Genomic DNA, 205000 nt, shown 5'->3' on the forward strand with positions numbered 1-205000 from the left:
AGAGGAAGAGGAGGAAACCACCAGCGAATCAGAGGAGGAGAAACGAGCCGCCGAGGCCCGCGTCCAGAAGATCACCAAGCTGCAGGGTGAGGCCGCCGAGGCCAGGTCTCCTGCTCTTTGTCTTGGTCTGCTCGTGTGCGCTTGTGATTGTGTGCACGCGCATACACATACATACACGTGTGTACGTATCTATGAGAGTGTATCGATGTGTCTGTTCACGCTGTGTGTGTGTGTGTGTGTGTGTGTGACATCTCCAGAGAGTCTAGGCAGTCAGGACCAGCAGATCTGCTCCAGCCTGGAGGAGAAGCTCCAGGTCTACGCCCAGCTCTCCGCCCTCAGCGCCAGGGGGGAGGAGCCTCATCCCAAGCCCCGCCTCCTGGTGCAGCCCCACCCAGAGGAGGTGCCCCAGGCCGCAGTGCTGCTGACGGCCGCGCTCCGAGAGAGTGAGACGCGCGCGCGCGCGGGCCCCCCTCAAACACACACACACACACACATGCTCCAACACATGCACACGCACAATCTCACACACCCCCTATCTTATCCACTGTATCCCTCTGTCTTCCCCAGCTGAGCGCCTGCGAGCCACACTGACCTCCAGGACCGGCTCCCCGTCCAGCCCCGTCAGGGACCCAGAGACAGAGCCCCTATCCCTGGGCAGCAGCCCTGCCTCACCCCTGGGGCCCTTCTCGGACCCGGAGCCCTCGCCTGGGGAGCACGAGGTCAGGGAAGGGGGCTGGACAGACTCCGAAGTCCTGGTCCTGCAGTCTCTGAGCCACCTCCAGACACCAGACACCGGTAACATCAACCTCAAGGTATAGGAGGAACTCCATCTGGGATACAGATCGGCACAACCGTCGAACCATTTCTCATCGCGTTTCATTTTTATGTGAATGGTCCTAGCGATTGTTTGGTTACCGCTTTATGACAGCATTGTGAGGTCATCACAGGCCCCTGAAGGAGCAATTACGGTTGTGGAGGCACCTATTTCATCCAACAATTTGTGGTGTTGTGATGACGACGAGTATGGGATGCGTTTGGGAATCTGTATCCGCGGTAGGTCGGCTGGCGACGTCGTGTTCGGTTATTGTTTGCTCCCTCTCAGCAGAACACTTCGCTGTTACGAGCCTTCACTTCCCCAAACCTTGTTTTACGCTAGATGGCCTTGCTGGCACAGTGGCGCCATGGCCACTAGTTGTGTGAATAATTCATTACCGTCTATCAGAATTGCATTTCGGTCTTAATGTGGTGAATTATTTATTACCTCGTAATGAAGTTGGAGGCAATTGAACTCTCAAGGGTGCCGTGTTATTAAAAATGGATACAGAGAGTTATACCCCAATTCCCCCCCCCCCCCCCATGCTACATTTGTGCTATCGTTTGCAGATTTCGGTGCCCCGTGTAAAGTGAAGAAGCATGATACGAAAGAGAGAGAGAGCGAGCGAGGTCGATTCGATTGTCTGCCTGTGCCGCGTGTAGTGACACCATCTGGCCTCTAGGTGGAGCTGTAGTTCCGCGATTGCTTATAGTCACCAGAACGATAGACTGAAGTAGGCGAGAGGGCACTGAACACACCACGTCTCTATCACTGAGACGAGCGAGGCACAGCCTCAAAAAGAAATGAACTGGATGTATTCCGATAGTCAAGTAGATTGAAGAAGGAACCAGAACATCTGGGATATTTTGGGGATGGTGGCTGGGTTATTATATGGAGTTATGTGAAACCAGAAACTGAGCTCTTGATAATCTGACGTTGATGATTCATTCTGTTTACCTTGTGTGTGTGTGTGTGTGTGTGTTTGTGTATGGGTGGTGTGTATGTGTGTGTCGTTCAATAACAGGTTGCTCAAAGTGTTCAAAGCCTGACTCAGTTGCTGTACAGTCTACAGGTGAGAACCGCGGTTGGTGACTCACCACAGATCACCTCAGCCTGATTCAACCTCCATGCACCTATACACACACACACACACACACACACACACGGCGAGCAACAAACAGATGCACGCGCACACATGCATGCACTAACCCTCTCTACATCCTCAGCTCCCATTGTCACCCACCACTCAGGTAGTCATTTAAATTCCAGGCAAACCCCTCTCAGCCCTTGGCAGGCACAAACACTTCCTATTTTAGAGGCGTGCTCAGGTTTCCACAGATGAAGGCTTAGTGTGTGTGTGTGTGTGTGTGCCTGCCTGCCTGCCTGCACCACAGCTTCTGTAAACAGGGTTCCAACAATCAGCGTCATTGTCTGAAGCTGTAGGATGCAAGCTGCTGGAGAGGAACCCAATGATCCTATTCTTAGTGGGAGACCAAGGGCTTGCTTTTATCTCACTGTGCCTAGGATGTTGTTTCATAGAGATTGGGTTGATATCCTGGATGTGTGTGTGTGTGGTTGTGCACATGTGTGTGTGTGTGCGCGTTCACCACATTTTCAGTGACCCATTTTCATAATCCAAAATACCTCCTTCCTCTACCTAGTCACACGTGCAAAGCGTTCTATGATAGACGGCACACAGTGTGTGTGTGTGTGTGTGTGTGTGTAGGTGTAGTTTAGTTTTTCTGCGCACACTTTTCTGAAGTGCCTGTGCAGTAAAACACAATGTTACCCTCACATTTTGTTGTCAAATACTCACATGCCCCTTACTAGACACTGGGGCATGATGGGACCACATGCAACCAGAGACGGTTGAACCACACTTCATTTGCATGGTCTCCGTCCTCTCAGTTTGAATCCTGCCCGGTCCTAACTCCAATTCAATGTAGCAGCTAATATGAAATACATTCGGTGCACTTGATTTCAGTCACACCCACACCGCAAAGCCGGTGGAACACACCTTTTTAAGGGCAAATTCTTGCTAAAACAAGCACCCTCAAACCCCTATCCACCCCCCCCCCCCTCCACAGGCGGCCGTGACCATCCAGGACAGCTGCTACGAGGTCCAGCGGCTCCTCCTCCGCGAGGCCCAGCGCTCGCCCCCCCGGGGGGCCGGCGCGCCGCACCCGCCCTGCCCCCGCGCCGGCGCCCTACAGGAGCAGGAGAAGCAGCGCAACCTGGAGAAGCGGCGCGAGGAGGCGGCGGCGGCCGCGCGCCTCCACGGCCGCCTGCGCCAGGAGCGCCTGCGCTGGGAGCGCGAGTGCCAGGCGCGGCACAGCCGGCACGGCGAGCTGGAGAGCCGGCTGGAGGAGCGCGAGAGCCACTGCCTCCTGGAGGCGGAGAGGCTGCGCCGGGAGAGGGAGGAGCTGCGGGAGCAGCTGGAGGAGTACCAGCAGAGCCTGGAGCGCCTGAGGGAGGGCCAGCGGAGCGTGGAGAGGGAGCGGGAGAGGCTGGAGACCCAGCAGAAGCTGCTGCAGAGCTGGAGGCACAGCCGGCAGAGGAGTCTGCCCGTCATGGTCATCCCCTTGGACGGCCTGCAGGTGCGTGCGCAAGGGGGAGAGAAAAAGGTCGAGGCCGTTTTGCGGTCTGTGGGGAGGTCGGTTGAGAGAGTTTTCGCACCGTGGGTGGAGCGCGCGTTCGTGTGCCTGCGTGCGTGGGATTGTGCGTTGCTGAACTGTCCACGGGGACCCCATAAAGCAGACAATCTGACGGAACACCCTTTGCCGTTGTCGGCGTGTGAGCATGAGCGAAACTGCTGTGTGTGTGTGAATGTGTGGACCAAGGGCACAGTAGACCTGGATGTACTGTACACCCACTAATGAGAAAAAGCCCCCTTGTCTCACACACAGCGCCAGGAGCCTGAGCTACGGTGGCCTTCTCAGTCACACAGAGCCGTGCGGTCCAGTCCTTGATATATGACCCGCGATAATGAGAGCAATTTCAGCGTCATTCGTCTTGGTGCTCGGCGGGCTCCCCCTCGCTAATAAACAACTTAATGATTGATGATAATTAAACTGCAGCGAATAAAAACCTCAGACAAAATAATTAAAACCAGGGGCGCACACGCCGTGGAAAAGCAATCCATCGTCTCCAAAAAGGACTTTAATTATTCAAATCGACACTTTGTTTGAAAAGCGGCACGGTGAAATGTCCCCCGCAGCAGAGAGGGAGGGAGGCAGGGGGCGAGGGGGCGAGGAAGAGAGGAGGATAAAGAGAACAGTGTTCCTCCTGCCCTTTGGCTCTTCATGCAGAAGGAGACGCTAAGGCAGAAACGTCAATAGTGAAATGAATCCAGCTTTTACCTTGCCGTGTACTAGGCAGTGTGGAGGGGGGGGGGGGGGGGGTGTTTGTGAAGAGCAGGAGTGTGTGTGTGTGTTTGTGTGTGTGTTCAGCCCGTGGGTGGGGTTGATGAATACGAGGTCTAGAATTTGACTGTCCCTCCTCTTGCTTCCTGCCCTGCTGTATGTGCGTAGCTTCACAGTGTCGAGGCAGGTATGAACATTTTTCGCTTTTCAGTCGTGACCGGTGTAGACGAGGCAGTGCCGCACCGATGACGGCCTAAGTTTGTGTGTGTGTGTGTGTGTGTGCGTGCTCTTTGTGTTCCCCTGCCATGGTTAAACCAGAGGCGACATTTCAAAGGGTGAGACACGCTTTTTCTCTCCCTCTTGTAAATATCTGTCTCTATCTATCTCCATCTCCTCTGTCTCTCTCTCTAATTACCAGTGTTATCTTTATCGTCTACAATGTGCTCAAGAGGAGTTCATTGTGGCTAATTGGTTGCTCGTCCATCCATCTCGTCCGCGAGTCAGGCCAGAGCAAGCTTGGTCAGAGCGGGCTAGGCTAGGCTAGGCTAGGCTAGGTGAGACCGGACTCGACGACACTAATACTCTTCATTGTGCTCACCTGTTCCACCAACATCCTCCTCGGCTGCTCTGCTCCCCTCCGTCCTTTTTCTTTCCGCACAGACCCGCACTGCGTGTGTCAGCGCTCTTAGGATGTTATGTACGGGTGGGGTGGTCAGGCAGCCTCCGTGACATAGCTCGCAGCCTGGGTGACACAGACCGTTAAAAGATGGCCGGTAGGTTATGATGGTGTTGCGTGGTGATCAAAACGCACCTGAGCTACTTTGAGATTAGGATCTGTGTGTGCTATGCGGATGAGGAGGAAGGTCGAGAGCGACTTCACTTCGCAGCAAAATCGACGCTGACGAAAACGCCACAAGGGCCTCACGACGGATGCGTATGCGGTCCCGTTCCAGCCTTGTTGACGTTGCCTGGCGTCTGTTTCCGCTCCCTCAGGACCGCCCCCCTCCCGGTCAGCCGGGCGGCAATCTCGGCGACGGCTCGGTGTTCGTCAACGAGGCGGCGTTCACCAGCGCCACGCTCAACAACCGCCACCGCCACGTGGCCAGGGGCTACGCCGATGATGCCAGCGCCCACAACAGCCTCAACAGCTTGCTGGCGCGCTCCGGCCAGAGGCAGCCCTCCCTGGCCAAGCCCCTGCAGCCCCGCTCAGACCCCCCAGGGTGGGCGCGGGCCACGGGACACCTCTATAGCCCACTAGCGGGACCAGGGACTGAGGTGACACCCAATGGTAAGAGGACACACACTGTATCTCTACAGTGGAATATCACTATGCTGTACCATATCATTATTTACGTCCTTGTTGGGGTTTATATATTTTCACCAACAGGTGGTGTTATGTGTAATATTGTACCCTACTGTAAATGGTGACACCTAGTCTGCTGTGTGTTGGACATGGAGTTCAAAGGGGGAACCACTCTGAACATAAGGCAGGCAGTAATGTACTGTACACCTTACAGACTGTACACCTTTTGTCAACTTATTTCACAGGCCCTTAGCTCCTTTTCCTGCTCTCTCCCTCTGTCTCTGTCTCTTTCACACACAGCGTGATCTCATATGTTATGCTCTCAGGGAAGGAATGTAAACATGACCTGTGCCCTTTACTACCTCTCTCGCTCCTCTCTCTCTCTCGCTCCATCTCACGCGCTCTCTCGCTGCCCATCTGTCTCAAGGCTGTCCCCATTTCCGATGTGAAACCTTGACTGTCTTTCTTTCCTAGTTAATCAGTGTCTCCTGACAAATACCACCCCCCCCCCCCCACCCCAACCACAACCTCTCCAAGCCAGAAGCCACTGTGGACCCCCACCCCTACCCCCTTCCTAACGCCAAGGCAGAGCAAAATCAATGGGTTCCCTATCTATCGACCGACGGGGCGGACAAGAGCGCGTGAATCACATCTCGCCACCGACGGCTGACTGATTGGAGCATTGATCGGGAAAATCATTACAGAACTCATTACAGCACGACTTGTCATCGCGGGCGGGAGGGAGGGGGGGGGGAGGGAGGGGACGCGGAATGAGAGACATTCATTCAAATATTCCTCTGCGTGCGTCTGCCTGGGTGTCGCTCTGGTCTGGGCATGTCACCTAAAACCCCTCGGATCAACCAGGTCCACTCCGGGACATGCTCTGGAATCCCCTGTGTCCAGCGCGCTGTGGTAACTATGGAAACGGTATGAATGTACAATACATGGACTTTGAAGCTGCACTGTGTACCACATATGGCAGACTGGACGATCGTTCGCCATCGATCAGGATGTTAACCTTTCTGAAGGTATTGACCTGTCCTGAGCCCTGGTGAAACGAAAGACGACACGAGGCTTAACGAGACGAGGCCAGAATCGCCTTCGACCCAACATTTACCCACAACGCACCTCTCTCCGGTCCCTTGAAATCCGTCTCGCAATGCACTGCTCCTAGGGAGCTCGATGCATCTCGTCTATTCGGGTCCAAAGGTCTCTTCGTGGCTTTCATTCCCCCTCCGATTCAGACTCGCACCCTCCTGTACATACCTTCCCAAACTCACAGGACTCCCCTATGCTCCAAGCCGTCCATCCATCTCTCCATCCGTTTGAGACACCTTCCCCATCCAGCGAACGTCTGTACGCCTCCCCTATCCCTCCGTCCGCCTACTCTTGCATCCATCCGTCTCCTGTACGCCTCCCCTTCAATCCATCCATGCATCCGTTGGGTTTTCCCCTCCTGCCGACGTCATGTCGATGTCATCCTAACACGACCCATGTCAGGGAAGACCCCCCTGTCCTCTGGGCATCAGCGCTCTGCTGTACCTTACAGACTTCTGGAAGTTTCCTTCCCGTTTCCCAGTGGAGGGGTAGTCCGTGTTTTTTTACCGTTAGGCTTGACGGCTCGGGTGACTTGAGCGATGCTAACTGTTCATCTAGGAAGCCAATGCGTCACCATGAGAAATGGAGGGAAGGATGAAAGTCTGAATAATCTCTTTCAAATGCTAATCTTCCGACAGTCACAGGTAACAAAGCGCCATTCTGGTTCCCACCTCCACTTGCAGATGTGGGGAGGGCACATGTTTCGCGCACACGCACTCAAACGGGGACATGCACCGTCGCACACACACACACACACTCACACATTCTTCTTTCATTAGATTTCCATAATGTGTTTCCGCACAGTGATAATAAGAAAAAAGTTTGAATAACTTTTCCTGAGACGACTTTTGATCAGATGAAAGCAATCACAATTTCCCCTCTGTAGCAACGGCGGCATTGCGGCTTAAAGAGATCACTACCAAAGAAGACTACCCGGTAGGAAGAAAAATGATGAACGGAGAGATCCTGATCAGTTTAGAAGTTCAGACTGTGAACAGATCAATGGAACGCAGCACAAACACTAAGCCCTTCCGCTGCCATAGTTCTGGGTCCAAATAATAACTCACCTCGTGTTACATTCGCTAAGTATCTGTTTATATTCGCTGAAACAGTTTTCAAGCTTTTTTTTTTTTTTTTTGCAGTTTTATTATTATTATTATTATTATTTTTCCTCAATAGAATGACCTTCAGCGTTAAAGTTTGTGAGCCCCTGATTGGGGGCCAGGGAGTGAGTGAGTCTTTGTCCAGAGGGGATATAGGACACCGCTTACCCCATCTATCACAGCCCCGGTGTGGGGCCTGACTGCAAGCTAATAGGCTAGCGCGGGGCTAACGGGGCCGAGCTAACAAAGCCAGCCTAATGCATCACACACAGACACATTCCTGCTGCCACACAATGGGACGATTTATAAAGGCGGCCATCTATTACCACTGGCCGCGACAGCACACCTGCCCTAATGCTGGACGCCGCCCCCGCCAGGGCTCTCCGCTAACACGCACGCTCGCTAACACGCACGCTCGCTAACACGCAAAGCTCACACATACACACACCTACACACGCATGCTCACACACATACAGAAGCACACACTCACTCACACACACACACGTACACACACTGTTTCCCAGGCCTACTCCTCTTGCGTTTCAAGGCTATGACCATGCACCTGTTCTAAGACCCCCTCCTCTCTTCCCTCCTTCTGTCCTAATGATGACAAAAGTGACATTTTCAAATGGAGCAGAGATGATGGATCTCCAGAAACTGTTCCCCTTTGTGTGTGTGTGTGTGTGTGTGTGTGTGTGTGTGGCCTGCAGCTTAGGTGGTTAATATTACTAGCCCGTTTTGAGGTTAACGGGGAAAGCTGTAAAGATGAGATTACTGCAGTTTGTCTACCTGTGGGCAATCGTAGGTGATATGTCCAATGTTGCTCCCCTGTCGCTAACCTCCTTCCACCTTTTAACAGAGTTGTTGTTACAGTGTTATGTCTCTGTTATTGGTAACCATTACTGCTACTAGTGACTCTCGACTGCTTGGTCTTGAACGGTCCCCAACGCGTGTTTTTTTCCCCCTTTGTGTTTCTCAAACAGACGCAAACACACACAGATGTGTCAGGGAGGCCTGGTCGTCCGCGGCAACAGGAGTGGCCCACTTTCCTGGCCCAGCGACAGACGGCGACCCCCAGCTGGACCTTACCTCTCTAGTCTCCATGGAGACGGAGAGTGGGGAAGAGGAGGGCGCTGAGGAAAACATTGTTTACCTCTGATTGTGTAGGCAGTGACTGGGCGCTTTAACTGAAGACCCCCAAAAACCACGAAGTGAGTCCCGGAGGCTCGGAATCGATTCCATTTCCAGAAACGTTATTTGACGGGAGCCCATGCATCACCCGGACTGATGGAGGACAGTGGCTAGACCCCTGCGGTCATCTGAGCACGTCGTCTGCAGGCGTTCAACAGACTCTCCTCTCCCAGTGTGATACCTCTCGACCAGACAGGCAGTCATTATGTGTGTGGGTTTGAGTGCGGTTGCGTGTGTGTGTGTTTGGGGAGAGCGCGGGAAGGCAGAAGAGAGGTGGAGGGAGAGAGAGATGGAGAGGCTGACCTCAGGGCTGACAGGGTGGCTGGGTGCCTGAGGCCTCTGGTGACAGAATCAGGTTGCTCCATTCTCCCCAGCCTCTTATTGTTTGCCGCTCCTTTCCTCTCTCTCTCTCTCTCTCTCTCTCTCTCTCTCTCTCTCTCTCTCTCTCTCTCTCTCTCTCTCTCTGTCTCTCTCTCTCTCTCTCTCTCTCTCTCTCTCTCTCTCTCTCTCTCTCTCTCTCTCTCTCTCTCTCTCTCTCTCTCTCTCTCTCTCTCTCTCTCTCTCTCTCTCTCTCTCTCTCTCTCTCTCTCTCTCTCTCTCTCTCTCTCTCTCTCTCTCTCTCTCTCTCTCTCTCTCTCTCTCTCTCTCTCTCTCTCTCTCTCTCTCTCTCTCTCTCTCTCTCTCTCTCTCTCTCTCTCTCTCTCTCTCTCTCTCTCTCTCTCTCTCTCTCTCTCTCTCTCTCTCTCTCTCTCTCTCTCTCTCTCTCTCTCTGGTTCTCACTCCTTTCTCCGATATGTCTCTCATTACCCTGTCCTCCCCCTGTCTCCACTCTCTCTCCCTCCCTCTCCCCATCTCCAGTCTCTGTCTCCCTTTCGGCCAATCTCCAGTCTCTCCCTTTGGGCCTCCAGTCTCTCTCCTTGCCGGTCTCTCCAGCTTCTTTCTGGTCACTCTCCCTGTTTGTCTTTTTCCAGACCCCCCCCCCCACTCCGCTTTCTCCCAGGTCTCCCTCCCTGCCTGGCGTGCTCCGATCTCTCCGTGGTCTCTCTCCCTCTCTGGTCTCTCTTCCTGCTCCCCCCCGCCCCTCCCTCCCGTGGCTGATGGTCTGGCGGGAGAATAAAACCTCTGGCCGCCCATTCATCAGACAAGCTCTATTTACAAGGCGAGAGGGACGCGGCAAACACATTAGTGATGAGGGATGAGGTGAGGGGCTCTGGTCAGGAGGGCGCGTTCCCCTCCGCCGCCCCCCCCCACCTCAGCCCAGTTCACACCATCATTTGTTTCCATCTGAAGGACTTTGTTTTGTTGGAGGAAGATAATTATTTTATTTTTTTGGGGGGGGGGGATTCTGAGAGCGCAGAAATCTGTCAGTGTTATCTGTATCGTTAACGCTCCAGATTCACGGCTGTTCCAGAATAAACCACAAAGTGAACCATGGTGAACCAGAGGAGGCTGCAGGACGACCGGACAAACTTCCCTTCGTGACCTGCTGCACAGGTCGTGTACTTTTGGTAGAGTTTAGAATCTATGGCACTGCCCTTTGGCGACGGAAAAGTTTGTAATTGATGAATATTTAACGAGTTTGTTTTAAACGAGCGCACCAAATACGACAAAAGGAGCTCCTTCTGACGCAGACCGTCCGGCGGATGTTCTCATTGACTTTTATTTGGGCACATATATATTTCCTAGCACATACTTTGGCTGCATTTATTATGGGATGTTGATGAGAGCGGATACTGTTGCTAGGTGGCAGGTTGTTAGCGGGAGATGGATAACTGGAACAGTGCTAGCCGTCCCCCAGCACCGCGCCCAATTAAGGTTGCATCTAAAATATTGCACTTAAATATTCATATCGGATCAAATATAACCGTGGGGTTATGTTCCCTTGTGGGCATTGCCTGTAAAGTTAGCTTTGCTTTAGTCAGGTTAAGGTGTAACTAGATAGTTCTACACTGTCACCGACCACCACGGTGGATGACCAATGTCTCAATTGATAGAAGCTGTACACTTGTGTAGGATTGGTTCATTTTCTGTCCTTGGTTAACAAGCTTAGACAGCTGAGTGTGTTTATTTAGATGTGAATGTCAGCTTTGTGGATGTGATAGTCAAGTGAATTCATGCGAATATTTCAGTGCCTTTTGTCATGTCTCTATTTATTGTGAGTGTTTTTTAATGTTATTGTTTCACCGTGTTCTCTTGTTCTGTGTTGTACATGGATCACCTGTATCTTTGCGTAAATGTATCATGCATTAAAACATGATGGTAAACACTAAAATGGTGTCCATCTCATTCCATAAGGTTCTCGCTCCTTAGTTTGAACCTTCTGCTGCATATGTCTACCGGCACCTTCTGTGTGTGTTCTCGGCCCTTTGTCTCCTGCTTCCTCTTTGGGGAGGAAAGGCACAATCTGTTCAACCGTCGGTGAGCAGTGTCAGTGGAGGACGGCTCTTTTTCTTTGTCTCTCTCTCTCCTCCACCCTTTCTCGAGCTTGCTGTGTTTGTTTCCCTCTCTCTCGCTCTCCCTCCCTTTCTCTCCCTCTCTCTTTTAATGGATGGTTTGGGAGACATTCTCTTGAGCGGCGGCGGGGGGGGGGGGGGGGTCATACTCTATGGCAGTGGTCTCGCAGTGCTGGCCTCCTGGAGATCTTCTCTTCTTCTCGCCTCTCTTTCCCTCTCTCCGTCTCTCTTTTCCCGCTCCCTCCCTCGGTTGAATCTCCCGAGAGAGAGGAGGTAGACAGGAGGACATGTCTGGTCTGACCTTGATGAGCTTGTTCAGTCTGTTCTTTGATCTGCCTCTGTTCTCCAGGTAGCCCATTAACGCCTAATTCCCTCCGTTCCCTGAACCGGCATCCGACGTTCACACAGAGATTAGCCTCTGCTTCCTCAGTGTGCGCGCGGGCGCGCGTTCGTGTGTCCGTTCACGTGGGTGCACATGTGTGTGTGTGTCTGTCGTTTTTGTCTAACGTTTTTTGAGGGAACGGTTGCACGAAATGTAAACGTTTTTTATTGCGACTCACAAAGGGACCGGCTTTTGGGCGTTACCAAGGCAACCTGCCGTGGTGCTGTGGTTCTGGCAACGGCAGTGAAAAGGGGAACAGATGTGGGTGTGTGTATGTGTTAATGTCTCACTGTATTAGCATTAGGGTGTTAATACAGATGGGTTTTCCATGAGGCACTGACACACACCACGTCATACAAAGCACAGGAACACTGTGACTTAATTACTGGTGAGACCCAATGTACTGAGCTGTACGGTATACGACATCTGAATCACTGTCTCCATCGACAGATATGACCTCATTGATCGTTATGAAAGGGTCATTGTTTTCCAGGTCCTAGTTGGAGGTACGCTGTACGGTAGGTGTGGATATTGATCGTCTCGGACGATGAGTAAGCTTTCTAGAAATGTCTGTGCTGTTACCCAATGGGAGAAAGAATACTGTAGCTACTGCATGTTTTTGATCTCTCCTCACCCACCCCTGTGCAATGGCTGACAACTTCAACTTCATGGTTGTTGAATCTTATAAAAAGAAAGCACAAGGGCGATGTTCTCCTGGTTAACTTCTCTTTCTCTCTCTCTCTTTTTCTTTCTGTCTGTCTGTCTTTCTGTCTCGTACGACTCTCTTTCTCTTTCAGCTTTAATGACCCCTCGGAAGGTTACAGAGAGACACAGAGGAAAAACCATAAAGAGAAGAAATAATAGTGCTGACTCATCCACCACAGGGGGATGCTCTATCCTCCCTCCCTCCCTCCCTCCCTCCCTCCCTCCCTCCCTCCCTCCCTCCCTCCCTCCCTCCCTCCCTCCCTCCCTCCCTCCCTCCCTCCCTCCCTCCCTCCCTCCCTCCCTCCCTCTCACCCTCCATCCTGCCTCACTCTCCCTACCCTCCTCCCATCTCAACTCTTCCCTCTACTCTCCAGCACCGCCCCTCTCTCCCTCCACCTCTCGTACCTCTCGTCCTCCACCCCTCGTCCTTCTATCCCCAGGAGGAACGGTAATGATTTCTGTGGGGGTGCAAAATAAACCTGTCCGACCCAAATATAAATAACAGCCATTAAAACGCAGTTGTTTTATGAGAAACCCCAACAATATACCGCATATATACAAGTTATTGGATTTCCATCCTGCTGAAATATGATGACAGACTCACCCCAGTATATCTGAAATGTGTATCGCCACAAACACTAGCTCTGTGGAACGGAAAGAGCTACTTTCGGTGTACTGTAACTACTTTTTGCCTCCTCAAGTTTATCTTTCACTTTTATTACTTTCACAAACTATTTTTTTCTTTGGGGATGGGGCTGTTTGGATGAAGAATGTTGAGGCTGCGTTTGGGGGTCAGGGACTCAGAGCTTTAAAGAACCAACAAACTTTACCTCAACTTTCGAATGGAGAAGCTTTCCAAAGGTCTTTGACCCTGTCATGATGAATCCATTGTACTTTAAAATGGCAGCTACTGGGAACACAAGATGTTTCTGTTGTGGAAATTTCCTCTACACAACATGTCTTCTCGGTTGTTGTGTTGAGAGAAACTTCTGGAGATCCTGAAGCCATCATCGAGGCCTCTTCAAGTCCTGGTCCTGGATTAGTAGGGCAGAATGGTAACTGGATGGTCCAACCCCAAATTAGTACATATACTGCAAAATCCATGACATAATATATCTATAACAATTATTAAAAGAGTAGAGTTTTTACTTGTTGCTTCTGACATAAATGAGCTTAGTGGGCAACACCCACCTCTCTGATCCTGACCCTTGACCCTGGCTTGAAAGAGACGCACACACAGGGCTGTGTGAAGGATGCCTGTTTATCCATAAACCGACCCTAATGATACACACATTCGCAAGCTTTGATGTCAGAAAGTACAAACGTCTCCGAGCAAAGGCATGTCATGTCACAGACTTCTGATGTACCGATCAACGTCTCTCGGAGACATCCCGCCCTCTTTCTCTCTCCCTTTCTGAATCTTCCCGCCTCCGCCTCTTTTTTTCCCTCCATCTCTTTCATGTCAGTATCCCCTCTTAGCCCTGCCGCAGGGAAGTCCTGTGTTGTGCGTCAGAGAGGAGTTGACTTGCCTCTCTCTGACTGGATGACAGGTGACATGCCTGACACACAGATTAGGGAAGGAGAGAGAGGCCCGCATCACAGAATCGCGTGAATGGACAGGCTCGCTACGTTGGCTCTACAAACGATTTGAAGTTTGCAAATGTTACGTGCAATCAGTTAATTCACGGTTCGACTGAATTGTTGTTGTACACAGAGAAGAAAGAGAGAGGGAGACATTTGGAGAGAGGGACGAGAGGCGTTTGCGTGCTGAAGCGTCATAGCGTGTTCCCGCGCGTCGTTTTGGGGTACGAGGGATTAACCTTCAAAAACAATGACGTCCTTCTTTTCATCGCCATTTGAAAAGAGGACGTGTGTGAAATGGTTGACGGCATGCGAGTTTGGCTTTCAAGGCCCCAAACAAGCCCCGAGGACAGCTGAGGGCGTTGGTTATACCTGAGGGAGTCGACACACACTTAACACTTACCCGCAATCACCCCGGCGCACATCTCCCTCCCTCTCTCCCACCTCCCCGCCGGCCCTTGGCTTTGCTCTTTCTACTCGGCTTCTCTATCCACCAACAGTGTACTCCCCTGCCCTTCCAGCCCTCTCCTCCAGTCCTTCAAGCCTCAGTGCCTTCCTCATCTCTCCCTCCCCTGCCCCATTCTTCTTAAACCTTCCCTGTCCCTCCCTGTCCCTCTCTCGCCCTCGTCCCTCCCTTCCCTGCCCGTTGTTCCAGCCACCCCTCCCTAGTTCACCCTCCTCCTTCAATCACTCCCTCCGTCACCTCCCTTTCTCCACTGTCAACCCACGCCCTTGCCTCTCCCCCCTTCGCGCCCTCTCTCCACTCCCCGACCCTCCACCCCCTCTCCCTGAGAGATCATCGGGCCCTGAGTGTCTCTGATCCTCCAGAGCCAGTCCCGTCACCTTGTCAATTAGTCTGACAGGCTGTGAAGCCTCAAAGAGGACAGCCTTCCACTCACTTCCCTCCATCTACCTCTCCCTCTGCCCTCTCCCTATCCTGCTTATTCTCCGTCTCCTCCCTTCCCTATCTCCCTCTCCCTTCTTTATTTATCTCCTTCCTCTCTCTCTCTCTCTCTCTACTTCCCCTTGTTCTCCCTCTCAATCCTTTGTTACTGTACTTAAGGAGGTTTTTCTGGTATCAGTACTTTACTTCACTATTTATATTTTGACTTTCACTTTCACTTTTTACTTTCACTCCTTACATTGTTTACACAAATATTTGTAGTTTCTACTTCTTTAATTTTCAAGCCAGACTACTTACTTTGGTTTAGTCTGTATAATCTGTAAAATATATTTTAAAAAAAAGTTAAGATAACTTTGTCATGATTCATAGAAAATGTCAAATAGGCTAGTATGTGTCAAATATGCGATCATGTGCATTTGTGCATGTATATAAATGTGTGTGTGTGTAAAGAATGGACAATTTAGAAAGATAAAGCTAAAAGACCAGCTAGAGAAATAGCTTCGGCCATTTTATATTCTAAATGCATAGAAGGAATTGAAGGGATATTCATTGTGTGTGTGTGTGTGGGTGTGTGAGTGTGTGTGTGAGAGAGAGAAAGAGAGAGATATGAATTAACATGAGACCACCGGCTGCTGCAAGGTCAAGGCACTTTAAATCCGCTCACAACAGCGAAAGAAATGAGATCCGAGCACATGTGTGCGGGTGTGCTTGTGTCAGCACAGAGGGCTGCTCTTTAGATAGATAGCCCTTTTAATTGGTGGATCGGTGGCTGTGAATGGAGATGAGATGGCTCTTTAGCCTGTATGGAGACGGCCTGAAAGGAAACCTGTTAGCACATGTGGGATGTGACATCCATGTGATGGTGTCTGTGGGTCTCAGTTTTGTGTGTGTGTGTGTGTGTGTTTGACTTTGTGATTGTGTGTGTGCGTGCCCTCCTGCCCCGGCCTCATACGTGTTATACAGACTGGAGCTGCTGGACAGAGTCTCTGTTTGATGGGTTTCACACCTCGTTTACGGTTGCATCGCTTGTCGTTTCGATTCAAAACGTTCATTTTGTAAGATGTTTGCCTTGTCATTGATTTAATTAACCAGCAATTCAATATCTATTTCATTTAGCTTTACTTTGACCATTCTTTCTCTGATATAACCCATCGACTCAAATAACTGCAATTCCAGCGTTTTTGGTCAATATTAACTAACTGTTTAGTTTACCTATAAACCTAGGGTAGTTATAGTTTTGGTTGATTGTCCAATATAAAAAAAAAACTTAGACCTGTGTACTCTGTGTGAATGTGTATGCCTTTGTTTTTGTGTGTGTGCAAGTGTGCTTGTGTTTTTGTGTGCGCGTGTGAGTGAATGTGTGTGTTTTTTCTCGTGTAAGTGTGTGTGGTAATGGCTATTTGATACGTTGCTCTATAAGTCCAAAGTATCGTTTTGACGTGTGGAAAATATTGCTCTGATGACAGATGGATGTTGTTACAACTACTTGCAGTTACTTACTACTTTGACACTCTCCTCGCGTGGCTGAGCTTTGTTGACCCCTGTCGTGCAGTCTGACGATAAAAAGCAGACCGCTGTTACGACTGATGTGTTTGTGATAACTTGTGACAAAGAGACTCCAGGACAAAAACAGGAAAAACTTCTGATTGCGTCACCTCCGTGTACTGTATACAAACAAAAGAGTACCTGACCGAATTGAAGTTGCCGTTTGAGCCTTAGCACTTACCTCATGGGTCCATTTATAGAAATGGCGTGATGTGGCTCCATCTCCACAACAGTGTGTGTGTGTAACCGAGAGAGAGATTAGGGTGGATGCTGTTCCTATGATCCTGCAGTGTGACAGCAAGCTAATAGTCTACAGTAAAAACACGTCACCCTGACTCACTCACCAGCCCATCTAATAAGCCCTCGTTTGAACACTTTGTCCTTCCCAATCAGTGTGTGTGTGTGTGTGTGTGTGTGTGTGTGTGTGCGCGCTCTTGTGTGTGTGTGCGTGTCCCCATGTGTTTGGTGAAGTTTGATTAACAGCTGAATAGATATGCGTGCGTGTTTCGTGTGTTCGTGTTGGACGGAGGTAAAGGAGGAATGTGCAGGTGTGATCTTGATTGTGTGTTGGATGAGGTGGGGCTTAGGGACAAACACAGGATGACATGAGTCTTATCCAGGTCATCATCTGATTCTACGAATGTGAGTGTTTTCAAGGGAGTTGACTGGGTGTGCATTGACACGTTCATGTGATGGGATCTGCGTCGCAACCACAAACGTGTGTCGTATGTGGGAGGTGTCCACTGGGGCCGTAGGTGTCCTCAAGGGTGTTCTTTGGGCCCATCACGGGCCCTGCCCTCCCAATCTCCCAGGTGGGTCCAATCGACAGGAACTGTGTATTAACCCTGTGAGCCAAAGCCATTTGGAGTACACACTTCCATCCTCCTGCATACAAAAGAGAAGAGATGATTACAGCTCTCAGCCCTCGTAGTCAATACTCAAACTGCTTTAATGACAGGCGGGTGGTGGACCACTACAAGGAAGTCAGATGACCGCTCCGCCCGGTGCACCGTGTCTGTGTGTGTGTGTCTGAATGACCCTTCCTCGGAAAAGAAAGGCTACTCAAGTTGAATCTCCTCAATCCTAAAGGTCAGCCCTAACGCGTACCCCGTTACTAGGTAAGCTTTCCTCCTCGTATGGAGATAACGTTTCAGCTGCAGCACTGCAGACCTGCTGAACTGTGCACAGTGACTTAAAAGCACCCCCACACACATTGTATTCTCCCTGAGAGAGCCTGAACAATGTTGTTTTGTTTTGCATTTGGAACTTCCAGCCATGCATTTCTCCCATCGCCTTTGTTCGTTCTGCACACTGGCTTTCATGTGCAAGCACTTTTTCAAAAAATCGACAATACTTGGGATGAAAGCAGTCTCTCTCTTTCAAAGTTGCGTATGCCGCTGAAGGATGTGCACGCGCCAGGTCGCCGTGTGGCGTGTGTGAACTTTCCGGAATGTAGAGCTGCAGTGACAAATGCATCTCTGTCAGTTTAGAACCCTGATAAGAACAACTTGTACCAAACGGAAAGATGTGGAGTTAGAAGTAAGAATAATGACATTGAGTCAGACAGTCAGTGTTCCTGGTGTCCTATGAATCCTGACATCTTTCATGAGTGTATATCAGCGTTTATTACAAACAAACATGGACAACCGGGTTCCATTGTGTTCTTGTAAGAACCTGGTTCTTATTTCCACTACTGGAGCTACGAGTGACACCCTGTCTCTTATTCAGAGACTAGCACTGTAATGCAAGGCCTGACAGCTCTGGCTGTTTGTGTGTCTGTATGTCTTGCCTCAAGCCATCATTTGGTACAGGAAATTGTTAGTTTTCACACCAGAATATTCCCTCTCTTTCCATTCTCTCCCCATGTCCTCATTCTCTCACACGCACACACACAAACTCCTTCATTCTGCTCCACCTGCACATAGCAACAGGACAGACCTCCACCTCTGAGTTATTCGAACGTGCAGAAATCATGGCTCATCCGAAGCCGACCCTGCCATCCATCTCCAAATCTTTTATCCCCCGCTCAATACTCTTCATAACTTCTCTTCATTGGCACTTAATCAAACATCAAGCAGTAAATGATCTTCATGCCTCATTTAGCGGGCTCCTCTAATGAGGATTATACTGTAGGCATTGAATTAGCCCAAATGAGCTGTGTTAATGGCTGTTTTCCTATCGTATCTCTTTTTGTATTCCTAACACTTGTCATTTCTAATTTAAACGACTCCTCTCAAGCAGTGCATAGGAGCTTCTTCCGCTGTTGTAGTTTCACAAAGAGGAAACGGCAGTCTTCTGTGGTTCAACTGGTCGCAGTGTTGAGCTCTATGGAGATGAAACTGATTTATACTGTAGTTCTAAATCTTCTATGGTTGTAGACCCACAGCACGGAGCTTAAACAGCATTATGCTGAAATTAAATCTTGTCTGTGGTTGTAGTAGTACGGGGGAGAAACGGCATCACTGTGCTGCAAAGGACAATGAAGTACAAGGGTTGTTCTGGAGTATTGGATATCGGCTCGGTCAGAACAGTCCGATTTTGATCCTGGGATTGGTGAAAGATCCTCGCGAGGTTTGATATCGATGCTGCCGTTTCAAATCTTTGAAGTCTTTGAAGTTGTCTTCTCCTGGGAAGTTCCTACATGCTGCTCCCCCTGCTACCAACCTCAGAAGAATGTGCCCTGCCCTGACACACACACACACCCTCACACACACACCCACAGCAGATGTATTCATAACTCCTGTCAGCCAGCAAGCCAGGGCACAAGTTGAAAGGATTTGCTCTCATTAAAAGATTGAAAGAGGATATACAAAGGAATAGACGTGATATTATTTGATTGCCCGGGAGAAAAAGACAGGAGCACCGCAACCTCAACAAAAAAAAACACCTCACATCATGATGTCACTCTGAGCTACTTTGCTTTGGCTATCTAACAGTAGTATCTAAACTGCCACAGTGTGTTTGCGTGCAGTGGGACGGTGGTGTTTGGATGAATTTGAGTGTGAAGCACTGTGGGCCATCCATCACAGTGGACTCCTGTACAGGCCTCGGGTCATGAATAAGCAACTCACAGAGCTTCATTAGCCATGCGTAGCGATCGATACTGGAGACACACTGGCTTCTGCTCTGGACAGTGTGAGGGGGGGAGAGCGAGACACAGATAAAGAGAGAAAGACAGAGACGCCATCAGACAGAAAGGGAGCGAGAGAAGGAGGGAGACATTATTGATTGGCGTGAAAGCGCCACAGGGATAATACATGGAATGCCGATGTATTTACCCTGACTAGAGAATCATTTACACATAATCCATAATCCCACTTATCCCCATCCACTCCATCTTCTGCTTCACATTCTGCTCCTCTGCTCCTCCTGGGTTTGGAACGAGATTTGATCTTCAGTGTTTCTTTGCTACTGTAGCTTCTATGAATACACAATGGGTCCCATCCTGCTATTTGAATGTTTCTGTAGACTCCCCACAGACGTTGACTGCAGCCTGCATCCTTGAATCAAAACGAAACACGGCTTCTGTTGAGAGATCTGGCGGTACTTAAACAGAGACATGAAGACCGGCAGAGAGAGACAAAGAGACAGAGACAGAGGGAACAAGATTCATGTCTGAATTTATAATGAGCAGCTTTGTGTCCTAACAGGTGGGATGCCAAAATAAACATTGGAAGACAACAAAGGAAGAAAAAAAAAGTGACTCGGCGAATGGAGAAGATGAAAGGCTGTCAGCTTTTACAGTGACAACTCGGTGACTCGGGCATTGGGAGTGGAGGCTGGTCCAGGGTCCTTGGCGCGGGCCATCTGCTGGGGCCTGAGGACATTAGCCAGCGGTGGACCTCTCCGCCTGCACGCGGAAACAAAGAGAGCAATCATCGTCTGCCAACAAGCAGTTTGTTCACGACTTTGAATCAATGTGGAGTCATTGGAGTCAGAACTGCCCCTTTGGCCAGAGAGAAGGTTGAGGCCGGTGTTGTGGGCCTTGCTACTGCGAGGGGAGGTGTGGGGGTGTTGTGTGTGTGTGTGTGTCTAGGGGTGTGTTTGTGTGTGTGTGTGTGTGTGGGGGGGCTAGAAGAGATGAGGGGATGGGCCTCGTGTGTTTCTGTAGGTTCAAGTCGGTTTGTTGTCCCCTGAACTGGCATGCAAGTACTGTACTGAAACTCTGAAATTCTTAACCCTTGTGTTCTCCTCGGGTCATTCTGACCCATCAGTCATTGTGACCCACCTTCGTTTGCAACCACTTTACCGCATACAAAACCAAAGTGAAGCGTTTTCTTTTAACCGTTGGGCTGTCTCAGACCCCCCACATTGCGAAGGTTAAAAGAAAATTATTTTTATTTGCTTTTGTATTGGGTAAAATTGGGTAAACACAACGATGGTTTGTTATGAACCTTTTGGTCATGTGACCCGAAGGCAGCACAAGTGTTAAGAAGGCTTTCAAAGATCATAGCTTGTATGATCTGTGTTAGTAATACTACTTTTGGACACTAGGCAAAATGGGAATCGTTTTTTTTGGGGGGGGGGGGTTGGAATGAAGCGTTCACTAAAGCCGCGTTCCTCGCGTTGTGAAACGCAGCCCATACCTTGCGATTGCACTTCTATTTAAAGTCAGTACGAAAACGGTGTCATCATTGAGGGTGTGTGGACAACAGTTGTGTAGAATCTGAGGTTAGGGCTAACTCAGGGAGCAACATGTTCTCACATTTAGTTGGGGAACAGACCTGGAGGCATGTGCTCCAATCATTATTGTTGAACAGGGTGCGTGAATGTGTGTGCCTGTGTGTGTGTGTGTGTCTGTGTGTGTGCCTGTGTGTGTGTGTGTGTGTGTGTGCCTGTGTGTGTGTGTGCGACAGTGTGTGTGTGGTGGTGGTGTGTCGAAAACAATGAAACAGATGATTAAAGGATATGAACTGTGTCTCAGGCAGCTTGATTCTCACTTCCCTGCCATCTCATTAGAATGGGTCAACAGAGTCATCACACCACCTGTATGTGTGTGTGTTTGTGGCGGGGTGTCCCAGAGTCTCATCGACACACGCACACACACACACATTTTCTTCTGACACACGAGCCACCATTAACCACAGCACCCTGATGAATTTTAATTATAGACTCCAGTAAGGCAGTGAAGTGCAAATTCAGACACGATGTGGCAATTACAGGCCTGCCATGCAGCTCCCTAGTCTGTGCTCGGGTCCTTACTTGGGAAAAGAACAGGAGTCCTCCTAATTGCCTGCTCCGACATTTACATAGGAACTTGCACCGTCGGTGAAGGGGAGGATATTTGAAGTTGCATTCACCGTTGACCTGCACTGTTCTATTCTAATGTTGTGTTCAGTTTGTGGATGTTTGGACTATTGTAAAGGCTACGGAGGGTGATGCAGGGCTGACAGCGAAAGGTTTGTGTGAGCTGTCAGGAGGTACGATAGCGAATGACTCAGAGTACAGTAGCTGTCAGGAGTTTGTGTGGGTGTGCTTGTGTGTGGTGGGCCTACGTGTGCGTGTGTATATCTGCATGTTTGTGTGTGTGTGTGTGTGTGTGTTTCTGCGGTAGAGGTCAACAGTCTACAGGCTGCTTCCCAGTGTAAGCCCACAGCGTGACTCACCCAGCAGTGTTCACTCTGTGATATTTAACAAGGGGGAAAAAACCAACACATTTAACACTCTCTGGAATCCCGCACACAATAACATTTAAACACAAACTTTGATGAGCTGCTCGCAAGCTGCTGAAATCGTTTCATGAGAGGATTAAATGTTCACAGCCCGAGGGCTCCCTGTCAATGGAGGGAGAGCCGAGCGGTTGGTTTTATCGCGTGGCTGTTCGACTGCTCTCGTCAAGTTTCTAAAACGGCAAATATTGACCTGAATACATTTGCATCTGCGAGGATCGGGCGTAATCCTCCAGCGATGGACTCCTGGAGTCCTGTCTCATATCGACGAGCCACGCGTCGACGCGGGCCGTCCTGTTGACAAAGGTGTGCATGGTTTCCCAGACGAACGGCATGTTTCTGGGCGATTGGCATCCAAACGTGAGGGTTTGGAGACCTGTGGCGGGTGTGTGTGTGTGTTCGGGTGGCAAACAAGCTTCTGCGTTCAATAAACTCGGCGACGGCACCCGAGTCTACAAAAAAAGCTTGGCCCGGGGATGGGGGGAGGCTGGCAGACGAGCGGCAGCTGGAGGGAGCACACCCGAGAGGGACTCCTCATCGGGGGAGCTTGAAAGGACGGGGAGGCGCAGCACAGGGGAGACGAGTGAGCAGAGAGAGACGCTCGCTTCTGGCAGCGAGGCGGAGGACTGAACTCCCCTCTGCCAAGGAGAGACCAACGCACCCACCCGATGCTTCCCCCGAAACAGAGAGAACCAGGCCCGGCCTATCGATCGGGCCCCGCCACCGCCAGCAGAAATGGCCCCCAACCAAGAGTTTGTTGTGTTCGGTTCGTGCCGTATAGGTGATCGAATAAACGCCCTCACGGGCCTGCCCTGCCTCCGCTGCCTTGTCACAACAACCAAGCACGTTCTCATGTGCAGAGTGTGTGCGTGTGCGTGTGCGTGTTGACAGGTGCGGGCAGTCGTGAATCACATCTCAATCACGTCCGGGACGGAATGACGGCCTGACGGGGTCCGGGGTCCTCCGTCCTGATTGGCTGCGCTGCGTCCTTGGCCTGTCCACTGTTGAGTAGATCTGTCTGGATGATGGAGTGATGCACTCAGACGCTTGAAGATGGATGGCTGAACGGAGGGATGGATGGAGGGAGGAACAGACGTACAACGGACAAAGAGCCTGGTCGTCAGGCCTTCAGGCGGGTGGAAGTGCGGGCAAATGGAAAGACACACACACACACACACACGCAATCATTATTCTGGAATGGATGACTGACAGCTTCTGTCTCTCTCCTCTTCATTAACGCACAGGCGTATTGTGCTGATGACCTCGGCGATAGTGCCAGGCTGCCAGGCGAATGAAAAGGAAGGAGGGGAGCTTTTTTTTTTTATTACGACTTTAGTCACCTGGTTACTCATGAGTCCATGCTGGGGGGCCAGCATAGAGGGGCAGGGTCATGTGATAATGATGTGGCATCATGGGTAATGAGGGCATGCAGCCAGTGCGGCCAATCATTCTGTAACAGAGAGAGGCGTCTCTCTCTCTCTCTCTCTCTCTCTCTCTCTCTCTCTCTCTCTCTCTCTCTCGCACACTCCCTTCTCTTTCTCTCTTTGTCTCACACAAATAAAAGTCACATTGGAGGAGTGACCTCTGGGTTGCTCCGGTCTGAACAGAGAGACTGTCAGTACCTGAGTCCTTGAAAGGGGAGATGTGCTTCAAGCTGTATGCTCTGCAATCTAGTCTTGACCCCCCCCCCCCCACCCGCCCCCGCCCCTCCCCTCCCACACACAAGCAAACATCCCTCACACCCCTGTTGATAGCATTCCAAATCTCCGCAGTTGTCCGGTTCTCCTCTGTGTGTGGATGTGCGCTGTGCGCGTAGCCGTGTAAATCATAGCAGGGCCTGCCAGAATGACAAGCCAAAGCAATCGATCACCGCTGCGGTGTCATAGCGACGTGGCTAACGAGCAAAGCAGGGCAGACAAGGGGCCGAGACACCCTCCCTGTTATCCCTGCCGCCTGTCAATCAATCGGGCTGCCAGTATCAAACACAAGACACACACTTTGGGATAAGAGGAGGCTGTTATCACCGCGGTCACAGGGGCTGAGGGCGCCTCCATGACGGATCTGTTTTGCCGTGTCAGAGCTGGGTGATTGGCTGATTGGCACGTAAATTACCCGGCGACTGGACTGAGCTGTTTTGTCATTCGACCATCTGACGTGATGATGCCTGCAGAGTGCTGCGGGGAGTGCCGAGTGTTACGGCTGGTGTGAAGCCGGAGGTCACCGGGCAGGGAGAGGACGAGGAGGAGAGCGGCGGAGGAGAAGATGAAGGAGGACGCGGGGAAGGAGCGGAGGAGAAGGCGGAGGAGAAGGCGGAGGAGGAGAAGGACGAGGAAAAAGGGTGGACGAGGACGCGTCGCAGTGCATAGCTGCAATCATGACTGAGCACCGAGGTAAGGGGAAAGAGAGACGTAGAAACAAGAGTGCAACAAGCCCATGGAACCTTGGGCCGCTGTGATTCCCCTCCCCGCGGGTCTTGGACATGGGTGGGGAGAGGGGGGGGGGGGGGGGGTGGGGGGGGGGCGAGCAGGGGGGGTGCGGAGCTCCATTTTATTGCGGCTCAGAGAGCAGCAGGTAATAGCCGATAATATAGAGCGCCTCAGATCATCCACTGTGGCGGCTTGTAATGTGAGACTGCAAGTCTCTTATGGTGGAGCTGGAAAATGAGTTTGAGGTAAGGGGGGGGGGGGGGGACATTATAACAAGAGCTGCTCTGTGTTTTCACTTTCATACATGACAGACGTGACACATGAAAAGGGAGCAGTAATTGCATTTTTTTTTTCTCCCCCTCTCTCCTTCCCCTGGTTCATATTACGGGTGAAATATGATCGGGCCTGTCGCCTGTGTTTTGAGGTGGGGGGAGTGGTAGTGACTGCAGTGACAGCCAATTTAGCCGTGCAGAGACAGACTTGCCCCCCTCCGGCAGTATGAGGTTAGACTGCCAGACTCACATCTTTCTCCCTTTCTGTCTTTATCTTTTTTTTCTCTCTCTCTCCCCCCCATACCTTTCTCAGCTCCAGAGGTTGGACAGACATTGACCTCTCTCTCTCTCTCTCTCTCTCTCTCTCTCTCTCTCTCTCTCTCTCTCTCTCTCTCTCTCTCGCTTTCTTCAGTTCTCTCTCACCCTTTTCCTTCTCTCGTTCCAGAGGTGAAGAGTGTCCGCTAAGTAATCGGAAGCAGAGATCACCCTCCCTCCTCCCCATTCTATCCCTCCTCTCTCCCTTCCCCTCCCTGTCATCTTGTCTTCATTACGGCAAGAAGAACTCACTCGCACTGTTGCTCTCAGACCACGTGCTCTGAAGGAAGAGAACATTTTGGAGGAAAAAAACGCTGTTGCGCTATCGATCGAGTTTACATAAAAAGTGTGGAAACCGGCTTCTGACTGGTGTTTTTTCCTTCTTTTCTCCTTTGAAGACGGTTTTCCCTCTGAAACACGCCAGATGAAGCATCTCCAGGCCTATCACTGCGGACAGAGACAAACAGGTTGATCGTTTCAAATTTATTGTTATCTTTCGGCCTTCTCCTCCATCTTAACGAGGCTGTCGAGGTGGACAGGATAGTCTCGCTGTACTTTACGATGGTGGAACCGGGGGAGGACTGACTGAGAGAGAGAAGGTCTTAAACTCTGTCAATCAGATCCTGATATAGCCCAGGTCAGTAGTTAAGGACTACAAGTTTCCCACCGAGAGATAAGTAAGTGTCCACCCCTTGAAATATTATTATGAAATGTCTCACAGCTCAGCACAACTTTTTATGTTACAGCTCTGCCTTGTTTCAAGAACTCACTCGACCTTCCCTACCAAACAGTCTACAATCTTCGAGGGAAATCAAATTGTCTCCTTATAATTTGGGATTCTCTGATTATTCATGAATAACAACGACTTCAATTTGACATTTGAAAATGAAAATGGTTCTAACGAGATTGAGCGGTGTGTGTGTGTTCACTTGGTTCCCGTGGCGTTCTCCAGAAGTGTGGAGATGGAGATGCCTCAGCCCCAAGTCCAGGTGATGACTCACGTATGATCCATAAGTCACTAATTTATAGATAAATCCATTCCATTTTGCGAGGCTGGCGTTGAGATGAGATATGAGGGTAACTTTATTATCGTGCCTCGTCTCGCAGGGAAGTGCATGCCCATTTCACAAGCTTTAAATCAAGGGAGGGGCTGCAGGAATAGCAGGGCACAATCAGATCGCAGTCAGTCCTTGGCTAACCTTGATTGTCTGTCTGTGTTTGTGTGTGAGTGTGTGTGTCTGTGTGTGTGTGAGAAACAGAGGGATTGTGTGTGTGTGTGCATCTATGCTTTTGTCCATCTTGTCAAAGTCACTATGTCAGTCCAGTAAGCTAGCCTGTATGTGTGTGTGTGTGTGTGTGTGTGCGAGCGCATGCGTGTCTACATCTGTCCGTCCTCGCTTCTAAAGGATTTCAACAAAGTGACTAGTTTGGCTCCACCTACCACCTTTGACAGTGAGGAAGGTCATGTAGTCATGTATTCCCATGCCTGTCATTAGCGTTCCCTCGGCGAATATTTGAGCAGCTCGTTTCGGGGAGGCTCCGCCCCGCCCTGTCATCTAACAGTGGCAGATGAACAACTGCACACTGCAGGGTGCTTCAGGTCAGGGGCCTGGCACACCCTCCTGGGTGCTTCAGAGCTGCTCCCGCTAGGGCTACACACACACACACACACACAGGCTCACAATCAAGCAGGCAGAGATGTGTGATTACATATGTGTGTGTGTGTGTGTCCGTCACAAGCCGTGTGGCGGCTGAAGCTCTGCTCTGTACTGAGCTGTGTGGCTCAGTAGCATTACCCCGGCGGCCCAGTGGAACACGGCAGAGTCTCTCTGATCTCCTCCCCCGATCAGACAGACGCGGGCCTCCAGAGAACTTGTTTGCCGTCAGGGCCCCAGATGAAATAATAAGACAAAACCCTTCTGCTGTTCTTTCAACCCCCTCTTCTTTTCTTCCTCTCCTCATCCAACCTCATCGTTACAATATGCGAGGCGCGGCATAAAAGATCACAAACAGTTCTCCCGCATGACCCAATCGCAGCCAATCAGAGGTGTTTGCCTGTGAGGGTGCTGGCTCCGTTCCAAACCTGGGGGCACTGAAGAAGAGCAACCTGACTGGCTGGCTGGGTTGTACACCTGGGCCGCATTCCATTCCAGAACTCAGGGGGGGACGAGGGCACAGACGAGGTGTCGGTGTTTCTGAATGTAACGCAGCCCCCTTGGATGTGCGCCAGTGAGAAATGCGCAGATATGCGCACTTTGCCCTGATGTAACCCAACAGCAACTCCCAGAATTCTCGTGTGACAAACTGCTGTCTTGAGATGAAGCGGAGGAGCCGTGTCGCGGTGACAGGTCATGGGATCGTGTTGATAAGAGATTCAAAGCTTTGATATTTCTCCTCCTATGCCCCTTCATCCTCTTCACCTCCATCATCCTCATCGCTGCTTCCTCTTCCTCCTCCTCCTCCTTCCCCTCTTCCTGTGTTTGACCCTTTCTCCTTCTCCCTCTCCTCTTCCCGTCTCCTGCTCCTCCTCTCCTTCTCCTCATTCCCCATCGCCCCTCACCGAGGTTTATATCCCGCTCTCTGTACCGTGACTTGATATGCTGTGTACCAACTAGGTGAACCTGAAACCGGCTCATGCTTCCAGCGTTCTTGAATGTTTCAAGGAATGTTCTAGATTTGCCCCGGGACACACGTTTTTGTGAGGGCAACTGACAGACCGCCACTCTCGTTCTCACGATCCCATCGCAAAGTCACCACCGGGTTGAAAGTTTCCCGCAGGCTATCATCATTTATGGCATGAAACTGGTTTTACTGAAAGAAGATAAGACACTTGGCAAGATTTTCTAGGAAAAAATGTTTAAAAAAAATCATCAGCACCTATTCTCAGAAATGGCCTCTCACAAGTTGGGACGTTTCGATTCACATTAACAGCTCATTAACATGACATGAACATTCCTTGAGTAAATTCCTTGTCTGTGCAAACTTTCATGTCGAATAAATCCCTTTCTGATTCTGATTCTTCTGATTTTACTCGTTTACCCAAAGCGAAGTATAAATAGTGCATGTAGAATGTACAGTAGAAGATAAAGGATCAGAAGTTAACAGATAACAGTATTTCGGTGGTCAGAGTCAAGGATCTCTGTATTTACCAGGCATTGAGCGAAGTACCCACAACTCAGCCACATCACAACGACAATCTCAACTACAGTGCAACAATAACACATTTGTTGTTGTCGTCTCTTACAAGATGGTGGTATGACAGGATCTCAAATACAACAAGACAAATTTGCAGGTATTCCTGAAGACAATTGACTGTAAGTGCTTCTTGTAAATGTGTGTGTACAGTTCTTCCGGGGCACATTGTTGTTAAATTCTGCAATTTTCTCCGTCGGAGGGTCTTCTGTGACCATTCCAGATCCTCTTCGTTCAAGGACAACACACAGCTGATCGGAAACAGCACCATGGTAAGAGGAAAGGTCACATGCAAGGGTAATGAGTGAACGTTCATTTGTTTTGTGCACGTTGATTGTTGTTGTCTTCTGTTGGAGGTAAGTATTCTCATTAACTATTAAGCGAGGAGGAGCAGTTTGTTTTCAACATCATCTCCTTCCCAGTCAGGCTAGCTCTATAAAAAAAAAAAGCTGTTATTGTTGTCGATGATGTGAGTAAAAGGCACGTGCCCAAAAGCTCAGCCAGGAGCTCTCTATTGAAATGAGCTACTTCAAACAACAACAACCACCCACACACGTCGGTACAGGGACATAACGCACTCTGGCTGTGTGTGTGTGTGTGTGTGTGCCTGTGTGTGTGTTCTGTTTGGGCATGTGTGTACTAGGGTGTGTGACTGAGAGAGCCCAGATGTGGGAGGAACAAAGCGAAATACTGTGCGTTGGCACATACGAGTTTGCCTTCTTAGAGGAGGAAGGTTTGAGGATTCAGAAGACTCAAACAATAACACACAGACAGTGTCAGCAGACCTATCGCACACTCTGCAATCACAACTTGTGCGTGATGGGATTTTAAACGTTCTCTTATTAAGCATGATATGGAATTTGTTAAGTATTCCTATTTCAGCGAACCATGGCCTCAAAAGAGCGTTAAACAGAAACCTCGCCTTGTTGCGTTTCCTCTATTGACATGACCTGTGGCAGTATGCAGACTCTGTCCATCCTCCAGTTCCATACACACCGCAGGATCTGGGAATCTGCCTCTCATGATGTGTGGGCGGACAGTTCCACAGCAACACTTGCCGACCCACCAGCCAAGTTAAGAGTAGACCCTACCCTCGCTTTACATCCAACCACCCCAGGTTTGGTCCTGTTACACACAGACCACACAGACTTGGAGATGGTGCTTCATATGGGAAAGGTGGTGACTGTCGACTGTAGAGTTCATGGGGAATTGCTTGGAGCCTGTAGATATCGTCATCGGTGTTGTCCGACAGCAGGGCTATCCAATCATGTTCCCAGAGGGCTCGGCACCTGCAGAAATGTGATCCAAGTTATTTGCATCAAATATGCTAGATTAGACTTGGAGTGAGAAAGCCATACAGCATGGAAACTCCCAGGAACATGGTCAAAGAACCCTGCCCCGTGGAATATTGCATGGAATATTGCCTGATGGAGTGGTTTGGGATCACCATGTTAACTCACTGAGCTGAAGCCATTCCAACTGTTAGAGCTGTTCCTAGCACCTATGTTCCACGCACAGTCATCAGAAAGCTATCCTCCCAACCACAGTCTCTCAGTCCTAACCATCTCCTGTGACCTCCATGTCCTTCTGACAGACCTGCATCTCACCCAACTTCAGCCGCTCTACATGCCCAGCCTCCCAGCCTCCCAGCCACCCAGCCACCCAGCCTCCCAGCCTCCCAGCCACCCAGCCACCCAGCCTCCCAGCCACCCAGCCTCCCAGCCACCCAGCCTCCCAGCCACCCAGCCTTCCAGCCTCCCAGCCGCCCAGCCTCCCAGCCTCCCAGCCTCCCAGCCACCCAGCCTCCCAGCCACCCAGCCGCCCAGCCTTCCAGCCTCCCAGCCGCCCAGCCTTCCAGCCTCCCAGCCGCCCAGCCTCCCAGCCTCCCAGCCACCCAGCCGCCCAGCCTCCCAGCCTCCCAGCCTCCCAGCCTCCACTCCCCTGCTCCGTTGCCCCCCCCTCCTGGGTTTCCCTCCAGACTCGTTCCGTCCTCCAGATGCCCGGTGTTCCTGCTGGATACATTTGAGTTTTGGGATCCTGTCCGCCTGCTTTCTCCTGTGTTTGGGCCCTCTTCTGCTCCCCATGAAAAGAAGATTCTCACCCCCAGCCTCGAGACCTAGGAGACGTCAGCCCCCAACTCTCAGCCCACATCATTCCAACCCCCCCCCAACCTCCCAGCCGATAAGATTCGACAGTATCTTCAAGCCTATACGATTCTAACTCCCAGTCTTCCAGCCATTCAAACCTCCCCCACTTCCTCCTGGTCTCCCAACCTATTATCCTCTCTGCTTCGCTTCTCTAATGCGGATGAGAGATTTATCTTTGTAATTCTCCTGCTATATTACTTCTGACACCTTCATTCTGCTTGAGGTTTCGTCCCCACTGACCACAGCTCTAGAACGAGTGTCCATCTTGTTTTTTGTATAACCTGCCCTAATAGGCTGAACTCTGGGTCTCTATATTTATCATGAGTGCCACTGGTGGCAGCTAATAAAACTGGCAGGATATTTCCAACAGGGAATGGGATTTCTAAATGAAGGTTATGAAACGCCTTGAATTTAAGTTTCTACTGTAATAACAATATAAATTCTCTCCCCAGCGCTGTCTTAACAGCTTTGCAAGCTAGTCAGCTCGTAAAAAAAAAATTCCAGTCAGGACGCTTAGAGGCCTTATTAGATATTTTGCTTGCAATTATATTGCAACGTCTGGGCTTTGAAGTGAAGCATAACGTTTGTTGTGTTTGCTTTCTGCCCATGGCCAATCGAAGCAGTTGTTATGAAAAATGTGAATAACCTAAACCACATTTTATGATGTCATGTTGTTTTTACAGTGAGACCTTTTAGAATACATTTCGCCTGTGCGTCCACAATCATTGTTCCAGTAAACATGGGCGTATCAGAAGCAGATGATTCACAGCAGTAAAAGATTTCTCATGAATTAAACATCAAGAACAGAACATCAAGAGGCATTCGCCTGTAAAAAAATATTTTATATACAGTATATCCATGACCCAATATATCTATGACCAATCAGAGGCCAGATGGACACAGAGACTGACTTATGATGTCATCCGTTTGCCTAGCCTCTGATGTCAAACGTGGGGACACGGAGAGTGACATCATTGCATTTCTTCCTTGCAGCAGATGAATCAAGCTCAAAGTCGATGTCATAACTATTCACTTCGCTTCGCAACTTGAAGATGGATCGGAGAGCGTGGAGGCCCTCTCTCTGCCCCCTCAGGGAATGACTGGGCTGGGGAGGCGGCGTGAAAGGCGGGCTTTATTTGGTTTTGATGAGGCTCCACTAAAGATTGTGACAGATTATCAGTCATACTGGGGAGGGCGGTGAGGGCGGGGGGGGGGGGGGGGGGGGGGGGGAGGTGTAAAGTTCGAGAGGGGTCTGTGTGATGCAGACAAAAGGAGAGAGAGGAGGGTGGGCTGGAAAAGTTCAGGCTGAGAGAGAGTAGGATAGTAGAGTGGGATAGACGGATGGATAGTGTTATGCCCCACAAAGATGCTGCCAAGGACATCTCTAAAAGGAAGAGAGGATAAGAGAAGGGGGAGGGGAGGAAGAGTTCTCTCCATCTGAAGGCTGACCTTGGAGACATTGTCCTCTATACAACAACACAGTCCTCCTTAACTATCATGGTCTGTAGTTTAATGCTGCACCCCCCCCCCCCCCCCCCCGCCCCCTCGAGGGCTCGGTTCACCTGGCCAGCCTGCTTCAGTCTGACAGGTAAGGTTGATACAGTAGCTGCGAGGGCATCTCTTTAAGATCCCTTTGGGGTCTCATTAAACTACATTTCCCATCATCTCCATCAGTTGTTATCAGCACCCCACGTGTTGTCTCTCAGCAAATGGCAAACCTTTTTGTCATCATCCCCAATGCTTATTACATACGGAGATGAGACAGAATTCACGAATCAAACGGCGTGATGAATGTTTCGAGCGGGATGAGGCAAAACTTCTGCCTTCTGACTCAGAGGCTCCGGTTGACCCTGTGCGTCATCCCCTCCTCCCCCTTCCCTTCCTCCTCCTCCCGCCTCCTTTTTCAGTCCCAACCCAGAGTAGGAAGCCCACCGCAGCTTAGCATTTCCAGAAGCAGGCAGTGTTAAACAGGGTCTTTGGATCCCTGTGACCTGGGGGGAGCCCTGAGGGGGGGGCAGGGAGGGGGTGGGCACACAACACCCAGTCTCACAGCCATTCATCACTTCCAACCCCACCCACCCCCCCCACACACTCTCGCAAGGGGTCCACTGCCATCCAGCGACCCCTTAATGTGAATGCCTATTTATGGAGAAATTCGACTAATTTCAGTTGTCAGTTGGTGATGGATTCGGAGGAGTAAGGAGGGTAAAGTGGGGTGAGTTGGATGACGGGATTGGGGGGGTTGGGGAGGGTAGCGTGATCCTGTAGAGCATGATGGATTGCGGGGCCAGTGTGCGGGTGATGGGGTAGGCGGGGCTTGGAGACATGGGTTAATGCGGAAATAACAGGCCGCTAGGTTATGGGTTTGTGTCACGAACCAACTCACCCTCTGGTCGGCAATTATCCTGCACTAGGCAGATCAAACGTGGCTCACGGACACACACACACACACACACACACACAGAGCACAGAGAGAAATAAAGAGGACTGGCCTGGAATATCAATTAAGGAAAAACACAGTTCCACTGTTAGACTGAATTGAGCACTTGAGACAAATTAGGCCTGGTGTTATTTTCCCCAGACGGGATGTAGCACAGACTACATCTACAATCCAGTCAGAGGAGAGTAATGTCATGGAGATTGTGGTGAACATGTGGTCTCACTGAAACGCATTTGTCTAATGCGTCCATGACAGGGTTTCATCCCAAACACATCACACTCCCTATCCACAGCTGCTCCCACACCCACAAACACAATTCACAAGAACCTCGCACGTCCGTGTTTGCGAGTCCTCGAGGTGCATCCTACAGTCAAACATGAAAGCGTTTTGGTTGGGAAACGTTGGGATTTTCCATGGTGTCAGGTGTCATGGGGTCTATTCATATCAGCCCGGAATATTCCATGGGAGTGTTTTTGACCCTTGTTCTCTAACCCTTGACACCCAGCCTGTCAACCCTGATGTCTGCAGTATGAGAAGGTCAGCTATGTTGGTTGTTGTGGTGGTTCATAAGTGTCTCACAGCTGGGAAATGTTCTCCTCTCAGTTCAACAGTCCTGAGCTCATTAAATACTGACCTTCACCAATGTCACAGCTGAGAAGGCCCTCTTCTTCTTATATCATTCTCTCTGTGTCTCTCGGTGTCTCTCTTTCTCTCTCTCTCTCTCTCTTTCTGTCTCTCTCTGTGTCTCTGTGTCTCTGTATCTCTCTCTCTCTCTCGGTGTCTCTCTCTCTCTCTCTCTCTCTCTCTCTCTCTCTCTCTCTCTCTCTCTCTCTCTCTCTCTCTCTCTCTCTCTCTCTCTCTCTCTACTGCTTTCTCGGTGCTGAGCTCACGTGTCATCTCACTTGTTTGCCGGTCTTCCTCCTCTCCTCCCTCCACCACTCCAGTGTTTGTCGTCTTCTGGCAGACGGAGCGGTGATGAGCAGCACGGCGCGGCTCCTCCTCTGAGGGCCTCAGCACGTGTGGATCGCTCAAACACGTCTCCACTTTTACTGTCACGGAAGAGGCTCGCTTTCAAAAATGCTGAATAACGACTTGGTAAACCTTAACCTCCGGGTGCTGCTTGGGTTAGATGAGACAGATTGATGAGGCCTTTCAAGTTGATGTAATTACATTTCTGCACAAACAAGCCGTTCTTCCCCTAACCATAAGTGATGGAATCGCTGTTGCATCTGCTGATGGGGTTTGAATCAAATTTAGCTTTCATGTTGCCCTGTGCGTGTGTGTATGTGTGTGTTTGTATGTGTGTGTGTGTATGGTCTGTGTGGGGATGTGTGTGTATGTGAGATCTCTTGTGCCTTATTGACTTAACTGGAGCCAATGTACTGACATATGCAAACACCCCTCACGAATTTGCGCTGAACTCCATTGATCTGTCACTTTGAAGCTGTTCCCTTGCCATCTTCTCATTAAAACGACTTTGTGTTTGCCTGTGTGTATGTGTGTGTGTGTGAGTGTGTGCATATGTGTGCAGTGTATGTGTGTGTTTTGGGGATAACCTCATTAAACCGTGCTTCTGTGTGCGCTCTCGTGGTTAAAAAATCTCTGTGTGAGCCTTCAGTTCAGTAGCCCAACGACTGTGTACCATTAATCTGCTATTTCACACAGGAGAGAACTTAATGGGAACTTGAATTGTGTCCCAGATGTATGTGTGTGACACTGGTAGGTCTACTGGTGTGTGTGTGTGTGTGTGTGTGTATGTGTACTGAAGTGTACAAGCAGTTGTGTGAGTATGTGAACCTGTGTGTGTGTGCGTGTGGTGTATGTGTGTGTGCCCTTGAGCAGGGTTTGCAACATTTTCAACCTAACAGCTTGCAGTAATACAGTGTCCCCCACACTGCACATTGAGTAAGTGCGTCATTATGCAGAACAGCAACAGCAGGTCCCTCCAGTAATATACAGTATGTCCACCAGGGAGGCTAAATCACTCCGCCGCATAGGGAAAGCATTTAAACCGCCTTTAATCATGATTAATATCCCTCCACCACAACACAAAATAGGCCTCTCAACAATGCCATCCATCACAAATATGAAACCGTATACTCAATAACACTTAGATTGCATTCAGTAATGTAGCCCACAGTGCAGAGGCTGCTGGGGTTCAGGGCAGTGGTGATTGTGTATTTGGACAGAATGGAAAACCGTACAGTGTTGAAATGAAGAGACTGAACTTCGATTCCCCAGGTAGCCACTGAAGAAACACACACTCCCACAGACACAGACACACACACCTGACCCTGTGTCCTCACAGAACACAACACCTCTTCTCGTTCCTCTGTGGTGAACATCTCGTGTTGGTCCAACGTCACCTGGAGAAATACCACACCAGGATTCTCCATTCCTGAGCTCCTTCCCAAAGCGAGTGACAGGAGGATGATAATGGCCTTGTACCACTCGTAGACACACACACAACTGCTGTATGTTTACACGCACACACGCACAGACACACACACACACACACACACACACACACACACACACACACACACACACACACACGAGTGTGAAGGGGAACACAAAGCCAACAGGTTTCACAGCGTGTGAAACCAAGAAGGTTCTCGCAAGACCTCCTCTCCTTGGCAGGAGAAGTGGAAGGCTCTGGAAAGCGTTTTACTGGGGGTCTTCTGTGTCCACTTCTCCTCCTCTCGTGGTCGTAAGTCCACGTTCTCATCGTTTCCTTCATGGAGTGTTTGTGTTTGGCCTGCACAGCTGCGTAGTGTCAACGCCCTGGGAGGTTTGACACCTTTCACCCACACACACACACACACACACACACTTCTGGTAAACAAGATAGTTCAAGAGAGGGTCTGAGTCTGTTGCTACAACGAGGGCCGATGCCAGGTGACTGGGCGGGTCAGAGAGGGTTTACGCTGTCATTAGAGGATGAGTGTGACTTGACGGCCCCAATACGTCAACATGGGTGTTTCCCCCTCTGGGGCGATGAGAAGCCTTGGTCGGCTGGACACAACGCGAGCCCCAGGGCCCCTGGTGTTGACTCGGATGCTATGGCAACGCGGTGTTGTTTGGGGCCGGGGTGGAACGGAGTGAGCCGGGGGGGGCTGGCGTTGGAAGGGGGGGGGTGGGTCGTACACGGGGAGTTTAGTTTGGGCTAGTCCATGTTTGCGTGTACAGAGACCGTCCGTGGAGGAAGAGGTTGTGTGAGCACACACGCACACACGCGCCCACACACACACACACGCACACGCACACACAGTGATCATATTTATCATTCTAAGGAGACGTTCGATGTTGGGTTCCATCAGCCTTCTGACCGTGTCAGCAAAAACGATGCTGGAAGAGGAAGCATCATTGTTTATGAATTGCAAACGCCAAGCAACGAAACGCTTTACGACTCAATATGCAACGTAGTGATGAGATCTCAATTCAAACCTATCACCCCCCCCCCCCCCCCCCCCCCGACCCTCCCACTTCCCGCCACTCAGCGGATGATTTAGCTGACTGGCACCGGCAGAAGGTGGAATGTGATTTCTAATGAGACATTGAATTACTGAGTGCCAGCGAGGGAACATAAACTCACTGCATTTAAATGAGGTGATGTTTGGCACTTAGTCAGTTGATAAACCAACAGGAGGCGTGGGGATCACAGCCTAAGCTGTGGCCTGGGACTCGGCCTGTTGTTAGGTTTGGGTCTTTGTTTTGGGTCTTGGCTCTGGTTTGGGTCTGTGTTTGGGGTCTGGTCCACTGTATTGAATTTGTTTCTGTCATTAAACTATAATCTGTTCTAAGCCTGGTGTCTTTGGTCTTGGTCTGGTGTCTGTGGTCTGGTGTCTGGTGTCTGTGGGCTGGGCCTGGTGTCTGTAGGCTGGGCCTGTGTTTCTGTTCTGGGCCTGTGTTTCTGGTCTGGGCCTGTGTTTCTGGTCTGGGCCTGGTGTTTCTGGTCTGGGCCTGTGTTTCTGGTCTGGGCCTGGTGTTTGTGGTCTGGGACTGGTGTCTGTAGGCTGGGCTTGTGTTTATGGGCTGTTGCATAGTAGCTAAATCCTGCTTGTCCATGTTTTGACTTACAGTTAACAGATGACCTGATTTCATTGTTTCATTGTTTCATTGATGTATTTTGGCCCCCAAACCAATGATTTATAGGTGCTCTGCAGCATCAATTCTCTTCACCAGGAGCCACTGTAAGGATTCGAGAATTGATGTTCAACGCTATTATATTTGGGTCTTTGTTAGGACTGTAGGTCACCCCATGATGAAATCCCCAAATAGAATGGACAAGTGTGTGGTGCATTCACGTGCACCACACACTTGCAGTCATTTATATTTCTATTGCAATTATTTACTTAGTAATAAGTAAATAACAAGTCAAAACATCCCCAAACATGCCTACTTCCTGTCCGTTGGCCAATAAGAATCTTTCCAACATAAACAGTGAGGACAGCGTTCACATGTTACTGAGAACGAGGTCCTTTTTAATGGGTGGGAACGCGATGTGGGAAAGACAACAAACTGGACGCTGTGGTCTCTGACCCCCTCCAGTAGAGAGAGGTCATGCTTTACGTAAAGTCATTTATTGATGTGAGATTACACAGACGGGGGGACCTGAGCCTATTCTTCCTGGATGTAATTTAGAAACATCCAGAATATCCCACATGTGTTCTGCTGCTTTTGAAACAAGAGAATCCTTGTCTGTGTTTTCCAGCGTCAACGTTTGCCAACTCCAGATGTATTCCAGCTAATTAAAGACCATATTACTATACATATGTGACATGGATATTAGTACAGGAAAGACTGGAAGAACTCAATTTGATTGGCAGTTTTTCATTAAAATACCATTTGGCAAATCTTCCGTAGCGTATAATGAATGTCATCCGGTGCATATTGAGTTTTGCTGGCGTTCTTGAAGTGTCAACATTGGCAATCTGACTGTCTCACCTTTTTAATCTGAAGATGTCCACCATGGAAATGAGAAAGAGGCCATATCGCTTCCTGTCAAACTACTTCCCCCTTCGTCTCTTTTAACCCGGTGTAAATAAAATAAATACTCCAACTCCCGACTTTTTCTCTTTACCCAACTTCTGTTATCATACTGCTGCTCTATTTCTACCTCCTCTCTGCCTGCATCTCTATTTTCTCTCCCTAAAAATGCATTGGTTCCAGTTTGTTTAACCTCCAATTGAGGTCTCTGATAAGGGTAGACATGGAGAGCCCAGCTCCGGTCAGGTCTGGCATATGAGGTGGGGGAGAAGGAGGAGGAAGAGGAGGAGGTGAAGAAGGTGGAGGAGCAGTAGCAGGAGGAAGAGGTAGAGCCTGGAAATGAAAGTAAATGAGAAATTGAGGAGGAGCTGAACAAACAGTGGCAGGTTGAGAGGGAGGAGGAGGAGGAGGAGAGAGAGAGGAGGGGGAGGAGGAGGAGGAGAGAGAGAGGAGGGGGAGGAGGAGGAGGAGAGAGAGAGAGAGAGAGAGAGAGAGAGAGAGAGAGAGAGATAGAGGAGGGGGAGGAGGAGGAGGAGGCGGGCCACTTACTGCATGGGCTACCGGTATTTCCTGGAGTTCTACCAGTGGATTAGAACGCTTTCAACCAGAGAGAGAGAGAGCAATGCACCAGTCTGTGGTGGGCTTGGGTGGGGGGGGTTGGTGTGGCGGTCTCCCCAACTGCGGTGGGGCTTTTACGGGCTTGGTGGGTAAGCTGGGTCAGGTGGGGTTGACAAGGGCCTGGCAGATTCTGCCACCCACAGTTCCTGCTCCAATTTCAGGCTAATGAAAATGAAATCAGCGAGGTGGAACTGGAACAGCTCCCAATGTCACTGAGAGAGAGAGAGAGACAGAGAGAGAGAGAGAGGGGGGGGGAGAGAGGGAGGTGGAGAGAGAGAGAGGGGGGGGGAGAGGGAGGTGGAGAGAGAGAGAGAGAGGGGGGGGAGAGAGAGAGAGAGGGGGGGTGAAAATAGTTGGAGAGAGTCAGACACTGATAGAGGTGAGAGAGAGTGTTTGAGAGGGGGGGAGATGAGGTGTTGAGATATGCTCAAACTGGGGTTCTTAATCAATCACCTTTGACACAGTTTTTATGTGCAATTTGGTGGGTTTGACATATTAATCTCCAGTTAATCACCGGGTAAGAATATGATGGATTCATCATCGGATTATCAGTAATGGTCACGTTTGCATTGTTTATAGATCCTTCAACCCTAGCGAGACAGAGATAGAGTGAGAGGTAGATCCAGCGGAGAACTCTGAGATCATCTCATCATAGCTTCTGATGAATGCCTTTCTGTGAGCTATCGATCCTAACCACGTCTTAATGGTTGCATAGCCGGATCGATGCAAGATTAAACAATACAGATGAGGCATTGAGATACTTTTGGAAAACTTTCTTGACGTCAAATACAAATCCAACTGAATTTGTCAAAAAGCACCTTTGGTTTATATTGAAGAATTTTTCAACAGTAGAAATAGCCGAGCCTTGCATATAATCGTCAGTATCTTGCCAAGTTCTCCTATTAAAGCTTCCAGTATTATATATCCCAGTATTCTTCCTGTGTCTAAGCTTTTACGAGGGAGAAGATTCACTATTCAGAGGTAATCAAAGTTATATGTCAGTAGCTAACTGTCTAAAACAATCTTTTCCAAGATCTGTTCCACGCGTTCTGTTGTTGTTTTGGACTGCGGGGATTTTCCATTACAGTTGTGCTGCTGCCTGATCTTATAGCATCATGCTAGAAAACACTAGTCTGGGAACCTGAGGAGTCTGTGAGCCCATGGTTTATTTGCGAAGATAGGTCTGGCCACCCTTCCATTCAAACAGACTTCCCTCAGACTAGAATGTGGGCAGGCCAATCACAAATGTTTATCAGATATTGTGCGGGTACAATATTGTAGCGACCCAAGGGGGCGTCGTTTGTTCCATTGACGCTGTTGGCGCAAGGGATTGTGGGTGCTAGATGTTCATGTTTTGTTAATGTTATGTGCATGTTTCAGTTGAGTGTTGTGTTTCCTTTTATGGGGTTAGTTTATTGATAATGTTAGCGACTATGAGTTGTTGTTAACATAACTGGGAACTGTACGTGATTTAATGACTGAGAGTTGGCATTCACATGTGTGCAGCCTTGTGACATTAATAGACGAGCAGCATATGTGACGCAGGTCAAAAAGGGCCTCTTCGCTGGGGCCCTGGCTATTAGTGTAAATGTCTAGTTAATAATCAAGTCAAGGTTTAGTGAGTTGGTTGTATCTATCCAATTCTACCCAATTCTATACAAAGGCAATTCAGTCTCCACCAGCTGACAATGTCCTTTTGATACTGAAAATGAACTGAGAGGTTCCAGACTAAAAGGCTTTTCCATGTTGTAGCTAACACTGCACACGGCTAACAACCACCTCCCTAACCCTAACCCTCTACTATTCAACCTGCTTACAGTTACCCCCTGGCTGTTACGACGCCAATGACCAAGTCACTGGGAAAATGCTGTAAAAAACGACTGTACTGTACCTTACTACACCATGTCGTAAATGGCACTTATGTGTGAAACATCTGGAGGTTCCATAGAAGGACTACATCACGGCTAGCTAGCGGGTTCCGGGGTCAAATCAAAACGTCCCCGACCCATCTCCGTCTAAACCGCAATGCAGTCAACATGAGCCATTTGCATCCATCAGCAGCAGCGATCAAGGGAGCAGAAACAAGAAGCAGCTTTTAAAAAGCTCTCTGCTTGAAGGCTATTCTTTCGGTAAACACAGCAGCTCACAGGGGGTTGGGTGGGGAGGTGTGTGTGGAGGGAGCTGGGGTCACTCCCACCGCACGGGGCACTTGGGCCCTCGATGTTTGCCTTTCCCTGCTCTGGGTTTTGAAGTCGGTAATGTGCTTTTGGTGGAGGCCCAGGATGGTAATTACCTCACTCTCTCTCTCTGACTCTCATAATTCTGTGCCTCCAGGGGGCCATTATAGAAGCCTTGACATCTAATTCGGCAGAATTAAAGAAAGGAAGGGAAAAAAGGATTGAAAAAATCTGCCAACAGCTCAATAGTGAAATATCAAGGGGATTGAAGGAGCGGAATGTTTGCTTTTGATTACACAAGGGGGGTCGGTAATTTGTTTTCAGAAAACTCCGTCTTTGTTGCAACTTAGTTTGGCAAAGTTATCTCTCTTGTTTTGAGAATTGCATATGCAACACTCACTATAAAACGAGCTCATATGGAGAATGGCATTTTCAAGGATTTGTACGTTTTTCATTACGTTTCCAGCAGTTGAGAAAGATCAAAGTGTGCAGATGATCAAGAAAACAAACAAAGCAATGATCTTGACATTTTTGAGCCTCAGAACAATCTGTGTTTGGGCTACGAGAAGGCATTCCAGAGATAAAATAAATACATCAAATGTAAAGTCATCCTCACTAGGTCTGCATCAGATCATAAAGATATGGTCACATGGATGAGAATGGTTTTTGGTGTTTCAACATAGCAAAGAGCGTGTGAGATGTTTGGGCCAGTCCATTTCCTATCTTGGCTCTTGCAGCCGTGTGACATTTGCAGAGCTCCCGCTATCTGAGGGTCTGTCTGCCCACAGCAAAGAGACATACCCTGTTACTATCTCCCTCCTCAAGGGCATGTCCTCATACACACCTGCGCCACAAGGATAGAACCAGAAACATCCAAAACACATGGCAGAGGAGATTAGAAGAGGGGATTTGGTGACGAATGGGGTTGTTCCCAAGACTTGGGGACTGAGCTTTAGCTCAGAGGTTTCATGAAATGTGCTCTCATGTCCATTTTCCTAGTTTGGTGCACTGATCCATTGCCAAGATACGCTTCACAAACCTCTAGTCTTTATTACAACGTCCAGTAGTAACATCAAGGTACAGCAGTAAAGGCAAGATGTGTTCTGTTGTTGTGTTTACTTGAGAACATTGTAACAAGGAGAACAAGTTGTGGAGTTGTGCAATATTGAGACAGTATGGTGTCAGGCTTTCTGCCTGTATTACAGCCTGGAGCAGCTCCCACATGTGTCTTGGCTGGGAGTTAGTTTAGACAAAACAGCACAAGATGGACGAGGAAGTTCTGTCTTGGTGAAAACACCACTGGGAACTGGCAGAAATGTTTGTCTCCATAAACACTGAGTCATTGGAGAGCAGAAGCAGAATAAGGAAGGAAATCCCAAAAGACAGAAGACAAAGACACACAGAGCTGCAAAGGAACCGTCAGATTTTCGATTGTTTTCAAACTTTCTAAACGAATAATTTTACATATGGTGTGGCTCAATAACACACTCTCCAATTGGCCCAGTTATGAAGGTATCCCAGGACAACTCTCACAACTTAGCGCGGGGAGATTCCAGATCGGAAGGACTCGGAATGAGATGACTTGACAAGACATTCTTGTTTTGTGACATCAACATACTGTAAAAGGGCGGAATTTTACAAACGAGGAAATGTTATTTTTCCAGATGGAAAAACACAGAGTACGAAATGACTCAAAATGTAAATATTAGATCATGAGATACGAGTTTCCATTCAACTGTCAGTAGCACAGCCTATTTATTGCACATGCTGTTGATAGCATGTAGTATCTCTCTCTATTTTTGTGGGACACAGTATAATGCTTATTTTAAAACTGGTTCTTAATTATCTTTCATCACTGTCTTCTATCTCGGACCATATTACCTTGAAAGTCAGTTGTGAGTATGTGTATTCTAAGGTGTTCTGTACTACAGTATATGCTAAACCTAATACATATTCATAGGCCCCCTCCACATTAATGGAGTCCAAGGGACTGCTTTGATCCCCAGCTCAAGGTTGTGCCTGAACGCTAATCATTTCACAGATCAATTAGCAGAAAGATGAGTCTGGTCAGTCTAGTGGAGCATAGATTCATTGTGAAGTCCCCGCTTGAATGTTATGAAATGTTAACGGCTTCTACTTTACAATGTGTGTGTAGGTATGCATCCAACTGCCCATCCTTATCAGGCCAATAAGCAATGTTCTTTCTCCAGGTTCTCAAATGAATGTCTGTTAATGCGTTTCTGATTCGAGGCACAATAACCTCGCAGACAGCATTGAGTCTAAATGGTCCATTAGCCCTGGGGGGTGTTAACTCATCAGTTAGCCATGCTAACTCCAAATGCTGCTAACCCATTAGCCTTGCGGTGGTCGCTGGTCAGTTAGCCGCCTTGGTACGCATTAATGAGAGCTAGTCGTCTAGCTTGGTAGTGACCCGTCACCCACCCGCCCACCCCTCACAAACACACACAGACACACACACACAGACACACACACACACACACACAGCTCGCATGGAGTTAATCCTCGTTATCCCAGATAGCCTGACTCACTGAGTCCTGTAAAACCCCAACAGTCTGGAGACGCTGGAGATGCTAACTGAGACTTATCGTTATCTCTCTTCCTCTCCACTGGGCTGCGATAGCATATACCCCATGCTAGTTGGGAGTAATGATGGGAAGGGAGATGAACTGAGAGGGACGAGGGTCTATTTATGACCCTGGATGTACACGGGGAATTACAGTCATGGGGGTCGTTAAAGGTTGAAGTGGCCAATCTAGACTGTATTTCTATGGACCGTATCCAGTCAGCTTTTAATGGCCTCTGGCTTTGGACTGCCCACTAGTGACCCCTCCGGTCGATCAGGGAACAGCAGCTATCTCTGTCAGCTCAGGACCGCAGTCGTTAGGCCGCTGAACTGGGAGGAAATCAAAGGATTAACACAAACCACTCGACAATCTTTGAATGTTCTTAACGTTGACATAAGAAACCCTTACAATGCCTCTAATTAGATGCCATAGAGTCACTGAGACCTGTCAATGCCTCTTCAGAGTGTTTTTACTTGAGTTTGAGTCATCCGCTTCACCCTTGCTGTCAAAATGCACATGCGTTGTATTGTATGGTATCGTTATGCCTTAGCTTCAGCAGGCAGTCTTACAGGAACATCTGGAGTGTATATCAAGCCCCAGTCAAATACACCAGGCATTCTTTCCACACGTTTTCCTTGCTAGCCAAGTCATTGTTGTGTTAACTTCCCCTTATCCCCAACCACAAGGCAGAGAAAGAGCGTTTTAGAATGCACTGAATGATCAGCATTCGAAACAGACCGGAATCATCCTCCACTTTCTGGAGGGGAGGATTGGGAGAGAGGGGAGGAATGGGTAGAGGGAGGGATGGAGCGTTGGGAGACAGAAGGAAGGGGGGGGAGTGGAAACTAGAAAAGAAACGATGTAATCCCTGAAACACGAAAGTGCTCGACATAAACAAACACGCTGGGTGGATTTCAAAGGGCCGTCTGCTCTCCCGGGCTTCTCCCGTGTGCCGATGAGAGATAAGGAACCCTGCGCAACGGAGAGAGAGATGAACGCAGACATCACACACACACACACATTTCCATGCACAATCAGAACAGATTGTTTGTGTTTGTTTACTGGTACCCTCCCTGCCCTGCTGTGCCCATGGCCTCGCCCAGCGAAGAGGGGGAGTTTCCAACATTTCTGCCGATAAGCTTTGTGCATTCTCTCGTCTTGTCTGCGCTTGCACTCCAGAAACATCTGTTGAATTCTTGGGCCATAACGTTAGGGGCTTACACACGTTTCCGTTGAAGCACACACACGCCAACAACAAAAAAACACCCACACCCACGCATAAGCGCGCGCACACACACCTGGTTTATATGCACAGTTTGCCTCCAGCATACTGATAGGCCAGGGAGCCCGCATTCTCTCAGAGAGAAGAATGCATTTTGTCATGGTTTAAGCAAGTATCTTCAGGCTTCAATTGTCACCCAAAAATCACTGCATTTACACACCCGACCGTGTTCCGGAAGGTGTGAGATTGGACGACACTGCGACATCTCTCCGTGGTGATTACCGTGTCATTCATCCAACCGCGTGACACAAAAGTCGTTTCAGGAGGCGAGAACATACGTGTCTTTGGAGAAAACATGCAAATAGTGTTCTCAAGATGCAGGGAGAGTCATGCAGCGGTGCGAGATGAGCTGATGTGGAAGGCTAAGGACGTGGAGTGCATGAAAATGGGTGCTACTGTATTAAGTGGAATACCTCAAAAGTCTGTGTATTTGGAGGAAGGGCTGCATGTAAATGCATGGCGTTGAGGTCGCAGAGACAACATGGCCTGACAGTGGGCTAGATTTTCCCAACTTGACAGTATTGAATGTAGATGGACAGGTTTGTGAGTGTGTGTGCGAGAAAGCAGGTTTGTGCGTGTGTGTGTGTGCGCAGCATAGGCATGTGCGTGGTACACTCACGACTGCGAGTGTGATTGTGTGTGTGTGGGTCTGCTTCCTGTACACCTCAGATAAAGCACATGACAGACTTTCCGTGCAGATATTCTGATGGCTGATTAAATTAATCCCTTTATCTTAAAGCTTTTTTTTTTTTCATTCTTAAATCAGTGGACAGACTTTGTAAAAGAGTCCATGTTCAAATCTTCAAATCTGAGAGGAAAACAGCCCAGCACAATTATACAATGTGGTGTTGGGTGATGACTCTTACGATATAGTTGATGATAAGAAATAGGGGTTTTTTGCATTGGAACTTATCTTGCAAGATGACACCGTAGTGCATACAGAGGCCTTTTGGTAAGAAATAATGTTAGGGCACCTAATGGTTTATTTTTGTTGGTGTGGGTGTGTGTGTGGGTGTGTGTGTACGCGCGCCTGTGAGTGTATGTCCCCTTGCACACATGTGCTGGTGTGTATTTATGTATGAGGGTTTCTATCCCATCAATCTTGCCCCCAGGCCTTGAACACTGGCCCAATGTCCTGTGTGTGAATTGGCCGTTTCTCCAGACCTTGACAGCTGGGAGGAGGGGGTTGGGGGGGGGTCATGGTAGAGGGAGGAGGTTCAAGCTTATCTCACAGGGCCTGGACAGACAGCTGGGCTGTACCCTGGGCCTGCCCCCCAACACTGGAGCCTTGTGTGAAGTCCACCACTACTGAATGTCTCAACCCAGGAACCTGCGCTCTGCGTCAGAGAGCGGCCTCTCGACTCTTTCTTCTGCCCTCCCTCCCTCCAACTCTCTCTCTCTCTCACACACACACACACACACACACTTTGCGATCTGTTTATCCATCACACATTTACACCTCTCGTATGTTTTAGTTTTCCATTTCTCTCTGCTCCTCTCCGCGGGAGCCTTGGCAGGTGATGAACCTCGCTGTAGGTAAAAGCAAGAGAGGCAGAGGGGGAGACAGATGAAGTCAATATCTCATCCACATTGGTGCATTGCCAAACATCACAGGGCACGTTCAATTCAGCCCCTCGCCAATCCTCGTCTCCCATTGCTCAGCGCATCCTCTATCATCACAAGAACCCATGCAGGTTGTGCAAGGCAATGTCTCCTCCAGTACGGATGAAATTGGCTCCCACTGCTAACTGCTATCTGTGTGTGGAACACATTCATCACGTTGCGTGTCACTTGCTCAATTCGACTGGTGTACTGTACAGAGGACTCGAATCACCTTAAGGCCGATATATGCTTCTGCGTTTTTTTCAAAAAACGGACACATGGGAACGCCCTCGTCTCCGTGGAACGCCGTCTACGGGCTCTCCGTCAGCCCTCGGAGAGCCTAGGAGAGCCCCATGGCTGTGATTGGTCAGTATTAAGAACCACTTGCGTCAGGGGCGGGGGCAGGGTTGCCGTGATAGCAGGACAAACAGAATCCTTTGACCGCCATGGCTTGTTAAGTTTTTATAATTCATATTTCAGTTAAACGCTGTCTATCCGTCCGTATCCGTCCGTATCCATGCGTATCCATGCGCCCGCCCATCCGTAAACGGAGACGCAGAAGCATATTTCGGCCTTCAGCTCCGCTCTCTCTCCTCCAGGAGAATCTCCTCAAGGGGAGTCGGCTGTGTTTGAGGCAGCGTTGGTTAGTGCAGGGAGATGGCATCTAAGCGCTTACTGTCAGGAATGCTATCTATGTATGTTTATGTGTGTGTGGTGGGAGGGGGGTGGTTAGGGAGGGTTGTGTACCCAAGGCATGGTTGAACTTGTAGCAGGAAACATTACGACACGGAGAGAGCAGGTGAGGAATTCCAGCTCGTTCGTTATCGTGCTCAGAGCCCAGGAGTTGGAGATGGAGAAGAGCAGGCAGGGGAACACCAGTCAGACATGCCCCGCTAGCTGCTACAAGCTAAATGCTACAAGTGAACTGCTGCAGTCCAACCGCTTGCGCACCAGCAGACTCTAAGAGGTCAAAGGTCAAGTGGTGGTAAAAGTCTGAGCAGAATGAAAATAACAGCCTGTGGCGGTGGCATGTAGATCCCCTTAGCTTCAACATTGAGAGGGGTGGGAAGGTGTGTACAGTACTGAATCATGAAAACATTTGTGTACCGTTTCTAAACAACCGATCTGTCTGCAGCAGAGAAAATCTCTCTCTTCTCACAGACGGTGAGTGTTCTTTGGTCAAAGTAGAATCATGCGTTTGTCAAACACACTCCGGTGATAGGGGTGGAGGAATAAGCGGATAAGAGTCAAGATCTCAAGATCAGGCAAACATTTGCATTTTCCGTGGTCTCTCCTACTATGGGCCACAAAGGACACTGTTTAATATTCATGAGCCTTGACCTTGAATGAACATGTCCTGCTTTCTGCCACTCTCTCTCCCTCTATTTCCCTTTTTCTCGATCTCTCTGACCCACGCTCTTTCTCCATTTTTCTCTTCTTCCGGGCTCCCAGTCTACTCTCTCTCTCTGCCACTCTCTCTCTCTGTCTCTCTCTCTCTCTCTCTCTCTCTCTCTCTCTCTCTCTCTACTCTCCGTCATCACACCTATCTACATACAGCTCTGGAAAAACCTGTTTTCTTTCAGACAAAAAAGGTTAGACACCTTTGAGGGCCACTGCAAATGTTACCCTTCTGTTCCTCACTCAAAACTGTCCTTCGCAACTTTTTTAATAATGAAAGAAAAGCTACAGTGGTCTCTTAATTTTTTTTCCAGAGATGTATTTGTAAATCGAAAGTCTTCTCAGTAGGTCACCCCATTAGTATGCATATGAGTAAATGTGGGATGAAAACATGGAGTAGCCCATGTGGATGTCAGTGAGCTGGATCCAGAGTATGCTTTCATGTTTGCTAAATGCTAATCCCTCCCAGAGGTCCTGCATTTTTCATGCACGTAGGAACATGTTTGTCAATTTTGGTTCCTTTGAGCACAGTGACTGTAATGACGCTTACTGAGTGGGTTATTTGTGTGTGTGTGCGTGTGTGAACTGGGTGGTCCAGCTTGTTCAATTCTCTCAGGCAGGCTCGATTCTCTACACTAGCAGGTCCAGACAGACATCATCCACCTGTGTATCCCCGTCTCTGCTCCACCCTACTCTTGTGTTCTCTCCACGCTAACACACGCGTTAAACACCACAGGACATTACTGAGCATTTGTTAGAGGCTCATCGATTTCAACCTAGCTTGAACTGACAGGAATACACACCAGGATGTGGAGCCCTTCCAGGTCAAGGCTTTCTTGACCCGTGTATCATGTGTGTCCAGCTGCCGATGAGTCATCCAAATGGAAATGATTCGATTTCCAAGGAAATTGCTGTGGGTGTATTTGTTTATTTTGAAAGTTTGGAGGCTTCTAGTCTCTCTGCTCCCCCCTCCACCCCCCTCTATCTCTCTTTTCAATGTATTATTTCCACCAACTCACCTACCAGGATCTCTAAGGTGTAAATTGGGAATGCAAACGATTCACCTCAGGGTTAAAACCAAAGGTTACCCACATATTTTACATCCAGCGCCCAGTATGCAAATTCCCAATCAAATGTCACTATCTATCTGGCTGTCAGGCACTGTTTTACAAGCTTTGCCTTTTTGCACTGACCCAGATTCATGAAGGGACAACAGAGGAGGCCAATAGTTGAATGATGGACGCGAGGTAGATTTGCAATCTGGAAAGCTATGCATGACATAGTGACATTGTTTCTACCAACAGTGGTCGAAATGCACACACATACACAGACATACTCATATTGTACATGTACACTTTGACATTCACACATAGACACGCTGTACACATGCACACACACATAAACACATACTCAAAGTCAGTCCACAATCAAACTTGACACCACTTCAAACATGTGAAATGGTACACCTATCACACAAGTTCCCACACAGCGATGTCGGTTTGGCAGCCAATGAAACGCCATCAGATGATAGGATTACGATGCGTATTTAACGGCATTAAGTGTTTATTTACCTAACCTGGCAACAGATAAAAGGTACCCCAGATTCTTGACAGATCAAATAAGAAATTGCCCCAGTGTTTGATAGTGATTGACACATTTTCTTAATTTCTCTCTCTCTGGCCGTGCGCCAGGGGAGGTCAGACCCGATAGTCTCTCTCTCTCTCTCTCTCTCTCTCTCTCTCTCTCTCTCTCTCTCTCTCTCTCTCTCTCTCTCTCTCTCTCTCTCACACACGTCTTACACAACAACCCGTCTGTATGACCTGTCAGAGGATCTGGTGGAGAGACTCCACATGCATGAATCTCCATCCGGTTGGGAGTCAAACAGCAAAGGGGTTGTTCTTTTCATCCGTTTTGGTGCGTGAGTTTGTTATCCATCCGATAATTGTAGGTTTGCGTCTCTCCACCCACCATTTTTGCTGCTGCTGAATGTGTGTCTGTGAGTATGTGTGGGAGGGGAGGGGGGGGGGGGGCTGGTCACACCCTCTTTCCTGGTCTGCCTGCTGGTTTAAGGGGTCTGTGTCTGTCAGTGACTGGTTCATTACAAAGACTGCAGGTGCGGGGGCATGAAGGGTCTGGTCGGGCTCTGGGTGTTTATGCAGCTTCCTGAAGGGTAGATTGGGGGTAATTACAGGCCTAAAAGCCCCCCTCGTGTTACAACAACCCCGTCATTGTGTGCTTGGCCAGTGGGGGCGGGAGAGGGATGAGGGGTCGGGGAAAGGGGGGGGGGGGACAAGAGGGGGGGGGGGGGCTGCAAATCGTATACACGTTCAAGAGATTGGGATTCAGAAGATTTATATCTGTCACAGCTGAACTGTCAGGGTCACCCACACACACACACACACACACACACATCTCACATTGCAACAAAGCTGTACAGACCTCCCCCACTGTGACTCTTTCTGCCAAAGAGCACACAGGCAATTACACCATTAAAGCCCTGATAATACCCAGGGCTGAGTGTTTCTGTGATGCTTCTGGCGGGACTGTCAGCCCTGCACAATGCGAAGGCACGGAGCATTGTCATAAACAACACAGAGAGGAGAGCGTTTAAGTGTTTGGACAGTAGTGTGTGTCTGTGTGGGTGCTTGTGTGTGTTCGGGTGTGGGGTCGGCACAGTGAAGTGATTGAGTAGTCGAGTGTTTGTGTTTGTGTGTGTGTGTGTGAGACAGAAAGAGCGAGCGTGTTTTGCTCCTTTACTTTGAGAGAGGGAGTGATTATAGTATTAGATGTCTGACTGAGAGCCCAGTTGGAGTGTTTGCGAGTGTTGAATGGGCCCTATTGTGACTCAGGCTCCATGAGGTGTCCTCAGTCTCCAGTAGTGGGTCCCTCTCCAATCCTAGGACAGCCACAATCCACCACAACGACTATAACACAACTGTCCACAAAGTAGCCAGCGCAAACCAACCACAAACGCGACAGTCGTTATCTGTCGTTTAAGGACATAACCAATGCCAGGACAGACGGCTTGGTGTCGACGTGGGTCACGATATTTCAGAGACACCATTAATCCCGCGTCAAGTGAGCAGTAAACCTGTCTGAAGTATGGATCGCACGTAAACAGGGTTCTCTTGACCCTGGTAAGCCCTGGCCGGTGCTCTTCCACACCTCCCGCGATCACGTCCAGACCTTTGATGCCAGCTGAGGGCTCGTCGCGCCCACTTGTGAGTGGGCCGGTGAAAGAGTCCGAGGCATGGCGCTGGACCATGGGTTTAGGATGAACACAGCGGGCATCAACACCCTACACACTCTGGAGGAGGTGTGGACTTTGTGATTTCCAAAGGGGGAAGGGAAGGGGAGAGGAGAGAGGAAGTGAGGGGAGAAGCGAGAGGAAGGTATAGGGGAGGGGAGAAGATAGAGGAAGGCAGGGGAGAAGAGAGGTAAAGGGAGAGGAGAGAGGAAGGTGGGGGGAGAGAGAGAGATCGAGAAAGAGAGAGAGAGAGAGAGAGAGAGAGAGAGAGAGAGAGAGAGACAGTTGAGAGTGTGTTGAGGGTTGGAACGGGTCTTTGTGTTCGTGGCCCTCCTCCTCTGGACAGGTGGCTCTCACAATAAGACCCGCTGAGTGAAGTACTTGTGTGAGATGAATAGTTCTGATAAAACTGTAATGAGAGAAGAACAGAGAGAGATAGAATAAGAGTGGGTGTGTGAGAGGGGGGTGACCCACCTGGCCATCAGCCAATGACTTGTCAGCGCTCTCTAGATGAACGGAGATTACCCTCGCACATTAAAACATTACACACATTGATTGGTGCTGACGGCCGAACCAGTAAAGAGCAAACCACAGCAGGCTGGCTGGCTTACTGGCTGGTTGAATGACTGGATGTATGGAGGCTTGGCTGATTGTTGATTCCTGGTTATTTAGCAGGCTGATTGCTGGCTGTCTGATTGATTGGCTGAAGGGCTGGCTGGCCTGGTGGATGGATGGATGACTGGACAGCTGGTTGGCTGACTGGCTTGTCTCCTGTCTTCCTTGTTGGACTGTGAGGCTCCATGCGCCTGCATTCATTTCGCCCAATGCTATTTTGTCACCAGACCTGTGTAACTGCTGGTTGTGTTCTGCCCAGGAACTCGTGTTTACACCCAGCCAGTCAGACCACAAGTCGTGTTTGACAGCATGGTCTACACAAACAGTTGGTGCAAGAGCTTTCTCAGAGGCTGAGTGTGAATGACGTCATTACACCGTGTACCAGTGTTGGCAGCAGCGATCTGCATACCAGGTGAAACACAGTGGAGCAGTCACTGGATGGAACACCGTCCTGCCAGTGTGCCTGACTCTCACTGGGATGTCGGTGCTATGTCTGCGGAGGACGCCGGAAGGGTACTCGGAGAGGAGGCTGGAAGGACCGACGAAACCCCAGAAGCACCCGGGAGTCCCCTGGGCACAGTCTCCGCGCCCCTGCAAACGTCCTCGCACACTCCGCTTTCCCCTGCGCGTCTTCTCTCCCTTCCCCTCCTACTGTCCTTCCCTCAGTTGCTGCTCGAGCTTCAAAGCAACCCGGCCCACGTTGGTGAGTGATTTCCGGCAGGAAGGCAGGTAGGTAGGTGGTAAGACAGGCTGGCAGACTGGCACGCAGGCTGGCAGGCAGGGAGACGGGCAAGTTGCGAGTTGAGATATGGCGATGGACAGGTTCCATTTCGTTGCATCCACTCTTTTTCCTCAAGGGGCCACTGCTCCTTCAAACAGCAGATAATAGAGAGAGAAAAACACACACACACATGAACACACACACGCAAACCCCCCCCCCCCCTCCCCCCAAATTCAGAATCACACATAGCGTGTGTAGACACCCACACCAACAACCACACACACACACACCCTCACTTGACCTTGTGTATTTCACCTGTATTAGACGTCAGACAGAGAGAAAGAGGGGAAGAAGGAGATGGAGCGGGTAAAAACCTTCCCCTCCATTAAACACACACAGTCCCCGCCCGCTAAACAGGCCCACACTGCATGCTCAGGTATTTCTGGCTGATGAGGTACGCTTGAACCCTCAACCTTGCTATGGTGCACCAATTCTAGCTGAATAACCCTGCACAAGGTCCACTGGTTCAAGGGAAGGACAGGGGTGCATTGATGAGCGAAACCAACATACTCCTGTCACATGTGTTTTGGATGGGCAATTAGTTTACTCCGCCCCAATAAATAATATTCCAGTGTGTAGTCGACCTATGAGGATGGTGTAAAAAATGACTGGCAGCTGATGGACCGATGCTGTCTGGTCTGTATAAAAGGAGCATGTGTCTCTATGGAGTCGAGGGAGATATTGTTCAGTTGTCAAGGACATAATTTACGGATAATTACAAGGTAAGCATGTAAAGGCCCTGAAGTGTCTCTGTGTGTCTGTGTGTGTTTGTTTGTTTGGCTGTTTGTGTCTAGGTTTGTGTGTGTGTGTGTGTATGTCCATGTGTGTGTGTCTGGCACTGTGTGTTCCAGTCTGTGTATCCCATCTCACAGGTCATATGTAACAGTATAAGTTAGATGAGCCTTCCCTTGTGGGAGCCATTAACACAGACAAGGTTAAATCCAGGGACGAACCAATCGGTTCAACCAAACACACCAACACACAGGCTGGGAGATCCCATCTCAGACCGTCTTTTGTTCTCTAAGTTGGTCGGGTTTTCATCTTTCCTCCACCCCTCCACCTCTATAACTCTCTACACCTCCACCCTTCCACCCCTCCACCCCTCCACCCCTCCACCTCTATAACTCTCTACACCTCCACCCTTCCACCCCTCCACCCCTCCATCTCTCCACCCCTCCCCCCCTCCATCTCCTCCATCTCCTCCACCCCTTCACCCCTCCACCCCTCCATCTCTCCGTCCCTTCACCCCTGCATCTCTCCACCCCTCCACCCCTCCACCCCTCCACCTCTCCAACCCTCCACCCCTCCACCTCTCCACCTCTCCACTTCTCTACCTCTCTACCTCTCCGTCCCCTCCACCCCTCCACCTCTCCACCTCTCCACTTCTCTACCTCTCTACCCCTCCACCCCTCCACCCCTCCACCCCTCCACCCCTCCCCACCTCCACACCTCCACCCCTCCTTCCACCTTGACTTTGTATTTGAATTCAACATGGCGTCCCTCCACCAGAGACTTGCCGCTCCTCTCGTGAAGGTGAACAGGACCTGGAACCCAATACTCCGCATGGCTCTCATTCAAAACTCTGTCAGTGAAGTCAATTACAGGCCAAGGCCCAGTATGAGCCAACAGGCACCACAGCAGATGTTGCTGTGTGTCTCTGTGTCCATGTGTGTGCGTTCAGCAGATGCTGTTTCCTCAGACTTTTTATACGTTTCCTGTGGGAGTCCTTCATGTTTATTTGATCTGAAGCAACAGCATGGCAACAGCATGGCAACAGCCAATTCTAAGGACACTCCTGAGACACACACACTTACCTGTGTGTGTGTGTGTGTGTGTGTGTGTGTGTGTGTGCGTGTGGGTGTAATTATTCATGTGTGACAGCAAGATCTGTGTGCACGTTGTCATGTCTGTCTGCCCGTGCGTGTTCTGGAGTGTGTGCGTGTGTGCATGCTGGTGTGTACGTGTGGGTGTCTTTCTGTGGCTCTGTCTCCATGCATCCATGTGTGTATTTGTCTGTGTGTATCTGTGTGTGTGTCTGTGTCTGTGTGTGTACCTGTGTGTGTGTGTATCTGCATCTGTGCGTTTGTCTGTGTACCTGTGTGTGTGTGTGTGTGTGTGTGTGTGTGTGAGAGTATCTTCTTCTGTGTGTACCTGTGTGTGTGTGTGTGTGTCTGTGTGTGAGAGCCCTCATGCGTGTCCTCCTCCACAGGCTCTCCACATAAACCCTCTCCTCATTCAGCAGAGTGTCTTATAAGTGTCCTTGTGCTTATTACTGCTCGTCTGCGAAAGAACCAATGATCCCGCACGCACAGGGAGTCAACCAGGACATTAACAAGGGTCCTCGTAACCCATTATTCTTGGCCAGTGTCGCTGAGAACCGCCTAAGGTGACATTCGGAGAGTAAGACTGCCAGGGGATTTTCTCTCACCATCCACACTGTGCTGCAGGTGCGAAACAGCCTCCCTCCCCAGCATCCCAAACATAACTAGCTGATGAGTCGTTCTGGTATTCATGATGGAATAAAACCAAAGCAATCAAACAGCTGCATGCCATCCTGAGCATCTGTGCTGACGCCAAGGACAATACCAAACCAGGGGACTGATATAGACAGACAAGTCGTGTGGCAACTATTTCCACATAACTTTGACTGTTTCGCAGTTGCGTATCTGGAACAATAGCAGTTATGTGAATGTATTCAGTCTAACTGTGTTTACCTCCATCACTGGAGGCTCCAGTCATACGCAGGTCACTCGACCGTCTGGACAACCCCTCCTCATTCCCTTCTCAATCCCTGCTGACACAACCAGTACTGTGCAAAGCAGAGCATGAGAGAAAGAGAGGGCGAGAGAGAGAATCAGAGAGACAGGCGGACACAGAGAAAGACAGGGCGACAGATACAGGGAGCCAAAGGCAAGGAGAGGCAGAAAGGGACAGGGAAGGGAAGCATTCAAGACAGACAAAAAGAGAGAGACAACGGAGAAGGAGAAAGAGGGGAAGCAGGGGAGAGAGGTGAAGAAAGAAGATTCCACAGGAGGCAACAGAGCGAGAAAGAAAGAACACAAAAGGGTCTAAGAAAGCCCCAGTTAGCAGACAGCCCCGAATGCTTCAAGAGAGACAGGCGGCCCGCAGGTTCACTAGGACGCCGCTCATTATACAAGGTTGGACTAGCTCCATCTCTGACTGGTACAAACGGAGAAAAACTTAAACTGGCAACATGCATATATTTTCCAAGACTTTAAAGACCTTAAAGGTGGAGCTGTCAGGAGAAGGTCAGGCTGTTTGTCCTCGCCTGCGGTGTCGTTCTCACAGACACACACACACACACCTTACGTGTGATTGACGGGAGCAGCTGCAGGTGACTGCTCCACTGGGACTAGTATAGACAGAGTGACAAAAGCCCAACGGGGACTCTATGATTGTGGCGAGTTTCCTATCAATCAATAAATTCTTCTTTGAGTCTCAAATAAAGTTTGAAGATCAAATGAAGTAACCTATGAGTCTCGAGTCAGTTCTCACCTCAAGCTCCAAGGGCCTTCATCAGCCAATATTAGATTCAAATTTGATTAAACTAGCCCTGTTTTGCCACAGCCTTTGAAACAACAGAGCCCCCTTGAAGATTCCAATTGGTACGCGCCTATCTCTCCCGCCATCTTCTAATTCACCAGATAAGCCTTCATATCTCATATCACAGGCTCACATTTTCTCCGTCCAGCACCTCACATCCACAATCTGTAAAGCGTAACATCCCGGAGTAGATCAAAGCCTTAATCCTTTCCACATCCAATCTACCACCGTCGCCACTCTCAGCCCAGCTCATGGTGCGTTTCCATCAATAACAAGCAGTTTTTGTCTGGAGTCCTTCTCTGCTAATGGTCTGGAGAGAGTGAGGGAGGCAGGGAGACCGATGACTGTGTGGATGTGCTGCGCGAAGGGCCTCGACTGTGTGGAGTAAGCGACTACTATTAAATAGTAAGAGGGCCGCCTTCTTACAAGGGGGAGCAGATAAGAGCTTAATGCATTATCCTGCAGAGGAGAAGTCGAGATTGGGTTCATAAATCACTGTGCCTCCCGTGCCGGCAGCCCAGGAAGCAGGCGGCCATCCAGGCAGACAGGAAGCAGTCGGCCATCCAGGCAGCCCAGGAAGCAGTCGGCCATCCAGGCAGACAGGAAGCAGTCGGCCATCCAGGCAGCCCAGGAAGCAGTCGGCCATCCAGGCAGACAGGAAGCAGTCGGCCATCCAGGCAGACAGGAAGCAGTCGGCCATCCAGGCAGACAGGAAGCAGTCGGCCATCCAGGCAGACAGGAAGCAGTTGGCCATCCAGGCAGCCCAGGAAGCAGTCGGCCATCCAGACAGACAGGAAGCAGTTGGCCATCCAGCCAGACAGGAAGCAGTCGGCCATCCAGGCAGCCCAGGAAGCAGTCGGCCATCCAGGCAATCAGGAAGCAGTTGGCCATCCAGACAGACAGGAAGCAGGCGGCCATCCAGGCAGACAGGAAGCAGGCGGCCATCCAGGCAGACAGGAAGCAGTCGGCCATCCAACCAGACAGGAAGCAGTCGGCCATCCAGGCAGACAGGAAGCAGGCGGCCATCCAGGCAGACAGGAAGCAGGCGGCCATCCAGGCAGACAGGAAGCAGGCGGCCATCCAGGCAGACAGGAAGCAGTCGGCCATCCAGGCAGACAGGAAGCAGGCGGCCATCCAGCCAGACAGGAAGCAGTCGGCCATCCAACCAGACAGGAAGCAGTCGGCCATCCAGGCAGACAGGAAGCAGGCGGCCATCCAGGCAGACAGGAAGCAGGCGGCCATCCAGGCAGACAGGAAGCAGGCTTTGCAGGCAGGGAGGGAGGTGCGTACACACACACATACGAGTGCACATGGTCACGTACACATATGCAGACCTTTGGTGCACACACCCACCCACACACACACTTACTGTATGCCTTCACACAGAGATATGCAGGGCACACACAGACACAGACACACAGACACACACACAGACACACACACACACACAGACACACACACAGACACACACACACACACAGACACACACACAGACACACACACAGACACACACACAGACACACACACACACACAGACACACACACACACAGGGCAAAACGCTGTGTGTCCCCCATACCTTTTCCAAACGTCCTTGACGTTAAATGGATTTTTTTTTTTTCTCTTCATTACTGCTGTTCTGTTGCAATGATTTATGTAGCCTTTGCGGCTCCCCAGCCCCTAAGTCTGGGAGTGGCTGAGGAGATAAACCAGGAAGAGGACAATGTCCTTTATTTTCCATCCCACCTCCATCCCCTGACACTAACGACTATGAGGGGACCATACATCGTAGAAGGATTTCTATTGCGAAATCCATTTGTGTGGCCCCTGGGGCCCACATAAGAAGGGACTTCAGTTCCCAGCAGTGGTAGTGGGAAGGGAGGGGGGGTCAACAACAGAGCCAGCCTGTACTCTGTCCTCCATGGGGATTAGCTGACATGGTCTGTGTGTGTGTGTGTCTGTGTGTGTGTGTGTGAGGGGGGGGGGCTGTTTCTAGAAGTCAGCAACATGTTTTGTAGGACCCATATCTTTTGTTTTTATGACATAACGGCTGTTTTAACAGTATTATCCTACAACGTGCTCTTCGGTGTCGTGGTCAAGTCACTCCATTTTGTTAACATGACACTCAACAGACAATAACCCTATTTTAAAGGCCCCCCATATCAGTTTAGCTGTTGGAAATGGTTCTAGTCTAATACTTTGTCTTCGTGTATGATGTTTCTGTGTCCAGCTATAAAGGTCAGAGAGACAGTAGTCATATTCTTAATCCCTAAACTCTAACCCTTACTCTAATGAAAATGTTTTTACATATCATTTTAATAACCTCTCTGATGTACAATTGAGCTTTGTAATGACGAAACAACACACCAACAACTGGTTAGAACACATTATAAAACGAAAACACGGTTACTCTACATCCTGCAGAGACTCCCCTGTCTTTTGTCATTTGCCACTTGTTTGTGGTTTTAACCCCCTCCCTCCCCCCATCCCTTCAAACCCCTTCCCCTATATCACTCTCAACCAGCCACTTGGTTGAGGGTCTACCCAGGGGAGGGGCGGAGCGGGGTGGGGGGGCTCTAACTAAACTGTAAGCCCCCGGTTCTCAACCTTCCACTTCTCCGTGCGCTCATTAGGTTTTCCTCTGGTGAGTTCTGCTCCCCGGGGGCCAGCTAAGTGCCATAAAAACTGTGATAGATTCTGTCATCGCTCGCTCTGTCATTCATTTCACATCTAATCGTCCCGGGGTGAAGTTCTAGTTGACCCACGCAGGGTTGCCGAATTCCACAAAGGGGGACGCCCCTCTGGAAATGTTTTCGCACAAAAAACGGGAAACAAAAGTCCCTCCCTCTTTCCCTTTTTACCACCACCCTTCACCTATCTCTTCATCCCACATCCCAGTCTGTCCCCTCTCCCCCCTTCCACCTCAGCCACTTGGGGGAGGGGTCCCGAAACGCTGTCCTCCCTCCGGTCTCCGTCGCCGTGGCCTGTCTGGGCTGTGACCTCAGCACCAGCTCCGGGGCCGACATCATTGTTTTGGCTCCGTCTCCCCTCTCGTCTCCGCTGGGCCTCCTCAGAGCGACGGGAAGGCCCCCGTGTGACGGGTCGAGGTCACCGCTTCATCAGGCTGGATTAAGTCCAGAGGCTCCACCCTGGCCGTGCGCCAGGGGAGGTCAGACCCGATAGTCTCTCACTCTCTCTCTCTCTCTCTCTCTCTCTCTCTCTCTCTCTCTCTCTCTCTCTCTCTCTCTCTCTCTCTCTCTCTATGTCTCTCTCTCTCTCTATGTCTCTCTCTCTCTCACTCTCCCTCTCACTCTCTCTCTCTCTCCTTGAGAAAACAAACCCCCCGCACACACACACACACACACACACGGAAACTCTAGCAAGAGAAAGCACTAGAGAAGAGAGAGGCGGGTGTGTTTGACTACATGAGGGATGTTTCTAAGGAGCGCACACACTGATAACTATCTTTGAAAGGGCCTCGGTTTCATTCGAGCGGGACAGGCCTAACAAAGAAAGTGTGTGTGTGTGTCTGTGTGTGCGTGTGTGTGTGCAATTCAAGAATGTATGTGCTATTGTCCACAAGTGTGTACATGCTTGTGTGTGTGTATGCATGGATGTGTTTTTGTGCGCAAGAGTGTGTTTGTGTGTGTGTGTGTGAACCAGATGACCGTGAACCATGAGAGCTCTTAGTTTCTCTCTCTAGTGGTGTCACTGCAGGTTAAGCTCATATGCGATCACTATCGTCAGCAACTCTGTTCCACCCTGTCTTGAAGTGGTGATCTCACCTTCCACACATATCAGTGTTCCCAGAAATCCTGTCTCGGCCTTGGCTTCTCCACTCGGCTTTATAAATCCCATGAACCCGCTCAAACCACCAGCTCATACTGCGGCTTTTGCATTCCCGTCCTCCATTTCTTATTTCAGCCCGCAATTTACTGTACGCTCAGCCTTAATCTCGATTGGATCTTAGTTTCAAGCCTTTGCTTCAAGTGTCAGTAACACTTATAAGACCGCAGATTAGCTTTGAACTCGCAGCTTCCCAGCCTTTGCATCAGCCTCCAACTCCAGGCTTCATCAACTTGCTTCAGCCTCAGTCCCTTTCTCAATCCTCAACTCCCAGCCTCGCTTTCCAGCCTCAGCCCTGCCCGGGCCTCTAATTTTGTCTGAACCTTCTGTTCTCTGATTCATCCCACCGCGCTTCTCTAAGATTGTTTCATTGCCACATGTGCTCCTGTCAACATTTGGGGAAAGATAAGATTAGCCAACAGATAAATTAGATAAACAACGCACAGCCACAGGTGAGCTGTACATACTGACGAAACACAACAACAGGAGACAAGTATTTGATTGAGGCATCTGGCCTGATTCTGTTCTGCTTGCTCTCCATGCAGAGAGAGAGAGAGAGAGAGAGAGAGAGAGAGAGGGAGAGAGAGAGAGAGAGAGAGAGAGAGAGAGAGGGAGAGAGAGAGAGAGAGAGAGAGAGAGAGAGAGAGATGGAGAGAGAGAGAGAGAGAGAGGGAGGGAGAGAGAGAGTAGAGGAGAACACAGCTGGAAATATACCTGGTTTACGTCCACACTGCACTCCCCCAGAATCTCACCTCACCTGTGGTGAGACCAGAGTGTTTTCAAGCTACGCTTTGCATGAAGAGAAGGAAGTCAAACTAGCGATGCAGTACAAGGGGAGCACAGCAGAATAAAACATTCTATTCATGTCTGAAAGGAGAAAGCGGGTAATGTGCTGAGAGATTCTCTGAGCATGTCAGATGAAGCAGTGTTTGAACAGCAACTGCCAAGCTTGATGAGGTGTCCACCAAGCATTGGTGTGATAGGTAAACACACAGCTGTGAGCAAGATTTGATAAGGAGTGTGTGTGTGTGTGTGTGTGTGTTTGTATTCTTTTATGTATGTCTGAGACAGCCGTTAGCCGTCCAGGTTCCTTTTTGGACAGGTGTGTGAGTGTGTGTTTGTGTGTGTTTGTGTGTGTTTGTGTGTGTTTGTGTGTATGTGATCTGTTATCAGTCATGGGTTCCGCTCTGGGCAGGTGTGTGTGTGTGTGACTACTTTCAAAGTCTTAAAAAAAACACTCTGGGAGAGAGGGTAAGGCCATTAGTGGTCTGAAACAAGGCGATACAGAGAAACTCACAATCAAACAGCGCGGAATACTTCCCAGAGTAGACACAGCAAACACCTGCCTACGTAGGCACACACACGCACACACTCATTCAAGCACACACACACAAACACGCACGTATCGCCCTTGCGCAACGACAACAACTCCACGCACACACTGTACTCAACCGTGCCTTCCCAACTTAATCCGCCGTGTCCATGAAGTTACTTATTTAACTTGCTGTGCGGTCGATTTCAAATGGTTCTTCCTGTGTGATGAATAGGGCCAATAAGAGGGAGTGTGGGAAAAGAGAATGGACGGCCGCAGTGAGCGTGCTGGCCCTAATCAAAGCAGGGCCATGTATTATGCATGTCCGGCTGGACGGCGGTGAAGCACCCTCCCTGCATCATTTTTATGGCATGATCTTTCTTTCAGAGTGCTACTGGGAGCATGGGGAAGATCCAACCCTCGGAGCGGTTCTGGATTAGAGAGAGAGGCAGCTCTTGGGGGGGCCTGTCTCTCTCTCTCTCTCTCTCTCTCTCTCGTTGTTTTGTCTTTACGGTCAGTGTCTGTGTCTCTTTTTTGTTGTTGCGGAGAGTCTGTCTCTGTGTCTCTCTCTGTATGCCTTTGTCTCTTTCACTCTGTTTCTCTCTTTGCCTCGCTGTCCAGATCTCTCTCTCTCTCTCTTGTTGCTCCTTCGTAATTCTCAGCCTTTTTCATCTCACCTTCCTGCCCTTCCTTTCACATCCCCTTCTCTTTCTCTCCGTCTTCCACTCCCCTCATTGGTGTCCTATTCCCCTCCCTTATCCACTTTCTTCTTTCCCACAAGGTAATAGAGCCTCCACACTGCAATGGGTTCATGCTCCCGCTTGTGTGTCATACGGCTGTCAAATGGGTCCAGCTCGGGGCAGTTGTTTTCGATGCCACCTCAAGTCCCTGTGCTCGGATTCCACAACGTTTGCCGTGGAGCTGGCGTCGCGAGGAATGAGTCGATGGAAGGAAGAGTGGCGCATGAGAACAGTGATTGGCCTACTGCTCGTCCGGAATGACCTCTTTGTCCATTTGATTCCAAACCCACAATTCGGATAAAGACCATCAGTCAAACACATTTGTTTATGGAGCAACATGCCCTCTATGAAAATGGCGAGGGTTTCCTTTGTGTTAAAGGTGCTGTCAAGCAAATTCCATGATTTGCTTGACAGTACATTATATACGTGTGAAATGAGTTCCTGAAAGCATGTGCAAAGCGCGAAAACCTCTCAACTCAAATGTGTGCGACCAAAATTTGTAAGGGTGCGACAAAAAAATGTCCTCGGTCGCATTAGTGCACCTAACGTCCTCGCATCCGTTGCCTCTCCATGTACGAAGCGTTTGTTCTCCTTTGACGGAACTCACACTCATGGTTGGATCATATCGTGGTCTAAACCAATCAGAGACAGAGTTGGGGCGGGTCTTTGCCTCTGATTGGCTGTGGTCCAGATATTCCTGTAGGCCTACACCGCTCCGTGCTGTTACATTACATTACATTTACATTGGTGCATTTAGCAGACACTTTTATCCAAAGAGACTTCCAAGAGAGAGCTTTACAAAAGTGCATAGGTCACTGATCATAACAACGAGATAGCCCCAGACATTGCGGGTAGCCAAAACATGAAGCATACATTGTAAAAATCAAATAAGTCCCAAAGGGAAGAACCATAAGAGCATGCAGTTAAACAAGTTACAACTAAACAACATGAACCTCAAAAGTGCAAGAGTTAGTATCTATCATACAGAGGTAGTACCTATCATACAGAGGTAGTATCTATCATACAGAGGTAGTACCTATCATACAGAGGTAGTATCTATCATACAGAGGTAGTACCTATCATACAGAGGTAGTATCTATCATACAGAGGTAGTACCTATCATACAGAGGTAGTATCTATCATACAGAGGTAGTACCTATCATACAGAGGTAGTATCTATCATACAGAGGTAGTATCTATCATACAGAGGTAGCACCTATCATACAGAGGTAGTATCTATCATACAGAGGTAGTATCTATCATACAGAGGTAGTATCTATCATACAGAGGTAGCACCTATCATACAGAGGTAGTATCTATCATACAGAGGTAGTATCTATCATACAGAGGTAGTATCTATCATACAGAGGTAGCACCTATCATACAGAGGTAGTATCTATCATACAGAGGTAGTATCTATCATACAGAGGTAGTATCTATCATACAGAGGTAGTACCTATCACACAGAGGTAGTACCTATCATACAGAGGTAGTATCTATCGTACAGAGGTAGTACCTATCATACAAAGGTAGTACCTATCATACAGAGGTAGTGTCTATCGTACAGAGGTAGTGTCTATCGTACAGAGGTAGTACCTATCATACAGAGGTAGTATCTATCGTACAGAGGTAGTAACGCAAATCATGAATGAAAAAATAGACACGATCTCTTGACAAACGGTAATTTCATTTTAGAGCACATTGAATATGTGAAAATATTGGAAGTAGAAAACACAGGTGCGAGGCCCCTAGTGGCCGTGTGCGGTCGCACAGTTGGCACTACCCATGCCACGGCTCTGGTTATAGATTATGGGGTTCAGTTAGTTCCAGAAAAGTCGATGCTTTTGTACAAGGGATCTTGGCGATTGCTTTGCGCTCAGTCGTTTACTTTGCAGCCGTTCTTGTGATTTGCAGCGTACCATTTGTGCCCAAAATAAGTCGATGCTTTCGTACAATACGTCTGTGCCTTAGTTAGCTGGTAGCCCCCCCCAGATCCTAAATGCCATGGTTCTAAATGATTGGCCAATGATAGAGAGAGATAAATGGAGAGAGGGAGGTGGGCTGTCATAGGCATTATTTTCTCTCCTAAACAAAAGAAAGAGGAGATTGAAAGTTCCTCTCTTCCATTACAGATATGTTCTCTCTTGCATTGCAAGATACAACAGGGCTCTCTCTCTTTCTTTCTCAATGACAGTGAATCTATTTCTTATCAATGGCTGCACGTTGGGTTCGCAGATTCTTCCCTGGGGGATTGAAGTATCCCATGTTGTCATTCACAAACCCTGAGTTGTCATGACACCCAGCAATATCTCACCTCCAATTGGTTCATGTCACAAGCGGCAAACCGATTGGCTGTGGGCCAGTGTTCCAGGTAGAAAGCTTGCAAGGTGTTGATTAAACTGTCTACTTTATAATTAGACACGTGTAGTATAATTAGATACATGTAGTAAGAAGTGTGCATCATAGGAGTATCTGTGAAGTCATTCATTTTGAACTGAGTTGCTCAATGAGATTCATCTATTGAAATTTCATAGACTGAAAGTTACTCATGCAAAGCTTTCTCACCCAAATGAGGTCATTCACACAAGGTAAATAAGGCTGTTGTGTATACATTAAATCTATGTCTGTAAACCATGAACACTTGACTTAAAAGTAATTGGTTGCAATGTGACGTCACCTCAGTATCCGAGAGGGGTTTCATCATTCAAAATGGATTTCAATGGAACTTATTTTAAAACCCCAAATCACCATTGCATAGAAAATGCATTTAAAACTAGATGGCTTGGATCTGAAATGAAATGGTACCTGCCAGGGACTTGACTTAGTGCTCCAGTGGTGTGTGAGAAAGAGGTGCACGACGTGGCGATGTCTGAGATCTACTGTCGGCGTGTGAGTTACTCTGTATGGCTCATTCACAAACACGGTCTGGCCCTGTGTTGTATAATGTAGCTGTGTGTCTGAGGTAATGAACCCCCCCCCTTCCCCAAAGGAGGGCCTGGTCGTGACGATTCTGATCCAATTATGTCAGCCATGCCTCTGTGGCCCCGCTATTAATGAAACCCCAGAGCCAATCACATTGCAGGTTATTGCGCTGTTGCTAAGGGGCGACTCGTGAGGTTATAACTCAATGTCTCAGCAACGAATAACAGTTGCAATTCTGCGCTGTTGTGTATCTATGGATTAAGTACGTTGCCAGAGGCCCTTGTATAATGGAGCATTTTTGACTGAATCTGTGTGTTCAGGGAGTTCTGCTTCCTGTTTATGTGTGATGGAATTAGGATGTTTAGCCAAGCTTTATTAGAATGTTCTCTATGTGAGGGTCTTAATGAGATCAGACTAAATGCTTGGTGAAACACACGCACACACACGTGCACACACACACGCACACACACACACACGTGCACACACAGATTGGACCGTTTTCATGCTGGCTTCCTTTAAGTTCTGTAACTAGGACCCAATTCCCTCACACTGTCTGATTGTGTTGCAAACCACGGCCTGGCAGTGTGCTCAATTTAATGCGGCACAATGGAATTTGTTTACTAATGAGTCTGATTTTGAATATCAATTTTCTCAATGCCTAAACACACACACACACACAGAGAGACATATACACACACACACCAGTTCAGTAATGAGCACAAGCTGGGACCCAGGCCCTAAAAAAGGTAAACACAGGCACAGATGTTTGAAAGCTGCGTTGATAAAGAACGCTCGAGAACTGCATCGTTATTTTTATTGTCTGCACTCGGTACTGTAAACCCCGGACTGTGTACTTCCAGACACAACATTGTTAAACAGACACAGAGCAGTTAAAGAGGATTGGCCAAGTAGTGTGTCTGCTAGCCACTGTCTGACAAAGACTGAGTTACTGGGCAGTAAAAATTACCTTAAGACCTGGGTTTTTTTTTGTTGCGGGGGGGGGGGGGGGGGGGTCATTGTCAGTTTGAAGGGGAGTCGTGGCTCATTATCTAGTCCTTGTATTTCCTGAGGTGATGATTGTGCAATATTGTTATATATACTGGCTGGCTTAGACCTGTGAAACTTCTGAGTGAATGCTATGCTGTGAGAGACACACACACACACAGAAACTCCCCCCCCCCCCACACACACACACACACCAAGAGGCTGAAGCACAGGGGGCCGCTAAGTTGCGCGAGGGAGTGAAGTTGGGATCATATTTTCCCAATCACGTTTCTGACGGCTCCGATAACGTTTTCAGACAGTCTGATCCCTGGCTGTCAGGTGGGGTGGGGGTTGAGGGCAATGCTGGGGGGGGCTTAGGTCAACTCTCTGAACAACAAACACTGTGGCTAATGCTGCTGGTTTAGACCAGGCGACCAGCCAGATCTGTCTAATACTCACATTAGTATTGCTTCCTGGCTCTGTACCCCCCTTCACATAAATCTGGGACTTTATGTTTAAAGATGTATCTCTCTCTCTCTTTCTCTCTCTCGGTGTCTCTCACTCTTGTCTCCTTGTCGCTTTGCCTCATGGCAGTCCATGCAGTAAGTTCTCTTGTCAGGAGTAGAATATGACCTAATTTTTTCTCATGGTTTGGTTAGTGTTTCAGGGGGAATTTAGCTGGGTGAGTAACTCTAAATACTACCTCAAAATGAACAACATACTTTCTAAAATACCTCTTGATAGTACCAGCCGACTTGAAGTTTATAGTGTAAGATACAAATCTCAGACACACAAATCTAAGACACAAAACTCGAGGCACCATATTCCATGAACTGGGCCTTCCAAATGATATACAAATCTTTTCTGGAGATCTTGGGAGTTTTATCATTGGATAGAGATGTGACAAAGAATAGGTTGCCTTTACAACTCTGTGCTAGACTGTGGTGCCACAATTCAAATATTCATGACTCCCCTGGCAGATTTGTCGAATTTCCTGGGAAAAAATATTTTGTTCTTTTATTACAATAAAAAAGACACTGCATCTATACATCATTCTCATTTCAGAGCTCTGTCTTTTTATATCCTACAAACAGTTGCGCTCCATCAATCAACAGTTGCAGTTTTTCTTTCAGCAGCGGCGACAAAATGTGAATCACATAAAAAACCTGAGAAAATATGTTTGCCCCTGTCATAACAAAAGGCCTTAATTTGAGGAAACCTAAACCCGATTGGGGGATGATAAACTACTGGGGGATGGGGGGGTGTTGAAGGCCAAATGGGGGTGGCTGTGAGTGACCAGGGGTTAAATGAAGGGGTGTGTGTGTGTTGGGGGGCGGAGGGGTTGACATTAAGGCCTGAAAGCCAGGCATTGTTGGGTAAAGCTATCCAATCACAGCATGTTCTGCGGTTTTTGCGGTGATGGAAAGTGCAAGGAAACACCGTCATTTTCCCATGCATTCATCTGCTTCACCTCTGCAGTAACATTGGGATCCATGTCTCACTGGGAACGTTCATAAATAATTAACGTCGCTCAATGACTTTTTTTCACCGAACCATATTTTTCCATAACGTGCCACAAAGCCCGTTGATTGACAGGAGAGGTTTTGGTGTGAATTATTGATGTAGGACGCTGTATTATTCAGAGGAATACAACTGATCACCGTGGGTGACTTTTAAAAGGATGAGTCTGTGATGGTCTCCCTGAATCCCCCCCCCTGACACTCTCTCTCTTCCTTTGTCTCTCTCTCTCTCTCTCTCTCTCTCTCTCTCTCTCTCTCTCTCTCTCTCTCTCTCTCTCTCTCTCTCTCTCTCTCTCTCTCTCTCTCTCTCTCTCTCTCTCTCTCTCTCTCTCTCTCTCTCTCTCTCTGTCTCTCTCTGTCTCTCTCTCTCATCCTCTCCCTCTATTAGACAGATGAATGACGCTGACACCCTCTCCCGTCAGGAGCCATCCATCAGCAGGACTCAGAGACAGAGAAGGGGCCATCCAATATGAGCCCTCGCTCCTCCCTGTCTCCCACGCTTCCTGTGAGCACCAATCACAATAAAGACCCATGCGGCCCCGGGGCACGATTCCAACAACCGTCATGTGACAACACCTCTCCGTGACCCCTGACCCTGGGCACAGCCCACTTGGCCTCAGGAGAGATCTTGGATCACTAGAATGTCAAACAATGTCAAATTTTTCGAACGGTTTTGACTGATATATAACGATGCCGTATCTGCCTTTAATAAAACCTTTTTTTTCCCCTCCATGTGAGTCGAGAAACTCCTCAATGCACATCATTTAGAGGCTTTTGTCAAACCTTCCAATTGTTCACTATGCTCCTATGTTTTGGACACAATGACTCAGCATGTAGCACTGTACCCTGCAGAGCTTTGCTACTTCCAGGTGGCAACCAATCAAATCGGTCGATTCATTGCAGGCGTCAGGCAGAGTATGGAGGGATGGATACTGTGCTATTGAATGGACATCATCTCCAATTGCAGCACACAATCGTTGTCCGCCCATTTGACGCACGGTCCCTGCTATTCCACACACCCAAACACGCGCGCACACACCATCAAATCACATCCACAGTCCATTATCTGGTTCTTTTGAGTCACTAACTATTTGTGTGTGTGCGTGTGTATTGTGAGTAACAATGAAGCCCATAACAGTCATCAGTGTCAAACGCAGACAGCAGGCCTTTAAACCTTGTTCCTATCCTGCTGCTCTCTTCTTCCTGTCCTTTCTTTCCTTTCTCTCAAATTCCCCCCCCCCCCCTGCCCCCCCCCCTGCCCTCCACCAAATCTTAACCAGATGACAGTGCGCCCGGGTGACACGCGGAGCGGACACGCTCCACTGAGGAGAGGGTGGCGGACACGGTGAGGGGGGGTGGGGTGGACAGAGGGAGAGGGTGGTTAGGGATGAGGGACAGGTGGAGAGAGGAGGGGGTGCGAAGACAAGGGGCGGGGGTGGAGAGTGCCGAACCTTTGGCCTCTGCCAATTAGTGGCACAAAGAGAGGAGACGACAGACCTCTTATCCAGACTCCAGTCTCCAGCCTCGCACTGGATGGAGGGATGGAGAGGGGCTGGAGGGGCGGAGAAGCGGGAGGAATGGAGAGGATGGATGAATGGAGTGATGTTGGGGATGGAGAGATGGAGAGGATGAATGGAGGGATGAAGAGGGCACTATGACTACCCTCACCCCTGAAACCCCCTCCCTCCCTCCCTCCCTCCCTCCCTCCCTCCCTCCCTCCCTCCCTCCCTCCCTCCCTCCCTCCCTCCCTCCCTCCCTCCCTCCCTCCCTCCCTCCCTCCCTCCCTCCCTCCCTCCCTCCCTCCCTCCCTCCCTCCCCTCTGTATGCCCCCCTCCCTTTAGAAATCAATAGACAAGATGGATCTCCTGCGGGACACCAAGCTTGACGGTTGCCCTGTGCCCTTTTTCAAGAGCCAGACTTTCTACGAGTTGCTGAGTTTCTCCGTATATAACTGAATTGGAGTTGTCTATTTCCAGCACACACACACACACACACACAAACACACACACATCCATACAGTTTTATGAATGGGAGCGTGGTTAAGAGTGACTAGTAGGGGGTCTGTTTCCTCACACACGGGCTAATCTGTGTGTGTGTGTGTGTGTCTGTGTGTGTGTGTGTGTGTCTGTGTGTGTGTGTGTCGGGCTTCATAGAGCGGGTCTGTTCTACAGGGGATTAATCAGCAGAGCAGGATCTGTTTGGGTGCCTACAGAGCTCCACAGCAGAGCCCCAGGCCTCCTTCTTCAAAACATGTGTGAGTGATTACCTCAGCAGGGGTGGGAGGAGGGGGTGAGAGGGGGCCAAGGGGGCCCGAGGTGCTGGGAGTAGGGGGTTGGAGATAGGCTGTAATCATGGAGGTTAGAGCTTGGCTGGAGGAAGCGTGACTCTTTCTGTGTCACCGCTTCTGAACTGACGAGTCGGTATGACTGAACAACAAGACTTCCTCTTCCGTCTCTGTCTATGTCTGTGTCTGTCTGTCTTTCTGTCTGACTGCCCAACTGTCTGTCTCTCCTGCCTGCCTGCCTGCCTGCCTGCCTGCCTGCCTGCCTGCCTGCCTGCCTGCCTGCCTGCCTGCCTGCCTGCCTGCCTGCCTGCCTGCCTGCCTGCCTGCCTGCCTGCCTGCCTGCCTGCCTGCCTGTCTGTCTGTCTGTCTGTCTGTCTGTCCATCTTTCTGTCTTTGTCTGTGTCTCTGTCTGACTGCCTCCTCCTCTAAAGCTCAGTGCCGGTCAGGGTGTCGTATTTATATGGTTTGTTAGTTGTTTCCTGTAAACAAACATTGGTCATCCTCCAGGGCCAACGCTTCTGTGGAGCTCAGCTGGGGGCAGAATGAATCTCCTCCTGGGAGCTGTGCATTACTGCTGATGGGCAAACAGGTGGTGTCTCTTGCCCCTCTGGTTTTCCTTCTGGTTTTTCTCTCTCTTCATTTTGGCTCCATTCCAAATCTCTGTCTTTTGCGCTTTCTGACATTTCTCTCTCTCTCTCTCTCTCTCTCTCTCTCTCTCTCTCTCTCTCTCTCTCTCTCTCTCTCTCTCTCTCGCTCTCTCTCTCTCTCTCTCTCTCTCTCTCTCTCTCTCTCTCTCTCTCTCTCACTCTCTCTCTCCCCTCTCTTTCCATGAACAGGCCCCGAAGGAAGGAAAGTATGAAGCACAACCAACATAAAAGAGCATATCTTTATTTTTGTTTCTCACTTATTGTTTTCCTGGATTATTACTGCAGCTCCGCTTCAGTTCACGCTGTGAAGAGAACTTTCAAAGCGGCGACAAAACAGTGGAAATCTCATTATGGCCAAATATCCAGGAAAAAAAATGGAATAAAAGTTCCCTTCCACCCGAGGCAAATTAAAAGCACTCTCCTGAGTCTTACTGGAGGGTCGTTAGGGGTTTTAGTGTGTGTGATGGACCATGGGGTAAGAGACAGGCTGGAAACGACATTGCTTTCCATACATGGCTGCTTCAAGCAGAGTTCAAATGTAAACGGTGGGCTCTTGTAAACCTCTTTCTCTTTTTCTCTGTCTCTCTCTTTAGCTTTCTCTCTTTCCATTTCATCTTTTGCTCTCTCTTTTGTCTCGGCGTCTCTCTCTCTCTCCCTTCCAGACCTCTGTCTTTCACTCTCTCTCGCAATCCACAATTTGCATCTAAGCAGTAAGTACCACAGAGGAATTTCCACTTTAGTGAGACGCGATGGCCTGGAGGGCTTTGAAGAGAAGCAGGTGTGTGCGTGTGTCTGTACGAGTGTGTGTGTGTGTGTGTGTGTGTCTTTAGCAGGAGAGAAAAACACACACTTATTTCTGGGTCAATTAACATTCCAGCGTGGTTTCACAGGGCTGTGGGCAGTGGCTGGCGCGACCCAAAGCCTCAAGGCATGCTGGGAGTAGGAGGCCTGGAGACCAGGCAGTCATCCAACCACGCTCCCGACCTCTGACCTGCTCCCATTAGTTAACGGCACTGATGAACATTCAAAACCGAGCAGTCTCAATGCGATATTTATCCTGTTGTCTTGATTTCTCGGGGGGGTTTCCCTTCCAGCCTAGACTGCCGGTGCGCACACAAGCATGCTAACACAGACACATGCATGCGGATACAAACACACGCACACACACACACACAACACATTTCATGAGCGGCAAAGCCAGTGATCTGCCTGAGGCGATGTGAAATAAGAGGGAAAACGCGCTGACCTTTGAGTGACTCGAGAGACAGTGGGCTCGCTGCTTCACGACTGGATCTCTGCCAGGGGAGGGTGGGGGTGGGGTGTGCCCACTGGGCCCCGGGCCAACACAGCCTGGCTCATCCGGACTGGACCTCGTCGGGATGTCACCTGATCTATGAGTCCTGCCTGCGAGGAGGGAAGGAGACACGGGAGGGGGAAGGGGATTTGTGGGAAGAAACGGACCTGTGACGCACTCCACTCTGGAGTTATGATAGAAAGAGACGGGAGGACTGCACAGGGCTCCGTATCGAATGCATGTGGGAATATTGTATCAGTCACAGTGCATAGGAGGACTGTCTTTGTTTATGGCTGCTTAGAGCAGATGTATGAGTCAGCTGAATTGATCCGGAGAGAAAAAGATGGATGGATGGAGAGAGATCAAGTAAGAGGAGGGAGAGAGAGAGAGAGAGAGAGAGAGAGAGAGAGAGAGAGACAGAGACAGAGAGAGAGAGAGAGAGAGAGAGAGAGAGAGAGAGAAAGAGAGAGCAGGCGGGCAGGCGGGTGGCCTGAATCCTCTCCACGTGGGAGGAGCAACCTTTAAAGGATGGGAGAATGTTCCGGAAGATTGCTCAGTTGGGAGGAGCAGGGGTTTCTGTCTTTCCCGGGGATCTGATAGACCGATAGAACGTCTGCCTGCTCCCTCCCGCAGCAGGAGTCAAGCAGAGTTGAAAGTTGAAAAGTGGGTCAGGGTCTCGGAGGGACAGGGACGGCGAGCGGAGAGAAACTGCCGGAGATAATGATGTAGGAGGATGCTGTGAAGCTCCTAAAGTAGTGCGATAACAGTGGTAGGGAGGTGTGTTAGAGAGAGGGAGAGTTACTAAGCGATGAGAAACTGGCTTTGGGGGGGTTTGAAGAAGAAAAAAACACGGCAACGGTTCTTTCTCTTTCGATCTTTATTTCCCTCTCTTTATTTCCCTCTCTCTCTCTCTCTTTCTCTCTCTCTCTCTCTCTCTCTCTCTCTCTCTCTCCTCTCTCTCTCTCTCTCTCTCTCTATCTCTCTCTCTCTCTCTCTCTCTCTCTCTCTTGCTCTCTCTTTCTCTCTCTCTCTCCTTATTACAATTTTCATTTCCAAGACTTTTCTGAAAAGACAGGAAGCGTTACAGGAAGGAGGAGAAAATGGCTGTCTGTTTCCAGTTGCCTGGTTCCAAATAGTCTCTGGCAGGTTCTGAAGTAGCTGAAAATGCCTCCTCTTCACCATTAGGCTTTCGGCGCTGCTGGAAATTGCTCCTGACATTGTACTGTGTAAATGAGAAAAGTCTGCAGGGGGAGTCGGGAGAGAGGTGTAGGAAAGTAATGGCCCAGTAGACTCACCGTGAAACCGGTCTCCCTGAGGTGAGACCGGATAACGACAGAGGGAGATGAGTCCCACTCTGCTCGAATCCAGCTTAAGTTGGCCTTGTTCTCATAGCAACCAGGAACATTTTTCACGGTAACCATAGTTCGATTGTGAAACGAAAACGTTAGTGGAGCCAGGGCGGCGGGGGGGGGGGGGGGGGGGGGTTGGGTGGCGGTGGAAGTATGGGGCAAGCAAGCGGAGGAGGGAGGGAGATTAGGAGCTGGGAAGGAAAGAGAGAGAGAGAGAGAGAGAGAGAGAGAGAGAGAGAGAGAGAGAGAGAGAGAGAGAGAGAGAGAGAGAGGGAAAATGAAGGATGCGGAGAAGCGCAAAGGCAAGCAGATAAAGGAGAGCATTCCTTCGAGCACATCAACCCCATCAAGCAGCAGCACATCACGATAAAGCAGCGCAGGCCCTCCTTCCGTCTCGTTAGCCGTTAGCCATTAGCGCACGAGGCCGTGCTTGTTATCGTCTCCCGGCACACTGACATATAGGGCCATGGACGTTTGCCAAAGCAGGATCCCGCCGCATTTTACGATGGTGCCCTTTCCCGCCATCGAAACATTACAGATTGAAAATGAGTCGTCATGGTCACAGGGGGATGGGGGATGGTGGCGGTGGGCAGAGGCCCGACTCGAAGGTGTTGCGCCCCATAGACAAAGAAGAAATTGGAAAAAAAGAATCTTGTCAATAAACACCCGAGGAGCAGGCTGACGGAAAATGGTGGGTGCTGAGCCTTAGATTTTGTTGCTTGCATTCCTAAGTTTTCCCTTCGCATTTTGTCCGGTGTGTGTTGACATCTGTTGATAGTCATTAGCAGGCATGGTTCATTTTCAGGACACCCTGTCATCTTCAGAGCTACTACACCAAGCCTAAAGCATGTGGCGGAAAACACTCTTTGTCTTTCTTTCTCTCACCCTCTATCTGTTGTTCCCTCCCCCCCCCTCTTCTCTCCTTCCCTTTCTCACTTTCTCTACGTTTCTCTCACCACTTGAAGTTCACAATCCTTTTCTATCTTCTTTCTCCCTCCTTCTTTTGTTCTCTATCTGTCTCTCTCCCCCCTCTATCGCTCATTCTCATTCTCTCTCTCTTCTCTCTCTCTCTCTCTCTCTCTCTCTCTCTCTCTCTCTCTCTCTCTCTCTCTCTCTCTCTCTCCCTCTCAATTTCTATACCTCTCTCTCTCTCTCTGAAATGGAAACAGCTTTACTGGCATGCAACACGTTTGCCAGTTCCCAGTCTCTGTCCTTTTCTCTCTGTCTCCATCCTTCTGCCCCCCCCACTGGCTCCCACCATGTTTCATACAGCTATATTCCTGCCAGTGCTGGGGCAATCTGCAGCAGGAAGGGAAGTGGCCATGACTTTGTGGAAGGGCAAAGTCATTTTCTACCATAATTGGAATACTTTGTCATTTCAGTCTATCATGTCTGAGCTTTGCTGGGAAAAAGATGGGGCCAGTAGGAAGAGAGAAAGGGAGAGAGAGAGACAGAGAGAGAGAGAGAGAGAGAGAGAGAGACACAGACACACAGAGAGAGAGAGAGAGAGAGAGAGAGAGAGAGAGAGACAAAGAGAGAGAGAGAGAGAGAGAGAGAGAGAGAGAGAGAGAGAGAGAGAGAGAGAGAGAGAGAGAGAGAGAGAGAGAGAAGAAGAAGAAGAAGAAGAAAGAGAGACCCTGTGAAAAGCGTACAGTCAGGTTGCTGTTCCATGTCTTTTTTATTGATACACATGTACGGCCAAACAAAGACACACACACCGAGCAAGGGGCTCTCATTAGCCACTGTGCCCTTCCAACGTGCTCTCAGACTACTCTGCCTGACTAATCTCCAATTAAAACAGTGATAACAGTTGTTAGTATAATCTGGTACCCACCCTCCCAAACCATTCCATCCCTTCATGAATCAGAGCTGTCTCACACACACACACATTGAGAGACCCTGACGGACCTTGTGCCGTTCCCCCTGAGGATTGACCTAGATTGAGCCCACTTCACAAACTAATTTCTGCAAACACAAAGGGGGATTAGCGCAGATTAAGATGACAGGGTCTGGAGGGGTAGCGGCCCGGGGCCAATTATAATCACCGCTTTTACTGGCAGGGCACTGCCAGGCTAATCCAAGCACTGATGCTAGCCCTGGAATCCCCCGAAATGTTGCCAACGCTGCTACACTGTGCCTGTTAGGCTGCCTGATGGCTAGCCTGTTAGCAACTCCAGCTCAATTGATCTGATACCCCGCAACAGTGATGTGCCTCTGTCGTGTCTCAAAAACACATTCAACAAGTCGAACGAAGGATCTCTTCTCTTCCCGCAGTTCTGCCCACTTATCGGTTGTGCAAGCAGCTGTTACAGTTATAGTGGCTGAGTTTCATTCTGCTAATCCCGCTTAGTTCTGGTACTGGATTTCTGTTCCCACTGCGCTCAAAGTTAACCGTATGGGGGGATTACATTGAATTGATGCCTCATATGTCATTACTAGACTGTAACAGAAGCGATGGGGGTCATCACAGGTATTTTTGAGGCGCAAAGCGTGTGAAACCCACCATCAAAAAAACATTTGTTCCTCCTGACGTCTTCTTCCCTCTCCCTCTCTCTCTCCTTCTTAGTTTCGCACTGTCTCGCTCTCTCTCTGTTCCCTCTATCTCTATCAATATTTCAATCCCTTCTCAGTTCCTAAACTTGGACGGACTGAGAGTCTTGTGAGGAAAATAGGCCATAAAAAGCCTTTCACGTGGCCTCGAAACCTATCCGTGTGTGTTGAACGACCCAGCCTCCTTATCTTTTCGCCCCTGGCGGAGCAGAACTCAAGCAGTTAGGCTCTGTGAAGGGAGCATACGGAGGGGAGCAACTGCGTACGACTGAATGCGTTTGCGGGGTGTTTCAGGGAGTGTGTTTCAAAGCCTTCGCGTGTGTGTGTGTGTGTGTGTGTATGAGCGTGCATACACGCCTGTGTCTGTGTGTGTGACTCCAGTGTATATATCCATGTGTGTGGTCCATCTGAAGCGCAACAAAAGAAGGACGCTCCTCAGCAGTGTTGGCGTGTGTGCGCCACATTCCAAACTGGGAAGAGGAGAAGTCTTTCACTCACCGACACCCCGGTGGGGGCCACATGCTGGCGCTGAGCGAAGCAACGGCCTTCGGTGGGGTGAATGCACCCAGCAGCCAAACCTTTTTGGGTGGGAAGTGGTCTGTGTGAATCACTGTGTGTGTGTGTGTGTGTGTGTGTGTGTGTCTGTGTGTGTGTGTGTTTGTGTGTGCGCGTGTCTGTGTTTGTGTGTTTGGAGGTTGTGTGTGTGTTTGGAGGTTGTGTGTGTGTTTGGAGGTTGTGTGTGTGTTTGGAGGTTGTGTGTTTGGAGGTTGTGTGTTTGGAGGTTGTGTGTGTGTGTGTGTTTTGAGGCAGGGAGCTGTCAGCAGCTGATGTGTGTGCAGGGGTGTGGGGTCATGGGGCGTTCGAGCCAGAGGAATCTCTCTTAGTTTCAACAAGCTAACAAGCTGGGGGTGTGGGGGGGGGGAGGGGTGGGGATGCACCCTGGGGCAAAGGATACACCCGACCCAGATCCCGGCCAGCTGTTATTCTGCTTAACTCAGCTAATTACTAACTCAGTAGGTTTCCTGCATACGACTCAGTATGTCTCTTCTCCACAACACCCAAGCCTACCCCACCATCCACTACCCACTTACCCAACCCCCCCATCCTAGTCCTCCCCACAATCCAACTCCCCCGCCCCCCTCCCTGCCCGCCCGCTGCCCTCGCTTCCCCCACCTCCGCTCCATCTGCCAGCGAGCAGTTTAATTAGGGTGGTGGGGGCGGGAGGGGGGGGTGGAGGGTCTCTTTTAATTGATGAATTGATGAAAGAGAGCGAAGCGCTGCAAAACTTCAAACCGCCGTCTGACTCGCGGCGGTTATCCAAATTGCCAGTGGAATCTGTTTCTGCTAAGCTAGGCTCGGTTAGCGCGCCATGTGTCGAACCACGTTCGTTAGTAACGCGCCCATGGCGAGTGTGCCTACCGCGGGCCCCCGTCTCCTGTGGCTGTGTTGTTTTGCTTTTTTTTCTATTTTCCTTTGTTGTGTGTTTTGGTTGGGTTTTTTTTTTTTCTTTTCTCGGAGCTGTTGTTTGTGCACACTAGGCTAGACAAGCTAGGGGCAGATCTGACATTTAAGCTGACAGGTCTTCCCTTCTGTCAGCGGTGGGGGGGTGGAAGGGGGGTTGCTGTGGGGGGATGGGGGAGCGGGGCTTGGCATACCTCACAAGAATATCGATCACACTGGTTGCAGCGAGGCACAGCTTGGATCCTCGGCAGCCCACGCTTTAGTAAAAAAAACAAAAAAAGAAGAAGAAGAAAAGTTAACGAAGACACATACGACTAATCAATGTTGTGTGATGTATGAAGATTGTACATTCCCCCGCCCAACCTCCCTGACCTTCCTCGAGAGCATCTGATTGGTCGTTTTGCCCTTTCCTCCTCAGGGTGGCTGAGGGAGAGCGGTCCGGTCAGCCAGGCTCCGGAGCGGCAAGGGTCAATATTGACACGCCCTCCGCAGGTTCCTCAGTGTGATAGCTGACTCTGTCGTTGCATTAGAAAGTACCCAAAGGGGACTGATAACGATACGATCTCCCTTTTCCAAACCACCGCCTCATTGGCACATTCCGATCCATAATCAGGCGGTGCAATTGATTGTTTTTTTTCCGGCTCCCTTGTATTCACCTCGGGGGGGTGGAGTGTGTGCGTGTGTGTGTGTGGGGGGGGGGGGCTCTAGAGGGCAGGCGGAGGGCTGTTTACTCTTTGAACAGACGTCAACACACGTAGGCAGCCAACGACCCACCTAAACCACAGAGTTCCCCTCCACCCCCGCCCCTCCTCCACCCCCCGCCCCCTCTCCTTACCCGACCTCAACCGCACCCCAGCAGAAGAAAATCCATCGAGCAGCAGAAACGGCAGGGTTTTCGGGGGGCGGGGGGGGGGGGGGGGGCCTGAGACCGATTAAAAGCACCCCCCATCCCCAATCCCCACCCCCCACCCCCCCGGCCACCGCTCCGTTTTCAAAGCGAGGGTAAACAATGTTACGAGCACACCGCCTGCAGTGACTCAGTCCAAACTGTTATTATATCCACCTTGTGAAGTCAAGCTGGTTTTCATCTCCCTTCCATCCCTGTCCCAGCGGTGAGATAAGCCCGGGAGCGCTGAGGCAAGCTAAGTGGCACTAAAAGCCACTCTTTAAGCAGTTCATAATTACGTCCTCACGACCCTAAACACTTTTTGTCAACATGAAAGGGCCTGATAGAGAGCCCTATCATATTCCACAGTTCATGTGGCGTTTGGGGTTTGACGAGGTAAAAGGGGGGGTTTGAAATGTGCAGCTGTCGCAGGAATGAGGTTGTGTTGATGCTGTTGTCTAGGCAGCAGTCCACAGGTGTGGAGCACACAGCTATACAGAAACCACGGTTGCTTATCAGTGAGTTTGTTTTCAGACCTTCAAAAGGATTGCAAAACAATTTCTCCGAGTTTCATTTCAAATAGCTGGCAAGGTGTTAACTGGAAAACTGTTTTAGAGAAAGTGTCAATTGTCCGCTTATTACATTTACATGTAGTCATTTAGCAGACGTTCTTATCCAGAGCGACTTATAGTAAGTACAGGGACATTCCCTCGAGGCAAGTAGGGTGAAGTGCCTTGCCCAAGGACACAACGTTGTTTTGCACGGCCGGGAATCGAACCAGTAACCTTCTGATTGATAGCCCGATTCCCTAACCGCTCAGCCTGGAGAACATCCCCCATTGTAAAAGGCTGGGCATGTTTGTGGGATTTCAGACTGATTTATCCTTCTCAACACAACTTTATAAGGAAACAACTGGGATTCTCTTCAACCTGAACATCCTTTCCTTTCCCTGTTTATGCAGGCTTGTGGCCCTCATGCCACAGGTTGTCTGATTGACAGCCAATTAGGGCTTCCGTTGACGCGCGACGTCCCTGAAGCAGTGCCGGTGTCTGGGCCACGGCAGGGCAGGATGAAGGAGCATCCTGGGGCTTAGCCCGTGTCAACCATGACACTGATAAACACTGGAGACACACAGACACGGGCTGTGTTCATCTTTCTTCCTTTTCCCTCCTTATCCACGCGTCCTTCCCATGACACACAGTCCCCACTCCTTGCAACCTTCCCTCCCAACACACACACAAATAATCAATACACACACCCCCCCGACCCCGACCCCCCCCACCCACACCCCTAAGAGAGAACAACAGAGACCGGGAGAGTCTGCTCTGTGCTTTCGTAATGTTTTCAAAGCCCTTTTGAACATCGGACATTTGAACATTCCGAGTGAGGTAGTGAGAGAAGAGTCAGCCAAGGTTAGCTGGCTGTTTGTTGGTTGCTGGAGCTCGATTAATTACCGGTGTCCTGGGCCTGATTGAAAATCACTTCTGAGAATGTTGAGGGGGTAAATCGTTCTCTGATTGGAGGAGGAGCTCAATCAACAGCCTTCACATGAGAGATCTGAGAGTACAAATGACGGCGGGAGAGAAGAAAAATCTGTCAAATCAGAAGTGGAACCAAAGAATTACGTCGTAAAGAACAAGATGAAGTGGAGAGAAAGACAGAGAGAAAGCGAGAGAGAGAGATAGAAAGAGAGAGAGAGAGAGAGAGAGAGAAGCTGCGTACTGCACCAGCTGTCTCTTCCTCTCTCTCCATTGATTCTCACTCCCATTTTCTCTATGTCCCATCTTCATTCCTTCCCTCTCTCTGTCTCTCTCTCTCTCTCTCTCTCTCTCTTTCTCTCTCTCTTCTCTGGATGTTATCTCTCCATCCGTCAGGTGATCCAGATAAGCAACCAGGCTGGGGATTGGGAGCAGAGCACAGCCCAGGCAGCAGCCTTTCATTACAGCTGAGGGGGAGCGCCCCAGACCCGGGGCTCAGGGGCAACACTCCCAGCCAGTGTGGCTGACAGCTCCGCCTCACCTCCCCTCATCAATAATAGAACTGGATGTACTGTACTCCTGTGTCTTCCTCCTCCATCCTGAGAATATCTTCCAAGCCTGCCCGAACCATTTAATATGAACAATGGCTCGTCCTCGATATTGAATTTTTCCGAGGTTTCAGCCGGTGTTCAGTTTCGTGCGCGAGAGCACTGTCTCACTGAACGTGACGTGGCTTCAGATTGGAACTGGAAGCTCCTTGAGGAATTCTGGGAGTGTTTTCCAGTGTGATGGTGTCAGCGGTCCCCTTGCCAGCAGGTAGCAGGGCTGGCTTGGCTCTGTCACTTTGTGGTGATGTAACTGGGGAGTAAGAGTGAGCGCAATTTAAAGGCCAGCTCTCTTGACTCGAATCAGCTTTGACAGGAGTCTGTGTGTGTGTGTGTGTGCGTGCGTGCGTGTGTGTGTGTGTGCCTGTGTGTGAATCAAACCTACTAGACAACCTGGTGACAGCACAAGAGGGGACGTTGTTTTTTTATGGGTTGTGGGAACACAGTGACGGCCGAGGTTATGAGCGTCATTGTGCCTCCAAAGATGATGAACCTTCTTTGTTTATGATCGCTGCGAAGATGAACTGAATGTTAGGAAGAGTCAGTCTTGTGGTGAAGGCAGATTACAACTGGTACGTTAAGAGGAGCAAGACCCATTTCCTGGTAGACTACTCTTCTGAATTTAACGAGAGGATTCGAGACGGACCCAAACCAAACACAGACTTCATCACACTGACAGAAGATCATTTTTAACATTATGGAGTCTCACATTCCCTTTATATGTCACAGGGTGTGACAGCCAGGGCTGAAGCGGCGTCCTGACAAACAACGCTACCGCTCAGAATGACCTACCAACCACTGTGCGTATTTCCAGCAAGTAATGTTCTTGCCCCCTGCAAGGCTAGTATTTGGGTAGCGGTCAGCCGTCCTCGTGGTTTCAGGAGAGGAATATAACATGGAACTGAGCTGGACTCTGCTGAGCAGGAGGCAAGTGGCTGTTTACTCAGTCTCTATCCCACTAATGGGATGTTCAACTTGTTAGTGAATGACCAGAGAATGGTAGACACAGAGCAAAGCAAGTGATGGAGGCTCATTTTCCTGTTGGAAATTGTTAGAGAGAAATAGAGAGAGAGTGAGGGTGAAAGAGAGAGAGAGAGAGAGAGAGAGAGAGAGAGAGAGAGAGAGAGGTGGGAGGAAGAAAGGTTGAGGAGGGAGGAAAGATTTAAAAATGTTCATGTCACCTCCTGCCCCCCACCCCCCATGGCCCCCACAGCTTACAGAAAAGGTCACGGTTGCCAGGGAGACACAAGAGAAATAAAAGAGGAAAGTATCTTGCAGTGTTTTGCCCCCGTTCCGGAACAGGTAGCAGACAGAAGCCAGAGGCGTAGATAAGATGATTTCACTCTTTCTGTCCTCCACCAAACAATGGCTGAGGGGGATAATACTCTGGTATTAACACTGCAGGACAAACCTAAGCCCACATTCCATGTAAAGCTGCCTGACTATTTGAAACATGCAATAAAGAACCAGAACTAGGAGCCGAGTGTGTTTTGGAATGGAGGCGTTGTGCCGTCTTTATTCCTCCTGTTACTCATTTAACTTTATTAAGTCTTCCTTCCAAATTAATTTTAAAAACACTTGGATAGTTTATGATAGAAGTTTGCCCCAGGAATTAAATGTTGGCTGCATATATCATCTTGCAAATAGCTGGAGTTTTTGTGTGGTTAACATATGATTGTTTATTCATCACATTATGTTAGAATGCAAGAGTTAATAAAAGTATAAGTCTGCAGTACAATTGAATTACTTCAAAAAAGACCATTAAGTTTACAGTCAAGAGGAAAAACTCTTTTGTTTATTTGCCATGAATTTCACATTGTGAAAAGAATCACATGTACAAAACAATGCCATCTGAAAAAAATAGAAATCAAATCAAATCTTGACACGACAATAAAGGAACCAAAGCACATTTGACGGTGTTTTTAAATATGCATACTGTCTGAATTTACATTAATATTTTTGCGTATATGGAAAGCCAGTCAGTGAGAAAGACAGGGAGCAGAGAGCTGTCCTGTGTTCAGTGAGTTGAGTCAGTTGGGTGCGAACAGCAAGAGAGGGAGGCCACAAGGAAAACATCACTTAACACTTGCGCGTGAATAGCAGAGGCATTCATTGTAGACCGTCTCTGTAGCTTGAGTTCTAAAAGGAAGGACCCCTCTCCTCTGATTGGTGAGGTTCAGCAGTGTTCTGAGAACAGACGTTCAGGGGCTGACATCAAGGGAGCCAATGAGGTCTCCGAATTCTTGAAATCATTGGTATTTGGGGGGGGGGTTCCAACAATCAGTTTGGAATGTTGAGTTCTATCTTTTTGATTCTGAATTAGGGTGAATGGATTTTAAAGAATAATCCTCAACCCGCATACCTAGTATTAATAAGGTATAACAGACTTACAAATGTTCAGTAGTTAGGGTTGAGATTAGCTAGACAGACGTCACAGGCAACACACCCCAGGAATCCATGACAGGTACCTAGTTTTAGATGCAAGTATTAAAAGACATTCTCATTTTGGGGGGGGGGGGTCTTTTAAAAACCCTATTCGCAATGTTTTTTCTCTTCTTCGTTTTTTGTCGTGCATCAGTGACACAATGGTGAAAAAGCACTGCGGTGTCGGCCCTTTGTGAACACAGCGAGCAGGGTTCAATGACGTCACTATCCTCTTCCTTCTCCTCGCCCTGCCCCTTCCTCCTCCTCGTCTTCTTCCTTCTCAATGTGACTCGGGGGTCTGTCTGGAGTTCAGGGACGTGTGACACAGTGCCAGCTGTTCCAAGGGACAGCTGCCGTCACTCTGCATTCCTGACATACTCGCTGCGGCAGGAGCTGTTGCGTCAGGATCCGAGCCCGGGTCTCGGTAGCTTCTCTGGCATCCTGGCGGCCATCTTGTTTTTAAATGTCGAGTAGCTGTTAGTTCTACCGTATGCAGCCTCTGTAGCATCGAGGAAACCATATGTTGGTGTTGGTTTGCCCCAGCTCAAAGGTAAATACGGTCCTTGGAATGAGCTTCAAGAGAAGACTTGGAGCATGGAGAATGTACGAGGGGGCGGCGATGAGGCTCCGCCCACATCAGGCCATCTACGGCATCCGGCCCGCAACTTCCTGACCCGGCCACTTGCACCCTGGGTAATGTGAGCTATGACCCCCTTCTGCCTACATCTGACCATAGTCTGACCGTGTCACCCACCTCCCCCTCCCACCTCCCCTGACTGAACAGAAGGGAGATCAGCCACGCCCCCTTGGAAAACGAACAGGTTCCACTTGGGAGCAGTTGAACTGTGCAAAAGAAGCAGCTCGAAAAAAGTTTGATAAAACACATACAAAAACTGGGCCATGCATGTAACACCCCAAACAGACATTCACGTTATGTATGAATGCAGGCAGAGATTAAACAATAAATAGGATTAAACATTTGGAACGTAAACAAAATGAATCGTTTCATATAAATTAAGAGGACTCCGTCTGGTTACCGAGGTAACTAGATTCTTATGACCGTGCAGCTAGCTCGGAAGTTCTGAATGGTCGCCTCAGCAACGGGGAACGTCCATCAGTAGTCAACAAGACCATTTCTTTCATTGGAGCTTGAGGTGAACTGTCAGTCCTTACAGCGTCACGTGCGCACTGTCTTGTGCCATGGTGGGTATGGTCCATTCTGCTGTGTACCTGACTTTGTCAGGAGAGTGAATGTTCAGCTGTCTGTACTGGAGGGGAGATCGGGGGGAGGGGGGAGGGGGGGGCAGGTGGGGTGGTGGCGGTGGGGGGCTCACAGCTTCACCTTAACAGGCATGTCAGGGCATGATGAGATGATCCCCACCTGCCCCCTCCCCTCTCCCTTTTTGTACCTTCACCTTTCCACCCCACCACACCTCCTGCGGGGGGTGTGACTGGTGCCGGGCCATCCTGCCAGATGGAGATCTCCTGGAGTCTCTCAGTCAAAGGAAAGAGAGGAGGGCGGGAAGGTAACTTTGTAATTGTGCTGTTAGGGTATCAGCCGTCCGAACCGATCAATGGCAACCACTCCGTTATTCCTCCATCCTTCATCCCTCCGTCCGTCCTTGCGCAGAAGGTATCTTTTTATTTGATTTACTTCGTATATATCGTAGTGAATAGCCATTACCGGGTCGGCAGTCTTTCATGGCAGGACGGAAATAAAAGGGGGCAGGTGTGATATGTGTAGAGCGCTGCTATTAAAGGCTGAAGAGCACAAGCATGATATGTAAATAGTACAACAAGTTTTCTCTTTTTAGAACAAGCAGCAGGTTGTTTGGTGTTTCTGAACATACAGCACATCGAAAGGTTCCCCTCAGAAATGCGTCAGGGTTGGTTTCTTCTAACCCTAGATGACACCGGCAGGAATGGAAGATGACATCCGTCTGGTCACGGGTCTACACAGGGACACGATGGTTCTGTGGTTCCATTGATTCCGAGTGGCCACTGTGCCACCCGCGAGATAAGAGATAGGCGTGTGTGTGTGTGTGTTGGGGGGAAGGTGTGTGTGTGTGTGTGGGGGGGGGATTATCCCATTGTTTCTGTGGGTTTGAGAATAAAGGAGAGAGATCATGTTATTTTGATTGCACAGCAAGTTTAAGAGGGTGCTTCTTCTTCTTCTTCTTTGTCTTCACAGTTTGAATCCAGTGGATGATGCAAAACAGGGAAATCTGAGGAGAAAGAGGAGGAATAGGAGAGAGAGAGAAAAAACAACAACCATTAGACTAACCCAAGGGATTTGTGTGAAGACATGAAAACTTGCTTAAGAGGTCAGGAGAAACCTTCAGTTCTTTACATAACCACCTCACTCAAAATAACTCCAAAACCACGTTGGAAACGGACGGTTTGAACACATTTCTCAACAGTCAAGCAGCGCTAAGACAAACTCCAGACCTCCTTTTCTTTTCCCACCCCTTTCTTTTCTCTATCCCAGAGTCAAACCAAAGAAGATAGCCCATGATAGCACCTGTTCCTCCTAAGCCATGTGCCAGAGACATCACGCATTAGGGACTAATGGCCTTCTCTCCGAACGAGCCTGGAACTTTCTCCATTAACTTTTCCCCCCACTGCCTGTTTGGATGGTCTATCGCTCTCCTTCCACCGCTTACATTCCTCAGATATTAACTGTCTCTTTTCAGTTCATAATGACTTTTTGGCATTAAAAGCTTTTCTGCTTTCTCATCTTCACCCCGTATGGCACAGATGGCAGATGGTTTATGGCCCCAGACCCACCCCTCTGCCCCCGCCTCCCAGACCAATATGTAATGTGAGTCTGATATCCATTTTAGAGACAGATTGTCCACCATCTCTCCTCCTTAACGTGAGGTCCTAGGGGGGCAGTTGATTTTCCACTGACAGTGGTAGCCGAACACACGCATGTGCATGCACACGGACACACACACACACACACGCGCGCTTGCTCCCGCACACACACCCCCAAATGCACAAGCTCACACATTAGAGGACATCTCGTGCCAGCTTGGCCTCCATGGAGATCCATTTTCATGTTGGCTATAGAGGAAGATTCCAGTTTCACCGAGAGAGGAATCGCGACAGGCCGGCCCTTCCATCTCCGACCTCTATATTTTATCAGAAGCATCTGTTAAATGGATGAGGGAGCTATCTACCAGATGAAAACTAGCATCACTCCGTTAGCAGTGTCGGGGGTAAGAAGAGGAGGACTGGAGAGGAGGGAGTCACCGCTCAGAGGAGTTGGGTAAGAGGACAAATTGGAAGACATACAACCAGGAGACGACCGTCTTCTGCTCCTGTCCTCTGTTCTAGTTCTGTAGCCTGTAGCGGACAATACCACTGCTGTTGTAAAGCCTTAAAACATGAATGGCTGGCAAATAACAATGCAATTGACAAGGGGCTTCTCCCTTTACACACAGACAGCCTTTCACAGTCTCGGCGCTGTCAGCCATCATGACTGGCAGACCACCAATTAAGACGTTTAGAATGAAATAAGCTGGCTTAGAGACTGCACTGGCTGCTGTTAGCTTGTAGTGGCTTAGAGATGGTTAAACCCTTCTCTGCAGACAGTCTCTCTCTCTCTCTCTCTCTCTCTCTCTCTCTCTCTCTCTCTCTCTCTCTCTCTCCCTTTCTCTTTCTCTTTCTCTTTCTTCCCTTATCTCAGCCCCCCTTTCCTCTACCTCTCCCCCCCCCCTTCCCCCTTCGTTCTGTGTCTCTCTCGCTCCACAGAAATGAGTCACAGAGGGAAAAGGGTATTACAGAGAGTGTTTCATCTTGGAAGGGCAGAGCCTTAGTATCTAGGCAGTGAAGTGAAGCTAACCCCGAGCTTCCTTCCCTCCCTGGCTGGCTTCATCACATACTGTGGAAGACAGGAACACGCTGGACAGCTGGGCAGTCATGCTTCTCCCTGCTTTCTCTCTCCAGCTCCCTCCCTGCCTTTTTCCATCCATCTTACACTCTCCCTCTCGCTCTCACTAGGTTTTCATGAACTGAGGTCAGGACGACCATTTCAACAGGGTCTGCAAAATGATATGGGCTGCTGTTTGTGTGTGTGTGTCTGCTATGCACATGTGCTGGTAGTAAGTGTGTGTGGGGGATTATGACACCAAAGCCTGCAGTGTACAGACTGAGCAGGCAGGGCCGCCCGTGGCTGTGCTCCACATCCGTCTGGCCTGTTTATCATCAGAGAGAGAGAGAGAGAGAGAGAGAGAGAGAGAGAGAGAGAGAGAGAGAGAGAGATAGAGAGAGAGAGAGAGAGAGAGAGAGATAGGGAGAGAGAAAGAGAAAGAGAGATAGGGAGAGAGAAAGAGAGATAGGGAGATAGTGAGAGAGAGAGGGAGGGAGAGACATAGAGGGAGAGAGAGATAGGGAGAGAGAGAGAGAGAGAGAGAGAGATAGGGAGAGCGTGAGAGAGAGAGAAAGCTACACTTTTGAGGAAAGATGGGTGTGGGGGTGAAAGGGAACATGCTATTACAGGGGCAGCACAAAATCACAGTCAACACTCACTTCCAGCCCAGGCGCTCTTACTGTGCATGTGTGTCTGTGTGTGTAGAATAGTTTATCCTAACCCATCCCAGTCTGGCTCATAAGCACCATAAACCCAGCGGAAGATGATTGATTGTGGGCGAGTCTCCTCAGAATTTTTGTAGCCCGCTAGCATGTAGCATGTCTAATTGGCTTCCCTCCTCTCCACGTGGGGGAAATCTCCCCCACAGGGACAATGAAAGTATCCTATTCTGTTTCAATTACCGCACGTCCAACCCCACAGGCTCATAACTCACTTAACCTTCTCACACACTCGATCCCTATCCCCCCCTCTCCACTAGCTCGCATGTGCCGGATGGCTGAGCAGTTAGGGAGTTGGGCTATTAATCAGAAGGTTGTTGGTTCGATTCCCGGGCCAGGCCAAATGACGTTGCGGGCAATGTCCCTGTACTTACTGTAAGTCGCTCTGGATAAGAGCGTCTGCTAAATGACTACATGTAAATGTGTGCCCTTTCAGTCTGCACTCAGACTGACACACTAACGTGCACATGCACAGTCACACGCAATATGGTACGCACACAAGTATCCTCCGCCATGACAGCAAACAAACCGTTCTGTGTTATAGTGAGTACTTTAGCAACGCAGACAATACAGAAAAGAAACAAAGCGGGCCGAGCGGAGCCGTCTCTATGGCGACATGGTCGGTTTAGAACAACGTGCTCTCCTGCTTCAGCCCTCCTCTGCCGTCCCCCGCGACGCTATCTACACCTCACCGCAATCCCCCACAGGCGACACAAAAACAATCCTGCTGTCCTGGAAATGTGCGAGCCATAGCCGCACGGCCGGGCGCATGTATCGACTGTATCGTGCCACCGACGGGACTGTCGCCGCCGTTCTCCTCGTCGTTGAACCTGAGGCAACTCTCTCATCAGTGGGGCTAGACAGGCCAGTCCTAGTCACTGGTGGTTTGTCTGAGAACCAACAAGACGTCAAGAGGAAGTAAACAAAGGAAGTAGTTGAATACTGGCTGATTGGTTAGCATTCCGGTTCCAAGCTGGCCAAAACCACATCCCTAATTACTATGTCAATACCTAATGTGCCTGATTCAATAGGGATATTTGCCCCTTGTAAGCAGAGTGATGTTTTGACAGGGTTAAAATGTCAGCTGTCCGGCGGCTTGGATGTCATCTCAATTTGACCTGGGAACGAGCTGTACTTTCCCTTCCTTTCCTTCCTTGTGAATCTCTGAACTGAAGCAGCCAATCTATATTCAACCATGTTTACATGGAAATATGACAACAGGATATTGTTTCATGTTTCTCCTCTCCGCAGAGCCAGCCTGAAACCTAACAGTGTTGCTAATACATTATGCATAATCCTCATTCTCTCCTCTGACAGATAACACACAGTACGACAGAAGAGAGGCGGCAGTCGACTGATCTCCATACCTCATGGGATGCAGGCAGGGGGTGTTGGCTTGGGCATTCCCAGCATGCCTCGCTCAGGCAGGCAGGTGTTTCCAGGTGCTGACGAAGGCGGTGGGGATAAGCGAGTAGGGCACTGTGGTGATGCTATTCCAGGCATCCAGCGTCGGGTCGTAACAGTCCAGCGTCTTGCAGCGCTGCGTGCCAAAGTACCCGCCCACAACGTAGAGCTTGTTGCCGGACGCCACCGCCTGGCAGCTCATCCGCTTGGCCGTGACGTCGCCCACCTTAGTCCACTGGTAGCTGTCGCTGCTGAATTTGTAGGCCGAGCACGCCGAGAATTCCGTGTCGCCGCCCATGACGAAGATCTGGTTCCCGAGGACGGCGGCGGCCGTGTAGCGCCAGGGCTGCGGGCAGGAGGCGGGCACCGTCCAACGGTTCTCCTGCGGGTCGTAGCACTGCACCTTGGGTAGTTTGTCGTGGGTGACGCTGGTGCCGCCGAAGGCAAACAGCTTGAGTTTGACGCTGACCACTGCCGCGTTGCTCACGCCTTCTCTCAGCGGGGCCACCATGGTCCACTTGTTGGTCGCCGGGTCGAACTGCTCCACCTGCTTGAGTGACACCGAGGGAGAGGCCGGCAGGCAGCCCGTGGCGGCGGTATGCCCTCCCACTACGTAGAGGCAGTGTTTCAGCTCAGCGGAGCCGTGGCCGAACCGGGCGATGAGCATCGGTGCCGCCTTGGACCACTCCTCCTGCACGGTGTCGTAGACCCACACGTCTTTGGACACGCCGTTCTCCGAGCCCCGCCCCCCTGTGACGTAGACCTTGCAGCCGATGGCACAGGCGCTGAACTCCTTCCTGGGGCTGGGGATGTCCGCCTTGGGGATGATCTCCTTGGCCTTCTGGTCCACCAGGTAGAGCTTGTCGCACATGAAGGTCTGTCCGCCCAACAGGAACAGGGCGTGGCTCGTCTTGCGGGGGCGGGCGCAGGGGCTGTTGACCACGCCGTCGTTCTGGAGGATCTTCAGCTTGCAGCGGATGGCCTCGTCCACCAGCTCCTTGCTCTTCACCTGGGCGTTGATCAGCTCCTCCGTGGAGACGTTCTCCATGAGGAAGATGGCGGGCAGCAGCGCCAGGCGGACCGTGCGCAGCAGCTCCGGCAGGCCGCAGTGGCGCCTCTCCAGGTCGTAGTTCACCCAGTTGAGGGCCGCCTCGTAGACCAGCCTCTCATCCTCCGTCTCCAGCTCCTCGTGGGACAGCAGCTGAACCACCATGTCCTTGGGGAGCTGGAGGAAGTCCTCCGTCTTACAGATGGCCGGGAAGTTGCTCAGGCACATGCCCCAGGACAGCTCCGACAGCTTGGTGCACTGGTGGGCGTCGGACAGCAGCAGCATGCCCAGGCAGTTGGACGGGTGCAGGTTCCTCTCCAGGAACTCGGCGCAGGCGTCCCGGATGTCCTGGAACTCCAGCATGTCGCCGGCCTCCAGCAGCGACTCGGCGTTCTCCTCGTTGATGACGACGCGCGAGGAGTAGGCGTAGTCCAGGAGGAGCTCCAGGACCTCGGGGTGGATGGAGTCCCGGAAGTCCACCTCGTTGGCCTGGCTCTCTCGGAGGCCTCCGCTGAACATGGCCTCGAAGTAGCGGCTGCAGGCGGCGAGCACAGCGCGGTGGCAGGGGAAGGAGCGAGCGCCGGCGTGCAGCAGGACGTCGGTGAAGAGCCGCTGCTGGCGGAGGGCGTTGAGGTGCATGAGGACGCTGTCTGCGTAGGAGGACTTGTGGAACAGGTAGATGTTCATGGAGCCGGTGCTGGCCCGCGACTTGCGGTTCTCATGGACGCAGACGGACATTTTCATTGAATCCTGGAAAGAGAGTGTGAGAGAACAGAGGGATTGTCTTGTGAGTGTGCGCCGTGTGACCGAACGTTCAAGGTGACGTTCCATGGGCATATGGGAAGCGGTCTGTGACATGGCTCGTAAAACACATAAACATTTTGATTTGATTCGACAAGTAATATACAATACTGCTACAAGGGGCCATTTGAAATTGTCTTATACCATAAAAACATAGGGACACAGATTGGAGCAATATGGAAGTAAAGCCAAGCCCTGGTAGACTGTATGACTCATCTCTGTACTAAGTCCAGAGGAGGGAGAGCGAGGCGTCTTTTGCCCTCATCTCATTCTGAATCCACAGGCGCTTGTCTCACACGATCAATATCAGCAGGGTCTCTCTGGACTGAGCAGAGAGCATGAGGCAAACGCCAAAGACGCTCACGTGTCCAACAGAGAGGTGCTGGATGATGTCATACCTCACAAACATACACACATATATACACACACACACATCCTGACTGATGTCTGGCTGGAAGCTGACTAATCATTACCAGGTGTCAACCGAGATGGAGAGAGAGACAGAGAGTAATAGAGAGACAAAAGAGACAAAGAGAGAGAGAGAGAGAGAGAGAGAGAGAGAGAGAGAGAGAGAGAGAGAGAGAGAGAGAGAGAGAGTGAGAGAGAGATGGCGAGATAGGAAGAGAGAAAGAGACTAAAGAGAACTTTCAAAAGTAAACACTGGCAGTTCAGCCATCCAATCAGGAGGAACAGGAGTGAAATGAGCACTATCACCGGGCAGGACTTCAACATGTCTCGCAAAGTAAACGGCTGCCATCTGCTTGTCTGGAAGTGCATATTCAAATCTAATCACTGTTGATTGTCATGTAACTGATACAGGGGCTACAATCCCCAGCCGGCTGTCCCTCCCATCCCTCTTCCCTAGCTGTAGGTTAATTGTGTTTAAGCCAGCAGCCAGAAGCTCAACGGCGCTGAAACTGTCGCTTAGTGAATTGGGACATTAATGACACATCAGTATGGCTGATCCATCGCACCTGATGCCTTCTGGTTAATCCATTTACACGAGGAGCATCTGGGCAGGGTGAGAGCAGGCACTGCTGAGTGTGAATTAAAACCAAATGTCCTTCCTGTGCACGGGGGAAAGGGGCTCCGAGGGTGATGGGGTTAATGTGCGGGTTGATGTGTTATAGGCTACTTACAAAGGTAATCCAATCTGTTGCCAAGACAAATGTAAGCCGAAGGATCATATGATACAATCAAATATGAGATGTGTGCATATAGGCTTTGCAAATTCAACTGAAATCCATGCAGCATGAATCTAAATCATTTGTTGGAAGCTTTCAAAATAGTGCAACCCATCTGTCACGTAGAGGGGTGGTCGTAACAGCTCAATAAGCGACAATTACCTAACAATTTCGTTTTTGACGAACTGTTTAATATCTCGAGTTATTATGAGAACGGCAATAAAGGATGGCAGCAAAAACCCAACATTACATTGAAACGTAAAGATAAACATACGTGGGGCGTTTCCTGTTCCACAACAGTTCTTACCTATGTTTTCAGTTGGAATTTCAGTCAAACAACGTATGGATCTCACCGGTTCTCTTGGTGCAAGTAAGGTACAGATGAAACCTAATTGGCAAGTCAACTGTATGAAAATGCCTTACCTCTTTAGGTGAAAGTAGGAGTTCAATTCTATCCCCTTTATCCCTCGAACATGCCACTGCTGGAAGAGCCACAATGATGGATCAGCCAAGCCTCTTGTGCTTGGGATTGTGCGCTTCTTGGTTATCTCGCCTCAGTCGCCTGGGCGGAGGAATCGAAACGTAGATTTTCAATTTATACGAGACTCGTCTCTTTGGATGTATCCCTGACTCCTCTGACAATGAATCCAAAGGGTGACACCTTAACGCAACAAACTGTCCCGTTTAAATAAATTCTTCCGTACAGATATATTGAATCGTAGCGCGTAACGGTTGGCCTCAACTTGCTCCTGCCGATGTGATGCGCGTTTGTGTCTGTGTGCGCGTTGCGCTCAGGTCTTCCCTCAATAAAATCAATGGGTGTGTTTATAGCAAGGGGGAGGAACATTCAAGGTTTTAAGACGAGAAGTGGGAGTGTTATGCAAAGCAGTGGTTTCTGCTGGGAGTAAATGGCCTTTGGCCCTCGTGGATGCTTGCTTAAGTACGAACGGGTACATTCATATCTACGATTGTGGTTACTTGTCCTTATTTACTGTAATAAAACCAGATTGACATTGTAAATGAAGAGGCACTAAGTCTAATTAGTTTGGAAATGGCACTCTTATTTAACACATAGCCTATCCTCATTTGGGCTGCTGTAAAAATATACGGATACTTTATAATACAATTATTATATAGCTACTATAGTAGTATAGTAGTATTATATAGCTACTATAGTAGCCCATATCATTCTGCGCATCAAAAGTTACATGGACTAAATACACATGTATTTGCTTAAACTAATATAGCTACAATTAAATTAGAAAGAAAGACATTGTCACTGTTATGTTATCACATTGTTTGCATAAAGGAAGAAGGCTACTGTATGAGTCGGGATATTCTGATGTAGAGCACAAGCACAGATCATCTGCCAGCAAGCCTATGAATTGGAAAGCCGTGTTTCAACTTAATTATTCACCATTTATGATAATTGTCGATCATTTGACAATCAACACGTCCAGCTGGATATTGAGAGACCATTTTTCGAGACATGAAACCAGAAACATTATTTAGAACTGCAGCGCCGTCTGCTGGATGGCCATACCTATTATTTGGACTTTACAATTCAGTGAATTCAATTGCATTACTTCTTTTTTTTTTAAGCTGCTCGCGATCAATTTCAAACTAATTAAATTTGGCACTAGGCTACTATAATATTGTGTAGATTCTGCACTCCTTAAAAAAGCACATTACTTTTATGGGATAATACAATGGGCTTACGTCCATTTAGAACAGTAGCCACAGAAGGCTTCTAAAATAAAAAAGGTAAAACGTGCCATGAAAAGTCAGCTTTTTCATGTAGAATGGTTTTCTGTAAGTTGTTATGAACCCTCAAATTATTTTTTATGTGGCGTGTGTCCCAGAGTTTTGTTTATCTGCTTTTTATTATGGTTTCGGTTAGGTTATCGTGTAGCCTATTATTGTGTTATTGGTGTAGCACTGTGAATTTATAAAAAATAAAAAAAATTGTATATTAATAAGCCAAAGTAAAATTAACAAAGAATCTCCTCTGTAACCTACTGATGCAGTCATGTGAGCGATCTTATGATTCGCTACATTTTTACCTTTCATTTCCGCATTTGAAGCCTCGCCCTCTTCAGGGAGCTTTACAAACATCACGGCATTATCGGAACTCGAACCAGGATTCGGACTGTTACAGGAAGGTTGTATTAGTCCTCAACATGATTGTGATGCTGAAATTTGCGACGTTGATGCTCACAGCAGTTGTAAGTCAGGGGCTTCAGTATAACGACATTAATGAGGGGGAAGAATTACCGGCGGACGGTTCAAAGTATGGCTCTCTGTGGCCCTTGCCTCAGAATGTGAAAATATCCGAGACCACATTCAAACTGAGCAGTGTTAGTTTCCAAATTGTTGACTCTAAACAATCGTCTGCTGGTCCAAGCTGCAGCCTTCTACAGAATGCATTTCGAAGGTAGGCCTGTGTTGAAGTGAATCTCTTACCCTTCTCATTCATCACGCTTTTAATAGGGACATTTAACTTTATATTTGAGGTAATTGTATATGTGTCATAAGCACGTAGCTATTTATTAAACAGGCCTCGTTTCCTGTATCACATATTTCAAAGTCACCATGACAATGCAAATACTGCATGATAGTAGGTTATTGTGAACTTAGCTATTGTGACTAAAGCAGGAATACTGTCTGTCAGCCCTCCACAGAGACAAGTATGTTCATTGATTCCATGAAGCTTGTGTCATAGGGTGATGGCTATAAGCCAAATCCCTTGCTTGATCTTTCAGCAATTGCGTTGAACAGGTTTGTGTTTGTTTCCACAGGTATTACGACTATATCTTTGGAACGTTGAGAAAGGGACACCACAAGAAAACGGGTCCCTCCGAGATTGCGGCGCTACAGGTGTGGATCACGTCAGCTGACTCCGAATGTGACAGCCACCCCAGTGTGTCTTCTGATGAGTCATGTGAGTGCTCTGTTGCTAGCCCTGTTACTCAGTTCCTCGCCTGATCAGCAGGAACCCAAGTTTTACAACAAGCGAGATAAGTATAAACTCATAATTGAATGCTCTCTGGCTATGTAGGGCAGTTTATTTTTCCCCTTGAAAAATAAGTTGTCCTCTGCTCTAATTGCAATGCAAAACACTGAAAGCTTTGAGTGACAATAAACTCTTTGGCCCAGTTTCTCAGACATGGATATAAGCATAGTCCTAGTCTCTTTATTGAACTTTTCTCTCACTTCAAGACTAGTCTTCCAAAGGCTAGTCCAAAATGCTTCAAGGTTTTCTTTTGTAGATCTTTTTTTGAATCACCCAACACCGTCAAAAAGTTCTGTAAAGCAAAAACATTCCGCAATGGCTTCCAGCTACTTTGTGCCAGCAACCGTAGTAGTCTCTGGTATGACCCAGTACCTGTAGCGTATTAACTTGCCGTTGCTCCTTACTTCCAATGGGGAGAGAGATTACTGGACGAGTAGAGAGCAGGGTTAATTAAGGGTTAATCTACAGCTGAAGCCAGACCTGCTTTCACATGGGGACTTAAAACACTGGCAATTTGTAGGATATTTTTAATACATGTTCTAACTCTTAAAATCAGCACTAGGATCAGTCAGTTGTCGTAACCCCCCGCCTCTGCCCTCTTTGTGTCCGTAGATGAGCTGACAGTGGACCAGCCTTATGCTGTGCTGAAGGCTCCCAAGGTCTGGGGAGCTTTAAGAGGTAAGAGAATACAGCTGGCATGATGTGGGTTTGTGTTTGTGTGAGTAAACAGGTTATGTGGAAATCACTGACACAATGTTCTTTGTGGAGTATTACAATATTTCATGAATTTATTTGTATACAGGTACTGGTATAAATGTATCAGTTCCATGAAAAGCTCTTATACGCCTGTTGTAAACTTTTGATATCGCTATGGTCTGTTTACCTTGTGTGTCTGCTTTTCATATTATCAGGTCTTGAGACATTTAGCCAGCTGGTCTATGAAGATGAATATGGAGCAGTGAGTTTACCTTCAGTTCCTTATCTAGAACACAAGAGACATGAAGCTGTTCAATATCTAGGGCACTGTAAATTAATAAGTCATGTGTGTCTTAGCAGCAGTTATTGGAATGAGGAAGCTCTGATGTTTGCTGTGGTAATATAAAAGGGATTGGGGCATTGAAGTTGTGTTTAACAAGACTGTACTCAGCAAGCAGGTTTTTCCACCTCATCTCTCGGCTTTTATCTCGCATCCTTAGAAAACTCTCAATGCCACTGTGGTCAGTGACTTCCCACGGTTTGCACACCGAGGCGTCCTATTGGACAGCTCTCGTCACTTCCTGCCAATTAAAGTCATCCTAGCCCAGCTGGTGAGTTTGCAGTGTCATCATTTGGTCCTTTTGGTTTCAGTGTAATAAATACTTTTTATAAATATGATAATCATTAACTTTTGCGCAACCTCTCCTTTCCTGTCATCATAGGAAGCCATGGCGATGAACAAGTTCAATGTTTTCCACTGGCACATCGTGGATGATCCTTCCTTCCCCTACCTGAGTCGCACCTTCCCCCAGCTCAGTCAGCAGGTGAGGAAGCTGAATTGTTTTGCAGCTTCCTGCCAAAGACCAAACAAAGACTTCCTCAAGGAATTCCACCTATCTGTGTTTACAGGGGTGGCAAAACCTGTCGACCCAGTCTGCTTCTAGATAGGTTCCCGAGTGCAAGGCAAACAATGTATGTTTGTGATTTGCGTGTCGACAGGGAGCGTACCATCCCTACACACACGTGTACACCCCCGCCGACGTGAAGATGGTCATCGAGTTTGGCCGTCTCAGGGGCATCCGGGTCATTCCTGAGTTTGACACCCCGGGTCACACCCAGTCATGGGGTAAAGGTCAGTGAGTGTTTGCAAGGTCACATGGTGGCAATGGCATTGCTTGTCTTTTCACCAGTCAGTACTTGGTTCCCTCCAATGACCACCCACCACACATTCCCCCCCCCCCCCCTCCCCCAGGCCAGAAGGACCTGCTGACCCCCTGCTACTCAGGAAGCAGCCCCTCCGGCACTTTTGGACCAGTCAACCCCATCCTCAACACCACCTACATCTTCATGAGCCAGTTCTTCAAGGAGGTCAGCACCGTGTTCCCCGACGCCTACATCCACCTGGGAGGAGATGAGGTGGACTTCAGCTGCTGGTGAGATGATCCTTGGACACCTGTAGACCAGGAACCGGACTCAAAACCATCTCATGATCTTCGAGGACACGAACAGACATTCTATGTATATCCTGTAGAGTGATATCCAACAGATGTTACCTAATTGTCACCGAAACATTTTCGGACTCGCAGGAAGTCCAACCCAGACATCCAGAAGTTCATGGCTCAGCAGGGCTATGGTGAGGACTACAGAAAACTTGAGTCGTTCTACATACAACGGTGAGATATCTAGTTTTCTTCATGCCTGCCAAAAGCCTCAACCCATACTATAATCACTAAACTAAAAAAAACCCTGTAGTGTCTACAAGGATTTAGGATTTAGTTAGGATTCCTATTAGCTGAACCAGAACATCGGCTACTCCTTCTGGGGTCCACACAAAACATAAAAACAGACGGTCATGTTCTACTATTATTAACGATGGATTGGTGATCTCAATCTTCATGTTTCCTATGTCAGGCTCCTGGATATCGTCACGACGACCAACAAGGGGTACATGATCTGGCAAGAGGTGTTTGATAATGGCGTCAAGGTAACAAGCTCTCTCTCTTCTAGAACGTCAGTTCACGCCATCCATTTGAAATTAGAGGCATGCAGTGTTCAGGAATATTTAATATTTTTGCTTGGATAATATGCATGGCTCTGCATGAATGCACTTTAGCATGGTTGCCCAACTAAGTTCTTGAGGACCTGCAATACATAATCTTCTAAAGGAGCAAATCCAACTGTAGTAATAGATTTAAAAAAAAAATAGAAATGTCTCCAGAAGCAAAGTTTTGCAACCCCAAAACAACTTTTTAGAATTCACAGCATAAATCCAATGGCAAGTCATCTTAACCACGGTTGTTAACATTTTTTTTATAAAAATGTTTTAGAGAGCGTTAGCCTTTCCTTTAGTATGCTGAATATTCCGTGCCTTCCAGAACAAAAGTGTGTGTTTAAACACTGTGGCCTTGCCTGACTGTTCCAGCTGAAGGCTGACACGGTAGTGCACGTGTGGAAGGGCGGCAATCTGGAGAAGGAGATGGAGCAGGTGACAGGGGCCGGCTACACCACCATCCTCTCCTCCCCCTGGTACTTAGACTATATCAGTATTGGCCAGGACTGGAAGACATACTACAAGTTTGAACCGCTCAACTTCAATGGTCAGTTCTCCCTGAGAGGTAGTTCTGTAGACCAGAGCTGACATTTAAACGAGATATCAATCTTATATTACATGTTTAAATATGAGTGAGAACAAGGGTATATTTGTATTCATTAAGTTGGGGAACTCTAGTATCCTTATGCTTACTGCAAAATACTCGTTGTTTCCTTCAACAGGCTTACACTTGACTGCATGTGATCCTTTTGGGCTTAGTTGGGTCATTACAAACGCTCAATACCTGCAATATTTGCTTGACGCTCTGACAAATCAACCGTTTTTTTGCAAGCATGATGCACAACCAAAATGCAGTTTCAGGGGTATATTCAAGATCAAGAACATGTTTCTACCATGATGATGCATGTTCACCAAGACATTAGCATAGTTGGATTCAATGTTGCTACAATGTTCATGGCCTACCATGAAGACCCACAGTAAACACCTAAAGCACTTGACAGCCCACTACCCACCTCCCCTCCAAGCACAGATCCTTCAGCAACACATCACCATTGCCCTCTCCACCAGCTCACGACTTGAATGTACCCCAAAAGCTCATTCACGTATCATCATCAAAGTGGTTATCTTGTGCAGCATGCCCGAACTGTTTCTCCCAACTCCTTGGATGGAAATTTCTTCCACAAATATGAGCATGGTTGTCAAACTAGGAGTTCAAAATGTTTTGTCGTTTTTTTTGTTGTGTACCTTGCAACTTGGCTCCAAGGTACAGTCTTTATCAAATAGTTTTGTTAGATTGCGGCAAAGCAGCTCCAGAAAATAGGTCAGCGTTTCCTGTAGTGTGCTGTACATTCCACCTCATCACAGATGTTCCCTTTTATTTTGAAATTCCATGACGATTGATCAAGTGAGTTTGACACACTGTGGCCTTGCCTGATCCTTGCAGCTGCATGCTGACACGGTAGTGCACGTGTGGATGGGCAACCAGCTTGATGAAGAGCTGCAGAATGTGACAGGGTCGGGCTACACCACCATCCTCTCCTCCCCCTGGTACTTAGACTGGATCAGTTATGGGCAAGACTGGCAGAAGTACTACAAAGTTGAACCGCTCAACTTCAAGGGTCAGTTCTTTGCTGTGGAGTGTGCGAGTTCTCTAGAACAGGACTAACGTTGCGGAGATTGAAGTATCACGGAACACCTGAAGTTCTTCATGTTTCCTAAATAGATAGATAGATAGTTTTTTTCTGATAAGGGGAAATACATGGAATGCACTGTACGTGTTCCTCGCTTCCTTCAACAGACTTGCACTTGGCAGTAGCATGTTTCCTTCGGGCTTGGTTGGCTCAGTGGAGCATTGGCTTGGTCCTGAGACTGGTTCTTGTTGCATGGTGGGTTCAGAGCTCAGTAGGTGGTTGTGTGTGTGGGGGTTTACATGGGACAGAACATTTCCTGATTTTGCATTGATATTCAGATCAAAGCAAGATAGTTAGCTGCACCAGTATGGCTTGTGCATTATGGGATATCCATCACTGATTATTTTTATATAAGTTTGAGCATCATTGGCTAATGCTTTAATTCAGGGTATAGCCTATGTAGATTTATCTTTTTGTTTGTACTATTGAAAGTTGGTCCTTAAGACGACTAACTTCTCAAATGCTTGACAGCGCACATCTTTTCTTTGCATCCCGACTGAAATAAGTTTTTGCAACACAGAAGCACAACAATCCTACTATGTCTGGGGTACATTCAGGATCGGCAACAAGGCTATCTCATTAGTCACCAAGACACTGCCCATACCTCCTACTGAGTGTAGCGGTGGCATCATGTCTTACCATGAAGACCCAAAACAAACACCTAAACCATTGAGGGAAACCCCATCGGAAGCCTCGCCTCCAATCACGGATCCTTCAGCAACACGTCACCATTGCACACCCTCCACACCTGTTCACGCCTTGAATGTACCCCCGAGACGAGCTCGTGGACGGAGGACAGTGTTCCGTCACCACACCCGGCCGCACCGTCCATGCGCGCTGTACTACCCCACAGGTTGTGCTCACGTCTGTATGTGACTTTGCGTCGTAGCTGAAACCAGACGCGCTCATCCACGTGTGGAAAGGCAACGAGCAGCAGTACCAGGATGAGATGGCCAGGGTGACGCTGTCTGGCTACCAGACCCTTCTCTCCACGCCCTGGTACCTCAACCGCATCGCCTACGGGCAGGACTGGCAGGCCGCGTACAAGGCGGACCCCCACAACTTCAAGGGTGTGTTTGTGTCTGTGATATGGTCATTCATTTAATCCAAAATTCTTTACGATCACTGTTGAGCTAGCTCTTGCTCCAGTCGTTGCTCTATCATACCGCATCCTTTTCTTGATGCTTTTTGGACCGACGGATAATTGTTTTTATGGTTTTGTTATGTTAGTAATAAACCCAGACTTTGCTTGCCCTCTGCTTCAGACTGATTAGTTTGGTCATGTGATGCCATTGTGAGCTCCAACCCACCAGCCTTGAACTCAAACTTTTGTCTCGCCAAAAACTTCTTGTTAAAGCACAATTTTACGGTGTGGTTTTCTCATGCTGGAACCTACGCAAGTGTAAGCCTGTTGACAAAAGCAAAAGAGAGAAACACTTTGAACTTAGCTACTACCCGCTAACACTCATAACTTGGCTTTTAAAGGGCTCTCAGTTGACATCTTTAGCTTCATGTGACCTTTTGACCTCCGTCTGACTCGCGTGTCGCAGGCACCGATGCTCAGAAGAAGCTGGTGATTGGTGGAGAGGCCTGTCTGTGGGGGGAGTTTGTGGACGCCACCAACCTGACCCCCAGACTCTGGTAGGAGGATCAAATTTTTACTCTTGTTTACGGAAAATTTACGGGATTTAGTAGCTAACGTCCCTCAGCTTGGCGAAGAACCGGCTCCAGTTTAGAATTGAAATCAAGTCAAAATGTTGCCGCAGTGATTCATTGATTGTGCGTGTGCCAGGCCTCGCGCCAGTGCGGTGGCGGAGCGTTTGTGGAGCAGCAAGGATGTGACCGACGTTGGCGACGCCTACACGCGATTGGTCCAGCACCGCTGCCGCATGGTTGGGTAAGTAACCATAGTCACCACCCCGCCATACATCGCAACACCATAACATCTCCACAGGCACAATATAAAGTCTCTCTTGTAAACTCACTGCACAAAACGACCTTTGTGCCCTATTGATTGTGATCTGTAAAAAAAGATTGAGAGATTATTTTGTGGACGATGCGTGACAGGATTTTTGTTTTGAACCAGGCGTGGGATCCCAGCCCAGACTCTGTACACTGGTTACTGTCCCCACGAATACAACGGCATCTGAGGGCCATTGGGAGCCTGGAGCCCCGGAGTTGGAGGAGGAAGACAAGGGTGGGTCGAAGGATACTCAAGGGAAATTTACAACGCACATCCTGCCCAAAGGTTTTCTACGAATCACACTTCAGATCAAGTCTGTCCAGCACTGTTCTGTTCAGTCATTTTCAAACACGTACATTGTCACAAATTGGACAACCAGTTGTTTATAGCTCGCTCTATCGGTGGAGAATCATTTTGTATGTGGTCGCAGCTATTGTGAATACGCACTTGTTATATGAATGTATGACTCAATAAAATGATTCAACCTTTTAAAGGTCACACATGGCTGTGTTATGATTTTACAGATGCAGTTATTGAACACCGCACAACCGATTCCCAATCTGTGCACACACTTTAATACCACATATTTAACAGAGAAACAATGGCAACTCCTTGTTAACATGGAGACAGAACTTGATAGTGCAAAGACATGATACGTTCATGCCAATAGCAAACGTCAGAGGTACTATTAAATATCAAGCAGAACATGTTCAGAGTCCCTGACTCCAGTTGTCCACATTTCCCTTCCTCCCACTCAACTACAGGAAATGAAATCAGGAAATGAAATCATAATATCAGGAAGAGACAGTATCACGAGAGGCCGGCCATCCTGTTGACCAGGGAACTCTGTTCCTGGGGATTCATGGCCTGGTAGGAGTCCAGCTGCAGGGAAAACGTGGCGTTCCCCGAGGTCAACGTTCGTAGCACTGTAGAGTAGCCCTACGAAACAGGATGAGATCAATAGTTAAGGTTGTAGGTTCAAATCCAACCTGAACGTGTGTTGGGTAAAGACGTGATATTTGACACACGGAAAATTACGGCTCTCGGCCACTCACCATCATTTCGGCAAGGGGCACGGAGGCCAGCAGCACCTTGTCGTCATGGCGACTCTGGATGTCCCTGATGCCACCACGTCTCTGGGCCAGGTCACCCAGCACGGGGCTCAGGTACTCCTCCCCCACCGTGACCTCCAGGGACATCACCGGCTCCAAGACTTGACCCCGCGCCTTTTTAAGAGCCTGCAGGGACAACGTTATTAACTGCCATTATTGAACTTCACACAATCGTACTGTCCACAACCTAACGACATCATCAACATCGACTATGCTACTGGCAATGTTAATAGTCATCTTTAAACCCAACATACAAACACCTTGCAGACATGGTGTGTGTGTGTGTGTGTGTGGAGCCCTACCTTGAGCATACAGCGGGACACACAGGCGGACACCATGGCAAGCGAAGTCCCGGGCTCCATGGTCACACTCTTGATCGCCGTGGAAACACCCTGCACAGGGTAACCAAGCAACGGACCTGGGATTGGACAAGCACACAATGACTTTTAGTGTCATAAGGATAGGACACGCACACAATGATCATGTGACGGAAGGTCTGGGATTTAGATAGAAAAAGAGGGCTTTGTTGGGGTCCATTAGTGCACTGTGCTATCACAGCAAAAACAGGGGATTAGTGAGCTATAGACAACCAGTAGTTGCCCATACCTATTGACAGCAAACAGTATGTTGTTTTGTTGAGTTGACGACATTGACATTGCACAACAAAGAATGATAACACAAACTACAGATTGAGAATCACTGGGACAGTAGTATTGGCTACTCTCATAGGGAACCCGGTTACCTTGGAGATAGGCGCTTTGCACGCCGTTCTCGACGGCCTCACGGAAATCTGCCGACAAGTGACCCTTCACTTCCTCTTCCCAGGTGATGTCACAGGAAGTAGCGTCTGATGGGTCTGGGGCAGGGCTGACCACCAGGCCCACCGTCACCATGTGCCTCCTCTCCCCCACTGTCCGGTCCAGCGTGTCTGAAACGTCAGGCCGATACACATGGATGCTAATGTGATCATGCTAATGGGAAGCTAATGCTGATAGAGCATGTTTGATTGCCAAGCTACTGATGGGAAAACGTGGCAGTTGGGTGTACCTGTGGTGAAGACGGATTGGAGGATGGTTTCTCTGTAGGCCACCTGTAGGGGCCCCAGGTGGGTCTCGATGCCATACTCTCTCCTGATGCGGTCATGCAGGATCTCAATGTGCAGCTCCCCCATCCCACACAGGATAGTCTGACAAGACGACGTTTAACCCACACAACACATTTGGAAAACATTAGGTTTTATATACATGAAAAATACAATATTCTAGAAGACAAGACACTTCAAAAATAATATTAATATTCAAAAAGAATGATAGTATTATTATCTAGAATATTTTATTTGAAAAATAAATATTCTACAGTACAACAAGGTTTATACTGAGATTATAAAGTATTGCATTTTGCAACAAATAATCGTCTATTAGATTCTATACTTCATCTGATCTAAAAAATGAATAAAAAAAAGACTTTCCACAGCACTTGGCTGAATACTTTAGTGAACACTGTTCATTAAATATTTGAGTAGCATGTTCTCTTACCTGTCCAGAGTCTGGGTCGAGCCTGACCTTAAGACTGGGGTCTTCTCTCTGTAAACAGGCCAGGGCATTCTCCAGATCTGTTTGAAACATGGTGTATTTTTGCCATGATAGGGAAAATACGTTTACACTATTGCGCAGTTATGGGTACTGACAACCATGCTGTAACATGACAGAGCCCACTAAAATCTGAGCCTTTTGCCTTCAGCACGTGTGGGGGAGATTCTGGAGTCTGTTTTGGCAATGGGTAGGTATTCTGTGGGAATTTACCTGTCTGTTTGGACATTGTTGGGGGCTCTATGGAGCAGAAAAACACGGGGTCGGGAACCTCCACGCCAGCCAGGACCAGGCTGCTTTGCTCCCCTCCGCCTTTTCCTCTCCTCCTCTCCCCCTCTCCCTCGTTCTGGGCGCGCCGGGCCGCGGCCACAGCTGAGGCCTTTGAGGACACGATGGTGTCCCCTGTCACCGTCTGAGAGGGAGGGAGAGGGGACAGCGGTGACACACTGGTGCCCTCTGGAGGACTAGGACCCAGGGTTGAGATGGAATATCGCGTACGCGTTTTGAATTTGACAACATTTCTTATATGGCTAGCCTGTATAGCGTTAGCATGCTCGACAGTAGTTTTGTCGTGACTGTTTTCCCCCGTTGCGGATCAAAAAGCAGTGAATCGATGCCGCCTGCTGGAGCGCTACCTGCTTGAGTCCCACAGTGAGAGCAATGTTCCCCGCAGTCAGGGAGGGGATCTCCACATGCTGGTCAGCGAATGGCAGCAGCAACCGACTCATCCTCTCTCTGTACGCACCCAGGGGAGCAAAGGTCACACACCAGGGGCAAATTCAGTGGCGATATCCCGAGCCAATAAATGGGCTGCCCACGCATGGGGATTGCTACGGCTGTACTAGCGCGTGAGTTGCGCGTGAGTCCTCCACCTACGTGCTGTTCCTGTTGATGTTGTGCACGGCCGACTGCGGCTTCAAGGTGCCCGAGTAGATCCGTAGGAACACCAGGGGCCCACGCTGCTTGTCGTGGAGCACTTTGAAGGCCAGGGCGCAGAGGTCATCCTTATACCAACGCCTTCGAACACAAGAAAAACCCTACTGAAGTCACACAGGCTACAGGTTGCGGGAGGTCTTTCTGTGGACCGAAGTACATTTCGATGTCTGGTGAGATATCACCTGATGCGCGTGTTGTGATTGGAGGAAGGGGGGAGGGGGTTGGGGTGGCCTCACTCACGCCAGGTCGTGGTGCCTCTCGTTGGGGGCGGGGAGGTAGGCGGTGATGGCGTCCAGCAGGGGCTGGACCCCCTTGTTCCTCAGGGAGCTCCCACAGAGCACGGGCACCCCCTTACGGGCGAGGGTCAGCCGCCTCACGGCCTGCTGCAGCTGGGGACACACACACACACAGATGGAATAAAGGTTTAACCAATCTGAGACATGTTTAGAGTCAATCCAACTTACAGTGTAGAGGGCCTATCTTTTAGAAATGGTATTTTCTACGATAGCGCCGCCAGAAGGCCGATGGAGCTCACATCTGTACTGTTAAATGTCTTTGTCTCTGCGATTTGCCTCTCACAGGAATTTGCGAACTAATCTCTGAAGAAACATTTACAATAATCAGCACAAAAAAGATACGGTTGAATTACGTGGTTCTTACTTTTAGAGGAGGAACAGCATCAAAGTTTTCACTGTAGTCACCAAGTAACAACTCAGCAAACTCATCGTCCAGATCAGCAACCTGTTCAAAAAAGTGTTTGAGAGACTCATAACTTGACACAAATATTGAACATTTTGCTATTCTTGTTTTTACATATAAAGGTTTGAAATTGGTATATTATCTTGTGTAAGAGTAGAAACTTTAAATAGTATCATTCCTGTGAGAGTGTTCCAGCATTCACAAATCACTGACTGTTGGGATAATTATGTAATATCCTGTACCTGTTCAATTAAAGCTCCCCTGGCCTCCTTGGCTTCTTGTAGAAGCTCCGGGTCATCTGATTGGCTGAGGGGTTTGGTCTCAAAAACACGCCCATCCTCTTCCCTGGTCTTTCCATGCCATGTCATTCGCTGGTTCGTTATCAAATCAACCAATCCTGCGAAGCTTTTCCCACTACCAATAGGAATCTGTGAAACAGATAACGTTATGCATGAAAACTTGTACTACAGTTCCGCGAAGCCTTGTTATCCGGTTTAACGTAACATTAATCATTTATAAGTAAATGTACCTGTAGGAGAACAGGATTGGCTTTAAGTTTCTTCTTAATGCTCTCAATGGAAAAACTTAGACTGGAACAAGAAGAGGACACAACGTTCAAAGAATATATTGAAGATTCCTCTAAGAATCCACAGCAAAGACGCGTGTTGCCCCCCGACAACAGGGAGCCTTCCACAGGGTTGGCAGGCGTGGGAAGCTGTACCTGGCCGCTGGCTTGTCCATCTTGTTCAGGAAACAAACACACGGCACCTGGTGTTTGTCTGCTTGCCTCCACACGGTCAGAGTCTGAGCCTGGCATGCGCAACACACAGGGAGGAGACGGTTCAACCCCAGCTGGGATGGCCCACACCTGGGCGAGCGCGAGAAGGAACGCACCGCACTGTTTGATTGACAGGTACTGGGACCTACCTCCACACCAGCGGAGGCATCAAACACTGCCACCGCGCCGTCGAGAACACGCAGAGCGCGCTCCACCTCCAGGGTAAAGTCGACGTGCCCTGAAACACAGACGCGCGCGCGCGTGCAGGAAGAGTGGGCTTGAGCCGTGTCCGTGTCTATGCGTCATGCTTACTGTCCATTCCTCATGTTTCGATACTAGAGCTGATCTGCAGTATGTTGTGAGGCTGGCTGTACCGGGGGTGTCTATAAGGTTGATCCTGTATCGTTTCCAGTCAAAGGTGACAGCTGCCGACTGGATGGTGATGCCCCGTTCCCTCTCCTGGACCATGAAGTCGGTCACTGTGTCCCCGTCATCAACATCTGAGAGAGAGAGACAGGGGGAGAGAGAGACAGGGAGAGAGAGACACACAGGGAGAGAGAGAGAGACAGGGAGAGAGAGAGACAGGGAGAGAGAGAGACAGGGAGAGAGAGAGAGAGAGACAGGGAGAGAGAGAGAGACAGTGAGAGAGAGAGAGACAGGGAGAGAGACAGAGAGAGAGAGAGAGAGAGGGAGAGAGACAGGGAGAGAGACAGAGAGAGAGAGGGAGAGAGAGAGACAGGGAGAGAGAGAGAGACAGGGAGAGAGAGAGATAGACAGGGAGAGAGAGAGACAGGGAGAGAGAGACATAGACAGGGAGAGAGCGAAAGAACAAGTGAGAGATCGTAGACCTTTCATCATACCCTAACAATGTTTCATGTAGGAAAAACACAGTAAATATATGAACTATCCACAGGCCCTCCCCCCACCTCCTAAAGCCCTGGTGTAGCCTGAGTAGTACAGCATCCTTTCGGTGGTGGTGGTCTTCCCTGCATCTATGTGGGCCATGATGCCAATGTTCCTGATTCTGAAGACCAACAACAATGGGGAGAGAAGAGAGAGAGTTCCGTGAAATCGTGCACACTTGTAGCTTCCATGACTATCTCATCATGCATTAGATTGTCTTTGAACTACTTACTTGGATATGTCTGGGTTGACCACAGTTCGTAATGATTTGACGTCATCTGTAACATTTAACAAAACATAAGGTTGTAAAGATATTACTGATTCTTATCACAAAATCAGTCCTGTGCCGACTCACTTAGCTTTGATGTAATTAAGATGGAGTGTTGGAATTTGTTACATTCACCTGGCATAAAGCTGTACTTTCTCTTCCCCTGGTATCGCCACTTGCAGGTTTGCGGGCCATTTTTGAACAAACTGCTACACTGTTGAAATCAACACAGGAGACATTGTTTCCAAATATTCCTGAAAGATAGGAGATTTTCAGTAAGCCTGCTACAGCACTTACCACAACCACCACCCTGCACGTCCCAAAGGTCGCTCTGAGTCGCATCTTCAACGCGATATTGACATTTAAGCCATTCGGCCTTTACAATCAGAGATTTTCCTTCCTCTTACTTGCATGACAACCTATACTACAATCAAGGTGAATGTCATTAACCTTGTTGGTATTAAACTCACTATGCAGGAAACTTAGCACATTATTTATAAATAGACCTTTATTTACCATAAGATAAATCTTTGATCTATCATTGGTCACTAGATTTTGTTTGTTAACTCAGTTACATGTCGAAGTTACATCCCCCAATTCAGTATCCTCGCTCTCCTAGTGTAGTGCCTCAACAAAATACTTCCCCGAAAATACATTAGTCATTTTTACTGTTCCAGCAGTGCGCGAAACCTTATTCCAGGTACTGGGACCTAGCCTCCAAATTCCTCCAAATAATAAAAATATAGATGTAACACAAGGTGCTTCAGTAGCATATGATTTCCTTGAAAAAAATAATAATTAGGTGTCCGTAGAAAGCACGGTTAGTAATGATTTCATACCGGAACATAGAAAGTAGACACCGTCGTATGACGTACTTCCCTTAAACTGTTGGCTTTGGGAAAATAACACCACTGACCCAAGCCCGGAGCACATTAACGGCTAAAACCAACATAATTTGCAACCAATTCCATCAAGTCGCTTTTTCAGGAATACGTAACATTCAAGACACACAATGGTAGGTTTATTACCTTTTTACAAGTTAATTGTGCGGTGTATTAAGCAAAATAGAGTGTTAGCCTATTATGCTAAGTCAACATGTGGCAGCGATGACATGCTAACGCACTGTATGTGTAGTACGTTGCACTGTTTGACAACAAATTGACGCACAAAGTAAAACATTGTCTTTAGCTTGCAGACTGGAATGTTTTGGTATAGTTAAGCCTATGAGTTAGGATTTATTATTCTGTAAGTTCTGTTGGCACTGTAGTAGGTAACGTAGATCATTAAAACACTGTTTGCAACGCCTCTTGTCATTTCTATGGTTCATGATGGTAAATGTGTCTGAAATACTTAAATCATTATACTATGATCATCACACACTTCCTGACCAAATAAGCCTATATTGTATTGCTGTTATAAACCAATCAGAGACACATGGTTATGGATAACAGTCCAAAATCTAAAGACAATAGAAAGCTGATCTATATTTTTTTATATTCGCTAACACATTAGGCTATAGTTCCACCATATAACTGCTTGCAAGTCATTGACATATTTGCCCCTCACAGCCCCAGAACGAGCATATAGAGTTGCACCGCAAGCGGCATGGCTACCGCCTGGACCACCACGAGAGGAAGAGAAAGAAGGAGAGCCGTGAGGCACACGAACGCTCCCACAAGGCCAGGAAGATGATCGGTCTGAAGGCCAAACTGTACCACAAACAGAGGCATTCAGAGAAGGTCCAGATGAAGAAAACGTGAGTAGCCTTCCGGTGATAATGAGCGATGCTCTTCCCAAAAGACGAATCGTCACCAAGCACTTCATGTGTCATTTACATCATTGTCACTTTAATACTGTCATTGACACTAATATAATTATCCTATGCTCATTAGTCTTGAGAGGTTTCTGACCTACGTCTAATGTTCACCTCTGTGCAGCATCAAAATGCACGAACAGAGGAAGACCAAGCAGAAGAACGACGACAAGACTCCAGAGGGAGCGGTCCCAGCCTACCTGCTGGACAGAGAAGGACAGTCGAGGGCCAAGGTGCTGTCCAACATGATCAAGCAGAAGAGGAAAGAGAAAGCTGTGAGTACCAAAGGCATCTACACACTCCGCGCATCCAAGATGATAAACGATGCGCAAATGGAAACTTGGGGAAATCACAATAGAAAAATAAAAGCAGTGCAGTGTCGCCCTGACAACTCATACTCATACAAAGAGAAGGTTCTGATGGTCCAGCCGATCCTCTGTTCTATCCCTCCAGGGTAAATGGGAGGTGCCGCTGCCCAAGGTCAGAGCCCAGGGAGAGACGGAGGTGCTCAAGGTCATCCGCACAGGAAAGAGGCAGAAGAAGGCCTGGAAGAGGATGGTGACTAAGGTCTGCTTTGTTGGTGAAGGTTTCACCCGTAAGCCCCCCAAGTACGAGCGCTTCATCAGACCCATGGTAAGGTTGCTACTGATCTTGTCCTTTTTTGTATTTGATTTTGTTGTCAATTGTATTACTTTCTTAAATTGGTCTTGAGTGTACTACTTTCTTATATTGCATTGTTTTTTTATGTTAATTTCCTCTCCGTCATTGAAAGAGCTTATTTCTATTATTGGCTCCCTCTTGAACCCAACCCATCCCCCTCTCCCTTCTTCAGGGTTTACGTTTCAAAAAGGCCCATGTGACCCACCCAGAGCTGAAGGCCACGTTCTGCCTGCCCATCTTGGGGGTGAAGAAAAACCCCTCGTCCCCCCTCTACACCACTCTGGGGGTCATCACCAAGGGAACTGTTGTGGAGGTCAACGTCAGCGAGCTGGGTCTGGTCACACAGGGGGGAAAGGTCATCTGGGGTGAGTGATGTCAATGTCAGATGACAAGCTGTTGTTGAACCCATTTGAACCTTGTATCATAGAGATCTATATTTCACAGTCAACGAAGGAGCAGTGACTAAACCTTTTTTATTTTTCCCTCCCCATAGGTAAATATGCCCAGGTGACAAATAACCCAGAGAACGACGGCTGCATTAACGCTGTTCTGCTTGTGTAAAGAAATGAAAAAAGACTCTAAAGACTGTGCCTGTGATTTTCCACATTACCAGAGATGTCTCTTGCCTCTTTTTGAGCAATGGACCAGACCAGAAAAGCCAAGGTTGAGAGTAACCAAGCCTGAAAACCACCAGGCACCATTCAGATGGCTCACTGTGTCTGTATTGCTGTCACTAAGATTATGTAACAAAAAAGGGTGGATTTGTCAAATAAAGTTGTCATTCGTAGAAACTGATTGGAATCATTTCAGAAATATATGGGTCCTTGCTAAACTAAGGTGCTTTAAACTTTAGCTTTAAATTGCTTGGAATGAGACAGCAATTTATTTAGCAATTGAGGGCGCTATGTCAATTAGATTAAATTGACAAATTAACTTAATTTATAAAAATAATTTAATGAGACTCCCAAAAAAATCACTAGGCTTTATTTGGGTTTCCGATTTACGCAAATTATGACCAGACATAAAGAACAGTAGTGGAGAAGCTCTCACTTGGGTATATTGGCACTCAAGTCTTTGTGGATTAGCATCTAACAGGTTAACTTAAACAATAATGGCTTGGAAGATACAGAAGGTGACAGAATACACATTCCATACATGACCCCCAAAACAATAACTGGCCTTGCATGATAAATCTGCAGCGCCTTGACCAGTCCAATCTCTCTCAGCTTTGACAGCAAGCACTTGACAAAGTCAAAGTTTCAATACTACCTGGTTGAATCGACTTTCTTTGGGTACATGCAAACTTTTACAGTAGCATTGATAAAAAAATCCCCTCAATCATCCAAAACAGCCATGTTGATATCCATTAATTATAACCCAAAACAAACTTGTCAACTTCATACAAAAATCAAATACAAGAGGCCTTTGATGAAAGTGCATGATACTAATGTTTGGGCCATGAACTGTAACTGCATGTATATGCATGTACAATACACTGCATGCCAGGCACAGTAAACAGATATAATCTTAAATAAACAGTGTCTTGACTTGAAGTGTACATCACCTGCGGAATTTAACAGACGAGAACCAAAATGAAAGAATTTGATCAGGAGTATGCTGGTGAAATGCTTAATTTCTGTCCAAAATATAGGCACACCAGAGGATCAAGGCAGATATTTCCATGTTGGAATAAAAAGTACACAAAGTATTATCAACCAGCAAAATACAAATTGGGTTTTAAGTGCACCAAAATTGCACCATTTGTGAGTGCTTTTTCTAATGACAATTCATTTACCCCATTTATTTTAAAAACATGACTAGACTTCATTTGTCACTCATGAGTGACATAACCCCCTCCAAAATAGGAAATTGTATTTAAGATTCAAATGTAGATAAAAGCAGGGATCGTTAGGCACCTTGATTGTTTACAAGGGTTGTCTTTCCCTTCTGGTATTGCTTCTTTTTTCCCTAATTCAAGTAACTCAATGAGTTAGCTGCATGGAGATTTAACATCATCAAAGATCAAAGTCATCTGTCGATGTCCTCCACATGAGAATAAGGAAGCTGGTAAATATAAGGGTAACCACCCTCTCTCAATTAGAGTTCAGTTACTGACTTCATCACTCGGATCGATTTAGACTTTTCCAGAAGAAAGTGCAAACAGAAGGCAATAGTAAGGGCCTCTTGATGATTGGGGGCTCTCAATGTTCATGTGTAGTAGTCCAGCTTGTGTCCAATGGTCTTGCAGCCTTTGACAGAGAAGACCCTCTCAGTCTTAGGAAAGTAGACAAGGTCACTCGCCACCTTGTCCGCAATTTTGGGGTCGGGCTTCAGTCCCTTGCTGACCATCTCTGCCTTGGCACACATGACCACATGTCTGTACTCCAGAGGCAGGAAGGGAACAAAGTAGTCCACCAGATTCTTGTCTATCAGACTGGTGTGCCATAAGCCACCTAGAGAAACCAAGAGAAAGAGAAATAGTAAGAACCAGCACAGTATAACAGATGACATTCTAGGAAAAATCAAGGTATTAAGGCGTAACCCCATTCTTTTGCTGGAGTTTGGATGGCAGAGGTAGGACATAAGTTTACTTTTCTTGTTATTGAACACGGAAAGAGAGAGAGCCGTCTCCAGGTCTTTCAGCTCAATCTCCTCTCGGTTACTCCCAGCCTTCCAGAATTCCAGGGCTGTGTCTGTGATATGCTCTCCACCAGCATTGCTGTTAGTTAAAAACACACAAACACAATGTTTTTGCCATATAAACCTCTGCCAACCCCTGTTGACCTACACAGAAACATAAGCTTTTGAAGTGTGCATGTCATTTGTTCAAGCGTTTTCTTGTTACAACCTGGAAACTGGTGGTGCGTGTCCCACCTGAGGAAGATGAAGATGGCTTGACGGTATGAAACACCATCCAGTTTTTCGTAGTAGTCCAGGTATGGCTTGATACTGTCAATAAGACCGGGCTGCATCTTGTCCATCTCATCAAAGATGAACATGGATCGTGGGCAGTTGGTAACATTACCCTTGATCCACTGCTGCAACTGGGACTGAGTAAGTAACACAAAACATTGTTTTTCTTGGTGGTGTAAACAAAGTAAAGGACTACATATTTCCTGATTCCCCGAAAGGCATAGGTTTAGCTTCATATGAAGGATGGTCTGGGTACCTTGTATATCTCAAGCTGACTTGGATGAGGGAAGTGAAGCTCTGATGTGAAGATGTGGACAAAGCCACTTCTCATTCCTTCTCTGTAGATGTTCTCAGCTATTAGATGGCTGACAAAGTTCTTCCCTGTGCCAGTCCACCCATGGAGAGATAGGACCAAGGGCTTCTTTGGGTTCTTATTGTTCATGAAACCTGTTACAGCTTTCGATATGACTTTGGAAGCTATATGCTGACCGAACATTTTTCTCTGCAGGTCTACTTCCAATCCTAAAAGAGAAGAAGCGTATTAGTGGCCTCGTCAGTCTGATTTACACTCGCAATGATAGGAGAAACAACAGTCAAACATATACATTCACAACAAATCTTGCTAGTGGGGTAGACGTTTAAATAGGGTAGGTGTAGCTACACACACCTAGCTAAAGACGCAATGCTAGCTTAGTTCGAGCAGCAACCCCAAGCAGTACAGTCGGCTACATAGTAGCCATTATGGCATGGTAGCTAAAGGAGCAAACTAATTGGTTATTAATGGTCATCAAGAGATTTAATCCGACCTGTTGAATTGAATTTCATCCATTTTGGGTTACAACTTTCCCGACTACCCCACCACACTGCAACGCCACCTACAAGAATATCAACTACTGGTATGAAAGGTTCAACAGCATGAAACGCTACACATGCGATCATCACATATCGTAATAGCGTTTTGCAAGTTACTCTCATTTTTCTAAATATGACAATTTAGCCTACTAGCAAGCTATATGAGGTGTAAAATGTTCGCAGAGAACCGAAAGCTACGGTTGCTACTGTTGTTCCATAGCCAGATACCCACTCGTTAGTAAGCAAACAGGCTATATCCTGTTACGTTAGACGTGACTTTGCGACAGTCATTGTTGCGCCCTAACCATTCATTCAACGAGCCAACTTCATTCAGTACACACAAAATTGGACTAGCGGTTATAGATCAGAAATTACTTTTATTATCACAGGTCCGCAAATACTTTATTGAAATTAATATGGGAAGTGGTTTCAATAATTTATTTTGCCAATCATTCGTTTTCAAAATAATGCTACAATTTAAGTAGATATAGCTTTTAGCCAAACCGAAGCCTTAAGGACCCTACTAGTAGTACAATAACACTAGTACAATAAAATCGGTCCTCCAAAACGCACATTAATGGCTTCAGTTCGATTAAAACGCATAATAAAACACAATATCTTACTATGCACTACATGGATAGTGAACCACTTCAGTGATAATTTGCAATTAAAGCTAGGATGTGTGATAGTTTTCAGATAGAAGAACAATGTTATACTGGTTGGTCTCTTCACATCCTGACAGCAATCAATAATTTAAGTGGTCTAAATGTAAAAATATATCTTCTGTGGAAGTGACAGGACTAAAACATGATTGACCAATCATTGATCATTGAATCATCTGATTGCACTGTTGACCACTCATGCTGCTTTCTTATTTTTAAATATATTGTATTTCATATTTAATTTGTTTTACTCTTAGACTGTTTAGTTATTAGAAAAAGTTAATACTTTTGTACTTTTACTTACTTGTACTTTTACTTAATTTAAGATTCATATAGGTTCAGTGTTTTGCACCTCCCTGCCACAGTAAATCCCGTGTTTGTATAACATACATGGCGAATAAAACGATTCTGATTGCATTTGGCCCGAATGACCGCCGGGCAACTTGTTCGGATGCTTGTTGCTGTGCTAGCTAAACACACTTGCGTGACAATGGAGGGCAAACCACAGCAACGTTGTGTTCCCTCTGAACCACAAGTAAAAGCTAAGACTAAAATAAATCAACAAATAAATAACGTCTGGGTCAATAGCGGTTTAAAAGCAGAATAAACATAACGCTAGGTGTTGCTTTTCCACGCTGGACGCAACTAGCTACAGGAGTTGGTGGACCTGAAAACCCATGCCACGGTTACTGTTTATCTTTTGGACAGGTATTTACTTTTAAATTAGTTTTCTTATATATTCTGTTAATGGAATTAAGTATTTAGCTCATGCAGCTTGTGGAAATGTAGTGTAGGCTGTGTGATGATGAGGCGTGGCTTTGGAGACCCCATGCGAGGGAGGGCTCTATGGTTTCAAAGCTATCTTGCTAACTGCTAGCCTCTCCGGATTAGACATAATAACTTAAATGCTGACTGCTTCACGTGCTTCCTTTTTCACAGCTGGCCTTCCCTGTGACAGCCACAGGTGGGCTGGGCAAAGAAGTTGTCAACGACTAGACAAATGCGAAAAGTAGGCATCACATTTTGGTGAATCCGTAGCAATGCCCCTGATGCCATGCTCGCTTTACCTTCAACCTACCTGATCTGTTCAAGGCGATCCAATCTGGTCGGCAACCTTCGTGGAATAAGTAGAAAATATTTTTGTAGTTCGCTAGGATGCCAGTGAGAGTGGCAGCCATGCCAACCGCTATGCTGGTACTGATAGGATCAATCGCTGAAATCAAAGTGAAATTCAGCAGCGTCCACAGCAGAAACAACCATGACCCCCTTTTTGGTTTCATCTCGCAATCAATGTCACCAGGCCTCTGGATAGTTGAGATTTACAGTATTATACTGAAATTCACTTCTCAGCCGCACTGACATCAGCACACTGCTCAAAGGTTGAAGTCCAGGCTGAACCGAGTCTCATTTCCTGTTGATTTTTTTGATAAAACCTTTCAAAATAAAAGCTCAGAAAACAAAAAGTAATTTTTCATTATTTGAATTTGAAAAGTAGCTAAACGTTTATCGTCAACATTGGTATGACAGTCAGTGTACTATTTCCTAGTAAACGGGAGGGTAAATAGATTCTGGAAGGTGAGAGAAATCAGAATATGTAATAACATTGCGACGCATCATCAATATTGGAATGGAAGGCATTGTTTTTCATTTACATTTAGTATTTTAGCAGACGCTCTTATCCAGAGCGACAGTAGGCCTACAGGGAATTTCCCCGAGGCAAGTAGGGTGAAGTGCCTTGCCCAAGGACACAAAGTAATTTTGCACAACCTGGAATCCAACCGGCAACCTTCTGATTAATAGCCTGATTCCCTAACCGCTCAGCCATCTGACCCCCCTTTAGCAGACTGTTTTCTTCAAAGCGACTGAAAAATAGTGCATATAGTAGGCATACAGCAGATAATCAAGGGTTGTAAGTGCATACTGCTAAACATATTAGGATCAAGGAAATCTGGTATTTTGTACAATGCAGTGGAGGTTCTAAACCAGGGGTCCCCAAACTACGGCTCGTGGGCCGAATATGGCACTCCCACGCATTTGGACAGGCCCTCTGAACAATGCCAGATAATGTTTTTATTTATTTATAAAAAGAACAGTTCACACTAATTAATATGCATAGGTAAGTACATGTTTTGATTTGAATAGCAATGAATATGAAAAAAGGTCATTACGATAGTAATAATGCTCTTTTAATAGGATATATAACCCTTGACATGTACAGATGTATGGGGCATAACAACATCATCATAACATCATAACATAACATCTAGCATAAATACATCATTAAATAAATCATAATAAAATCTCCACAACAATATTGGTAGTCACTCCGGCCCATGTAATTTTCTGTTACAGTCCGACCCAGCCCCACATTTAAGAAAGGAAAAATGATCTGGCCCTCGCAGAAAAGTTTGGGGACCCCTGTTCTAAACCATCAGCTGGGGGGGCCAAGCTGGGGGCAATTGTGCTGTTAGAGGGGTCAGTCAATTTAAACGTATAGTTTTTTTCACTGCATTGCAGACATTATCAGGCAAAAGACCATGTTCCACCATAATTATTTCACAATTGATTTGCGTTTCCCTCACTTGTTTACAGTATCAACTATATTCTATGGTTTTGTGGTTTCTTGCAAAAAACAACATGATTGCAACACATATTTTAATCTAATAATGATTTCAGTCTCTAGATTTAGGGGGGGCACAAGGGGGTCCAAGCTTGTTGTCACAGGGCCACTTCCCAACCCCCAGAACCAACCCTGCTGTACATAGTGGTCAAAAGAGTTACTCAATATTCAGTTCACATTGACAATGTGACATTGCAAGAGGGACGAGAGCGGAATATTGACAGCGTGCAGTATCTCTGGCTTACAGCTGTGTTGGCCAAATCATAAGATAACTATCAAATATTTCAAAAAGTACCATTAGAGGGCACTATAGTATCAATTTGCAGTTATTAGAGAGGTTTACACAATTGTGTCGTTAGGTGTGCTATGCCACAAGCAGTGTGGATAACTGACTGCCAGACCTAGGTAGTGTTACTGATGTGCTGCAAAGAAACATTTTCCCATTACTTACCACATGTATTAGGAAGTGGTTGGATAGTAATGCAATGCTGCAATAACATGCTGGTACGAGGCTTTCAACAAAATAGTTATTGTGTGTCTTGCTTTACCCCGAATGTTGCACAACTGAGATGTTACAGCATTACAACACCACAGACACACAAACATACAGACACACACAGAAACACATACTGACACACACACACAGACATGCACGCACACACAAAGAGGAGAACCCCCCCCCCCCCCCCCAGTGTGGAACTTAGAACAGAATAAAAGAGAAGAACCGGTGGGCACGAGGGTCACATCAGTAGATCAGCCCATCTCAATGGGAGGCTTCATGTCAGGCTACCTTCAGAACAGTAGAATCTTATGGATAGCCCTTCTTGAAGCCAGTCTGCACACTCTGTCGGGATTCCCTTCCTGGTGAATGATGAATAAAACAAGGAATTAATAAATCACTGTAAATCTCATTATTCTTATTGAACTATTGTGGGAAGGGGGGGGGGGGCATGACCCAGACTGTTGAGTCTGGTTACAGTCTGGCTTGGGAGAACCCATTTTTCATGTTATCATTCTATAATGCTAAAAACAGATTCTTTCTGAAGAATGGCTTGCAGTCAGCCATGCTGTGGAGTAACAATTGGTGGGTTCAGCATTTTTCTCTTGTTCACATATTGGAAGCCTTCCCCTGACCTGTGGAATGAGCCTTGTTTGGCATAGCATCAACACATAATTCACACGACTGCTTTATTCCTCCAAATCTATCTTTCATCTGGACTGTAAAGCTGAGGGGTTCAAGAAGACTGATCATGTGTTGATGTTAAGTGTCCGTGAGGCATTAGCCATCCAGCGCCACAGTCAGAGCTCATGCCAGGCCAAGCTAAATACTCTCCTCTCACCTTCCTCTCCTCCTCTCTCCTGCCCTCTCTCCACGATCTGGAGCGTAGCACAAACAACCTCCTCCCTGAGTCTCCAGCTCTTTGTGTCACCCCTGCTCCAGAGGAGCTCAGAGCTCACCAGCTTTCAACCCATGATGGGTTATTGAGACAGGTTGTCTGATTCGGTTGGACCTGCGTTTGTCGGTTTGAAACAATGAAAAAAAGGCGCTCGTTGGGACATGCCATGTTATGACTGAGGAGAAAGTGCTGCGCGGTTAGGTGGGTCAGCCAGCGTGTGTGAGAGAGAAAGAGAGAAAGTTCAGGGCCGTGTCTGAGACACGCACCACTGACCTGTGATTTTCAACCTGTGTTTTTTTTTGTTGCAATGCGGTTCAAGGAACAATTGTTGTTTGGTGGTTTTAACATAAGGTTATGCCCTCGTGGATGCTTTAAAGTCAGTGTGGTCAAATGGCTTTCCTGTTGCTTTCTATTATTATAAGGGCATGAACACAATTCCCTTGATCGCTGAGCTCTTATGATTGACTTTTTTTATTTTAAGCAAGTCTGGTTTGGCTTTTATAGAAACCAAATGTCTCCGTAAGGTAAGTAAAGGCATGTTTTCGAAAAGATAGGAACAGGGAAGGAATGCTGGTGTGTGTGTGGGGGGTGGGGGGGTGGTATGTAAGTGCACGATCGTAGGTGTGTGTTTATGGTGCATAAATCACACGTGACATTGTGATAGACCCCCCTCGGTGGCCGTGGGACCCCCGCCCCCCTGGCACTGTCCCTGGCTCAGGACCAGAGGTGTAAATCCCCCTTCTTCCGCCCCCGTCTGTCAGCCAAAGGTCCACTGTGTTTTCGTGGGAGTGGGGGGAGGGAGTTGGTAAAGAGGTGAAGAAGAATAACAGAAGAGGGGAGAGAGTGAGTGAGAGAGAGAGAGAGAGAGAGAGAGAGAGAGAAAGAGAGAGTGAGTGAGTGAGTGAGTGAGTGAGAGAGAGAGAGAGAGAGAGAGAGAGAGAGACAAAGAGAGAGAGAGTGAGAGAGAGAGAGAGAGACGGACGGATTGGAAGGCTAGGGAGAGGAAAGGATGGGATGAAGAACGAAGGCAGGAGGGTGAGGGGGGGTGTTACGGTTACCTCTCCCCCTCTGGCTGCTGACGAAGGCCAGATCTGCTTGGACAGAAAGTTAAAGATGAACGAGAGAGATAAGGGATGAAAATAAAGAATAGGGGGAAAGAAAAACAGAAGGACTGAGCAAAAGTCGGAGAGAAAACAGCGACGAACACATCGCAACATGCGCTCCTCTCTCTGCACCCTGATTGTCCACAACAGACACCAGCACTTCTCTTCCTTCACTCTTTCTCTGTCAGAGAGAAGGAAAAAACATTTCACACATTTAGTCTAACTTTTTGTTGTTGTTGCATTCCTGTGTTTTTGTTTGCAAAGAAAAGGGATTGTTTAGTCATAACTGTCAGTATGAAACCCACTGACCCAAGGTTGACTCTTGCTAGTTTGGTAAGAATTATACTTTATTTCTGAGGAAAGTGAAACATTTTCTGTTATACAGTTGACAACTTTTAAAGTTGATCCAAAGAACAGCAACACAGTTTAGTTTAGTTTTAACAACTCCTGGCCAGCATGGTAATACTTACAGCTCTTTAGTAAGTCTTTCTCTCTTCTCTCTATTTATCTAATGCTTCTTACTGAACAGAGAGGTGAACAGGGAAGTGTGTAGGAATGCATTTGTGTGAGCCAGTGAGTGTGCTTGTGTTTGTGTTTGCATGACAGTTTGTAGATGTTTGGTCATGTTTACATTTACATTTAGTCATTTAGCAGACACTCTTATCCAGAGCGACTTACAGTAAGTACAGGGACATTCCCCCCGAGGCAAGTAGGGTGAAGTGCCTTGCCCAAGGACACAACGTCATTTTGCACGGCCGGGAATCGATCTGGCAACCTTCAGATTACTAGCCCAGAGATTTGGCAGGGTCCGATGTGAGCATGGATTAAGATAGAACATCTGGTCTAATCCCAGCATACAGACCACTCTTCCCGTAGCAACCCAATTAAGACTAATCTGGGAATCGATGTCTCCAGACAACGTCAACGTATCAAACACCAACACCAGAGAAAACTAGACACGTACAGCATTCGGATACACACGCCATCACTGTATCTGTGGCTACACCTGCGGCCTTATTGGTTGAAGGTGGCAGTTTACGCAACAGGTCTTTTTCAGCCTTTCTCTCCATTCCCCTCCCCCCCTCCCTCCTGTCTCTTTCTCAAACACACTCTTTCAATCTCCCTCCCCCCATCAGTAACAGTATCAGTCTGTGTGACAGGTCTGGGCATCCTCTCAAAGCTCACCAGAGCAGGGAGTAGGAGGAGTGGTGATGGGGGAGGGGGGGAGGCCGTTGCTGGGGGGGTCGGCTGTAGACGTTGGGGCTGAATGTGCGGTGCGTTTGCCAGATTCGCTGTGCGTCGCCTTTATCGCTGCAGAGGAAATCCACGAGTTACCGGACGTTGGCGTAATTCGAATGCAAAATTGAGCTCCGATAACAGATGCTGATATGCTACAACAACACGCACAAACAGGTACGAGGGGGATTCCATGTTGAGGAGCAGATGTTGGACAAAAAAGTAATCCGACCCATGTGAGGCCAATTCTTGGTCTTGGCTGAAACTTGAGTTGTGATCCGACAAGTGGTTCTGTAGTAAAGACGGAGGGAGGGAGGGAGGGAGGGAGGGAGGGAGGGAGGGAGGGAGGGAGGGAGGGAGGGAGGGAGGGAGGGAGGGAGGGAGGGAGGGAGGGAGGGAGGGAGGGAGGGAGGGAGGGAGGGAGGGAGGGAGGGAGGGAGGGAGGGGAAGAGGAGGGGAAGAGGAGGGGAAGAGGAGGAGAGGAGGCGGGGAGGCGATCACTGTCAAAGAAAGAAGGACAGAGGTCACTGGGGATCAAAAGAACCAGGCCCAACCCCTCCCCCCCCCCCGCCTCTCCTCTCCCTCCATCCTCTTTTAAATCTCCGTCCATCTCTCTCTGTCATCTCCCGGCAGTGGAGCCCGGCGACCCTGGAGGAGCCCTGAGCAGGTCACGTGAGGTCAGAGCAGGTCGAGGACGGGGAGGGAGACTTTGGGGAGCCCCTCCAGGGCTTATTCAGAGACAGGTGACGGGTCAGTTACTAAGCTCACCATAAACACAGACCACCGTCTCCATCCCCATCTGAACCCCCACTCCCCTTCACTCCCTCAGCCCCCCACCACCACCACCACCACCACCACCCCTCAATCAGCTACGGCCTAAAGAACATTCATGTTAAGTCAAGGATGAGATGACGGTGTGAGAGGAGTAGATCAATCGGGAGGAAAAAGCTAAGCTTCACTCACTCGATCGAATGAGTCAATCCCTACTGCTTGGTACCGCTCGTCTCTCTCTCCCTACCGTGGATTTCTCTATCGCCCCTTCTCTTTCTCTCTCCTCTCTCTACCTCTCCTTTGATATAAGGATGAGTCTTGTGCACATGTCCGTGACATTGGAGTTACGGTCCTGCGCTACTCATTCCCAACAGCAGAGGGAGATCAGGGCTTTTTCGACCACAAAATTGGATTTAGAACAAACATTATGGACATGATGAAATGGATCAAAGATAACAAATGATAGATAACAAACTTTACATCACTGAAAATATAATGTTTTCCCTCTATTTACAGAGCACACAGCAATTATTTTAAGAGTAAAATTGAGGATAAAAGACAATACACAGACCACACATTGTCAGCCATGTAGACCATAGACAGAGCATTCTAACTGTCTGTCTTCAAAAGATTTGAATCGAGTCCGATTTTCCTTCTTTCAGACGAAATCTCGTGTAATCTTTCTAGATTTCCCTGGAGAACACATCCACTCAGACAGGAATGTAAGGGGGACGAGCTGCCAGGCCAATAAGTCACTCACCCTAAAGTGGTATCTATGTCGCTTTCTAAGCTGCCTCATTCTATTTGATATGAAGTCTCTTTTGATCTCGGAGACTCTTGTTTCTCCCTAAATGAAATATGCCAACCCACCCCTCCATCTTAGTCTTTACAAGCTCACGCTAGAGTTGTGCACACGTACACACACACACACACACACACCATATGCCATGACAGAGATACATGGTTTCTAATGGGGCTGTTTGTCTGAGCAGGCAGGTTCCTCTCAGCTGGACACTGCTCCTTGATCTCTGAAGGTTGTGTGTTCCACCAAGACCTCCTCTGACTGACTGACTGACTTTGAAAAAAAACACAATGCACATACTACCACGTCATTCACATAGCAAGCCCAACAACCATTACAACCCATTTAACTATACCTGGAACTATTATTTCTGAGTGGATCAAGAGCCAGGCAGTCAGGAGGGTACAACATGCAGGGGTCCTGCAGCGTGGTCCAGTAGAACTAATGACCTCTTCAAACAGGCTAGGACACGGCTCCCAGAGGAAGGAACCAACTATTCGCCACAGATAACCTGCAACACCTGTCTCTGTTCCCTCTCTACTGTGCGAGGGCTGCTTTCACTGATAAAAAACACTGGTAGAGCCTCAAAAACAGAAATGTATGTGTGTGTTTAACTTTGTGTGTGACTCTGTTTGTGTGTAAGCGAGTTCTCTAGTTGTGTCCACTACCATAGATAGCAGGCAGGCCCTGAGAGATGGAGATGTAATATTATCCTATTGTTCTCCAGTTTGTCTTCTCTACATAGAGAACCCTGGCAGAAGATTCCGGCACAGATGGTCCTCTGCTCGTACACACCACCTGGCTCCCCATTTGACTTGCTGCTAGCGCACTCGAAATACAGGCATCCCAGCATGCAACAGTATGGAGACAGAATGTGGGCAGGGTCAACAAGCTGACAGTACTTACATGGGGAGTGAAAGGAAACAACCTCATCCAAAAAGCCTGTATGAGGGAGTAGAAGAAGAAGAAATAATGCAAAGAGATACAATGAGACAGAGAAACCGAGAAATAGGGACGAGAACGTCACTACCCAAAACCTCTCCATTGTGTCACCAGTAGTCTCTCCTCCCATGTAAACACCCCTCTTTCACTCATCTCTTTTTTTAGAACCAGACCAGGACATGACTTCACACCCAACATCCTCTTTCTCACCAGGATGAGCGGTGAGCAGAGAGAAGTGTCTGGGAAGCCCCCCTCGGTCGGGGTCAGGGACCAGGAAGGCCTCACGCAGGCATAGAGGCCAACAGCAAAGCCCACTGGGGGAGGTGGAGACCAGGCTGGTGTTTTGGTGGTTCATAACCGTCATTGTTCATTGCAGCTAACCACCTTTTTCCTGGTTAGCGAATTTACCCATGATTCATAGCGGGTTTCAACCGGAAGCCGGTTGTCCTTTTCCGGTTCGAAGATTGTGTAGGTTTGATAGCTTAGATCGGAGGTCTTCAACCCTGGTCCTCAGGGACCCCCTGTCCTGCATGTTTTAGATGTTTCCCTGCTCCAATGGGTCGTTATCTAGTTATGCAGAAGCCTGTTAACGACCATTCATTTGAATCAGGTGTGTTGTAGCAGGGAAACATCTAAAACATGGAGGACAGGGGGTCCCTGAGGACAGGGTTGAAGACCTCTGGCTTATATTGCATCTTGTTTGCTGTAAAAGCCGGTGTTTCTCCATGGATGAAGCACAAATGGACAAAAAACAGAGGTGGATACACACAATGGATGTTTTAACAAGTCGTGACGACAGTACCGTAACAGTCCCTCATCCAATCCGTCTGACGAGTGGCTAGATTACATGAAGCAATGGCCCGATGTTAGCTCCATCGACATTGTTAATTACCTTTTATTTTCTGAAGGTGTTGATGGCAAAGAATTGCGTAATTACACAAGCACAGAAGCATATACTTACTTGCATAGTAACAACATAGGTACAGTTTTGTTGAAGAAAAACAGCAGCTTTATATTTTTGAAGGCAGCGGTAGAGCCCAGTCAGAGTGTCAATAAAGCTAAACATACAGCATGGGTAACGCTGAGGGAAAGTGGAGTCAATGACATTTACTCATTTAGCAGACGCTTTTATCTAAAGAGACTTCCAAGAGAGAGCTTTACAAGGTGCATAGGTCACTGATAATAACAACAAGATAGCCCCAAAACATTGCGGGTAGCCAAAACATGAAGCACATATTGTGAACAACCAAAATATTAAGTGTCAAAGGGAAGAACCATAAGAGCATGTAGTTAAGCAAGTTAAAATAGGCCTACATTACATTACAATACATTGAGACAGTCGGCTGCATTCTTGCATTGCCGGGTTAGGGAAGTCATGTAGCCATGCAGCAGCTATTCTGTGGAAGGTAAAAATATAATAGGCTAATGCATAGCACTTGACAACATGTACTCTGACACTTGTAATTTAATGTTCATACTTACTGTCATTATTTATCCACCTAGGCTACTATTAACATTACCATTAATAATAGCAATATTGATAATGATGCAATTATTGCATTATTGCCTAGCCCAGATAAAGCTCCGGATCAGGACATAGTTCGTTTTTTGTTTTTTTTTAAGAAATGGAAAGAGCAAATATACACTTTCTTTGGAGGGTGTTTTAGTTTCAGAGCTGCAAGCCACCCTGTTTTGCGTTCTTCATTCCTTGGCATGGAGTGCAAAGCATAGGGCGATGGACACAGACAATTTTTTCCAAGTTGTTGATGTTCGAAGCAAGACGTTTCCGACAAAATCTTCAATTTTCTTGAATTGTTATGGCAACCAACACCGGCACAAGTTGAAACTGAGCTCATGTTAACAACATTTAATTAAACACAACTTATTCTAATCAATGTAATGTTGCCTTCTCTGTCATGGTATCATGGTACGCTAGTAGACGTTAGCCTCTGAACAGGAAACCCAAAACCGGAAAGCGGAAGTAGGTCAGCACCCATTGGTTGCTGGAGAAACAGGCGGATAGAAGAAAACAGCGGTAAACATTTTAGGGTGCAAGCGGGCCTGAAAAACTCTTGTGTGGGAAAGCTTCACCAAAGATCCAACTAGAAATACTGTAATATGTAATATGTGCAAGGCGGAACTTGTTTTCCATGGTAGCCCAACGTGCATGCATGAACATTTAAAACAAAAACGTCCCCGCATGAGGAGATGGAAATGGCAAGAGGTGAGTGTGCTCAAACTGGATGGCTAGTTAGCTACACCAGTTGATAATAACCAATTACGCAGTATTTCACAGATACTAACACCATAGCAACATGTCCACAGACAGCAGTTAGACAGTTCAGTGTATACGACCATTGTAATGAGACAAACAAAAAGCCAGTCCAGAAATTATACTGTTACTCACTGTGTTTCATTGAACAGAACCCTGTTGTCTTACAAGAGATTTGTTTACATTCCTACTTTTTTTTGTCTGTGATACAACTGACTCATTTTTGTTTATTTATCTTTTATATACTTTAAAGCAACATGATTGAAACAATGCTTAAAGAGCATTTTTTATTTAGGTTGGACACAATTGGACAAAAAGAGATGTAATAGCCTGGGGTGCGTTTCCCGATAACGATGGATCGTAGCAACGATCGAGCAAAAAACTAAACCCTCGATATTTCTTACGTGCGTTTCCCAAACATGCTCGTAAGGAGTAGGGTAATCTATGCGCTTTAAAGAGCTACGAATTTTCAACAGACACTTTAGCTACGATGTCTTTGGGAACGGCCCGTAAAACTATGATTCGTCCTACGATGGATTCTACGATCGATTTAGGCTTACGATGCTTTCGGGAAACGCACCCCTGTTCAGTTGGCTCAAAGTGCAATACAAATATTTTTATCAAAAGCGGAAGTGATTTCTTGGTTTTATTTATTAGTTAGAATAAGTATAACTCAATGTTTTAACAAATAGCAAAAGCTGAATAATCGTTCAAAGCCTTCTGATTAATCAATGAAAAAATAGATGATTAGTCGACTAATCGATCTAATAATCATTAGATTAGTCCAATATCAAAATTATCATTTGTTGCAGCCCTACTGTCGATGTCCACGTGAGAATAAGGAAGCTGGTAAATATATGGGAAACAACCCTCTCGCAATTAGAGTTCAGTTACTGCCTTCACTCGGATTGATTGAGACTTCTCCAGAAGAAAGTGCAAACAGAAGGCAATAGTAAGGTTCTCTTTGACGATTGGAGGCTCTTGGCGTTTATGTGTAGAAGTGCAACTTTTGCCCAATGGTCTTGCAGCCTGGGACAGAGAAGACCCTCTCACTCTTAGGAAAGTAGACAAGGTCACTCGCCACCTTGTCCGCAATTTTGGGGTCGGGCTTCAGTCCCATGCTGACCATCTCTGCCTTGGCACACATGACCACATGTCTGTACTCCAGAGGCAGGAAGGGAACAAAGTAGTCCACCAGATTCTTGTCTATCAGACTGGAGTGCCATAAGCCACCTAGAGAAACCAAGAGAAAGAAAAATTGTAAGAACCAGCACAGTATAACAGATTACATTCTAGGAAAATTCAAGGTATAAAGGCTTAACCCCATTCTATTCCTGCTCATGGAGTTTGGATGGCAGAGATAGGAAATAAGTTTACTTTTCTTGTTATTGAACACGGAAAGAGAGAGAGCCGTCTCCAGGTCTTTCAGCTCAATCTCCTCTCGGTTACTCCCAGCCTTCCAGAATTCCAGGGCCTTCTCATTGATACTCTCTCCACCAGCATTGCTGTTAGTTAAAAACACACACAAACATGATGTGTTGCAATGTAAATGTCATAAACCCTGCGACCCATTGACCTACACTGAAACAAAAGCTTTAGAAGTGTGCATGTAATTTGTTCAAGTGTTTTCTTGTTACAACCTGGAAACTGGTGGTGCGTGTCCCACCTGAGGAAGATGAAGATGGCTTGACGGTATGAAACACCATCCAGTTTTTCAGAGTAGTCCAGGTATGGCTTGATACTGTCAATAAGACCGGGCTGCATCTTGTCCATCTCATCAAAGATGAACATGGATCGTGGGCAGTTGATAACATTACCCTTGATCCACTGCTGCAACTGGGACTGAGTAAATAACACAAAACATTGTTTTTCTTGGTGGTGTAAACAAAGTAAAGGACTACATATTTCCTGATTCCCCGAAAGGCATAGGTTTAGCTTCATATGAAGGATGGTCTGGGTACCTTGTATATCTCAAGCTGACTTGGATGAGGGAAGTGAAGCTCTGATGTGAAGATGTGGACAAAGCCACTTCTCATTCCTTCTCTGTAGATGTTCTCAGCTATTAGATGGCTGACAAAGTTCTTCCCTGTGCCAGCCCACCCATGGAGAGATAGGACCAAGGGCTTCTTTGGGTTCTTATTGTTCATGAAACCTGTTACAGCTTTCGATATGACTTTGGAAGCTATATGCTGACCGAACATTTTTCTCTGCAGGTCTACTTCCAATCCTAAAAGAGAATAAGTGTATTAGTGGCCTTGTCAGTCTGATTTACCCCCGCAATAATCAAATACAACAGTCAAACAGACAAATTCACAATAAATCTTGCTAGTGGGGTAGACATTTAAATAGGGTAGGTGTAGCTACACACACCTAGCTAAAGACGCAATGCTAGCTTAGTTCGAGCAGCCACCCCAAGCAGTACAGTCGGCTACATAGTAGCCATTATGGCTTGGTAGCTGAAGGGTCTAATTTATCATTTATTAATAATCAATAATCAAGACATTTAATCTGACCTGTTGAGTTGAATTCCATCCATTTTGGGAAACAAAATCCGAACAAATCAAACAAAGCTTCAGCTTTAAATGCTTTAAATGCAACAACTGTTGCATTTAAAATGCTAGCACCTGCAAAAATAAATGTAAAAGGTTCGGCAGCATGAACCGCTACACATGTGATCATCACATATCGTAACAGATTTTTGCAAGAAACTCTCATTTTTCTAAATGTAACAATTTAGCCTACTAGCAAGCTATATGAGGTGTAAAATATTCGCAGAGGAGAACCGAAAGCTACGGTTGCTCAGATGTTACCGCCCAACTGGTTTCCCAACCCAGTTGGGTTTCCAGACTAACAGGTTTCCGGTTTCCGTAGGCATGCCATCTGCCTCTATCACCAGATTCCTCGGATCTCATATTTGCTGCGGCGAATATGAAAGTATAAGTGAGCACTACATTACAGCCATTCACAACAAAATGAATGGAGACAAAATAAAACATTTGCAAACTCGCATAAAGTGGAATTTCATTAGCCTGGTCCTAACCAGACCCTCGTACATTAAATTTGTACAGAGGGTCTGGGATCGCTCCATTGACAAACATTAATTTCCTTGAAAGGCGGGTCGGGTCCTCTGTTGAAGTTTAAACTATTGGATCTGCCCAGAGCCACTCTGATTTGCCATAACCAATCGCAAGCGTTCGCCTTAGCCAACTCCTTCACCACTACTGTGACGAAGCTAGCTGCCATAGCTGGAAAATCAAACTTTTACCGAACCCCGTGGGGAGGAGGGCCACAACATCATGCCATTACTGAACTACTCAAACTAGTGCACAACATTAACGTCATCGTTTTCAGCCACTCCCTCTGTTCGCTGATTGGACCTACAAAAAAATTGTTTCTGGAAACCGACTTCAGACCTAGTACAGAACCAAAATCCAAATTGAGCGGAAGTACGTAGGAGGGCAGAGCCAGGCTAGGATTTCATTGCACAAGAGTAAAAACACACAATATCGCTGCTTTACAATGCAAGCTATTCAAGCTCATGGAAGAACCTGAAGAAAAAGCTGGCAACTGAGGCTGAAATCTACCGTAAAAAATACAATTGAAAGGTTTTTCTTTTTAGAAAATCCTGTGAAATGTAGAAAAAAGATGGCAACTCTGGCTGAAATCTACCGTAAAAAATATGGTCTAAATGTTTACAAAATTCCGTAAAATTTACGGTGAAATACTGGCAGCTGTGGTTGCCAGAGTTCTGCCGTAAAAAATACGGTCAAAATGTTCTTCTGTTTGCAGTATACTTACAAGTGAACTGTAACATTTACAGTAAAAGCTTGTTTTGGTTGCTATAAATAAAACATTCAGAACTGGTATAAAAAGCAAATACACTTTTTTATTTAATGTTTACCAGAATGCCAATTCAATAACAGCACACCATTCTACAGAATGAACCAAATGAAATACATTCTTTGACAGCATTAACACAGCTTTTTACTTAATACAGCTTTTTCAAGTTTCTTGTTTTGCATAACAGAGCAAAAATGTGTCTTCACCCCAACTGATGTTCTTGGCATTGATGGTTGTTTGTTGTGTCTGTGTCAGGGCCAGAGGTAACATCTGACACAGGCTCCCGAGTAGGCTACATAAGTGTTAGCTGCTCAAATCATTCCTTAAAGTACCATACCATTAGAAGAATAGAATATCTTTATTAGTATAATGACAATAAAGATATTCTGTACATCCTCTTTCTCACCAGGATGAGCGGTGAGCAGAGAGAAGGGTCTGGGAAGCCCCCCTCAGTCGGGGTCAGGAACCAGGAAGGCCTCACGCAGGCATAGAGGCCAACAGCACAGACCCCTGGGGTAGGCGGAGACCAGGCTGGTGGTTTGGTGGTTCATAACCATCATTGTTCATTGCAGCTGAAAGTCAGGGAGTTCCGATGAGTCATGGTTTTATCTGTTTCAGTGACTTGGGGAGGAAGTTAATTGGTCAGGACACAAACACGTTTGGGAATGACTTCCATGTGATGAGCTCATACTAGATGCAGTGCCTCAGCTGCCTAGAGACCAGGATCACGGGTGTTCTGGTGGCTGTTATGGAGCAGTGTTTAGTGTACTGTAGAGACCACAGGACAAGCAGCGAGGGAGGTGTGGGCCCTGACACCCATAAAGCCGCAAGAGGGAGTTATAATGTTCAGCCTGGCCTAAGGCCAACAGCCATCATTATGTATTACAAGCAACTCATATTCATCACAGGCACCTGTGTAACATCCCAGCTCTGGTTACAGGCCTACCTCATAGGAGAGGGTGGGAACACACACGCACAGAAATACACACATATGCACATACATACACATTAAAAGCACACACACACTGTGTTCTGTAACCAATACCAGGGTTAGAGTGAATAGGAATTGTAAAGGGTGAAGATGGAGAGGCAGAGAGAGAGAGAGAGGCAGAGAGAGAGGCAGAGAGAGAGGCAGAGAGAGAGAGCGAGAAGGAGACACAGAGACACAGATGTAGAGAGGGAGAAAGAATGTTAGGGGGAAAACGCTAAAAGGGGACAAAAAACGAAGAGAGTGAAGAGAGGTTTTTCTAGAGTGATATGCCAGCACTTCTGAGTTCCTGATAGAGAGATGGAGAGACAGAGAGAGAGAGAGAGAGAGAGAGAGAGAGAGAGAGAGAGAGGGGGGGGGGGCAAACGGGAAGCAGGCCAATAAATTGGACCAATTTCAGGGTCCATTTGATGGTAGCGGTTACTTTTATGAAAATAAACGTGTAAGAACCCTCTTTTTTTTCATCTGACTGCATTATAGTAATGGTAATAAAACCAGTGTTTCTCGACGAAAATAAATTACCTCTCAATCAATGGGTTGAGAGGTCAGGCCGCATAGAAACACAACAGCCAGAGTAAGTTCATTACACCAGCAGCCTGTCAAGCGAACAGAGTTGAATAATGACGTTGTTATAAATAATAAAGGGGAAATGTGAGAAATTTGCGCTTTAAACTTTTGGCCGTCACCTAAAAAAAGCAGAAGGAAATGTAGAGGATGTGAAACAGATGAGTTTGAATGTATCGTTTTTATGACCGTCAGGAGCTAGCGGTTTAAACTGGGTTAGGTCATCTGTGTTTGTGTGAAGCGCCATGCTGACTCAATCACATCACTGTGACCTTCCAACCTTCATGTTGACCGTCTGGCCCAAGGCAACAGGTGACACAAACAAAGGATGTTTTTTTGTCCTCGTGGAGTAGAAAGCACACACACACACGTTCTGACACAAGGGGGTCACAACATTCAAGGTGATTTCCCTTTCAGCTTGTGTTTGTGTGTGCGTGTGTGTGTATCACTCAGGTCTAAAACACATGTAAACACAAAAAAGAATAGACAACAGGTGCCTCAAATAACTCACATATGTGGACAAAGCAGCGAAGACCGAGTGACTAAGTAACTTGAGAGATAGAGAGTGACGAAAAGAGACAGAAAGACAGCAGTGTTGAATTGAGGTGATCTGCAATCATGGCTCCACCATCTGGGGGGACACCCGCTGTGCCGGGTCCTGGGAACTACCTGCCGCTGAGAAAGAAAAGGAAGGACGAAGACATGAATGAAGGAGCCAAAATAGAGGGAGGGGGGAAAGAAACAAACAAACAGGGGTCTAGTCTTACATCCACCTGCTCAGAAGCCTGTGTTAGGCTAATAACAAGCCGACTGTTGAGACTGGACCATAGACCCTCCTGGTAGACTGTGCTGGGACTGCATCATACACCCTGGACCCATAGGGCTTAATTACAAGACAGGGAAACTTCCGCATTATTATGGGGGTTGACCAGAAAGGCCATAAGACTATGCATATACTGTGTATATGGAAAAAAAATAACTTATTATTTGTATATTAATTTTTTATGAGCCTGCTGAGGTGACAGATGAACCATGAAATGTCTTCAGACCAAATGTACGAACATTCTTCCTGTAGGACAACCCAATAACTCTCTTTAAGAACTTTCTTCCTGAGACAGAAAGCAGTTACGTGTTACCTCTAACCCTGACCAAAACGAAGCATTACATGCATTACTGTAAAGAGTTTGAGTTGAAGAGAAAAACTAGGATGATTTCTTCATTCAGTCTCGTGCCTTTTTCACAGAGACGTTAGGTGAGGTCATTGACATCCACCATAGTACAAGGTGATTACCGCCAGCAGGAATCTCATTCAAGGGCCCCCAGATATATATATATACACACATTGGGTGTAGGAATGCAAGATAAGTAATGGACCTTAAAATGGACAACCCTTTGAATATCGGGGGTCAAACACACGCACAAATTGTCCAAGCTGTGAAGTGGAAGGGGTGTAAGAACCTGGTTAAAGACAGTGATAAGGCTTGTTAGGGAGGGCTGGTCACCACAGATCAAAAAATGTATCGGTTTATGTATGTGTGTAAAAAAAAAGACTAAAATGTATGTCTACCTATTGTCTCCTGTACTCTCTCCATTCCTCTCATGCTACACTGATAACCTTCCGCTAAAAGAGGATACACACACACACACACACACACAGCTCCCTCTGCCCCACTGTGCAACCCCAGGGAACTCCACAGGAGAACAGAGGGGGTAACATGACACAGACAGCTGGGGCATGGCTGCCCCTGGAAGGAGAAGAAGGGGGCCGATCTCCTGTGCCCCACACCAAGCCCCGGGCCCGTCTGCCTGGGCCAGCTCTATCCCTGGGAGCCTCTCTCCTCCACATGGGACGTGGTCCACTTCCCAGCATGATGAATGCCTGCCCACCGACTGACAGGCTCTCAGGGAAGACGGATAGGTCTGTCGAGACTTGTTAAAAGGGGGACCCCACTGCACTCCTCTGGGCAGAAGCAGAGGGGGGGAATAGGGAGGACAGGAGGGAGCGGGCGGGGGGGAGGAGTGCCGGGGTCAGTGACATTAGCAGTCTTTAAATCTTACCCCCAGTCCGGGAACGGAACGTGCTCTCGCACGGACACGGCTGACCGGGCCACCGGAGTATCGCAGTCGCTCCTTTGTGGGGGGGCTTCAGTTAGTGAAAGAGGACTGAGAGAAAAGGAGAGACAGAGACACGGATGGAGAGAGGGAGAAAGAATGTAATGGGGAAAAAGAAACCAAAAAACGTACGCAAAAGGGAACAAAAAACTGCGAGAGTGAAGAGAGGTTTTTCTAAAAGAGTGGTATGCCAGAGAGAGAGAGAGAGAGAGAGAGAGAGAGAGAGAAATATGTTTGGTGTGGTGGACCCAGGGACGTGTGTTGCAGGGTATCTTATAAACAGCCCTGCGAGGCCCTACAGATGGTCCCAATAAGGGGATAGGGAGCAGGTGGAGAAATGGACGACATGGCTGCTAAATATTGGAGAGAGAGAGGGGGAGGGAGGGAGGGAGGGAGGGAGGGAGGGAGGGAGGGAGGGAGGGAGGGAGGGAGGGAGGGAGGGAGGGAGGGAGGGAGGGAGGGAGGGAGGGAGGGAGGGAGGGAGGGAGGGAGGGAGGGAGGGACAGAGAGTCTTAGGAAGCAAGTGGGAGAGAGGGAACAAGAGTGGGAGAGAGAGCAGAATCACAGGGCTTGTTTTGCATCCCTGAGCGCAACCCAAGTCAGGCCCAGGGTGGTCGGGGAAGAATGACTTTGTTTTACTTAAGACGGTTTGAAAAATAAACTGGGGACTGTTGATACGGCCGAAGTGTTCATTCTCCATCTCCTGCAGTCTGTACAGGGTGTCCCGGCTTTGCTTCTTAATCTCGATCTCTCTTTCTCTCTCTCTCTGTCTCAGGGTGACATGCTTCTTTGTCCTGTAGCTATTATATCCCCCCCTGTAGAACCTCAAATTTAACTGGGCTCTCTCCCCTTCGCCGTCTTCCACACCTCTCTGCGTCCCTGGGCTCCCCCTCACTTCCCTCAGCTGTTCGCCTTCTCACCTGTCCTTCGAATCCACCCTGGCTCTATTTCTCTGACCTACTATTTTATGTCATCCATTTCTCTTTCACCTCTACTTTCCCCCATGCCCCTGTAACCATCCCTCCACAGGTATTCCTCACTTCTTTTGGCCAACCTCTCCCTCCCATCTCTCCTTCTATCATGTGTTCTGTTGTTTGTTTTTTTTGCAGCCCCAAATTGTTGCATGCGAAGGGTCTGCTGTTGGAGATCGAGTCCCAGCGCTGCGGAAGACTGAACGAGTCTTCCTGCCGTCCCCCAACCCCCACCGCCTCCTCTGCCTCCCTCCCCAAAGACCCCCAGCCCCTTTTCCCCAACGCCCCACTGCTAATGTAGCGACTAACCCATTATCGCAACATAAACGGCCTGTTACGTGACAATGTCCTTTGTGCAACGTGGAGTCAGGTGGCTGAGCGGTTGGGATCGGGCTGGTCATCAGAAGGTCGCTGGTTCGATTCCCGGCTGCGCAAAATGACGTTGTGTCCTTGGGCAAGGCACCTCACCCTACTTGCCTGAGGGGGAATGTCCCTGTACTTACGGTAAGTCGCTCTGGATAAGAGCGTCTGCTAAATGACTAAATGTAATGTAAATGTGTAGATCGAAGCTGTGTGTCCACGTCGCCCGACTGGGACGGAACGGCTGCTCTGCCTCGTTCAAGCCTAACACACCGGCTATCACGTTGCTCCAGGCCTGACAAATATCAAGCTCTAGGACTCTCAAGCTATTTTAGTACGGGCCTTTTTTTTTCTCCATATCTGCTGGTGTTTGAAGAGGGGGATTTGCATATGTCATGAGTGTCGCTTTCAGATGATCGAACGTTTCACGCGCTTCGTGAACTTGATCCAAGAAACAGCAGAATGGAAGGCTTAACGAGATGATGGGTCTTTTTAGAACCCGAGAACTGCAACCGCCTCACTCGGTCTCCTAGACAGTCGGACTTTGTAAAAACACCCTTACCGTTGCCAAGCCGCACTCCCCACGGCAACATGCCATGGGATCAAGGGTCAGGGTTCACAGCAGGTTGTGATTGGAATCAAACAGGAAGTTAACCTGGACACATGTAACCCATGTTGACTTTGCTGCTCACCGTTCAAAAGTCTGCACACTTCAATGGAGCGCCAGGAAACTGGCATTGTTGGGTGCAGACTGGTGCATAATTAGGACCAGTCTGATGGCAGGCAAATTCTGTGTGTGTGTGTGTGTGTGTGCGTGTCCGCTGTGTGTGTGTCTGTGCATGCTTATGTGTGCATGTATGCATGCATGTTTTTGCGGGTTGGGTGGGTGTGGTTAAGTGAAAGAATAAAGTGTGTCTTTTCATTTGTAGGATGACTGGGGGTTAGATGGGGAAACGTTTAATGGTGTGTGCGGATTCTGGCCTTCGATAAAAAGTGCATTTGGTTGGTGTTAGGGTGGGGTGGGGTAAATTGATTTGATGAAGGGTGTTGGTGAAGGCAACAGGGAACATTCAGTGTGTTTGGTTGCCTGGTGTCAGGGTGGGGTGTAGAGTAGTATAGCAAGCTCTGCCTGCAAGACTAAGATAAATGCGAGGAGGGAGACCGGAAGTGAGCTCACAGTACTTCCTGTCTTTGTTTAAACCACTATTTTCGAGGCTTGGAATGTAGATCCTGTTAAGAGGTGAAGGAATTCAAAACAAGTTTATTAACCCCTTTGTCAAGGGCAGTGGGGGTAGGATGGGGATTTGAAAGTGTGTTTGGGGTTTGTGAATGAACAAGTGTGTGTGTGTGTGTGGTGGGGATGAGAGCCAAGCCCTCCTCATATCCTGTCCCTGCCCTGTTCTTGCATCTCAGGGTATAGTGGAGTGCCAAGCCCCACAGTCCCACCGCACACTAATATAAACACTGACCCTCAACCTCCCTCGCCCCCCTCAACCCCCCCCCCCTCAAGAAAGAGTGTGTGTGTGTGTGCATTGTTAATGTGTGTATGACACACACACAATGGTATATTATTCACATGATCTCAATTGTGAGTCATGCTCTCCAATCCCATCCCTGACAATGAAACACTTCAACCACATTAAACAAAAGCCCGAGAGAGTTCACCCTGAAGAGAGCAGTGCTCTCAACATTCCCACTGAGCTGACCTACTGAGAACAGAGAGACAGAGTGACAGACAGACAGACAGGAAGGCAGGCAGGCAGGCAGGCAGGCAGGCAGGCAGGCAGGCAGGCAGGCAGGCAGGCAGGCAGGCAGGCAGGCAGGCAGGCAGGCAGGCAGGCAGGCAGGCAGGCAGGCAGGCAGGCAGGCAGGCAGGCAGGCAGGCAGGCAGGCAGGCAGGCAGGCAGGCAGGCAGGCAGAGACAGATAAACAGACAGACAGGCAGGCAGGCAGGCAGGCAGGCAGAGACAGACAGAGAGAACCACAGGAAGGCAGGCAAACAGAGCGAGAGAGAGAGAGAAGCCATTGATGGGATGGGAAGTTAGTCTCCCCTGGGACATCTGGGAGATACCCGTGCCTCACCACTCACTTTCCCAGTAATCTGGAGCCTCACACAACAACAACCTAAATCCCAGACAGGGCTTTCTAGGAAAGCGTCGTCAGCAGCAACAGGATTTGAGGCTGCCTAGGTCCAAGTTGATGCGTACTAGTGCAGCGTCTGTGTAAATGGAATAACTTCATCAAATGATAAAAGCTGAAGTTGATGTGCCTAAAGAGAGAGAGAGTGCATGCGTGTGTTTGTGTGTGTTTGTTTGAGCACTGCCTGATCATGTAGCTTGTGCTCTATACACCTTGTGTGTGTGTCGTACTAATGTCTGCAAGTGAAATATATTCTTATATAAACATGCCTGCTTCAGAATGTGTGTATGTGTGTGACTACAATCATGTGTGTGTATGTGTGTGTGTGTGTGTGTGTGTGTGGACGCCACATAACATGCCTCATAGACCTGGTGTTAGCACAGCCCCCGGGTCTGGTTGGAACATTATGATGTCCACACATGCTTTCTCCCCTCTAGTTTACAAGCCCTCTTACATAAACACTAAAACACTGACCAGCGAAACAATCGCTTAGCCGACTGTTTGTTTATCTTACCTGGGAGCTGGGCGAGGGGGTGGGAGACGGGGGTCCACCAGCTTTCGCCTGTTTCACCACCTCTTCCCACCTCCTCCACCTCTCCCTCCCTGCAACCCCTTCCCCCAGACCTCACAGTCATCCTCCCTTTCCTTCCTTCCCTCTCTCCTTCGCCCCCCCCCTCCTCACTGGCCCTTACCTGTGTCATCATTCTCAGCAGTGCAATCCTTCCAGCCAGCCGGCGAAGGGCCCGCGTTGTCGCGTGTGTTCCTTGACAGGCTGCCACTCACCACACTGGGGGCAGCATTAGCGGCCGGGCTGCTAATGCGTGTGACATGTTTAATAGGGGGGGGGGGGGAGGGGGGGCTCGCCTCATAAAGCAGCTAGAGCACCATGTGGAGGAAGAGGGGAGGGGGGCTTACTTCGGGGGCAAGGCTGTTACAAAGAGGGCCATTTGTCAAGCTTGTTTTCCCAGGCTTTTTTGCTACTGTATACACAAGGCAGGTCATTGAATTTAACAGGCCTGGTTCAGTCAGGGCATAAGCTGCTGGCCTTGCTTCCTCGGTGTCCCTGGAGTCTATGTCTCTCTGTGTTCCATAGGCCTATGTTTCTGTGTCTCCGAGCGTATTTTTGTACTTGTGTCTCCGTGCTGCTTCTACTGGAACTTGGGTTATGAACTGCTGTGTCACTTCACTCTCAATACTAATTCAATTCTCAAGGGAGTCACTGAGTGAGTGAGACAGTGGAAGGGAGAAAGAGAGAGAGAGAGAAAGGACAGAGAGTGCCCACCTAGAAAGTGGGATCATTTAGCGTGAATAATATTCGACTGGGCTGGCAGTAACCTCAAGACCCTCGCGTGGCTCCTGTCAGCTCAACGCTCAACTTTATTAAAATCCCCAAGAAGCTGTCAGCTTTGATTAGCAAAAATCTTCGGTTGCTGTAATAACTGCCACAGTGAATATTCGCATTAATCCTAAAGAGGGGGCCTGTCTGGAAAGGGGGAGAGAGAGGGGGGGGAAGAACAGTACAATTTCTCAGGTCTGTTTTCTCTCTCAGTTTCATCCCTTCATCCAGGCGGGGGTCTTGGGGGTGGGAGGGTCTCTATCACGTGTCTGCCATGGAGAAGCCGTCACCGGCCCAGCTGTCCTCAGTGACAGGCTGGCTCCTGGACCCAGCCTGGACCGGTCCCCGTCATGCCGGTCATGAGTCCGTCATTAGGACCCGAGGGAGAGTGACCGCATTGGGCCTGCCGTCTCCTGCCGGCCTGCCGTCTCACACGGACCGACTAAGACGTCTGTCTGAAGCGCAGACCTCTTCACCGTGCAGGGGCTGCAGCACGGAGACACAGAGCGCCGAGTATGAACGCGTCTGCGCTCCCTCCGCTGTCTGGGTAATCGCTGGCACAGCTGTGCTCCATTACGAGGGTCTGCTGCCAAACCAGACTGGAGAGGGGATGGAATGGGGGGGAGGGGAGGAGGGGAAGCCAGACCAGAGATGCCGCACGCTTCCACCCACAGCTGCAGTACAATAAACCTCTCCTCGATCTCCTCGATGCTGTAAAAATGGATTGCGTATAGGCGTGGAGGCTAACCTAGAGGCTGTTGCACTGTTAGCATAAGCGTGACTCTCTCTCAGTCTCGTTTCCTCCAGTCATCCTTGAGTGCATAATTTGCCATTGATGTCCTTCCTTTACTAAATTTATGATCTCTCTCTCTCTTCCTAGAGGAGCTTCCTTCGATGAGAAGCGTTGATATGCCGCTCTGTGTAGTCCTCTATGGATGTCCACACTTTCAAGACTACAACACCCAACACCCTCTCACCCATTCCTATACCTTCAGACCTCACTCACGCAAGATCCGATAGCCACAGAGAGAGCACTGCTAGTTTCTCAGACCTCCTGTCTCTCTGTGCCAGTCTGGGCACGTGCTGGTAGCCTACCACGGGCTCCACACCAAACGGATTCTGAAACGCAGAGGTACTCCGTCTAGAAGCAACACACACAGGGGCAATGCAACAGCGAGTTCAAGTGATGGCGAGCCTCCGGAAAAGTTGGCAAAGCCACGCAAAACCAATTAGCCGGAGAAATATCATACGTCCCCCCTAGCTATCTCATACTTCCGAGTGATAACTCAATGTAGCCCGATAAACGTTTGAATGCATAACAAAACACCCCCCAAAATCCCCTCGATCGGGAGGAGAGTGATCGGATGAGAGTCCTCACGGAGGCAAACGTCCACGCTTCAGCCTCCAGCCGCCTCCTTCAGACACTCCAGGGGTCCAGGCTGCAGCCAATTTGACATGGCGGCCCTCCCAATCGCTGCAGCCTCGTAGCAAGGGGGGAATGCGATTACTGCGAAAAAGAAGCCTATCTCAAGTGTGCATGTGGGGCGCCGCGTCGGGTGCTGGTTGTTGATGACAACTACTGGCGGGGACGGTTGGCAAAAGCTGCAGAGTGGGAAAGAAACTGGAAGGACACGAGACAAGCCCATAAAAGGCATCCTGCAGCATGTGCTCACATGGTAAACACGCACTGTGCTGTGGACCCAATGACTCGGGGCTATGCTCATGGATTTTTTGAATGACTCAGTTATCCACTAAATGAGTCCATTCGATGGTCATAAATGATTTTATGGAGAGTTGGACGGATGCAACAATTGCAGCGCGGGGTGGAGGCAGGGCAGGGGACTAGGCGTCACGTTGCACGAGGCAAGTTGTGTGGAGGGGGGCCGGCGACAGTGCGTGCGTGAGAGAGAGAAAGAGAAAGAGAGAAGTGGCAGGCGGGCGGGCGAGAGAGATGGAGATGGAGAGAGTTGGAGGGAGACTTTTATTGGGATGGAAAGAGAAGAATAAAGAGAGAGAGAAACAGTGAGATGGAGGTAGGGAGCCCGTGAGAGAGAAAGAGAGAAGGCATGTTTACACTTGTGACTGGTCGGTGTCGCACCGGCTCAGGCCTGTCTTGGGATACAGGACGTCCTGTTTAGAGGAAATCATGTCATCGCTGTTGCAGCAAAGGGGAGGAGGAGGGGGCTTGATGTGTGTGTACGTGTGCATTTGTGATGAATTGGGGTGCAGACTCCGTGTGTCCCTCTTTTCATCTCACATGTGCATGCGGGTGTATGTGTGTGTGTGTGCATAAACATGTTGACAAGCCTTCATTATGGGACGTGAAATCAGTGCACATACACAGTAATATCCTTCCTAATCATATTAGATGTATTAGATCATTTAGCCTCAAGCTTTAGCAATGTTCAATGATGTTAAACACAGATCATTCTAGACTATGTTCCCCTCACATTCCACCAAAGGCTGTCTAACTCTTGGCCAGAAAACCCAAACACGCCAGTCCCAAACTGAGACCCCCACCGGGATACTTCTGAAGAAGATGCTAGAAGTTCATGGATGACCGACATACAGGAAGGAGAGAGAGAAAGTAGTAGATTAGGAGAGATGGAGGGATATGGTGGGTTTGTTCATTTATTCACGAAAGTTTCTAAGCGCTTGTGTCTGTGTCAGACCCAAAGGGCCCTGGTCTCAGAACTTTAGAGACAAAAATCGAGGCCAAACTCGGACTCCGTAAACACCAACAATGTCATCCACGTTGACAGACATGAGTCTTTCGTTGCAGGACGCACATGCGCACACACAGGGACGCACGCACACGCACACTCACACATGCACACACACAAACACAGTACAGAGGGTTTTTTTTTCATAAACATACTTGTAAAAGCTATTGTGTGGCAAGATAGTAAACAATAAGCATGCCAGCCAATGTGTTTGTAAGCAACAATAACATTTACTCTGTGCTATGTCTTCTCCTCTTCCCCGTCCTTCCCTCTCCCCCCTCTCTCTTTCTCTCTCTTTCAAAGTCAGTCTCTCTTTATCTCCCCCTTTCCAATCTCCAAGATTTGACTTCTCTCTCTCTCCCTCTCTGGTCCTACCCTCCATGTAGACTCCATTGGGGGATGGGTTCATGTTTGGTGGTGTTTCCAGAGTGATGTTAGGGCAGTAAACCTCCTGGGTCAGTGCCTCTTCCCTCCACCAAAATCTTTCAGGCCCCTTTTGACGCAGATCCGCTTCCTGGACAAGTGAGTTTTTTATTGTTCCTTGGGACCACACTCTAGAATCTCCCTCCCTCAGCCACGTCCTGCTTCCTGTCTGACAGGAAGTAACGCCACTGTGGGTTTTTTTTCTGAGCTTCAGCCTGGAATACAAAACTTTTGCTTAAGCCGGCCAAGCCTTGATTTCAAAGAAAGAATGTTTCCTTTAATGATGTGGTGCCCCTTTCGTTTTGACCATGCACAAAGTTGCATAGCAACACTCCCTGTGTCTCCTGCACACCCCCCCTGTCCCAGGCTCAGCGTCCCTTCACCCCTGACAGTGTGTGCTGGTGTGCGTTGATGTGTGTTGCTGTGTGACCCCTGACTGAACAGTCCCATCGTGCTCAAACACGTAGACCGTTTGTTATTGCAGGGAAAACCATGTGTGTGTGTGTGGAAGGTCAGACGCTGGCCTGTAATATACTGTAGGATCACAAGGGTCACTGGAAAGACATAGCCCCAATTCGGCACAATTTACAGACTCTTTGATATACTGTTTTGGGGACTACTGTGTGTGGGCCTTTCTGCTGTTGTGCGTGTGTTCCTGCATGTCTGGGAGCTCTCCAGCCTGCATGCACACGTGTGTGTGTGTGTGAGTGTGTGTGTGAGTGTGTGTGTGTGTGAGGTCCGGTTCTGTACTTAACAAGACAAATGGGCACCAGGCGTCACTCTGACTAATCTCAGTAGTTCTGCTCTGAGTGAGTGGATCTGCCCCCACCCACATACACATACACACACACTCCAGAACAGCACGTACACACACTAATCCCAAACATCCTCCATCTCTCAGACACACATCTATCTTCATGAATCACACTGAAATGCAGCCAATCATCTTGAACTTATCATCACCTGGTCATGGTAATCAATTATAAATCACGAGAAACTGTTCAATCATGTTGACAACTTTAACAAGTCCCATGTCTTTTGGAAACGGAAAACCCACACTCCTTCCACAGAACTCTGTCCATACATAGTAAGGATGCTCTCGGAAATGGTACCAACAAAATTGTCATTATTATCCTAACTGGATGTTTATCCTAAATTTTCCCACTTTTCATGAACAATTGTTCTACTTATCAGAATCAGAATTTTGCCATGTAAGTTCACACAAATAAGGATTTTACTGTGGCAAGATGGTGCATACAATAAACATATATGGATAGAAGTGTAATTGTAGAAATGTGCAATATTCAAACAAATTCTAAACAACAACAAAACAATGTAAAATATGACATGTAAAAATGTATATAAAATAGGATAACATGCGAGTGAAATATGAAGACAAGATGGCTTGTGCAATGTGCAAATAAGCAGTGAGCAGAGGTACTTCACTTCATGAAGAAGTCCAAATGAATGATGGTAAACTGGGTTCCACTGCATCACCCCTTCAAGGAGAGGAGGGTACATGTGTTATGGCTACCCCATCACTGTAAAGTCGACAGGCAGGTGGGCTCAAATGCCCGACTCGAAGCAGTTTTTGTAATCAAAGGTCTTTACTTGCAATGGTTTGGTACACGGCCATCTCCATCGCTGGCGCTGGGTTAGGGGGGGGGGGGGGGTCTGCCGAACGGAGATAAGCAGAGGATGCAGGGGTGAAAAATAAAAAGTGTTATTGTGTGTTATTTCAGACAATCAGTGCTGGGTGTTATTTCAGACAATCAGTGCTGAGGAGCAGGGCCAGAGAAGAGGAAACAGACTGGAGATATTCCTGCCAGTGTCCTTTAGGAGACCTGCTCCCACATGCACCAACACTCAAAGGTCTTGGGTGTGGGGGGGAGAGAAAATGGCCAACTTAGCCAACCTTGATTGCTATCTACTCTCAATTTAGCTTCATCTGCAGGCAGCCATTTAGATGTAATTTCACTGATGGTATCAGATGTCCTCTACAAACATTGGGAGGCCTACATTTTAGTTGAAGGTTAACCCCTATTAAACTCTAAATAGCAGGAGTGTATACTATTTTATGCGCAATTCAATAGTGTGTTGAAAACGATTTTCAAATAAAAACGCAACCTGTAGAACCAATGCAAAACAAAGAAGACAAATCATTGCCCCCTTCGAGATGTCTTGCATGGTCTATAATGAGGGCATGATAATGCTTCAAATGATTCACAAAGCGGTTTGAGCAGGATGAAACGTGTTTGTGCGTTAGAACGGTTTTATCAGCGCGAAACACTCACAGGAATTCCGGTTTGGGATTGTCCATCCAATTCCTGCGTTCCACAGGAAGTTTAGCATAAAAAGCAACTGAAAAACGCCCAAAGGCATTTCATTGCTCGCCAGTCGGTTTTAGTGGAGCACAGAGATTTAACCGTAGAGATTTTATTTCAATAAAAAGCGTGGGATGACTTTAAAAGTAATGGTTAGCATGGAAGGGTCCTCTAGACAGTTAATGAAGAGGTCGCGGCTTGATCCCATGGCCTCCATACAGCAAGCGCTCGGAGACGCATTGCATGACATCAAATTTAAGGGGTAAGCGTTAACTCAAGTTTTCACATCGTGAAAATATCCATATTGTTGACAAATCATTTCAAGTTTGACTTCAAAATGTTGCTTTTTATTGCAAACACATACTGTACATACTTTTTTATCCTGTTGGCATATAATATGCCTACTATGAATGCCCATGGATCTGATTAATTTCTATCAAAACAATTGAACACATTTCTCAAATGCGTTTGCCATTGCCCAGGTGGAATAATGGCGTGTTTTGATTGGATACAATCATTCATGGATCTTTTAGGGCTTCCATAGGCTATAATTGCGAAACAGGCTTTTATGTTGAATCAATCCATCTCACCAATTATGACGATCAGGCTAGTGATTGAGTAGTTATTGGCAGTGATAAATTAGTGATGACCTGTAGCTACAAAAAGTTTTGAATAAAAAAGTGAATTGTTCTCAGTATGGCCAATTATGCGAGACCTGCGGGGGAAAGACCACCACGGTTCACGTCAAATTCAGACAAAACCACTTTTTCCCCCAATTGTGTTCAATGACGTCACCCACAGGGTCCCCCCACTAGCGCTTGCAGGACTTTTAGCTGGCTCGAGCTGGAGGAGGTACTACGGCGGGTACCCCCATGAGCGCACTGACAGTTCGAACTGACCGAGTCTGAACCTGCGAACGGTGGTGGTACTTGGATACACGGAATTTGAATTCACTTTTGACATTCAGTGTTCGCGTGCTATCGAGTGGGATGTACAGGGGCTATAACAGTTTGGAGGATTTTTCATAGTGTGTTGTTTTCCATACAATTGCGCAAAGCCTATCACTTGGGCCAGATATAGGATTAAACACATTTACGTTCTGGAGTTACTTACTTGTAAGTTGCAATTTTTATCATTCACAATCTCTTTTGACTTTTACGAGTAATTTTGGAGCGGGTGAATGGCTCATTCATTCCGCATGTGTGTGTGCACGCGTTTGTTTGTGTGCGTGCGCGTTTGTTTTGTGTGTCAGAGCAAGAGATGGAAACTAAAAGAGCATCTCTTGTTCATTTTAGTTTTGTGTTCTTGTGAAACAGTGCCCTCTATTGGCTACAGTAGGAATGTTTCATGTTTTTAAGCTCCCAGCCTCACTCAACTAGGTGTCGTTGTAATTCTAACTTTGTTTAGTAAATGAAGGCTTAGCTGGTCATGGAAACTTTATTTCTCACGTTGCTGCTTCGATTTTGTTCAACAACCCCACAACTGCACATAGTCAGCTAAACTTTGCTGAGCAGGCTTTGTGTGGTGGTTAGTGGGGAGAGGGGGCCCAGGGGAAAGAGAGGAGGGGGGGCTTGAAATGATGGTTGGTGAGGGGCTGAGCCGTCATTCAGAGAAATCAATGTTGAATTCACAGGGCAGATCTCTGGTTGGCTTGCAGACAGCTTATTGCGGATTCCAATGGTGACACTCCATTCACACGTAGAGATCACAGAGCTCACCCTGTCCCTGGTTGTCCTGTGATGTCATACACACCCTCAGGCATCAAAACTCAGATTATTGGCAGCAGTAGCCTGTTTGACAGTCAGCCATGATACGACAATTGAATTACTGGCAACGTGGGCGGCCGCGGGCTACGGCCTTTAAATGTCACCTCAGTGGCTGTGGCAAGCTGGCCCCGAGGTTCCACACCCAAACGTTGCTTAGCGGCTCACGGAATGAATCGGCGTGTCATGTTGGAGAGGTGAATTTGTGGAGGAGAGGGAGAGGAACACACGGCCGGGACAGGCCCCTGTGTTTCGCTGCTCCCCTGCAGGGTTGAGAGAAGGCTCCCAACGTCGATTTGGCTGTTTGTGAATGGACCCTGACTAAGCCATGCGTGTCTACTCTCTGGGAGCAGGGCCAGCGGGGGGATCAGAGAGACATGCTGTCATCCACAGCTTAGCATCATCGCCCGGCTAACTCTGGTTCGCTAGCCACCTAGCCTAGCTCTACGCTTAGTATTACACTCGGGAAAACAATAGGGTTTTAAAGCCAGCTAGGGTAGATTCTCTCCCATATCAATTCCGTAACAGCCCTAGGGACCTAAAAACCGATTAATTATTAATTAACCAATAGGCACACTTTATCCAGTCTAGCCAGGGCCTAGCTTCTCCCATGAGTTATCCCTTGTTTGACAGTCTGTATGGAAGCCTTACTCAATCTCTCTATCAAGTAGCAGACAGAGCCCAGACGCATTAGCTCTGTGGTGGACATGACTTCCAATTCTTCAGGTTGAGCTTGTGGAATAAAGAGGAAGTCTACTGGCTGGCTGACAGTCTATTGGACGTGCTAACTGACTCCTCTCCAGTGACTCTAAGCCTCCTCGCCTCAGTCCCTTGTGCTCTATGGTTGATGTGGTCTTTGCTATCCTGTAGAGTGAGGGAGGGAGCAAGGCAGGGGCCCGCCGTGCTCTCTTACATTTACATTACATGTAGTCATTTAGCAGATGCTCTTATCCAGAGCGACTTACAGTAAGTACAGGGACAATCCCCCCGAGGCAAGTAGGGTGAAGTGCCTTGCCCAAAGACACTATGTAATTTTGCACAGCCGGGAATCAAACCAGCGACCTTCTGATTACTAGCCCGATTCCCTAACCGCTCAGCCATCTGACTCCGACCTTCCGTCGTGTCAGGTAGTCACTGCAGGATGGGTCAGCGGGAGTTCACTAGCATGTCCAATGAGAGAGAGAGACAGATAGACAGACAGAGAGAGAGAGAGAGAGAGAGAGAGAGAGAGAGAGAGAGAGAGAGAGAGAGAGAGAGAGAGCACATGAGTCTGTTACAATGGGTATTCCTGTGCAACTCATCTGCAGGTCAACGTGGATCTGTCTGTTTGTGTGTGTGCGTGGTAGTTGGGGGAGGGGGCGGTTAAACAGCCGTGTAATACCATGTCATCATTCCACACTGGCAGGGGGCCGGGCCAGACGTCGCCGCACTCTACGTGACGCTGGCTGGGACAGAACATTAACCTATCAGTGAGCTAGCCAGGTTGCACTCTGAGTTCCCTTTACAGGCACACACTAACACACAGCTCACCTACACACACACACACACACACACATTTACACAGTCATGAACATGAACACACACACAGGCTGACGACGAATGATCAGTCTGATACAGGGTATAAAGTGCTAACCGTAAGTGTAGCGTATTTACTGCTGGTTGTAAAATGGGGGGTGGGGGGGGGGTTGGATGGGGTAAGGTACCTGGTTAAATGCACCCCCTGTTGCTGCCTATGCTCTCAATCCATTCTCTTTTATGGCTGCCATCTTTGAAAGTGCTCACCGGGGAAGCGCTCCGAAATCTATTTGAACCTCCGGACGCTCATTAAATGAGCGTTGTTATACGTGAATAAAAGAGTGGAGAGCTTTAAGCCTTTCAAGATGGCACTGCCCTCTCGCTCTCCCTAACAGCCGTACAGTGTGGAGTCGTGTCAGGAATAGAAAGAACAATATGAACTCTTCCAGAAAAAGTACCTTTGTGAATGCACCCAAATGTCGAACGACCCAGTTTGCAGTTAAGAGAAATTGATATGAGTGCTTTTGGCATGATAATCGTTGCCACATTTTTTATAATGGCAGAGTGGAACGGCGCAGGAACGTTTATATCTCTCAGACCTCCCACCTTTAACACTGTACATAGATCAACGCCAGACCTTTAAATACCCGAATGTCTAGACTGTTACACTGTACATCTCTAAATATTACATTGTTACTCAGTTACATATACAAATGTTACACTGTTAAACTGTTATATCTTCAAATGTTACATTTACTGTGACATCTCTACAGGTTACACTGGTACATCTGCAAATGTTACACTGGAACATCTGTAAAGGTTTACATTAGAAAGATCCCAGTTCTCCACAAAAAAAAAAAAAACATTCAGTTAACGTAACCTCTGTCTAGAGTTCTCAAGCGCCTTTATTTGAGTGCTGTTTAAATCTATTTCTGTCCCTCTTAGAATATCACTTTAGAAATTCTTGGCTGCTTTCAACATAAAACCTGTAGCTCCCCCACAGGTCCCCCTCCCCTGCCTCAGCTTTACTGTTCCCCTGGGAGTAGTGCAGATGAGGGGCTGACGGCTGCGACACTGTTTAATGTTCTCAATCCAGACCTCTCACCACCTCTCGCCACGTAATAGCCGCTAATGCTTCCCCACACACTGTGAAGGCGCTCTGACTCCATCAGGCGGAGTGAGGGCGTGGGGGGAGGAGGGGTGACGGGATTGGGGAGGTTGGGATCCTCTTCTAAGGTTCTACTTGACACATCCCAGCTGAGGCTCTGACAGCATTGGCCAGAACACGTCAATCTCTGAGGCGGTTCGTGCCTTTGAATGGAATGGCCCCGACTGTCGTTGACGGCTTTCGGAGCAGAGACGGACGGCTTGCGTGGTCGGGCGGGTGTTTACGGGGGCAGGCTTTCTCTGTTTCCAGGAATGTACAGTTGTGTGAAGAGTGTGTTCGCAGTGAGCAAGACAAATAGCAGGAGCAGTGTCAGACATTATAGAAGGGATTAAAACCCTTTTTCAGTCTCTCGCTTCGCTGTTTATCTAGAGTTCCATATTTTTCGTGCTGTCTTTTAGTCTTTCACTTCCTGACATATTCACCCATTCACTCATCCCCTGTTTTTTTTCTTCCACCAGGTAGCTGGAGTCATCCTTGTGGAGTACAATCGTCTGTACAAACACCCGCTACCCAGTGTGAAGAGGGACTCGCAGCCACAGCCTTCATCCCCTCCCCCTCATCCTCCCTTCCTCCCTCACCAGACCAAGAAAGAGAGCAACTGAGAGAGACAGAGCCAGAGAGCGAGAGAGAGGAACGTGGGAAAGAAGGAGACATGTACCAAACGCTCCTCCTCTCCTCCTCTCTCTTCATCCTTCATGTGGCAGGCACTCCCCAGTTCCTCGGTCACCATGGGTAACGGCTCCCTGGTTACCCTCCCTGTGTTTATTATGTTGTGTCAGTCTGTCAGCTTTGGTCCCGGGACGACCCGGCTTCACGGGCCGCCTGCTTCTGTAACACTCCAGCACTTAAGTGGTTAATGAGGGTTATTTGTTGCTGTTTGTTTCACTTGACATTCTCACCCTGAGTAAATGCAAACCGATCGTCCGGATAACATTTACCAGTGTGTTGTCTCAGGAATTGAGCTCTCAAACACCCGTCCCAGACTGTTAAAGGGAAGTCAAGTTAGACTTCCAGCAGGTTCTTTAGTCCCAGCCGATGTGCTCGCAGACCAAAAATAATCGGTGACACCTTTCAGACGTTGGGGGGGGGGGGGGGGGGGGGGACAAAAGATCATAGGCCATACTCAACTTGACACATTCGCAGGGCGATTATATCAGCCAATCCAACCCAATTACACGTCATATTCCAGCGAGACAGAGGTCAAGTCTAGATCCCGTCTCCTGAGAGGACTGTGCATAACGGGTGTGCTGGGAGTGGGAGGTGGGAGTTGATTTAGGATCCCAGCCTGTCCCGGGACACAGTGGGGGTAGCCCTGGCAACGCTTCAGAGCTAATGGAGTGCCTTCATTTTCCGTCTTTAGTCATGAAGATTCCTGTCAGTTTTGCTCTTCAAAGCGGAGAGCTTTTAGTGGTTAAACGGTATAGTTGTTTCGTATTTTCTCTTGGATGCAGGTTCAGTTCCATGACAAGGCCGGTCTACAGACCCACCACGTGGATCATGCTACAGGACAGTTCAGATGGAATACATTAGTCACCATGGAGATGTCCTTAGATGGGGTTTTGAATTTTTTGCATCTCAATAACCCAGCGTGTGCGTGGGAGTGTTTGTGTGTGTGTGTGTGTGTGCGTGTCTGTCTGTAGTGATATCAGTGTCGTCGGTGGTTCTTACCGGTCGGCGCTACAGAGCCTGTCAGGATGTCCGTGGTGATCTATGCGCCGTCTCACCTCTGTATTTCCTCCTCGCGTGTGTGCAGGAGGAGGGTGTGCAGCAGAGATGTCCGTCACAGCGGCGTCGTCACGGCGACCGAATCCTACATCCAGCCCGTCCACAAGCCTTACATCACCCTGTGTCAGGGTCACAGACTGTGCAGTACCTACAAGTAAGGAGCACTTATTCACTAGGAGCACCGGCACACAGACTCAACAGCACACACACACACACACAGACGAAATCATAATTTAGTATGCACAGACCCAGCGAGAGAGTAACATCTCCTGCAGCGCTCCTTGCACAAACCCAGCAGAGGCACGAGCCCTGCAGTCCTGCTCGACGCGATATACTATCTGAAGACTGCGAGATGCACGCAGCAACCTGCCCACCCACCAGCCTGTGGACCAGACTGGGGGCTGTGTCCTGTCGCAGCAAACCTGGTTCATTTACAGGGATCAGTGACCTCCTAAATGCCTTTCAAGGTTTCAAAAGAAGTTGTGGTGCATTTGCTACGCCTCTCGGTTGGCCATTACGGGACGGATCCCCTTGATTTCATTGCAGTGGGTAAAGCTAATCAAGTGCACCCCAAAGTACTGGTAGAATAGCAGACCCAAGTTTGCAAAGGCGTAGGCCAAAGAGCAGTCTGTGAGACAGACACGAGACTGGTGTTATGATGGACCCATCGCAAGAAGTTTGTTTGTGAGATAGACTAGACTGCCCTCTCAGACAAATACACATGCATAATGGGGTCGTGGCGGTACAGTTTTGGGTGGAATCTAAATATCGGTACTTTGTGCAACTACGGGAAATGAACTTCCAGCCCGCAGAGACCGCGACCCTGTTTGTGTTGGACAAGCTCTCCCTCCATGCGGAGGCCTTCTCTCTATCCCTCCCTCCTTCTGTGTCTCTCTTTCTGTTACTCTCTCTTTTTTTTGTTGTTACATTTCTCTCGTTTTTCCATTCTGTATCTCTCTTGCTTTTTTTGATCGGTTCCTCCATTTCTTCCTCTCTCTCTCTTTTCACTCGATTTCTCTCGGACTCTCCTCTGCCTCTTTTCCTTCCAGATTTTCCCCCTTCCCTCTCTTTCTCTTGCTGTGCTATGCAACCGGGCACCACAGTCGTACATTATAATCATAGGATTTCCTGTGTGGAACTGTTTGTATTGATTCAGTCATTTCTCTCATCTGTTCGTCATTGTTTTTCTCCTTTTGCTTCCCAATGCCCTACGTTATCCAGACTGTCTCTTCTTTCCTTCCTTTCTCTCGTTCCCTGTCTTTCTCTGTTTCTAGCTCTCTGTCTCTTTCTGCCTGTTTTTTGTCAGGACTACCAGGTCATGGGAGACTCAAGATCCTGCATGGTCTCATCATCCCCTCGTCACTTCATCCATCCCTCCTCCCTTCCCTTCCTCTGCGCCGACACACGCGCTTGGCTCTCAGTGGGCCATGGCTCAATGAGAAATTGCGTTCTCTCATCAGCATGTTTGTCTGCTCGCGTAGACAAAACCTCAACTGCTCAACACACACACACGCACGCACGCACACACGCACGCACACACACCGTGACACTGGCATCAACTACCGCCGTTAACAATCCTTTTTTGTGTTTTTTTGCAGGACGGTTTACAGGCTGTCGTACCGGCAGGTGACCAAAGCCACGCCCCTCGCCCACATCTACCCAGAATGCTGTCCCGGCTGGCGACGCCTCCACTCTCACAACTGTAACCAAGGTAACCGGGACTTGCGTCATCCTCCCAATGCCGTGTATTGCACGGGCTGTTGAGCTTGCATTTCATTTTCTATTCAGAGTCCCTACCCCACGTCAGGCTGATGGAAAACCCTCCCCCACATATCCCCTGCCTTCATACGACATAAGTCCTCGGGTGACCTGTGGGGAAAAAAAAAGAAAAGAAAAACATGGCTTCCCGCATTGTCATCGTGTACGTGGTCATCTCTGTCTGTCCCCCAGCCGTTTGCGGCGAGGCCTGTGTGAACGGAGGGACCTGCCTGCGACCGAACCACTGCGCATGTCCTCTCGGATGGACGGGCCGCCTGTGTCAAACAGGTGAACGCACGCGCACGTCTGCGTACAGATGTGCACACGGCCGTCCACACGCGCACCCTCGTGGACCCACACACACACACACAAGACCCCCCCCCCCCCCCGCCGCCCCCCGAGATGACCATGTTTCCCTCCCTCTCTGTCAGACGTGGACGAGTGCAGTGAGCAGCACCCCTGCCCCCAGACGTGCGTGAACACGGCCGGCAGCTTCCGGTGCGCGTGCCGCGAGGGCTCCAGCCTGGGGGCAGACGGACGCTCCTGCCGGAGCCGCCCCCCCACCCCCCCTCCTCCTCTCCCCCCTGCCCCAACCACCCGGAGAAGTCAGGCCAAAGCAGAGGATTCCAGAGCTTCTTCCAATGATTCAGGTATGTATCGTTTGTGTGTGTGTGAGTGTTTGTGGGTTCCAGAGAGTGAATACTGAGGAGCGGACCCTAGCCAGTCTCGCGGTCCATTATTACTTTTGGTACGCGCTATGCCACTCTCAACTCGTACCGTGAGTAATAATGCATTGCGGCTGGTACCCACGACGAACCTGACCGCAACCCGGATATCTGCGGTTCTGTTGTGGTGCTGACCAGATCGATGACTGGGTGATTCTAGCCTGAGTATGTTGCGTAAGCGTATATCTGTCTTCAGTTAAACGAACAAACCACAGTAGCAGATTAGTGAGAACGCCATCCCTCTCTCTCTCTCTCTCTCTCTCTCTCTCTCTCTCCCCTCTTCACCTACACACTCAATCTCTCCTCTAAACCTCTCCTGCCTGTGAGTTGCTCTGGCTGAAAGAAGAGAAAGGGCAATTTGTCTGTTCCCAAAGATATGGCTGTGTTTGGTGTATCCTAGCAACGTGCTAAAATAATCTCCCCGTCTAATCCGAAGGTGTTGGAGGGAGACCAAGAAAATTCCCCTCCCCCTTCTTCTCCCCTCCTCTCCTCTCAGACTGTCAGCCTTACAGTCCTCAGAGGAAAACTCTATAAACACATAAAATTATAGAACATCAACCATATTTTCAGTGTTATTTCCTCCTACGTGTCTCTCTGTCTTCCGATGTCCATCCGAATTGTATTACTATGTATAGATCAGGGTGAATGTAAGGCGTAGAGGAAAAGGCTAAGGTGGAACACAGGTAAAGGAAGAGGTCGCCGATGAGTTACCACCCAATTGACGACAAGATGAATCCGCTCGGCGAAATTGAGACAGGCGTTTCACCTCCCAGAGCATGCACGTGGATGGAGGAAGCTTCTGGAACTATGGAGCTGTTGCCTAATCAGCAGCACGAAAGAAAAACAGAGCCAGGGAAAAGAAAGTAGACATCTGACCGATCTCTACTTTCGGAAAGTGACGAAAGGGTGGTGGGGGGGGGGGGGGGGGGTGTGGGGGGGGGGGGGGGCGTATGCATGTGTGTGTTGTAGAGCAGGGGTATCAGGGTGGCCTGCCTGGAGGGAGTGAGTGAGGGGGGTGGGAGGCTTTGTGTAAAGTATCAAGGCCAGAAGCTCTGTTTTGTTTTAGGGTGCATACCATTAGCTCTTCGTATCCATGTGCAAGTCTGATGTTGACAAAGATTTTGATAGTTAAACCTGGGAATAAGTGCTATGCACGGACCAAGCTGTACACAGTCTCTAACTGACCCCCCCCCCCTTCTGCTTTTGGAGGAGTTTGGCAAGTTTCTCTTCTTTAAATCTCTCTTTCCCTTTCTTCTCTCTGTATTTCTCTCTGTTGCGGTCTCTCTCTCTCTATTCCTCCCACTGTCTCTATTCTTGGCCGGGACTTGGGTTCCCATTCCAGCACCATCAACCCTGTCTGCTGGGGGTCATCACCCCCCATCCCCCCCCCCCCCATACACACACACCCTCCTCCCTCTGCCTTCATCCCTCCCCAATCCTTGTCTCTATAACGGCCCACATCTGGGAGAGATTGAGCAGCTCTCAGCCTGGCTCTCCTGAGCCAGGATCCTGGGGCTGCTCTCCCCCCTCTGGTTCATGCTCTGGGGGACCGGCTGAGGGGCAGTGGGGGGGGGGGGGGGGGGGTGGAGAGGGACATGGTGACATGTTGGAGCCCGCCCCCTTGTACCTGTCACTGATCCAGTACGAGCACATGTTGGAAGCTGGGATGATGGACCGCCGGTGTATTTATAGTGCACCGTTTGGATGCGTGCTTTTCCCACATACAGTGAGTCCAATATGTATTTGATCCCTTGCTGATTTTGCCGGTTTGCCCACTAATAAAGACATGATCAGTCTATAAATTTATGATAATATGTATTCAAACATGGAGAGACAAAATATCAAAAAGAAATTCCAGAAAATAACTTTAAAGAATATATTTTAATTAATTTGTATATCATTGAGGGAAATAAGTATTTGATCCCTCTGGCCAAACACACTCAATACTTAGTGGCAAAGCCTTTGTTTGCAAGCACAGCAGTGAGACGTTTTTTGTAGTTAACCACAAGTTTAGCACACACACCAGGTGGAATTTTGGCCCACTCTTCTTTGCAGATCCTCTCTAAATCATGAAGGTTGGTGGGCTGTCGCCTGGCCACTCTGACCTTCAGCTCCCTCCATAGATTTTCGATCGGATTGAGGTCCGGTGACTGGCTGGGCCATTCCATGACCTTGATGTGATGTTTCTTGAGCCAATCCTTTGTTGCCTTTGCTGTGTGCTTCGGGTCATTATCATGTTGGAAGACCCAACCACGGCCAATTTTCAGCTTCCTGGCAGAGGGGAGGAGGTTGTCCTTCAGGATTGTACGGTACATGGCTCCATCCATCTTCCCAGTGATGCGGTGAAGTGGCCCTGTACCCTTGGCGGAGAAACACCCCCAAAACATTATGCTTCCACCTCCATGCTTGACGGTGGGCACAGTGTTCTTGGGGTCATAAGCAGCATTTTTTTTCCTCCACACATGACGGGTAGAATTGAGGCCAAAAAGCTCAATTTTGGTCTCGTCCGACCACATAACTTTCTCCCAATAACTTGGTTCATCTTTCAGGTGATCATTGGCGTACTTAAGGCGCGCGTCCACATGTGCCTTTTTGAGAAGGGGTACCTTTCGGGCACTGCGGGATGTTAACCCATTGCTGCGCAAAGTGTTGCCTATTGTTTCCTTGCAAACTGTGGTCCCAGCTGCCTTCAGGTCATTTGCCAACTCCTGCCGAGTGGTTGCAGGATGATTTTTGACCGTTCTCAGAATCATTGCTACCCCACGAGGTGGAATCTTCTTAGGAGCACCGGACCGAGGTCTGTTGATGATCATGTTATGCTTTTTAAATTTTCTTACAATTGCACCAATGGTTGTTACCTTCAAATCCAACACCTTGCTAATCTTTTTGTACCCCATTCCAGCTTTGTGGAGATCAACAATCCTGACTCTGAGGTCCTGAGACAGCTCTTTGGTCTTCCCCATGGTGAACAGTTTGGAATCTGTCTGATTGTCTGATTCTGTGAACAGGTGTTTTTCACACGAGTGATTAGTGAGAACAGGTGGCTTCAGTTCAGGTAACAAGTCGATTGGGAGTGTCTACCTGGTCTGTAAAAGCCAGAACTCCTAATGAATACTAAGGGATCAAATACTTATTTCCCTCAATGAAATACAAATCAATTAATATATATTCCTTAGGTTCATTTTCTGGATATTTTTTTTGATATTCTGTCTCTCCATGTTTGAATACATATTATCATAAATTTATAGACTGATCATGTCTTTATTAGTGGGCAAACCGGCAAAATCAGCAAGGGATCAAATACATATTGGACTCACTGTATTCCCATATTCCCTCTAGGCTCTCACTACAAGCTGGGTTATGGATGTTGCCCCCTCCCTCCCTCCCTCCCTCCCTCCCTCCCTCCCTCCCTCCCTCCCTCCCTCCCTTCCCTCCCTCCCTCCCTCCCTCCCTCCCTCCCTCCCTCCCTCCCTCCCTCCCTCCCTCCCTCCCTCCCTTCCTTCCTTCCCTCCCTCCCTCCCTCCCTCCCTCCCTCCCTCCCTCCCTCCCTCCCTCCCCCTCCCTCAGGGCTGTGTCCCCTCAGCCTGCCCGAGGATTGGCGGTTCTCTCTTCCTGGTCCTCTGTGCCCTCACCCCAATGGTGACCTACCTAGAGGGTAGGAGGCACGATGCTCTGTCTCACGAGCCGACAGTATCTGTTTGAAAAGATAGAAAATAAGAAAAGCACATGAACCCCCCTCCCACGCCACCCTCTCTTCCTTGATAGCCCTTTTCTCGAGCAGTTGGCTAACGAAATCTTGGTGTGTGTGTTGTGTAGGCTTTGGCCTAGCAGAGAACGTGACAGAGGAGGTGCAGATCTTGAAGAACCGAGTAGAGCTGCTGGAGCAGGTAGGATAGTCACGCACACACACACGCGCGCGCGCACACACACACTCTCACACACGCACACACACACACACATGCACACAGACACACGATAACATCGGCAGGAACACAAACACTGATACAGTATGCAAAAAAAAGAAATGACTCAATATCTAGACTGAATCACCAACTGCATCACAGGCACTATGCACTAGTTATTCAAACCTTAGAAGAGAAAACATACTCAATCTCAACCTGAGCACCGTTTCAAAATGCCAGGCTTGTGTAGTGACCTTTTAAAACTCTTTATGAGTTTCATTATAAGCCTATAATACAAGAAACCATCAAAGTGAAGGGTTTTAGGGGTTATGGCTGGGGGTGGGATGTCTATAGCTACTGTTTGTTGGAACATCTTTAAGTAATCGATGGGCTGGCTAGTTCACTAAGAGATATATCTGCAGATAGATGGATGCCTTTTCTCCGGCTGTCTTTTTCTTTCACTCTTTCTCGTTCTCTTGCTCCCCATCTCTCTCTCTCTCTCTCCCTATCTGTCTTACCTTCTCTATCTCTCCTTCTTTACATTTACATTTACATTTATTCATTTAGCAGACGCTTTTATCCAAAGCGACTTCCAAGAGAGAGCTTTACAAAAGAGCATAGGTCACTGAACATAACAACGAGATAGTCCCAAACATTGCAAGCAGCCAAAACATGAAGCATACATTGTGAAAAAGCTAAACAAGTGCCAAAAGGGAAGACCCATAAGAGCATGTAGTTATACAAGTTACAAATAAAACAACATGAACCACAAAAGTGCAGGACTGTACCTGTAAAAGAACAATCAACAGTAAAATATTACACAGCAAGTACAAGACTTAACTTCGTTATATCTAACCTACAATAGCAACAAGTCACTCAATAAGAGCCGTAGTGATGCCCATCTCTCCAAGTCTGTAGAGCAGGATCTGGTGGTTAACCGTGTCAAACGCTGCAGAAAGGTCCAGCAGAATGATGACGGATGACCTCGAAGCCGCTCTGGCAGACTGGAGGGCAGTGGTGACTGAAAGGAGGGCAGTCTCTGTGGAGTGGCCGGTCTTGAAGCCCGATTGGTTGGGGTCAAGCAGGTTGTTCTGAGAGAGAAAGTTAGACAGTTGGTTAGATACAGCACGTTCAATTGTTTTAGAAAAGAAGGGTAGCAGTGATACCGGTCTGTAGTTCTGGAGGACGGCAGGGTTAAGGGAGGGTTTTTTGAGTAGAGGAACAACTCTGGCCTGTTTGAAGGCAGAGGGGAAGGTGCCAGAGGTAAGAGAGGAGTTTAGGACATGGAGCAGAAAAGTTATGATAGAGGGGGAGATAGTTTGAAAGAGAGGGGAGGGAGGGAGGGGAGGGAACAGGATCAAGGGGGCATTGATTACCTCAATACCTCCTTCTCACCTCTCTGTGTCTCTCTCCAGAAGCTTCAGTTGGTGCTGGCCCCCTTCAACAGCCTGTTCCCCCTGTCGCTGGACGAGGGCATGTCAGAGAAGACCACCTTCCTGTCCCACTCCTTCCAGCAGCTGGACCGCATTGACTCCCTCAGCGAACAGATTGGCTTCCTGGAGGAACGTCTTGGCACCTGTGAGTTGGCCAAAGCATGGGCGGAGCGAGGTGGGGGTTGGTGGCTTCTGGGGTTTGAGCCCCGAATGTTTTCTCAAAAGCCCCGAATCCTTTAGGTTTAAATTTGGGTTGTAATTTTCGGCCAATATACATGGCTGCGGGTACTAGGGGTGCTGAGGGTGCTGCAGCACCCCCTGACAGCGCGAGAATTTAAAATGATGTGACTTAAAAATCCACCACCGTGGCACAGCCCCCCGGTAGCGGACTGGCCATCGGGAGCACCGGGAGAAGGATAACAATGGAAAACCAGGCTCAGAAACGTAAGGGTGGGGCTGAAAAATTAAGAGACAAAGAAATCCCCTTCAGTAGACAAGGTTTTACCAATGGAAACATGGCTGTTTGTTTTACATAAAGCTAAACTATTTTGCACTCAAATACAGGCCCAAAAATGTAGGATAGAACTCCCAAACTCTGGGGTCACATCAAACCCAGAATATGCATTAGCAGGCCAGCTGTGGTGGCGTATAAGGGGGCCGGTTCTGGTGGGCCGGTCTGGATCAAAGTCCAGGGCCTATTTTTAGGCAGGGAGTCCGTCCCTGCCGTCCCGCAACATTAAGCCCCCCCCCCCAGCACCCCCCTGATAAAATATGTTACCGCGGCTATGCCAATATAACAATGTGAGTTCAATGTCCTGTTTATATTACACAAACTTGTGTAAGAGCGAGAATGTGACTTTATTTTTTCAGATGAGCTGATGTACACGGGCTACGTGTTAAGGTGAATGTGACGGCTGTGATGTAAGAGCTTAACATCTGTCACATTGTCCCCTGTGTCCTATTTAGGTTCCTGCCAGGAGAATTAGCCAGAGAAACAAGACGAGTACACCAACAAACACACACAGTAAAGCTGGGCCTGGACTGGTCAGTATCTTCAATGGAAACTCATTTTAGGATCGAGGAAGCTTTTTAGGATTTTAATATCCTGGTCAAACCCTCCAACGTAGTGTATTTGTGTCGAGACACACTTTGTGTACATCTTTGAATATACTACAGACAACCCCTAACACTACAGTGGCCACATTTCTCGTGTTTCCTGTAAGTGATCCCATGCACCCCACCTGTGACTGTTTCAACTCACCGGCTGCATCCTCCTGTTAACCAAAACCACATTACTTGAGTCCAACCAGGGTTCCGCCATTTTGGTTCCATGTGTGCTATCTAGTTTCACAGTTTTAGGTTCATATCAGTGCAGGAAGGCCATCTGCTGGTGTCTCCCAACTGTCCCTAAAGTGGCTCAATTGGATCTATATTTATCTATTTATGATTTATTTTGTGGGCATATTTCAGTGATATAATTAACACATTTTGTAGTTTTGTAACTTTTTTTGTAATAAAATTGTTTAATCAAAAACGTGTTTATGTATTGTAAGCCATGCCTTTTGGAAGATGGCGGACCACGAATCAAAGCACCCCACAACGATGACATAAGAAAAAAAGAATTTAATGTATTTATTCTTTTCCAAGGCATTCGTCAAAACATGTATCCATATTGTGTGAAAATTGATGAACACCACATTTTTGATATTAACCATTTACTACGACGGGCCGCCACATGTGTGTGTATGTAAACACACGCTCGCACACGGCTCTGCAGGATGCTGACAGACAACGCTTCAGCCAGCTCAGTTTTCCACACGTATTTTATACCTAAAGCTACCATCAGGTTACACTTCAATAGCTTTGGTGAACATAGAGAATATATATATATATATATATATTTATTTATTTTTATTTATTTTTTCCAAATATACCACCAAAATTTTAACATAACGGCTTTATAATTATTTCAGATTTTTTCTTTTAAATCTTTTCCAATATTTTATATATAATTCATTTCAACAACTGCCAATTCAACATTGCATGGCTTAGGTATGGACAAGCCTGTTCACCTAAGGTCATTTCAAATCCATGAAATGCACTAACATACAGGAATCTTGAGCTGCAAAAGAAAAAGAGCATCAAAATCATAAAACAACATCATTTGCCATCTCTAAATCAATGACAGTTGTACATTTTGGCTGAAACCAATTTGGTAGTGGTTGTGTTAGACATTCAAACCTGCATTTGAAAGACAAGCAGAAAAAAACAACTGCAGATTACAAAAAATTAAAATAAATCCACCAAGGAGATTAAAGAGGTGTCACTGATTTGGGTGAGCTGGAATTACCGTAGGGGTCATGGTAAGCATATGCAGCGTGACTGACCTTTGACAACAACATAGACAGAGGAAACTCTGGCCCTGTAGGTATGCTATAGATCTGCTGCCTGATGCAGAGGACCAAATAATACTGTGGCAGCCACTTGACTACAGAGCTGGACTCACTGGCTCAGGATCAGACACACAATTCATGTTTTCATTCCTGCCGTGTACTAGTTCTTCAAGAAGTTCAGGGAAGCAGAATGTTGCAGCAAATTCTATGTACAATTTGTAGAATTTTTGTAAAATAAATAGGTGTGGTAGTGTCCAAATACACATTTATATAGCAAGCAAACCAACATCTCATTGTAATCATGTTTACTTGAAAATCATAAAAATGGTAATGCAAGTATTATAACACAGAGCTTGTATATAATTAAATACACTTTTCAGAATGGTGTTTAATGGGAAGAAAGTTGCAAGCTACTCCATTTTGCAAACTTTTAACAAAACTATCAAAAACCAGAGGCAAATTCAAAAAGGAAAAGCCGTAATACCGTAAACAAATAATCATTTGTTTAGTCTTCCTCATATTATTTGTCTTTATAAATGACAAAATATAAAACTCGCTATATTACTTTACTTCACAATTCAAACTGAAATAATAACCATCTATACTATAAGGCCAAAAACCTACCCACCAAAATCCAGTTGAGTTTGGTCACAATATGGTCAATTAATGTATTTAGCCATCGTCACTGAAATAAACAAACCTTGAATAGTGATCAAACTGATTTTGAAAGTAACTAGATAATAAGTAGTTACGTTGTGGAAAACATTCCCTTCTTCTTCAGGCTTTCCCTGTGAGTCGAATTCACACACTGGAGAGTTTCTTCTCGGGGTTCAGGAACATGTAGGTTTGTTAGCAGTCAGTGAATTAGTGTTCAGGTCCGGATAAACGTCCAAACAACCGGAACTAAACGAGATCAAGATTCGAGATCTTAACCTCCAATGCGTCTCGCTCACTGTCGTGACTGTCACGGTCTCTATGGAAACATTGACCTCGACCGTAAAACCCATTGATGGCTAATTTATCCCAGATAGTCCTATATAATCTAGTACTATCACGGTCTAACACTTCCCTCATCGGAACACTCACACATGGCACAACAGGAAGCTCGCACTTTGGAACTGTAATGCTCAAACAGTTTGGTTGGACATTGCACTTTTTTTCCCCCCACCTTTGACATCAGACAAACCTTCACGTAGGGAGGGAGAAAGACCCTTCGGAAGGAAGAAGAAACGCTGAGAAGAATAAATAAAGAGCGCCAGAACAGAGAAAACTAAGAAGCACAGCGAAAAAGACACTCGCTACACATGCAGATTAAAGTCTTGACTGTCGGGAGATAAAACGACAAACCAAAGAGGGAAGAAAGCGGCGGAACGCCAGCAATGCACAACATTGAAATCGATGAGGTCCCACTTTTCAGTCGACGAAGTCGGCACAGACGCGGCGGCTGCGGCCGTGACGCTGCCGTTGATAAGGTGTGCCTGGCTATTCTGCTGATCCTTTCCGTCGGTGTGGTCCCGGGGTACCGCGCGGAGCAATCTTTGATCGGCGCATTGGTCAGGTGGCCGTGGAGCCAATTATGGATCGCAAAAAGTCGATGCCACCGAGTCCTGGGTCAACGCCAGTGTCTCGCCTCCTCACCCCTGACCCCCCGCCCTTAGGATAACCTGGACCTCCTCTTCTGAGGAAGCAGAAGACTGGAATGCAGAAAGGGGGAGATACACTTGAAGGGGAACAGCGGGGGAGGGGTTGTAGTGAGTGTGCGTTTGTTTACAGCAGGCAGAGTGGTTGGTGTTTAATGGGACCAGTTACTAGATCAGTTACTAGATCAGTGACTAGATCAGTTACTTGATCAGTTACTAGATCAGTGACTAGATCAGTTACTTGATCAGTTACTCGATCAGTTAAGGCAGAATGAGAGAAACACACAAATGTCCACCAACACATAAGACCTTCCCCCCCCCCCCCCCCCCCCCCCAAGAAAAAATAAGTATTGACTAAACAGGAACATGCCACAGCAAAAAAAAAAAAAAAAAAAAAAAAAACAACCCGGAGATGATGACTGAGATAAGACTGATGATAAAACAGCTAGTGGACCATGGCGGGCTGAGCTATCTGAAAGGCATGCGGGATGAACACACTTCCGGAACGGTTCTGTGGCCAGCCTATCTTCACCCTGCCACGCCGCCATCTCATCGCGCGGGGGGGGGGGGGGGCGTCTGCGGTTGTTCCGATATGGTGGGGGGGGGGCTCAGGGGCGAGGACTGGGACCAGGGCTGCGGGTCGGCATTGACGTGGACCAGAACTTGGGGCCAGAAAACAGAAACCAGCGAGCACGCTTATGACACGTTGTACTTATGGGGTACCTGGGCAGGTAACCATGGCAATGCAGAGGGTGTATGGGGGGGGGGGTGTTTGTCTGGAAGAAGGTCAGAGATGAAGCAAGATTCAATGTTTCAATGTTCAGTGGCGTGTGGGCCCGTTGCTCTGGGTTAGGGGGGCGGAAATGTCCAGGAAGGCGGAGCGCATCAGGTCGTAGGACTTGTCGCAGAGGGACGACACGTCGTCCGACGTCATCCCCTTGGTCTCCATCTTCGGGAGGATCTTCAGGGTGATGGTGCCTGGGAGGAACAACGGGGTCGTCATCACCACCATCACACTGGCACACAGCCAACAGTTTACTGAACGGAAATGAACTCCTTCAGATAGGTTCACTACAGGGGCGCTGGCCCGTACCTGACTTGAACTGCTTCTCTTTCCGTAGGTAGAAGTTGCTGTATGACGAGAAGACTATTGGGATTATGGGAACCTGAGAGAGAGAGAGAGAGAGAGAGAAAGAGAGTGAGAGAGAGAGAAAGAGAGAGAGAGAGATTCAGTTCAAAGTGTCTATCACCCTCCCCCCCCCCCCCCACCCATCCCTCAGCGACACAAGGACAAAAGACACGTCAAGAGAAACGCACGACTGACGTGGCCCAGACAGACTTCACTTTAGCAGTGCACCAGCCCTCTCTCCAGGCGGCCCGGAGAGGCCCCTTCAACGGGGGCCAAAGTGGGGCCCCCCCCCCGGGGGCCTGGTCCGCTTCTGCTCGGCTGGCTGGCTGGCTAGCATTCGGCGCATATGGTGTGGGTGTCCTACATGAAGCATCGCAGGAAAATTGGAACAGCGTTGATGCTGACAATGACCAGGTGTTAGCGATTTTTTTTCCCTTCCCTTTTTTCAATGCGCGTCTTAAAGACATGTTTGTGTGTGCGTGCACACTCGTTAATGGGGAGCAGCAGCTCCTCATTAGGCTGCCCCCCTCCATTCTCTCTGATGCTCTTCAGAGCTCGTCTGATATCCATCTAGACCAGCCACCACAGCGCTCAAGCAGTAGAGGGGGCACACACACACACATATACACACACACACACACACACACACATATATACACACACACACACACAAACGGATGACCCAAATCAAAACGATTACTGGTATGTCTCTTGTGACACCAGTGACCTACTGCACTTTGAACAGAACACACCACCATAGCCCCTACCGCCACACCGAGGCCTGAGGTGAACCTGCACAGTGTGTGTGTGTGTGTGTGTCTTCCATCTTCTGTTGAGCTTTAATGTGTTCCACCTGTGCTTTGTAGCACATCACTGGTGTTGGGAGACATGAGATGAGAGCCGAGCCAGACCTGAGCCTAAACAGGCTGGCAGACGAGACAGGCGAGCCCTGCAGAGCTTCCTGTCTGACGAAACCCTCCCCCTTGCTCCCTCCGTCCAAGATTGCTCTCCGGACCCGTCTCCCTCCCTCCCCCTCCCCCTCCCCCTCCCCCATCCCTCCCTCCCCCCATCCCTCCCTCCTCCCTGTCTCTCTTCTCCCATCTCTCCTCTATCTCTTGGCTGGATCCACAGGCTTGTCATCTGTGACAGATCCCAATAAGCCCGAGCCGTCTGGGTTGTTCCCATAAATAAACACTAAAATGTCAGCGGGGAACACGTTATTGCTGGGTCAGGCCTCAGCCTATCCGTGCCCAGTCAGAATGCTAGCTCCCCCATGTGTCCTGAATAGGCACCGTTGACGACTAACTTCCCGTGAAAGCAGTGCTTGACTCACAGAACGGAGACACACACTCAGGCACGTATGAACATGTAGTCATTTTAGCAGACGCTCTTATCCAGAGCGACTTACAGCAAGTACAGGGACATTCTCCCCTAGGCAGGTAGGGTGAAGGGCCTTGCCCACAAGGACACAACTTCATTTTGCACGGTCGGGAATCGAACTGGCAACCTTCTGATTAATAGCCCGACTCCCTAACCGCTCAGCCACCTGACCCCCTGTACACAGATATGCATATTTGTACACAGGCACACACATGCAAATGCACACAGCTGGCCTGGGGACAAACCTGTGCCTGTATGGCCAGATGGAAAGCTCCCTTCTTGAATGGCAGGAGGTCTCCTCTCTGGTTCCTTGTGCCTTCGGGGAACACCCACAAGCGGATCTGCAAGGGTCAGAGGTCAAGGGTCAGAACAGGCGCTGAATGACGAGGCGTGGGTGCATCAACCGACAGAAACGGATGTCCTGGTCTGTCTTATCTTTCGAACATAAATCTGCCCGTCACTGTTTATGTGCTGTGATGATGTGTTGCAAGCAGAAGCCTTTAAAACACACGTTCAACTCTATAAACTGGAATTTATGGTGCAGCTCCGCAGCACCATCTTGACTCGAGGTCATAGTCCAGGTCATGAGCTGACGATCACCCAGACCAGAGGACTAGTCCTGGAACTGGTGCTACGGTGAGTCCTACCTAGACCAGAGGACTAGTCCTGGAACTGGTGCTACGGTGAGTCCTACCTAGATCAGAGGGATAGTCCTGGAACTGGTGCTAGGGTGAGTCCTACCTAGATCAGAGGGATAGTCCTGGAACTGGTGCTAGGGTGAGTCCTACCTAGACCAGAGGGCTAGTCCTGGAACTGGTGCTACGGTGAGTCCTACCTAGACCAGAGGGCTAGTCCTGGAACTGGTGCTAGGGTGAGTCCGACCCAGACCAGAGGGCTAGTCCTGGAACTGGTGCTAGGGTAAGTCCGACCCAGACCAGAGGGCTAGTCCTGGAACTGGTGCTAGGGTGAGTCCGACCCAGACCAGAGGGCTAGTCCTGGAACTGGTGCTAGGGTGAGTCCTACCCAGACCAGAGGGCTAGTCCTGGTGCTAGCATGTGTCCCACCTCGACCTCATGGGGGAATAGTGGGTTCCGACGTACCTGGTCATCGAGCATGGTCTTGGCCGCGCCCGCCATGACAGTCTTGGCGTCGTGGGTCTTCTGCCGGTTGATGAAGACGATGCCGCCCAGCCAGCAGATGATCCCCACGGTGCCTGCATAGACCAGCTCCTTCTTGGCCACCATGGTGCAGCGGTCAGGGAGGATCTCCATCAGGCCTACCGAGGGACGGAGCGGAGGATGACAGGGGACACGGGGGGGGGGGGGGGGGATGGAGAGGCGGGAGAGAGGACCACAGGAAGGGGGACAGGAGAAGGGGAGGGAGGGAGGAAAAGAGGGTGGAGGGGACACACACCAAAGGAATGGATGTTCGGGATGGAGAGAAGCAGGGAGAGGGACAAAAGAAAAAGGCAGGTAAAGAAGAGAGGGGAGGAGGGGGGGGGGGAGAAGGTTTACTAACACATATACAGTACAGTATGTGCAAACATGCTTGCGTCCTCTGGCGAGTTATCTTCCTCAAAGATCGTGATACGGGGAGAACTTTGAGCCAGAGTTCTTCAGGAGGTCCTTATCTCAAACGGCCTTGTACATAACATCCTCATAAAAAAAAATATATATATAAAAAAAAAAAAAAAAAAACGACGACCAACGTTTTGCTGTGGACGTGAGTCGAACCCCGACACATCCAGGGTGACGGCCCGCGGGCACACACCACACCTGGGGGTCAGGGAGACACAGACGGAGCACCAGCACGAGGGAGACCCGGGACACAGAGGGAAGCTGCTGAGCTCAGGAGGGAAGAGACCGGCGAGGGGCTTCCCCTGTTCATCACGGGTCTGGGTTCAGCTGTTGCTCTCCGGAGTCTGGTGGAGGTTGGCATGGTAACTGACCCAGGACCAGCCTCACGCTGAGCTTGCTTTGGCTCTAATGAAACACCTGGCTCTGGCCCTGCTGTCACCATGCTGGCCCCTGGCCTGCCAGTGTCACTCAGCACTGTGCGCGCACACACACACACACACACACACACACACAGCCTCAGTATGTTTACGACCGTGGAGAGGGGTCAACACTTTGAAAGAGAGACACGCACATTAAACACACACTTTCATCTCCTCAGGCTTAAAGTCTCAGACCCCACACGCAGGGCATAACCAGGAGGAAGAGTTAGACACACGAGTGAAGACAGCCCATTCTCCGGCCCATACAGTAGGATCCCTAACAGTGCTATTCCCGGCCAACACACCATAACACTGGGTTCATACAGAGGCTACAGGCTGGTCTCCAGTCAGGAAAATCTCCCTCCACCCCCCCCCCCTCCCCCCCTGGAGACTTTGCATTTAATTCCACGTGACGCAACCCACTCATAATATATTCTCCAGTCTCTCGACGGGTTCGCGTTCAATAATTCAACGTCTTCGTCGCCCCGCTCTGTTTAGCGCGAGTCGACTGTTCTCCTGGGACTTGGCTAAGCAGTATCCCCATTGATCCTGGCCTTCCTCTTCCGCTCGTGTTGAACGCGGCTTGTCAACGTATCTCTCCGGAAAAATCCGTTTGATGTCGTGGGCCCGTTTTGCTGGGCTCAACCACGTGTGTTGCTCAGTCTCTGGTTTCATCTGGGCTAATGGTCAGGGCAGCCGTGATTGGGAGCAGGGCCGTCCGTGACCTCGGCCCCACTGACAGTGAGGCCGGGCCGGGCACAAATGTCACGCCAACCAGTGTTATATAGGTCCGAGTGGAGGGTTGGATGAGAGCTGGCAGAGGGCGTGGCCGTCCCTGTCTTGGTTCAGGTCTGTAGGTTTGCTGGGCCGAGGACACCCGGTATTTACATGGTTGGATATTTGCCTACAGAGATAGTGGTCAGGGTGCCATGGACCTTGTTCAACGTATTGTGTGAATATGTGTGTAAATGTGTCACTGAGGTTTATCAGCGAGTCTGTTTGACTGTGTGTGTGTGTGTGTGTGTGTTTCCTACCCAGCACATCCAAGGAGCTCTGGTGGTTGGAGATGATGACATAGGGCCCCGCTGTTTGCAGGTGCTCCAAACCGCTCACTTCAAACCTCAGACCCAGGAAGTACTTCACGTGACGAACCAGGAAGCGGATCACCCTGGACAGGAAACAGGTAAGCCAACCAGAACATGTTTAGGAAATGATTATTATTGCACACTGACGACAGTAGATTTCATAAGTTCTATGTATACTGTATATCATCAATATTATTATATTACCAATCAAGCCTTTCCTGTTACAGTTGCTTAAGATGGAAATGTAACTACGTATTCCTTATTAGTTACGTTTGTTTCTAAGGTGGCGGATAATCTGCCCTGAATGAGTTAAACGCTCCAATAAGCTTTGAGGAATTGCAATCCAACCATCTGTCTGTCAATGTTTCCTTGAGGTGTTTGGGGCTCCTTCTGGCATCACACATGTCATTTCCTGCGATAACAGGATGATGACAGCGCTCACTGAGTCAGCCACAGGGGGCTGATCCACCAGGGAAAATGGTTCCCATCAATGGGGTCATGTTTAAAATGACACAGAAACAAAGCCAAGCGTGTGATCCGTACACCCTAGAAGGCTTTCGATGTTAGCGCTGCACATGTGCAGTCCTCCACACACATGCATACAGGCTAGGTTATGTGCAAAAGCCCTGTGTCTGCATGCAGGTCCGTAAAGTAGGCGTGTATCATGGCCCTCTGTCTTCATGTTGGCTAGCTCAGTGGGAATGTGCAATAGCTCATGTCTTCATAGCGGCTACGGCCGGTACAGTTGGCACGCGTCACAGCCCATGTGTCCATACAGGCTAGACCAGGCCTCATTTACAGACCTAAAAGGACTATCGTCTGTGTACCAGGACGCTTCAGAGCTCTCGCGGCCAACTGATGTAAAAACGCTGGGCTGTCTTGGGTAACGTTGATCCCATGAAAGTCATTATCAATGTTCCTAATGGGAGGGAGAAGGTTGCAGCTGCTTCAGACCACCACGCCGGAACAATGCTCACTTTGTGGGGCTGGTCTTTCTATGGCACGCCGGCCTACATGGGTGTGGCCGGCCGATCCTGGCAACGCTAACCAAATGTGCGCGCCTTGTGACTGATCAAAAAACGTTAAATCACTGAGGTGCGTGTGTCGTGCCAGTTGAACACAGTGGCACGATGTCAGATAACCTTTGAACAGGAACAACGTTCTATTCAAAGTTGGGCTTTTGTCGCTGCAATGTGAAGATAACGCGGTAAACTTGTGCGGCAGACTTGTGCAAAAGGTGATGCAAGACCTCTGTCTGCATGCCGATTGCAGTTCAGAATGCATTGCACACGCACTTTAGGTCGATAACCTTGTCATTATCTCTGTTAAGGTTTCACATCACTTACTTCGCACAGTCCTAAACGTACCTGAGAAACATGATAAAACCAAACTTATGGTCAAGGGAACAACACACACATTTGTGTTTAACAAACACAAATGGAATGACTTTCACCGAAAGGGAACATTTCTCTTATTGTTCTTTCTGACCTTTTGTCCCCTCAGAATAACCAGAATCCTTCTTTTCTATCAACCTTCTTGGGTCACCATGGCCTGTTGCAATGGCAAGGACAAACAAACTGTTAGCCAACTGGACTTTACTGCAGCCATTGGGGGGAGGGGGGCGGGGAATGAAAGATGGTTCCCAATCAGGAACCCTCATCTTTGTCAAACTTGTCACGATAATTCATGTAGACAGACCTACGTCGAGGCCAATTTATGCTGATGTTCACGTGTTCTTCTATGTCATCGTCAACATCAATGTAGCCAAGAGAAGACAGACTGACTTTTAGAACTGTTGTGTGGCGAGACCAGAGTCGAGCCCTCTCTTGTACGGAGGATGACTGAAGGACTGTGCCGCCCAATCAGTCTGTCCCTCTCTGGGGCTCCGTCGACATCAATGACCGTCTGTGTTTGTCCTTTTTCTCTGCCACTCTATTCCACCCACGTACACAGCACAAGTTGTTAGTCACAGTGAATAGGTTCAGATCTTAATAACCTTTGGTTTAACGACAGGGTGGTACACTAGTATGCAACATAACACCAACACAGGTTCACAATTTCACAGGTTCACAGGTTCACAATTATCTGAAATACTAAAAAACAAGCTTTGTTTGAGCTAAATCGACCTTTTAAAACGACATACTTGGTCCACAGTTTACTGGGGCACGAGGCATTACCTTTCTAGGTAAATAATACCATGACAGGGAACCAACCCAATAATCAGTAACACAACCTGGGATGGACATCCAATCCAACCTCCTCATCTGAAACCCGGATACAATCACTTGGGGCGTCACTGACCCCAGCAATACTCTACATTCTTAGACTAAGAACAGTGTTGTGAAGTGAACTGCAAGGGGGAACTTTCTTCAAATGTACATTGTGTGGACTGCAATACTAATACAATGGGGTTCATTATTACAACCAACGTTACTTTCTTCTAGTTAGACTACAACATACATGATTTGGCTAGATTACTGCTGTTTGGTACACATCATGTGTTCCATGTTGGGTCCAAGATAGATGTTGTCACTTGTTGTGCAACAGAGCTATGTCTGAGGAATTACATATGTCTATCGTTTGCACAAATACTTGCTTTTTACAATAGTAATCAATGTTCACAAACTATTTAACAATAACAATGTTAGAAGAAAAAAATTGGGCCTCGAGGCTATCTCTGCATGCAAAGTGAGGTAATGTTAGCTAGCTGAAACATCTGGCAATGCATTGAGCCTTGTTGGCTGGCTAGTTAGCTAGCAAACGTTACAACCAACCAACAGGCTTTAAATGTATGGAGTGTAATAAACACGGGATGTCAACATATGACGTTATACAAGTACCTTAACTACAAATGTCATGATCTAGTCATCTCAGCATTCTGCTGTTTAGCAAGTACCAAGCAGTCAGTCAGCTAACTGGCTACATCCATCAATTTGTTTTCATAAGCGCAGTCACGCCGCGTTACATGGAGCTAAAACTGGATGTTCTCAAACCTGCTTGTGGGGTCGGCTATTTAAAAGTGATAAGTCTGAACAAGACATATCAATGACGAACATGAAGTTAAATACTTGTAAAGTTAAAAACGGTCCGGTTTCAATATTATATGCAGCTGTCACCAATATGTTTACAATACTCCGGCTGAAGGGGTTAGCCTTCCAACATAATGTCACCTAGCCTACCCGGTGCAGCGAATCAAACATCCCCAATAGTCCTAGCTATCTGTCATTATGCTTTGGTAAGACAAGGTACGGCTCGAGCTTCTTATGCAGACAACTCACCTCATATTCTCAATGTCTCTCCCGCCGCTTTTGAGAATGCTGAGTGGAATCCCAATCAGCCCCAAGCACATCATCCAGGCCACGTAGAAACACTTTTTGAAATAAAATACAAATGTGCTGCTGGTCCACAACAGAAGCGGGACCAGCAGCAGCGGCATCATCCACAGCACATCCATGCTGATCCCTTGAACTGAGATTCCTCCAGAAACTGCCAGCAAACCGCACGGTTCGATGATGGCTGGCTAACTAACTAGCTCTTAGCTATGCAAACACGAGCGTGAACAGAGGCACTGTGGCCCCGACTGGCATTCCAGCCTCCGACGTCAACGGCTTGGGTCAACTTCAGCGGCGTACAACTTGTTCTCAAGCTAAAATAGCGTGCTTCTTCCAAACGTGGACGCTGAACATAACACTAACTAGGCAACACTTTCCATGTGATGGTAGGGAAAGGCAACCTCGCGAGGCGGAGCCGATGAACTCTGATATTTTGCTGTACATTTCTGTTTCCGGTAGTTTAGCACTCTATCTAGTGGTTCACGCGATGAAATCTCAGCTAATGTGAAGCTCGCCTGATGTGCACACAAACAAACAAACATTACAACTCATGATAAAGGTCAAGATTACATCTTTAAAATATGGTTCCTTTGTCTGTTTCTTCCTTTCAATTTCATCTAGAAATACACAACTATTATTGCAATCAAAATATATAGGTCCAGTTGTTTAGTTCATGTTCAAAACCAATAGAAACCAATAAATCGCATTGGCGGCATAGCCTGGAGATTATAGACATAGTTAATGGGATTAGATGTGATAATCCAGGAATTTGACACAAGAGCCAACCGATCTTTGTTAACTGCATATGTGCTCAGTGAAGACATTAATCCAATGAAATCAATTAAATCATGCAGAAAAGTTGTAATTGGTGCTATAGGCCTATATTAAGTAGAATGACTAAGAACACACACATACGGCTATATATAGCTATATTTATAGTATGATTTTGTTTTCGTTTGAATAATTTAGCTAATTATAATTTGACAGAAGGGCAGGGGAGTGTAACATTTCTCTTTTTAATACTTACTCCACCATCACATTACTCACTAGCACCATCTATGGGCTACAGCCGCCACACACACACACACACACACACACACCACACACAAAACACATACACACACACACATAAACACACACACATACACACACACATACACACACACAGACACACACAGACACACACACCACAAATCAAAACAAGAGGGACTTGTAAGAGAATTGCTGCACTCGTCAATCAGTTTCAAGTAATTATGAAAGTAATAAATAAACATAGATAAGTTGTTATTAGATATTACGTTTATTTCTGCAGAGGAAAGAGTAGAGATGCATTTACTGTAGGCTAATCTCTTTGCTAAATGAGACAGGCTTTTGCTTTACTCCTACAGTTCATAAACAGTGATGCAAGTGGCAACAGGGCAATCACCCACCCCAGAAAGTCTGTCTTTTCAATGCCTGGGAGTTTAGGTTTGTTAAATCTCAAATTAGTCCCAGATCCAAGTGAACAGTTGGAGACATAAAGAACCGTTGAAATGAAGATGGGAAAACCTGCTCGTGTCTGACAGACAGCTAGGATCATCCTTAGCCTACCCCATTACATTTAGTCATTTACATTTAGTCATTTACTCATTAACTCAGTTTGTAGTTATTAATGACTCCGTGCTGTCTAATATTATAAGATTTCCAATAGATTCTTCGCCCATGTAGAAGGCCTTGTACCACCCAGGATTGTTAACCTAAGGTGAGGAAACATTAGGCCTATGTCAAATCGCCTAGCTATACACAAGTATTTTAGAAGTGGGGAAAACTCCTATTCTGTTGTACTGTCAATAGGGCCTACACCTTAAGAGTAGGCCATAATTCAATACATGAATAACAGCATGTTGTTATTTATTGATTATTGATGATGCTTATTTGATAATTGCGAGAAATAACCTCCTTGTCCATATGTGCAAATCATTTTGTTTATGTTTATGTTTGCACTTAAATTTTCCAGAACCGCATAATCAAACAGGGCCAAGTGGAAGACGAAAAACACATTCGATCTGAATATTAAAAAAATTGGCACGGGACAATAATTTCCAATTTATGTCGGTCTAAACGCATACGGATGGGACCTGCTTCCCCTTTAAAGGACCGTTCTGACGAATCACTGCAAAGAAGATTGTCTATTTACTGTATCGAAAATTCACTCAGGAGCCAGAGGGGAATCATTTATTCCACAAGGCTATAAGGGTTGGATATATATTTTTTGTTACACATTTTTGTTGTTGTTGCAAATGGACTTTTGAAGTCGGTAACACCGCGCCGTCACTTAGCCTACAAAGGCTAGCCTACCTGCTCCATTTTTTTTCTGGACAATCTGAATGATATCGGTGCAATACAGTTTAACTGTATCTTTTCCCCCAAGGACGCTGTACGGTTTGTTGCTGTGCTTACCGAATGGCGAACTGTGAAATTAGATTGTGAAATATTCGCTCAGTCTTTACAGCCGAACTGATGTGCTGTTGGCCGTATTCATCTTGACGTCGCGTAAAATGCTCTTTAATTTTTATATAGCCTACATTTTCAAGATGTGAAGGCTACAACATGCTTTATGTCATTATAGAGATTGCCTACAAACGTATTTGGTTCATTGAATGAAAGGATGAGGTTATACCCTTTATTTGTGCTCATGCGATGGATTGTCCGAGAGATGCTATTGAATGGGAATACGGTTCGCTAATTTGACAGTCTAGCCCGACCGCGTCCTAACGGATCCGCTCATGATGCCCAGAGCTTTACGGAGATTCGTGCATTTAATGCTTTTCTGTCCTTTGTCGAAAGGACTTCAGGTATGCAAAGTAGGCAAAAATGCTCAACTCCCAGAGACTGCAGTATACATAATTGGGGCAAGGGGTATACCTAATTTATTAAAGGCTGTGCACTGAATTCATTCTCACCCCCCCACCACCCCCGTTTGCTCTGTCCTTTGTAGAATCGCCTCCCAGCCATCAAGGTAAAGTACCTTCTGCTAGCATGGCTGGGCATCTTGGTAGCCAGCTGGGTGGTCTACATGCAGTACTCCTCCTACTCTGAGCTCTGCAGAGGGCATGTCTGCCACATGGTCATAGTAAGTGTTCTCTTTCTCACATGTAACTGGCATGTATGGTAGCCTGGCTGCTACTGCTTGGCCTAGTAGTTCTTGGTGTGAGTCAATGATAAACACACACTGTACCAGACTGTCGTTATGGAGTGTTGTTTGCGTCCACTTCATTTGTCACATGCACATTCTCCAGTGCATGATTGTGCATGGTGCCACCACTGCATGCTCCTCATTGCCTGTGCTACCCAAAGACAGCAAGTTAAATGTGGCTGGAGTCAAGCGGTGAAGTACATTCTCAGATTTCCCGTAATGTCACAGTGAGTCAGATGAACGATAGTGCAGCCATAGAGATAGACACGGGTAGGGGTAGAGCAGGTAGGGGAAGAGAGAGGAGAGAGAAGAAACAACTGGCAGCTCAATATATGTAACAAGAAAAAAAGAGTACCACAAAATGCAATAAGTAGACTAAAGGGATATATGTAAACACAGGGCTGAGAGCCAATAAGAACCTCAGATGGAAAGGTTGTGGGCAAGGTGTGAACCTGTGTTCTGTGCTGGTGGCTATTCAGAGCATGATGACTGTATCTCATAATAGGACCCAGGGTAATTACCAGAGTGGTTGATTACAGTAATTAACGCCTGACAAAGGATCAATAATGTAACGATCTCCTTTGGCTGCTGTGTCGGTGGGGCTTACAGTATTCTCGGAAACCAGAAATGGAATATAATTCTATCAGTACAAAGTCTGATTTGTGATACTTGGGTTATAGGCAGCAACAGTGGATGCTAGCCTAGAAAGGCTTCAATGTGGCCTTCGCTATTGGGACAGACTGTCGTGATGTAGTGTTGTTTGCATCCGCTTCATTTGTCACATGCACATTCTCCAGTGCACGATTGTGCATGGTGCCACCACTGCATGCATCTCATTGCCCGTGCGACAGACGACATCAAGTTGAATGTTGCTGCGGTCAAGCAGTGCAGTAGATTCTCAGATTACAATATAACACATGGGAGGGTCCTCCGTAGTGTTTTAAGGTCTTTCTCAGATCCTCATTCTCGTGAATTTGCCGCGCAGCTGGTGTTAAGACACAAAGTGTTGAATAGAGGAAGTTCGTTCAGACTGAAGTCTAAACCCAAAGTGGTTACATGTTTAAGATATGGTGGTAACTGAATTATACTGTTGTATTTGCTGCAAAATATTCTATTTTAGTTCATCTTATTTTATTTTTTCTGTTGCTTGCTTTTTTACAGGTACCTTGCACTTACCGATTCATGTTGTTTAATTGTAACTTGCTTAACTACATGCTCTTATGGTTCTTCCCTTTGGCACTTATTTTTTGGTTGTTCACAATGTGTGCTTCTTGTTTTGGCAACCCACAATGCTTTGGGGTTATCTTGTTGTTATTATCAGTGACCTATGCACTTTGTAAAGCTCTCTCTTGGAAGTCGCTTTGGATAAAAGCGTCTGCTAAATGAATACATGTAAATGTAAGATGGCCTCATATTCTGTTGTAACTTCTCCTCCTAGTGTCATCCAAAGGGCATATTCTGTCATAGGGAGGAGACAGGGGAAAAATTGGTTAGTTGGTTTGTGGTTGCCCTCAGGCCAGCATGATCACTAAAGATACATTAAGGTCAACAGTGTGGAAAAGAAAAGGACCAGGCACACTGACAAAACAGAGGAAGCCGAGTCTAGAAAAAGGATCAGCCAGGGGCCTTCTTTACAGTCAGAAACCAGCCCACGCCTGCACACACATACAGACCAAGAAAGGCCATTTTACGACGTTGCATTATCAGAGTGTAGACGAACGTAGTCTGTGTTGGCTGTAGCTGTCTGTCATGCAGCTTGGATGTTTCATTGGATGCCCGTGCAACGCACGCGTGTTCCTTCGTACACCAGCGGACCCACTGCTTCTCCTTAGCACAGTCTTAGTGGGTGGAGAGTCCAGTTACTTTTTCGTGAGGGCCATAGCTCAGTATAACCCAATTTATTGTATATTCACTGGAGGTTGATTAATTTCAAATCTGCACACGTAACATATCTTCAGGCTGTGTATCATCCCAGAGAAAAGGTCGGGTTACGAATGGCAACATTTAGGATTGGTACCCCTTCAGGTTTATGGACAGAGTAGCCTGAGGATCTTGTGTCACTTCCTGTTGACGAGATTCATTTCCTGTTTCCCATGGCAGTGCGACCACTACAGGAGAGGCATCATCTCGGGGTCATCCTGCAAGGCACTGTGTGACCAGCGGACCCTGACACTGCAGCGCTGCATGTCCAGCTCCTCCACTCACCAGGTAACACACATGCATAGAAATAACCCCAAGCTATTTTGTTTGTCGCAAACCCCCTTTTTCTCTTGTTGTGTGTAATATGTGTTTTTACAAGTGCACGGCGGACCATATAGACCAAATTGCCGACACATATTTGCGACATCTAGTCATGATACGATCTTGTTTACATGGCGTGTGTGTGTGTGTGTTTGGATTGCAGGTGTACGGCGGGCTGTGGAAGGAGAAGCCTGTGGTGATCAAGTGTGGCATCGAGGAGCCCCTGAAGAGCGATGGAGGACCCGAGTCTGTGCTCCGTCAGGAGATGAGCCTGTTCGACAAGCCCTCCCGTGGGACCTCCATGGACGAGTTCAGAGAGATGCTGCACGGCTTCCTCAAGGTCCTCCTTTGTCGTCCGTCCGTCTCCCCCCCCCCCGTCCCCCCATCGAGGGAGAGGCCACGAGGATACTGCAGATCCCTAAGAATTTCGAGACGCGTTCCTTTTGAATCGCGAGGCCAATCAGCTCAGTCAAATCAAGACAGGAGGAGACAGAGGGGTGTCAGTGGTTGGTAGGAGCTGTGGAGGGGGGGAGTGAGAGAGAACAGGAAACTATGGACAGAAGCTCCATACCAAATATAGACCAGAAGGACAAGGAATTTACCCTGAGGCCACTGTCAGCTCGGTGGCTGTGAGTGCCCTCCGGAGCGAAACTCTGATTGGGCAGGCTCGTGGCCAATCGGCTAATAGAGGTTTCACAGTGGCTCCATTGCATATTCCACACTGCCCTACATTGAAATAGAATGGACTAGACAGGGCAGGACAGTAGGGTGAGATGACTGTCATTTAGATTTGTCAATGGAGTCAAGTGTCATTATGTTTGGTCTCTATGGCAACACTAAACATATAGGCCCAGTTTCCCAGACGTGGATTATGCCTAGTCCTAAAGAGAAAAATGCAGTGAAGATCATAATGGACACCCTGCAGCCAATCAGAATTGAGTATGTACTCAGACCATGGTATAACAGGAAAATAATGGATTGCAGATGCAACCATCAGACACTCCCCGTCCCCCATTATCTCCTAATAATGGACACCTCGATGGGCATTATCCCTTACATAGTGCACATGCTGCATGTAGCCCTCCATCTTGAGGCCTAATGTGTAGAAATACTAAACATTGGTCAGGGATATGATACAGAGATGTGCTTTGTGCTTATATGATTCACCTGACAGCAAGTTCTACATTGCCCTTTTTGATAGCATTTTCTTGCCCTTTCTTGTGCTGCTTTAATCTCTCTTTTCCCCTCATCCAGTCTAACTTGGGGGAGCAGCCCTCATTGGGCACCCTCGTGGGCCGTGTCATCACCCTGGCGGATGTCAACCAGGACGGGAAGGTATCCCTTGCGGAGGCCAAGTCCGTCTGGGCGCTTCTTCAGATCAACGAGTTCCTCCTCATGGTGGCCCTGCAGGAGAAGGAGCACACCCCCAAGCTGCTGGGCTTCTGCGGGGACCTGTACGTGACGGAGCGTGTGGGCCAGAGTTCTCTCTACGAGCTGGAGGTCCCCAGCTACTTGCAGGCACTGGTGCCCGAAGCCCTCAGCTCCAGCGTGAACCGCTGGCTGGCCCCAGCCTGGCCACGGAGAGCCCGCATCACCATAGGCCTGCTGGAGTTTGTGGAGGAGGTCTTCCACGGCTCCTACGGCAGCTTCCTGATGTGCGACGCCAGCCCACGCCACGTGGGCTACAACGCCAAGTACGACTGCAAGATGGCCGACCTGCGCAGTGTGGCGTCCGAGGCGGCCGTGCGGGGCTTCCTGAGGGGGAGGCGGTGCGAGACCAACGCCGACTGCACATACGGGAGAGACTGCACAGCTACCTGTGACCGTTTGGTCAAGCAGTGCAACACGGAGGTGGTGCAGCCTAACCTGGCCAAGGTGTGCGTGCTGCTCCAGGACTTTCTGCTGTTCGGGGCGCCGTCGGACCTGCGCGGCGACCTGGAGAAGCAGCTGCGCACCTGTGTGACGCTCAGCGGGCTGGCCAGCCAGATGGAGGTGCATCACTCGCTGGTCCTCAACAACCTCAAGACCCTGCTGTGGAAGAAGATCTCGAATACGCAGTACTCCTGAGGTCCACCACGAGGCAGTGGTCCCAGTTTGGGGTTGAGCACTGAGTAAGGGACAAGTTTTAATCTAATCATGTTAGATAACCTCAAGGTTAGGATTTGAGAAAATTCCACCTTTTTAAAGACAATCGTATTAGAGTCTACACTTTCCAGCTATTACCTAGCCACACACACCAGATTAGTGGTTTGTCCAAGGAAAGATCATTGAATGCAGTGCTATGTTGCAACAGCTAAAAATACAGTATTCAACCTACTTTGGCGAAAAGCTGAGCTCTCATCCTCCCCTGGTCAAAATAAACTAGTGATGCAACTTGTAAGTTGTCTTGTAAAAAGACACTTGTCAACAAACACTGAAATTGAGCCTGAATGAAAGCAAACTGGTTATATCAGCTTACTCAGTTCACTGAATCAGGATATCCTAATATACATTGTTCTCAGGGCCTGCCTGTTTTAAACTTAAGTATCTCTGGAAATGGTTCAGAGAAGTTTGATTTGAAGGGACAGGGTTGTGTATAAGGTCCTTGCAGTCTCAGAAATGTTAAGTCTGGAAGTGAATTTTTATTCTCAATAAAAAGGACTTCCCCTGAACGCATTGTATTATTTTCATTTCCTGACTCAGGTCTACATACACCTCCTTCGTGTACCGCATCCCTCACCTTACCCTGGATTTTCATGCCGATGAAGTTAAGCAAATACAAATAACTGCTCGATGCTCATAGCTTTTGTAATCCGAGACTTGTTCAATAAACATTTGATGGCAAGAGAAATTGAATACATTTCCAGTTGATGTACAATTCTGACCAAAAAAACAGGAACATGCAGAGAAGGGTAACTCGGTCTTTATTTCAGGTTTACACGCACACATGGTCTCGTGATTGAGACTAGCCACAAGGAGGGTCCATCATGAGCACTACATTAATTGAAACAATCTGAAATACTTTGTACAGATCAGTGTCTCAAGACAAGGATTATGCCAAGAGCCATCTGAATATAATATTCCTATACCTACCAAGTTCAGCTGCTGCTAGACATCCCACCTGTCAAGACCTGGACAAAGACGACTACAATCAGTCCAAATTAAGGCAACCACTTCCAACAACCTATGCAGAAAGAATTTCTAAAAAGGATCGACTTGACCAGTTGTCGGAGCCATCAATCACTCCAAGAACCCACTGTTCTAAGTCCTTAGCGTAGACATGGCCCTGTTCATCTACGCCCCTTATGACACAGGCTCGACACTCGACAGTCGGACTGCAACGCCTCAAGGGGCAGATAGACATGAGTAAACGGGTGCATGCAACAATTACGGCCATCTTTATATCTGGGTCGGTTGAACAGGGCAGCGAGTCGTCTTGAGCCAGTTTCTCTTTGCCCTCTCAGCACAACAGTGAGGCTTACTTTAGTTAAGGAGCATCGAGTTTGATAACTGGAAGTAGGATCATGGTGGCTTCCAGTGTTTCTTGGCACTCAGGGAAATCCGGGATACACCTAGGAAGTAATGAATTGAAGTAATGGATGAAGACGCAATATTTCCTTACAGCGTAACAACAACCGCGAATGAAACAATGTAGCGACACATATCTCAGAATGCCCGATTGAATGCAAGGGCACTAGGAGACATATGACACGTCCATCTCCGCCATCTAATGACACAGACACGATACAGACAACCGCGCTGCAACGCCTCTAGTGGCAGTCATATCCAACATAGTTGGCTGGTTTTACTTAAACTTCGGTAAGGACATGTAGCAGCACAATATCTCCAGCTAATAAACAGAATGTCTAATATAGACATTCCTTAAACAGGCTCTAACAAATCTCCAGTAGGCCTAAAGCTGAATTAGCATCTATGTTACCCACGTGGCCACAACTGCTAACATAATTGTGTCGTAATGTGGCTAAATACACTAGTGCTGGTACATATCACTAATAAGCAATATCGTTAACTAATACGGTTCTAACAACTTGCCCAAAACATACATTTGTACACCGAGACAAATCTCAAAATAGAAGCATTTGCTAGATTGCATGCATAAGACTTACACGTTAAACAAACGTAAACTTCGATTACAAACGTTAACTTCAATTACAACAAAAACATGAATCACAATTTAGTCTTTTACTTGGACAATTTCAAGTACTATACAACACTTACCATTACAACAGCAATGAAGGACAGAAGAGGTGGTGTATCGAGAATTTATAGTAAGACCTACGGCAAACATTGAGGGACAATTCTAACGACGCGCTCACCAAGTTGTCGAACTAGCTCCCTGCACCAGTTATCTAAGACTCAGTTCAATATCATTAGACCCCCTTAAATCTGCTGTGCCCCAGTAAAATCAAAAGTTTGAGTTAACAATTTACTTTATCAGTCAGTACATTAATTTAGCTACGCAGTATCCCAGATACGCAGTATCCCAATCAACGCTTGAAAAATCGAATCAGTTTAACCGAAAACACAAACCGATACCCGCAGAATTCCATGTCAGCGCGCAGATGAGGAGTGTTCCCTGCTTAGGAACCATACTGGCGGGTCCCCGGCAGCCAGTGGCCCGGTGCTAGACCCAGGTGGACTGTGTGGTCGTTTGGCTTCTTAAGTTCTTTTAAATTCAATATTGAAGGCCTACACGTTATGGTGGTGTTTGTCGGGGTTGTTAGGTTTTGTATGGGTATAGACATTGGCGTAGGAACCGGGGAGGACCGGGGGACTTGTCTCCCCCAATATTTGAAAAAACTGCATGTGTCCCACCCCCAAAAAACAATCAAAATCTAACTTTTATTTTGAAAGCGTGACAAAAAAGAGATCGGGTTTTGCCAGTAAATTAAACCTTACATTTCATGCGATGTTTGAATAATCAACATTCGCCAATCACCAGCTTCATATTCTTAACTTTTCACCTAGTCAAAGCATCTGATTGGTAGAGCGAAGTTAACATTACACTAGCAACATAAAAATATGTTACAGATGCGCACCATACAACATACTACGTCACCATACTGTATGTTACTATTATGGCGGCGTGATGGACGATGCCTTATAGTGGCCAATATGTCCCCCCTAATGTCAAAGCCAATCCTACGCCCAGAGCCGTCGCAGGGGGGGTGCGAGGCCCTGTGCTAACTTAACATGCGCAGCCCTGCTTATTGACATACACCGTGATGCACGCGCATGATTTCACTTTCAACCTGCACGGGGACTGTCCATAATTCCCACAGCTATATAGTCATATCCTGTGCACGGGCGTGTGCGTGTTCTTGCAGAGCTTTTTTGTTTTATTCCCTTTCTCAGCACCCGAATCATTTTGCGAAATCGGTCGCACTCCTGTTGTGGTTGGAGTTTGCTCTCCAGAAGGAAAAAAACTCAAAGATAGAGTCAGAGGTGGAATATCTTTCAAAGTCAAGGTGGCTTGATGGTTTATTCAGCATGGCAACAGTGGTACACGTAAGACACAAAAAGGAAAAAGCATCTCTCTGGACATCCCATATGAGGAACAATCCCCCGCCCTGCCTGATATTGTTTCCCAATATCTCTAGATGTTTCTCCCCACCGTTTGGTCAAGGCCAACCTGTCCTTAATAGCCCCAATCAAGCATGCGCATCCCCTGGCTCCTAATGTGTTGATGAACTCCTCTCAATGTTCCATTCTCTCCTCAAACCCTAGTTCACCCCCCATCTCAATGCTCTACTTTCTCCTCAAACCTTAGTTCCCCCCGATCTCAATCTCAATACATGTCACCCATAATGAGCCCTTCTTTTCTAACTTTTCATTCTTTTCATTTCATAGCTTGTGTTCTGCTCCTCTCTCTTGCCAAACGTCTCTGGAGGAGGGGATCCCTCTCTGAATTGCTCCTCCCAAGGTTTCTTCCATTTTTTCTCCCGTTGGGAGTTTTTCTGGGAGTTTTTCCTTTAGGTTGGTTGAGGGGGCAGTTCTATGGGCGTATGTGAAGCCCTCTGTGACATGCTTGCGTGTAAAAAGGGCTATACAAATCAATTTGATTTGATTTGATTCTCTGGCTGGGTCAGACTGACCTGTCACGGTTGAGGACATGAATCCGGGAATCGGGGGTATTCTTGTCCTTATGTTCACATTCATAAACAATCCCAGCTGTTTCACCTTTGGCACCCTCCATCCTTACTGTTCAGAAGGCTTGTTTACCATCTAGCAAGCCTTTGTTACATAAGTCATACCCTCCTTGGTGTACTTTGTGACAGCCCTGTCTATCAAACTCCAGCTGGAGCAAACCAAACATTAATGTATTACGTTGAGTGACGACACTAGAATATTACAGTTTTCAAGCAGAACAGAATTTCTGGGAAGTGGCGTAGAGACAGCTTTAATAATTATAACTGTGTTTAAATGTGGAGGGAAGTGGGATTGTTTTGTTAGCATAATGAACAGTTTTTAATTAATGCATGAATATTTTTCTGGTGCTTCTATGATCATCATTTCTCCCATACTGATGTAACAGTCACATAAACACACAACGTGAATATGGAAATAATGTATAGATCAAACATAAACATCTTAGACCAGGGGTTCCCAGTCCTGGTCCTCTGGCCTCTGCCTTGCATGTTTTAGATGTTTCCTTGTTCAAACACACCTGATTCAAACCAATGGTCGTTAGCAGGTTTCTGCAAAACTAGATAACGACCCATTCATTTGAATCAGGTGTGTTGGAACAAGGAAACATCTAAAACATGCAGGGCAGGGAGGCCCGAGGACCAGGATTGGGAACCCCTGTCTTAGACAGTAGAATTATTTTTTATTTTCTATTATTGTCTACATCACATAACATGGTATTTAAGTTTATTTTTATATGTAAAATACATATCAAGTCATACAGAGTTAATTATTATACAATTATTTAATAAACAATGAAACAATCGCACATAGCCTGTATTTTATGTTTGCATTTATAAAGGTTACAATTTACATTTTTGGTATAAATCAAACATGTTATTTTCAATTATACTTTAAATAATGAATACAAATACATATATTTCCTATGTTCATATATGTTTAATTATTAAGTGAAATCTTGAGTTCAGGATCTCTAACCCTTGCCAGAACAGAAGTGTGTCTTTAAATGTTTTGACCAACTGAAGCTCTTCCCACACTGGTCATAGACAGATATCTGTCCATGCTTCCCTGGGCGGGGACCGGGGGAAGGAAGGAAGTGGTGTTGGGGCGTGGTCGAGAGGAGGACAGAGTCTCTGGTCTGATCTCTCCACTCCTCAGCAGAGAGACGCACAGGTCATGGTGGCACCTCTTGATGTGTTTGTGAGGGTAGATCTGGGCAGTGAAGGAGAGAGGACACTGGGAGCAGGAGAACACCTGAGTCTGGGACGACTCTATCCTGGTCCTGGAAGAGAGAGAGCAAAAAACAGTCAATACAATTAAATACAAACATAAAATGTCAAGCTTTGGTTGCAATCCTGGTCTGTGGGTATAATGGTTGTTAGAGGTAGTAATGGAAGAGAGATGAATGTACTATTGACATTAAAATCAATGGTCTTGTATATCAGTCTTCTATTATACGAATGGAGTTTAGGGCAATAATATTTTAGGTTAAGAACATCTCCAGTCAGTGATTTGTGTGGCTCAAGAGAGGGAAATGGAGAAGAGAAGGGAGGAGAGAAATTAGGGAGGAGAGAGAAGCGGAGGGGGAAGAGGAGAGAGGAGGAGACGTAAGAGGAGAAAAGACAGAGAAGATATACGAAGAGATATGTCAGGAGAGGAGAGAGGAGAAAAGGACAGGAGGACACTAGGAGGAGGTACCTCTGGTGGAGCTCTTGTTGTCCCAGAGGTAGTCAAAGGAGATGCCCAGCTCTCTGGCGTACTCCTCTCCGTACCAGACCAGCAGCTCCTCCCCCGGGGCCAGCGGCCGGCAACAGCGGTACAGGATGGCTCCTCGGTGCTGAAACGCCACCAGGTCCTGTTCCTCCTCATTACGGGCAAAGTTCACATACCTGGGGGGAGAAAGAGGAGTAGGGGATGGGAGGAGGAGGATGGGAAGAGGAAGGAGGGGTGGAGGGAGGGAGATAAGGAGTTAGAGGGGGATCAGAACATGAAAAGTTGAAACAAAGTTAAGAGTTAAGAGAAGTTGAAGGAGTTAAGAGAGTGAGAACAGTCAAAGTGATTCAACTCAAACTCTCTCTCTTAAAAACAGAGAGAGAGAGAGAGAGTCCACAAACACTTGCAGCCCCTCATCGCTCTGAAACATAGAACAGAAACACTCCTGGTTACACCTGGCCTGATCCAGTGATGTCGTGGATACGGATGTTTGATTGGCATGAACAGACTTACAAATGACAGAGGGATACTGGGAGGACCCTGGAGAGACCAAAAACAAACACATAACTTATACGCACACCTACAGTAAGGGACTTCCTCAAATCAACACAATAAAAGTACATGGACAGAAAAACAAAGACAGTAGAGGACTTACTGGGGGTCCTGGAGGCGAGGTCCAGGAGGACCCTGTGAGACAAAACAACAATCTCTATCATGTTATCTTCCAGCCACACTATGACTGAACACCTGTTTTCAGAACAAAGGGAGCATCTTGACATTGTTAAATTGAAAAATACACCAGACCGCACACATACCCTGGGGCCTTGTATCCCCTGTTCAGAGAAGACAGAAATTCATGTCAGGTTCATCGTACGGATATTGTAGATGCTTCTTCCATAGCTCATGTGAAGCTGGTTCTACAGTCTGAAACACTCACCATCTCTCCGTGGCTGCCCTTGTCTCCTTTAAGTCTCTGAGGAAAGGCACATTTACTGTTAGACAAGACAGGAATCAGGAATGGGACATGTACATCTTTATCTCCTTCACACCTGACCCAACATGCTTCCTTTACACACAACGCGCTTACTTCAGACAGCGTCGCGTGTTGAAACTGCAACTCCATTTATTATACATCATACACAGCACCCACCCCACTACAGTTAACAGGGTTTAAGGTGAAAACAAATCCTGTGCCGGAACTTTGGGGGGAGGGAGGGGGCTTTTTTGTCTTCTGCTAGTTTTCTACACAGGGTGACCACTGACCAGTGGCTAACACATTGTGAATGACAAGTAGTGTTCCTCAGTAAATGAGAAAACGTATTTTTAAGTCGCATACACAGTCAGTCATAGACAACGGTGTGTCAGCTGTAACAGTTTCTCCCGGCAACGTCATGGTAAGTTTGAGTGCACGGGCAGCGGCTCTATGACATGACGAGCAAGCACTTTCTTACCGCTGCTGGCATATAGTAGTTTCCTCAAGCAAGTGAAACAAGCACCAGGCTCTCTCAGTTTCTTGCACCAACTGCCAAACAGGTGGAAGTCCAAGCTTTGCGGGGGAAAACAAGGCTTTTGGCCGAGGCACCCGCCCCTCTGAACTTTGGGGACAAGTCCCCGTCTGGTGTTGGGGCAGCACTCCAAGGCAGACGACCTTCGACCCACCTCATCACTGGATCCCTATCAAGCGATCCAGTATCGATAGGAACGGGTCTAACACTTGATCTTAGCCAAAAGGCCGAGAAGCGATATACAATTAATGGACAAGCCGAAGGACATGCACCCGCTGCGCTGGTGTTTTTTATTTGGATAAAACTTGAGCCCTTTAAGTACACTCGACCGGGGACGTAGATAATACAGTGCCATGCCAGAGCCATCTCTTTGTTTTACTGTTCAGTGTAACTATAGTACCCATAATTCCTTCTCATATCTTTGCTCATCTTTGTACTTTATTGTTAGTTGTGACATTTTAAATGCCATGTTTCTAGACCAAGGCATGGTAAATAGTTTAGAAAATAATTTGACAAGGCCACACAAACAATAAATGTTAGCTAAGTTTACTTGACATTTGTGAATGCACTTAAAAACAAAATAAAGATACTGTGCTTTGAACAAGATGCAAAAGGGTATAATTATGAATGATCGATATAACAATGATGGACAAAACGTAAAATGACTAACATCTCGAGCAACCTGTACAATTACACCAAAGTTGTTGCTGGAGGTCATAACAGTTCTGTATCTATATTTTCTCTTGGATTTCCTTCCCATTCGTGTCCCTAGAGACAACACGTGGAGTGACCACCTTTTGAAGGGCTCATGAACTGAGGCCAATATAGGAGCATCTTTCAACCGAAAACATAGGAATTCATTTTTATTATGATGACCAAGTCCTGTTTCTCTCTCCCTCTTACTCTCACGACTCTGGTGTCGGAGGTGCAGCAGACAGGCCCTGCAGCAGGTCCACCTGCTTCCTCCTGTCCTTGGCTCTGTTGATGGTAGTCTTGAACAGGCGGCAGTAGAGTTCCACGGCGGCCGGCGTGTCGTCATTCCCAGGTACCGGATAGGTCACCAGACAGGGGTTGCAGTTGGAGTCCACCACCCCCACCGTGGGGATGTTCATCTTGGCCGCGTCGCGGATGGCCACGTGCTGCTGGAAGACGTTGTTCAGGGTGGAGAGGAAGATGACGAGATCCGGCAGGCGGACCCCCGGCCCATACTGGATAGGGGCGTTGGTGAGGAGCCCTCCCTGCCAGTAGCGTGTGTGGGCATACTCTCCGCAGTCCCGTGCCGTACTCTCCACCAGGTGGCCAAACTGCCGGCGCCGGCTGACAAAGAGAATGATGCCGCCACGGTAGGCTACATGGGCGGTGAAGTTCAGGGCCGCCTGAAGGTGCTCCACGGTCTTGTCCAGGTCGATAATGTCCTGTTCCAGACGTGAGCCGAACAGATAGGGCTCCATGAGTCTAGGGAGACAGAGATAAAGGACAGACGGAGAAAAGATCATTCAGAAAGATGAGAGATGATCAGTCAACACCGCTGAAATGCACTCTATAATGCATGCCGACCCTCCCATCAAATAACGCATTGATTCAAGCGTGCTGAGAAATACATGGCTACCATACAAGGGTGTAACCACGCATTCTTTGGGGGGGGTTCGTGTCCCCCCCAATATACAGCAGAAAATATGTATAATATACATTCTTCTTTTATGAACCCTGTCAATGGATCGGTCTCTTGTTACGTCTTATATATTTTCAATGTGTGTGAATCCCAACAAAATAATTGTATTAATTATTATTAATTATTTATTTTCAAGTGGTTGTCTGGTGGTCCCACCGCTCAAGAGCGCCCGGTCCCAACACAAGCTATTCTCCTGTCTGGCCCACCAATGGTGGGATCAGCTCCCCACCTCCATCAGGGACACTGACTGTCTCCCCACCTTGAAGAAAAGGCTCAAGACGCACTTGTTCCGGGAATACAACGGCACTTAGGAATGCTTGACTGGACCTGATGTTAGTTTCCTCCAGGTTCACAATGACTTATTGAGAAACTTGTTGCTCTTGTTGGTTTGTTATAACGGATTTAAACTTTTGTACTCGCTGTGAAATATTTTGACTGTTAATTGTTCTTCTACAGGTACACTCTTGCACTTTTTGGGTTTCATGTTGTTTAATTGTAAATTGTTTAATTGTAAAGTGCAGGCTCTTATGGGTCTTCCCTTTGGCACTTATTTGGTTTTTCACAAAGTATGCTTCCTGTATTGGCTGCTTGCAATGTTTGGGGATAACTCGTTGTTATGATCAGTGACCTATGCTCTTTTGTAAAGCTCTCTTGGAAGTCGCTTTGGATAAAAGAGTCTGCTAAATGCATAAATGTAAATGTTAAGTGCATTGCCTACAATTCTATATTTATTCATAAAAATTCACACATTTAGAACATTGCTTCAAGGACTACATTGACCATTCTTATTCACATATAAAGGAATAGTGTAATTTCTCAGAGACAGTGACTGCCTGCATTGTGACCAAATGTAATTTTATCAGAAAAACAGCGACTCATGCTTTTATGAGGCTACTCGTTTTATTTGCCTACACATTTAGCTCGGTATCAAGTTACTTACTTAAAAAAACTGAGTATGCTTGGCTGCTGGTGCAGTTTTCTCTGCTTTTTGGGCAACCTCAAATCCTCCATTACTCTACCTCCTCTCCAACAAGTTAACTAACGTTACTTTCTTTGCGCTCAACTGACTGACAAAAAAGGTTAGGTAACCATGACAATGCAGAACGACGCAAGGTGGATTCAAACTAAATCACAAGTGTACAATCAGGAGGGGGGATACACACACTTAAGTTTTTCTTAACAAACGGACACAAATTTAAAATAAATAAGACATAACAAGAGACCGATCCATTGACAGGGTTCATAAAAAGAGAACATATATGTTACATGTTTCTGCTGTATATTGGGGGGTACAGATTTCTATTTCTACAGTATTTTCGCAATATTGGGGACACGACCCCCAATGTCTAAACCAGTGGTTCCCAACCCTGATCCTCGGGACCCCCTGTCCTGCATGTTTTAGATCTTTCCCTGCTCCAACACACCTGATTCAAATGATAGGTCGTTAACAGGCTTCTGCAGAGCTGGATAAAACATGGTTATGCGCCCTTGCTACCATACCTGTGTCTGCAGCCTTTCTTGTGGCCGAGATGCACTCTGGCATCAAAGAGTTCTTTTAAGGAAAACAGTTCGGACAGGCGGAAGTAGTCAGAGGATTCCAAGGTCTGGTTCAGGTGTTTTTCTGTGTAGTCACAAATACACGTTACTATACAAATTGTATGACAGTCGTCCCAAAGAGAAAACTTGCAACCAAGAACACGTCTTGAATTTAGTTTTCATTGCAGCTTATCTTATTGCTAATAATTATTGACGGGATGACCAACCCATGTTGTCTGTTTGCACCAAAGGTGATTTGACAGACGCAGCCGTCGCGTAAAACGGTCCATTGAAGGAACGTACTGCTGCCAAAACCCGTGGGTTGCGGAGTCCGCACATCCCTGAAATTCATACAAACATGAAATTCGTCTTATAAATTGAAGAAAATAAAAAAGCGATGGCAACTTAAAAAGTGATACATAACAATATTAGCTAAGGTACTGCAAGCTAGCTAAGAGATAGCTAGCCATGCCATTATTAGCTAGCAATCTAACTACTATAGTATTTGTGCAACTATTAATTACTTAAATACGTGCATAGTGGGTTGTGTTCTTAAAAATAATAACAAACACATGCGTAGTTTCAACTTAAAGTTTGTCAAATTTGAGTATCAAATACCTTTAGCAAGAGTCCCGGCTGCCATGCTTACCGAGTCCCGGACTGTCCCCTCCCACTGAAGGTCAATGAGCTGAACAGGGAGTTGAAGTCCCTGGGATTGTACTTGCGCATTGCTTTATTATGTGAATGTTATAGTCTGAACTACAACTCCCAAGCTAAAATATAGAAATGGAGGACAGGAACTATTTTTAGAATGTTCGTACAACGTCCGTTGTCCCTCATTTCCTTTCCCGTCATGTAAAAATGTGAATTCAGTTTCACATTTCGTTTTATTTCTGTATTTATAGACGTTATAAAAGGTACAAACCATGCTCCTTGCCTAGGCGTAAAAACATTAGGATTTTGCCCCACAAAACGGTATAACAAGTGTAGGCCTATGTTCCCAAAACAATTTTATTTATTTAAATTCAAGGTTGTAAAAACGACAAACATAACTGGAATTATTTCTGCAAAAATAAAACAGCAAAACTGCACAAACGATGAATGTTCAACAGTACAAATCAAATCAGACCCCATTCTTTAATCTACTGCCCAATAGATTCTCTTGAAGGAGGGAGAAACTTGAGCTGTCTTTTTGCAGGTTTCCTGTTTCTCTTCATGAAAATAACTTCATAGGACTCAATTTCCTAAAAATAAACATTCATTAAATTACTGGGTTATTTGGGTAATATACTTAAGAACATGTTAAGTGCTTGACAGTAAAATTATGTTCGACACAATCTACACTTGTGTTTACATTCTAGACCAGAAGACTGGGTGGATTCAGATCAAATCCAAACTAGATACACCTTTTATCTCTCTTTATCTCTCTAGTGGTGTACCTGTGGTCCCTTTAGAGCCATGCACCTCCTGTAATACGCATGGCTCCTCTCCTCTGTGTTGAGAGCGATGTATGGGCTGGGTAGGCCCCCAGGATCAATGGCTTTGGACAGAGACCTGGGGCAAGGGAAAAAGCAGTGGAGGCAGTCAGACTACAGCCTCGTACACAAGTTACCAAGCATTACATCCTCCAGTTCTTTAATATTATTGTACAGAGGACATGTAGGACAACCATGGCATATTCTCAACAATGGCATGTTTTTGTTTTTTCATGGTTGTTCTACATGTTCTATTATGTCCTCTGTACAATACAGGAAAAATAAATGGAGGATGTAATGCTTGGTAAATGCTGATGGGGTGGGAGTTGTTCTGATCAACAAGCTAAAAAAATTAACCTTTATAAACCTGTTACTCCATGTTACAAATTACCCATATAGAGCTTTACAATGAAAGGGGAACACGTGTTTGGAATTCACTCTTTATTACACATTTTTATAACACAGTCTTTAAAGATACAGTCAAAGTTTATCCTCTGACAAGGTAAAGTGGGTGTCGGACTGGAGGGGTAAAGTTTAAATTTCTGCAAAATATTTATGAAAACTGGCGATGCACAGCATGTTCAGTAAGTGTCTTTTTTCCTCATTTTTTCATAAACAAAAATAAATAACATTCTTTTCACATAAGAAATTCAAGGAAAACGACTCAACCATATACCAGTCAACGTAAAAAGCAATAACTTAAAACGCCAGTTGGCATTTTGAAGTTACAAAGAGCGCTGTAAGGATTTGCTGTGAGGACTGTGGAATTCTAATGAGGGACAGAACTATCGAGATGGGCAGTGCGGCAACTTGTAAACTGTAAATTTGAAACGAATATAAGCTCAGCCACATGTAGAAGGAAATGGAGGGAACATACCTGACACTACATACAACTGTATTTTACTCGACACATCTAGTTGAATACAAACTAAACCGTTTGAATGGACATGGGTGCTAAACTTTGACTGCTTCAGCTAAACATAGTTGATGATTATTCCTACATGAGTGTGTCAGAGTCAGAGCTAGACAATCACAATAAACGTGTCTACTTGGCAAAATTAAAACAAACAAAAAACACACATTTCATTGTAATGCCAATCAAACTGTAGTCATTCGCACATGATACAGGTCTAGTTCAAGTTTCTGTTAAAAGTTACTGGGTTCCAGAATTGTACTACAGCCAGTTACCCTTTTATTGTGGAACTGTACTGGTCCGTCTAGCACCAGATGTCGGTTCATCTGTGTTTCTGGTAAATAACCACCCCATAGAGTTTGATTGTTGAGAATTCATACCAACATGTTTTTTTTTTCTTCTTCTACCAATGTCAATTAATTGACATGAATGTGCTGATAACAATTGGTCTCAGTTCAGAGATTAATGAAAAGTGTACGGCCACACACAGATATGCATGGATGTGCCCATTCTAATGATTTGTGCAAACCTCATGTCAGTTGATGGTTTGTATTGCTTTCAGGCGTTTCAGTGATTTCAATATGGAATAACTAATCTCAGGGCATAACTGCAGAAAGTAAAGTCTTGACATCTTGACGTTGTTTAAGATTTAAATAGCTGTATAAATGTACAAACATATAAAATGAAAGCTTTATGCAATATGTATACTGTATCAACATTCCCTTGGTACCTACAAACAAAATAGGCTACACTTACATTTCTACTACAAGGGCAAACTCAATGGTATCTCAAATCAAACTAGGTCTGCGATGCTATGTGGCTTCACAAACAAGAGGAAATACATGTACTTACAAATTGGAAAACCCCTTCTTCTTCACTGGGCTTCTGCTTTCATCTGACTCGCATTCTGTCTCGTCTACACACTCGCCTTCCCCCGCTATCTTTTCCTGGCCCTCTATCTTCTTGCTCTCCCTTCCAATCTCTCTCTCGCCCCATACTGGGGAGCTCCTGTCCTTCCCTTTGCTTGCCTCCCTCCTGACCTGGATGTGGTTGGTCTTACTAGCTGATAGTGGAACAAACGTGGTCTGGTTTTTGGACACATGCGCTACGCTGCTCTGGGACCGGCTCGGGGTTGGGACTTGACCCCAGTGACCTCCTGGTACTAGGCTCTGCATGAAATACCTCCCTGCAGGCTGCCTGGTGGAAATGGGACTGAGGGTGGCGCCAACGAAAGGGGGGCGGGAGACAGCAGACACAGGCATCTCTGGGGAGCAGTGGAAAGGAACTATAGGTTGGTTGCTCCTCGCAGATGGACAGACGGTGACGGGTGCATCTCGGGCAGAGTCAGTGTTTCTTTGCCGATGAGAGATGCCATCGCCACATGGGTATGGATACAGGGTTGTTGCTGCAGTCTCACCCATTCTGGGTAAGGTCGAATGGAATGGGTTAGGGCTCTGGATTGTGTTTCTTGTTTCAGCAGTAGGGGGGATCGCCTGGCTCTCGTGCAAAATGTCTGAGTCAGTGCTGGGTAGAGCGCCATGTCCTGGGACAGCCCCACACCTCGTCACCTCTGATGGGATATTCTGGGAATCGTTGTGGCTTGAACTGAAACTGAACCTTCTTAGTTTCTGAGTTCTAGCGGGTCCAGCTCCATCTGCAGGCTCCAAAGGACTGGACCTGTGGGTAAAGGCTGGGGTGAAGCACGGATTCCTGGGCAGGTTGGTGGCAGAGCTAGAGTAGGCTGGAGAGGCAGTGGAGGTATTGAGAGAGACACCTCCATCCTGGCTATCTTTCTGCACAGAGGCACGCGGAGAACAATGAGATTCAAGGAACTGAATATGGTCCCCTTTCGGAATTTCAGCCAGCTGATTTTCCAATTTAATGTCCTTCTCCGGGAGTGGATGAGTGCCTGCAATCATGTCATATTTCCCCATCTCGTCTGTGCCCGCAGTTCCCATTGGGGTGCAAACCTTGGCCTTCTCAGCCAGGAACTTCCTGATCTCCAGCTCGATGCTGTCATCACTGTCTACCGAGCTACTGTCTTCCTTGATCTGGACAATCACCTGATTACTGTCACCCGATTGGCTCTCTGGGACTCCATTCCCTTTAGGTCTACCTGGTTCACTTGCTTGATCTAAGGAGTCTTTTCTTTTATTGCTCAGTTGTTTGTGCTGTGGAGTGCTTTTACTCAACCTAGGTGTCTCTTTGCTATCATGCCTACCCTTGGTGTTCGCAGTCACACTCTTAAGCACAGCAGGCTTGGATAGGACTTCAGCTGGGAGCCTCTTAGACGGCAAGGTGTCCACTTCTTTGAGGCCTTTCCTCGACTTCATCTTCAGATCCCTCGTTTTCTTCTTGATCTTCTTCTTAGTCTTGAGCAGGTCCTTTATGGCAGTGTCCAGATCCTCATCGCTGTCCAGAGAGCTGCTCTTGTCTCCGTCACTCTGCTCCCTCCTCTCCGACTGAGCCATGAGCTGTTGGGTGTCTCTCTGGTGAGACACAGATGGGCTTGAGCTTCTGACAGGCTCTGTTGAGGGCTTTGGAAGGCTCTCATCTTGAATTCTCTGATCAGTCCCCCTTTCTTCCTTTGAAACCAACTTGCTGCTGCTGCAGTCCCTTTTCGGCTTTTTGTTCTGCGTCACGGACCTTCCGGCTTTCTTCTGACCCTGTTTCAGCACCTCCAGACTGAGCTTTTTGACCCCCTCCGGACCACTTGCATCAAAGGCCAAGTCAAGGCCTTTTGAGGCACACGTGGAGTCACCGGGACCTTGTTTGTGCATTTGAGCCTTCTGTTCCAGAAACTTCCTGATTTCCTGCTCTATCCCGTCCTCGCTGTCGACAGAGCTGTCGTCACTTTCGTTGCCTTGGTACTCGGAGGAGATAATGAGGGAAGGTTGGGGAGACTTGCTGCCAGGTAGGCTCACGTTGGGATTGAAGACCTCTGGCATGACTGCCTTTGAAATGTCCAGTATAGCCTCGGCACACATTAGTTCAGCAGTTGTAGTCGTGGCAACCTTCAGGCTCGCTGACGGGGGCTGCTCTAGTAAGGGTTCCATCCTGGATCCTCGATTTCGTTTGACTTTATGGCTGACCATCAATGTATTCTTAATAAGGGTGGATGGAGACCGCATCTGCAGCAGAGATTTGACATCCTTCTCCGGCTTTTTCTTTCTGGACAATCTGTTTCTTTTAATTTCCTGGGCACTATTAGAGATTACTGAAGGGTATGATAATGGTTCTTTGTTCACTAGCTTATTTTTAAGTAAACACGGCTTGGGCACAGGCTTCTTCTCATTCTGCTTCTCCAGCTGGTAGCTGCGGATGGCTTCCTCAATGCCGTCATCACTGCTGGAGTCAGTGTCTTCTTCCTTGACAGCCAGAGGCTTACAGGCTTCCCTCTCACCTGGCTCATGTCCATCGTCCTTCTTCTCCAGCTGGTATAGCTGAATGGCTTCCTCGATGCCGTCATCACTGCTGGAGTCGGGAGAGTCCTCCCCCCCCTTCACGGCTGCAGGGTTGGTCACTTGGTCAGACACAGGGTTTGCGATGGCGAGTCCAGGATACATCTTTTGGACTTCGGTGACTTTGCATGTGTCCACTCTCTTGAAAGGATTCTCTTTGAGAGGCACCTTGCTCTTAGTGAGTTTTTTCAAAGACGGGACAAGTGGGACAGCTTGGGCCTCTGCCTTCAGGATTTTTGGAGCCTGGTTGCTGGCAGTCAAGACCTTATTGCTCTCTGAATATTGTTTGGGATTGTCTTGATAGGTTTGATCTGTCCTTGGGATCTTGGATGGTTGGAGAACATTGGTGGCTAACTCGGCCTTGCGTTTGCAGCCATCTTTTTCCTTCAGGTACTCCTGTATGGCCTCCTCAATCCCCCTGTCTACCGAGTCATCACTGTCAGACTCCTGGCTTCCGGAGCCGACAGGTGAGGATATTTCTGGCAGGAAGGGATTAGTTGAACCCCTGCATTTAGGTTTGGGTCCAGCCATTGGATCTCCTCCCTGTCTTCGGGCCTTACAGCCTTGGGGTCGAGCCTCCTGTGCCGATAACACATTTCCCTCGATCTCGTCGCCCATCTCGAGTGAGGACTGGGTGCTTCTCAGGCTCTCTATGATCATCTGGACCTTCTCAGGGATTGGTGTGCCAGTGGAGGACAGGTCGCTGTCAGAGTCATTGAAGCAAAGCGGTAGGCTAAAGCCTCTGGGTGGGCCGCAGGTTCTCCATTCTGTGTGAATAGGCGCAACTGGAGGCACGTTCATCAAGTACATTCTAATGTGCAGCTGGGAGGTCTGTGGACCAATGAGAGTGCAGCCTCTGCCTTTGACCACACTCACATTCTAAAACCTTAGGGAGACAAAAAGAAGAAAACGTTAAGCTATCAATCAATAACTTTTCATTGCAATTCAATTACAAATGTTCCATTCAGCAGCCTTATACTTCATTGTATATGATAACGGCCCTCGTATTATTCACAATCATAGATTATGATTGAGATCAATTACATCAAGTGACAATTTTATTTCTTCAGTTTGATTTGAAACTTGAAATGACTAATTTCATTAAAAAACAACTTCATTTAGTCCCACAATTCGTGAAAGAAGGCCAAAGTAGCATGCCAAAAAGTTTGAATAAATTTAATTATTCATGATCAACTTCGTGCATGACTCAACCTATTAGATTCCCTATGCACGTCATGCGCGGATGCACATTATCAAACTAGCAGGTGTAGCGGGGTAGTCGTGTGTAGCGCGCAGCTTGAACTCAGCGTTCTATTGCAGTGCTACATCTGAAGAGTCTGAATATGGCCTAATGTTGCAACCGAGGTTCTAACCAGATAACATTACCTCAGGTGAATAAACGATGGAGGGCCGAGCGAACGAAGAAATTACATGCCTCAATTTCATTGGGCCTCTAAGTAAGGTATTAGGCTACTACTCTTCAATAACACTACTGTTCGGCTGCTTTCCGATAGTGTTATATGCTATAGGCTGTATGCAACCATCAAATGGCCACATAGCCGACAGCCATTGTCCGAAAAACTGCCAACAGCCACTATCACAAAAAAAGGTTTCCTAAGACAGTAGCCGCTTCTATCGACTCTAAAATGTACAGTAACTTTACCTAAAAGTGTCAATTTGTGTAGAACTGCATCTGAATAAAAGAATCATCTATTCTATTCTACAGGCCGTCTCATAACAGCCTTTGCATGTTTAGTTTCGAAAAATTGCTTGGCTCCTCCATTTCGGCTGCGGCAACGCCACCCTGGCTGTCCCCGTATGCCTCTAGCGGCTCGGACTGCATTGATGCCCGGTGTGTATCGCTAGGAGACACCGAAGAGTGAACAATGTTCCCCCGCTACCCGGCCACGTAACGTGAACCATATCTACATTGACAACATCGTTCGAGGATATTACAATCGGTGTTATTTTCCCTCGCCAACCTTTCAAACGTTTCTCTATTTCTTAATGCTGAGATATATTGAGATCCCCATTGCACCGTAGAACTACCTATTCGGCGACTTGTAAGACACAACTGGCGGGCCCTTCACATAATAACCCCGGCATTTTTTTCCTGGGAAGAAGACCTTTGTGTTCTGCACCAACGCAGCATATAAGAATTTCTTTTGAGTGTTTAGCAAATTAAGATTATGGACACTAACTTGTCTCAACTTACCTTATGATGGTAAATCAGTCACTGAAATTATCATTCATCCCTGTATCGCTTCTATCCTTTCTATTCTTCAGACATTTCAGTATCCACACAACACGGACACGCGCACAGTGCACGAGGTTAAACGAGGGTTGCCAGGTTCTGTTCACCATCCCTCTGTCAGGGTATCTAAAGCTTTCAAAATACAAACTTTGGGGTTTAATCGTTATATGTTGACAGTAAATTAATACAAGTTTAAACTTACTATAAACCCCACCAATCAATTATAGAAGTATATACATCCTATAGTATACATGCAAATATACATGCAGTACTGTAAATGTAACTACAAAAAATGTAAAATGTAGTACTGTGCATTTTTTTTTGGCACAAATAAAAGTGTTATAGCAAGGCAAAGCAAAAATGCTTTTAGTAATGCAATGGAAAGAGTAAACAAAACGTTTCTCAACATTTCACTTTTATACTGCCGCACAAATACAGAAGTATACATAAATATTTGTATTTGAGACAATATTCATGGAAGGAATCTTGGGTGCTTAAAACCTTTGCACAGTACTGTTTATCAATACATTCGCAGCAGGGTTCAAATGTCAGAGACCACTAGTCAAGATACTTCAATGCTAAACTTGTTTAGAATGCAATACTCATTATTTAATTGCTGATTATAATATCAACTTCACAATTTGAGTGAAAAGTTGAATCTTTGAATCTAAGGAGCTACTTCTGATGAATCAAAAGAATCAGAATGCTTGGCCTTCTCAGCCTTGTGTGTGCCCCAAAAAATGTTCAAGGGGGTTGTGGTGAGGTGACTGTGGAGAAAAGATAGTGACTGTCAGGACCTCTTGGTATTCGTTCATCTTCAAGTCGTTCTCTTGCAAAATTGTAGGTGTGTTTGGTATCCTTATGCTGCTGAGGTAGGAATCCTTCTCCTAAAATATACAAACCAGAGGGTAAAGCTTGTCTCTGAAGAATGGTGTGATATTTCTCCTTGGTCAGGGTATAGTCAAGTCAGTCTAGCTTCGGATTAGTATATCAAATCCACCTCAGTGTGGTATGTTTCAATGGAAGGGATACATTTCCTCCATGTATTTTATGTTATTGATTGATTGACTTTATTCATCCCACACTGGGGAAATTCATCGTAACAGCAGCCCATTTAAATATAGAAAATCATGCTTAAAAATTGAATGTACAAAGTTATGAAGAAATCAAATATAAATATAAAACTATGCAAAGGATGTGCAGAAATATGCACCCATGTACAAAAATACACACCTAAAGACAGTGTTTATAGTGGGGCGTTTTACAGTGATTAATGACAGTGTAGATAAACATAATTGCACATGTTGCTAAATAGTCTGATGGCACGGGGGATGAAGGACCTACGGAAACGTTCTTTCTTACGCTTTTGGTGCCGCAGCCTGCTGCTCAAGGAGCTGCTCAGTGCTCCCACAGTGTGGAATGGGGTGAGAGATGTTGTCCATGATGGACGTCCTCTCACCCACCTCCTCAGCGAGATCCAGAGGGCCGTCCAGGACAGAGCTGGCTCTCATGATCAGCTTGTTCTGTCTCTTGCTACCACACCCCCAGCAAACCACACCCCCAGCAAACCACACCCCCAGCAGACCACACCCCCAGAAGACCACACCCCCAGAAGACCACACCCCCAGAAGACCACACCCCCAGAAAGACCACAACCCCATCAGACCACACCCCTATCAGACCACACCCCCAACAGACCACAGCCCCATCAGACCACACCCCCATCAGACCACACCCCCATCAGACCACACTCCCAGCAGACCACAGCCCCATCAGACCACAACTCCTGCTGACCACACCCCCAGCAGACCACAGTGTAAAACACTGCGGATGCCACTACAGTGTCATAGAAAAGTCCTGCACACTCCGAAGGACCTCAGGCTCCTCAATAAGTACAGGCGACTTTGGTGGCTAAGCCAACAAAGTCAGTGATGAGCTCCCGGTATTCCTTCTCATTCCCTTCAGACACACAGCCCACAATGGCTATGTCATCAGAGTCCTTCTGGATGTGACAGTTGTCCGTGTTGTTTCTGAAGTCTCACGTGTCCAGAGTGAAGAGGAAAGGGGAAAGAACAGTTCCCTGAGGGGCCCTTGTGTTGCAGACTTCCACATCAGACACACCAGTGACAAAGCCTCACGTGCTGTGGTCTGGTGGTCAGGTGGTCAGGTGGTCAATGGTCCATGCAGCCGGGTGACAGTACGTTCCGGCCCCCTCTAGCTTCCCCCTCGGCAGTGAAAGTTGAATGGTGTTGAAAGCACTGGAGGAATCTAAAAAGAAGCCCCTCCCAGTGCTCCCAGGGTTGTCCAGGTGAGAGAGGGATCTGTGCAGCAAAAGTATACAATTGCATTGTCCACACCGATGCCTGGATGGAACGCGAACTGCAGGGGGTCCAGTTCTGAGCTCGTCAGGGTCCGTCCGTGGTTTAGACAATCCTCTCCCGGGGGTCATAACTTGCGGATTATGTCCAGGTTAATGTCAAAATCATTGGTGGGTTGGGGCTTGGGGCCCAGAGTACAAATTAGCCAGGGGGCCCAGAATTTTGGAAAGATTAAGAGGACACAGGCGGAGTAAAATGTCATAGATAATCGAGCTGACTTGTTTTTCCAAAGCTCTTCCGTTTCCCCTCTCATTAATATTGACTTTGCCATAGTCGTTATCCGATAAAATTGTTACCTACCCATGACTGATCTCCTGGGGCAAAAAACTATGAACACACAATCTCCAGTGATGTTGGATCAAGACACCAGCAGATGTCAGCAAAATCCTGTTCTTGTGTAGACTGCTCATCACATTTTGAAAAAAATACCACCTAAAACTAGGTGGTATTTTAAACACATTTCTCTCGTTTTCACCAGGTGGCGTCATTTCCAAACATTCTCAGTTGTTGGACTCATTGAGTTGTGCTGGCAGCAAGAATGTGCCGTTTCCTTCACTGAGCTAAACCAAGATAACGAAAGATTGTGTTTTGTGTTTTCCGGAAATATCTCTATACAGTTGTTACTTAATTTGTAATTGTATGAATAATAAATTGATCGATTGGTTTTCCCCCGGTCATCATACCCTTCATAATGTTCTTAATTGCAATCACTGTCTGTTTGTCCATCCATCTTCTTACCCATCTGTTTGTTCATCTGTCCCTCGGTCTGTCTGTCTGCTCATTCGTCTGTTCTCACAACCGCCCTTGATCTGGCTGCCTGCCTAACATGCTGTCTGTTGCTCTATATGCCCCCTCTCTCCCTCTCTATCGATGATTCACCGTGACAGGCTCCGTCTGTAAGTGATCATCGGTGGAGTCAGTGAGACAGCATCACTTTCCATTTCCGCCATGATAAATCATTGTCAAGCAACACCACAGCTGCTTTAAAATACATTCATGACGACAAAACCACACAGACTTAATAATGTGCAGGAATTCTAATTTCTTTTTCAGACACTGATTGAATCAATCGATCAAAAAAAGAAAAGAAAGAGTAATGAGGCATTGATGAAGGGCTTTTTAATGGAAGCTGCATCCTATCTTTAGACTGTGGGGTTATTCAGATTGAGCTATACTTGGGGTTCACTGTCAGAATTGTAAGAATACTTTTTGGTAAGTAAGTAAGCAAGACTTTATTTATATAGCACATTTCATACAGGAATTGCAGCTCAAGGTTGCTTTACATAAAATCAACAAAAACAATAATACAAGTGATAAAAGTAATAGATCTAAAACATATAACAAACCAGACTAGACTTTTTGGTCTATCACTCCATTCACCCCCCCCCCCCCACCCCTCTCTGTTTATCTTAAACTGTGTCTTCCCACACAAGTGGTGTGGCTGGATGTGTTGTAAGAATAACTGTAAGAATATAATCATCTACCACCTATAGGAAGGGAAGTGGACAGGACACAAACGCTAGACTTCCTGTCTACGTCTGACCTCCCCCGTTGAAGTTCTGTTCATCAGTTTCTCACTTGTGAATCCAATCTAAATCTCATCCTCTTTGCTATTGTCCTTTGCTCTGCCTGTCCTTTCAAATCAGGGGTGGGCGCCACACCATTCAATTTCAAGAGAACGCTTTGAATGCACCATCCAAAATTGTAATTGTAATTGATTTGGAGATCACGGCTCCAAAACGTAAATGTGTAAGGACTGTCATTGTATTGCACCTGTCAATTTCACAGTGTGTAGCCAGAAGCTCAGTCAGACCCAACGATTCCAATAATGTGTCTCACTTTGGATTATAAATTAAATCATATCTGATACTGTGCAAAATAAAAGGAGCAGACTGCGCCTCAGGCCCAATAATGATTTCCGTTAAATTAGCATTTCTCCTGCTTCGGCTGTGAAAATGAGCTTGTAAGAAGCCGGAAGGTGCGTACGTCTCGGTCTGCTTTTTTTCTCTTTCTTGTCCTCCATTGTATCTTGGTGGGAACTGAGTGTTGAGGGTCTGGTTGCTGGCTGTGATAGCAGCGGCTGAGCCGCGGCTCTCCTGAATGATGAGACAGGCAGGTAATGAGGACACCGGGGAGAGGGGGGGAGGTGGGGGGAGAGAGGGAGTCGAAATGCCGTGGACCGAGAGATAGGGGTGAGAGGGAGACTGAGACACAGGTGGACTGAGAAACAGAGACAGAGAGAGAGAGAAACAGAGAGAGAGATACAGAGAGAGAGAAACAGACAGAGAAACAGAGAGAGAGAGATACAGAGAGAGAGAAACAGAGAGAGAAACAGAGAGAGAGAGAGAGATACAGAGGGAGAGAAACAGAGAGAGAAACAGAGAGAGAAACAGAGAGAGAGAGAGGTCAGACATGGTTTTGAGAGGAAAGAGAGATTGAAGAGAGAAGCAGGGTCGGCTGGAGCAAAGCGGCAGAAGCGAGCTGGAAGCACAGCAGGGGGCAGGTACCTGGAGCCACGTCAGGGCACAAGTTCAAGGTCTCGGTACGAAACTCAAGATGTGGCCTTGTGGTTCTTGTGTGCATCTCCTCCCTCTCCACACACTACCACCGGATCACTCGACAGCCATTACGGCACCAAGACTGTAATCACATGGCATATGATGTTACATTGAGACCTGTAGATGGGAACCAGATAGAGGGAAACTGGAGTAGAGCTACTTTGAAGGCCCCAAGGCTGACAGGGCCTCTCTCTAAAAACCTTTCATGATATGTGGATGCTAGAAATGCTGTAAGGCTTGAAGAAGCATTACGCTATTGAAAGCTGAAGCAATTAGGTGTGTCTCCAGTACAGGATGGATATAAACTGCGTCATCTTAAAGATGTATGTGTTTGTTTAGTTAAGGTTTTGATCGATAGCCGATGCAAATATTACTGAAAAAAAGTGCCTATCCCTCTGGAAGTGTTATTTTTTACTGTTGACAAGGACGTCCTTGAATAGCAATGTCCGTTGGTGAATTAATTAACTACCAACAGTAATTTCTGTTCGCTCTCTGTAGGTCATTCCAAGACAGATGTGAGAAGGGCTGATGTAGCGTTCTGGTGTATTTGGCCAAAGTTTGCAGGGAACAGGCCCCAGTGAGTCAACGACCTCCCCTGGCCCCGCAAGCTTTGAGGATGGTGTCATGTCATAATGTATCCTTCCCTCACCCCCACTGCCCTCTATTCTCCTCACAGTTTGATATTGATTGAAGGAAAAAAATGTGTTTAATTTCTCTTTCAGCAGGTTGCTGGTGGGTCCAACTGTCCTTGAGGCCATTTTTGGCTGGTAATGAACTATTCCGGAGAGAGAAGAAGAGAGAGGGAAAGAGAGATGGCCTTCAAATTTGATTCGAGTTCATTGTCAATTTTTTATTGATGTGTTTTAGACAGAGGTCACATGGTGATGATCTCCCTTTGGAGTTTCTCCAGGACTCTGCCGTTTGGGTGCAAAATAACTTGCTTGAGTTATTTGCATTATTCCCCATTAACAGAGAATGTCAAAAGCACTTAGCTTTGCGATCAATGACACACTCAAGAGCACTCATCGCAAACTGAACATAGAGTTTGTGCGCACATTTTCATTATGCCGTGTAAAGAGTGCTAGTCAATAGCAAAGACGTCAGCTATGGCTATGCACAATGACATCATCCCCTGTCAAGAAACCAATCAGAAGGTGTTTGATGGAGGGTTAGGAGAAAAATAGGGCTTCCACTCTTGAGGGTTATATGGAAGCCAGCCTCCAGGGGTTAGGGGAGTGTTTGTTAGTTTCAGAATCTGAAAAACTGAATTCCCCAAAGCCCCATGTCCCCTATATGTCCCATGTGTTTCCCTAGCAACCCCTGTCCCCCGGGGCCACCCCCAGGAACACAGCAGCTTGTTAGAGGATGGAGGCAGGATGATGTCATGGATGATCCACGTGTCTGCCCGTGGGACCCAGGAAAACCGAGCAGAAGACCTGAAACGCTCTGGAGAGTCAGTCTGTGCCGCCGTTCTACCCCACACAGCTGGGGATAAGGGGAGGGAGGGCACAGCTTACTGCTCACCATTCCCATTCTTATTATGTGTCTTTCTGGTACATTTTCTGGAGGGGTTCCACCGTAATGGATGCATCAGACAGTCCATTTCAACCTCGTAAACCTTTTCACGTTCTCTATGTTCATTCAGCTCAGAAACAAAACACGCAGGACAAAAACAAAGGGAAAAGGTGCGATGGGAGGAGGAGGTACGATAGGAGGAGGAGGTACGATAGGAGGAGGAGGTACGATAGGAGGAGGAGGTACGATAGGAGGAGGAGGTACGATAGGAGGAGGAGGGACGATAGGAGGAGGAGGTACGATAGGAGGAGGAGGTACGATAGGAGGAGGAGGGACGATAGGAGGAGGAGGTACGATAGGAGGAGGAGGTACGATAGGAGGAGGAGGGACGATAGGAGGAGGAGGTACGATAGGAGGAGGAGGTACGATAGGAGGAGGAGGGACGAAAGAGTGAAACAGTGATTCTCTCAAATGAAAGGGACAATAATAAACAAAATAGCGAGAGATGAAATGGAGGAGAGGAGTCGGATGGAGGGGGAGAAGGGAGGGATGTCAAATAATGGAAAGGTTGACATTAAAGACGGAAATTTATTCCAGCGGTAGTTACATTTGTAGAAAAATAAATATATACTTTTTAGCAGAACAATGCTGCCATTGAAGTTTGTTCTCCTGGACTTTCTGATTTAATTTCCCAACCACAAGAGACTGGCTCCTCTCTCTGAAACGACCCGGGAGAGTAAGTTGATAGACAATTCTCCAAATTAGCTCCTTGATCTCCTCCGAGGCCAAAACTAAATTGTAATCGATTTGTTATTTTCGCTTTATTCCACTGCATACCCATCAATCGGCCATTCTTTATTGCTATTCTTGATTGGTGTCTTTGGGTCAATACCTGAAATCAAATTTTCTGTTGTGGTATCTATTTTATCTTTAAGTGACATTTTACACGTATAACCGGCCGTATACCTTCTGTAAGATAGTGTAAATGGTAACATGAACATAGATGAAAGCTTAATCTGTATCCTGTTGAGTTCTTGGCAGCTGGGAGGAAAATGTTTGCCTCGTCGATCTGACTTTTACCCAGAATGCACCCTTGGGGTTCCAGGCTGGAATTGGAATGAAAGGTTGTCTATAAAATATGCATGTCACAGGAGGAGCTGAGCTGGATTGATGGAGAGAGAGAGAGGTTCACAGTAATGAGAGGATGAGTGAGAGAATGAATGGCTGAGTGTGAAAGGATGGGCTGATGTGTGCGCAAGCTGTTGTGCGTTCAAATGTGAGGGATTGGGTGTGTGATTGAATGTGTCAATAGTGTGTCTAATGGTGTGTGTGTGTGCGAGGGAAAGTATGGGTTGTGTGTGCACAAGCACTTGTGTCTGTAAAAGTGTGTGAATGCATCAGTGAGCGCATGAGTTATATGCACTTGTGTTGGTCTGAGAGGAACATGGTAGTGAGGAGTCTTGAGTGATTTCTGCGGTGACACAGCTTTGAAAAGGCTTTTCAGTCGTGCACTTAGTAAGCCTACTCTCTTTTATTTCGAAACAGAACTATGGGGGGAAACATATTTTAGTCTTTGAACATGACCTCAAACCCTTCCCCACAGTTAGTTCTTGCCTGTTAGGGTGAAGGAGATGAATCCTAAACAGACGTGACTCAACTGAACCACCTGAACCATCGTCTGACATACAATATCCTTTTAACAAATCCTTCCATCAGATCAAGAACCGCAGCCCTAGTTTTATGTGTTCTGGTTGGAATATGAACAATTGGAATTGACTCCATCTTCTTGTGCTTGGACCACATTGAGTTGTTAATGTTCACTCATTGACCCTGACAATGAAAAAATGCTTTTATAAGACAGAGGAACGTTTGACATCCAGACAGTTGTTAATTCCTTGATTGATTCAGTGCTGTTTGTGTGCCAGCGCTTGTGTGAAACTCCACTGCTGCAAAGCATGACTGTTAAACGTCTACAACTTGTGGGTCATGCGCTCTCGAGTGTGAAAGTTGCGTGCTTTAAGGTTCAAATGATAGAGCACGGGTACTAGGGAGGACATCAAATAAACATTGACTTTAGAGGAGAGGAGCTTTGCATGCAAGCTTTTTATACCCCTCTCACATTTCACACCATCTGCACCCAGAGTAAAAATGGAAGCTCCTGAACACCTGGCTATTTCTGTTTTGAAGCAGACAGAAAAACAGAAAGAGGAACTGATAAAGATGTATGTAAAACATGTAAAACAAGATGTATGTAGGGGCAGTCAAAGTCTCTGCTGTATTTGCGTTTTGACAAAGCACCCCGTCCTAACACCATTATTTGGGGAATCAACTGGTTAGAGAGAGAGGGAGAGGTGGAGAGAGAGGGGGAGGAAAAGAGAGGGAAAGAAAAGGATGCAAGAGAATTTGGGACGGAAGAAAGGTAGTGATGAGTGCAAAAGGTTTTAGGGGCGCAGTGGCCAACATGCGCAATTTGACAGTTCAATTTCCCATCTTCATTTTCTTCTTGTTTTGCCTTGCTATTTCCACATCTGTTTCCCTTGGACGGAGGCATGATCGCGTTTAGCAGCAAACGAGGGGGCTCTAGTGCACTATCACATTTTCAATTAAAAATCCAATTCATCCTGGGTTAGCACTCAGGAGCCAAACACCTGACACAAAAGATATGTCTTTGTAACAGAGCAACACACACTCTCAACTCTTTAGCAAAAGTTTGCTAAAGTCTGACAGGAATCTTACTTTTGAATTGCAGTATACACTGTCCTCTTGAGTATCATGGGATGGCGATGTGTAAGACTGCTATTTTTCTGTTGAAGTCATGCCTTTCTGTGGTTGCTAGGAGACTAGCTTGCCTCAGGTAGACTACAGGAGATATCCGAGCACCCCTCTCTCTCTCCGATTCTCT

General features: G+C 47.6%; 12 protein-coding genes, 1 long non-coding RNA gene and 2 other non-coding genes across 22 annotated transcripts in view; 5 read left to right on the plus strand and 10 right to left on the minus strand.

The window, feature by feature from the left end:
• arhgef28a (Rho guanine nucleotide exchange factor (GEF) 28a) overlaps positions 1-9409 on the plus strand; it is a 38467-nt gene extending 29058 nt beyond the window's left edge. The window contains exons 29-35 of the mRNA XM_084687469.1: positions 1-86; positions 258-443; positions 568-812; positions 1839-1886; positions 2902-3411; positions 5170-5464; positions 8664-9409. The exon at positions 1-86 is cut by the window's left edge and continues 6 nt beyond it. Coding sequence (XP_084543595.1) covers positions 1-86; positions 258-443; positions 568-812; positions 1839-1886; positions 2902-3411; positions 5170-5464; positions 8664-8839 — 1546 coding nt within the window. The 3' untranslated portion in view covers positions 8840-9409. The remainder of the gene's footprint in view (positions 87-257; positions 444-567; positions 813-1838; positions 1887-2901; positions 3412-5169; positions 5465-8663) is intronic.
• Positions 9410-84142: 74733 nt separating this feature from the next.
• Positions 84143-91861, minus strand: enc1 (ectodermal-neural cortex 1). Its single transcript, XM_084686829.1, has 3 exons — positions 91514-91861; positions 88021-89855; positions 84143-84285 (listed from the first exon to the last, which is right to left on the minus strand). Exon 2 carries the CDS (start codon positions 89847-89849, stop codon positions 88074-88076), a length of 1776 nt encoding a protein of 591 aa, XP_084542955.1. The 5' UTR covers positions 89850-89855; positions 91514-91861; the 3' UTR covers positions 84143-84285; positions 88021-88073.
• Positions 91862-93157: 1296 nt separating this feature from the next.
• Positions 93158-101001, plus strand: hexb (hexosaminidase B (beta polypeptide)). 5 transcript variants are annotated; one of them, XM_084686302.1, is made up of 14 exons: positions 93168-93524; positions 93889-94031; positions 94716-94781; positions 95015-95061; positions 95300-95410; positions 95522-95623; positions 95799-95931; positions 96052-96232; positions 96386-96472; positions 96711-96783; positions 99430-99610; positions 100091-100181; positions 100333-100437; positions 100627-101001. In XM_084686302.1, exons 1-14 carry the CDS (start codon positions 93271-93273, stop codon positions 100688-100690), a joined length of 1638 nt encoding a protein of 545 aa, XP_084542428.1. In that variant the 5' UTR covers positions 93168-93270; the 3' UTR covers positions 100691-101001. The 5 variants fall into 5 exon arrangements, with proteins under 5 accessions (XP_084542431.1, XP_084542432.1, XP_084542428.1 ...); XM_084686303.1 differs by lacking the exon at positions 99430-99610 and adding an exon at positions 97222-97396 and having other exon boundaries at positions 93169-93524; XM_084686304.1 differs by lacking the exon at positions 99430-99610 and adding an exon at positions 98294-98468 and having other exon boundaries at positions 93169-93524.
• A 35-nt stretch (positions 101002-101036) lies between these two features.
• On the minus strand, positions 101037-107521 carry gfm2 (GTP dependent ribosome recycling factor mitochondrial 2). Of its 3 annotated transcripts, none has more exons than XM_084686301.1 (21): positions 107305-107521; positions 107086-107207; positions 106924-107002; positions 106753-106798; positions 106544-106641; positions 105992-106117; positions 105767-105855; positions 105561-105649; positions 105369-105429; positions 105082-105267; positions 104801-104881; positions 104381-104529; positions 104081-104221; positions 103840-103939; positions 103418-103616; positions 103151-103227; positions 102663-102801; positions 102358-102543; positions 101918-102033; positions 101559-101741; positions 101037-101442 (listed from the first exon to the last, which is right to left on the minus strand). In XM_084686301.1, exons 2-21 carry the CDS (start codon positions 107128-107130, stop codon positions 101314-101316), a joined length of 2319 nt encoding a protein of 772 aa, XP_084542427.1. In that variant the 5' UTR covers positions 107131-107207; positions 107305-107521; the 3' UTR covers positions 101037-101313. The 3 variants fall into 3 exon arrangements, with proteins under 3 accessions (XP_084542427.1, XP_084542426.1, XP_084542425.1); XM_084686300.1 differs by having other exon boundaries at positions 107086-107212; XM_084686299.1 differs by having other exon boundaries at positions 107086-107521.
• A 126-nt stretch (positions 107522-107647) lies between these two features.
• On the plus strand, positions 107648-110052 carry nsa2 (NSA2 ribosome biogenesis homolog (S. cerevisiae)). Its single transcript, XM_084686310.1, has 6 exons — positions 107648-107803; positions 108357-108544; positions 108726-108876; positions 109055-109234; positions 109434-109626; positions 109755-110052. Exons 1-6 carry the CDS (start codon positions 107801-107803, stop codon positions 109820-109822), a joined length of 783 nt encoding a protein of 260 aa, XP_084542436.1. The 5' UTR covers positions 107648-107800; the 3' UTR covers positions 109823-110052.
• A 176-nt stretch (positions 110053-110228) lies between these two features.
• tor1 (torsin family 1) lies at positions 110229-115066 on the minus strand. Of its 2 annotated transcripts, none has more exons than XM_084686307.1 (5): positions 114767-115066; positions 112431-112696; positions 112136-112311; positions 111853-111980; positions 110229-111714 (listed from the first exon to the last, which is right to left on the minus strand). In XM_084686307.1, the coding sequence occupies exons 1-5, from the start codon at positions 114966-114968 to the stop codon at positions 111470-111472; spliced, it is 1017 nt and encodes a 338-aa protein (XP_084542433.1). In that variant the 5' UTR covers positions 114969-115066; the 3' UTR covers positions 110229-111469. The 2 variants fall into 2 exon arrangements, with proteins under 2 accessions (XP_084542433.1, XP_084542434.1); XM_084686308.1 differs by lacking the exon at positions 114767-115066 and adding an exon at positions 112981-113646.
• A 10044-nt stretch (positions 115067-125110) lies between these two features.
• LOC146236064 (torsin-1B-like) lies at positions 125111-127046 on the minus strand. The gene is made up of 4 exons (XM_084687437.1): positions 126793-127046; positions 126498-126673; positions 126209-126336; positions 125111-126064 (listed from the first exon to the last, which is right to left on the minus strand). The coding sequence occupies exons 1-4, from the start codon at positions 127030-127032 to the stop codon at positions 125820-125822; spliced, it is 789 nt and encodes a 262-aa protein (XP_084543563.1). The 5' UTR covers positions 127033-127046; the 3' UTR covers positions 125111-125819.
• Positions 127047-142666: 15620 nt separating this feature from the next.
• On the plus strand, positions 142667-158134 carry egfl7 (EGF-like-domain, multiple 7). Its single transcript, XM_084686643.1, has 9 exons — positions 142667-142873; positions 147516-147789; positions 148811-148936; positions 150381-150493; positions 150733-150828; positions 150972-151190; positions 155082-155152; positions 156583-156745; positions 157567-158134. The coding sequence occupies exons 1-9, from the start codon at positions 142855-142857 to the stop codon at positions 157584-157586; spliced, it is 1101 nt and encodes a 366-aa protein (XP_084542769.1). The 5' UTR covers positions 142667-142854; the 3' UTR covers positions 157587-158134.
• A 74-nt stretch (positions 158135-158208) lies between these two features.
• On the minus strand, positions 158209-169987 carry agpat2 (1-acylglycerol-3-phosphate O-acyltransferase 2 (lysophosphatidic acid acyltransferase, beta)). Its single transcript, XM_084686644.1, has 6 exons — positions 169502-169987; positions 166173-166306; positions 164243-164418; positions 163388-163483; positions 161727-161799; positions 158209-161611 (listed from the first exon to the last, which is right to left on the minus strand). Exons 1-6 carry the CDS (start codon positions 169675-169677, stop codon positions 161454-161456), a joined length of 813 nt encoding a protein of 270 aa, XP_084542770.1. The 5' UTR covers positions 169678-169987; the 3' UTR covers positions 158209-161453.
• Positions 169988-171697: 1710 nt separating this feature from the next.
• On the plus strand, positions 171698-177622 carry dipk1b (divergent protein kinase domain 1B). The gene is made up of 5 exons (XM_084688011.1): positions 171698-172389; positions 172533-172667; positions 174831-174938; positions 175135-175311; positions 176226-177622. Exons 1-5 carry the CDS (start codon positions 172321-172323, stop codon positions 177036-177038), a joined length of 1302 nt encoding a protein of 433 aa, XP_084544137.1. The 5' UTR covers positions 171698-172320; the 3' UTR covers positions 177039-177622.
• Positions 177623-177857: 235 nt separating this feature from the next.
• On the minus strand, positions 177858-179192 carry LOC146236068 (uncharacterized). The gene is made up of 2 exons (XR_014740980.1): positions 178433-179192; positions 177858-178081 (listed from the first exon to the last, which is right to left on the minus strand). It is a non-coding gene; the product is annotated as an uncharacterized LOC146236068 (long non-coding RNA).
• LOC146236069 (small nucleolar RNA SNORA17) lies at positions 178174-178307 on the minus strand. The gene has a single exon (XR_014741152.1). It is a non-coding gene; the product is annotated as a small nucleolar RNA SNORA17 (small nucleolar RNA).
• Positions 178599-178731, minus strand: LOC146236070 (small nucleolar RNA SNORA17). Its single transcript, XR_014741153.1, has one exon. It is a non-coding gene; the product is annotated as a small nucleolar RNA SNORA17 (small nucleolar RNA).
• A 5416-nt stretch (positions 179193-184608) lies between the features above and the next one.
• On the minus strand, positions 184609-188297 carry mrps2 (mitochondrial ribosomal protein S2). The gene is made up of 4 exons (XM_084687306.1): positions 188163-188297; positions 187772-187885; positions 187509-187629; positions 184609-185791 (listed from the first exon to the last, which is right to left on the minus strand). The coding sequence occupies exons 1-4, from the start codon at positions 188185-188187 to the stop codon at positions 185242-185244; spliced, it is 810 nt and encodes a 269-aa protein (XP_084543432.1). The 5' UTR covers positions 188188-188297; the 3' UTR covers positions 184609-185241.
• Positions 188298-188536: 239 nt separating this feature from the next.
• On the minus strand, positions 188537-195735 carry ppp1r26 (protein phosphatase 1, regulatory subunit 26). Its single transcript, XM_084687305.1, has 4 exons — positions 195609-195735; positions 190785-194279; positions 188984-189098; positions 188537-188788 (listed from the first exon to the last, which is right to left on the minus strand). Exons 2-4 carry the CDS (start codon positions 194201-194203, stop codon positions 188687-188689), a joined length of 3636 nt encoding a protein of 1211 aa, XP_084543431.1. The 5' UTR covers positions 194204-194279; positions 195609-195735; the 3' UTR covers positions 188537-188686.
• Between the last annotated feature and the right edge of the window lie 9265 nt (positions 195736-205000).

Source organism: Hypomesus nipponensis, chromosome 22, assembly GCF_054491055.1.
Source record: "Hypomesus nipponensis isolate SF chromosome 22, ASM5449105v1, whole genome shotgun sequence".
NCBI lineage: Eukaryota > Metazoa > Chordata > Actinopteri > Osmeriformes > Osmeridae > Hypomesus > Hypomesus nipponensis.

Coding starts and splice junctions, on each gene's coding strand:
- nsa2 (XM_084686310.1), top strand. Junction 108,545..108,725: donor AAGGTCCAGATGAAGAAAAC/GTGAGTAGCCTT, acceptor ACCTCTGTGCAG/CATCAAAATGCACGAACAGA. Junction 109,627..109,754: donor GGGGGGAAAGGTCATCTGGG/GTGAGTGATGTC, acceptor CCCTCCCCATAG/GTAAATATGCCCAGGTGACA.
- enc1 (XM_084686829.1), bottom strand. CDS start 89,849: ATGAAAATGTCCGTCTGCGTCCATGAGAACCGCAAGTCGCGGGCCAGC.
- mrps2 (XM_084687306.1), bottom strand. CDS start 188,187: ATGGCAGCCGGGACTCTTGCTAAAG. Junction 187,886..188,162: donor AGCCGGGACTCTTGCTAAAG/GTATTTGATACT, acceptor TATGAATTTCAG/GGATGTGCGGACTCCGCAAC. Junction 187,630..187,771: donor GGTGCAAACAGACAACATGG/GTTGGTCATCCC, acceptor GTGACTACACAG/AAAAACACCTGAACCAGACC.
- tor1 (XM_084686307.1), bottom strand. CDS start 114,968: ATGAAACCAAAAAGGGGGTCATGGTTGTTTCTGCTGTGGACGCTGCTG. Junction 112,697..114,766: donor GATCGCCTTGAACAGATCAG/GTAGGTTGAAGG, acceptor CTTCTCTTTTAG/GATTGGAAGTAGACCTGCAG. Junction 111,715..111,852: donor CGTGTTCAATAACAAGAAAA/GTAAACTTATGT, acceptor TGGTTTCTCTAG/GTGGCTTATGGCACACCAGT.
- agpat2 (XM_084686644.1), bottom strand. CDS start 169,677: ATGGATGTGCTGTGGATGATGCCGCTGCTGCTGGTCCCGCTTCTGTTG. Junction 166,307..169,501: donor AGAGACATTGAGAATATGAG/GTGAGTTGTCTG, acceptor TTTCCTGTCCAG/GGTGATCCGCTTCCTGGTTC. Junction 164,419..166,172: donor GAGCTCCTTGGATGTGCTGG/GTAGGAAACACA, acceptor GTCCCTCGGTAG/GCCTGATGGAGATCCTCCCT.
- egfl7 (XM_084686643.1), top strand. Junction 148,937..150,380: donor AGACTGTGCAGTACCTACAA/GTAAGGAGCACT, acceptor GTTTTTTTGCAG/GACGGTTTACAGGCTGTCGT. Junction 156,746..157,566: donor GGAGGAACGTCTTGGCACCT/GTGAGTTGGCCA, acceptor TGTCCTATTTAG/GTTCCTGCCAGGAGAATTAG.
- LOC146236064 (XM_084687437.1), bottom strand. CDS start 127,032: ATGTTCGGTCAGCATATAGCTTCCAAAGTCATATCGAAAGCTGTAACA. Junction 126,674..126,792: donor GTCAGCTTGAGATATACAAG/GTACCCAGACCA, acceptor TTATTTACTCAG/TCCCAGTTGCAGCAGTGGAT. Junction 126,337..126,497: donor GCCATCTTCATCTTCCTCAG/GTGGGACACGCA, acceptor TTTAACTAACAG/CAATGCTGGTGGAGAGAGTA.
- ppp1r26 (XM_084687305.1), bottom strand. CDS start 194,203: ATGTACTTGATGAACGTGCCTCCAGTTGCGCCTATTCACACAGAATGG. Junction 189,099..190,784: donor AAGAAGGGGTTTTCCAATTT/GTAAGTACATGT, acceptor CCCTTGCCCCAG/GTCTCTGTCCAAAGCCATTG. Junction 188,789..188,983: donor TGGCTCTAAAGGGACCACAG/GTACACCACTAG, acceptor GTTTATTTTTAG/GAAATTGAGTCCTATGAAGT.
- hexb (XM_084686302.1), top strand. CDS start 93,271: ATGATTGTGATGCTGAAATTTGCGACGTTGATGCTCACAGCAGTTGTA. Junction 93,525..93,888: donor CTACAGAATGCATTTCGAAG/GTAGGCCTGTGT, acceptor TTGTTTCCACAG/GTATTACGACTATATCTTTG. Junction 100,182..100,332: donor AACCTGACCCCCAGACTCTG/GTAGGAGGATCA, acceptor TGCGTGTGCCAG/GCCTCGCGCCAGTGCGGTGG.
- dipk1b (XM_084688011.1), top strand. CDS start 172,321: ATGATGCCCAGAGCTTTACGGAGATTCGTGCATTTAATGCTTTTCTGT. Junction 172,668..174,830: donor ATGTCTGCCACATGGTCATA/GTAAGTGTTCTC, acceptor TTCCCATGGCAG/TGCGACCACTACAGGAGAGG. Junction 175,312..176,225: donor TGCTGCACGGCTTCCTCAAG/GTCCTCCTTTGT, acceptor CCCCTCATCCAG/TCTAACTTGGGGGAGCAGCC.
- gfm2 (XM_084686301.1), bottom strand. CDS start 107,130: ATGCGACTCAGAGCGACCTTTGGGACGTGCAGGGTGGTGGTTGTG. Junction 104,530..104,800: donor ATGCTGTTCCTCCTCTAAAA/GTAAGAACCACG, acceptor GTGTGTCCCCAG/CTGCAGCAGGCCGTGAGGCG. Junction 104,222..104,380: donor GAGAGGCACCACGACCTGGC/GTGAGTGAGGCC, acceptor TTGTGTTCGAAG/GCGTTGGTATAAGGATGACC.